Source organism: Halichoerus grypus, chromosome 13, assembly GCF_964656455.1.
Source record: "Halichoerus grypus chromosome 13, mHalGry1.hap1.1, whole genome shotgun sequence".
NCBI lineage: Eukaryota > Metazoa > Chordata > Mammalia > Carnivora > Phocidae > Halichoerus > Halichoerus grypus.
Genome location: NC_135724.1, coordinates 84,466,292 through 84,676,238, shown reverse-complemented (window position 1 = coordinate 84,676,238; position 209,947 = coordinate 84,466,292). Strand labels below are relative to the sequence as shown.

The 209,947-nt window shown below is 48.6% G+C and overlaps 1 long non-coding RNA gene across 1 annotated transcript; it reads right to left on the bottom strand.

The window, feature by feature from the left end:
* Positions 1-9,897: 9,897 nt before the first annotated feature.
* Positions 9,898-163,508, bottom strand: LOC118555551 (uncharacterized). The gene is made up of 5 exons (XR_004927047.2): positions 163,104-163,508; positions 159,775-159,856; positions 158,485-158,575; positions 145,962-146,188; positions 9,898-10,122 (listed from the first exon to the last, which is right to left on the bottom strand). It is a non-coding gene; the product is annotated as an uncharacterized LOC118555551 (long non-coding RNA).
* Positions 163,509-209,947: the final 46,439 nt, after the last annotated feature.

Genomic DNA, 209,947 nt, shown 5'->3' with positions numbered 1-209,947 from the left:
TTGGAAGACATGAGGAAGGATCCTCCCCTATAGCCTTCAGAGGGAGCATGGCCCTGCCAACACCTTCATTTAGGATTTCTAGTCTCCAGAACTGTGAGAGGAAAAATTTCTGTTGTTCTAAGCAGCGCCACCCCCACCCCCCACCACCCACCACCACCGATTGTGGTAATTTATTGCAGCAGCCTAAGGACACTAACCCATCACCCCAGGGCCTTTGCACATCCTGAGCTCTTCCTTCAACTCTTCATCTGACCAGTTCAGCTCATCCCTCGGGCCTCAGCTTACACATCTCAGCCCAAGAGAACGCCTCCATCTATATTAGGTGCCCACTAATTTTGACTCTGAGCAGACCCTCCACCTTTCCCAGCTGCTTATAATTACATAAGTGTTGGCTTGCCTCCAGGTTTAACAGTTTCACCCCCTACAAGGTAAGCCTCACTGGGCAGGGGCTGGGTCTGCCTTTGCTCAAGATGGTGGATGGTGGGAAACCCCCTGGCATGAAGGACTGTTTCCAGAGCCTCTTCCCAGTTGCAGAGAGCGGCCTTGCCCCAGGTCCTGCCTCAACCTGACTGCGTGGCCTCAATCCACTGACTGCTCGATGTGGGGGGTTATAAAGGCTCAGTCTACTTTGCTCTAATTAGGGGCAACCCTGAAGTTTCAGCCCATCTTCAAAATTCTCTGCAAGGTTGGCTGAGGCCTCTTTTGGCAGTTCAGCCGGACTCACCCTTCTGCTCCTTCCCTGTCTTATCCCAGGTTCCCCCACCCCAAGAGCACTCCCTAATGAACCTGCTGTGTGCTAAACTCTATCTGTGAGTTGGCTTCCTGAGAACCCCGGGTGGGGCTTGCACAAGGACGTCTCAACACCAGGCGCATGCAGGAGAGCGGTATTAACAGCCTAAAACAGGTGCCCATGGCAACTGAGTGAACTTGAACTGCTGTGGTTCCCCCCACCCCCTGCCCATAGCATCCCCCTCTGCCTTCAAAAATCTTCATGAGAGGGCGCCTGGGTGGCTCAGTTGGTTAAGCAACTGCCTTCGGCTCAGGTCATGATCCTGGAGTCCCGGGATCGAGTCCCGCATCGGACTCCCTGCTCAGCGGGGAGTCTGCTTCTCCCTCTGATCCTCCCCCTCTCATGCTCTCTGTCTCCCATTCTCTCTCTCAGATAAATAAATAAAAAATCTTTAAAAAAAAAAAAATTAAAAAAAAAAAAAAAATCTTCATGAGAATGTGTGCCTATTGGTTTTTTCGGTTATTTTGGTTTTCTTGGTAAGGATCTCCCAAATCCACAGTTGGCACACTTTTTCTGTAAAAAGCCAAATGGTAAATATGTTGGGCTTTGCGAGGCTTTCAAGTCTCTGTCACAACCACTCAGCTCCACCACTGTGAGCAGCCACGCACAAGATGAAAATGAACGCGTGTGCCTGTATTCCAATAAAGCATCACTTTTTTTTTTTTTTCTCAGCAGGACACATGATTCTAAGGCAGGTGTCATTCTGTTCCCTCTGCTTAGGTGTCAACCCTTGGAAAATATGAAAAGCATTCTGAGCCTGCAGGCACTCCAGAAGCAGGCTGTGGGCAATGTTTGGCCTGGGGGCCGCAGTTCGCCAACTCTTGCCCCTGATAAATATTTTATGCGAGCGCGTGCAGGGACATTTTCAAGGTTTTGATACAAGATGTCACTTGCCCTCTGGAAGCATTGCTCGTTTATACTCCCTTCTGCAGAGTCCATCTGATTTCTGTACTTGTAGATGAGCAGGGAGGCCCCCACCCAACCAAATGCTGTGCCCACCTGCCCCTCCTGCCTCTTTCTTGGGAGTAAACAGTGCCCCCGTCTACCCAGCTGTCCTCTTCTCTTCCAGTGCTGGGGAGACTTCTGGAAAATAACAGCAAGAAGTAATCCATCCAGAGACGATGACGTGGAGTTCCAGAAAAAGCATCTTTCAATTATAAACTGGGGTGGGGAATGGCCACTTCCAGGGAGGTGGTGAGGGTTGGAGACAAGAGAAGCATGTTGCCTGTAATGCAACAAAATCACATTTCAGTGTGTATGGTGATTAACAAAATCACATTTCAGTGTGCAAGAGCTTTATCGAGGAGCTGGCTCATTGAAACCTCACAATAACCCAGTGATGTGGGTATTTTTACTAACCCCATTTTACAGATGAGGGAACTAAAGCATAGAGAGGGGAAGTGACTCCGTCAAGCTCACTCAGTCAGGATGTAGGAGGCAAGAAATCAGAGCCTACCTTCTATCCATTATGACAAATATGGTGTAGAAGCTGCTCCCAGAGTCAAGCTTGATGCTTCCTCTTTGCTGGTGTTCAGTTTTTGTCTCCTAGAGCTCTTGCTAAATGCTGGTGGTGTCTCCCAACCCTCCACGCCCTTTGTCCTTTTCCTTACTGCGGGGAAAGGCATCCCCACTCAGGGAGGGGGTTTTTGTGCTAAGTTGGGGGGGCTCCTGCAATTCCACAGACTGACCAGCAGAGGGCGCAAGAGGATCACGTATAAAGCCGTGCAGAATAGGACAAGGGGGAAATCTGGAGCTGGAAGTTTCCAGGACGAGGACACTGTCCACATGCCTTCAGGACCACCAGAGATACGGGCCTCACCTGGCCTGGTCACAATGGGTAGGGCTTATTCCTGATTTTGCTCCATTAGGAAGACAGAGCCTGCCTCCTTGCCCCGGAACCCTGCTAAATTTAGTGCCTGGTTGTAGTCTGTCCTTAAATATTTCTCAATAAATAAATGGATTTGAACCCAGAGGAGATTAAAGACAGCCAGAGGTGTCTAAACGCAGACAGCAAGAGAGAGAGAGTTCTGTCTGGGAAGGAAGGCAAGGACACTGTGCTGATCATGTTAGCAAGCAGGGAAAAAAGGTCACTGTGGTCTCGGAGACACTTCGAGGGAGGGGCTATCTCCAGAGTCCTGGGCAGGGTAAGGAGGTGCCAAGGACACCAGGACCCATGACAGTGGGAGCCCCTGGCAGGCTGGGAAGTGCTCCCCCCACACACACTAGACAGGCACACCATCATCCCTGCAACCTGAAGTTACTTTATGTGCAAAAAAGGTAAGTGTCTTTGTAGGTGCGATTAAAGATTTTGAGATGAGATTACCCAGGATTTTCCAGGTGGACCCTATGCCCTTACAAGAGGGAGGGAGATCTGACACCAAGGGAGGAGAAGGTGATGTGAAATGGAGCAGAGATTTTTAAGACATCTGCTGTGAAGACTGGAGTGAGCAGCCACAAGCCAAGGGCTGCCGGGCCGCCACCCCAGCCTGGAAGACAGAAGGCACGGATCTGCCCCCAGAGCCTCTGGAGGCAACGTGGCCCTACGGACACCCCAATTTCCACCCAGCGATTCTGATTTCTGACTTCTGGCCTCCATCATCAAATTTGTGGCCATTTGTTACAGCAGCCAAAGGAAAGTCTAAGGGGGTAGAAGTTAGGGGGGCTACTTAGAGGGGCACTGAGGGCACAGGAGACACAGGCCACTGTCACGCTGGGCGTGGGGGGCATCTAACTGCATAGTCTCCTGCCTCCCATTGCCTGACGGTGCCTCCCACGGGCTGCCCCCGACTGGCAGGTGAAGGATCGATGCAGGAATCCTGTGTGATGGGGTCTGCACAGGTCAGCCTCAGGTGGGCAGGGGTGCGGCGACAATAGATCGTAACCAGCACACCCTCTCTGTGCCCACTGTGGGCATGTAATTGGCCAGGATCTCCCATTTTCCAGGACAGCCTCATATTTTGGTGGATTTTCCTGTCTTCTACAAAGACAACATCCGTACCTCACACTGTGGTGCTTTAGGAACAATTTCCTGGGGCGCCTGGGTGGCTCAGTCGTTAAGCGTCTGCCTTCGGCTCAGGTCGTGGTCCCAGGGTCCTGGGATCAAGCCCTGCATCGGGCTCCCTACTCAGTGGGAAGCCTGCTTCTCCCTCTCCCACTCCCCCTGCTTGTGTTCCCTCTCTCGCTGTCTCTCTCTCTGTCAAATAAATAAATCAAATATTTAAAAAACAGTTTAAAAAAAAAACAACACTTTCCCGAAGATATCTTTACTGCTTATAGTTTCCCACTTGGCAAAAATAAAAAAAGAATATAATAATCAGTGTTAGTGAAGGTGTTGGGAAATGAACATTTTGTAACATTCTGGAAAAGGTTGTGCAAAATTGTACAATTTTCCGGAAAGATTATTTGGAAACCACATCAGGAGACTTTTCTGTGTGTAGTTTTTTGTTTTGTTTGTTTGTTTGTTTGTTTTTTACAGCAGTTGCATTTCTTGGAGCTTATTTTAAGGCAGTAATTTTAACACATGTATGAATGTTTTGAGTATGTGTTGTTTATAATAGTGAAAAGTCAAAGCTATAGAAATGTCCAACAGTCAAGGATTGTTTAAAACTTTTAAAAAGATTTTTTTTAAACTATGGTTTATCGACACAATTGAATTCACTGAACTCATAAAAATAATGCCATGAGAAGATCTTCAACATCTATTAGCTGGAGAGAAAGAGCAGTCTTCAAAATATTATGAAGAGTATGATTCCATTTTGGTTTCAAACCCATTCTGCACGTTTCTATTTTTACTGTAACAAGTATCTTGGTGATGGCTTCATGCATGTGTACATTATTCTGTTACCACTTGTGTAAAGATGTATCAAATACACACACACATGCCCGTATATGCATAGACTACTTCTGGAAAAGCATCTAAGGAACTAGCAGCCGTGATGTTTATAAGATAGGCTTTCAGTGCCCACCGCCATTCCCTGGGCACTCACGTCCTGCCCACTCCTGAGGCCCCGCATCTCCCCCCCAAGGGCTTCCTACCAACACCCTTGCACCAGGCAGGCTCTTGGGATCACGATGAACTAGATGGATAAATAGCCCAGATTCTTCATCCCTCGGTGAAAAGGGACAACTCAGGTGTGTTCTACAGTCTCCCAGACTGTTCCAGCTAGATTGTTTTAACTGCGTTGGGGACAGACATCGGTAGCAGGGCCATGTCAGGACCCATGACTCCTGCAGGACTGGGACACACTTGTCTTTGAGGAGTTTTTCCCCATTAAAAAAAAAAAAAAAAAATATATATATATATATATATATTTACGTGGGTATACATATATACATATGTCCTGTGCATAAAGGATGCATATATTTTATGTATATACGTATAACTCTATGTTATACATAAGTATAAATTGCCAAGTCCTTACGGTAATTATAGATATAACTGCATATATATATGTGTAGTTATACTTATATATATACATATTGTATGTATAACAGAGTGTATAACATATACGTATACATAGCATATAGCATATAGTTAAGTATGTTACATTATGTGTCACAGGATAGTCATACAATTATAATATAATATACCTATTTTATGACTATGTTGGCATAAAGATAAATATAATGCAGGCTGGCTTCACTACTTTATACTCATTACTCTGATCATTTTTTTTTTCTCCTGATTTAAAAAAATTAACACTAAAACCTTTCCGTGAGCCCCCAGTGTTGCCGCGGGCCCCAGGCACTATACCTACCATGCCAAGTGACAAAGTCATTTCCAGCAGCGATCAGCTCATTCCCATCTGCCTGTTTGTTCTCTTTCTCGCTTTTGTCTTCCTGCCCCCCTCCCCGACCAGGGCTTCTGGGGATCAACTACCAAACAAAGGACTTTCATTCAAATAATTGTCCTGGAATCTGTGTCTAGGAGTTGAAGCCACAATTCTTTCTCTGGGAAGGGAACTGCACTGGGGAGAGACATCATTTTTTTTTTCTTTTTCGAACCTTTTTGGAGTCATAAAATTGTATAGTCTTTGCAAATATCACATATTTAAGCATAAATGCATGTTGATTTTCTAAAGTGTGTGTGATATTAAAAGCTGTAATTCTACATATTTCTAGCATATAAAAGTGGTCCACCCCCCCCCCACACACACACTTATTTGCACGCTGATCTGTGTGAGGGCTGAGGTGGTTTGTTTCACGGGCATAAATGGGTCACGCAGTGGGGGCATCTCCTGCCCGGCTCCTGCAGGTGTGGGCATGTGGACGTGCAGCCCCAATACTGAAAGATCTGATTTTTCAAGAAAAGCCAGTAATTTAAATTTTTCACATGACTTGTCCTCGCCTTTCAACGTTGGGACTAATAAAGTAAGAAAAAAAATCCTGTGAACCAAATCAATCAATCAACCAATCAATCAGTCAAGTCCCTGGGTCACTTTTGGATCGTAGGCAGCCTGTTTGTGGTCCCTGACTCCCCTTATCCCCTCGCATCTGGTTGGAACGGAGACACCCCAAAGGCAGGTGCTGGGAAGCCATTATGGACCGTGAGGTGGAGACCACGTCCGTTGAAAACGGAGGAACAGTTAGAAAGGAGTTGTTACGCAGCTTTGGCTAATGTGTCTCCATTCCAGACAGGGAGGAGGGGGAAAGAGGGAAGAGCAAAAGTCCTTGCCAAAGAATCAGGTGCCTTTGAAGGTCTTCCCAGAAGTCGTCCCCACCAACAGCTTCCACCCACCCACCATCTGTCAGAACTCAGGCCCTCCCCAACTCTGAGCTCTTCTTCATTGTTACTGTTACCCTTTCCGGATAGGAGTCTGCTCAGAGATGGGGGCAATGTGGGTGGCCACGCAGCATCACACGATGCTGGTGCCACGGATCATGGTGGTGATGAAGGTGATGTTTATGGAGTGTGTGCAGTGTACTGAGAACGGTTCTAAGCACCTGAAGGTACGGCCTTAGTTTCCATAGTAACCTCTCTACAAGGCAGGTACTGTTTGACGTCCATTTTATAGACGAGGAGACTGAGGCGCTAAAGGGGGAAGTGACTTGCTCAAAACACACAGCTGGACAGTAGTGGCCCCATCTGGTAGCCCACCCCGTGCTTTTAATTACACTGTTGTGCTGCCTTTTTCTCAAACACAACCACAATATCTGCTCAAACATTTAAGTTCCTACTTACCCCAAGTGCTTTTCACAGCATGACCTTATTTATTCGACACAAACTCTTGGCTTCAAGAGCTATTACTACACCCATTGAACAGATGAGGAAAGTGATAGCCAGAGAGGTCGAGTGACTTGCCCAAGGTCACACAGTCGGAAAGCGCAGAGTTTCTTTTGAACCCAGGATGTTCTGACTTTGGAGTTTGAACTTTTGCCCTTGTTTCTGACTCCAAGGGCAGTGTGCTGGGTGGCTGGGGCTTGGCTGGGGTGCCAAGCTCAGAGGGCATGAGAGAGGCAAGCCCAGCCCGCCCTCTTTCCAGGCTCTCTCTGCCCCTGGGACTCTGCCTCACTCACACGTACACAGCTGCCAGGGATCAAAGTCCTCTCCGAGATGTATTTGCTGTGAGTTCTAAACAAACGGGTGTTAGCATGTAGCTAAGAGAAACATCGGAGGACACGGGGTATGGAAGCCGACTGCCTTTAAAGTCCTGGTGATTGATCAGCCTCTCTTTGGCCTCATGAGCTTAGTGGGCCAGGACCAAGGGGTGGGGAGACTCCAGCTCCGGGATCATTGAGGCAGAGGGGTGGGCTACCTGCTGGCTCCTCCACACCGCCCATGTTTTTCCCATCCATCCTTGAGAGAATGCCCCTTTCAGCTGACAAGCCCATAAAACCAACACACACACACACACAAATACACAACTACATTTATTGAATGATCATGTTAATCATGCTAAGTACTTTACATGCATTGTCTCTTTTAAGCCAAACCACAACACCTGTATCCTTATTGACCCATTTTACAGATAAGGCTAAGAGCGCAGAGCTCGTAATCGGTGAAGCTGGACTCCATTTGGCACTCGGCAAATATTGGTCGATCAAGATGGTGGCACGCAGTTCCTACCTTCCAGTTGCGCACATTCTTAAGGGGAAGACCGAGAAGGGGATTCGTGTGATCTGGCGTGATGAGGGGTGAGGCAGGGCTGAGCAGAGACGATGCTCTATGAGAACCCGAAGGCCATGGGGGCGGGTTGGTCAGTGGAGATAAACCAAGAGGAAGTGAATAGGGGACCCCAGAGTCAAGGCTGGAAGGAGGAGAAGGAGGGAGCTGGGGAAGTGACCCGACAGCCCCAGGGAAGAAGCACAACATGGGTGTGCAGGGCAGAGGCATGGTGGGCTTGACACTTGAGGACCTGAGGTGTTTGGTCTGCTGGGGCCACAAAGGACAACAGAAGGAACCACGAGAGTTTCAGCTAGAGACACGGACATGAATCCAACCATGTCAGACCTTGACCTTGAGATTCAGTTGGACATCCACTAGAGAGCTTTGGGTTGCCACAGCGAGATCTGGGGCAGAGGAGTGATGTGGCAGGTCTAACTGCAAACCCTTTGACCGTGCACAGTTCCCAGGACCGTGGGAAGTCGTCGGCTCACACAGCTGGGGATGTGGTTCTAAACTACCACCAGTGACCTCTTGCTGTCGCTGCTCTTGGGTCTTAAAAAAACAGCACATTTAGGGACTGAGGGCAGATACTGCATCTAGTGAGCAAGAGCAATTGGGCCCTTCTGCTCTCAAGGCAAATGCTTCGTGGAATGTTTGGGCCTTGCCTGGAGGACATAGAAAAATAACGTGGATGTGTTTTCCTAAGCAGCTCTGAATGCCCAAACACCTGTTGTGGGAGAATACACCAGATCCTACACCGTGGCATATAGTAAGTGCTCAGTTAAGAGAGCCATGATTCTCATCAGCATTGAGTGGCTCTCAGCTACGTGCCCGATGAAGCCACCACCATCCCTCCCCCCACTGGCAGGGCCGGAGGCAGGGCTCGGACCGTTGTTCAAAGCCTGTGGCATCAATAGAATAGAATTCCGTTCACGTGCTTTTCATTCTCAATAGAATGCCTCCTCGGTGCTTACATGAAACTTGCATCTTATCTCCTCATGTAGCTGGGAGACTCGAACCTGGTGGCTCTGGGGCCATGCTTAAGTAACAGCATGGAAACCTCAGTGGGGGCGTTACGAGCATAGGTTCTCTTCTCATATATTTCAAGTCCTGACTTGACCACTAAGGCTGGTGTGTGCTGATAAATGTTTAACCTGGAGCCCTAGAAAAAAAATGCCAATATGTGGCATTTGCCACTTTCCATGGCATGCATGCTCCCCACCCCACCGCCCCCCCCCGGGGCTGATTTCCTGTAGATTTGATGTCCCCGAATGTGGATTTGTGAAGACATCATGCAGGAGCATCCCGTTATGCAATATTTCCACCAGCCAGAAGCTCCCCAAGAGCACAGATAATAGTAAAACATCATGAGACTATTCAGAAGGGGTGTGTTTTGAGCATCTCCTTTGTTTTTAAATATACTTTAATTGTATGTTTACACAATTTAATTTTTAATAATGGCATGTTTAGCAGATTCACTGAATTCCTGAAAATGTAACCATCAGCTCACACCTCTGTCTCTGGGTCTTCTGTGTCTTGGTAAAGCCAGGATGGTACCATTTGCTGTGGCATTTGTTGAGGGTCAGACAAAATGTCTGCAAAGTGCTTGGCACAGATCACACTCTCCAAAAAAAAAAAAAAAAAAAAAAAAAAGCCGGGGAAGGGGGAGAATCTGCCATCGTCCCTCTCCCATTAGAGTTCGTGGCCTTGGGGTTTCTGAGGGTGGGAACACAAGCCCTTCTGGCTCACTGTTCATTTCTATTTTGCTCCTGGGGAAATGGGAATTGGGACAAGACAGGGAGATGGGGTTTGCCACCTGCCAGTCAAGGGGCTGCTTCTGGGGGCTCCTTGTGTATATCTGTTCATTTTTTTCCAGCCTTATATCTTGTTAATTTCCCCCATCTATCGTTTATATGGTTACATCACATCTTTCAGAAAATTAATATCCAAATATATGCATCATTTTCTATTTTGCTTAAATCTTAATATTCCTATCACAAAAATAGCATATACTAACGATGCAAAATAGAGATAAGCCAATTTCTGGAATCCAGCAAACATTTAATAAATCTTAGGTACTATCATTGGAGAAGCAGCCCACAGATTTTGTCGAATCGATGAATGAAAGTAAAAAAGTGAAACGAGATGTTTTCTCCCAGCCCACTCACGGCGGCCCCTGTCAATTTTCTGGTGTGTGTTCTTCCAGATTTTTCCTCTGTTCCTATAACTGCATTTAAAAAAAAAAAAAATCAAAACTCAGAGGATTATCCTGTACATGCTGTTTCATGCTCTGTCTTTTATTTAATGAATTGTAAACATAAAATTCAGCTCTTGACGACCTGCGCGGAAAGACGGAGTCAATGGGGCGAGTCATGTAACAGAAGGGAATTACTGTCATTATCAAAGCTACCCGCAACCTCTGCAACAATCTGCGAGGCTGGGCCTCTGATCCCCTGTTGAGGCCAGGGCCCCTGCAGCTAGCACCAGCAGTTTCAAAGGTAAGCCCATCGCCTCTGGGTCCCGGCATCAGCTTCTCTGGCCCCGGGTCCTCCCCAGACCCCGCGGTGACACAGGTGAGGACCCTGGCCAGGGGGGGCCAGGCTGGGGGACCCCACGCCCAGCCTGGCCCCCCCCCCCCGCGGAGCGGCTCCATCCGTCACGTGTCTGTCCCTCCCACCCTCTCGCCTCTCCTACGTGCGTCTACAATCGTGTGCTCTGGGGAGGGTCCGGGCAACAGCTGCCTTTGATCAGGCCAACATCTGGGAGGCTCGGCACTTCAAGAACGCTGACTGGTGATCAAAGGTGGGAACGCTGTGACAGCCCAGGCTTGGCAAGGACCCAGCCCGGCTAAATGCATGGGTGGGGGAGGGGAAGGGCTGGGGGATGGGGTACGGGGTGGGTGGGGAGCGGGGAGCAACACCTACCCCCCAACCGCAGGGGCCCCGCGCTGAGGGCCGCGGCGAGGAGCATCAGCTCTACCTCTGTGACCTTCACTCTCTGTGCCTCAGTTTCCTTCTCTGCAAAATGGGGATGATAAGAACTCTAAAGCACTTAGAACGCTGCCTGGTGGCCGGCGAGAGGTGTTGCTGTGTGGTCAAGGCTATTCTTATTCCCAGAGCCGGGTCGGGGAGAGAGTGACAGAGTCTGCCTCTTTCCAGAAGCGTTAGTGCTTGCCAATTTGTGATGAACGATTTTGGGCCCATTTCCCCATCGGTAAAATGGAGAACCATAACCAGGCTTCGAAATCAGGCAAGAATCCTTTCATTCCATTTGACCTGAGGAGAAACTGAGGTCTGAAGGTGGGAAGTCACGCAGCTGGGAATCAGCCGGGTTTTTATGCACTTGGGAGGTTGCCCAAATTGGAGGGTTGGGCTCCTGCTCAGTGGGCCCAATGCAAAAAATCACTGGGTTTTTCAAGCCAGGCCTTCTCCCACTTTCTCCTACTGATGGGATTCAAACACACCACCAGCAGCAGGTCATTTAACCTTTATTCGGTTATAAATTTCTTAGCAAAGTATAACGTCCGGACAGGAGAATGAACGCTTCCGCACCCTGAATTGTCACAAACCCAACACATCTATGGAACCAGCAGCCAGGTGGAGAAGCAGAACATTTCCGGCCCCTCAGAAATTCCCTCGTCTTCCCTCCTAGTTACTAGCCACTCCACAGAAACCGCTTAGCTTTGTTTTTATTTATCGCATGCTCACTAGGAACCAGGCAAGGCAGGAAAGCACCTTGCAGGTACGACCTCACGTAAACTTTGCAACAATACGATGAGGCCAGCACTATGATGGTCCCCATTTTCCAGACGAGAAAACTGAGGCACGAAGAGTCTAAGTTGCTGGCCCAAGGGCCGCACACTGGTAGGTCAAGTTTCAAAGCCTCAAGTTCTGCCCACAGGACTGTGTACTCTTGTTGTTATAGAGATGATGCTCTTGGGAGTGGATCGAGGGGGAGAGCATTTAGGGAATCAAGCTTTCAAACAACAGTGTGTAAGGCCGCAGGATTTTTAGGGAAATAGAGCTGTTCAGGGGCCCAGGGGGCTTCTGCTGATGCCCGTGAGCTCCTGATAAGCAGTGGCCTCTGGCTTGCCCTCAGGGACCGGATGCTACAGCCCCTAGACCTCTCTCCTCTTATCTCCTAATTCTCTTTCCCAGGAGCTTCATCAGGCCATATAGGGGATGTGCTGATGGCACCAGGGAGAAGGTCACTCCCCTTTCCCTGAAGTCTTAGCCTGCAATATATCTTAGCCTGGGTCTAAAAGCAGAGCTTGAGGCAAGGATTCATGTGCAGGCAGTAGACCAGGGAAGTGATCCCAGAGGGTGGGAATGAGGGACAGGGAAGGAGGAAAAGCCAACGTGGGCCCGTGTTACTGACTTGACCACGGCTGCAGGTGGCTGGTGTGTATCCTGCAGGACCTAGAAAGCCTCCCAAAATGCCTCTCAGGAGCCTCTGCTCAAGGCATAAAGGAGAGATGCATTCTTAATTGGCCCGCATCCTCCTTTGATCAAGGTGACCCCATGACTGTTAACTCCCATTCACTTCTAGGTTGTGGGTTGGGGAACTGGGTCTCCACGTCAGTGGTGGGGGTGAAAGGTGGGCTTGAGTAGGGTGCACAAAAGAGTCTGAGACACTGGATGCTACTGGGAAGGCTTCTCTGAGTCCATGGGCTGGGGGCTGGCTCATTCTCTCCACAGCTAACTGGTCACCCTCCCATCAGTCCTTTCCCCCTCCCTACCCCCTACACCCTGGTGATCACTGTCCTTCCACCTTTTGCTCTGACACCATCCCCAAAACCACGAGATGGGTCCTGCCTTACTGTAAGACATCCTGAAATTGTGTTTCCCAAATATTCTTATGGCGAAGTCCTAGCCTTGGTACCTCAGAATGTGACCTTATTTGGAAACGGGGTCATTGCAGATGTGATTAGTTAAGACAAGGTCATATTGGAGTTGGGTGGGCCCCCAATCCAGTATGCCGGTGTCCTTATAAAATGGGGAAATGTGGACACAGACATGCACACGGGGTGACTACCACATGAAGATGAAGGCAGAGATCGAGGTGAATAATCAACCGAAACAGCAGGTCCTCTCTCTCCAGAGCGCGCATATCCACATAGAATTTTTGGAAGCAGCTTTCAGAAGTTCTCAAATAACCCCGAAACCGTCCGTGGCCTAAGAGACATTCTGGAGATGGTTAACTGCCCAAAGACCCAGAGCCATCTCACGTGGGAGGGAAGAAGCACCTCTGAGCTGATTCACTCAAGCGGGTGGATATACAGATGTTCTTTTTATGAGAAACCTTTGTAGAAACATAAATTGTGGGAAGGGAGAGAAGCCTGTAACCTTTCATGATGGGGGAAGCACAAGTAGCAAAACCCGGAGGATCGGGGATGAGTGATGCGCACTGAGCCCCGGCACGGCTGCCGGCTCGCGGGAGGTGCTCACCAACGCTTGGCCCTTTCTGCCGGCCCCTGGGAAACAGGGACCTGTAAACAGGATCCGGGACATGCAGACCCAAAAAAGGGACACAGGGCTATTCATTTGAACCCCATCACCCAGGTTTCTGGCAGATTTGAACCATCAGCACTCCGCCCAGCCTCTGTCTCTTTTGTGTATCTGTGAGCATCCTCTGGCTTCTGGGGGTTTTTGCTCCTCGTGGCTGCACCTGTCTTTGGAGCCTGCCCCACAGGGCGGAGGTGCCAGCAGACAGGCTACATCCTGGGGCACCACGCTGCAGCGACCCTTAGCCGGCTAACTGGCTGCCACGGGAGTGTGAGGGCTCAGCTCCCGTGTCTCGAGTGATTGGGACAAGCTCAGAGGTATAACTTACACTCCCGAGCTCCCCATAGGATCAGGCTAAGCCGAGGCTTTGCTGAAACCTCATCCTGGCTTGGCTTCTTCTCTGTCCCCCTTCTGCTTCCCTCACATCGCCTACTGACTTCTCCCAAGCACTTCCTTAGTAAATCATGTGCCTAAGACCCTGTGTCAGTTCGTGCTTCTGCGAATCTGACAGAAGCGGGGCTGTTCAGTCTGTTCTGAGCATCCCGAATACCTCTCCAAATATCCTGGGATGTCTGCTGTGGGTCTGGTCCAAATTGTGTCAAGTCATCCGAGAAAAGAGACTAGCAGGGGATATTATGAGAGAGAATAACAGGAAAAGGCTCCGTTAATAAGGTGATCAGTGCAGATGCTTTGACATAAGCCAGTTTCTCCACCTTGGCATTGTTGACATTTGGGGCTGGATGATTCTTTGTTGTGGGGGCTGTCCTGGGCATTGGAAGATATTGAGTAGAATTCTTAATCACCCAACATGTCTCCAGACACTGGCAAATGGCCCCCCAAGTTGAGAACCACTGCTTTGAACCAAGGCCTGAGTAGTGAGTAAGAACCAAGCAAAAGCAGCATGTTGGGAGAGGAAGCAGCATGTGCAAAGGCCCTGAGGTGGGAAGAACTTGGGACACTGGAGGAACTAGAAGGAAGGGTGATGTGGCCAAGTGCAGTGAGCAAGAGGGGAAATGGTACCAGATGAAGCTGGGAAGATGGGCAGAAGCCAGATCACACAGGGCCTTGGGGGTCACAGAGAAGATTTTCAATTTTAACTTAGGACCAGAAAGTCACAGAAGTGTTTTTGTTTGTTTGCTTTGCCCCCCCCCCACCGTTTTTAAAAAGATTTTATTCATTCACCCGGACACACAGAGAGAGAGAGAGAGAGAGAGAGAGCATGAGCAGGGGGAGAGGGAGGAGCAGGCTCCCCGCTGAGTCAGGAGCCCGATGTGGGGCTCGATCCCAGGACCCTGGGATCATGACCCGAGCCGAAGGCAGACGCTTAACGACTGAGCCACCCAGGTGCCCCTTGCCCTTTCAATATATATTAAATGTCTCCTCTGCTCTAGACACGGTGTGGTTGGAAGTTAAGAGAAGGGCTTTCAGAGGAAGAATCTTAATCTTTGTATACTCATTCCTAATTCCTAGGGCTGCTTCTGCGCATTTCTTTCCAGCTCTATGTCCAGGGCATCATCGGATGTTTTGAGTTGGCTACAGAAATTGGCATTGCTACAGATCAGGACCTCGCCTTCCATGTGCCCCAGGAGGTCATTTTATCTCCCAGGAGAGGCAGTTCACCTCTTCCTTTCCTTCCTTCCCTCCCTCCCTCCTTCCTTCCTTCTTCTCCTTCCCCTTCCCAAGTCCCTGGCTTCAGCCTCCAGGACGACGTGAACAGATGTGGCAAGAGTGGTCACCTTGGTCTTGCTCCTCATCTTCTGGGGGACGCTTTTCGGTCTCTGGTCCTTAAGTCTGATGCTTGCCGTGGGCTCCTTGTAATCCGGTTGAGGAAGTTCCCTTCTATCCCTAATTTCTTGAGTGTTTTTGTGTGTTTCATGAAAGGGGTGTTCGGTTCCCAGAAGCACTGGTGGAGGAGTAAGTACCTTGAGCAGACTTTTTCTCTCACTTTCCAAGGCTCACTCTGACTGTTCAGAGGAGAGCGGCCTGCAGAGGGCAGGGTGGAGGCAGAGAGGCCAGGGAGCGGGCGGTGAGTCGTCCGTGTCATCCGGGTGAGGGACTCTGGTGCTGGCAACAGAAAGAGCGTAGCTGCAAGATGACACCCGAGAGGGTGTACCCAAAACATGTGCCTCCCCCCAGGTCGAGATTTTTAGCAGCAGAGTCAGGAGCGCTTGATTTATTGCAGGAGGCACTGGGGTTGGGGGGTGGGAGATGGAGGGGGGTGAGGGAAGCAGGATTGGGCAGGGGAGGGGGCTGAGCCAGGGTGGGGGTCTCAGGTGAAGTCTGGCTTTGGCCCGGCCCTGGCAGGGGGGCCTCAGGAGCATAACCTGCAGCACAGAGTTGCCCCCCATATCAGTTATTGGCTGCTCTGGGTGAGGGGTGGTGTAGCCCCCTGGGGTCTCCATCTCTGGGTGAAGTGGTTGGACTCGGTCAAGGCCAGTTCTCCGGGATGGTTGTGGTAAGCCAGCTGCTGGACTTAGACCAGCTCAGGGGTGGGCGCATCAGGCATAAGGGGGGTGTGAGTGGGGCCACGTGGACATATATGGCACATTTATGGCACACGGGGCTCAGCACGGTGCCAAGTTGATCAAAGGAGTGTGGGACAAAGTTTTGCAGTTGAATCACCAATATCCTTGAAAAGATCAGGGACGGGCAGGTGTGTGTGTGTATGTATGTGTGTGTGTCTGGTTGGGATGACTAACCACCGAATCGCTTTTCCCAGAACTGAGGGGTTTCCTAGGATGTGGGACTTTCAGTGCTAAAACCAGGACAGTCTCAGCTTGGGACTGTTGGTCACCCTGCGTTGGAAGGTGGCTCGAGCCACCAAAGATGTAAGGATCCTAATAAAATAAGCTTTCCCTACAGACTGCAGGGGACGTGCCTTTACAGAGTCCATTTCTACTATTTATGCGGTGATAAACTGACCAGCAGGAAGCATTTTCCAGGCATGACCTAAACTGAGTCCCGCTCCTAATATATCAGAAGATGGTAGCTTGGCTGTGGTTGATCCAAGTCCTAGCTTGGAGGAGGGGGAGATGTTTCCCCAGGGCTTACCTCTTCTGTGTCCCTGTCACGTGGGCTGTGAGGGGAAGGCCTGTCATCCGGATTTGCCTTCTGACTGCTGTAAGCAAGTCAGAGGGACCCTGGCATCCAGCTTACCCGCATTGGCCATCTTTTTGCCCCGTAATGTTTCCCTCTCCAGAAAGAGAGGTGGACCAACTTAGATCCTGAAGGTGTTTCAAGTTTCCCACTCCTCAAAGCTTGCCCTGAATCAGCTCCTTCTACCAGGATTGGGACGTGCAGATGACCTTCTTCTGAAAGGACCATCTCCCAGACCCCTCTCTCTGCTTTGCCAAGATACACAGTCTCCACCTTTCCTCCCAAGCCCAGTGCCCAGCTGTCTCAGAGAGAATGAGCCCCTTGTGAGCCCTGCAGGGCAGTCCTGCGCGGGGTGGTCCCCTGGCGTCTCCGTGAGCATGACCTCCTCTGCCCTGGGATCCGCCGGCCCCAACCAGAGCTGGCCAGACTGCCCCCACCCCCCTCCCAACCCCGGCTCCCGGGCAGCTCATGCCCAGGCAAGGCCACACCGCCTCCCACTCTGGTCAGAGGTCTGAGTTTTCTTGGAAGCATCTGATGACGATTTTCAAAAACCTTCTTTTACTTCTTTTCTAAAAACAGCCCATAAAACAATCTTACGGCCAAAGGCAATGTATCTTGGCTGGGGCCTGCCCATGCATGGGCAAGCTGATGAAGAGAGATTTTTTTCCCTCCCACTTTCTGCCTAATACTTTGAGAAAGTTGACAGCAACTTGGTTTTCTATTCTCAACTTTTAGGGAAGATTTTTTTTTTTTTTGGAAATGGGTCACCTTCATAATCTCCACGTGTCTAGATGTTGGGGATATCCCAGCTTACCCCCTCTCCTCCGTAAGACTTGACAGGCTAATGGTCACTCTCTTTTGAATGGAATTTGCATAGGAATTGGTCACACAAAATGTAGCATGTTGAGGACGGGTGTCAAGGAGGCAGTGAGTCTGTGCCAACCTCCTACCCGGGCACGAGTCCCGGGATGCCAAGAACTATAGGCACATTGTCTGTTTGACAGGGGACAGGAACCAGGGAGGTGGCCTTCTGCTGCAGAGGAAACTTACCACACTGGGCATGGGGCAGCTCAGGATGTGACCTGGACAACTGTCCTCTCCTAATGGCTGAGGCGAGCCTAGCCAAGCACATCACACACATGAAAACAACCTCACCTCCAGCTCGGGACAGATCAAAGACTCAGACCCCTAGGTGGGGAGGTGTCTTGGGCTAGACTCCCCCCAGAAGCTGAGCCTGAGGCTCGGAATCGAGTGAAAGCAGTTTGTTTGGGAGGGGATGCCCAAGAGCGCTGGGCAGAGGGTGGGGGCATCGAGCCAGGGAAGATGCAGCCTGTCAGAGATGGAACCACGCCCGAGGCTGCCTTTTATTCTCCTTTCCCAGTGTCACCAAGCCTTGACTTGGTGATCGGGCAGCCCTGTGTTAAAAAAGGCCAAGTTGTGGGGCGCCTGGGTGGCTCCGTCAGTTAAACGTCCGACTCTTGATTTCAGCTCAGGTCATGATCTCAGGGTCGTGAGATCGACCCCTGCGTTGGGCTCCATGCTGGGCATAGAGCGTGCTTAAGATTCTCTTTCTCCCTCTGGTCCTCCTCCTCCTGTTCACTCACTCACTCACTCTTTCAAAAAACAAAAAAAAAAAAGGAAAAAAAAAGAATTAAACAAAAGCCAAGTTGTCTGAAATGCAGTGGATTTTGAATAGGTGAATGATATTGTATCCATTTGCTGGGACTGCCGTAACAAAGTCTACAGCCCAGGGGGCTTACACACTTATTTTCTCATTGTTTTGGAGCGTGGAGGCCCCTCTCCTGGGCCTGTGGATGGCCTCCTTCTGCTTGTGTCCTCACGTGATCTTCCCTCTGTGGGAGCCTGTTCCAAATCTCCTCTTCCAGGAGGACACCAGTCAGGATTAGGGCCCATCCGAATGGCCTCATTTTAACATTATTACCTCTGTAAAGATTCTAGCTCTAAATACAGTCACATTCTGAGGTGTGTGTGTGGGGCGAGGGGAGACATGATTCGGCCCATAACAGATACCCTGGAGATTGTACTGCAAACCACAGGAAACGTTTTGCCCAGTATTAGGATGGTTGAGATTTTAGTTTGATTGCATTGGAGAGAATGAACATACCGCCCCCACCCCCAGAGATATTTACCGTATTTCATTAAGTGATTTTGAAGAAGCTTCTGGACTGTGACATCCAGCACATGCCATAGTGAGACCATCCCTCTAGGAATAGTTACTAAATCCCTGATGGGATCAGGGATTTAGGTAAATAAGCAGGTTCGAGCACCATTTGCTTCCAGGAGCATCATACACAGGGATGCAGACTGTTATCAGCCCGCCACCCTCAAATCCGGATGCACATTAGACTCACTGGGACAGCTCTGAAAAATCCTGACCAATCACATCGCGTTCCCTGGGGGTGGGGCCCGGGGAATCAGGAGTTTTCAAAGCTCCCCAGGTGATTCCAATGTACAGCCAACATGGGAGAAAACACTTTTTTTAGGTTCATGGGTTCCCCAAATAATACTTTTTGTGGTTCAAAGAAAAATAACACACCAGCACCCAGGCGAGACTTTATTCTCATCCAGGCTTTGGGATTACCCGCAGGATAAACAATGAACGAGGGAGTGTGGAGTTGACTTTTCCAGCATCACTGAATGCTGCGTCCACACATTCTTGTCCTGAATCACCAGTGGGAGCTGACACACCCTATTTCAGAATGTAGCCGAGGTCTGTTTTAATCGGGTGCTAAGACACACATACACAGAGGGGACTATCACAAAGGAGGATGTCTATATGGACGGATTCCTGGAAGCAGGAAGACTGGTGTGGCACAGGGGCCCACACGGGGATGCACCAGGGTGGGTCAGGACACAGGGGCAGTGAGGGGTGAGAGTCTTCATGGTGGATTCTCCAGGAAAGGCAAGGCAAGGCAGGCTAAGCAGGCTTAAGATGGGCTCATTTGAATAGTTTGAGGGGGCTCTGGAGCATCATGGCTGTCCCTAGCTCTCTGCTACCTGGCCCTGGGGTGATGAGGACACTAGGGGGACAGTGGCCCAGAGTGTGAGAGCCCATGGAGGGGCTGGGTGAGGATGAGCTCTGGATTGGTTGCCTTACAAGTCTTTTACTTTGTCTAGGAATCCGTGGGGGCCCCAGGGGCAGTCTCTCCGGGATCAGTGAGAGCCCGATGCCAAAACATCAGAAAACACAGAAAATAAAAAGGCATAATTAATACATCTACCTGCGGCAAGCTTCGGGAGAAAGGGGAAGGCAGGTGACTTCCGCCAGGCCAGGCGGAGCTCTGCTTAAATGCTGCCTGTTTGAAAAGTGGTCATGAGGTTGCCAACATCCCTGCAAGTTCCCCAGGTGGCTCTCATTATGCAGAGATCAACACCGGGCAAAGGCTGGGGGTGAGGTAAGGAGGGAAATCAAGTGAGAGGAGACAGAGATGACAGGTCCAAAGAGCACCAAATCCCACTGGACAGACGGCAGTGAACAACTAGACAGCCAGGTGACAATCACTGGAAAAATGATCCTGCCAGTCCCAAGGCTCCCGGTGTATAAGATCCCCCAGGATCAGATGAGCATCCAGGGAGGAAGAAGAGATGGACGGGGGTAAGAGAGAGGAAAACTGATCCTGGAGTGTCTGGCTGGGAGATCCTTCGGCTGTTCCGCAGTCTATATTGTCTCATTATTTGGATGGGCACTCTGGACAAGAGAGGGAAGGGGACTCATCCAAGGTCACACAGCAAGGGTGGGACAGAGCAGTGACTGGGACTTTGGCCCTCCAGGGATAGAAGCCTCCTTGTGTGCCCCCACATCTCCTCTGGTATACACAGCCGGACCCCTGCTGTAGGTAACGCTTGGGTTCCCAGCTCTGCTTAAATGCTGCAATCCCTGGGGATGTGAGGTTCTGTGCTCGCCTCCCTGACACATGTCCCCATCACCTCAGGGTCCGGGGCAGAGCCCTTCCCTGATTTGGGCTCATTCTGGGCTCACACACAAAATTGGGCCCCGGTCCCTCAGCTCTCCAAAGCAAACCCTTCATTTTTCAACAGTGTTACTTCTAATTGTGCTGAGACTTGGCACTTGGTATGTACTGGGTACCCGTTTGCATGGGCACATGCTTCCCTCACTTAGTCCTCCTATGCCTTGTGAGCTAGGTTTTATTATTAGTTCCATTTTTTTGGGTGAGGACACTTTGGGCAAGGGGAGCAGAGATACTTTCCAAACAGTGGGGTTCGATGTATATGTTAGGAACTTCTTTTTGTTAAACTCTTCCCTCTAAGGCACTTTACCTACGTGATTTCGTCTCATCCTTGAGACAACCCCATGAAATTGGTTCCATTGGCATCCCCATCTCACAGAGGAGGATGCTGGGGCAGAAAGAGGTGACGTGTCTTATTCCAAGTTACAAGGCTCACCAGAGGTGAAGATGTAATCGGGACCCAGGCTTCCATATGGTCTAGGCTAACCCCCTAACCTGTGCAAGAAGAACTGCGACTTCTTAGCCCTGTTTCCCTTTCTGGCTCCCTTTCTGCCCCAGCATCCTGTTGCCATGGAAACCAGCCACTCAGAACCTCACCTTCCCCGTATTTCACATCCGTGGGTTTCTGCTCTGAGCTTCTCTGCTCACAGCAAGACAGCCTTTGGCCATCTGGACATCTACACATGGCGGGAAGAGTTCAGGAGTTAACATTCTCCAGGCAACCCTTGACTTACCAGGTCCGGAGCTGGTGGATGAATGCTCTCCATGCCCTTCCATGTCTCGGGTAGAAACATGTGAGGTGCATCCTATGTGGTTGCTCATCGGGTGCCTGCGTAGGACTGAGCCCGTGTCCCTAGCCGCTCCCAGATCAGTAACGCACCTTTGAGTTGGCTTTCCCTGGTCCTCCTTTCCCCCATCGGTCCCTCCCCACACCACTCACTGCTCCAGCTCCCTGGGATCACTTCCCAAAGTCACCTTTGTCTTGGGCTCAGACGTGGGGGACCCAGAGATAGCACAGTTCATAGTATCTGTCTATTTGAGACAGTCTTCCTCAGCATCTAATATTCGAGCATCAGTCTTCCCCAGTCATGTGTGGGGAGCCTTTTCCATAGATTTTCTGCTTTAATCTCCACAACCCCAGACGTGGTTCCAGCACAGATGGGGAACTGGAGGTTTCGCGGGTCACGTCGCTTGTCCATGTGGTGTCATTGGCCTCACAGGGGTGTCGTGAAGGTTCTGGGGGTCGATACTCAGTATTTGCTGGACACATGCTTCTCCCCCCAGACTCTGTGCCATTCTAACGGACTCACTAGAGAGCATGACTGTCAGAAGCAGATCTTTAAGATGCTCAAGAAGCCTCTAGATCAGTGGTTCTCAACCTAGGTGATTTCCCCCTAACCCCAGAGACATTTGCCAATGTCTGGAGCCATGTTGGGCTGTCACAATTTGGGGGGTACCCACTAGTGTGGTAGGCACAATAGTGGTCCCCTCAAAAACGTCTGTGTCCTAATCCCTGTAAACTTGCAACTATGTTATGTGACGTGGCAAAGGGGGATGGGGGTTGCAGATGGAATTAAGGTTGCTAATCGGTTTACATTAAAATGGGGGAATTATCCTGGATTATCTGGGTGGAGAAATGGAGTCGAAAGGCTCCTTAAATGGGGAAGAGAGAGGCAGGCAGAAGAGAGTCAGAGATGGGACTTCGGGCCAACATTCTGAGAGACGCCATGTTGCTGGCTCTGGAGGTGGAGGAAGAGGCCACGAACCAAGGAACGTGAGCGACCTCTAACAGCAGGAAGATGAAAGGCAATGGACTCTTTCCTCAAGCTTCCAGAAAGGAGCATAGCCCTGCTGACATACTCATTTTCGCCCAGGGAGAGCCAGGGCAGGCTTCTGACCTATGGACCTGGGAGATAATAAAGTGTGATGTTGAAGCTGCTGAGTCTGTGGTAGTTAGTGACAGCATCCCTAGGAAACAGAGCAATACAGCCCACTGGCATCTGGAGGGTGGCGGCCCCCGGGGACAGTGCTCAGCACCGTCCATTGCACAGGACAGCCCCATCACAGAGACCTGTCCAGCTCCAAATGCCCATAGTTCCAAGCTTGAGAAGGTCCAGCAGTTCCAAACATTTGTTGGCAGCGGAGGGAGTCACGAGTCCCTTTGGGTGTGGAATATAAGTCAGGGGCCTCTTGGCAGAGAAGCATCTCGTGGGCAGATGTACACAAACCTTTGCATACAGTTTCAGGGGGGTCAGGGAAGGCCCTTGGGGTCTACAGGTGCAGCTTAAGAACTTCTGTCCTAGTAGAGAGGCAGGATCCAGCTCTTCCCAGGCGCCGGAATAGAGAGGACACCTGGAGGCCACTGAGGAACCCTGGGTAGTGTTTTGGAAGCGATGGGGAAGGGTGAGATTCAGTAGGTCCCATTTTTCTTCTCTTTTTTTAAAAAGATTTTAATTATTTATTTATTTGACAGAGAGAGAGAACACGAGAGAGGGAACACAAGCAGGGGGAGTGGGAGAGGGAGAAGCAGGCTTCCCGCTGAGCAGGGAGCCTGATGCGGGGCTCGATCCCAGGACCCTGGGATCCTGAGCCAAAGGCAGATGCTTAACGACGGAGCCACCCAGGCGCCCTGAGACTCCCATTTTTCAATAAGCACTAACTCAGACCACATACTCTCCTTGAAGCCAAAACCAGAGAGGAAGCACCGCTCTCCCTTCCTTCCTCCCACAAGGCCCTCCCCTCTGGTTGGCACACAGAGGTAAACCAAGCCAGCCCAGGCCCCCTGAGGAGTGAGAGATTTGAGCCCCTGTGAACTTCCAGGAGGATGCTGGGACCACCACCCTCACTCCCCCCTCCCTCCTTGGGGAGCCAGCTGCTGGGGGAGATATGCTGGGTTCTAGCTGGTGGGCCCATCAGGGTATCCTGGGGCAGATCCGGGGCTTGGGGTTCAGCCAGGAGGCTGGTAGGTTTTCTCAGAAGTGTGGAGTTTAAGGCCCAAGCCTCTGGCTGGCTCTGCAGAGAGCGGTCTGGGCTCTCCTTCCTCTGTGAGCCTTGGGTGAACAGAGCAGGGGCTGGGCATGGTCTCTGTTAGAAGCCTCCCCTTTTCCTCTTTCCTCTTCCTATTTCAGAAGAACCCTCCCCACCAAGTCCTCCTCCTATGGGCTCACATGGCCAGGAATGTGCATTTAAAGATCTGGGCTGCTCAGGACACGGGGCCTGGAGTCAGGGCAGTAGAAATCTTCAGCGGCCCAGAAAGCCCTGGGGGGCCAGCTCTCCAGCAGGTGGAGGGCACGGAGGGCTGGGCTAGGGGGGCTTCAGAGGCTTCTGGGAAGCTCTCCCTGCCCCTCCCTCCCAAATCCTCCCAGCCTGCGGCCCATCTCTGTGCTGATGCCCCTCCTGCCAAAAACCATGTCATGAAGAATCATGGAGTCCAGGGCAGATCGGCAGGCTTGGGGGCAGAAGATGATGGGGGTCTGAGGCCCAGCTCTGGCCGAGGTGGCCAGCATCACTGTTGAGTGTTTGGGGGCAGTAGTGATGGTGACGAGGGCCAGTAGGTGCTCATGACGACGGATAAACACCTTCTAAGCTCGTCACATGCTCCCTCAATCCTCAGACACACCTGGGAGGGAGGGAGGGTTAGCCCCCCCACTGCACAGATGTGTGTGTGTGGGGGGGGATGGGGAGAGAGAGATGGTTGGATGACAGAGGGGAAGGGGGATGGGGAAAGGAGGGGAGAGATGGAGGGATGGGAGGGAGAGAGGAGATATATATGCCATATATATATTATAGATGTAATATATATATTATATATACATATATGTACGGATATATACATTCACTGATAGATATGTAATTATATTTGGGTTCAGGAGGGCTGGGTGGCCCCGTGGTCACCACACCACCCTTTGCATACCCAGGGCTTACACAACATCTCAAATCCAGGACTAGCTACCGGTTGGCAGAGAGACTGGGGAGGGACTGGACTGCCCTGAACCTCTCAGATCATGCCAGGGCCCTGCAGCTCAGGTGACCTAATGTAACCCGGAATGCCTGCTGTTTGCATGTAAGATGCAGTCCCGTGTTAAGACGCAGAGCAGAAAGGGAGGAAGCCCAGGAGTGCACATTTAAAGACCTGGGCTGCTCCAGACCAAGCTGGGTTCAAAGCCCTCCTCTGCCACTTAGCAGCTGTGTGACCTCGGGTGAATTACTGCCCCTCCTGAGCCTCAGCGTCTTCCCAGCTATGAGGGGGCAAAGGCAGTGCCTGGGGTCCCACAAACAGCAAATGGCAGAGCCAGGGTTGGGACCCGGCTTCTAACACCCGCGCACAACCTTTACTGCAGCTCCTGTGTGTCCTCACGTGAATCGCCGAATTGATTGAACACGCTCCTGCAGAAGGGGGCGGCAGGCTGGAGGAGCCCAAACCCCGTCTATGGATCTAGAAAGGCTGATCCTCCAGGAGGTAAGAAGATGCCAGAGCATGGGGTTCACTGGCAAGAGCCATGGGCCGATGGCTAGCCTTGAGGATGGGGCTGGTGACGACCGTGACCTCGGTCAGCTGAGTGTCGGGCAGTGGGTGTGACACCACCCCGTGTGGGGGACATTCTGAAATGCATACGAGGTGCTTTCAAACTTCTCACCCTTCCCCAGATTTCATCCTGACCACATTCTGCACGGACACCCTCGTCTGTCCCGTGTTCTGTGGGGGCTGTGGCCCCCCCCCACTTTCAGGGATTTGTAGCTACAGCTCACGGATGGACTCTGGGGAGCCAGAAGCACACGTGGCCAGTGACTGGTCCTTCTGACAAAGGGGGGGCAGAAGCAGACATCCCTCCTTCCTCAGGAGGGAGGGGGGTTGAAAGGACCCCTAGACAGCGCGACCCTCCACCCCCAAGGGAAGGCCTTTTTGGGTGTACCTCAACTTCTAGGATATTCCAAAACGGGCGGTATGTCAAGCGATAGGACATGATTGAGTCATCAAAAATGCATCTGGTCATCTCATTTTATAGGTGGGTAGACTGAGGCCCCAAAGCAGCGCTTTCTTCCGTAATAGTATGGTAAAAAGAGGGCTCCTGGGTGGCTCAGTTAAGCGTCTGCCTTTGGCTGAGGTCATGATCCCAGGGTCCTGGGATGGAGTCCTGTGTCAGTCTCCCCACTGAGTGGGGAGTCTGCATTTCCCTCTGCCTCTCCCCCTGCTCATTCTCTCACTCTCTCAAATACATACAAAAAAATCTTTATAATAAAATAGCATGGTACAAAGAATTTTTAATCTTTTTCACAGGACAGTATTTTCCTCCAGAAGAAAAAAAATAAAACACTTAGGCTTATCAAATTTGGAAAATGCAAATAAGAACAAAACATAGTAAAATAAAACTTAAAAAAAATAAAGAATCGCCTATAATTAATAATACCATCCAGGTGTGACCATGGGACACTCATTTAACGTATGAAGGGAAGAGTGTACAATGCACATCTGTGTTGTTTTTAATCTCTCTCCTCCTTACTGATGCCGGGATGGAATAATTCAGTTGCTTTCATGGGAGCCTCCCTTTTCCACCCCACAGAGGGAATGCAATCCCTCCCGCCAACCTCCCCTCCCCTTTCCAGGCAACCGGTCCCCCTTTGGTGGAACTGTTTTTCAAGCGCGGCGAAAGTTAGCCACAAGGGGTCCCCCACACCCTTCAAGCGCAAGCAGCCCTCCGCTGGTGGAGAAAGGGGTTTGGAGCCTGAGAAACTCTGGTTTGCATCCCAGCTCTACCACTTGCTCTCCTGGAAGCGCTGGGCAGGTGACTCGACCTCGCTGCACCTCAGTGTTCCCATCCGAGCACAGGGGACGACCATCCTTTGACCCCCTATCAAATTATCATAGCATGGTGCCTGATGCCCACAGGCACCCAGTAAGTGGCCACTCTTCAGAACGTGCTCGGCTCTGCTGCCCTCCTCCTTCCTGAAAGATGCGGATTAAAAGGGTCCCCAGCTCATGAGGGTCATGGGCGGGATCAAATACATGCATAACTACCTAGCCAAGAGTTTTGGTGGATTGAATTTTAACTTTCTAACCATTAATGAATAATTCTGTTGTCTTTATTACTCTATGGTCCTGGCCAGCTAATGTCCCCATTTTACAGGGAAAAAAAAGGAGATAAATTAGGCTAAGCCTTTCCAGGAGGTCAGAAGGGACCGTGAGCTTCCCCGAGGCCCCATCCCCACCTCGTTGCCAGCATACTTTCTGCAGGACCTCCTGATGGGGCCACGGAGGGGGGGGCAGGCAGGGGAGGCCCCCCAGCCCCCCCACCCCCAGCAGCTGCTCACACAGACTATGCGGAACGCAGCACAAACGTGCCCCGAGGGTCGTGCAACGATACGAGCCGGTTCCCTGTCAGTCCCCTCGGAAGACTGAGTCCAGACCCTGTGGTTACAGAAACCCCCTCCGCAGCCCTGCGTGCGCCTCTTCTCTCCTTGGAGAAGTCCATTCAAGTGGCCCCGAATTTTGCAGGGACACACGCCCTCTGACACTGGTGACTCCCAGAAGGGGTAGTGATAGAGGACACTTTCCCAGCCTCCCCCTGGCAATCATCTTGGGAGACCATTATTATCTATGGGGCTGGGGTTTGAAGCCAGGGGCGGACCGAGTCCAAGGTCAGAGCGCATATCCACCACAAGGACAGCTTCCCGGAAGAGCGTGTGCTTCATAAATACTGGCCCTGCTCTAATCTACGTATCTTTGCATGCATTTATCTATCCATCCAATATATATATACAATTAATCTATGTACATAAAAATGGACAAGGGAATATTTATAGGAAAGAGAATATATATAAATGTGTGTATATAGGAAGATAGATAGGTAATGCATGAACACATACACGCAGGGGGAGTCTCACACACGTACACATAAATTGTTGGGAGGATTAAAACATCGAGGAAGGTACTGTTGTCATCACTCTCATTTCACAGATGAGCAAACTAAGTCCCAGAGATACCAGGTACCTTGTTTCAGAGCCCATGCTCTTAATGGAAGCATTCATGAGCCCGGCTCCATGCCTGGCACAGAGGAAGCGCTCAGCACATGGGGAGGCTCTGAAGAGAGCCCGGATAGGCAGCCAAGGGGGTTCCTCCACATCCATGCTTTTTAACTGACCTTCTGTAGGGTGGGGGCGCAGAGCTGGGTTATCTCACTGTGGCCTTTCAACCTCTCGGGGGAGCTGGGGTCAGGGCCGGGGCAGCAGGCCTGCCGAGAGCTGGTGGGGTAACATGGACCCTGTCAACGTGAGACATCCCAGGAGGGCTGCTGGGGAGGGCCCCAGGGGTAGCAGGGAGGGGGCGATGCTCTGCCATGCACCATCTAGCCCGGGAGAACAGCCTGAGGGCGGAGGGGCAAACAAGAGGCCAGAGCTGCTCCTCCCCACTCGGCTTCCTTAACCGGCAGCAATTCCTGGCTTCAGTTATAATACCTAATTTTGTAGTTTTGAGTCGTGGTGATGATAGGTCTTTAAGGAATACGGAGACATGCAGAGGGGTGTGCCCTGGGGTGTGCCCTGCTAGTACCGACAGGTAACCAACAGCAACCATCGGACGTGACACTTCCCCACTCTCACCATACTCCGGATAATACACATACGTACACACAGGATCGCTCCCTTTCGGCAAAAATTGGATCGCGCCAGATTGTTATGCTGCGATATGCATTTTTCACAGCTGTGTCCTGGACATGTTTCAAGGTAAAATTCACGGACTGACCTCATCCTTTTTAAGAGTTGTGTAATACTCCACACCGTGGACACATCATCCCTTAGCCATTTCCCTGATAGACGCGCAGGTCACGCCAGTTTGGGGCTTTTTTTTCTTTGATGTTATAAAGTGTGCTACAATCAAAAACCCTTCCCATGCTGAGGACTTACTGCTCCTTCTGTTTTGCTAGGATAAAGTTCCACAAGAGGGTCAGAGGCCACGTAATTTTGGAATTTTAGTAGATTTTATTAGATGGCTGGCAATTCACACAACCTCCAACAGCCCACGTGGCCTGAGTGTTATCTGTGTGTGTGAGGGAAGGAGGGAGAATATCAAGGATCAATGAGTCTGTACATGAAAACGGTCAGCTCTCCCCTTCTATATATAATTAAGGCCTCTCTGTAATATGCAGTTGGGAGGAAATGTTCTTCTGCCGTGTTTAAAGGGAGAAGTAAATAAAAATCGTGTTTTCTAGTTTAACTAGCACCCATTTCATAAAGGAGGAGACTGGGGATCTGGAGGGGAGGTGCTTGTCCCGGAGACCAGGACAGCGGCGGCCAGAAGAAGGGAAGCAGCCTGGGAAGAGGGGTGGGCTCTGGTCAACTTATGATCAAATGGAAGGATGGGGTGCCCAGGATGGGAGGAAGGAGAATCACCATGTGGAGCTGACCCCACTGGCCCTCCACCCAGGTCCCCTTGAAGCCCTTTATCCTGCCTGTGTCCCCATCGGCCCACAAGAAGGTGATTTCAGGCAAAGTCTCATCCCGGTCCTGCGGGGCGCTCAGCACCGTGAATTATGGCCCTGAATGTGTCCGCCTCTCTTTGCCTCTCCTGCCTCCCCCTCTCCCTTCCAGGCTTCTCCTGGGGACAATCCATTAATAAATCCCTTGCACACGAGTCTGGTCTCAAGGTCTGCAGACGTGAGACCTCGCAATGATGGCAACGCCTCAAAGCGCTCTGTTGAGGGTGATTGGTCCGTTTCACAACTATCCGACAGAAGGGCCGGAGGCACCTCAAACTCCCCCACACGCTGCCGAGGAGAAGCTAGAGTCAGCTTGTAAGGGGGGGAATTTGGCAGCGTAAATCAGGAAGCTCAGAGTCTGTATGCTTCTGGCTCTTGTCATCCTCCATCTCTGAAAGCAGCCCGAGAAAACAGCCTTACTCACTACTCACTGGGTAATCTTGTACAATTCGCTCAGTCTCTGTAACCCTCAGTTTTCCTCATCTGTGAAATGGAACAATCAGAGCAGCTGGGTCATAAAGTTGTGTGACTTAATGCATTTCATTGCTTAAACCCCGGGGCCTGAGTAACGAGTAAATGCCAAATAAATGCTGTTGCTTATCCCACTTAAAGCCCCTCGAGCACTTGCATTTCCAAAACGTGGGAAATAGTAAATGATCACAGTTATAGGAGGGTCTATTAGTAACTTGATTTTTTTTTCCTGGAAGAATATAAAGGACTCTTAACATTGGTTATTGTGGGGAAATGGGATCAGTAGTAGTTAGGGAGAACTTTTACTTTGAATTTCCTTCCCTATCGTACCGATATTCTTAACAATAAAAAGAGCATCAAGAAGTACAAACACAGAGTGGCAGCAAGGGTTACCGAGGTGACGATACAGGTCTGGCCCCTGGTAAGTGTTCTGAGGACTTTAGAGATACTTGCTCATTTCCTAGTAACTGTTTATGATCCAGCTACTGTCATCATCCCCATTCCAAAGTTGGGGCAGAGGCACTAAGAGCCTCAGGAACTTGCTCGAGGTCGCACAACCGGCAGGTGGTGGGTCTGGGATTTGAACCCTGGCCGCCTGGCTCTAGATTCTATGCTCTTGACTACTGAAGATGCTGATGGGTTAAAAACACTCATTTTGGGGGCACACGCTCTGGAAGGTGCTGGTCTTCCAATCCACGAAGCCTCCCTCATCACATGATAAACTGAAGACACCTGAGCTGACAATTCCAGAGCTCGGGACGCATCTTTGATTCTGAGGCTGATGAACTAGGTGATCTGAGTGTGGGGGGGAAGTGATGATCTAGCCCAGCCCATCGGAAGGGCCTTTGGCTCTGGGCTGAAGCTCCAAGCCTGTGCCAGGAGAAGTTCCTGAATTAAGCCTACAAGGGCTTTGGGGCTTGGGGCCAGGTTCCTTTGCTTTGTAGACTGCTCAGCCGAAGCACGGGGCAGCTGTGGTGCGCCCTTGGGGGTCAGGTACTAGACTCAGCCGTCCTTCCCCAGACCTGGCCATTCAAGAATCTACTGAGTTTCAGGTCATCTCGGCTGGCTCACCACCCAGATGCCCCTAGGCTCCCTCTTCAGGTACTGCTGTTTTCAGAAAGTGGTCCGGGAACAGGGTGTGCCGTCCTAGGGCCCTGGTTGGGAACTCTGTCCCATAGTGCACCAGAATTCGGCAGCCTCCTTACCTGGCCCTGAGCTACTATAATGTCAGAGGCTGAGCTAGACCCTCAGCTGGGCCTCAGGGGACATTAAATTCCATTTCTAACAAGGCTGCAAGACACTGGAGCCATAATTGGCCAGACAGGACTCTCTGTGGGGGTGGCTGGGTGGGGGAGGTGACAGGGCTAACCTGGGAATGACCTTGGGGATTTCTCAGGCTGGAGCTCAGCCATGGTCTGAGCTGGGGGTTCACACTTGTCTCTATGGTGCTTGTTTTGGCAGAAAAAAAAAATGATAGTGTGACCTTCACAAAATTCAAGCTCCAAGTTTCAGTTTTCCCCCCTTTCAAGTAGGGACAGCTACTTCTCTCATCAGGACCCTCATGAAGGTTCAGTGGAAGGCCATGTTCATGGTCATGCTCAAGGTAGGTGTCCAGCCAGGTCATAACTCACACCTGGGGTCACCTGGGAGGGGAGGACAAGCTAGGGACACACCAGATGTCAGACCAGGAGAGAAAAATAGATAATCTGCAAAAAAAAAAAAAAAAAAAAAAAAAACCAAGAATATTTTCATTATTATTGTATAATTAAAGAGAAAGCCATATAAATTAATATAATAAAAGTCTCCCTTGACCCTCCCCAGAGGTCCCCATGCAATGAGCTGGAGTTAACTCTCCAGCCTTTCTTTCAATGCATTTTTATATTTCAAATATAAATGCACATCTCTGTAGTCTGGGAGGTAGGGTTTTTTGAAAGGAAGATCATATTCTACATATTTTTTACATAGCATGTTGACAGATAGTGATTTTTATGTAGCGCATCTCTGAATGGAGCAAAAACGTTTTCAGCTTCAATATGTGTGGCTCGGTTAGCATTTCGTCCTGTGACAGATCCCTGAGTAGTTACTTACTCGCTCCTTCCATGCTGGGAACTTAGGTACCAACTTTCCCCATTGCTAGTCATTCTGCACATAAACAGCACTGTGCTTGTTCAACTCTGTGCATGTGTAGTATTCTTTCCATAGGCTACCTCTGTTGACTTCCCAAAAAGACCCCCAGAGAAAGCTGTCAGTCAAGAAAATTGAGTTGCTAGACTCACTGTGGTAAGAGAGCGCCCCTCCCTGACCATATCGGTGGTGTCTCAGAATGGGAAGTGGGGCAGAGTCCTTATAGGGCTTTAAAGGTTGGGATGGATGGTTTTAAGGTGGGTCTTGCAGGGCAGGGAATGGTTGGGATCAGGCAAAGTCTATGACGTAATGGCTCTGGGCAGGGACACACAGTGGGGTGAGGATTTGGGGCAACCCTTGGCGAGCAAACGGTCATGACGTCAGGTGCCCAGCCTCATTGTCTAAGGGCAAGTATGTCCTGAAATCAGCAGCTAGGTTTTTTTTGTTTGTTTTCACTTGGCCTTGGTATTGTTTAACACAGGGACAGAAATTGATGTCGGCTTCAATTTTCAGTGTCTACAAGGTGAATTTTTGGATCCAAGTAGGACTGTTTATAGCTCCTACAGCTCAACACACACACACACACACACACACACACACAACCGACTAAAAAATGGGCAGAGGACCTGAATGGATATTTTTCCAGAGAAGACACACAGATGGCCACAGACACATGAAGAGATGCTCAACGTCACTCATCATTGGGGAAACGCAAATCAAAACCACAGTGAGAGATCACTTCACACCTGTCAGAATGGCGATCACCAAAAAGACAAGAAATAAGTGCTGGCAAAGATGTAGAAAAAAAAGGAAACCACCTGCATCGTTGGTGAGAATGCAAACTGGTGCAGCCACTATGGTAAACAGTGTGGAGGTTCCTCAAAAAATTAAAAATAGAACCAGCAATTCTACTTCTGTGGGTGTTTATTCAAAGAAAATGAAAACCCTGACTTGAAAAGATACATGTACCCCTAGGTTTATTGCGGCATTACTCACAATAGCCAAATTATGGAAGCAAGCTAAGTATCCATGGAGAGATGGGTGGATAAAGAAGATGTGGTGTAGATACACAATGGAATATTACTCAGCTGTAAGAAGAATGAGTTCTTGCCATTTGCGACGACATGGTTGGACCCAGAGGATACTATGCTATAGTGGAGTAAGTCAGACCGAGAAAAATAATTCCTGTAGGATTTCACTTATGTGTGGAATATAAAAAAACGAAAAGAAAGACTCATAGATACAGAGAACAAACTGGTGGTTGCCAGAGGGGAGGGGGCTAGGCGAAATAGGTGAGGGAGATTAAAAGGAACAAACTTCCAATTATAAAATAAATAAGTCACGGGGATGTAATGTACAGAGCAGGGAATACAGTCAACAATATCGTAATAACTTTGTATGGTGACAGAGGGTAACTAGACCTATCAAGAGGATCATTCCAGAATGTATGAAAATGCCGAATCACGATGCTATACACCTGAAACTAGTAAAATGTTGTATGTCAATTATAATTCAACTAAAAAATTTAAACAAATGTTTAAGAACACATTGAATAAAGATTTTCCTAACAAGCTAATAAAAACAAGCATGACTGCTTAGAATGGTCAGCGCGCAGCTATAATGAAGAGCAGAGCACCTGCTAGTCAACTTCATTGTTGCTTTTCCATTCTTTACAGACAATACACCTTGCAATTGCTTGTGCTTGGGGCAGCCACGCCCACTGCAAACCTTTCCTCTGCTCCCCACTGTGTGCCAATGATTGGCACAGAAGGATTTTGGAGAAAAACCTGGCAGGAGAGGGCAAAGTTAAAATCAATGTCAGCTATAAAATGATTCCTTTCCACCGTGTGCCTAAGCCCATTGCGCCTCCTTGGCCCAACACAGCTTCCAAGCTATACTGCTGCTATCCGTATCCGAGGCTAATTCCCTTCTGGAAAAAAAAAATCACTTCTCCAATGTTGGCATAATTTTAGATGGATAGAAACAGTTGCAAAGATAACCCAGGGAGATCCACACCCCCCCACACACACCCTGATGTTAACATCTTCCACTACCAGGGAACATTCATCAAGGCTAAGAAACGAACGATGGTTTAGAACCACGAGGCTGAACTTTATTCTGACTTTATTCCAATTTCACCACTTTGTACACAATTGTATCTTATTTTTGTGCCAACGTCTTGTCCAAGACTCCACACTGCATTTTCTCATCCTGTCTTCCTCCCATCGATGGCTGTTCCTCACTCTTTCCTTGTTATGTCATGACCTTGACCAATTTCAGGGGTACTGATCGGGCATTCTGTTGAATGTCCCTAGAGTTGGTCTGATGTTTTTCTCATGATGCCACTGGGGTTATGGGTTACTGGGAAGACCACCACAGAGGTGAGGTACCTTTCACATCATGTCAGTCACCTGCCCTCGTGGGTTGCGTTAACCTTGATCATGTGGTCTAGGTGATGTTTGCCAGGTTTTTCTGCTCCTTCCCACGTTCTCTTATTTGTGCAGAGTTGGGGAGAGGGAGGAGGAGGAGATTAAGCCCCACCTCCTGGATGGGGAGGTATTTGCTTATATCATTTGGATTTTTTTCTATAATGAAGGCTTGTTCCGTTCCTTTGTAAAAAGAGAATTTCTCAAATTCCACTAAAATACTCATCTTTCTCCAAGATGGATAACAGATTTGATGGATTGAAGATCACTGCCCCACACTCCAATTTCATTTAAGTTGTGTTGATTGGGGTTTCCCCCAAAAGTTCTCAAGCAAGATCCTCAATACCAACCGAGTTCCTTCTCAAGAGCCCTTGGACAACCGCCTGCAGCCAGGCATCAGGGGGCAACTGGGTGGCGCCTCAGATGTGGCTTCTCAAATGGTGACCCCTCGGCCAGCGGCATCAGCTGGGAGCTGGTGAGAGATGCAGAATGCCAGGCCCCACCTGGACCTCCTGATTCAGACTCTGCATTTGAACAAGACCCCCCAGGGGACTGGCATACACATCCATCATTAGGCACATTTGCAAAGTGCTGCCTTAGAATCCCAGAGTCTCCAGAAGCAGGATGGGGGGATCCGCTCCAAGCAGGGTGGTTCCATGTCTGTTGCTGTGGCACCTGTTGGAATTCGCTCTCCAGCATCTTGCTCAGTTGGAGGACAATTAGGAAGGGCAGGAGTGAGGGTCACAGAGGTATGAGAGGAGAGTATATGCGGATGGTATCGGCGTAGCTGACAGATGAGTGTGGTCCCTGGGATGGCCTTGGGGAGACGGAGGAGAGCCGGGACCGAATGATGGATGGGCCGGGGTGGGGAGGCTGCCTGACAGCTGTGAGGAGCAAAGGGCTCAGGGTTCAAGAGTCCGCTGTGGGTGGCAGCAAAGCCCGGCAGCCACGAGCGAGGAGGAGCCCCCTCTTTGTGCAGCATCATTCACAAAAGCTTTCCAATTTATTCTCAGTCTTAAAAAATTTTTTTAAGTGTACATGAAATACATTCACATTGTTGCACAATCATTACAGAATTCATCTCCAGGACTTTTTCCATCTTGCAAAATGGAAGCTTCGTACCCATTCAACCACAGCTCCCCATTTCCCCCTCCCCTCCAGCCCCTGGCAACCACACTTCTCCTTTCTGCCTCTGAAGTTGACCACCCTGGGGACCTCCTATGAGTTTCCTGACTGCCTTCTGAAGCCAAGGGAGTGGGAAATGGGGTTCCCCTTGCGGAAGACAAGGAAAGCGAGGGTTGATAGTGAAGTGACTTGCCCTGGGTCTCACACCTAGTAAGTAATTGGCACTCAGCTGAGTCAGGAGACCGGGAGATAGTCTTGGCTCACCTGCTGTGAAGTGGGTCACCTCTGAGATCAAGGTCCAAACTCTGAGAGGAATGAATGATTGTAGCTTCCAAATAATCCCAGCGCCTAACCTTGGTACCCGTCCTGGAAAAGATGCTCGGGCCCTTGCTGAGTGAATAAATAATGCATGATCATCTTCCTCATCTGAACTACGGATAAGAATGAGTTTGCTAAGGCAAGAAGGAGAATTCACTAAATAAAGCTTTGGTCATAGATGTTTACTGTGGAATTCAGAAGGCATTCTTGGATTTTGGTGGGCCTCCCGTTCTTGCTGTTGCACCAAGTAGAGGGTAGGATTAAGTGTGCCTTGCTTGTGTGACCATTTCATGTTTATCTTCTAAAAGAAATGCAAGTGGGGCACCTGGGTGACTCAGTTGGTTGGGCATCCGATTCTTGGTTTCAACTTAGGTCAGGAGCTCAGGGCCGTGAGATCGAGCCCCACGTCAGGCTCGGTGCTGAGTGGGGAGTCTGCTTGGGATTCATTCTCTCCCTTTCCCTAAAATAAATCTTTAAAAATAAATAAAACAGAATGCAAGTGCATTTCAGAGATTCTCTCTCAAAAGACAGTGTCACCTGGTGGCTTTCATGCTGTGCTCTTATCAAGACATCAGACATTTATTGATCACCAATCACATACTTTAAAAAAACAGGGATGTTTAATTTCTTCCTACCCATCCTCTGAAAAGCTTATTTTACTAATCGTAACATGTTTTCTCCACCAGACCAGGAGTGGACAATTTTTTTTTTTTTTCCTGTGAAGGGTCAGTTAGTAAATATTTGAGGATCTGAGGGCCATGCAGCCTCTATCGAAACTGCTTAAGTGTACATGAAATACATTCTTACTTCATTCTCGGTCTTAAAAAGTTTTTTTAAGTGTACATGAAATACACGAAACTGCTGGACTCTGCCCCTGCAGTGCGGAAGCAATCATAGACCAGACGCTAATGGAGGAGCATGGCTGTGTTCCAATAAAACTTTATTTGCAGAAACAGGTGGTGGGCCAGGTGTGGGCCCTGAACTGTAGTTGGCTAGCTCTAGTTGCACTAGACCATGAACTATGCTGCAGTGGCCTGTGGGTCTCTCGGGCCGAGAAGCAAGTGGGTGCTCCAATCTTTGGAAGCAGGAAGCATATATTCTACTTCAGCAACCAGTTGCCTTGGAAGCTGCCTGGTATGAGGAACCGTAGGATATGCTCTGTCAGCCCCCAAAGCCATGACCCTCCAGCTCTTTGGAGGCTGGCTGGGGGCGGGGGCAATGAACCAGGCTCCCCGCTGACTTCCAGGGGAGCTCAGCTATTGGGAGGAACAGCAGGACATTAGGAGAGAGGTCAGGGCACTTCCCACCCCCCTAGTCCCCTCCCCCCCCCCCCCACTGCTGGGCCACCTGCTGGTGAGCAGCATCTCCTCCACCACAGGCTACAGCCGCTCAGGCGGCCCTCTCAGACCGCTCCCTGTTCTGGGTTCCGGGAACCACTCCCTCCCTCTATAATCTTCTGGAGCTGCTCTAGCAAACACCACAGACTAGGGGCTGTAAACACCACACATTCAGCTCTGGCAGCTCTGGAGGCTGGGAAGTCCAAGATCAAGGGGCCAGCAGATCTGGTGTCAGCTGAGAGCCTGCTTCCTAATTCACACAAGGCCGTCTTCTGTGTCCTCACACGGCAGAAGAAACAAGGGGGCACTCTGGAATCTTCTGTAAGAGCGCCAATCCCATCCATGAGGACTGCAGCCTCATGACCTAATCACTTCCCAAAGGCCCCACCTCCTTTTTTAAAAAATTTTTTTATTGTTATGTTAATCCCCATACATTACATCATTAGTTTTAGATATAGTGTTCCATGATTCATTGTTTGTGCATAACACCCAGTGCTCCATGCAGAACGTGCCCTCCTCAATACCCATCACCAGGCTAACCCATCCTCCCACCCCCCTCCCCTCTAGAACCCTCAGTTTGTTTTTCAGAGTCCATCGTCTCTCATGGTTCTTCTCCCCCTCCGATTTCCCCCCCTTCATTCTTCCCCTCCTGCTACATTCTTCTTCTTCTTTTTTTCTTTCTTAACATATATTGCATTATTTGTTTCAGAGGTACAGATCTGAGATTCAACAGTCCTGCACAATTCACAGCGCTTACCAGAGCACATACCCTCCCCAGTGTCCATCACCCAGTCACCCCATCCCTCCCACCCCACCTCCCACTCCAGCAACCCTCAGTTTGTTTCCTGAGATTAAGAATTCCTCATATCAGTGAGGTCATATGATACATGTCTTTCTCTGTTTGACTTATTTCGCTCAGCATAATACCCTCCAGTTCCGTCCACGTCATTGCAAATGGCAAGATCTCATTCCTTTTGATGGCTGCATAATATTCCATTGTATATATATACCACATCTTCTTTATCCATTCATCTGTTGATGGACATCTTGGCTCTTTCCACAGTTTGGCTATTGTGGACATTGCTGCTATAAACATCGGGGTGCACGTACCCTTTCGGGTCCCTACTTTTGCATCTTTGGGGTAAATACCCAGGAGTGCAATTGCTGGATCATATGGTAGCTCTATTTTCAACTTTTTGAGGAACCTCCATACTGTTTTCCAGAGTGAAGGCCCCACCTCCTAACACCTTGGGAACTAGGTTTCAGTATAGGAATTTCGGGGGGGGGGGGACACAACGTAGTCCATAGCACTCTCCTTGCCTCTTCAGGCATAGGGGTGTTAATGGGGTCTGTGCTGCTAGCCCCATGGGACTTCTCCCCCACCCCCACCAAAAGGTGTGGGAGGGAGCATGAAAACGCAAAAGGGGGCTGGTGGTGGAGTTTAATGAAGGGATCTCATCTGAATGTGCCGTCTGCATCCTGCTGGGATGCTGAATGCCAGGAGCACTAACCAGACAATCCGGGTCCCACACTACATGCTTTACGCACATCAGCTCCTTCATCCCACCTAAGTTAGAGCCTGTCTGCCAGGCTTACCTAAGACGGTCCCCAGTGAGCCCACCTCCTGGAGTTCATGCCCTTGTAAAACTGCTCCCCCCTCCCCCCACCGAGTGTGATGGGACCTGTGACTTGCTCCTGACCAGTAGCACAAGGCATGGGGGATAGGAAGCTGCATCTGGGATATGTTACATGAGATTGTAAACTCCCTCTATGCACCCCCTTGCTGGCTTTGATGAAGCGAGTGGCCATGCGGGGGGGGGGGGGACGGGGACCCATGTGAAAAAGAACCAAGGGCAGCTTCCTGCCTGCAAGTCCTCCAACCTGCAAGAAATGGATCATGCACCTGCGGAGCCTTAGGATGGGACCACAGTCCTGGCCACCACCTTGACTGAAGCCTTTCGAGAAACCTTGTTCCAGCAGACTCAGTTTAGCCATATCCTGACTGCTGACCCACAGAAACAGAATAAACGTTGGCCATTTGAAGCCAGGTTTATGGTAATCTGTTAAGCAAGAAGTTAATTGCACAGCAAGATAATTGCCTTTTTCAGGTGAGGGCTATGAGGTTCAGAGAAGTGTGCTACCTTGCCTCGGGACCCAGGCAGGACTCAGGCAGGACGAGGACTGCCAGGTCTTGGAGCTAACTGGCCCCTCCTCTGTGTGTACATCTTCCCAGCAAGTGTTGCTGTCCTTGGTGAATGACTTGCTTCTTCCCTGCTCTACCCAGCACCACCCGGGGAGCCGCAGGAGGCCAGGGTTTGTAAAACAGCATCTAGCTGTCAGCACTGACATTTGTCAAAGGAAGTGACTGCTCTTGGGCTCCAACACCGTTCCCAAAGTGGACAGTGCTTTTGAGAAGTGCTAGCGTACAAGCTTGTCAGGTGCAGCCGGAGGGGGCTGGTACAGGGATCTGAGGCTGGGGACAGATAAAGGGGAGGCAACTGCCGGGGGATGCCTGGCATCTCCTTCCTCACCCACGTCTTACTCACAGCCAGAAGCAGCCTCTTTCTCCAAAGCACTCATGGGGTGGGAGATGGGCTGGGTGCAGGGAGAGGAAACCATGTCTCTTCAGATCTTCCTATTAGGACCCAGAGCTGATGAGCCAGTAACACGGAAACCCCCCTCCAGGAAACCAGTGCTGGATGGACAGATGGACAGCATATCTGTGCAGCACTGACTGGAAGCTGAGAGGCCCCCTTCTGTTCCAGAGTAAGGGGTGATTGGGGGTGCGGTCCACCAACGGAAAGAATTGGGTCCTGAATTTGAGAGGTACGCCCTTTGAAAAGGGGGCATGTGAGCATCCCGCTTTTGTGGGAACATCCCTAAATCACCCTGCCTTGTGGTCCTGCTTTGTGCCACTATCTTCTATCTGCCCTTATTAAGCAAGACCAGATAACTCCAGATAAACAAGACACTGTGCCTACTCGAGTGTTTAAGTATCTTAATAGATGGTTGAAGCCAATTACCAAGTGCCAGGTACGATGCTAGACCCAGGGATATAGTGGGAGCAAAACAAGACCCTAGCATTTGAGCTTATAGCCTGGTGATGGGGAACCAATGAACGCGGGAGAACAAACATTCCTGAACTCTGTGTCTTCAACCAGCACTGATGTCTCATACTGTGGAGCTGGCATTTGGGCAGGGCTCAGCTGGGTGGTCCTTCTGGCCCCCCACCCCCCGTGATGGCAGCGGGAGTCACTCATGCGCTTGCATTTCCCTGGAGGTTCGGGTGGAACGCCCGCATGGCCTCTCATCACCCAGTCTTCACAACATGACGGCTGGGCTTCCAGAAGGGAAGGCAGCAGTCCAGTCCTCTGAAGGGCGCAGAAGTCCCAGAACAGCACCTCCACGCTCTACTGGTTAAAGAGGGTCCCAGGGTCGGTCCACACTCCAGAGGAGGGGAAAAGAGCTTCATCTCTCACCGTGAGGAACGCACGTGCACACAGCGAGGGGAGGAATTGTGCGAGGGATTTTTGAGACCATCTTTCCTGACACAATTTTGGACAGTAATACCCTCAGATTATTTTTGTCTTTGCTGTTAATACTCACTACGATGAGTATTAACTCACTGCTGAGGGTGAGCAGCAGGGAGCATGCGGCTCACAGTTGAGGCACGGGGACGCTTTCGTGCTCTAATGGGAAGGGACACTTTGAGATGATACATATTAACATTTATAGGATTATTTAATCCTTGAGTATGAAGTAAAGAAAGTGTTATCCCCATTACACACATGAGGAACTAGAGACCGAAAGGTGAAATCAGGGTGTCCTGGCTAATTAGTGGGGGGCTGGTGTTTGGAACCAGGGCAGGACTTCACAGCCTATGCTATTTTGTAGTGCCATTACACTGAGCCAGGAACCACGGGCGATGCAAAGATTCATGGCATCCCTTTTGATTAAAACAATCCATATCATCCATTCATCTGTTCATGTGTATGTATTCATATGCACCCATGAGTGAATGTATATGTTACGGTTGGAACGCATTCACATTATGTTGTCTGATGTGCATGCATGGAGAAAACCGCACACGTAACACACAGAACATGTAACATACATATGGTCTGTGCTTATGGAGAAAGGGGGTTGACTTTGGCCATTTCTATTTCCGGTTCTTTCCAGAGGGCCTTCGGGAGGATGGATCCCCTGTGGCTCTCTGGCCCAGTGGACTGGAGGCTGGTGCACAGGACAGGTTTATGCATCCTTCCCATGAGACACCAACAGCTCCCAAAGCCATGGCTGGGGTGGGAAGAGCTGCCTGGATGTTAAGGTTTCTCTAAGTATCTAGTCCACAACAGGAGCGGACTCTCTTCCTTCCAGATGCTCGGGTAGGGTGGTGGTGGTGGAGGAAGGGAGACCCTCAAACCCTGCATTTAAGGGAAAGACCTGAGAGATGGGGAGGCAGTAATGTGTTGCAGAAAGAAGACAGGTACATTTCTTTGTGCGTCCAGCCCCATAATCATGGATTCGTGGGACATTTTCAATACATTGTATCCTAGAGTTGGGCTCCCACCTATCTCCCTCCCCGTGTGGCCCCTGTCCTGCTTCTCGCCTGCTGGGCACCACAGGGCCCATAGACTGGATCCTCTATTCTCCCATCCCCAGAGACAAAGCTTCTAGAACAGGCAGCGCAGCCCCCAATAGCCTTGTCCAACCCCGGGGAGCAATGGATGCAGTGTCTCATGCAGACCCTGGCAAGGTCAGGGGCACCCCCAGCAGCCCCCTCCTGTTGCTGTTGAGGGATCAGAAGTCCACCTCTGGACACAGCAGCAGACAAGAGTGCTAACCTTCCACTAGAAAGTGAAGTCTTAACAGTTAACGATGCCTTGGTGCTTGGTGCTTGCACAGAGTAGGTTCTCCGAGGCACCTGCGAATGACCAGCTTCAGAGACGACACCCGCCGTCTCCTGGGCCGCTTACCTGCAACCAGCCCAGACACAGGTTTCCTGTTTCCAAGGCTCCCTTCTTCCGGCTGGCTGGCCCTGTAGTCTGTCACCGACAGGACAGCCAACCTCAGAGCCGGGTGACCTTTCAAAGACACTGGGATTTGTTTAATTTTCAGAATTCACCTCTCTTCATCCTTCTTATCAGAGGCAGCTAGGCCCCAGCTGGGGAGGCTGTTTGGCATCTTTCCCTGAATTTTGAAACAGATGGGCTGGGACCTTCGAAGCCAGAGTCCTTTCTTCTCCGTGGAGAGCGAAGAGAGAGAGGATAGAATGGGAGGGGATGGAAAGCCCTAGAGGAAAGGGGAAAACGCCGAATGCACAAAGGTGGTAATGCCCAACTCGTTTTCATGAAAACCTTGTTCTTTACCACCACACGTTCCAGCTCGATGAGGGAGAATGCACATCACTGTGGCTCATGCTTCTCAGGTCCTTCTCACATGCCAAGCTTCGTGTCATCGATCCCTCAACAGCAGCGCCTTGGGGTCCTAGGATCTCTATCTTACAGCCAAGGAAACTGAGGCACAGCCAGGGAAGTCCTGGCCCAAAGCCATACGGCAAGTGGAGGGGCCAGGGTTTAAATGCAGCTCTGTGGACAGCGAGGTCTATGCACACCTCCCCTGCTCCGCACAATGGTCTCAGGGGAGACCCACATCCTCCCCATTTTATAGGATTCTGAGTATTTCCCCTTTAATTTTCAACTCACAGCAGAAGACGTCCAGCACAGGAGTGATAGAATACTGTAATTCCAAAACCGGGGTCTGGGCACATGGGGATCAGAGCCCACTTCCACCTATGAATTTATGTAACCCCGACAACCACAGGAAACTCTAGTTCAGTTCTATTATTGCCATTTTGCAGAAGAGAAAAAAGGAGGCCCAGGGATATAGAGTATGTGCAAGAAACTGTTGGGAACTGGTGGAGACAGCTTTAAATCGGCTCTCCGACCCCACAGCCTACTATGCAGCCCCTTCCCACACAGACCATGGTCAGCGGGACCCCAGCGGTGAGATCTTTCTCCAGTGGGGTTACTCGGTGCCCACAGAGGAAGGATTCTGGAAGCTCGAATGCTGCAGACCCGGAGCTGCATGCCAACGTGCCTTCCTCCCTTTGCCCCTCAGCCGGCCCTGACAGGTCCAGACACCCCACACGCTTCCCCGGTAGCCGCAGGTGCATTCACCAGTTCTAGCGGAAAACCGTCCTTAAATTGGGCATGCCTAGAGCAGGTACACCATCTCAGCCAGGAAGGAAGAGATTTTTGAGGAGGCAAGCTGCAACAAGGAAACTGCTTAGGGGCAGACCCCTGTATTTGTTTACTTTTGATGGAGGGAGATTTGCCCAAGAGGCTGGTACCAGGCTCACTCTGGGGACCTGAGGAGACCATGGTGGACGGTCCTGCTCAGCTGGGAGTTAGGAGAAAGCGTCTCTTTGCAGCCTCTTGCTGACAACTCTAACCTTGGGACAGCAGATGAGCGAAAATATTTTCCTTCTGGAGTCAAGTTACCTTCGCCTGAAGATGTCTAGGGGCTCTGAGCCCCGAGGGTCAATCACATGGGAGCTTAAGAACACAAAGGAAGGGGAGACCCAGGCCGATACCACATATCACTTCAGCTGATGGAGTGTTTCATTTCTGACTGGACTTTATGATTGTCTCACTCATTTTCTCCTGTCTATCACAAGCTCATCGCTGACCCCCTTAGCTAATGCCTCATGTCAGTTTCTAAGCGCTCTTTTATCTGTTCCTGGAGATTTTTGGTTTTAGGAGACTCACTAAATAAAACTGTAAGTAGGAGAAAGGAAAAACGCACAGTGAGGACACGCTATGCCCTGGGGATGCAACCCTGAGGAAGGGGACATGGTCTCCCGCGCACCCAGGGAGGGTTTCCCACGTCGCTTTCCGGCGTGGGAAGCTCTCATGAGGGGGGCACTGGCGCTTCCAGACGCACAGCTAGGGTCTTAACCTAGCCAAGGGAGTCGTTCTACGCTAATTCTGTTATTTTAACCTCTTCTACTTTTATCCAGCTCTTTAATTGGGTTTGTTTTAGCCTTTGGAATATTATCCATTTAGAATTTTATTCCTGGCTGACGGGCTAGCGGGAAGTGGGGACATCAGGGTGAGTGCAGCAAGGTGAGTCCCCCCTCTAATCAAGGTGGCCTTTTCGCTGCCCCTTCCAGCAACTGTAACTCCCCCAAATGCATGCATTCACCACCCCCAACTCCCTCCCTCCCTTCAAAAATCTGGGCGGGTAAGCTCTGAGTTATAAAGAACAAACATTCCTCAACATTTACACCTTAACCACTGGGGCTAGGTTACTTTCTCCAGCATGTCCTGCTTTTTTTTTTTTTTAAGTGGTGGTGGTATAAACTACATGTTCCGAAGGTCCTGATAAAAGGGTCTGACATTTGCCTGCTTACCACGGACCATGATCTTATCTAATGTCCGCTAGGACTCCAGCGGCAAGATGCTATTTCTGCTTTCAGTTGGAGGAAATAATGTGATTCTGAAGTGTGAGCTCTTCACAGCTCCTGTGTGGTCCCTCTATATACCTAAGCATGGGACCCTCCTTGTAATGGCCTGGAATTACCAAAGCCACAAAGCTACCCCACTATGAACTTCTAGAATGCAGTCAAATACCCACAAGAAAAGTTACTCCTCCCTGGGGAAGAGGCCACTGTGCTATACACTCTAGGGGACACAGGGGACACTCCTACACTCAGGGGAACTGGGATCCTTGCAGGTAATGACTGGAACTGAGTGCAAGGTGCAGATGAGATCTGGATCTGCCTGTTCCTATCAGTGTGATGTGGGTGAACCTCAGTTTGCTTATCCGTGAAATGGGGGGATCCTACTGCCTCTTCCCTTGGAAAATCAGTTTGAGGGTAAAATGAAGCCCAAGGAAGAAGGAAGGTACAGGGGTACGAGAGAGAGGCTCTGGAAGTGTAGGACATCCTGGAAGGTGGAAACTGCCACTTGCAGGTAGACAAGCATTGGCAGAGGTTAGGGTCAGCGGGAGCTCGCGTGAACTGCTGGTGGGAGGGCCCAGACCACTTTGGAATTTTATAATATTCTAGGAATAGGTCGTAATGATCCATTCTGCTTTGGACATTTGTTGGTTTCCAGTTTGGGACAATGATAATGCCACTATGAACATCCTTGGATGTATCTCCTGATGCTAGAGGGGGGAATTTCTGGGCCACAGGGCAGCGACATTCACCTTGATTTAGTGAGTGATGCCAACCTGCTCTCCAATTAGAAAAATTACACCACATAGTTCTTGTAGATTCTAAAAGCAGGCAGGCCACAACACAGCCAAAATTCAAAGGCCAGCCCAGCAAAAGTATGGGGACCAAGACAGAGAGGGAGTTCTGTGGTAGCACAAAGTCTGGTCTGTGACCTCCCTAATACCAAACCAAGGAATTAAAGTGTTAAGGATTTAGAGGTCACTTAGGTAGAATCCACACCAGGGGCATGACCTCCTTTGATGGTGTTCCCGACAAGTAGTGCTTGAATCCAGCATCTCTCCTTGGATGCCACCAACCAAGTGCTTCTTGCCACGCACCCAGGACGGCTGCAGGAGACTGAATGAGAAACAGACTTTGTACCAGATCTAATGGTGAAGATCCCCTCTGGGTACCTCATTTCCATGCCCCCCACCCCCTTAGTCCTGCCTCCTTGGAACCTCATGAGGAGCCCTGGAGGAATTTCCAAGATGGTGGTCTCCAAACACTCCATGAGCTTTTTACCACTGCTCCCCCTTCCTTGCTCAAAGTGGAGAGGCAGTGGGACATAATGGTTATAAGCCCTGCCATCTGGAGTCAGATGGCTCAAGTTCAGATATAACCTACATATTAGCGTGTCATTTTGGGCAAATTATTTAACCTTACAGAAGAGTTACTCCCATCCCCCCTGTACAGGTGACAAACTAAACCTTTAGAGAGATCATGGAGATTAAAGTTAGGGTATACAATCTATTCAGCACAATGCCTGGCCCAGACACAACATGTGAATTCTTACTACAGTAATTCCCATTTTGCTCCACATTAGAATTCCCTGGGAGCTCTTAAAAACAAAAACAAAAACTCAATAGCTAGGTCACATCTCATACAAATCAAAGCAATGTCTAAGAGTAAGAGCCAAGTATTAGTGCTTTTTAAAAGTCCCAATGCATGGCAAAGTTTGGTAAATCAAAACACACCATCAGCCTTCCCTTGCTGCAATCTGTGGCACCCCTCAATGCCCAGTTGCTCCCAAACTCAGGAGGCTGCCTTGACCTTTCCTTCTGCTACATTGTCAAGTCCGCCTGGGCTCCATCAACAATCCCTCACTGCTATTGGTCAAGGAGAGTGAGAGAAGCAGCCATTCTCATGGGAGAGGAGGGTGATGAAACGGACTTCCATCTGGGCAACTCCAGTAACCCATCTGCCTTCCCAGCCTTCATGGGAGTCCCCATTCCCGGACACCAGCCACATGGGGCTCTTAGACACACATCTCATCACTCCACTCCCCAACAGCTATTGGATCAAGAAACTCCTCATCTTGTCCTGTAAGATGGTGCTACCAGCACCTCTAATCTCATGGTTCTTCCTACTTCTTGAATTTCTAGGCTCTAATGGTACTGGCTTTTAATTCCTCAAGCACTTCAGCCACAGGACCTTTGCACATGCACTTTTACCCTCTACCACCTCTGAGGCATCCAACTAGCATATGTGCCTGTTAGCGATTCCTTGGGCTCCTTATTTTCTGCCTTACCCCCCACTGATAGGTGATAGGTGTGCTTGGCACCCCCTATCGCTGTTAAACACTTTCAGTATTATGCTGTGGACTCTTACCTATTTCATAGGCGAGAGAACTAGGGCAAAGAGGTAGTTTTCTTAAACTGTCACACAGCTAGGGAAGTACAGAGCAAGAATCTGAACCAAGAGCCTGAGATCTTGGCACCACCGCCCTGATTGAGACAGAGCTGCCGCCACCTTAAGCCCGTACTCACCTCTTGCTTCCCAGAGCCTTGCATGCAGTAAACACTTAATGGCTTTTGAGTGAATGACCTCTGTGTGAGGAAGGAAAGGCAGAAAAGCGTCCTTGTCCCTACTGCTAGGTTGGCTCAAACAGAACACTGGGGCAGCCCCTGTCCCACTTATCCCAGGACCCGGGTCTGCCTGCACGTGTCTACACACAGCCCTCCTCACCGGAGCCAGGCCATTTCCCTGTTCTGAGGGAGCCATCCAGCCACTCCCCTGCCCCCTTCCCAGCCGCCTGCTAGGGCTCTGAGCAGAACAACTCCACCAATCCATCAGGGGACGTCAGCCTCACCGAGCGGTTTGGGGCATAAATCAAAGTACGAGGAGGAAAGGTTTAAAAAAAAAAAAAAAGTGGGGAGAGAAAAATCGGGTAAGGGGGTGGGGAGAAAGCAATGGAAGGAGGGAGAAAATGAGATCAAAGGCAAAAATTCATCAGAGATAACGGAATTATTTATTTTTCCTGCTCTCGGTCTCTGGGCCTTTGAGGCCTCCACACTGATGTATTTGGACATCTTGGGGCCGTCTGTTACCGGAGGCCACCCCAGCCCCCCAAAGGCACGTCGCTTCCATCAGCAGCGGCTGCCCAAGGAGCCTTTTGAAGTGGGTCCCGGTGGTGTTTACCCGCCTTCGCGTAAGAAACGTGTGCAGGGTGGCGGCAGCTGGCCCGGGTGGGGCTCGGGAGGAAGGGGTCCCCTCATCACTCACCAGCCTGTTTATTTGGGAGCCAGAGTGGCCCTTTCTCCAGTTATTACTCAACGTCCTCACAGGCCAACCCACCCTCATTCCAGAAGGTGGGGCAGGAATAACAAGGCCGCTGCTGAGGGCGCCCCTCTTGCCTGGGTCCCACAGTGCACTTGGCTTTCACAGAAGAGCTGGTGATGAAGGGCCAGGAGGATGCTCGGCTGGCCCCAGGAAGGCTGGTCAGGAGCATGCACCCAGAAACCAGGACCCCCGGCTTCAAATTCTAGCTCTTACCCCGTCACACGCACAGGCAAGTGAACGCGATCCTCAGAACAGCCCCAGAGAGACCATACGCAGAGCTGAGTCGAGTTCTTCACACAAAGCCCAGTCTCGATGGTATTCAAAGCCGGCCAGGTGGCAAAAGGCTACGCGGGGTTAACAGGGTTCCTCCGCCTAAAGTATTTGTTTTCTCCACACCCCATTCTTTAGTTCACCGGGAGACAGCTTGAGGATAGGATTCCATGATGTTTTAATAGGACAATCGATCGGCTAAGAAGTTATGGGCTAAAACATCAGTGGCCTGAAAGGATAGTGTTAAGGCTGGTGATCGCGTTCAAAGAGGAAACCATCTCGCCTCAAGCCACCAGGTCGGTTAACTACAATATTCAACGGGGTGTACGGCCCAGGAAGGATGGCAGTCAGCTGTGGGGACTCAGAGCTGCCACCTGCTAGCCGTGTGATCTGTGAGGCACAGAGACCCCAGCTTGGCTTCCTCACCAGTAAGGGGGAAGAGGAGAGCTCCTTCCTCGCAGAGGTTTTTGTGAAGAATCAGCGGATTTGTTAAATAACATTTATACAACAGGACATGCCATGCACGGTGCTCAGTGCTTGATAAAATACTTGCTGATTGCAGTCTCAGAGCAGGCCCAGGAGGTGGGCACTATCGCCCCCACTGTACCGATGGAGAAACTGAGGCTCCGAGGTGAATAAGAGGACACAGAATAACATTGCTAGTAGCACACGAGAGTGGCGTACACAGAGGTCGAACGCAAATTCTCCTGTTCAGGTCTGCAAAAACCGTGCCTAATTGCCATACGGGCCTGCCGTGCTCTCTAACCCCTGGTGCAGGGCACTTCAGAGCAGACAGACAGACAGAGGACTCTTCTGGTAGAGATCGAGGAGAACGTAAAGGTGCTAGGGCTGGGCACTGGAGGCGGGGAGGTGGGATCTCTCGAGTCAGAGAGGAGGTAAGCCAGCCTGCGCACCTCCTTCTCCGGCAGAGAAAGGGACCGGCATCCTGCTGGAGAGTACCAGCCAGACCTTGGCTGTTGGACCTCAGGCACCAAGGGCAGCCAGGAGAAAGCAGGGCTCTCCGGGGAATGTGCAGGTGGGCCCAGGCTGCTCATGGCATGGGGGTGGGGAGGGGAGAAGGTCGCTTGGTGGCTTCTTGTCTTTTGGAAGGAACCCAGGAAGTGATTCAGCTGACCCCAGGGACTGCGCAGGCCCTTCTGGGGCGGGTGAGGGGTTGCTGGGATTTCTGGTTTGAGTGACTGATTTGGAGGCTGCTTCACGCCCTCTTGGTTGTCCTTACAAGCCTTGCCACCAATCCCAGGACAACAGGACCAGCTGGCTTTAGGCCAGCCGGGTTTAGCATTCAGTCGATTGTAATGTTTTTCAACAGAAGCTTGCGTCTTCATTCTCCTCTGCCGATAAGGTTATTCCAGAAAGCGTGGAAACAAATGCTTCTCAAACCTCTCCCCCTCACATAGTGCGTCGAATCCGACCTTGGAATGATCCTGCCCGGGGAAGCCAGGCCGGAGCTGCCGAGGAGCCCACTTGTGAAATGGGAGCGGACAGGTGATCCTCTTGGGAGAGGGAAACTCAGGAACATGCCCTCTAAAGGAGCCGCTTTTAGACGGTGTAGACAAAGACCCCCGGGGCCTACACCATAAGAGCTCGAAGGCAGAGGTGGGGGGGAAGGCTGGTGCCGGCGAGGTGCTGGCTGGGCCAGGGCGGCGCAGCCTGGTTTTGATTAAACAGCCATCATTTACTCCCATCAGGAACAATACTGGGGAAGGGGGACGTGGTCACGTGACCCCGGGGCTGGTGTGGGAGCCGGCCGTCCTGCCAGCCCAGAGAGTCACGATGCACTGATGTTGCCTCCACTTTGTGTGATGGGCCGGCAAGGCAGGAGGACCTCATTAAATCCCCGCGATGCTCCCAGTGAGACAGACCTATCTATCACAGGATTTCCTCATTTCCCTCAGGAAAATACCGGTCTCTGGCCTTTCAGACTGGGCGGGCTACTCAGGATACTTATGAACCCTTTACCAGCGACAACTCTAGGACCTGAAACAGATTCCAGACTTTTCCCAGGTTTGGGTTGACTAACACTACATGATTTCTGGCTTGAGCCTCAAAATAAAGTCATCAAGAGTTACAGCCTTTTGTCCCCCCCTTTTCCTAGGCTCCACCAGGAAACCTTCTAGAAGAATAGGTGGTTCAAGATGCTTTCCCACTTAGCAGACTGACAGCTATCATCAAGTATAAGGCCTTAAGAACTGGTGCTTTGAGGATCCTCACAGCATTGGGATAGGACATGGGTGCTCGAAATCCTATTTTGTAGGTGAGAAGACAGAGGCTCAAAGCAGCTAATGAGGCAGGTTTTCTTCAAATCCTCATGGACAGGCTGTGGTAGAATTGGGATGCGGAATCAAGGCTTACTGGACCCTAGAATGGGTCCTGAAGCTCACAGGGGAGGGAACGTCCAAGTTCTTCATCATCAAGATGAAATAGGGAACCGTCTTTACTGTCTGTCAATAGGCAGCGCTCTGGAGAACACAGATGGTGAAACCTGGGGTTCCTTGGTCCGTGGCTTTTCATAATTCGAGGTACATTCAGAATGAGCTGAAAAGGATCTCAAAGCCCTTTGCTTTGGTACCACCTTTTTAAGGAGATGTGGCCATCCAGACCGATGTGCCATCGGTTTTCAGCCTTACCTCTGGGGGGTTACCAGGTCCCTAGAGGTACCCGAGGGCACGGGGTGTGGGGGGAGAGAGGGGGCAGAAGACCAGCCACCAGAGGCAGGGCTTCTCACCGTGCTGAGTAGCTGAACAGCCCCCTCCTCTCAGCCAAGGTTCCTGAACATACTGAGCCCAGAACCAACGAGGATTCAAGTGTGGGTTCTTATCCTTAATCAGAGAAGCTACAAGGGTCTAACTTTCCAAATTAATGCTCATAAGCTTGGTGCTAGGTTTTTTCATTAATTTTAAAAATACACTTTAGTTTGGAATAGTTTCAGGTTTATAGAAATGTTGAGATAATACAGAGAATCCTCCCCATATACTTTTCACACCCAGCCCCCCGTGATGCTTTAGGTTTCCATGGGACATTTGTCAGAACTAAAATGAACACTGGTATTACTGGTAACACACGGATGAAATTCGAACAAAGCCCGGCATGTTTCCACTATTGTCTTTCTGTCCCAGGACACAAGCCAAGGTACCCAGCTGCATTTAGAAGAGTAGGACTTTATGTAACATAGGACTAGATTTCCTAAATAAGCCAAGTCACTCACACACATACATCCCACCCACCCTGGGATCTGGTCTGTAACCTTCCAAATCCATGCCATCCAATATGATACCTACTCAATGAGGCAATTTCAGTTAAGGAAAATTAAGGGGCACCTGGGTGGCTCAGGCAGTTAAGCATCTGCCTTCAGCTCAGGTCATGATCCCAGGGTCCTGGGATCGAGCCTCCTGTTGGGCCCCCCGCTCAGCCGGGAGCCTGCTTCTCCTTCTCCCTCCTGCTCATGTTCTCTCTTGCTATCTCTCATAATTTTTTTAAAGAAAATTAAAGTTAACAGTCGTCAGTCACACACACCACATTCCAGCGCTCAATAGTACGTGTTATCAGCGGTTGTAGCTCTGGGCGGCCGAGATCTGGTACACTGCCATTATTAGATCATGTTCTAGTGAACATTTTTACAGGAAGACTGTGGACTATTGCGTATCACATAGCATTTTTACCTAATTTGTTTTGGAGATCATTCCACATTGCAGCAGCCATTGGAAGTGAGGCAGATTAATATGTACCGGAGTGGTCCATTGTGTATGTTGTCATTATATAAGCCATCCCCCCGCTTGATGGACACTTAGGTTGTTCCCAATTTCCCCCTGGTACCATGAAGGCTGCAAAGAACATCCTTGCTCCTTCTGAAAGTGCGCTGCATTGACTTGAGGGTAGAGTGACTTAGGCTAGTAGGAGAAATGCTCCTGCTGAAAAGCTCTTGCCACCCCAGCAGGCCTGTGTCTCAGGCCGACGGCCGTGCTCAGCGAGGCTGGAGGCCGATAGGAGAGCCCGAGGCCAGGGTCTCCCAGAGGTCAGAGGTGTTTCAGGCCCCTGTTGAGAGCTGCGACCCAGAGACCCCCTCCAGCCATTCGCAGATCATAACCACGTGATGACCAGACTAGAAATTGTACGGTAGGAAATTACCAGTAGCTGGTTCTAAAAAAAAAAAAAAAAAAGAAAAAAGGCAGCTGCGTCCCAGCAGAGTACACCCACTTTCACACTGTTTAATCCAGCCCAACTCCAGGAGGTAGGTTCCATTTTCACCATTTTACAGATGGGAAAGTGGAGGTGAAGGCTTGGGGGTGTCACCATTCTGTTTCGCGAAGAATTCCAGCTGGGGAGTTGCAAAGCCAGGACATGAACCCAACATCAAGCCTGCAGTCCGAACACACATCAGCAGTCTGTGCCTCCGTGGGCTGGCATGCAGAGAGCACAGAAAGTGCCCCGGATGCCCTCCATCCAGCCTCCCCGAACAGTAACATCTTAGGTCATGCACTTATTAAAACTAAGAAATTAGCTTTGCTATATTACTGTTAACTAAGTTCCAGACTTCATTGAGACTTTACCAGTTTCTCCTCCCGCCCTCATCCCTGCCGGCCGCAGAAAGCCAGACTCTCCTCTGTAGGTGTTAGTCCCCTGAGCCTCTGGCCCCTCCTTCTTGGAGTGCAGCTCTGCTCTCCAGCCCAGGCCTGTCCAAGGTCAGACTGTGAGCAGACCTTGACCCAGAGTCCGGTCACTTGGGCAGGTTGCGCTTGAGCTTTTATTCTCATCTGTGAACATGTTTGAGTATGTGCTTGAAAGCAAGGGCTGCAGGAACCAAGCAAGGCTTCTTGGTAGGAAGATTAGAATCAGGCCTTAAGGAATGGGTGGCATTTGGGGGGCGGGGCTTGGGAACCCCCAGCTTTGAGCAGAGACCTCCTGCGCACCCGGAGCTCAGCCCTCCCTCCTCCAAACAGCACAGTTTTGGGCACAGAGAAACTGAGTGCTTGCTTAATGATTGAGAAATCCCAGGCCTGAAGGCTTTGGACCCCCAGATCTCAGTCATCCTGATCAAATTCAGCTGGCAATCCATCCATGTGGCTCAGATCTGGGGTCTGCAAACCCTCCGGAGCACGTTTGCTGTTGCTGGCTGCAGAGCACGTGTGGGAGGGCCCCTCCACGTCCAAGCCACAGAGGCTCTAAGCCTAGATGGATCTGCGAGATAGCCTGGAGCCATGGGGCCCACCTGTTAAGCTTCCAGCCCAGGCTCCTCACAGTGGTTTGTCAGAGCAGAAGACCATTTCACTGTGGTTTCAGTTCCACCTGTCATTTATCACAGAGGACCTCTGGCAGAAGATGGCCCGCAAGAAACAGGGTAAGCTTACATTAGAATCCCCCGGGAAGCTTCCAGAGCATCCAGAGGCCTGGGCCCTGCCGCTGACCCACTGAAATCAGGACCCCGGAATGGGGCTCTGGCCCCTGGATTTTTACACTCTCCTAAATGACTGGGTCAAAGCAAGTTTGAGCCCTGATCTTGAATGGATTTCCTGAAATTTAGAGGAATCATTCCAAGGAGTAGTCTGGAGAGGCATCCTTAATGTCTTAGGGACTTCACTCAGATGCCACAGTAATCTTACTTTTGGCAGAGGCCCACTTTGCCCATCACACCTGAGGGTGTTACTCTGGAGGCAAAGCCCATCACTTTCCTTACCACACCGATGGAAGACCGCATCCCATTTATTGAACAAACAAGGACGATCAAATACTTTGCGAAAGCAAGCGTTTGCCAAGTGCACAGCGACTAACTAGAGACATGCACACTTAGCTTCCCGAGGACACCTAGTATACAAGTGTATATGCGGCCTTCCTTCCAGAACATGGTGTACGTGCTGGGAACCTAGGCACAGAGCCCTTTGCTTTGTGTCCCGAACACTTACGCCCTGAACACTACGTTCATGAGTTTTCTGGATTTTGAAAACTCGACCTTTAGTTGATAAATTCTATTTGCTTATTAAACCAAGGTGCCTAAAGTTTATTTCACATTCAAGTATTTGTCCCCTCCCCCTGCCAAAGCAACGCACATTTTAAAAACAATTAGTAAAATACCCTCTTGATTACTCCTCCCCAATTGTGCTCCCCAGAAGAATTCACTCCTTGCAGATCGGCATGTACCCTTTGCAGAACACCAGTTCTTAACTGGGGTGACTTTGCTTTGGGGGACATTTGGCAATACCTGAGGACATTTTTAGTTGTCACACCTGGAGGGTGCTGCTGGCATGGGTGGGTAGGGGTCAAGGATGCTGCTAAACATCCTAGAACACACAGGACAGCCTCCCACAATGAATTATCCAGCGCCAAGTATCACTAATGAAGTGGAGAAACCTAGATCTATTCTCTGCACGCACACATACATTCACGGACATGTTATAACTGTCGTGACTTTTTTTTTGCGATTTTGTACTTAGAGGACATTTATTGTTCTGTTGTGTGCATGTACCATAAAGCATTTAGGAAAAAAAAAAAACTGGAAACAATCTCATGCCTATTACCTACATCTTTGCACATTTATCTGATGATTTCTCAACTCGTTATCTGAGCGATTGCAGATGTGTGTCTTGCATCGCAGAGAGAAGACTCGAATGACCAAGCTCAGGTTGGCAGAACTGTCCTGGGTGGCGTTGTCAATGCACGCTCACTAAGTTTTGGGAATCATTTAGCCACCAGTGGCCTTGGAGGACCTTCTCTCTCGAAGAGCCAGAGAGCCAGCCTGTGCAGAGAGCTCATTGTGGAGGGTTTGCTCTCCAGGTCCTAAGTCTGGAAGCACACATGAGTCATGGCTTTAAAATCCACCTCAGATGCCAGCTGAGAACAGAGGCTTTGCATAATCAAGTTGACAGATGAAGCTGGGCCTGCCCTGCTAGGGACAGGCTCATCCATATCCTGGGTTAAAAGAAATATTGCGTTTTTTAAGAGGAAAGAAACATATTTAAGAGATAAAGGGGAGAAAAAAAAAGAGAAGAGTTTTTTGGCCATTAATTATAATAAAACGCAGGGGGGAAAATTCACTTTAAAGGCACGCTAAAGCCCTGTAATCTTCAAAGAGATAGGGGAGGCTCAGATGCCCGGGAGTAGACAAACCTCACTAGGAGACCGCCATTTCCAGCCAGTGCGAACAGCCAACGTGAGCACCGCATTTGCAGGAGGGACGCGTTGGGCTGGGAACCTGTTCTATTCCTGCCCAACTAAGGGCAACTCTTGCCCCGGAGGTGCTGCTCCAATCAGACCACAAGCCGTGGGGGCAGCGCTGGTTTCCAAATCTACTCCGGGACCATAATGCCCAGATGTCCACCACCATTCTTTGGGGGGTCTTGCTACCTGTCAGGACCCTGTGTGTTCAGGACAGAGGTTCCGGTTTTACTCCATCAGGTCACTGCTGTGTGAGACTGCACTCCAGTTCTGGGGGCCTTTGGTCACAAGAAGCCCCAGCTCTGGGGCTGAATATCCAAGTTTCCTGTTGGCACAAGCCAAATGGCGTGCCTGCCATGGATTCAAACCTTGCTGTAGTCAGTTGGTCCAAGGCTCTCAGGGACTTCCTGTTGGCCATCTTGAGGGAAGTGACATGAACTAATGCCAGGATATTAACAGCTGAATACAGTTTGTTTATCCAATGAACGCCTGGCTTGACTATATAGTCCATGGTGTCAGAAGAACCCACCAGCTTTATTTGGATGGGGCGGGGAGGGGGAGGGTGGTAGGACCACTGGATTAGGGAAGGACTTGGCTTTTCTTGGTATAAACCCTACTAGAAAACGTGTTCCTGTTGAACCGCCTAGTTCCCTCCCCCCAAAAAACTTGCAAACACTTCTCGGGACATGAGATAGGCGAGAGGATGTGGAGAAAGGGAAACCCTCGGGCACTGCTGATGGGAATGAAGACTGGTACAGCCACTGGGGAGAACAGTATGGGTGGAAGTCCTCAAAAAAATACAAATACCATATGATCCAATAATTCTATACTGGCTATTTACCCGAAGAAAACAAAAATACGAATTCAAAAAGATATGCACCCCTAGGTTTATTGCAGCATTATTTACAAGCAACCTAAATATCCACTGATAAACCAATAAGATGTGGTATATAGATCATGGGATAGTACACAGCCACGAAAAGGATGAGATCGTGCCACTTTCATCAACATGGATGGACCTAGAGGGTATTATGCTGAGTGAACTAAGAGTAAGACAATTCACTCTTGTAGAATCTAAAAAAAAAACAACAACAAAAAAAACCCAATGAACAAAAAGTAGAATCAGACCCATAAATAGAGAACTGATGGTTGCCAGAGGGGAGGGTGTGGGAGGATGGAAGAAATGGGTGAAGGGCAATGGGAGGTACAGGCTTCCTGTTCTGGAATGAATAAGTCACAGGAATAAAAGGCACAGCATAGGGAATATAGTCAATGGTATTGTAACAGCGTTCTATGGTGACAGATGGTGGCGACACTTGTGAGCACAATGTAATAAATTTGTCAGATCACTATGTTGAAATGGTGTGTCAACTATACTCCAGTCAAAAATTTAAAATTTTAAAGACTTAGAGCCTTAGAGAAATTTTGCAAGCCTTTCAATGTTTATGTAATTTTAAGTAGGCTGGAGCCCAATGTGGGGCCTGAACTCAGGACCCTGAGATGCTTAAGCCTTCTATGTACCCCTTTTATCCCCACCTCCTGAATTAAGAGATCACCCTCCTTCAGCTGCTACTTTCTCTACCAAGCAGGACTCCGATTGAAATGTATGCATTAGGGGTAAGTCGTAAACCCATTAGCAGCTTTAAAAAGAGTAGAATAGCAGCAAATCCAGGTTCACTATATGTGGTAAGGGCAGGCGTTGCTTCAAGACACTTCTGTTTTTGCCTACTCATGCACACATATGTGGGAACACTGGCATGGGGCCTGTGGGGTCCTGGAGCTGGCTCCTCGTGACCTGTGAGCCCGTTTTACACATCTCTTCCCAATTCCACATTCAAGGACTTCAGAATGCTCCTTTGCAATTGGTCATGGTGGGAACATTTATACCATGGAAGCTAGCAAACCATACTTAGACTTTCCCCCGGAGAGCTGGTGGCGTGTAACCAGTGGCATATGGGTAAGTGTGAGGACATGTGTCAAACTCTTCAACTGATCGTAGGAAAGTCCCGTGTTGTCAGTGGGATTTCCTGGGATTTGTTACAGGTGGGTTTACTGGGGAGAATCCGCAGGAACAGCACCTGGCAACAGGGAAGGAGGCTGGGCTTCTTCTGGGAGAAATTGAGCCGTAATGCAGCTGCAACGCAGACTCAGGGGACCCCATGGAGAGCCTTGCGACAACTCAAAGGCCACCCCAGGTTCAAGTGGAGTGAGGAGAGAGGAGCTTTATACCCTTCATAGACTCGCCAGTGAATGCAGGCTGCTAAGGGAGCTGCTTCATCCAGCGTTATGCTTCCTTCTCAGGGGCAGAGGGCAGTTCCCAGAGAACCACTGATCTGTGAACCATCAGCAGCCAAAACCCACAGCACCTGGGGGAATGAGGTCAGTCCAGAAAGGATATCTGGGTGGCACACCATGGCATCTACTACTTTGGACTCTAGCTAAAAGGGAAGAGCAGAGAAAACATACTATCATTCAAATGAACCCAAGCTAGCCTACTGGAGAACGACAGGCCATGTGGCCCAGCTGTCCCAGCCAAGGCCATTCTAGATCAGTCTATAGCCAGTTGATCCCCCAAATACTGCATGAGAAAGCCCAGGGCTGCCTACCCAACCCCAGCTGACCAGGGATGAGTGAGCCCCGCTGAGATCAAAATACCCACCCAGCTGAGTCCTAGACTCAATAGCAATAACACACTTGGCTTTTTAGGCCACAAAATCTTGGACTAAGTTAGACACAGCGATAGCTAACTGATACAAGGTCTAAGCAGATCATCCTGGCTGGAGCCACACTGAGCAGAAGTGAAAGAAGAATGTAAGCGTCTAGTTGAACCTCTCTAGCCTTTATTTGAGGCCCATCAGCAAAAGGACGGACTTGATTCTGAAGGCAACGGGGAGCCACAGGTTACTGAGCAAGAGAGTATCCCCTCCTCCCAAGTACTACCTTTCTGGAATCAGACTGTTCTAATCACGATTCTTTTAGCCACTAGAAACAGATCCACTCAAGCATGAAACCTGTGGTAGAGAATTGAATGTCTGGGCCTAGTAGAAGTCAGAAGATGGTCAGTAACTGGGGCAATGGTCCATCTTCCTGTGCCCACATTGGCCTTTCCTACATCCCTTCGGGTCTGCTCCATTCTGTTTCTCCTTGAATGAGAAATGGAAGATGCCAGTCTTCAAATACTTGAATACCTGCTGTGTGCAAGGCCAAGACCACCTTGCTGGTCATTACCTACTTGCCCTTCTATCCCGTTCTCGCCCTTCCTTCTGTTCAGCTCTGCGTACAAAGACTACTGCAGACCATTTCCTAGACTCCTTGCCTGCAGTTCTGGTTTGGGTTCATCCAACAGGAGCACAGAGAAGGGAGAACCAGGCTGTTTCTTCTCCCTCTTGTCCTCAGATTTTGTCTCCTCAGTTCTATCTAGGCCCTGTTGCCAGCTCTGTACCTCCCCGGTCACCAGCTACTGCTGGGGGAAGTCCAAAGCCTTTCCAGATTCAACCCGATGGCTTAGCAAAGGAAGAGGTGATTCCACTTCTTCCTATCCCCGCCCCCTCTTCCCCAGTAGTGGCTTTTAGCTGTTGCTCATCTCCGGGTGGCCTCGCCTTACCCTGTTTGCTCTAACACTTTAATGCACGGAACCCACTGCAAAGCCCTTAAATTCCCTTGCATCCCCCATCCCAGCCCAGGACCTTACTGATTGAGCCACCATATTGGGCCATACAGGTGTACACAGCACAAATCCAGGGTGCCTTTCACACAGGGTCCCTTTTGAACAGCACAGTGCAACAGTTCTGCACCAGGTATTGCTCTAGGCGCTGGGATATAGCCATCAACACACATAATGCAGCCCCAGTCCTCATGGAGCGCATAGTCCAAGCTCGACTTCCCAGCGTGGACTACAATGTCAGTTGGTGATCAACGTGAAGAAAAATAGAGCAGGAACATGGGTGGAGGTTGGGGGAAGGGCAAGATGTCCAATTTTAAAATATGCTAGAAAAGGTCTCATAGCACGGGGAAGCTATGGGAGGTAGCACGGGAAAGACTGGAGGCAGGAAGCCACGTTAATATCTGGCACAAACATCTCCCCAGAGGGAATTGCAGGTACAAAGACTCTGTTCAAGGAGGAAGACTGGGTTATCTACTGATTCTACCATCCTCATCTTCTGCCCCCCACTGGCTCAACTCCATTGGAGGCCACAAAGCAAAATTAAAGAGCTGCAACGGGCCAGAAGTGAAACAAGGCTGGTCTAGGTAGGACGTGGAGATACGGAAATGGGGTTTGCTACTCATCTGCGTAGAGCAGGACCTACTAGGTCTGTGGGGGTCTCACTTGGAGAAAACGGACACCCCCTCCCACGTGTGCACAGGGAACCGGGATGGCTGTGCCCTTCTCAGACCTCCTCTCAAAAGAGCTCTTAATTCAGCTGCAGGAAGGTGGGTAGCCAACAGATTTAGGATCAGCCTCCCCGCAGTGACTGAGCAGGGCAGGGACCCAGGGTCTAGCCATTTCTCCCCAGTGCAGGACTCTTCCCGAAGCTGGGCAATCTTTGTTCTTGAGCACCCCCCATTGGATTAGCTGATACTTTGTCAGATCCACTTCTCAGGCAGAGGCTAAACCTGCCAAATTTCGCTTCTTCCCCTCTTATCTTTCCCAGGTGTTGTCAGTGGTGGGCTGGTAAATGGTAACCCCCGGCTCTCTGATTTATGGCCAATTTGTGTGGTATAAATACTTCCAACTCAACCAATTTCAACCTACTCATGTGGCACCTCTGGACACAGCCGGGAAGTGAAGCTATCTCCAGCCTATCACTAGGACTTGCCTTAAATAAATGACTTTCCCTTTTATCTGCATCTCTGCATCTACTTTAAGAGACCAAATGAACACAGGGGGATCGGAGAATTCTACCCTACAAAATTTCTCTTCTCATATCCCACCGGGCACAAACTCTCAATATATCCTGAATCTGCCTACTTCCTTTCTATGCTGATTGTTCTAGAGGGAATGGAAGAAAGGAGACCAGTGAGCTTCATCCATGGTGATAGAGTAATATTTCAAAGTCTCCTGTCTTAACATTTCTATTTTCTATTGGCCTAAGAATAAAAGCTAAATTCCCTTCTCTGACCTATAAAGTCAGTCCTAGTCCAGCCCCTCTGGTCCCTTCCCAGGGCACAGCCACATTTGACCTTCCTGCAGCTTCTTGACAGCAAATTCTGTGGCATCTTGCCCCCCTCCCTACTGTTCCCGACTTGGGATACTCTTGGCTCCTGTTGCAGACTTAGCGGGCTTCCTGTTCTTCAGATCAGGAGAGTATCTTGAGTATCTATGCAGGCCAAGTAGGATAATCAATGTGATGAAGGACTATACACTAGTGGGTTAGGGAAGTTATGGCTATTTTTCAAAGTCTAGAGATCTAGATCCTTCAGAGCTACATGCTCAGTACCTAAGAATGCCAGGACATTGCTTCAATACTTGCTGGCTGGGTTAACCAAGACTGCTAAGCTGGTCCAAGCACAAGTTGGCATGGGTAGAACTGGAACCCTACACAAGCCCTCCTAATACAGTTTCCAAATGCAGTACATGTGGCTTACATGTTGCCTTCTAGCCCACCCTGAAGTTCACTTGCAAGTTCAGGGGACAGATCCTGTCACATGGCCTTCATGCTGACGTCCGTCCCCGCCCCAACCTCAAAAGCACCTTCATCTCTGCCTGATCACTTTCTCCAGCCACGGGAGCATGCTATAATCACACGCAACAATTCAGAAGTGCTGAGAAGTTAACACCCAGAGCGATCCTGGCGGTCGATGAAAGACAGGCCTTGGTGGTTAAATACCCCAGCTTCCTCCCTCCTCAGAACAATCCTGGGATTTACTCAAAGCCCTAGTTCAAGTTCCAGGTAGGGTAAGTCCTAGTTGCTCGGGGTGGTCCTCTCATTAACCACCCCTTTAGTTTAGAGGTCATCCCAGAAAGGATGGAGCAGGGAAATGTGACAATAAGCAGGAAGATTAACAAACTTGTACCCGGATCACGGTTTCACTTTGGGGTGACCTGGACCAATAAAGTCAGCCAAGCTGACCTAGAAGGAGCTGGTATGTGTAGAGTCCACTCTGAAGCCTCCTAAGTTCAGCCTCCAAGGACACTAGGTCCTAGAATTGGTCACTGCTGGGCAGAGCAGCAGGCAACCGCATGCACCAACCAGCAAAAGCAGGTGCACTCAGGAGCCCTGGGACGGGGGGGCCACCTTGATTCACTTAGCCCTGGCATTCTGGGCTGGAGATTGCAGGGCCCACCCCTGCCCCACACGTGGAAGCCTTCAGAGGCAAGCCTGGTCCCTGCAGATTTATAGATTGTAATCTCCTGCCTTGATCCTGGGCCATTCGCTCCAGCACCCTCCCCGCTCTGCATTCTCTACCTGCTCTGAAGTTATTGGGGCCTGGTGTGAATTTAGGGACAATAAAACCATCAAAGGGCTGGGTCCTGAGAACAATCAGCTGGGGGGTGGTTTGCAATAAAGGAACATCCTGCCCAGGAAGGTGTGAGACTTCAAGGCAGGCTGTGGTGAGAGAGACCTCTAAAAAGGCCTTCTCTGGGAAGTCTGGCCCGATCCACACCTGGGATGGCTTAAGGTGCCATGTGGCCTGGAGACAGGCGGATGGGCCTCATCTGCTGAGGTGTAGGTTCCTATCTCTCCAGGGCTCTGGGAAAAGGGCCACTCTGCCCACTCCAGGATGTCCACGCCAGTGGTCAGTGCACCCAACAAGGCACCAGGAGGTACCGTGTCTTCTAAACAAGCTCCTCCACCCCAGGACCCTTGCACAGGAGGTCCGCATACATTTTCCCTGGCTCTTGTTTCTCCCCAATCTCTTCACTCACTCGGGCCAGAGCCCTTGAACGCAGCCAAGTGTGTGTGCGGCTCTGAGGGCTGCGGAGGATCCAAAGTAGGTGCTCACAGTTGCTGTCCTCGGGGAGTTTTCTGTTCTCAGGGGAAGGGCAGGGAGAGATGGCAAGCAAAGCAGGGTATGGGATGGAGTGCAGCAGGGGCTGCCATTTTAGAGAGAAGAGTCATTGGCTCAAAGGCCCCTCCCTCAGGAAGGCTTCCTGGGTCTGGAATGCAGAGAGGAAATGAGCCATGCAGGTGTCTAGGGGAAGAGTATTCCCAGAGTAGCAGAGACATCATGGGCAGACACTTGGTTTGTCCAAGGACAGCAATGGGACCGGTGCCTGTTTCTGTCTCCTCCCCTTCCCCATCCTTCACCTGTTACGTTTCCTTTGTCTACACATTCCTTTTCCCCTAGTATCTTTCACCCGGCAAGTCTTTCTCATAGGACCTTTAGAACTCAGCCCAGATGCCACCTCTTCCGGGAAGGCCTCCCTGCCTCCCCCCAGTTCCATGTATTTCCTCGGGACGCACCGCTTGGATCCCTCAGCTGTAGGAAGCTGCCTGTCTGAAGGTCCGGCTCTGCCCTGTGTAGCCCACAGTCAGGGATAACCCCAGGCAGGGGTATGAAGGCCTGGCCAGACCATCCCCGGCATGCACCTGAGGGCTCATTCCAGCTTCGGCGATTCCCATAGGGTCAGCCAACACTGTTGCACTGGGTTCACACTGCACCTAAATTTTTCTCCCCTTCCATAAGGGATGATCCCAAAGGCACCCACTCAATAAACTTCACCTCAGTCTGTTTCCCAGGAAATACGACCTGTGACCCACCCACCCCCAGTGGCACCTCTCCCAGTCCGACGTAGCCGTAGTCATGGCCATGTGGACAGCAATGGTCTCGATAAGACCATTTTCTGAGTGTCCAGTGTGCTGGACACTAACACGGGCTTGACGTGATCAGTTTCCCATGGAGCGCTCTGAGTAAGCTCATCTCAGAGCCCTTTTTCCTGATCTATAAAATGGAGATAAGTGGCTCACCTAAGGGTTCCTAGCAGATAAGAGGCACGGCCAGGGACTGGCACCAAAGCTCTGCCTTCAGGCAATAATCACAGCTCCTGATTTCCTGGCTTGCCTAGCCCCATCTCATTCCTGATCCTAGGACAGGGCGTTGACCTGGCCTCTCACTTCCATGTCTCTAAGAGTAACATCTGCATCTCTCAAAGGTAACTGTGGGCCTGGGGTGGACATCACCAGCCCCTTATCACCTAGTTCTCTCTGGGCCATCTCCTTGCCCATTCTTATCAAGTTTCCTGGACCGTGGATAGAGCCCTTTTCTGTGCTTTTCAATGCAGAGCCCACTCACCACCATCTGTCACCGACAAAGAAGCCGCCCCAATAAACCAGCACATAACGCTTTACAGACAGGACCGCAAAAATCCTAGAGCGGGGAGAGGGGTGTGGCTTGTCCATACTCACAGCATTGGGATGGGCTAACTTCATCTCAAAGACAGTGAGTTCCCTGTGCTTGCAGGAACAGGGGAGATCATGATCTCGAGGTCCTGGGATCGAGCCCCACATGGGGCTCTCCCTCTGCTCTGGGGTCTGAGCTGGCCCGAAGTTCCCCAGGCTTTGCTAGCAAGCTCTAGAGCTGAGAACACTTGAGGCCAAGGGTGGAAAGAAATTTCCTATTGGCACTTCCCTTCCACTTGGCATTGGGGACAGCTCTGGTTGGGGAAGGGGGAGACCAACTGATTAGGGGTCACAGTTTGAATCACCAGTCCTTCCAGGATACACGGACTTGGGCAAGCTCCTTATCCCCATTTTACAGCCGAGGAAATGAAGACTTAGAAACTAAGCGATTCCTGCCCATCTCCTGGCATCATGAGGGGTAAGTGCCTCGATTTACAACACATCAGCAATGCTCTGTAATGGAGGCTGAGCCACTATATAGAAGGTGACACCTCCTCCCAGCGGCATGGGGTGTGCATGGAAGGAGCTCTGAAAGAGCTCCTCTAGGTCTTCGGAATCCTGGCTCCAGACATGTTATGAGTGCTTTCTGTGTGAATATGCAATCACCTGGCCTTGGTTTTGGGGATGCTCACGAAGACAGCTGATAATCTTCAGCAGCATGGAAAAGTAAAGGGCTTAGGTTCGGGCAGATGTGGGCTTGAGTCTGCTTTCCCCTATTAGCCGTGTGACTTCACCTCCCTGAACCTCTATCTACCTGTAAAAGGAAGCATTCTTTTCCCAGACCTCATAGTTGTGATTTCAGAGTTGGGATGCTCCTTTGCCCAGACTAAGTATGTTAAATGAACAGTCCTTTTGTCCATGGATCAAGATGGCATGGGGAAGGGGGGCAGACAGTGCCACGGGGCGTGAGTTGGAACATGAGCACTCGTGGATGTGGATTCTTTCCCCCTACTCACATGGCTGGCAGGCTGGTGCTGGTTCTTGGTTCCTTTCCTATTGGGCCCCTCCTCGGGAATGCTTGGACTTCCTCACATCATGGTGTGGTTTCCAAGAACAAGTGTCCCAAAAGATAGAAGGCCAGGTGGAAGCCATTGCCCCTTATGATCTGGGTCTTGGAAGACACAGCATTGTTTCGGCCATATTTTGTCAGTCCAAGCAAACACAAAGCCTGGTCCAAGTTCCAGGGGTGAGTATGTAGACCCCACCTCTTGACTGGGTTGGGCAAAAATGGAGAAGTATTATGATGATCATTTTTGGAAAATGCAGTCTGCCTCTCCACTGCTGTCCCAAGTTCAGTTGCCCACACCAACCATTTAAGAGTCTTCCTCTTCACCTGGCCCTTCCTCTGCCTGGCTTGGCTTTGGGCTGAGCACTGGCCTGGAAGCCCTCGGGATGTGACAGGCAATCCTCAGGCACCCTGCGTGGCTCCTTCCCATTCCCCGTCTTGGGTTTTTTGGGTCTTCAACAAAGCAGAACTCTTGGAGACATTAAGACTTTACTGAATACCTAGCTCCAGGCCCTTTCTGACTTTTGGCTTCTAGAAGAGCTACAAAGGGGGACACAGCTGTTTGAGTAGGGGATTGAGGTACCTCTCAAATTATCTGTACTCCATAATGGCAGGCATAGAGTTCTAGAAGAGCTACCGAGGCATATTCTGCAAGGGTGGGGTTAAAATGGGGGCATCATCCAGATGTATCAGCCAGATTCTCCAAAGGACTGGAGGTCTCAAAAGGGGAGGGATGGGCAGGAAAAGCCCCATGCGGCAGCCCTAGAGGTACACTGCTTGGATCCCCTTCAAGAAAGAAGGTGTTGTTCGGTCGTAGGAAAGCACGAAGATGTAGCGCCTTGGGATGCATCACAGTACCCATGCTGTTGTCCCGTCTTCCCTGGCAGAGCAGGGGTCCTGGGGCCTGGCCATTTCTGCCCCGCGTGGCACTTCTCTAATGGGCGGTCTTTACTCTGGAGCTCCCGTTGGGTTTGTTGAGATCTTATCGGATCTGCATCACGATAGGAGACTCTCCATCCCATACTGGCATCACCCACGCTTCCCTATGAACTGCTTTCATGCCCAACTCCTGGGTCTTCCAATAAACAGTTGCTAACCCAAACTGATCCACTCCGAGGGGACCAACAGGGCAGGGGTGGGGGGTGTGGAGTAGAGAAGTGATCGCAGTGGGTCTATTTCCAGCAAACACCAGCAACAGCATTGTGCCCAGTTTTCGCGCCAGCCCCTGGTCAGCCCAGCCATGCTCTACCAGGGGCATGCCTCACGAACTGCCCACACCAAGGCTGTTCTGCTCGGGTGGCCACACTTGCCCAGGGAGGTTCCACCCCAGCTGCTCCCAAGGAGTCTTAGAAACGTAATTGCTGACCCGGGATGTGTTGGTGCTGAGTTTATCACGATGCTAAATGCCAGCATTCTTCTTTCAACTCAAGAGCCAAAACTATAATATAAACACCCCACTCTCCATTTGTTAGCCTAATGCCATCAGCAATCTGACAGGGCCTGACCCCATTTGAGCCTGATTTATGGCCTCACCAACCAATGCAATGGCTGAGAAAAGAGCCAGGCATCTGGCTACTTGGGAAGAAAATGGTTCAAGAGAAATGGCAGCCTCCCCTCCTCACCTGAGGTGGTGGTGGGGGATCTTTCCCATCTACTCGGCAAGGTCCCCAACTTCTTGATCTCTTCCCTGAAGAACAGAGGCTATCTATATGGGGCAGAAAAACACTTAGGGGAAAAGTGAGGGGATGCCTAAGTCTGCTGACCTGGGAAGGAAAAGCAATGGCAAAGCATGGGTCAGCGGCATGAGGAAGAGGTAGGCAAGTTCTTACTCCCTTCTCCATGATTAGGAGTCCTGGATCCTATTTCAGCAATAACGTCGTGATGGGACTGTGGGCCATACTCCCACCAAGTCAGGATGTGTATATACAGCTAAGTATCGTTTCTTTACTGTAAGTTTTCACATACATATAGAGAAGTGCACACATAGGGAGAGCGCTCAATGAAGTTTCACAGCGTGAATGTACTTGGGTACAGCCACAGTCATAGAAGTCACCATTAGGTTAAGACTGGCATTCTGTTTAACCCAGGCTTTCCTTCCTAGATGCAGAAAAGTCTCACCTGCTTCCTTAAGGGTGATTTTGCAGGTTTTTAACTAGCTGATAGGGGAGGTTTTCAGCATAAGGAGTCAGAGCTGGTGCTAGAATGGGGCCATCCACAACAGACTATCGGCGCTCTGTCCTCCCTTCCAGTTCCATCTCAGCCCTATCACACTGTGTGCTGTTCGATGCCGGAGTGTGCTCTTGAACTGTGGATCTAGATCAATCCAGGTTCCAATCCCATCTCTGCCTTGGTCTTTAAAGTGCTCGGCCCATTTTAAAGCTCAGGAGGTGGAGTCCAGTAGTTACATCTACCCCCAACTTAATTTCCACAGGGCTGGACACCAAGCAAGATGACCACGTGAGCAACGTGGGTTGCCTCCTGTTGTAGGGTCCACTCTGAAGTTTAGGTGAAAGCTCTTAGGAAGTGGTCTCAGGATCCACCAGCTGGAGAGCAAGGAAGGGGGGAGGTGGGGGCGGGAAGGCAAGGCTGCGTGCAAGGTCTTAGTTTCAAGCCAAGCCCACATGGTGTAACTAACTTGGTTCTACAGGCCAGCTCTGGAGATGGCGCAAACCATCACAAGTTGGCCTCATGGCAGGGAGGGACTATTTATACCCCTGCAGCCATGAGTCCTGTGTTAAGGCACTTCCAGTCCTCCCCGTGTGCACCCCAAGCCACCTGAGGTCCAGCCTCTGAGAAGATGCGGTGCTGGCTGTTAGCAGTAGAACTGCTCCAGGGGCCAGCAGGTCTGAACATGGCAGAGACCCAGCAGGGGACGCAGACCCAGCGTGAACACCTGCCTCAGCCAAGCTAGCGCATACTACAGGGACTGAACTTATTTCCAAGATGCAGAAAATTCCTGCTATAGCTCATGAAGAGGCCCCTGCAGGGCTGAGAGTTCAGAACCCTGCACCCTCGCCAGCCTCTGCGCCACAGATCACTTGCACCCCCCTTATCTGCAGCTTTCATCGCATGGAGAGCCGCAACCAGAGAACTACGTTCCAATGAAAAGAACCAAAACTTACTACACACTGACATTTTAAAAATCAGCACTGTTGGCAGGGACGGCAGGTGTGGAGGGATGGTGATCGTCCCTGCTCGTGCTGCTGAGAAACAGAGGCAGAGAGGAGTAAACCACACACCACGTGGTGGCAGGATCAGAAAAGACAGCGGTGGTGACCTCTGCGTGGAGACCTCCTCCTTAGGACCAGGTCTAGCAGGAGAAAACTGAAAAAGACCCCAAAGAGGCAGTGGCCACCCAGGAGCAGAGAGCCCCAAAGGTAGGGAAGCGCACACAGCTCTGGATACAGAAACTGTCAATCCTTGACATAGCTGAACGTAGGCCAAGGAACAGGCTGACAGCAGGGTAGGACAGGGTGTGATTACTTGATTTACCTCCAAGGATCCTCACACCCTGTTCTAGGCTCTGAGAGGATCACCCGTTTGTATTTACCTGGAGGAGAGAGGGGCAAGAGAAGCAGCGGATGTCTTTCCATCAGCTGTTGGCACCTCTCCTTGGTTGTAGGAGGAGAGTGGTTGGGGTATTTAGTCCCTTTCCGCTACGCCAGCCCTTTAGGACGTCAGCTCCCCATCAGGCCCCAGGAGCACTGGTTATTTCCCTCACCCTCTGGCTTCTGAGAGGAGGGAGAGTGCAAGGAAGCCCTGAGACTGCCAGAGGGAGGCCAACATTTGTTATTGGTTCCCTCAACCCCGCCCATGCCCGAGACTGGTCGTCCAATGTAGATTACATCTCCAGTCAGGACCCTAAGGGGGAGAGAGGCCAATTGATTGGTAGGATCCAATGCCCATCATGTGCAGGCTGGGAAGAGGAGAAAATATGAGCCAGTCTCCTACGACAACTAGGGCAGCTCAAGGTCAGCCTTCCTGACCAAGGACAGGACATCACTCCCTGAAGAAACTGGGACACAAAGGGTCCTTTCAGATTAGCCAGGATGAAAGCTTTGGGACACAGGAGCAGGGTTCAGAAATCTGAGAGCCCCAAGGACAGAAAGGCAATTCCACCCATTAAAGTAGTACAGGTGTCCCTTCAAGAAACTTAACCTCTTTGGGAGAAGGTGGTGTCAAGGAAGAGTTGAGCCTCTGGTGAGAGGTTCCTGTCCAGGCCCCTTTGGGATCAGTAGGGTCAGTCTGCCTTTGCAGTGATCCACTCCTGGAAGGGCTCTGGGCAGAGAGCCAAAGCAGCAGTTTACTTCTAGCACAGTCTATTCCTGAGCCCACTTAAGACCATTTCTGGACTCTACATGACAGGAGGAGATCCCCGAGGTTCTGCATAAGTGCCTGATCTCACTTCTGAAGTCAAGGGTAGCCCTAGCAAGGCTCCACTCCTGGGAACTTGGTTCTGTGGCCTCAGGGAATATTCCAGCAGAGCTTGCTCCACTCTATTCATGCAGCGCTGGCCAGAATCTGAAGTCCTTGTATCTTTCTAAGGTTATCTTTCTTCTGTTCCTTCTGTCTCCTCCCATTAACAGAGAGATCAAAGCCTTAAGTGAGGTCTATCTACCCCCACTTCTAGAAAATTCTACCATCCCTACAAGACTTCCTGATATTGAAGAATTCCAGATGTTGCAGACCATTCATTTTCACTGTCGACTAAATCCAATCTCCTCAGAAACATCCAAGAAATTGCAAATGAGGAACACATTCAACTTGACTCATTAGGAGGCCAGATTCTCAACACCCAGTCCTTAAAAGATGCTTAAACTGCCAAGTGATTGCAGGTTGAAGTAATGTTTCTGCTCTTGTCATTGTCACTCACTTGCGAGGGCACATCTTGTTCAGCCTTCCCCCAAGATGAGCAAAATGCTTCTTGACTAACTATAATACCATGGAATTAACTTGAATTACCAAGTGGCTGATGATTCCAAGCTAGTTTCATGCTCATTTACTGGCTCCACCCACCCTTACCTGATCCATGCAGGCTCTGCTGCCCACACAATGCTTTGCTAGAACTAGAGAGTTCTGCTCAAGATATTTTATGTCACTTCAAGTCACGTAGCACGGCTTGGAGGAGCCATTTTGCCCATTACCCCTGGCAGGACTTCATGGTGAAGTTGACCATGACCTAGAGAAGGGATCTGGGAGGCACCTCCTTGACAACTTTGTAGTTTAAGTTAAATGCCAACCATAATTCTGATCCTGGAAATGAACTATGGGGTCCTGTGAGATTTCTACCATTTGTCAAATCTAGAATCTCAAATGGAGCAAGGTTATTATCCCCAGAACTTTCACAGTGGGTGGATTCTCTCAGCAGCAGGGAGCGGGTTTACCTTCCCACCTGGAACAACTAAAATTGGGTGTTAGACACCCAATTCCGCTAGTCATCAGCTGCTCTGACCGCAGAGTTCCAACTTACTGCAAAACTTCTGTACTGATGGACCAGTCTGGAAACATGAGAGGGAAGTAGATCTATCTCAGCCATCCAAATTTGGGAGTAAGAATTCAAAAATCACTAACTCAGAATTTCTGAGCATAGAATTACTGTCAGTCATAGGCATGAGGTTTATGTACAGTGATATCCTTAGGGTTTCCCCCCTAAGGCAGCTCAAAGCTTTTCCTCCTTGGGACAACATCAGGGGGAGGAACAAGGTATGGAAGTCTTATGAATTGGTTAAGGTAAAAATTACCTATTGTGTCACATTTTCTAAGAGGTAAAACCTTTAGGAAAAAGCCCCAGACACATCTTTGCTTGGATTTTTCTGTGCACCGTGTCCTACTGAATGATGGCCTTGGCTATTGCAATGGTGAGACCCAAGGATTTGTAGAGTCCTGTGACTATAGACCATCAAGCTCACCCCAATTTATATATGAATTGCACTGGATTTAAGGCCAAAGACTCCAGGAACTCTAGAGCCTGAACCTCTCCTTGCTCCACACCTCCCTCACAACTTAAAATCATGCTGTAAATGGGCCATCCCATTGCTCCATTAATTCAAAAGTCTTAATTTAGAAGACTACCATCTGGCTGCAACCACAGGGTACTCAATAGCTCCTAGCATGGTCCTTTCCAGAGCAAGGGTCACTCCAAAGAATTTTACCATTCTCAGATGGGGCCTCGTGGGCAAGGGCACTTCTATTCCAGGCTTGGGCTAGACAGAGCATCGCCACAAGCTTATAAGTGGCTAAGCAGGGACTGAGAAGTGTCTATACCTTTTAATTCCCTTTCTATGAGGCTGGAAACCAATCCCATCAAGTGGTCCTTAAGTCTAGGACTGAAGACCAGCACAAATGAGACAGGAATGACCTTTGGGAATCTTGAGCAAATCACTAATTAGTGATTGTTAGTTTAAATGGTGTTTTGTTATTTTGCTTGGAGAGTTCTTTATACAGTCTTGATACCAGTCCTTTACCAGATAGGACTGACAAGTGTTTTCCCCTAGTATTGTAGCTTTTCATTTTCCGATGGTCTTTCAAAGAGCAGAAGTTTTGATAAAATACAATTTGTTGCTTGATGTTTTCTTCTAGAAGTTGTAATGGTTTTATGCTGAGGTCTACAATCCAGGCTGAAATTATTTCTGTATATGCCGTGAGGTATAAATCAGGTTTTTCTCTTGCATATGGGCCTTCCATTGTCCCAGCAACATCTGTTGCAAAAACTATCCTTCTCCATTGAATTGCCTTTGTAACTTTAAAAAAAATTCAATTTATCTCTAATGTGTGAGTCTATTTCTGAACTGTTCTATTGATCTAGTTCTCTTGATGCCTATACTAGACTTTTGATTACAGTAGATTTAAACTTAGGTACATGAACATTTAGGACTATTATATCCTCTTGAAAAAATAATCCATTATGGAAGGAAGGACTTTCTTTACACCCGGTGATATTCCTTGCTCTAAAATCTGCTTTGACAGGAATATTGCCACTCCAGAGTAAGCTGGGAAGTTAGAGGGAAAATAAGGTGAACCCCACCTTTAGGGGTCACATTCTTGGGATCTTGTTATCAAGTGTCTGAAAATTCTTGTTTTATACAGTTAGTGGTTCCAGGTGAGAAGGTAAAACCTGGTCCCTGTTAGTCCATTTTGGCCAGGAGAAATCCAAACTTGTCTCCTGTAGGAATATATATATATATATATATATATATATTATACATATATTTAAGCCTTCATGGAGGTAGCCCCTGGTCATTAGTATTTCTAGTCTGTTAACAGTCACCATGCCTTTCATTAGGTCTTCTGGATTTATTTCTCTGGAATAACAAACTTTGTACTCTTTGACCAACATCTTACCAGTGTGAACTCTCTACCATCACTTCCGTGTTACATAATTGCTTAAATGAGGAATGGCAGTGAGATTGGTCAGCTTTACCTTAGCCACCCAGACTGTAAAGGATGAAGTTAAGAACTCCAGGAGGTATTCAGGTCTTAGAGACATTTCAGGTCTGCGGCATCATAAGCAGTCTTTGGTGCTTTTAGTTAAAAAAGCAAACTCAGACTTCCAAATCCCACAGATCCAACCCCTGTGACCCCCAAATCCAGCTTCCATATTGCCAAGTTTCCTCCCCAGGTTCTTGGGGGAGGGGGAAGAACCCAGACCTCAAATAAGGTCCTGATGACACCCCTCAAAACCTCAAACTACAAAATCCCTTGGCCTGGAAGATCCTACCACCTGAGCAAGCCCAGTCAGCTGTGGCTCAGAACGGTTGAAAGAGGGAAAAAAAAAATGACTTAAGTAAGGCTGTTAGTAAGAGGAGGGCTGTCATTTTACCTTCTCTATTAGACATTGGTTACTAGACGTTTTCCTTCCTTTAAACTTTCTTTCAGATCTAAAGTCAGTGGCATAGAACGCCCAGACAACGAACGGAGTCGCTACCATGTGACCTCAAATTGTACCACTGGTCAGCAGTTACCTGTGGCTTTGTCTCAAGGTTACTCCACCTGTTTCACGGTGCATATGTTGAAATAGCTTCTTTAGGCTTCTACCCAGGTCTTTGCTGGCTGATCATGAGCTAATAAGAGCCATACCTTTTGCTCCAAGGAAATAGCAATATGGAAACAGGATCAGGGGAGGGATCAACAAGAAACAATCTCGATATCAGCTATAGGTTGCTACTCTTTCAGACTTGAGCCAGTCTAGAATTTTAGGAAAAAGTGGACAACGGGAACCATGGAAACAAGTGGAACAAAAGCAAATGGCAAACCAAAGTCTGTAGGGATAGCAGCTGGGCTCAGATAGGAGGCAATCTGGGGAAGGCTCTAGATTGGAGAATATACAGTGACTGAATCCAAGATAGGAGCCCCAGGGGCTCCCCTACAGAGAACATAGATCTGCTTTTGAACCTGCGAGCTTGTCACTAAAATGATCATTTCTGTTAAGAATTCACTCAACTAAATATTGTTAGTAGTGCCCCCAAACGGTGACGACCTGAATTTCTGGTTGAGAGAAGGATACCCCTCTCCACTAGATACAGGCAGTATTAAGGAGGCCTACCTTGAAACAAGGTTCATTAAGAGACCTTGGGCAGAGGGACCCACAGCTACATTCAGGCATTAGGAAGTGACAATACTGTATCTCACAGGGCCCCATTGAGAATGGAACCCTTTTCACTCCAATGAAGGATTTCCTTGGGAAGATACCATTCTGTGCCAGGGAACAGAGCTTGTGTTCCTCAAAGTCTTAGCCATCCACAGCCTGGCCTTGTTCACACATGTCCAGTCTCGGTATCCCACACACTTATTGCTGGAGGCAAAGGCCTCTTCTGTTCTAGACTTGGGCCACAGACACACCATGAGATTTTTTCCAATCCCAGCTTACCTATTCCTTCCTCAGAGTGTATCAGGAAGTATGTCAGGAAGTACATCACAGATCTCTTTAGGTAAGGCTATAAAGCATTCTAGCAAACCCTAAGCCTGGAGCTAAAGACTAAATGCTTTTACGGCGACACCACCTTGAGAAATCCCAGTGGCTGGTCATGAAAACCACCATACTGAACCCCACATTCTATTCAATTAGTTCAGGAGGAGCTAGAGACAGTCACAAAATAACATGCCTTCCATCTCCTTGAATGACTTAGCTTCTTTAAGAGAGAAGCCATGTAACTAGCAAGACTACGTTTCTAGCAGCCTTACCAAAATAAGTTCAGTTCCTGACTAGAAGATACCATCAATATTGCAAAGACAAGATTACAACACATGCTAATACCCTTTCTCCAAAGGGCTTGATTCCCACAGCTTCCTACTGGTTTCAGACTCGCAGAGGGGGTTAGTAAGTCAAAGGCTAATGGCAAACCACAATTTAAAGCTGAGGATTAAAGTTCTGCTGTAATGTGAAGGGTCTCAGAACCATGTGTGGGGAGAGACGGGAAATCAAAGAACATCTGTAGTGAGCCAACAGGTCACAGTCTGGGATTAGAGAGGACTTCACAGAGCTATTCCAAAGATCTAGATTCTGGCCCTGCATTAACAAAACCATATTTGGCTGAGTGACTACACGAGTTGAGGTTGGGTATTTGTCCCAAAAAAAAAAAAAAAAAAGTCTGCACAAGTCAAGGGACCCTGATTATATTTGAGAACCAACCCATGAAAATGCCATGCCCTGTTGGGACTCTAACCGCAAGGAAAATCAAACCATTTTTTTCAGGGAAATCAGATCCACAAAGCTACCACAGAAAAGGAAATTTAGCAGGTTAAGGTCAGACCTTGGGTTTTCCAAAGTACACATCTTCAACCTCGCAGAGTTATAAAAGATTAATATGACCAACCCAGATAAGATGCCCAACAGACCCCCAACAGGGTGGGGACTGTGGGCTGTCTGGGCAGCCTCCATACTGAATGGACACCACGTGAGCAGAGTAAGGCCTTTAGAGTACAGGATACTTAGGCGAGCACTTGCACAAACTCACAGGCCTGCTGGGGACCAACAGTGCCCATACGGCTTTGTGACCAGGCTCTGGGGCAGCAGGTCACTCAGTGTCGGGGCCTTTTGGTCAACCTAGATGGCCAGGCCAACATGCTGGAGGCTGCAGGGCACCTGGGGGCCTCTAGGCCCGTATGTACACCATCCACAATTAACTGCAGACCCGGAGATGCACACATTTGCAGTCATAGGACTGTCTGGGGAGATCACCCCTGTCCCTGACTCCTCTTCCTTCTGGGAACGCCACTGACAGCCAAGGCCCTTCAGAGGGGAGCATGAGCAAAAGGGCAAGATTGGGTCCCTTCCTTCCACTGGTGAAGGCCAGGCTCTGGTTACACCCTGACTGACTGCCTGCTCTTGGCACAGGAATAAGCCCAGCTAGGCCAGGAGACTGGAGACAAGCACTCCCTTGAAGTAAAGGGGCAAAGACTAGAAAGCCAGACTTTAAAACAGCCTAAATCCAAAGTTTTCCTCTAGATAGGGATTTACTTTCAAAAATCAGCTATTTGTATTTTGGCTTTTTAGGCCAGGGGGAGGGGGGGCGGGCACTTTAAGCTCACAGCTTGTTTCCTAAACTCACAGGGGCTTAACTATTCCTGCCTATTCTTGCATCATTTCTGCTTGTGTATTTTCAAACACAAGGCAATCATCTCATGAACTCAGATGTATTTAGGTTTGGCAAAAAGGTGCTTGGGGGCCCTTGATGTGATAGTCACAACTTAGCCTTCAGAGAAGTTGTCTGTATGTTGATTAACAGGGAACCTCTGAGAGGCTTGTCGTCCAAGACACCGTGATCATATAACTCCTTATGCCCACTTCAATTAGGGCTTCAGAAAGTTCCATGGAGGCCATGGAATACGGAAATGAAACAGGCAATTGGGTAGACCACAGCCAGTTCAACCCGATTAGGACCGAAGGTCTGAGGCTCTAGACCCACGAAAGCAGGAGGTTCACAGATCCACAATGAGGTAATCAGATGCCCAAGGCTCCAGAATAAAACCGTGAACATGAATTTCGAATCAATGCGAATTTAACCCTAGAGTCTCCAAACTTGTCTTTAACACCTATCCCAGAATAACTAGCCTTAACACCACGTGGCTCTTCCCAAATAGTTCTAACACATTACTTTAGGGGGAATAACATGACCTAATTGGAAAGGAGGTGTCATTTCAAAGTGTTTTCCCCACGTCTGATTCTAGGATCATCCTACACACTTAAGTGCGATTGGTCTTTGTAGCCCAGTTTTTGATGCAATCACAAATACATCATAGACAGTGACCAGAACAAGATGATCACTACCTCCTGCCTATGTTTCCCCATTTGACATTAACCATGACTCTTTGATTAGCGGAGGCAGCAGACCAGGCCATTTTAGGTACTTCTTGAGCCTGGAGTAAGAACAAACAGGTGCAGATCTCTCCCTAGACATTGCTTTACAACATTATAAAGTCCGGTTGGTTATACCACAGGTTCTCATGCAGAATGTTTTAAGGGACTTATAAAAAACCATACAACACAGGCAAACTGGGACTTCTTCCTTGAACAGATTTTCTGCAACACGACTATATTAGGTTCTTAATACAACTCAATAAAAGCCACCCGTGCTATTGGATGAAGTTTCCAGCTACGAGTCTACAGCTCTATTCCTGTGTGCTATGGGCACCAAAACATGATCTAGGAACCAAGGAGTGTGTGTGATGGGGGGAAAAGGTGGGGGGTGGCCCATCATATTCTCTCCTACCCCTAAATGCTGAGATTTTGCTAGATTAGAGGTCTTGGTTATAGGGCAGGGATAGGGGATACTTCCGCTGTCATACATAGTAAGGGTACTTGATGACAGAGTCATGGTAACCGGGTGGCAATGACGAGGCCCCTCCTGCCCATAAATTAGCGGGAAGAAACAGTATTTCTACCTGCAGGGGCAGCTGGACCTGTCACGAGGAGAGAGAGTTCTTGTTATACAACAGGAACATGGACGAGGAGATCTGGAACTCATTGGGGAGTCACTGGGACACCAGCAACAGCAGCAACCCAGTCTGACAAAGGCAAGGCCACCAAGAGCTCAGATTCCTCAAAGAGGAGGGTCTAGGTCACTCTACTAAGCAAGTACAGGCTGGGAGGGGGCGGTGGGGCATGGGTGAGAAAATGAAGATCTATCACAGTCTCCGCTTCAGCAGCATAGACAATAGCTGGTTGGTTTTACTAGCTTTCTGATTTATACCTTTTTCAATAATTAAGTGCATGCTGCCCCTGCCCCTCCAAGTGAAGGCTGGTCACAATGCAGAACATAGGAACATGAACAGTCCAAGGGGCACACTGTAGGTTCAGGGGACCCATGCTGTCACGCCTTGGCTCCCCTGTCGGTGGATATGGGAACTATCGATAACAGCTGACCTGGAATCAAGGTGCTAAATCAAGACCCCTCAGATTCTTTCTTGCAAAGCTGTGAGAAGTTACTTGGTACACAGGGTAGCCTAGAAAGTCAAGTCGTTAACCTCTTCAGAAAGCTTTCAGCCAATGGGAAGAGTGGATAGATGAATGCCCCAGTCTCCTGTCCTCAAAGGGTCCGTCTGAGGTCAATTCTATATGGCAACGTGGAGCACCCGTTCAGGATGCGCTCCAGTTACCAGTAAAAATGTGACCATGAGTTGGTCACAATTGTGGGCTTTTCTCCTTCCTGGTCCTGCTCTTCACCCTTTCTCCTGCTCCCTGGAATCCGATTCCAAATAAACCTCCTGCCCCCCAGACTTTACTTTGGGAGAAATAAAAATCAAGGCAGGGAAGGAAGAGAAAAGGTGGCCAAAGGTTTCCCAGATATTTCCTCACACTACAGGTAATTATAAAATATGGGTATGGATACCACATTCCTAGTACATAAACAATTGGAAGAAACCACAGCACTGGAGTTGCCATAACCCCACATGGGAAAATACAGGGGCTGTTCATCACTAACCCAGTTCCCTTCTTCCAAAAGAGATCCTGCCTTCCAAGGCCAGCAAGAGGTCCAAAGGTATGGAGATGACCAATGTGGAAGTTCTCTCTGAAAGCAGAAACTCCTCGTCCCCACCACTTTTGTAGCAGCTTGAGGAATACACAGGAAGCTTTCTCTAAAGAAATTCCTTCAATCCCTTCCAAGTCGAGGCTAGTTCAGAACACGGAGGATGCAGAGGTTGTTAGGATCTATTCATCGGAGTCTGAAATCCAATAGCCTCATAAGATGGAAGGGGATTGGCTTGCACACCTACTATAGCAAGGAGGGACTAGTGTTGACCTGCATCCAATGACTGAGGTGAGTACAGAGGCCCCGCCATCTTGATCTGGCATAGGACACCTGCCCGAGCTCTGCTCTGGAATTCCATGCCAAGTTAGCCAAGGCTTCATCAGGCCTGCACTATGGTTTCACATTTCTCCCTCAACCCAATTCTGCTTCCTTGCCCATTTCACAGGTGTTGAACCTAATAAATATCATGGGAGGGTCCTGCCCCTCATAGATCTCAGCCTCTCCATCATGGACTTGCCTTGAATGGCAAGTAGACCAATGGCATCGAGAGGACTCAGGTGGGGCCCCTCCTGAGAACAGGTGTCCCTGGGCTTACCACCTCTTGAGGTACCTGGAGTTTGGGTTTGCTTTCTCCTAACAGGTTGTTTCAGGTCCCTGCAAAGGCTGGGACTGCTCTGCATAGGGAGACTTGACAGGGGGTGTCAAAGATCCAACCAAGGCCCTGTTCTCCAATGCTCTTGTGGAAGACAGGAATTAAGAACTCTGGGTCCCTCTTTCACAAGCTGGTGCTTGCTTGCCTGCTCTGGACATGGACATAAGCCCAGCTGGGCTTTGGGTTTTGAGGAGAGGGGCACTCCTTTGATGTGAAACAAAGAAACAAGAGTGAAAACACTATTTGGAGCTATCACCCCTTTTGCCATCTAGATGACATTTTAAAATTTTATTCTTTAAAATGTTTTGGGGATAATTTTAATTTCAGAGAATTTTTAACCTCATATGAAGGAGTCATTCTAGCACATGTTCACCTTCTCTGGATACAGACACCACTCTTGCTCCACTCCCTTCCAACACATGGACTCAGTCTAGCTGAATTCTTAAGGGTCTCATCTATTTAGTCTTGCCTTGCTGGTCTATCAAGCTGGGGCTCTACCAGTCCTATGAAAAGTTTTTATCAATAACTCAATGTTGGGTCTACTGTTGTTTAGAGCTGCACCACAAGGGTATTCTTCGATGGCTGAGAAGTTATCAGAAAAGTCTTCCCAAGCCTCATCAGTTTCAATGTTGTGGCTCTGGGATTTTTGTCAGATAGAACAAGAATCACCAATTTTAAAAATTTCATTCTGTTTTGGTTTCTGTGGCTTCCAAGACAAGTGGAGCAGAACTATAGCCACCAGAGAGTACAGATTTTCAATATAAAAGCTTTGCTTGCTATCTTAAAGGTTTCTATTAACTAAGGGAATCATCCCAGTGGGTACAAGGAACCTTGAAGACCAAACTCAGATACAAAGTCTGGTTTCCTCACATGTGTCAGGTGGCATTTGTACAGGTTCTGAGCCCTAGCCTAAATTCCTGATACGGAAAATGGAATTTTTCCTTGACGGGCATCTTCTAGCTTACAAAACACGAAGTCATCTAAAAATGAACCTAAAGTATCTAATATATCAACTGAATGGAAGAATTCTTCCATTCAATTGATTTTACTGAAGGATTTGAAGTGAACACAACTGGATTTTGGGTCATGGTCTAGCTCCAGGGACAGCATAAACAGGATGTCTAGTTTTTCAAGACAGCTTTAATATTATGGAGACCAGATAACTCAGTCCACATCATCATTACCAAAAGTGATTTTCCACTCTTGGGAAGCAGCAGTACCAGCTTAGAGCCCAGATTAGTTTGGACCAATTCAGAGCTATGCAGCCTTGTCAAATTCCTACCTCAGCTAGGGAATGCATATAGGGTCAGATTGATTCTGCCTGTTACCAGCCACCATGCATTTCCTCAAGTGCCAGAAAGTCATCCGGAGGAAAGATAATGCCATGAAAGCAGAATCCATCTACTACCTCATGGAAGTCTATTTTAGAGCCCAGCTATTTGGCAAACCCTCTTATGACACCAGCCTGAGGCCCCAACTACTTGCCAAGTCTCATCTATAAGAGACTGTTAAGGGCAGAGGTGTCTAGTGTATAGTCTTTGAATAAACCCATAGGAGTTCTCATCTGGACAACTGAGCTATCATTAACTCTCATTAGTCTGAGATTTCCAATAGCAGACAAGTCCCTGGTCCTCAGTAGCTTCCAAAAGAACCTCCTATAACATCCTGATGAGGGCTGGTTCAAGCCTCCACACGATCAACAGACTGCTGTCTATGTGAGCAGGAATTTCCTTATTAGGTATGGTCTTCATGATTCAAGAATAGTTTCTAGGATTATAATTTTGAGTGGCTGGTGGGTATTTAAATTTGTTATTCTTTTAGTATAAAACATTTAGACGCAGAAAAACATAAAAGGCAAAAATTTAAAGGCCACAACACAGGACAAATGTAATAACTCCAGAATGGGTCTTACATCAGGTTTGCCCAAAAGTTATTGGTTACCATGTCTCCAAAAGGTTACACCATAGACCTCTGAGAAGTTTCTAGTATGGATAGAAGAAATATATGGAACCATGAAGTGGAGACTCTACACTCATCTCCTCCAAAGCAATTCCTCCATATCAATAGAGGTGGGCCAGAAACAGTCACATACAGGGAGATCCTTAATGGTGGACACTTGGGCATTTCCCCTGGAAAGGCTTAGAACAGCAAAAACTTCCCCCCACTTCCAAGCTTCTGGAGTTGAAATGAACCCTTCAACGCACAGACCTTGAAGACGTTGCCTTCAAGAAGAGATTACAAAACCTTACAGCAGTGGCCTCAGTCAACTTTGTGACCCTTCTGAATCTAACTCAAATATTTGGATCTAGACAGTACATGTTACATGATCAAGACCTCCCTGGAAACAGCTGGGTTTAACTCAAACTGGATTATCAGGTAACTAGACCAAATCCAGCATCGAGAGAGATCAGTTTCTCTAGAAGAAGTTACCCACACGCAATCCCTCACCCTCAGACTAAGGACAGTATATTGTGCTTTGTGTTCAGAAACCAGATTTAGTGGTAAGACTACAACATGGAGGGGAGAAAAGAAGGAACCAGATACAGATAGCCAGAGGGACACTCAGTGAGGCTGTGACAAGATTCACAGTTGCCACTGCAGAGTTAGCCCCCCATGTTTGATGGGCTCTTATCCTATCCCTAAGTCCTTGGTGCTGTAGATATGGGAGAATTGACAACTTTACCATCTCTGGGTTCTGGCCTAAGATACTCTCTGCCCCTCCAATGGGGGCTCTTGCTCCATGGCCTGGGATAGAGAAGTAACACTCAGAAGGAAAAATGGTGGAAGAAATACCTGCTTATTCTGAAAGTATAGACCAGAGAATATTTTAAACAGAGGAATACATTAAATGACAATATGAACATGTAGGAAAAAAAGAAAGAAAAAAAACAATGTGAGACTGTCCATAGGACAATCAACCATCTTTTTTCAAGAGTATGCGGTAATTATTCAGTGCTAGAGAAAGGAGTTAAGCCAGAAGACCTGGAGAGAACTTACACATTACTAAATGAATGAGGTCCACTTGAAAAGGCTAAATGCTAGGATTCCAAATAGGACACTCTGGAAAAGACAAACCTAGAGAGACAGGAAGATGATTGATCAGTGGTTGCCAGGAGTTGGGAGGAGGGATGAACAGGTGGAGCACAGGACTTTTAGGGCAGTAAGGCTACTCTGTATTACTAGGAGTACATGTCATGCATTTGCCCAAACCCATGAAATGTACAACATCAAGAGTGACCCACAATGGGAAGTATGGGCTTTGGGTGATAATGTGTCCGTGTAGCTTCAATTGGATCAAATATACCACTCCTGGTGAGGGATGCTGATAATGGGGAGGCTATGAATGTGTGGGGCAGGTGGTATATGGGGACTATGTACCTTCCCTTTAATCTTGCTATGAACCTACAGCTGTTCTTAAAAAGTCTTCAAGGATGGGGAGGAGAAAAGGGAACCTACAGCCTTTAAAAATGCTTAAGACACAGCAACCAACTACACCGGGTTGACCTTTTCTTGGATCCTGATTAAAATAGTCTGGTAAAACATGTATGATCCTTAGAATTAAGAAGTTTAAAAACTGATGGGCTATTTAATAATGGAATTGTGGTTGGATTTTTTTGTATGAAAAAGGTATGGTGATGGTTTAAAAGGCCTTCATCTTTTGAGAGATACATATACATACTGCAACATTGGATTAAGTCAATTGGGGTCTGAAGGTGACATCAAAAGAACTTCAAGGATGGGAAGTAGGTTAGGGCGTATATGAAACAAGATTCTCAACGAGCAAAAATCAGTAGAGGTGGGCACATAAGCGGGAGAGCAATCATTCTGTCTGGTTTTGGTACATCAGAAGTTTTCTATAACAAGTTTAAAAACAAAAAATAACCCCCCACCTTTCCAGGCCATGTAAAAGGCCAGAGCACTGCATATCTCACATAGGTTCAAAGATTCTAGGAAAGAAGGTTTCTGGAGACTATTTCATTGCTACTCCCAAGACATTCTTTCCTTGAACTAAGCAGAATTTTTTTTTTTTTTTGAACTAAGCAGAATTTGAAAAATTCCATCCTACCTGAAAATTCATCTTAGAAAGATATGAATGCTTCCATTATTTTGTCTTCCTTTTGGCTGATAAAGCTCTTGCACATGGTAGCGGATCTGCATTTATAAGCAGGGGAGTTTAGGCAAACCTAGGACACTTCTTGAGCCTTCAGGGTCAGACCCGTCTGATACAAATCACACAGTGGCAATGACAAGGTTTTCCTTGTCCAACAGGAGAGGGAATCTAACTCAGGACAGAACAGACACCAGCAAGGGGCCTGCCCAACATGGCCACGGGGCCTTACACCAAGTCCACACATTCTAGATAGATTCCAGAGGAACAGTGGCACCCAAATGACACCAAAGGAAACACAGATTGAAGCCCAGTGCTCCCTCCAAGACAGTCTTCCACAGTCAGGTCCCAGTTGCCAAAGTCATTCCTCACCTGAGAGCCACTTTCAGGATTCTTTGGAGAGAAGGAAATGGATGGAAACCCTGGGGGACTGGGCAGGTTAGTGGGCAGCAGCTTTTTCTGCCTCTGCACCGTGAGGTCTGAAGATCAGTAACCAACATTTGCTCCTCAGGAAGATACCAGCTCTGTCTTTCCAAGCAACAAACAACCTGCTTGTTATCAGATATGAAGTACAGCTTCTGCTGTCTCTGCATTTGAGGTAGGACTTTTTCCTCTAGCAAGATGGTCAAGGGTGAACGAAAGCAAGGGGGGAGGAAGTGGATTAAGGTGATAAAACTATGATATTTTAGCAATTTTTTCATGTTTAATTAGCTTTGGACTAAGTCTCCCAAATCTTGATTCCATTAACATCAGGAAAGTCTTCATTTGGCCTGAAAAAGCTAGTCCTTGGCTCTTCTCATGAAGGGTGTCCAGGCTTCCCCCATGGAGCCAGGTGAACTGGACAAAGAGGGAGATATCAGTAAGCATAAGACAGCAATGGCTAAAGAAGTAGCTCTTCCAAGATAAAGCCTAGAATACAGAACAGAGAATCCCAGCCTTGGAAATGGTTTCTTTTTAGGAAGATTCACTTTGTGGCCAGAGACTGATCTCAAAGTAGAGAGAACTCACATGTGTCACAACCTTTAGTACCTGTCCCTTAGAGCTTCAACTCCAAGCACAGAAAAAGCTACAAGGCTGCCTGTGACCAGTCTCAGAAGAGGCAGTCAGAATTCTGTTGAGTCAGGAAACTCCATGGGTGGGGATTGTGGCCAAACCTGGGCTTCCCCCTCACCTGGGTGAACACTAACCTTCTACACAGAATTCCCAGTGGTTCTACGGACTTCCTATTCAATTCTCTCCCAAATGGTCAGAAGAAGCTCATTATGAACCTCACTCAACAGCAACCAACTTCTCCAAGGCTGAGCATGGAAGACAACGAAGGAGGGTGCACTACGCAGCTGAGGGAGAGCAGCCCTGTACCAGCCACTCAAGGATCAGAGTTCTGGAGCTATATTTGGCTTTCTCAGGTTCCCCCTGAACAGCAGGGTCCCTAGTTTCCACAAAAAGGTAGCCTAACTACCAGAAAAAGTAGCAGACCCAGAAAGAACTGTCCGACCTAACTATCTAATAGACATTTCTCTATCATTTCCCTTAACACTAGTGATAGATTCAGAGAAGAGGGCTGCATTTAGCCCTGGTGTTGATACCTCACCTAGATCAATGTGGGTTTTAAGACCAAAAGATGGGTAATGAGGCAAGAATACCAGTGGTTTAAGTTACATCTCTAGTACTTGAGCCTAAGCCAGTCAAAGGGTACCAGGTTTAAGCTGGGTGGCTGAGAAGCGGGAAGGTCACACCCCAGCAAGTCCTCATCTTGGAGAATCATCACATGGTTTCATGGGGGAAATCCCACATTCCTTACTGAGAATAGAGTTGGCGACTCTGAATTACTTTTTGCCCATTGGAGACTGGATCTACACGTACAAGTATATGACCCCAAAATAACATCATGGCTTGAGCTGGGGAGAGAAAGGCAAGGACCCTGTCTGACCTAGACCCACCCACCAGGACAATGATCATCATTTACTTTAGCAGGAATGTGAGAATCAATCAGTGTCCAGACTCTCGGGATGGACACACATTGCCATTCTCTGCTGTTGTCACCACCTCTCCTGTTGGACCAACACTTGAGTCTGGAACTGAAGACAAAACCCTAATTAGGACCACAAAACTCTGGGAGATCCAGGCTGGTCAAATCCCCACCTCATCCCAGGGGATGGCAAGGAGAATAATTCATCATTTGACTAGATGCTTTCATGTTGGTATGATCCTCATGAACACATTTAATAGATGCTTTCAGCCAGAAACTGAATTTATCGTGCCAAACACTGGCATAAGAAGACAGCCAGATTCCTCCTTATTGGCCAAGATCACCTAAGCTTCCCTGGGAAGTGATAGTACGTTTCTCTGTTATTTCCCTACATTCTCAATAGTTTCTAAATTGAGCATATTAATGAGCATTTACCATCTCACCAGATCTGGTGTTGCTATCACCACCAGCCCTGAAAAATACGTGGTTTATTGAAATGGGACAGGTCCTGGACCAGCAGATTCACCCACTATTAAGGTCTTTAATTCTAAAAAATCCCCACTAAACAGAATCAAAGTGCTTAAGATAAAGAGTCCAGATTAGTTGTCTTGCATATTATCCCCTGTGATACGGTGATTTAGTTAATACTTGGTTTTGGTCTAAGTCCAGCTCCTAGCTCCTGAAACCCTAGTTATTTCCTAGTTCAGAGCCATAGGGGCATCTTCTGTTATGTTGTTCTTGATGTAGTTCCAGAGCTATAAAGGTGAAATGGGGGCTTGTTATGAATAACAAGCCCCTTTCAACCACACCTGAGTTTGTTCAAAGGTGACTTGACACACCCCCAAGGCATGTAATGGGGGCTGGTTGCCAAGGGAACGAACCTGTGACTACAAGGTTGGCACTTCCAGCCCGACCCACATCCCTCCACCTCCAGGGAGGAGAGAAACTGCTGGATATTATGGAATTGGCTACTAAGGATCCCACATACATAAAGCTTCCATAAGATCCCAGAAGGATGGGTTCAAGGACTTCCGTTTTGAACATGTGGAGGTCCAGGGAGGGAGATGCTCCTGGAGAGGTCCCTCCTGATGCTCTGGGCTCCTTTCCCATATCTTGTCCTATGCAATTCTTCCATCTGGATCTTCCTGTGTTCTAGCCTTTCAGAATAAGCTAGTCATCCAATAAAACACCTTCCAGAGTTCTGCAAGCTGCTCTGGCAAATTAATCAAACACATTCCTGTGGGATCTGACACTTATCTCCAGGAAGATGGTGTCAGAATGGAGTTGACTTATAGAATACACAACTGGTGTCACAGAATTGCTTGATGAGTGGAAACCCCACACATCTGGTGTCAGAAGTGAAGCAGTATGGTTGTGTTGAGAAGGAAGAGAGTTTCCTTTTTTCTCTACATTCTGGATCAGTCCATCATTAAAAATTGACCAAAGCATGGTGGGAAAGGATGGCCTAGATCTTCTGAGGTCCCACCTTCCAGGTAGGTGGCAGAAAGGCTCAGAGGTAACCAAGATAAACAGTCTACTTGGAAGAAATGCTGTCCCCTGACCACACACCTCTGCGTGGATCTCACACTTGGAACATATGGAGAAAGGGGAACCCATGGGCAGTGTGTAGTCTTTAGAGATGAGGGCAGTTCTGATACAGGAGCTCCACCAGGCCCTCTCTCAAACCTGTTGACCATGAAGTAGAAAACTGTACCCTCCCTACCAATTGCTAAAAACTTGACACTGGCCACACACCTCACTTCTGAACCCAGAAGAAAAGGCAGGACCAATGGACTTTTGGAGAAAGGTACCAAGAAAAAAACAAAAACAAAAACACAAAAAACGTTTGAGGTAGAAGTACTTTAAGAAAGCTGCCTTTATGCTATCACCACACCTCCCCTTCCAGGCTTCTACTTTAATTACTTTTGGAGAAATAAGTACTAAAGAACGCTACTGAGTGCTTTTCATTTCGTTGCAAGATACCCATCCTATCAGATCAGTCCAGTTTGTCCTGTTAAGCACAAAGGCATTAAATAACTGATCACAGATTTCGTAGAGAACAGGACGGAATCAGTGACTCTTGAATGACGAGATACAGGAATGTTCCAATCACCAGGAGAAAGGAACATTCCAGAATTTTGCTGCTTCCCTCTTCCATAGGATTATCCTCTACCTGGCCTCCAGGAGCCCACAGTTGGCAACATCAGGGTAACTTAGCTCGTAAGATATTCACGCTAAGAGGGTAAGGAGTCCTTGGTCTCAGAGCTACCTGGAGGGGAGACCATCAGCAGACAAAAATGTTCTTCAGTGTCAAGCCTCTCTAATCCCCAGATCTATGGCCAATCTGCCCCTTCCTCAATGAGAAGGCAGATAGAGGCATTTTCACAGCTTATGTCATCTGTTATTTGGGAGCCAACGGATAGAAACCGATTTAGTGGTGATGGTCCAGATCTTTTGGTAATGCCCAGCAAGAATACGCTCACATCAATAGATGTGCCAGAAACAGTCATATTCAGGGAGAGCCTTTGCGGTGAGTTCAGCACAGCAGTGGCCTCATTTCCTCTATCCCACTCTGAGTTCTGGAGAAATCACTCAACCAAGGCATCTGTTACCTAGAAGTCTCCTGTTATGTAGACACAACGGCTGGGCCTATCAGAAAATTGATCGTCACCAGGTACCCAAACCTATCCACGTTCAAGGGAGAGCCATCCCTTTTCTCCTGGTTACCCACATGCAGTATTTAAGAGTCCTCTTACCCTCAAAGGGCCTCTCCCAGCGGAGGCCGTCTTTCTGGCACACCGGCCAGCCTGTGGTTTAGCCTGTATCTCTGGTGACACGATCAATCTTCCAACTGCCCTTCACTAGAACCTTTACCATGTTTGACGGTTGCCCTTGGGCTTGAACTTCTCCAGGTTCTGTTGCACATGAAGTCAGTTCCTTGGGGAGAGATGTGGGGCTCTCTTCTAGGGCTTTCTCTCCAGGGAAAAAAATCTCAGGGGCTCTGAGGCTAAGGGTGGGGACAATGGTGAGCTTCAGTGACCTCCCCACATTAGGAGCAGAGTGCTTGGTGAAGAGGTGGTGGCCACCCTAGGTCTCCTCTGCTTGACTCACCACCACATGAAACCCCTGCCCCAAGAGTCCCAGTATTTTTAGCAGCACCCAGCCCAAGACAGAATCTCTGGCTCAGTAGGAATTGGGTGGGTGGAAGCTAGGTTCATACGGAACTTAATCTCAGCAACAGGTTGCTGGAGCAGGGGGAGAAATGCGGACATCCTGCACCTCTCTGGAAGGAAGCCCTCCAACTGGGAGCTGAGGGGAGTGGAAGCCCTGTGCCCCCCTGCTACACCATGTTGGGGTAGTCTTCCCTCTCCCTGAGCTAGGAGGGAAGGGAGCATGCATGTCTTGCCTGGTTCAAATACCACAAACTCTGCAGCTCTAAGTTTTAGATTTTCTTGTTAGACATTCATTTCCTGTAGGACCTTAGGGCCATTTTAGGAGACTTTAGATGGTTAATATTTTCAACAATTTTTCCAGGGAATGGGTCTACCCCAGAGCTTGTTATGCTGGAAGCAGAACTTGGCATGGCCCCCTTATTATTTTTGGAAAATAATGTTTGCTTCAAAATACAGGATGGGGAGCGGATAGATCATAATGACTCACTGTGAGATCATTTTTGGATATGGATATGAGAGTTAGCGCTACTGTTCTGTCTAGTTCTGCAGTTTTCTGTAACAGATTTTTAAGAAGCAAAAAACAGGACCCTTTTGCTGGCCTCCCAAGATGCCAGAGCAGGGGGTATCCCACTACTTTGCATAAGCCCCTCCAAAATATTGTCTTTTCATAGTCCCTGAACCTATTCTTTTCATTGGTTAGTTAAAAGAATTAGATTGGTAACTAAGTTTCCTTTTCTGTATGGAAATATTCCCTTTGACAGAACCCTGGATGCATTTTATTTTACATTGTTTTGTTTCACTTTTTGATAACACGGAAGTTTCTATTTGGTCAGTAGGAGGTTCTTACACCTTAAGGCTTCTATCAGGAAAGCTGAGGCAAACCAAGGACAGGCACTAGAGCCTTCACTGTCAGACCTGGCTCTGACATGAGTGACCCAACAGCAATGACAGGGTCTCCTGTCCAACGAGAGAATCTACACCTCAGAACGGACACCAGCAAGGGCCCTGCCCAACACAGCCAGGAGGCTCACCTAGTGTGCAAACTCTAGGTAGATTCCAGAGTCAAGGTGAGGAAAGACTCGCCAAGGAACAATGGCGCCCATGAGGACATCAAAGGAAACACAGATGGAAGCCCTGCACTCCCTTTAAGGCAGACTTCCATTTGCAGGTCCCAGCTGCCAAAGCCATTCCCATCTGAGGACTGCTTTCGGATTTTTCAGAGAAGGAGAAGGACATGGGCTGTTGGGGGGGGGCGGGGAGGGACTGGGCAGGTTAGCCCGCACCCACGTTCCCTCCCCCTGGGCTGTCAGGGCTCAGGTTGTTTTCAATGTTAGCATTCCAAGAAGATGTCCGCTCTGCCCTTTGCAACTCAGCCTCCCGGGCTCAGACACTAAGTGTGGGTCCTTTCCAACCTCGATTTCCAGAAGATGGCTTCATGTTTAATCAGATGATCAGGAGTTAAATGGGGGGAGGGGAGGAAAGGAAGCAATAGAGAGGTAAAGACAGGATTTCATTAGTTTGCACACAGATTTGGACCAAGGCTCCCCAGACCACAATTCCTACTACTGTGGTGTGGGGCTTTGAATCCTCCTGAAAAAGCTCCTCATTCCTCCTTGGAATGAGGTCTTCCAGGCTTTTTCACTGTGCCAGAAGAGCTGGAGAAAGAGGGAGAAGCCAGGAAAGCAGAGAACGGTAGGCAGAAGCTTTTGCCAAGACAATAGCTAGAATGTAGAGTAGACAACTCCCATCTATGGACGCCAGTCTATTCTGGAGTAGCTGAGAGGAGTGGCGGGGACCTCGGTGACCCAAGCCTGCCTTCAGTGAATCAAATTCCTGTGCAAAAACCGAGTCTGTCCTTCCAGAGCTCCGACTCCAGACCCAAAGCCACAATGCTGCTGGCAGCCTTGGCGATCTGACCTAGCAGACACATAAGAGGGAGCCAGAGTTCTCCATCAAGTAGGGTTAGGAAACTTCATGTCTGGGAGCTTTGGGATGCTCGGCACCTTCCCCTTCCCCCAGTCCTCATGTTAAGTGTCATCTTCTACACCATCTCCTAATGGTCCCAGGGACCTCCTGTTCCATTGCTTGTCTGGACTCAGAATCTTGGTGGACATGCCCATGGGGCTTGCACTCAAAAGCAGCTGAGGTTTCCAAAGATGAGCACCAAGGACAGTGACCGGGCAGTTGAAGCCCATTGAACACATAGCTGTACCACCCACCCAGGAACAAAGCCCTAAAGATGCTCTCAGCTCAATCCCAAGTCCTCCTGAGGAGATCTGCCTCATGTTCAAGGGGGGAAAAGCCTCATCTCCCAGGAAAGCCAGCACGCCTGCCTAACAGGCATTTTATTATGGAGAAGTCTAGAGTCTTCTCTATCAACCTAGAGACAGATTCAAGGAGAGGTCTGTGTCCTGGCTCTGGGGTTGGTAGGAGCTCATACAGACCAATGAAGCTTTAAGATCAGAACATGCAGACTCACTAGAATAGTTACATGACCATATAGCCCTGAGCTTAAGTCAAGGGACATTCTGACTTACATTTGGTTGCTGCCCTACCTGGCCTTGTCACCAAGAACAGTCCTAATACGTTGGAGAGAATTTCCACATACCCTACACTGAGATTTGATATCCCTGCAAAATGTTTTTTGTCCATTTGAAACTTGGTCCTACCCACACAAGTGCCTGATCGGAGAAGGACACTTTGGTTCCAGGTTGGGGAAAGGCGTCGACGTCTCTTTCAGATTGAACCCTGGTTGGAGAGCAGAAAGTAACAGCAGATAGGGTAGCTGGAACCTGAGTCAGCCCGTCAGTATGCACCCTTGGGGGACAGACACTCATTGCAGCTCTTCAGCTTGGTCATCAGCTTCTTTTAATACAGGTAATGCTAGAGCTTGGAATGAGCAATGCCAAGAAGTGCCAGTTAGTGGCTTGACTCTGGGAAATCGAGCTGATCAAATCGTTGGCTTACAGAAGGTAAGGGAGGCAGGGAGAGTAACTGCTCTTGTTACTAAGCATTTCATCTGGGCGTCCACAAAACACATAACGGGTGCTAGCTGGCGGCCAGGAATGGAGTTCATTATGTGTAGGAGTGCCCACAATCCTGACTCCCATCTTTGGCTCTCCATCTTGTTCATGTTCGATGACCTCTCTCGGGCTACATGTTCTGGGTCCCATGGAGGTTGATATACATATTTTGGAAATGCCTATCAAGGCAGGGATGGGGGGAGGCAGGAGAAGGGGAGTCTTGTTTTGGCCTCCCCTGAATCTGTTAGAGATAGCCTTTCCCCTTCCTGACACACAGGTGTTGTCACAAGATCAAAGCAAAAGTTAGATGTCAGTTAGGTGCATGTGAAACTTTTGCTCTCACTACAATTTCCTTCTGTGTGTGTCCCCTCTGAGGTCTGAGGACTAAGGTCTAGACTTTGTGGAGGAGAACTGTGCAGCTCTATTTTGACCCTCCATAAAGCTCTGAGCTGTATGGTACCACCTGCTTAATTTTCCAACCTCAAAATGCCTTTTCAGTCTGAGGGATCCTGTCCCTCCCTTACCTTCTAACAATTTATGGCAAAAACTGGAGTAAAATGGCACAGGGTAGGTCCCTTTTGCAGACCTGGTCCTCTATGCAGAATCACCACAACCAGGGAGACTACTATTTAAAATGCAAACCAGATGATCTTCAGGATGTGCTCCACCCAAGGGCCCCCACTCCTGGCCTTCTATTCTCCCCCACCCTAGTCACCGCCTCTGCCCCCTGCTGCAGTCAGTAAAGAGGCTAGGCAGAGTACAAGGCTTTGTAGACCACACCTTTCCCCATGGGGTGTTTCATCAACTAACAGACCATTGGAAAGGCCTCCTGACCATGCAAGCCAGGAAATGGTCCCCGTGGCTGTGGTCACAAGGGCAGTTTGACATTCACAGCATGGTTCAACCAGCACATGTGTTCCCACTCAGACCCCAGGGGCTTAGAAACTGGGAAACCGACATTTTCATGTCCAGACCCGAGGCTAGAAAGACTAACCGTTAGTGCAGCTGGGCATGGGTCATCTGGGTGTAGAGCTTTACAGTTTATACCCAGTCTCCTTTTATTTGCCTTGGTCAACAGCCTCACCCAGTTTTAGGTGAACGGAACCAAATAAAGCTGATGCGGAGCCTGGAACTTCCGAGAAATGCAGTCAAGTCACTAGGTCATATGGAACAGGAGGCTGGATTGCAACTCCTTTCCTGGTCCAAGACCAGACAGAGGCGCTCAAGAGAACGTGACTTCTTACAACTTATAGAAAAAGCAGCTACTTGACGTCAACCCTAGGAGCGGTGACCCTCATGTTGGCAGGGCCCACATCTGACATGCACCCTTTCTAGCAGGAAACTGAACTGCAGGAGTCCAAAATACCTCCAGTGGAGTAACAGCATCCGTTTATCCTTTAGAGATACTGAATCTTAAAAGGATGGTGTCTGAGGTTTACTTGAGTAAGAGTCTGCTATATTGTAACTTGCTGCAATCTCCAGTTTTATAGACTTCACTGGCGAGAGGAGACGGGGAGTAGAAGGGATTTGTCCCCCTCAGACCCTTCGTTTTGCTAACCCCACTTGCCAGCAGACAGTGCCCAGCAGTCCCCTCCGTGGGGGCACTGTGGTCTCCGAAGGGCTACCTTCTCTGAGGTTACGCGGTCTTTCATTGCAAGAGCTCTGCTCAGTTGGCCAAGGGCTCCATCGAGAGCGCTTCATACTCTGACTTTGCTGCCTGCCCTCTATCATAGGGGTCAGTCCCAACACCACTCTGGACCCCAGGACCAGGGAGCAGGAAAGAGCATCAGGCATCCATGGAACAAACAAGGCAGCGTGTAAGAGGCTAAGCAAGGGCCGCAGTCCACGTCACCAGAGCCAAGGGTCTTGGTGCCTCTCCTGTAAGAGACTTCTCCCAGAAAGTGCCTCCCGGGCCACAGTGGCCAGACAGCTGGGAGAACCAGAGCTGCAATGCATCCAGGACAGGTGCACTGGTTTCATTCAGAGCAGATCCGATCTCTGCACAGCTGTGGTGGGGAGGTGGTCCAGGCAGCCCCCAAGTGCAATGCGGCCTCGTGGATTTACACGAATTCTTTTCTCACTTCAGAAAGCAAGGCTACTTCTGGAAACCCAGACACCCGTGTCCTGCTCTCTCAAAGGCAGCTCCCCCCAAGCCTGCTGACACACCGGTGACACCAGCATTGTGGCCATGGCTGCCACCTCCTCATCCTAGAGCATTTGAGCCACCACACCACCCCCCCTCCACCTCGGCATCAAGGAGTAATGGCAACCACCTCCCACATGGCTCCCGGGGACTTAAGTGTGGTTGATGAGGTGCCGGGCACCGTGAGGCATGTTGACCCCAAAGCCCCGAGGGTAAAATGATGCCCACACCTCCTGGTCCTTCCACCTGCCCTCTGCTGCAGCCCCACCTCTGGCTCCTGGTCTTCTCAGCCCAGCTCTATGTTGGGGAGACATGAAGAACCGCCTACAGGCACCGCGCTCACCTCTGAGCATCATGTATGCACACATCCGGGCGGAGACACAGTTCACCTGAATCCCGAGTGTTGGAGAGTTTATCAGTATCATTCCCAAGGGACAAGAGCACCACTGATAAAGTATCTACGTACCCCTACTTCAGTCCTTCCTGCAGTCCCGGATTTAATGTCTGATGGCCCGAGTTGCCACAACGACCCCCGGACTACGTGAGGTGCCCTTGTGCTGCTGGATGCATTGACTTTCAAAGTGGAATGCGTCCACGTGCCAAGTTGCCCGAGGTGACAGGTACACGTGCAGTAGAGACCAACTGCCTGCCCTCCCTTATGAAGTAGACACCATGGGGAAAAGATCAATGAGGAACAGCACTAGGTAGAGCTGTAAACCTCAGGCAGCTAGAAGTCTGCCGCCAAAGCAACCACAGAAATTAGGGTGGTACAGGAATCACCAACGGGGTCCTGCTATGCAGCCTCTCCCAGCTCAAAGTGCTGGGACTTCACTCAGCGAGCATCGGTTAAATGCTTGCATGGTGTTACGTACCAGGATAAGGTTAAACAAAACCACTCTCCGTGATCTTTCTGGACTTCTGTTCACACCATTTTTTTTCATTTTGTTTCAGTAAATATCGACGTCTCTGGGCAATGCACATTGGGAGAGTAGCTCCCTCACCTCTGGCCATGAAGGGGAGAAGCACAGACTTTGGGCATCATTTCACCTGGCTGGATATCTAGAGTCTGTTAAAAATCATCATTTATGAAGAGAAAGGCATTTTGCTCTTTCATCATGGGGAAATGGATATTCAAAGTCATCAATATTAACTAGACTGACTCACTGAAGACAGATAAAGTGCAAAGTACACCAGGGACAGGACCTGGGCAGCGGACAAAGCGGCTTGTGTTTACTGCGTGCATTAGGATTTGCAGCATACTCTAGGTTACGAGTGCAGAAACTTGTTTTCCCCATTCTCTATTGGAAGTTCTAGAAATGAAGGACAAGAGGAGGGTAGCAGATTTAGTTCCTTTTGGGGGGTAGTGGACACAAGTCCCCTGAATTCTGACTGTTGGTCCCTTGGGAGGTACACTGATCAAGTATTAAAACGACCACTATATTCCCATCCTGCCTGCGGTTCCAGCATTACTGTTTGGTGGTCAAAAGTTTGCCCTGAAGAACCAGGCTGGGTCTGGGTTCAGAGTCTTAGACACCCATCACCCCCCTCGTGCAGGCTCTTCCCCTTCCAGCTCTCACCCTATTCTACCCAGAAGTCCAAGTGGCTGGTTTCTCAAGCTTCTTCAGATCCCAGCTTAGGTCACTGAGGTCATGGAGACCAGGAACAGAGGACGTGGATGAGCAGGTGCCCCTGCTTTATCCCTGTGCAGCATCAGATGTTGGGGGAGTAAGCCGATTTTGCTTTCCTGAGCTGCAAACTCAGGGCTGTGGGGCCTTTCCAGAGGTGCTAACACCTCAGGAGCTCACTTAGCCAGCAAGGATCTGAGCACAGGAGCTGAAGTAGACCCTGAAGGTTGAGGGGGCAGTAGCTGTGATTAGTCTTCGGGCACATCTCCAGAGGACTATGCAAGTCAGGTGGGGCCGACAGGGCTAGGTTTTAGATGAAGCTGCTACAACATCTTCCAGGAGCACAAGCAGTCCCTCCAAGGCATTCTTCTGGAGAACCATCTACTAGGCACCATTTTGCAGAGCGACCTTGGTGTCACTGAAGGATGAGGTCGGGCTGTCCAGTGTGCACACACCATAGCAAACCGGCTCAACCATGCTTTTAAGCAGATCATATCCAACCTCTTCTAAACCCCAGGATGAGAGCAGTTCAGCTCTACATCTAGGCTCTGGATCTGAGAATAACCATGCCTTCTAGTTGTACATCCACACCTTTCATTAATTCACCATACTCTTTCTCAGCATGGTTCAGATTCTCACCCAAATTAGGTCCTCAATTCAGAAGCCCTCCCCTATAAACTTCATTGCCAAGACAGACCCGGGTGATGGTAGCCCAATGCTGGGCAACCTAGACTGGCTCGATCCATGGCATTGTGGACATAATATTCTACTCTATCAAATGGGCCTGGCTCAGGAGATGCAGAAAGGATTTAGAGTCCCAATCTTCAAGGTGGGTTATCAAACGCTTTATTTGGAGATCACATTAGACAAGGAAACATAGCAGAGATGTCCCATATTATAGCACAAAGGATCCCGTTTTAAGATTCTAAATACCACCTGGTCAACACCTTTACCCAAACCAAAGCAATGCTGGAAGTACCATCCATTCCTGACCAGTGGGCATAGGCTACCAGGCCTGACTTTCTGGAATAATGAATCCCGTTTTCTGAATCCTGTTTTTCTCACGATTGGATCTTCCCCCAAAATAAATTAAGCTCAGCCAACTGGAGGCCACATGGGGGAAACTCAACCAGCCCGGGTCTGGGTCGTTTTGTGCTTAGCATTCATGATAGCAAATTCCTGAGTGCCGCCCCCTCCCGTCTTGGAAGGCAATTGTCCCAAGAGTTCCCATGGGACCAAAAGGCAAAGACCCATCCCAGAGAAAAATCTTAAGCTTGGGTCAGGTGTAGCTTAGCTGCAAGGACAGCTTGGGGAGGAAGACATGGGCCCGGTCTCCACGTGCTCAGTTTTCCCTGGAAGATTGAAGAGCAGAAAAGCAGGGAGGCTTCCCACCCCAACTGGAGCCATGTGCCCCCAAACTGCTCTTTTCAACAGTCAAACCTCCTGGAACCAGCAATAATTTTTTCTTTTTAGTGCTTTGTAACTGCTCCACAAAACAGCAAGGAGAAGAATCCTTAGAGAAACTTCTGTCACCAACCTGTTCCCAAACCCAGGGGTTCCTCCACGGAATGCTTTCTATAGTCTGCAATCATGATCATCAGTTAAGACCTCCAAGTCCCAGGTGTACAGAATGGACTTTTTTTCCGGCATAGTTTGGGAGGTGGTGTGGGGGGAGAATAGGATTCAGAGAGGAAAGAAATCACTGCTGGCTTCAACCAAGATCAGCGTAAAGAAACTGTTCGTGCAAAGTTAGAAGAACTTTTCAAAGGGGAAATTATCAGCATGGGGTGGCTGGTTTTTAATCTACTGGGGTCCTCAAACTAGGAGGGCCAGAGTGGCTCTGAGCCTGCACTTACTTTTGGGGAGACTTTTAGAAAGGCTAGGCTACTTGCCCCCAGCTAGCACCCTGCCTGTAGATGACCATCTGACCATCTGTAGGCCTCCAAAGGAGAAGGTACTTCCCCCTATTTCTCACCTGCTGGGTTGAAGGTGGCAGTGGCCAAACATTTCACTGGTAGCCAGAGCAGCCTAGAAGTTACTAAAGCAAGGAAGCACAATTGCTTTTGGTGACTCAGCACAGAGCAGGAAAGAATGGAGAACCCATCAGCCCAGGGGGCACATGAATGGAGACTCTTTGGCACATTCCAATCTTTGGATCCTTGGACCCCAGTAGACAAAGGAATTGTTGGCCTTAAAATGAGACTTGGTCTTTGAGTGAGGTGAGGGAACACACACTGTGCACAGGGTCTACTGTTCCCCAGGGTACATTTTTCTTAAGTAGATTTCATCCTCTAAATGGGAGGTAAGCTCTACCTCAAAGTCAAGTTTCCCCCCAAGCTGGTAGGAGCTTCAGCTGCCAGGTGGCACCTTCATGATGGGAAAGCAGCAGGAGAGCACCGGTCCCCCACCCCCCGGGCCCTCCAACAGAGGAGAGAACAGACACCAAGATTCTAGGAGATGGGAGCCACAAACATGGACCAAGTGGGTCCCCAAATGATGACAGGACCTATGCTCATGCCTCCTGGTGACCACCAATAGGCACATGGAACTGCAGGGGAGCAAGACAGAGGTTTCTATTAAGATACAGAAGAGCTTGTGATTTATGCATCTAGAGAAGAGTCCACAGATGGATCTGGAAATCAAGCTTAAGACCTAGAAGTCTAGAGGTACACATGAGTACAAAGAAACCAACACACTTTTTCCAAGATTAGATTCCAGAGAGGTCACCAGTGAGCCAAATGCATCAGCCCTACCAGCTTGGCAGCTGGAGGGGAGTCAAAAGTTCACAACAGATTTCATAACTTGCCTAGTATCTAAGAGTCCGAAAGCAAGGAGAGAATTAGCTTGAGCTCCCCTCCCCTGCAGACATGGATGTGGGGAGAATGAAGAGTAAGCAGAAGAAATGACAGGAAGGCCAGGTGCTGCTCACCTGGGGGACTCCTAATGTTGGGAGCCCCAGATCCCCCCCGGTGGGGAAGGAGGTTAGACACGAAAGGGTGAGGAGAGGCTCCAAGGAGGGGTTCTGTGACTCCCATCTCAGCTTCTGTTCCTGGGTATTCAGCCCCCCGAGAACAGGAAGCAGGTTCAGAATCTGAGATGACCCGTCCACTCAAATTAGCCTCAGAGAGAATGCTCCCCTGATCTCTGCCCCTCCTCTGTGTCTGATTGCTTTGGCATTTGAGTTTAATCCCTTCTTTCTCAGCTGATGCAAAACCAACACCATGCTCCCTTTCTTCTTTGGAGATAGGGATCCCATCCATGCCCCCCTAGCAGCAGGGAAACAGACTTTTGCTCTCCTGGGTCAGTGAGGAGACACTCAGGAGATGGTCTGCTTCCAAGCCCCCTCCCTCCCCCTCATTCCTGAAGCCAGAGGCTGGAGCCACTGTCAACTCTCATTAGGGGAGCTGAGCATCCTTGCTTCCATTCTTAAAGTGGCAGAGATGGGGTAATCACCTCCACGGGGAGTCAGGCTGGGGGTGAGCACTCTGGACTCAGGATTCAGGCTCATTAAGGCCAGATTCAGGAGATGTTACTTGTTCTCCTGCACTGAGCAATTATGACTAGCTTTGTTCAGGTCCCTCATCATGGCCCAGGAACTAATTGATCCTGAGACCTGAGGCTCCATCTTGGTGAATGCAGAGGCACCAGAAGATGAGGGGGCACAGAAAGCAAGTCAAGGAGCTTCCCCAAAGTGGTTTCTCCTGAAATACGTCATTTGGGGCATCACTCCATGCAGGGGATAGGCCTCTCAATCCAACTGCAGCAGGCTTGGCGAAGTTTAAGCATCTCATCTGGCCATTTAGAGAAGACCTTCACTCGAGAGCAAATGTTAAATGAGGTGAGCGGAGAGTAAGCTGGAGTTTCAAGGACATGGTCCCAGTAGGGCCCACAGAAGGGAGGCAAAAACCACAAAACAATAAACTCATTTTCCAGGAGAAGATTCTAGAGAGGAGGTTCACCATGAACCAAATGAACCAGCCCTACCAGCTGGGCAGCTATAGTCAAATGAAAACATGTACACGATAAAATTTTTCTAGTATCAAAGAAAGCACCAGGGCCTCTTATCCCATCCTGCCTCCAGATTGTGCCAGATATTGATCTGGGGTGGGCGGGGTGGGGGTAGCAGTGAAGCACAAATTCATAGAACATTCCAATGGGATTACATATGGCCCCCAAAGTGAAGGCTGCAGGAGTCTCTTCAAATGGTTACTTTCTACCCAAGGAAGTTAAGCCACAGAAGAACCTAGGAAAGTGAGGTACAGAGGAAGACCATGCTGGCCAAGATGTCAGGGCTTTCAACTTGCCTCCTCTTGGTTCCTGGAGAAGGGGATCGTGTATTCCAAGAAGCTAGGATTGTTGGCATGATTTTTCCAGCCCAGAGCCAGGTCAGAAGAGCCTCAAGAAGAGCAGTCTATTGGAGCAGGGAGGTTTCTGTTCCTGCCCCTGCTGGGTTCGTGACCCAGGGAGCCTCTGGCTTCTCATGGTGTGGGGTACACAATAGTCCCCTCCCACAGTGATGGCTGTGTGCACTGAAGTTGCAGGTCAGACAAGCTTGAATAACCACAAGGGGAAGACCGTTCTTCCTTATAAGCAATGGTCTGCCCCTACATCTGGACTTGCTGTGGATGAATCCAAAGGGAAAGATCAGACTAACTGAGCAGCCTGGGTGGGGAAGGACGTCATTGCTGAAGGCACCCCCAGGTTGAATCAGGTCCTAACCTGTGATAGGCAATGGGGGCCCATCTCTAGACAGAAGGAGTGCATGCCACTCCATAGCAAGTCAGCCCCAGCCCAGTGTTTAGACCAATCAGGGCCCCCCACCCCCTCCGCCACAGGGATGGTTTCCGGTCAATCCACCATCAGCACTTGGCATGCCCCACCAGAGTGAAGTTCAGAACTGTTGCTGGGAGTTCTGTCCATGTTCTCTTGCCTTCTGAATGGCCCAGTGAGAGCATAAAGCTTGGGGAGGGATTGGTTGGGCGGGGTGGGGGAAGAGACAAGTCTGGTGAAACCATACCTAAGTCCCCCATGCACTTGCATAGGTGTGCACACATACACTGCTCGGGGATCAGAAAGGCTCGGGTTTCTGCCTCTGGATTCTTAACTCCGGATTTTTCCAGCAAACCTACAGATTCTTCTCTTCTCCTTCCCCGACCTCTGCCATTTAAGCAAACTGAAGTTGATTTTTCTGCTGTTCTAAAGTTAAAGTTCTATGTTTGACACAGGAACTTCTGTAAGTGAGGTTTAGTAATTCTGAGGTGAGAGGTGGCAAATTGCCCCTCCTGGAGCGGCCTATGGCAAACTGCTCTCATTTGCAAGACGGAAAGGAGCAGCGACAGACAAGCCAGACCCCATATACTCCCACTCCCACGGTGGGTTCATTTCATGGGCACAGGCAGGTTTCAACCATTCCTCATGGCAATGTCTTACGGGGCCAGGCAGAGGACCCCTGTGTTCCATAGACAATTTTTTAACTCCAATAAAGTGTTCAGACCCATGACCAGTATAGTAAGCTCTTCCCCACTTCAGTGTTTTGAGGATTGAACGGTATTATTGTCTCATTTACACTGAAGAAACCAGAACGAGTTGCTTAACACATCTGTGCCTCAAAGTCCTATAGCAGATCAGCGATCAGGCAGGATTCTCACTCAGGCCGTCTGGTCTCTGTCTATAATTGCAGCACTAGATCCTACTGTCTGTATCACGGATGTTACAGTAATTTTAAGATGCTGATGTAGATAGGATGCAAAGAGAAGTGCATATTGCAGAACAGTTAGAAAACCATCTTAGTATCTGAGGATTCTTTTTACGCTAAGGCATATTTAGGCATGCTTAAAACAAAGAAGTTCCATTTTACCCTATTTGAAGGCAACCATTCAAGTTCTTGATAAAGATACCTCCTCATTTGCAAGGGGAGCAAATAGTTTCTATGTAGCTTCTTTAAAAGCTAAAGTAGGGCTGATGTTTCCTGCACAGAGTGCTGTGGTGGGCAGGGCAGCCCCCCCCCCCGTGGGGGGGACCACTCCCAGTAACCCTCCTAAATGCAACCTAGAGGAAACCCAGTGTCTTTCCAGTCACCCGAGACCTTCCTCAGAAACTTAAGCACTTTCTATTATTGGGGTCATAGGTAGGACAAGAACAGATAGCTACATAAAATGGGATCTTCTTCCACAAAATGGATGGGTATTTGTCAAACTTCTAAAGTACATCTTCCTGCCTAGACAGGGAAATGGATCAGGTGGTTTTATAGATTCTCTCTACTCGAGCATTTCACGATACTGATCTTGGCTGTATCAAAGTTCTTTGGGGGTGGGGGGTGGGGCTTTCAAACTCCTCGGCAGCCATAGTACAGTTCTGCCCCATTTCACAAACCAAGGAAAGTGTAGAGAAAGCAGCCCACGTCCTCCTCCCTCAGCCCAGAAACGGACTCTGAAGGCAGAGCAGCCTTTCCCTCCCAGGGCTTCCAATGTTATCCGGGATCAGCATATGCACCTTGCACCCCCGGCAGGGCCCTTGGGTCTGTACACCAAATGAACACAGCCTTGCTGGACCCAAGTTCATTATCAGCACTGTCTACTGTATACAGTTGAAAATGGATCCTGCAGATGTGGGACAGCTGTTTGTACTTAACAGCTAAGTGTCCCTGCAATGCTGGCAGCCTCTGACAAAGGCATTGTTCTTTGCAAGGCATCCATCTCAAAGACTTCCTAAATCAGGCCCAGATGTCGACATTCAACTCCCAGTTCTCCATGAAGACTCTTCTTTCTGGAGAAGTGGGGTTTTCACTAAGGTATATGCGGTAGAGTGTGCAAGCCAGCATGCACGACTCAGGAAGCAAAGATCCGGATGGGAGCTGGGTGCAGAACTAGAAAAACACTCCCAGCATCTAAATCAACCCTTAGGAGACCATGCAGTTGATAGCGTGCCCATTTTACAGGTATGAAAGTAGCTGAGATACATCATCTTCCCACGAACACACAGCAGAGGACAGCACTGGTTTGAGAATTGCAAAGCCATCGACCAAAGCCTTCTATCGTCAACCCTGAATAGAAGTTCTTGCCCTTTCCTAAAAGAACTGCCCATTATTAGTTGGGTGAATTTGACTGTCCAGAATAGGACCAGTTTTTCTTGCACTTGGATTTGGCGAGGTCACTAGAATTCCAGCAAATAGGATATAGGTGGAATTTGTGAGTTCAGGTTCCAGGATGAATTCTTAAAGGAGGCACCTCTTTACTGATCCCTTTCACCTTCCTGCTGGCTGGAATCTAGACAATGACTAGAACTCCAGCAGCCACCTGGCAACATGAGGGGACTTTGGGAAGGTATGACTTGCACAGGAGAGTAACAAGACTGGAAGAACCGGGTCCCCCCATCTTGGAACATCATACCAGCCCTACATGGACCTCTAGATTTTAGTAACCAACTAGTTAAGTCACAGCCTTTTTAGATTTAGCAATTCCTAGACAAACCGAGTACAAAGTAACATAGCACCTCCCTCAAATGCATTGACAAAAACAAGAGTGTCTGGTCAGCAGGGGTCCACTGTGCCCCTTGTCAGCCACCTTCCACCCACGCTGATGGAGAAGGGTCAAGACCTTAAAGACGGAATCTCAGCCACAGTTCTGAGCACATGGATAGGATTTGAAAGGCTAGCAGTTTTGCCAAGTTTTCGAATTTTAGTATGGCTTGATGGATCTCACTCTCAAGTAAGGGCAGACTAACTCCTGAGTTTTTAGTAGCTTTTTAAAGACTGCCAAGAGTCCACCCAGTTTCTAAGTGCTCAGACAGCTGTCGTGTCAAGCACTCACACGTATGACGTTCTCCAGACTCATAAAGGCTCCATGCGGCAGGTGCTCTGGCAAGATGAACCCGAGGCTCAGGGAACGGTCTCCTTGGCTGAGGCCACCCAGCTCATGGTAGAGCCAGGCTTTCAACAGCCACTCTGGACTCCCAAGCCATGCTTTGAGCCATGTCACAGGTGGCACCCAGCTTGGCCCTGGGCTCACCCACCCAGTTACCGACAAAGTCCTCATTTCCAGTGGGTACCTTCTCCCCTCTATGCATCCGAGTCCTAAGCAAGGACCAGAGTCCAGAGTGTATGGTTTCTGACTCCCTTGACAAAAGGTCTTCTAAGTTTTAGGAATGAGGGTGTTGGAATGCTAGAGGTTTCTTGGCTAGAAGAGCTCACTTAGGGGAGCAACTCAGGGCAGAGGTCTGCTTACAGGGGGGCCAAGTTAGGAGTACAAGCTCCTGAGACTTCCGAAGTCTCCATGCTTTGAACCTCTGAGGAGAGGTTACAAAGGTCATAAAACCTCAGGAATGCAAGGATGCATCTGTCACCACGCCGCATGCGTTCATGTTATCAGCAAGTCAGCATTTCCCCCGTGTCACTGTGGGACCCCCTCTGTTCTGGCAGAACCTAGATCAACTCCTACCTGACTAGTTGCTGACACCCAACCTCTCCCCCCACCCAAAAGCAGGTGCGCAGCCTGCTGTTGTGAGCCAGGCATGTTAGCAACCTGCTCTCATGGACCCTACCACTTGTCCCTCCATCTCTAGGGGCTCCCAGAAGGTGGAAGGGGCATCGCAAGTCCCAAATAAAGCAAAAACCACGCAAGCCATCAGGCACCATCACTGGCCTGCTCGTGCCCTGCAGATGCATTCTCATTTTATCTCTGCAATGATCTTCGTTTGTAGGAGACTGAAGTTTAAAGCCATGAAGACCTTGTCCGAGGCCCTGCAGCAAGAGGCAAACCCAGATTTCAGTTGGACTTTGAAGTCCAAACTCCATAGGCGAGGACTCTGCTCTAAGCAGCAGCAAGGCTTATACAATAGGGCCACAATCGAGCCGGTGGGGGAAGCGGGCTGGGATGGACTGGGGCCACTGTAAGTCCCAGGCTCCAGCATCCTGGCCCTTCAGCCTGGGTGCCTATTTAGATTAGTCCCCGACAGACCTCGGGGGGAAATTACAAGTAAGTGTTCAATCTCTCCTTCCGCAGCAGCTTGGGGCTGGGAAATCACTCCTCCCCGGCAGCCCTTCCACACCCACAGCTGCAGCTCCTCACTGTCAGGGCGTTGCCAGCAGGTTGGAAATGAATGTACTTCCTGCGGATGGCGGTCAGCGAGAACACACGTGCGCTCTCCCTGCGCTCCAGCGGGGCGGGCCAGTCTGGGAGGTTGCCGTCGGGGGACTGATCACCAGGCAGTGCCTGCTGGCTGCCTGTCTGGGGTTTCGGCTGATGAGGGAGGCGAGGGCAGATGGAAGATGGAGAAGCCTGGCTGACCTCTGCTGAGCCCCTCTGCTTCCTATCTGTGGCGGGAAGTGCTGGGAGCCTGGACGTGTGCACGGGGAGGGGAGGGGGGGAACCATCTGATTTGTTGCCATCCCTCCACCCCCAGGGGTCCAGAGAGCTGGGATAACGGCACCCCTCTTGGCTGTGATTTCCTATGCCTCCCCAAGTTGCCTGTTGTCTCCCTTACTCCTTGCCCCATGTGGGTTGGTGTGGCAGGTGTGGAGGGGCGGGAGACCGTTCATTCTCAAGTGGATTCTTCTATAGTAAAGGAGGCTTCCGAAGGGGTCAGCCACATGAAGTGAAGCAACCCGGTCAACTTCTATGAGGCCCAATCAATGTGTCCCCCTCCTCTCAAATGCTTGTCACCTTTCAGGTGCCAACCCTACTCACGGCAAGTCTTGTTCAGACATTACCCCATCTGGGAAACCCTGGGCATCTTTTCGTGGAATCTGAAGGCTAGAAGACTATCCCAAGAAAAACCTCCCTTTTAGTAAGGTCAGGAATGTTGCCAGAATTTTTCCCACCAAGAGCCTTAGCTCTAAAAGGTCTATCTAGAAGAGTCAAATTCGGTAGTAGAAGTTACCATCCCTAAAGTTCTAAAAGAATCATCCTGAGAAAAACTAATGATGTATTGTATGGTGATTAACATAATAAAATTGAATTAAAAAAAAAATCCTGAGAAGACATGTTTCATGAGGGCCTTGACAAGATAGCTTCTAAATACATGGTCTATATTCTATTCAGGAATATGTGTAGGGTCAAAGTATACGCATTATCTGTTGCAGTATGGTTCCCTACCTGCGCCCCCACCCCCCATGTTTATCCACCAAGAGCTCTATTGCACTTTGAAGCATAAGATTTAGGTAAAACTGTTCTGGAAAATTCAGTCACATTGCTACCTTATGATAGTTACTGGAGAGCTTCAACTTTTTGGTCAGCAAATAGTTTTTAGCTAGTAAAGAAGTTTTTTTCTGGAAAGCAAGTCTGAATCCTCAGGGCTCTGCTGACATTGTTCAGGGCAACGATGGATTGGACATGCTGTTTAGGGGTGATTCTGTTTGGGATTAGACCGCTGGACAGAGCCTTGGATTTCTTTAAATAAGGGACCGACAACATTAGAAGCCATCGCAATGCCTGGTCTTCGCCCTTCCCGGCTTTTGCCCCAGGGGCAGACCATCGTGGACACCTCCCCTCGGGCTCCCAGCCATCTGCTTGTTTGAGCAGCAAACCAAAAGCTTTGGAAGCAAACGAGCAGAAGAGAACTAGATCTGGAAGTCTTCTTCCGATTCCTTCTTCCAGACCTCCGTTTTGGGAGTAGCCCATTGAGTCACTCCGTCCAGGCCCTGTCGGGCTGGGATGCTCTCCTCCTGCAGTTAAGGCTGATTTCTGGAGGCAAAAGCCAGGGGTGGCAGCAGCTTCCATGTTCCTTCGAGTACCTGGCCATTCCTTGTCCGTTCCCTTAACTCTGCTCGCACCTCTGCGAACGGGCTGTTTATTCTGTTCTCAATTGAGGACCTTGGATGTGCAGGCTGCTTCCCAGGACCCTGAATGCTGCAGCTGGTCCCGGATGGACAGACGCATCACTGGCTGGGCCTGGTACAAAGTGAAAACCCAGACTTCCTGCTCAAAAATTCGTTTCAAGGCGCCCAACATCAGAGCATCCAAACAAGCACAGGGCTCTAAGCATTTGCCTCTTTGGGATGCCCCAGATTGCAGTTGTGAAGCTGGTCCTGCATCTGCTCAGATGGGAAGGTTTTTCCCAACAGGCCTGCTCAGGGGACGGCCAAGGGCTCCACCATGGCTCTTCGGCAAGACCATCCATGGCACACGCAGTCAGGACTCCTTGCCTAAGAGGGAGACGACCAGAAGCTGCCCAGGTACAGCGAATATAGAGATCAGAAGTTGCCTCTCCTCATTTGAGGGGCTGGAAATGCAGATTCAGGCTCCCACCACAGAATGAGGATTCTCAGACTGACCGGAAGTGAGGAGTTTGGTAGTAACGGCGGACCATAATCCAAGAGAGGCACTCTTACGCTATGTGCACACCATGCCATGCTGACCGTTTCACATGCGTGCCAAGTTCACTGTAACTCAAATGGGTAGCCCCATTTTACAGATGGGAATACTGAGGTACAGAGAGAAGCAATGATATGTGGAAGTCCACACAGGCAGGCAAATGGAACGTGACCTTAGAACAGCTCCCCCAAACAGGAGCATTTCTCGAACAGCAACTATGTATGAGTCTGAGCTAAGCCTGCCATACACTGCTAATCTCCACATCTCAGAAGGTATTGTTGCAACTTTGAAACTGGAAGTCTCAAGTCTGCATCCACTGAATACTTAGTTGACCAATGAATGACCCAGCTGCTGAGGTCAGAGAGCCATTGGGTTCATTTACATAGAGGCATAGATCCCATAGGCTGCTCCCAGCCAGTGACTGGGCCCCACTGGGACAAGGAGGGAAGTGAGCCTTTTCTGGAAAGTCCGGCAATACCTCTGACAGACTATGGCTTGAGGACTCCCTCACAGCCTTACTGAGTTTAGGCTACCCAGCACTTTGAGTTGACTTCCACTCCCTCCCTTACTTGGGGCTCTGACGGGCGTTATGCATTGCATCTGAGCCCCCCCCCCCACAGCTCCCTCCTCCATTTTCCCCTCACAGGCATCTCCCCTAACAGATCTCTTTCAAGTCTAATTCCGCTTTAGCATTTCTCAGAAGAGAACAAGAATCAATCTCCATTTTTAGAGGTAAAGGAAAAGGCTCAGGGGGGTTAGGCATTTGCCCGAGGTCACACAGCTATAGACAGTTGAGCCCAGAGTTTTAGACTAGAGTTTGTGGTTTTAATTGCTCTAGTCAAATTCTGATTTTGCCCAAATCCATGATGTTCAGGCAAGGGTCCTTGCTCTAAGGGACAAGGCTGCTCAGTCTTCTGGGCATTAGGAAGCTAGCAAGTTAGCTTCCAGAACGTAGGGCTCTCTCATTCTTGGCTTACCAAGAGTGAGGTGACAGGATTTTTGTTCCCCTAGTGCCCAGTCAGGCCGCTTCGAAGAATAAAGAGGTAGACCAGATGAAGAGTGGTGGGCAGCAAAGTTTATTGAGCGATAGAATAAAGCTCCCAGAGAGGGAGGGGACCCGAGAGGGTTGCCATTTTGGCGTTCAAATCTGGCGGGTGGGGGGGGGGTATAAGCTCTTTTGCAGAACTATCTTGAGCATTCTGAGTGTGGGCCCCCTGTGGATTGACTACTAATGTGTGCCAATCAGGTAGACAGGTGCATGATCAAAGCCCTATTGGGTTGTTGCTCACGGGTTGGTCTTTTGGGCTGAAATCTGGAGACGAACTGCCCCAACTAGTGATAGTGACCAATGTTTTGCAAAACATCCTGAAACAAAACAACCGTAAAAGTCACTCCTGCAGAGGCAGCTAGGCAGGATGCTATTGTGGCCTTGTGTGAGCTGTAAGACAGGATCCGAGTGCGGTTCTTAGGGAGTCAGGGCCCCGGTCCCCAATAAGAAAGCAAAAAAGGCGAGACATCTAAGTGTCCAGTTAACTCCTAACAGAGAACCCAAAGGAATCACCGACAAAGGTCACCCTTCTCTACTTTCGGAGTGGGTTCTCAGGTGTGTTCTGAGACCGGCCTGCCCAAGGAGGCATACGCTTATTTTTAAAGACTCCATTTGGTGGCCATAATCGGCATATGTTCACCTTTATTCTATGAAATTATGTAGTACAAGATGCACAGGCTCAGCTTTCGGCCTCCATATAGAGTTCTGTGGCCATACCTGCAACCGTGGCTCTTTCAAGAACCAGTCTGTGACCCTGAACTTGGACCCTCCGTATTCGATCTAATCCAAACCCCTGAAGCCTAGTGCCCGCCCCCCACCCCCTTCATTCAAGAGCCAAAAGAAAGCACTGTAGCTCTTGAAGAATCCCGCCTGGATGACCTTCGTGCTGAACTTCATGACCTTCCGCCAAGGTGCAGCGCAGATTGTTTTGATACATAGCAAGGAATCTTTCTGTCCATGGAGGATTTCAGATTTCTCCCTCAGCTGTCCCAGCTAGGAGGAACATTTCATGACAGAACAGTGCTTTTGGAATTTTATCACAGGTATATTACTTCATTCTGATGGGGTTTAAAGAATTAAACAATCCTTTTCTAATAAGTACTAGGAGGTATTTGGGCAGTTTGACTTCTAAGCATCTTCTGGCATGTAATTGCTGAGTGTCCAATACGAGCCGGCGTCTACCAAAAACGATCACCTGACCTTTAAGGAGTGCTTCATGCTCATGCTCTTCGACACACACGTTTACCTGGGCCTGATCAGGGTTTCCAACTCGAAATTACGTACGGCTCGACTCCGGGTCTGAACGTTCTGTTCATTTGCCGTCTCGCAATTGCAGGCATTGCCGAGAGATTAGGAGCCCTGCCTTTGGACCTGCTCACACTCTGCTAGGTGTGTTCAAATCACCACGGCAGGCCCCGGCTGTCAGGCCTCATTACTTAAATATATTATCAGGGCCTGGCCCCGGGTAGTATTGTGGGATTAAAGCAATAAAACTATATGGACAAGTGGCCAGTGTCAGGACGGCTCCTAGCCCAACTGCGGAGGGTAATAGCCCACAGCTGCAGCACCAGGCGCTCAGCCTCCCACCCCCACCTCCTCTCCACACAGCCCCTGCCCCGGCCACAAGGTATCGGACTGGCCCAGCTCGGAGCACCTAGCAACCGCATTCAATGTGGAGGCCCGTTGTCTAGCAACACACACGCTTAGCCTTCTCAAATTCCTTAAGGTCCTAGGCAGGGCTCCTCTCCTTTTATTATTATAGCTACCACGTACGGGCAGCATCCTGGCTTCTTTGCATTCATGTTTATTCCTAAGAGCTCTGTGAGGCATACAGTAGTCCTTGTTAAGCGGGGCTCGGGCTGCAGAGTAGAGTGAGGCTCCAAGGTCGGGATGTACACACCGCATCATACGGCAAGGCAGAGCTCCAAATTAGACACTGGTTCAACAAAAGCCCATACCCTTGGAAAGGACCAGTCCCTTCCCACTCTCATGCGGCCCCTCCCTCAAGAAGGCACCAAGGTGTTGGGAAAATTGGACAGCCACATGCAGAAGAATGAAACTGGACCATTTCCTTACACCACACACAAAAATAGACTCCAAATGGTTGAAAGACCTCAATGTGAGACAGGAGTCCATCAAAATCCTAAAGGAGAACACAGGCAGCAACCTCTTCGACCTCAGCCGCAGCAACTTCTTCCTAGGAACATCGCCAAAGGCAAGGGAAACAAGGGCAAAAATGAACTATTGGGACTTCATCAAGATAAAAAGCTTTTGCAAAGCAAAGGAAACAGTCAACAAAACCAAAAGACAACTGACAGAATGGGAGAAGATATTTGCAAATGACATATCAGATAAAGGGCTAGTATCCAAAATCTATAAAGAACTCATCAGACTCAACACCAAAAGAACAAAGAATCCAATCAAGAAATGGGCAGAAGACATGAACAGACATTTTTCCAAAGACGACATCCAAATGGCCAACAGACACATGAAAGTGTTCAATATCGCTCGGCATCAGGGAAATCCAAATCAAAACCTCAATGAGATACCACCTCACACCAGTCAGAATGGCTAAAATTAACAAGTCAGGAAATGACAGATGTTGGCGGGGATGCGGAGAAAGGGGAACCCTCCTACACTGTTGGTGGGAATGCAAGCTGGTGCAGCCATTCTGGAAAACAGTATGGAGGTTCCTCAAAAAGTTGAAAATAGAGCTACCATATGATCCAGCAATTGCACTACTGGGTATTTACCCCAAAGATACAAAAGTAGGGACCCGAAAGGCTACGTGCACCCTGATGTTTATAGCAGCAATGTCCACAATAGCCAAACTGTGGAAAGAGCCAAGATGTCCATCAACAGATGAATGGATAAAGAAGATGTGGTATATATATACAATGGAATATTATGCAGCCATCAAAAGGAATAAGATCTTGCCATTTGCAATGACGTGGATGGAACTGGAGGGTATTATGCTGAGCGAAATAAGTCAAACAGAGAAAGACATGTATCATATGACCTCACTGATATGAGGAATTCTTAATCTCAGGAAACAAACTGAGGGTTGCTGGAGTGGGGGGTGGGGTGGGAGGGATGGGGTGACTGGGTGATGGACACTGGGGAGGGTAGGTGTTCTGGTAAGCACTGTGAATTGTGCAAGACTGTTGAATCTCAGATCTGTACCTCTGAAACAAATAATGCAATATATGTTAAGAAAGAAAAAAAGAAGAAGAATGTAGCAGGAGGGGAAGAATGAAGGGGGGGAAATCGGAGGGGGAGAAGAACCATGAGAGACAATGGTCTCTGAAAAACAAACTGAGGGTTCTAGAGGGGAGGGGGTTGGGAGGATGGGTTAGCCTGGTGATGGGTATTGAGGAGGGCACATTCTGCATGGAGCACTGGGTGTTATGCACAAACAATGAATCATGGAACACTATATCTAAAACTAATGATGTAATGTATGGGGATTAACATAACAATAAAAAATTAAAAAAAAAAAAAAGAAGGCACCAAGGTGATGGCTAATTTCATGCATTCTTGCATCTTGTCTGAGCTTTTGGCACCTACAGATCCATCATGCCATTTTAGGCATGGATGCTAGAAGTGTTTTGACTTGACTTTTACAGTACACTCCGTTGCTGTGCTGGCTCCTAATTCTGTGGGACATAAGTCCTCTGCAGAATAGTTTAGGAAAGGCAGAATGGCTTTTTTGGCTACAGCTGCCATTGATTTAGCCAATGATAAGCAATGGTGTGATTTGGGCAAACTGGATGGTTGTTCACTTAAGACGTGGACAATCAGTGCTGAAACTGGGAGTCCCAACGGGAGGACTGGTCACTTCATGGGGGACTTGGAGGCTTATCGAGAGAAGGGAAAGAGGTCTGGATAAAGATGGAGGAGAGATTAAGTGCAGGCATATTCTGATAGCCTGGGTCCATTGTTGGCCATATACTTGATAGGTCAGAAGACCGATAAACCTAGAAGGGAAAACCACCTAGGATTTATGGACCTCTAACACATCTACACATCCCTAGGCCCTTGACGTTGCTCGAGGCTCCTTTAGTTACCAATAGAAACCCAGGAACTCAGATGAACCCCATACATGGCTATGAATGAGCCAGTGATGGGGGGGGGGGGCGGTGTTCCAGTGAATGAAGTATACTCTATACTTCAAGAAAACGTCAGAACCTTCCTAAAGATCCCTCAATTATGGTACATCCATGGCTAAAGCTTTGAAGAACAAAGACCTTTATGACACAGGAAGGCAATATGTAATTTATGCAATTGTACTATGTACTATGGATTGTAGATTGTTACCTGATTTTGATCTCATTTTGTGGCATAAGAAGTTGTGTTTAGTCTCAGGAAATGCACACTAGGGCAGTTAATGGGCCCAAGGACTCCGATCTGCTCTAATGGCTCAGAAAAAAAAAAAAAAAAAAAAGATTTACAGAGAATAAAAGACAAAGGGCGCAAAGTGTAAACAGTTTGTGAATCAGGGAAAAGTTACAGGAGAATTCTTCCTAGTATTCTTACATGTCAACCTCACAGAAAAGTTGTATGAAGTAAAATACAAGAAGTTAAACTGCACACAAGTGGTTCTATAGAATCCCTTTTGCTTTGTGCTAATGGAACACAGTAGAAAACCACTGAGCAGCTTCAGATGTTCACAATGGTTGTCTCAAAAAGTGAGGATTCTCTAAGACGACCTTTTCGGGTTATGAATTTCTAGACTGTTTGGAATTTAGGAGTTATAAATAGGGTACAAACAGGAAAGGTTTTTTTTTTTTTTTTTTAAAGTAAGCACATGCCTAACCCCACCCTTTAAGATACCAGCCACAAACTTGGGGGTGGGCCTGGGAGCACAGCCTTCAGTTCTGCCTTGTGATCAAAGGCTGTGCTCTAGAAACCAGAGGACTGCCCGGAAGATAGTTTCACTCATTTTCCCGCATTTTGGACTTGGCCACTTGCTCACTCTAGGCCAGTGGGATACATACTTGGATGGTCATTTCAGCTCCCAGGAGGATGTTCTTTCCAGAAGCTCTTGGGTCTGGACTCCTTTTGAGAAAACCACTTACTGCCACTTACGGGAACCCAATTCCTAGCAAAACAAGGGAGGCGGCATTAAGAGCATGGGCTCAGGGTTCGGCACACTTGGGATTGGGGATTCTGCCCTTTCCTCACTGCAGGCTCTTACAGTGACTTAGGGGCTTGAGCTGGTCTCCTCCACTGTAAAATGGAGACAGTAAAACCTACCTCAAATCTTCTGCATTAAGTGATATGAAGACACTGGCTCAATGCCTAAAATATCAGTAGATCTCATGGGTCTTAGCATCAGGATGATCTTCGTGCCTTCTGAGCAGACTGGAGTTTAACTGAGTAAATATAAAGCCTCCCTAGACCGTGCTTTGCCGTTGGCCAAGAGGAAGCCTGGAGCCAAGTTCATAGCCCTTGGGGTCTATGGGACCGTTTACGTATGCTCAACATGTCTTGGCTTTAGTTGTGTTTTATCTTTACACACTTACTTCAAATGTTTTGCAGGAAAGAATAGCAAGCACCTCCAATGCATCAGTGTGAAGGGTGAAGAAATAGTTGGCCATCTCCCATACTTCCAGTCCCAAACCCCCATACATTTGGTCAATGTATTAGCCTGGTGTTCATCTTTCCCTAGCCTTCTCTAGTTTTATGAAGTCATAAAAATGCGCCTGAGTTTCCCTTTGTAAGAAAGGAAACCGTGTTCAGCAGATAGAGGGTTTGACAAAATGGTTGATTACTGGAGAAGTAAATCCAGCCCATGCAGGGTTGACACTACCAAACTGGTTAAGGTCAGACTTCTGGTTGGATTTGATCCATCCACGTGTTCCTAGGGATAGGAGATGCAGTCCTATCATGCATGACTCTAGGTGAGGGACTTGGCATCTGAGCAGGTTTCTCATTCATGAAAGCATCACTCACACACCCTACTCCAGGCTTAGGTTATCATGAATCTCAGAAGGGTAAAGAACATTAAGAGCTAGGACAGTCCAGTCTGTACCAAGAACTATATACCAGCAGACCCTTGGATGGATGTCAGCAAGTTCCCAGGAGGAAACACAAGTAGAAAGAGGTTGGGAAACACTGGCCTACCCAACCGAACAGAAATTTAACATGAGAAAACAAGCTGGAAAAACATCTCTGATGCAGATGTTGAGACTGCAGAAAATAATCCATTAGGAGAGAAATGGAAACCACGTTGTAGGATTTTATAGATGAGCAGCCCAGAGAACATGGTGGGGGGGGGGGTTGCACTGGACCCTAGGACATGGGGCCCAAATAACCTGATCAGGTTCCCCCAACTCGGTCTTAAACCCACAGTGGAGCTTAGATTTCCGCTGAATTATGGTTTAAACCATTAGCCTTATTGGCTAAAAGGTGAGGGCTAACAAACTCCCCCCAGCTTGTCATTGGGGTTTCAGAGCTATCCACTCAGGAGATGTATTAATAAAATCAGCTCAAGGAGTAGACCAAATTCTTGAGCCAAACTGAGCTGGAGCTGGGCGGGGGTTGTCAATGCATCAGTCCTGGACCGATTTCCCCCTTGGCAAGGCTTTCCTATTTGAGGAGCTGTCAATTTCACAGAACTTCATTGACCTTGAGTTGGTTCTGGTGACTCACCCCCAGATGTCTCCACCCCATGGCAGCCGCCACCACCGTCATCTGTTTTTCCAGCCTCATCATGTTGGCTCTCCTATCCACTCTCTCCACGCCAGCCACATGGGCCTCCTTCCAGTCCTGCTCATTTGTCTAGAAACACTCCCTCTCCACCATTTGCTGGTTAAGCCCTACCCATCCTTCCCTTTCCAGCTTAAGTGTACCTCCCCATAGTTCTGATTTCTCATAGGTCAGACATTTGCTACAGACCCTTTAGTATTTCATGCCTGTCATTCCTAGAATGGTCATAGTTACGGCCTGGCATTTGCCTAGAACAGATACTTCCCACTAGTTTGTGCCAAGAAGGCAAATCTGACCCACTGTGCCTGGCATAGTGATGCTCACATTGCACAAATGATGGTCCTGGACAAGTCAGCCTCAAGTGCTAGTCTCAACTCTGTCAACTAGTGTTTTAACCCAGGGAAGTCCCTACAGGGTGATAGTGTGTCTTTATAGGTACACAAGTATGTGGTTCCAGGTGGGTTTCTCGTGTCTAGTCTTTGATTTCCTACCTATGAAGGTGTCTCTGATGAAAAGTCAGCACGCTAGCTCATGGTATTAGCCCAGGAAATTAATAACCAGACACTGCCATCTGCCCTCCCCACACCTACAGAGCCCCAAAGGGCATCAAGGGTCCAAACAGGTGACAAGGCAAAGCAATACAAGAAGGAGCATTAGTCAAAATCTTAAGTAGACAGATCCAATATTGAGTTAGAGCACTGGACAGCGTTTTCCTTAAACTAGCTTCTGGCCATAGCAGCTACTGATCTTATTCAGAGTCTACAATCTCATTCTTATTTTGAGAGCAAAGGATGAGCCAGGGCAAACTGTTTGCACTGGGAGAGATGGGCTCAAAGAGCTTCATTCCAGGGATATTTCATTTCCCCCTCAAAGCTTCATCCACCAGGGAGGGAGGCTGGCCTAGGATCTTGGACTGACCGGGAGGAAGGAGATGAACATCTGCGAAGAATACTGAGAGTGGAGATTGGACAGCAAGCCCGCCCTTAGAAAGAGTTTTTTTTAAAAGAGCTTGAAACAGTGGAAGGATTATGGGGACCAAGAGGAAAAATTGACAGAAGATAAAGGAGTCAGGTCTGTGGAAGGGAGCCTGCAGCAAGTGATTCATTGGACCAGAGCTAGCCCCAGGATCCTGACTTATTTGGTGGTAGGATTCAGAGTATCCAATAACGATGCTTGGGTCTATCCTAGCTTGTACTCTAAACTGCTTCCTGTCATAGTGGAAACTTTCTCACATACTTTCCCTCATCGAAGGAGGGCCCTTCATGTTCCAGCAGGAGCTGGTTGTTTCTGGTCCCCGGAGCTAACTAGCTGGCTCATGATGCACGGTCATGATTTTTTTTTTTTTTTGATGGTTCCAGGATACCATGTTGCATATAATGGCTAGGTCTCCATCTCTTCCAATCTCTCAGTTTCTCAGTCTTCCCTTGTCTTGTGATTAAGAGTTCTGGTTATTTTGTAGAATTTCCCTCCTGCCTTTCTGATGTTCATGATGGAAGCTCTGCATCTTGGGGAAAAGCTGCTGCAGAAATGGTGGTGTGCCCTGCCCAGCGCATCTTATCAGGAGACACAGGACATCAGTAGGCATCATGATGACATTAACCGTGAGTTTTTGGGTTAAAGTGGGCTCTTCCTGGATTCTTGGTTGTGAGTTCCCCCTTGGTAATACTAAGTGTTTGGGCAGGAAATATTCTGAAGCAAAAATGATTTGTGTAAGTTTTTACTCACTTATCCATGTGTCAGAGAGAGGACACCGGGTCAGCTTTCCAGGACAGGCAGTGCCGTTCTGAGCAGAGCTCCAAGTTAGGCGAGTCTTTGTTTCTCCAAGTCCTTAACACCCACCCTTGTCTTTGGAGAGGATTTAACACAGAGTCAGAAGAACGGTACAAAGTCCCTGTATATCCTTGACCCAGCTTCCTCTTAACACCTAACATTACAGTTATCAAAATTAAGTAGTTAGCCTCAGTACAATGTTAAGCTAGGAGATTATGCTCTATTTGGTTATCAGATACTGGTTAGCGACTAAAGTAGACAAAGATAAAGATCAGGCTGTAAGAATTTGGCTTTAGTGATTAAAGCCTCCAGGTATTAACAGCTAACAACCCTGCAATGTCCTCTTCAGGCACCTGCTGATTCCCTCCTCCATGGCTAGAAATGGAAAGATACCAATAGAGTAGTTACCAATAAACTAGGACATTATATCCTGTAAGATTCTAGAATGAACCCAGATGCAAAACACTTTAAGCAGCCATATTTGTTCCTGGAAACGCAGAAACCAGGGAGAGGAATATCCTTGTAGATGAAGTGTAGTTGAATGAGGTACCCGAGCATAGATTAATGGATTTGCATCCACTGAGAGATAATTTTAGGGCAGGACACCAGAACTGACATCCCCTGTTCAGTAGTTTACCAGTGATTAAGATAAAGACATTGCTTTATTAACTACATCAGACCTAAGAACTTCACACGGACCATTGCAATCTCCTCGTCTATCAATTTTCTAGTTTCACCAAGACTAAGGGATAGAACAAAACTTAGAAAAGTTTTCCTAACATTTAAGTAGAAGAGACTTAGAACTTTTAACTTCAACAGAAGTCAACCACGTTATCAAAGTTATTTTCAACTTGGGCTCTCGATATTACAACTTCTAGAACATTGGTGTTTACTTACTCCGTAGTGATTGAGGTTGCCAAATACAGTGTCCCATGCAGCATTTAGGACATCCTTATACTAGAAGGTTTCTGATAAAACTTAAGTTTCATTGGGAATTTTGGGTTTTTGCTAAATCTAGCAACCCTACATTTAGTATCCTTGAGACCACATCTAAGGAGTGGATGTTCAGTTGTGGGTGTTTTAAGGCAGATTGAGGGAAGGACTGTTAAACATGGTAGCTCTTCAGGCTACAGGAGAGGTATGGCAGATATGGAAACACATGAAAGTGGCACAAGAGCCAGCTTCTCTAGTAGGCACCAGAGACCCTCATTGGGGCATTTGCCAGATAGGCATCATGGTCCAATGGTTCACTCTGTCCAATCCTGGCCCTCCCCCGGCCTTTTTCCCCTTCAAGGCTGTAACTCCCCAACAGCCTCTTACACTCTTACCTCCATCTCCACACGTTTCCTGGAAAACCCAACCAGCACTGGAAGCAAACTGGTTTTAGAGTTCAAAACTAGGACCAGCCAACATAAGTCAAAGGCAGATTTCCTGGTGAGAACCGCTGCCTTGGGACACACAGAGCATCTCAAAGGAAGTGAACGAACAGGCAGATTAGCCCCTTCTCTGGAAGGTTAGGGGTCAGGTCTACACTGGCTAAGATCAGCTTCAACACTTGGTATGGACTATCACACTAAATTTTAGCAAATCACAAAGTCCCCTAGAATGCTTTCACTGATTTATGCTCCATCTGAATGCCAGTGAGGCATGCACCTGTAGGACCAACTAGGACTGTTATGATTCAGTGGGCTAGGTAAGTCTACGGGTTCCCCTGTGACCATGTTTCCATTCCAAGTAGATGATCCTACTGGCATTTCAGAACCATGAGATACATAGCAGGCCCTTGGCAAAGGCCACTTAGACGCCCTTGGGTGACCAGGTTAAAGTGGCTATTGATGCCACCGAATGTGAGGCTGGCAACAGCCCACACCCAGTTTGTCCTGGATGAATGTCTAGTTACACTTCAAAAGGGTTTCATTTTTTTTTTTTCAGAAAAAAAAATTTAAAAGTTATTAAGTTCTACTTCTATAGCCTTAAGTCCTCTACTTCAATCTTCATTATCTCCGTGACTGGCCTTCCTTCACTCATCTAATTACCAAGTTGGGAAGAGATACAGAAGTTTTACCAGATAGTTTGAGCATACTCTTTGCAAGGTCCTCATGAGCTATAAATAGCACTTAATACAAATGCTATGATTAAAAGGCTATGAATCTCAAGTAGTGGTTTAGGTGTATCAAGTATTCGAAGTTTAAGAATTCAAATACCAGATGAGGAGGCCATTGGAACTTCCACTTAAGTATGGCAGACTGATTATAGGTTTTCTTCCTTCCCCCAAATCCCAAAGGAATTAAGAGGGATTAGTGCAGAAAGACAAAAATCACTGGAGACTTAGAAGTTTCTGGAATAAGCAAAAATAGCACACCTGCCTTAAAAGAGTAGAGAAAGCCAAAACTAGTGTCTGCAAAGACCAAAGTGGGCTGATCCACCCAATAGGGTTTGCAGCCCCAGCTCCTGAGAAGTGGGTGTGATAGGAAGCAGAGACAGTTCCCTCAGCTCCCACCTCCAGAAACCCATCCCCACTGAATATGCTCAGTCTAGCCTGTAGATGGGAGTTTGACCAGATGCTAGAACTCATGAGGAGCTAGAGGCAGAAGTCAAAACCAAGTTGAGGGACCCTCAGCCTTCTCCCTGCTACCAGAACTTCACCCAGGTCCTGCTCTAACCTCCATTAAGGCTACTTCCTTGAACTGGTGAGGAGTTCTTCACTGCATTTTGACTGCACAGACCCGGTCTTGTACATAGAACAGCCTTTAAACTTGAGCTTGAATCTCCTTTTCTTCCCCTTACTCACTGGTTGACTTTGTGAACTTCATTTGTAAAGTGGGCATTTGTGGGATCAAGGCAGCAGAGCTGACTGTGTAAGCATCTGGAGGTCCAGTCCCAGTTCAATGAACCACCATCATTCAGAAAAGTACTTATGTGCATGGGGTAAAGATCACCAACTTGGGTGCTTAAGATGCTTTCTACTGCACCTTCGTGTGTCTAGCCTATAGTCCGTTTCAGATCTAGTGTCATTCAGAGAGGATCCAACACAAGACTTTGGAATGCCCACGGACTTTCAATGCTTATAGTTGCCTTTGGCTCTTTAGAACTGTGATATTCAATCTGTACCAGGTACCAAGGCTACCTTTGTCACTAGGGTGCCCACCACTGTTATTGAGGGGGACAGCTGGATATGAAGCCAAAAATCTTCCTGGGATTAATATGGTGGCTAATCCACAACCCAATACCTGCATGTTGCCTATTTTAGCACAAAAGGCCTCTAATATTGAATATCCGTAATAGGTGAGCATTACTCTTTAAAGGGTAAATGACACAAACGGTATATTTGCCAGCAAAAGTAAAAGCTGGTTAGGCCTTTCAAAGAGGGCCCCTCTTGACCTCCTTACTTTTAGCTTTTCCTTCTTAATGACTTTATCCCATTCTTCCCAGAGGTGTCTAGTACAGCTCAGATAGGTTCTAAGTCTGGGTTAATCATCACGATTCCTGGGGATGGTAGGGTCAAAGCTGATCTTCAGCCTTTCAGGTCTCATTAGATCCTAAGTATACACACAGCATTCAGAAGATACACCCTCTGTAAGAGGAGGTCAAGAAAGTTGCTCAAAGTCCTGTAACAGAGGCAGAAATAGTAGTACTCAGGCTTAAATCTTAGCCCAACACATTTCTGAACAGGTACAGAAAGAACATCTTATCACCATAGAAACACAGAGCCTGGTGCATGGTAGGTGCTCGAGTGTTGAATGGACCAATAGCACTAGATGCCAAGCATCTGTCTGGCACTAGAGATAGGTCATCCCCAGAAAAGAATTTCCAGACCAAATTGCTACCCCACCAACAGAGACCCTATGGGAGGTCTTTCAGATTAGATTGACATCTTGTTTTCTGGTCTTCGCCAGCTCTCCCGAACTGTCGTCCATCCCCTGCCCCCCTCCTGTTCTGTTATCAGCGTAGGGTTAGGGGCTGATATTAAAAGGGCCCTGATAAAGCTCCCTAAGTGGCAGCAAGCTGTAAACATTCCCACTGATGCCATTTGATTAACTCTGAGAAAATGCCTGAAGAAGGTCCTGGCTTGTCACTGAGAGACAGGCAAGGGTGCCATGCAGAGCTGTTGAAAAGTAAGTTGGTTGGAGCCACCACCATGGAGTTATATAAAGCACTTGGCTCCAAGACAGAGGCCTCTGCAGCATCGCGTGTGCAATCTGCCAGGGTGGCTGTGGGTTTATGGTTTGATGGACGTATGTGATGGGGATGCATTCATAGCCCAGATAAGTGAATGACCTATTAGTGGCAAGCAGGGATAGAGATAAAACCGTTGTGAAAAATCCTGCCCCACATTCCAAAGCCACAAACAATTTGGTTTAACACCCTGGTTATATTCCATCCAAATAGCTTCCCCGTTAGTAGATTGCAGTTTCTAAATACCCATCCATGGTGGGGGTAGTGGGGTGGGTGGATAGGATGGGCTAGAGAGAAAGGGGTTATTAACTATTTGCTGAACTCCATTCAGGGGACTGTTAAAAACTTGAACTTAAGCAGGGTACTTAGAGTCTAAGTATTAAACCAAATTCCGTTTTCCCTCCTGACACAAAATGCTCATCCAGACGTTTGGGAGAAACACGGCTTGGAAATGGACTTGGCACATTTGCGTGTATGCGATTTAGGATAGTTTTTAGTAATTGGCTTGGGATGCCTCAGTAGGCAGGACAAAAGGGATGGTGCTGGGACACTGAACTGAAATTAAACAGCTTGCCAACAAGATGTGATTGGGGTCTGAATGCTCCAGATACCTTATCAAAAGGATTCCAACTCCCTGGATGACTGCCCAGTTACATTCTGCCTTTGGCTCCAATAAAAAGGGTACCATTTGCAGTAGGGGTATATATTATCCTTTCTGGAAGGCAATTTGGCAACAGCCAGTAGACTTCTTTACATACAATACACTCTTCAAACTCACTCCCCTTTCTTGGGATTCCATCCTATAGTAATAGAAGCACTGGCTCAAAGACCTATGGTGGTCCTTGGCTACCTGCAATTCAACCCTGGCCTGGAAGCAGAGGATCCTCCTTCTGATGTGCAGTTAGAAGACCAATAGTGGCCTAATGCTCCATCACAGTGCCCCCACCCTTTACCTCTCTATCCTCATGTAGGCATTTGTCAGCTCATGTCACAAGTACAGTACAAGATCTCTTGTGGCCACAGTCCTCATTAGTGTACTTATTCTATTGTTCATCTTACTGTGCCTAAGTTACTTTCTCCATAAGTAGGTCTACAAAGGAAATAGGGTTCAGTACTAACCACAGTTTCAGGCATCCACTAGGGGTCCTGGAACATATCTCCCCATAGATAAGGGCAGGAGGGGGACTGTACATGCAACAAGGTTTGCTCAGTATTGTTTAGGGGCCACAACCTCCTAAAAGCAGAACGCCCTCCAGTTTGGGGGATGGGTGAATTCGTTATGGACAATTAACGTACTATTGAAGGGAGTCCACCACAACCCATCGAGTGTGTGAAAAGCCTAACACTTAAGTTAGAAGAGCCACCCAACTATAGGCCATCTACAAGAAACACTTTAAATACTAAGTAAAGGTAATAGGATGGAGAAAGATACCTTATTGACCCTGATTAGAGGAAAGGGAGAGTAGCTCAATTTCAGGTAATGCACAGTTCAGAGCAAGTTATCGGGGATGGGGCGCCTGGGTGGCTCAGATGGTTAAGCGTCTGCCTTCAGCTCAGGTCATGATCCCAGGGTCTTGGGATCGAGCCCCACATCAGGCTCCTGGCTCAGCGGGGAGCCTGCTTCTCCCTTTCCCTCTGCCTCTCTCCCTGCTCATGCTCTTTCTGTGTCTCAAATGAATAAAATCTTAAAAAAAAAAAAAAGTTATCGAGGATAAAGAACACTACAGAAGGATGGGGTCCCTTGTAAGAATGGACAATCCTTAGTGTGTATACATATAGCAGCACCCAAACAGGGGAAGCAAGAACAGATAGAACAAGGAGAAATGAAAAAAGCACTATTAGAGGGGTGTTGAAGTCCCCCACCTATATCAGGGACTCTCCAACCAGCAGGCAGAAAACTCAGTAAAGGCAGTTGAACTAAATCGTACCAATCAGCCAGACTGGATGAACACTTGGAGTGCTTCGGGCAACAATACATGCCTCTGAGCACACACCGAACATTCACCAAGTCAGGTCACATTCTAGGCCATGGAAAGGCCAGAACTGAAGAGGACCGATCCCCTGTGGATGACTGCACGTGTGTAATTTGGTTGTATAGATTAAGAACACGCAGTTTGTGCCTACCTTCCCCTGGTATACACCCCTCATACATTCCACGTGCTGTATGTCCACGTGGAATGTTCGCTAGGTGTTCTGCTTTGGGGGGCGGGGTTCACTGCGGGAAAGTCTAAATAAGGGGTCTGAGGGACAAGGACAAGGCCAGGCCATTGCTTGTCAGGTTTGAGGAACGGAGGCAGCACATCTTCCCAGTGAGAAGCCTAGAGTCTTGCTCCTGAGTCATTCTTCCATCCACCGGATACTAGAAAAAGTAGCCTTAGGTGGATTTTTCTAGTCCCTACATGTGGACTTTTTACATGATTCTACTTACTAGTCACCCTGCCTTGCCCACAGCCCCTGGGAATGGAAAATATCCAAACCCCACCATCCTGGAGGCCATGTTTCTCTGTACCCGGACATTGGTATTCAGGGCCCAGAGGGTTGGACCAAGGCAGTCACCTTACCCTAGAGCGGTTTGCCTATTGGCTAGCTCTTGATTCCAGAGACCCTGTAGGAGGAGAGTGGGTGGGCCAAGATGGACGCATATTTGCAATTAAGGTGAAACAAGTCAGCAAGAAGGACACAAAGGTTGTTTTGATACTGCATTAAGGTCAGAAGAGCCTCGAGTGAAGCCTAGAAGGCTTGGAGAAGCCAGGACTGGTGGTAATTGGATCCCCACATGTACTTTTTCAGTAAGTGCGCCTTTCTAACCTGGGATTCCTTGAAGGAGGCCCATGGACAGGAAGGGCACACCTCTACACCTGGTGTTGATAGTTGGACTGAGGCCTCCTCTAGCCATTTAGAAGTCAGTAGGTACTTACTTCTCTCAGCAGTTACACAACCACCACCAAGGATTGGGGGCTGGTAGCTCTTAGTCATTATGGTGGGAGCACAGAATACATAGCTGTCTTCCACTCTCTTGACCAGGACAGAGTAAGACCATGTACATCGTGAGCGGAAAGAATCAGGACAGACAGTGAAGCTCACATGTGACCGATGGGGAATTTGGATTTCTGCGGGGATTTTGTAAGTCCGCACTGGGGTGGGGGTGGGAGACTTAAGTACCTCTCAAACTAAGCATCGCCTTCATCGGGACACTAATGAAGCCAGTAGATAGCAATATGTAGTGGTTTTTAACTCAGTTCTATAAGCTTCTCAGCCGTAGTCCTTCACCTTTAACGTGGGCATGTAGTCAAGACCCCAGGGTGAATGAGATACTGTTGGTACTTCCTGTAAATTCTCTCTGCACAAGATGTTTGGGTGCTTAGGATGGGAACTTCTATAGAACCTTGGGCCATGTATAAGCTCTCACAGGTATTCAGTTCCCTATCAGGCTATAGCGCCTTATGCATAAGGCACACCTTATCTGTAGCGGTCATCTGTGGAACATACCAAGACAGTTTCCCATAGAAAGGGGAAAAAAAAGGTAGGCTAGTCAAGTACCTGCTTCTATAGGGCATAAATGGGTCTTCAACCCACAGAGGTCTAGAGATGACCAAAGATATCAGCAGAAAGTCAAAGGAGCCTGTGTGATCATATGGGGCAAGCACACAAGGAGTTAAGACTAACCCTGAGACTGTTGAAGTGGCCTCTCAAAGCCTGGGCCCAGGGAAAGGACCATACACTTTACCAATTGCCTACCGGGAGTTCATCCTATGGGGCCAAACATTCATGCACATGATCAGTGGTACAACTCTTACCATTTCACAGGTGAGGAAACAAAGGGCCCCAACTGATATTCCTTGACTCCTGACACTGTCCAGAGTATCAAAAGGTTGCCCACCCATGGGCACGCCTCCACCCTGCAGAAGGGGTATCCGGCAAGGTTTAAGGCATAAATTAGATCACCAGCACTTGAACTTGGAGCACACGAAATCCAGGGTTTCCAGCTTCTCTTGAAACAAGTGGGACGGGCTTAGAATGTGGGTCTGCACTTCTATGTGGCCTCAGAGACAGTCAGCTAGAGACAGACTCCCCAAATAAGTTTACTCCTGGCCAGGCCCCACCTCACCCACTTCAAGTGTCTAGCCTGTGTGAGCGAGCACGTGTTGGAGATCGCAGAAATAAAGTGTAGCATTCCTAGCATGCTTTCGGTCAAGTTGTAGGGCTATCAGAGGAATACAACTTGAGGAAACGAGGAGGTTCCACCTTCACAGTGAGACTCTGATGCGCAAAAAGCCAGAAGAGTGGCCTTTTTATGGGTAGCAGGATATTCTGAGCGAATACACTGTTATTTGAGATTTGACACTTCAAAGCCCACCAGATGGCGGAATTTTTTTTTTTGGCCCCAAGATGGAGTCTTATCAAGATTTGAGGATGTAGAAGTAATTCAATACCTCACTATATTTGAAGTCGTAGTATATTTAGAAAATCCTCTTCCTTTATATACAAGGAGTTATTTGACTTTTATACACTCTTCAAAGATTTTTAATTGGAGCCTCTTACTTGGTTTTCCAAGATCTCTCTCTACTTCCACCTAAATAGCTAGATTTTTGAGTATATGAGGCTCTAGCTAGACATTGTATCCCAAGCCACAAGTTTACTTTGACAAGGGCCTTCAACACTTGCAGATGGGAGGCCATGCCCCAAGAAGAGTTAGGGTTGCTTCCTTTATGAGCACCAAGGGAGGCTATTTCAGGTGAGGGTTCCCCAAAAGAGCACTTTGAGGATTCAGGCCTGGCTTGACTTTAAGCCTCAAATGTAAGCTATTTCCGTTGGAGAACTGGGGAAGAACACCCCCTTATGTTCATTTCACGTAACGTCCAACATTTGCTCTAGACCAGGCGCTGGGCCACAGGCAACTTGGTGAACAGCTAGAGTCCCTGTTCTTGCAGAATTCAGTCTAGTTAGAGGCAGTCCTACCTACAGATGAGGTTAAGGCACTAGGATAAAGGAGACCCTATCCTGTCCTGTCCTAAGGAGTATCACAGAACAGAGGTGGTAAACAGTCTTGCAAATAGTGTGGACTTCACACTAGCTCTGTCCTCCCCTCCCATCACCAGGGGCTGGTTTGTGATGTTCAAGGAGAGGCGTTGTAGTAATGCATAACATCCCTCAGGGCTTTTGCACTGGAAGGGTAAGGGTTTTTTTTGTTGTTGTTTTGTTTTTTAAGTGGGCTCCAATGCAGGGCTTAAACTCACAACCCTGAGGATCAAGACCTGAGCCGACATCAAGAGTCGGGCGCTTAATACTGAGCCACCCAGGCACCCCGGAAGGGTACATTCCAAATGGAGTTCAGTGTCCAAGATGGACCCAGATTACTCCCACAACGAGCACCCTTCCCCAGAGTCCATCTCAGCAAATGGCAACATCCTCTTAATCCTCCCACTTCATTCCCACGAAATAAGCAGGACTTTAAAAAAAGGCTGCTATGGAAGCACAAGCACCCCCGAAGTCGAAGTCCACAGGCCCCAGAGCCACAAGTCAAATTCCCTAACTTGAGAGTGAGGGTTCTACCACACCAGACCTTCTGCCCGGCAGAGGACACCCCACTCAATGCCAGTAGCAGGAGTCCTTTGAAGGCCAGCTCAAGGGGTGATGGAGACCCTGCTTTCTGGTTGAAGAGCACAGTGAACTTGTTTGCTGGCCTCCGTAGCCCCACAGGAAAGAGGTTGAGCACAAATTCCATCCAGAGCACGGAGGCCCTGACCAGAAGGAAGAGAGCCCCGTCCCAGGGATAGAGAGGAACTTCTGAAGAAAACGAAACCAAGAACCCCCACAACTGCTCCCCAGTGCCACACTGGACGGGACCCAGAGGCAAGGGGTGACATCTTCCAGGTCCTCACACAGGTTAAGAATCTATACATGCGGGATATATATGCACACACACAATGGAATATTCAGCCATCAAAAAAAATGAAATCTTGCCATTTTCATCAACGTGGATGGAACTAGAGGGTATTCTGCTAAGCGAAATAAATCAGGACGATTGTATGATCTCACGGATATGTAGATTTTAAGAAACAGGATCCTAGGGGAAGGGAGGGGAAAGTAAAGCAAGATGAAATCAGAGGGAGACCATAAGAGACTCTTAATCATAGGAAACAAACTGAGGGTTGCTGGAGGGGAGGGGAGGGGGGTGACTGGGTGATGGGCATTAAGGAGGGCACATGATGTGACAATACTCGGTGTTCTCGACGACTGATGGATCACTGACCTCTACCTCTGAAACTAACACATTATAGGTTAGCTGAATTTAAATTAAAAAATTAAAGGAACCTACACATCCATGCTACTCAAGTGCTCCAGGGACAGGACACTGGGGATGGAATGTAGCGATTCCCCTTTCTGCTTCTCCAAAAGTGAGCAACTATCCATAGTGAACTCCACCAGAGCTTCCACCTAAAGGCAGCCCAAAGTTAGGAAAGTCCCTTTGTGAGCGAGCTAACAGCTACATCCTTTAATCCAAGTTGCTCCCGGGCCATCTCTTCTCTCCCTCCCTCCCAGGGCTGGAACTCCGAGGTAAACTTCCTTTCTCCATTTGGGAACTTTTCCATTTCCTCTCCAGCTGGTCTCTGAAGTGGGGGCGGGACAGAGAGGGGGCAGGGAGAGCCGCCAACGAGACGCAGGTTAGCTCGGAGTCCAAGATGGGGCTGACAGGTCAGGGAAGGCCCTGATTTATTCTCTATCCGTTGTGCCGACCATCTGTCCTCATTAACTTGCACGGGCTTATGGTTTTTTAATCTTTTCCACATACACCCACTATAGGAACATTCCACGTTGTTTTTTATAGTCTGTACTTTCATGTTCTCATTGTTTGCCTCTGAGTTATGATCCAGGACACATACTGTAGTACTTCTAGTACCTTCCACTAATGAGCACATAGGAGTTACTCCCCCCCCCCCCCCAAACCCCAGCCACCAAGCAGCGTCAGGAGCTAAATCAAACATCAGCCCCGCAACCATTGCTGGGGCCATATGGCATCTTTGTGCCAAAATCTGAGCCAACTGGTGTCTAGAGTGTTCAGAAAACCCAGAGCCAACTGTGCTTCAGACTAGAAGCCCAGTGGCATAACTCCTTCAACCCAAAGCTAAAGAAAAAAAAAGTTTTTAAAAAGCCCTCCACAAAGTATCAAACTTCACGTTCCCTCCACCAGCTGTGAAAGACAGCTCCCCAAATGGAGGCAGGGACTCCAGCACTACAGACCCCTCTTTCCCTATTCTCCCTAGTTCAAGGTTTATTAGGCTTAATACTTCTTTGTGCTCTTAATGAGCATTTCTAGTAAGCCTCCTTAAACGTGGAAACATGGGCATCTTGCCCAAGATTGGGATGACAAGTTCTATTAAGGTGGAACTAGAAACGGTTTCCAAGGAGTTAGCCTTCCAGATACCATGACTCTCCCACAGGAGGACTCCGAGTCACTTAGAGACTTGGACTTCCTTGTTCTGAAATGGTTAAGGTAACCACTTTGTAAGACACTGGGGTGAAAGTCACGAACACAAGGTGGCCCTTCCTCCTGAACTAGTCCTCAGTCGGTCACAGGTTTAAAGATGATCAAATGATCTCCCAATCAAATGATCATTTGATTGGGTCAGTAAAGACCTCCCATGGGACAGGAATGGACTTTGTTCTCAAATCCCCTCTTCTCATTTTATAGGCTAGGTGAACGTTTCCCCAAGTTGATCCACAAGACCCTGGTTCTACTATCACCCCAGAAGTTCGTGGTTACTAGGTCTGAGGGACACAGGTTTACATAGCCTTATGCGTTCCTTTGCAGGACTTATCAGAGCTTTTCATAGGCTAACATGGAGGTGAACCTCCAGAAGGATACGACATGCAATGTTCCCCCCGAACTCCTTTGGTGTCCACTTTTTTCATACTGCACAGTTCAGTTGTAGACTCCATGCACTCCCCTAAAATAGAATGGTTTTGCACATCAAGCAGAAATTAGACATGGTTAAGTAGTTTATACAAGATCTTGGCTAGACACCAAGTGCAAGATTACCTTAAGTTCTTTATCCTTTTTTCTGCTTCATTTTCCCCTTATAGGCTATACTGCTATCCAATTTATTCTGCATACTCACCTAGAATATTCTAGGTGGGCAGGGACTCTCCCTCCTTCCACTGGATATTCAGCACCTACAATGGTCCCTAGAGCATAGCAAGCATCTCATTTGTTGAGTGGATTATCCCACTCTAATACACCCAGGCTTCAGTTCAAGGAGACTTGGGACCATATTTTTGTATTCTGATCTATAGAGGTTTTATCAAATAAGGATTGCACATCTCAAAGGCTGAGAAACTTTAGGCTCTAGTAGATTTGATGTCAACCCAGATTTGATTCCAACCCTGATTATTTAGTAACTTTCTGCCTCAGAGACCATGTAGTTCTAATATTGAGATAGAAGTGTGGACCTAACAGCAGCAGCCAAACTTGAATGGATCCTTTGGGATCAAGAGATCAGAGTATGCAGTGCCCAAAAAGGCCAGACTTCGTCATTACATTCTGCAACAGCTTTCATGACCTCTGGACAGCTGAAGGCCTGGAAAGAACAGGATGTGCCTTGCTGCTCTCATCCCTCAAGCATCTGACATGGTCACCTCCTAGAGTCACCACCCCCAAAGAGACAGTGACCTTTGGCATGTCAGGACAGCAAGGTGTCCAAAGGGCTGAAGGAGGACCCATACACAAGCAACATTCCAAGGGAGAAGCTTGAAGCCCCATGGAAGAAATTCACTTCCTCCCCCTTAAGGCTGGAGAGCCTTAGGTCAGCCCCACTCAGAAGACTTCGTCCACCTGGCAGCTAACCATTGCTACCCACAATGCATCATCTCCAAAGGCCTGAAAGTAGACATTCCTTTTAGTAGAGAAGTCTCAAGAATTTCAACGATTCAGGCGAAGAGAGCTGTTGGTAACAAAACCCAGACTGAAACTCATGTTGGACGGTCGGTCTCCTCCCAGAAGTACAATTGCCCTGAAGGACTAGAAAGACCTTGACCTCATGTCAGAAGATACACCCAGCTTAGACTTCCCCAAAACTTTGATCCATGAACCTGAGACAGCCTTGCTTTTGTCCTCGACTTTCTACTCTCCAGCCTCTTACCCTTGCGGAACTTGGGCCAAGATAGGAACCCCTAGAACTGGTTCCCTTCTACTCCCAACTGGAGATTTCTAGAGGGAGATGGAACACGAAGCCCCCAGGCTGAGCCACAGAGCTGCTAGGTCAGCAAATCCACCTGAGCAGAACGGAGGGAATAGCAGAGGCTAACCTGCAGTTCTGCTCGTAGCTGCCCTGGACCACCCCATTGAGGAGTCCACATCCGTGCAAAACCTCACGGTGGACCCAACTAATGAGTTAGCAATGGTCCAGGAGGAATGGTCGCAGCTTTGCTGTGGGCAGGAGTCAGCAACTCCTCACTCTTCTACACACAGGGAAAAGTAGGGCTCAGGACTGAAATTAGGGTGGATTTCCCTGCCTTCAATCCAGCACTTCCCAAGGCCTTCAAACTAATCCCCCAGGAACATGGGGGCGGGGGAGGAATGCGTAGGACCTAGTTTTTGGTCGGGGGAGGGCAGACACCAACAACTTGGCATTCCCGACCCCATTCAGGTGAACATGAGGCCAGCACAAGAACTACTCCCTCTGACCCAAAGGGGGCAGCACTCCCCCAACGTAGAGATTGTCTCGAGCGAAAGTACTAAAGGCAGCTCTCAAAAGGAAAACCCTCTGCTCCTTCCCTTACAAGCAGCCTTTAAGCTGAGTTGTTCTTATGGTCACATGCTGCAAGGGGATGGAGGTCAGGAAAGACTAGGCCTGTTATCGCCCCTAGAAGTTGTGGACAATAATGGCAGGAATAGCAACACGGGCTTCTTAAGTGGGACTATTGCAAATGCTTTCGGGACATCATACAAAACTAAAGGGAGGATGCAGATGGTGTTTTGGTTCGTTAAGATCTCAGAAGGCAGCCCTCTCAAGTAAATCAGGAGGGGTGTTTGGGGTTACTTTCTGGTCTTAGCTTTGAAGGCTGTATCCACAAAGGCATGATTAGTCTAGAACCGCCTTGGTTCCCCAGAAACTCTTCGAAGTGCCAACAAGCTCTTCTGCCCCAGCTCAGTCACAGGGGCTGAGGACAGTGAGGGAGGCAAGACTGGTCCTCAATCGTGTCTAGCAGAGGATCGGGAGTCATAGTTGTGGTGGGCAGCTCCCCAAGATGGCCCCAAGACTGTCACCCATATGCACATGCCAGTCTAACCCCGGGGGTGGGGGTGGGGAGTGGGGAGAGACATGTGCAAGAGAGCTCACGCCTAGGATTGTTTCAGTGTGGCAAGAGGTGGATCATCCTGGGTGGGCCTGACCTAGTCACACGAGGCCTTTGAATGTGGGTCTAGAAGTTCCAGACCTAGTCTGAAATTTGAAGACCAAAAATTCACGAGACATGGTTGCCAGCTTGAAGATGGAGGGGGCCACGTGGCAAGGGATGCAGGTGCCTCTGGGAGCTGAGTGGCCCTCAGCTGACTATGTGCAAGAAAGAGTCCTTTATCTCTCACTGCAAGCAACTAGACTATACCTTCAAGAATGTGCTGGGAACCTGATCTGCCCCCCCCCCCCAAGTGTCTAGATGAGACTGCAGCCCATCTGACACCTTGATTTCAGCCTTGGAAGACCAAAGCTGAGAATCCAGCCACACCGTGCCTGGCCAGTACCTACAGAACTGTAAGCGAATAGATGTAGCTTAAAGCTGCCAAGTTTGGGTTATACAAAGGACTCATGCTGAGTCCTTGGGTAGCCACAGTTGTCCCAAGTGCTGTGAACAAGTACAGACTAGCATTACAGGGCGCTGAAGCTTACTGACCTCCCCCCCACCTTGAAGTAATGCCCTCAGAATGGTACACACAACTCTGTCTCTACCACTTTGATATTCGAGCCACCACCAGAGGCTTCAGATGGTGAGCAAGGCTCACTAGACCATGGACGAGTGGCGTCCATTCATTCCGCCAAGGTTACAAGTAGTTGGAAGACCCCTGTTAACCAACATCCAACCAGAACATCCATTTATTATCCTGTTGTCTATCTGTTAATGGAGATTTGAGTCATTTAGACTATCCTGGGGAGGTCAACACCTCTCCCCAGCCTGAGCCAGACTTACCCCATGGATGCCAGTTCTCCCCCGTTAGACAGGAATCTGAGCCTCTCCATCTAGCTCTAAAATGGATCCCCTGAGAGGGGACAAGTCTCTAACCCGGGCAAAGAGGCCAGGTGTTTGAGGAGTGCCTACCGTAGGCCAGGAGCTTTAAGCTGGTTCACTTGTAGGAAGGGGTATGAGCTTTCTGAAGAGGATGAGATTCAGAGGGAGGAATTCGCCTGGTGTGCTAAGCTCCTCCTAACATTTCATCCTTGGTGTCGCCTTAGACTAGGGAAAGCAGGCAAGCCCTCCTGTGGGTGGAGGAAGACCAGGCTTCACAAACCCAACATCGAGACTGAAAATACCTTTAAGAAACTACCAAACACTCTCTGTATGGCACACATCTTCAGCAAGCCAAGGCCTCCCGATTTCTTGCTATTGTAAAGCTGTCTTAAGCCCTTAAGACCAGCCAAGCCTGCTAAGTTCTGCATTTGGACTAATGTGGAAGTTAGACTAAGACTAATGCAGTGGATGCATAGGACTTCAAGATTTCCTGCTATCCTAAGAACATTCCTTCTGTTTCAGAGTAGTAGTATGCTCTGGCCTCAACTGGAGCTCAGCCACCTCTGAGCATCTCCCCTCTAGTCTAGAAACCCCGCAGGATCTTATGCTTGACCACCTTGCTTCCACTGATGTGTTCCTGCTCTGTGCTAAAATGCCGGGAAGACCAACCAAAGGGGCCATCCTTCAGCGTGGAGCCCACATGGGACGAAAACCACAGTGCAGGATCGGCCTCAAAGTCGATTCCAAGGGGATTCAAGAAGGGGAGTTGTCCTCATTCTATGTAGGATACAGTGTAGTAAGCACTTTTGCAAGACCCTGTGGCACCTCAACCCTGCTCTCTTCTCCAGCAGATATCGGCCTCTCCTTGCCTTAGGCTCTGCTCCATCTGGCCAAAGCTGTTCCCTCTGTTGAGAAGGCTTCCAAACTCCCCCGACTTTCCAGAACTGAGCTATTGCAGCGGGAGAGCCCATAGGGAACTGCCTAGTGGAATCTCAGAAGAGGGACCCACCGAAGCCTGAAAGGTAACAGTCCATTTTATCCTTCTCCCCACCCCCTACCCCAATCAGATCAAACTGGACTCTCCCAGCATCGGGCACGTGCCATGTGCCAGCTAAGTTCTGGAAGGATATAAAAGCAAGTGCCGCTTTATGGACGTCTACAGTGAGATGCTAGGGCAAGGCTCAGATGAAGGGTCGGAGGTTGAGGCTCAAAGAAAATTGGATTGAATTTTCCTGGCACTGCAGGTTGCCGCTGCTGAAACCCAGGCACACAGGCTTTTGTCTGGTCTAGTGGAGAGTCATTTCAATTCCCAGACCACACTTCACATTGCACGGACAGCTGCCCCAACCTTCCCCTGGTTCGCAATCAATGCCATGGCAGACCTCGCGTCAGGGCATGCATTATTTATCGCTAGTATGAGTCGAGTTACTCAAGGCGTCGATGAATCAATTGATGCAGAGATTTCATCAGACCTCCCTCCCACCACCTTCAGTCAGTAGGTAGAGAAGGCAGAGTAAACAAAGGGGGAGAGGAGAGGCAGGATCTAGTTTTCAGTCTTCGTTCAGGCAGGCCTCAGTTTCCCTCATCTGTACAAAGCAGGTAGGCTAAGTGATCAAGGACCCTCCAGCACTCATCTTTTTAACTGTTAAGACTTGAAGAGGTTTCCAGGGACTGTTCCCAGAACAGCTAGAAATGTCCAGAGCAGTTGAAACTAGTTAGTTTAACTAGCTCCGGCGCCTTCAGAAGTGGCTTTGGAAAAGCCATTAGGTTTTACAACATCAGTGATGACTCACATACCCAGAGGCAACTGAGTCTGGATCATGCTTTCCATGATCAGCATGGCTGCTTAGACGTTTCTGCCTAGGGTAAGGGTTGATCTCATTTCTAGTAGGTTGTAAAAAGGAATCCGTGCTCATAAGAGATGGCTTGGAAAGTAGAGAACAGTACGGGCGATCAGCAAAGCCTCCCAGGTCTCTCTAACCTTATCTCGACTTAGGACTCGCTTGGTTTTAATCGTCATCATTCTCTGGGTCAAGATTTGCTTCTGTGAGTTGAAATGTAGCCTTGACTGCGTGTCTAGAAGGCATCTGGGCTCCTAGTTTTGCCATTACAGATCTTTTTTCCCCCAGAACTCTTCAGTCCTCGGGTGGAGAGGTTTTGGTTATCAGCATCCTTTCCTCAACTCTTCCCTGGTGATGCTCTTGCTCATTCTTGTGGATCACTGTGGCATTACAACCTCATGCTCCCTATGGGCCTATGTGCCCAGTTCCTCCTGCCTCTTACAGAGACACTGGAGATCCCCAAGTTGTATGGGAACTAGTTCAAGGAATCCCTAGTTCCTACTCCTGGGGAACTAGTCGTCAGGGGCTCAGTCCCAACAGCACCACTCACAGAGTGTGTCTCCTACCATTCGTGCTTCCTGGTCTCCGTCAATGCTGCCACCTTCTGCTTAGCTCATACACTGGGAATTACAGTCTTGATTGCTTGCTCCCCTTTCCCACCCGTCATCCAGTCCTCTAGCAAATCCTGCCACCACTTCAATCCCCAACCCATTTCACTGTGCCCCTCACATTGCCACCATTTTGATCTATGTCCCAGCTCACCTGGAAAACTGGAATAGCTTCCTAACGGCTACCCCTAAGTCTTACTGCCTGCAGTTAGACATCTGCCAGTGCTTGACAAAGTGCACATCCTTCACAAGCTTTGACGGCTGATGCTTTCACATCCTTGGGATGAAGCTCGAATTCCATTTCATCATTATCGTGGTCCTACAGATTTGGGCTCCTGCCCACCTGTGCGCTCATGTTCTGGTCACTGCCACCAACCCCATTCTCATTGTGTTCCAGTCTTGTTTGTCCAACTTGTTACTACCTCAGGACCTTTGCACTGGCTTTCACCTTGAAGGGCTGAAGTTTTTGTGGACTCCATTAATTCAGAGGCAGCTGGACAGATGTTCCTTGCCAGAGCCTTCATGGACTACCAGACCCGAAGTTGCCGGTGAACCCCATGCTGGATTCAAACACAGGGGCAGGATGGATAGATGGCAGAGTATTGTGCTGGTGTAGGGCATTCTCCAAGTTGGTTTTTAGTACTTTATCCCAGAAGAGTTAGGAAGCCTCGGGCATGTGACCACCTTGCAGTGGGGACCCTTCAGGATCATGTAGGCAGAGGTTGCAGGACAGTTCCTCTCCAAGCCTGTGGTTTAGGCATTTAGTTTTGCAGGTTACTGAAATTACAGCAGGTGGAGATTTGCCCCTGAAAGTTCTGGTCCTACCTCATCAGGTATGGTCTTCATAAGTCAAATGCAAATGAAAGAGGCCAGAATAGACAGAACTTGAGTCCAAGTTTACAGGGATGCTAGGGTGTCCCTTGTTCTTGCTTTAGTGCCTGGCATGTAGCAAGAGCTTAGAGTTCAGACTTTATTCCCTTTAGTACCTAGATGGGGTTTTTTGTTTTGTTTTGTTTTTAACTTGGCTTCAATCCCTGGTGACACAGGCTTAGAAACAGAACATCGTTAGGTCCAGGAGCAAGAGAACACTTGAGTTTCGAAAACAGGCCCACGATCCCTCCAACCCAGTCTGGATTCTAGTAGGGACTTGAAGTGGGCAGCCTCTCTAGACACCCACCATGATGCCATCAGTGAAAGTCTTCATTCCTGAACCACCAGTGCTCCGGCTTCCCACAGGGTTCCCTCTTCCAGGACCTGAGACACCCTCCCTAGTGGCCCCCAATTGCCACACAATTGAGGTGATGGGCAAAAGCCTTCAGGGCTGTGATGGTACCTGAGTGCTGGCCCCACCTCTGATCCACCTGCTTGTATTTATACAGTGCCACGGAGGGCGATCAAAGCCCCTAACCGCTGGGAACAGCCTGAAGCTGCACCCAACACCTTGTAACTAGTACGAGGCCACAGCCCTGGGAGTTCGCTGAAGCAAGATATTAAGGTTGCCAAGTTATTTGAGCAGGGGGAGGAACAGGGGGCATCGGGGCCGGGGAGAGAAGGAAGTAACCGAGTAGGTGAGAATGCATAAGAGGCAGCCAAGTCACCACACCAGACTCTCTAAGGGACACAGTGAGTGGCTCATAAAGCCCATTGCTTGTCCTACATACCAAGATGGTGGAGGCAGGATGAATCCCAAAACTAATGTTGGCAGTCCGTTATCCTCTGCCCAGAGCCCAGCAGAAGAGATACAAGGAATAGGTCAGCTCGACTTACCGGAGTCCTCCGAACCAAGTTCTAACCTACACCTTTACTTTTTTCCCCGAACTTTACTTTTAACAAAGGTGAGGATCATATCTAGTTGATTGGGTTAAGGATCCATGGAGTGTGCACTCCCCACGGGGCAGATCTCAATTTTTGTGGAGCCTGATCAGATTTTGAAGCCGAAGGTACATTATAAACTTGGAGCTCAGAGCCCAGCTGAAGCTTCGACTTCGCGGAAAGCCTGCCGGTTTGGAGGCAGAGCATCATGTAAGCACACGCTAAATGCTCATCATAAGGAAGTAGTGGCTGGCCATCCAGTCAGAGGAAAAGGGACTGGCCAGGTTCCGATACACACAAGCATGGAGGCTGACCTGGGACTCCCAATGGGGTCCTGTGAACTGTGCATCTCCAGATCACATCCGTGTGGGTCACATCAGATCAGAAACATAGGTGATGGTCAGGAGAGATGGCACGGGTCAGCCACCTGTCCTCCCAGCTCTGCCTTATGCCCATCCTGAGCCCAGTGCCCGAGTCAGTCTAGGGTTCCAAGGCGATGGTGCCTTAAGATTGGCTTGTCAAAGGACTGTAGGTGGTCCAGAGTGGAGTCCAGGAATGGATGCATTCCTAGGGGCCACACATTGCTGGGTGCCATCCAACCTACAGGAGTATTGGTTTTTCTGCCTAGAAAGTTCCCCCATAACCACCACCAGGTCACCAACCACAGCTTCACCACCTCCTCTGCATGGGCTTTCAATGCCAACTGTAAGGGTCCTCCGTCATTTGGATAACCCCCAGTCCAGGAGGAGGGGGCGGGAGAGACTGCAACTACCACTTGCCCTCGTTATGCTCCTCACACCAAGCCACATCTGTTAGCATGGGACCACCCTGTCTGGTCAGTTGTGACCAGGGTCCTAAGACACCTGCTCTGCGTCCCCAGCCCTGAGTTAGTGACTGGACAGCTAGAGCTACCAGGGTCAATATACACGAGGGCTTGGGTGAAACTTGGGAGCTCTAGAGAACTCTTGGAGTAGACTTTGAGGGATCGCACGTAGATTAGGAATACAAACCATCCTGAGGATCACGCAGAAAAGGCTTGGGTCAGCTTCATAGCCAGTTTTACTTGTGGGAAGGACCGAGGGGACTGGGCACCAAGATCTGGTCTGGGCTCTTCCCCTACCTCCCGTGCACACACCTATGGACCCCGTGACCACTGGTCTAGAGTCTGAAGCTTCACCCCTCAAGGTTGGAAGAAGTCTTGTGCCAGCCATCACATACTATTTCCCTTGACTGACAGGGCCATTCTTGGCCTTAAGGAATGTAGTCCAGTGGGGGAGAAGGAGGGGTGGTCAGAGAGCCTAGTCAGCCTGCGTAGTAGACACGTGTGCCCCCGGTGTTCACCCTGAGACTTTCCCAGTCTCAGATGCGCTAAAGATGGGCAGTTCTAGGCAGGGGATGAGGGGTCTTGCCACGAACACAGCTTTGCTTTTGGCTCAAGGCACAGTTCGCCCCATGGATGTGTGTGTGTCACTTGTCCGTGTAGCCAAGTTCAAGTCCAGACTCAACCCTCGCTCAATGGGAGATCAGAGCCAGTGAACCAGTGGCCTGCCTCCCATACTTGCGATAGACCACCCTGCCAGGTACGTGTGGCCCCAGAGGCTCACAGAAGTCACCTCCGTACACTCTGGTTTGGGGACCTTTCTTTCCTATTGTTTGCCACTCCCAGGATTGGAGTAACAAGCTACCTGCATGTCCTGAGATCTTGACTGACTCCACTTTCAAGGGAGCCCAAGTTACGACACAGATCAATGGGGTACCAGCAATACGGAGGACAAGCCTTGTAGGAGCCACAAGGCCAGTCAAGGGGAAGTAGGATTCTTGCACTGTAAGAACACTTCCGGTAGCTGGGGCAGTGACAGGTGGCCTTCTAGAAGAGTAGGTGTACCAAGAAGGAAAGGCAGCTCAGGAGGAATAGCATGCTCAAGGTCAGGAGGCTGCATGGTCCCACAGGGAGGAGAGACCACGAGCTTGCAGGGCATTGGAATTGGGGAGGCACGCCCTCCTTTCTCATCAACCCCAAATGGGCCAGGCTTTCTGGAGCCAGCTTGCCCCATGTGCTCTTCACAGCCTAAGCTAAGGACTCACCCCCAGGGACCACCCCCCCGACACCTCACATCTGCACATTGCAGCATAGGCAGCTAGATCTCCCCTTTAGGGGCACAGTTGCCCATCGCCGAGAGAATAAGATGTGGTAGGTGCTCACTAGGACTACCCCACAGCAAAGAGGTGCAACAAACCGGACCAACACTCGGGCAATGTGGGTAAGTCCCGGAGGGAACCTGGTAGAGGCTGCGGGAGGAGGCCATGACCGTATATTTATGCCGCATGCATTTGCAAGAACCCTGCTCCAAGGGGGACACAAGGTTATAGAGGGCGTGGCTGTGGGGGGTGTGGGTAGGACAAGGGAGTAAGGCAGGACAGGAGAGAAGTTGCTGAGAAGGTCCCAAAGGATGCTTAAATAGAAGTGAGAACCCCACTTGAGCGGAGGTAAGCCGGTCATCAAGCCTCCTTATTTAAGATTTTGCTTTAGCGCAATGGCAGCTGGTACCCTAAGAGCGCCACGTAAGCCTCACACTTGACCTTAATCAGGCAGGACGAGAGAGATCGGGTGAGAGGCAGCTTTAGCACAACGGCAGCTGGTACCCTAGGAGCACCACGTAAGCCTCACACTTGACCTTAATCAGGCAGGACGAGAGAGATCGGGTGAGAGGCACGGCTCTACCCCCAGGTGCCTGGACTTAGCTACTCACAGCACGAGAGCTTAAGAAAGCAAAGCTGTGTAAGAGGGTGGCCGGGTGGAACAGGGCGCTGGTCTCTTCCAGAAGCATCGCCAAAACAAAGGGTAAGTTCGGGAAGAAAGGGAGGCTCCCACTTGACACATGTGGTCTTGATCTCTGATCTGCACAGGGCTCAGGGAAAATGTGCAGCTCTCTGGGCTACCAGGCACACCTCCCTTCCTCCCTCCCCACGATCCAAGGGGCAGAGTTCAGGGAAGAGGCAGGGAAACAACGCAGGGATGTTTGGGACCTCAGGCTAAGCTAACTGTTGCTAACAGGTGATGTGCTTACCAAGCAAGGCAGGCTCTCCCCCTGAACCTGCCTGGGAGAGGGTAGAAGAGCCACCTGCTGATTTAAGGCTCAATCTTTCAGAAAGCATTGGTTTTCCCCGAAGTAGCTCTTCGAGCCAGCTTTTCTAACCTTCACCTTGCTCTAAAGCAAAGAGTTGATCATTTGAACAGTGTACCCACTTAGCTGGCATAACCCTAGGCACTACATATTAGGCCAATTTAACAGTAGCAAAACAAATACAGAGAGGTTAAGCAACTTAAGGTCCCCAGGAGACAGCAGGGCTGAGATGCCAGCTCCGGCAAATTGGCTCCCGAACCCCTAGACTTCACCCTCCTCCCACATTGCATGGACTGAGAATTCCGCGGGGTTTGTGGTTATGCTCCAAACACCCTTTCTGGCCTTCGTTATCAAAGTCACTTGGGAGAAGGAATTGAGAAACGCCTAGGAAAACAGAACACGGCGAGGTTGCAACTACCACCAAAACTTCTTCCCCCATCAGGGAAAACACCCAGGTAGCTTTTAACCCGCCTGAGACCTGCTCACAGCCGTCAGAAGCAGAGCTGCAGTTAACGAACCCACGCGTCTCCCTCCACACCTCGGGGGGCGGGGAGGAGGGGGGACTCTCACAGCCCAAGGTCTTTGAGAAGTCTGCCCCACCCCCCCACTGGCGAAGCTGGGTTAGGAGAGTGGGGGTGCCCGCAGCAGCACAGAGCATGCCTTCTGCTAGACAGCCCTAACAGACCCCGTCCTTGTCACCCCGTTTCCCTCTGTTGTGGTCGGCACACCCCACAGGGAGCCCCACAGGCCTATCAAGGCTTGGGTCCTGCCCGCACATAGGGTCTTTGCAAGAGAGAAAGCTCTAAGAGGCAGAGAAGTAGCTTCTTGGAAGACTCCCAGAAGAGTAAGAACCAGCTTTCACCTAGTGGGCTCCTGGACAAACAGCTCAGCTCCCTTCCTTTCCCACCTCCCCTCCGCAGCGCGGCGGCAGCCCCAGGACGAGGGGCGAGGTTGGCAGGCTTCCGTGTGGGGAGACAGCTCCAAGCCCCCGGCTTCCACACATCATTCCTGCCGCCTCTGATTTCATTACTGTTCTTCCTTCCTCCCCCAGGTAGGAAAACAGTACTGGATTTGCCCAGAATCTAGAACATTTCAAGAGGTAGAAAGAAAGCCCAACCAGCAACGCACCCCCCCAAAAAAAAACCCATATGGCATCCCTGGTTCAGAAGAAGTAAAAGCAGCACGTCTAGCCCCCACCCCTGGGTAAAGACAGCAGGCTCAGGAGGAAAGGTGGGACTGGGGGCAATCCTTTTGACTCTCCCCTTGGTGCTGTGGTGGCTGCCCATTGGCTGGCTGCTTTCTACCCAGATGCCTTTCACCTGGGCCCAAGGAGCAGCTCCTGGAAGTATTTAATTCCAGGTGCTGTTTATAAGCAGAGTGACCATGAGCTCCCCGCTCATGCTGCTACCTTGGTGTAGTTATGAACGGTGCTGCCTTCCACGGTCAAGTATGCCCCCCTGTTTTTTAACAACAAAGGACCCAATTTATAAAGGGAGAGGTGTCTCCTTCTACACCTAACCTGACCCTTGGCAGAAAGTCTCTCCCACCAGGAGGGCAGCATCAAGGACAAAAGCACGTGCAGCTGGGGAAGGAGGTCTTAGGGGGGCATGTTGGGATTACTCCGGCCCTGGCGGCTGCGCCTTCCAGAAGCCTGGCCGGAATCTGCCCGATGCCATGAGCTTCCATCTTACCCTCTGGCCTCTCCCCTGCGAACCCCCACTCCTGCTATCTCTCTCCAGCAGCCAGATGCTGAGTCGTGTCTTTGGCTTTGGATGCTCTCGATAGCCAGATGTGGGAAGTTTCCCCTGTGGCTTGATGTAAATCCTCCTTAACCTGTGCTTGAATCCACACTACGCTGGGGCCAGGCCCCAGCTCTGCCGCTGACCAGCTGCCAAGTCGGGGTGAGTTAATTCGCCTTTTCTTGCCTCAGTGTCCCTATCTGGGGTAATCCTCATAACCTGGGGACATCAGGAGGATTAAATGAGTTAATATTTGTAAGTCTTTAGAACGGTGCATGGACTGTAATAATGCTATAAAAAGCATCCATTCATTAAAAATAAGATGACAGAGAAAAGAGATGGAAGTGATATTTAAATTTCATCGATGAGCTGGCTTATTCTGTGCCTTAATGCATTTCTGGCAGAGGCCTTGGAGAAATCCATATTGCCCACCTCCTCACTTTACAGAAAATAAAAATTTAGAAGTCAAAGGATGTGCACAAGATCACCCAACTAGAAAGTGGCAAGTCTGGGTTTGAACATGGGTCTAGCTGGTTTTAAAATCCCACACCCCTTCTACTGCCCTACTGAGCATGTATCTTATTGATGTTTGACTTAAAACTCTTGAATGGCAAGGCCTCTCCTGGTTCCGGTACACAGGAATTCGGCAAAGTCCGACTTTCCCTATTTATAACCCTCCTGATTGCGTACACTTTGATCACAGCGCCCCCTTGGCCATCCTATTTCTAGACTGAAGAGGCACCGTGATAGAGTTAATGAGTCTTCTGTATATGTACCCTTTCTGGAGGTTGTTCCAGATCCTTCTCTGAAGGATGCAGGCAGAAAATTCTAGAGTGATCGATCATTCCATCGCCCTGGGAAAACCTAAAGCCTAGTTGGATACACACTGATTATAACAAGGGGGCCACTACCTTGTCCCCTTCTCTGTGGCCGGGATCTTGGCCTGTCTTCTTCACTGCTGTGTCCCCTGATGCCTAGAACAGTGCCTGGCGCATAGTAGGTGCTCAGGAAGTACTTTTGCAATGACAGTGAACACATGACGGAATGCAGGAGCAGAGGATGAAGGAAACCGTGTAGCCGAATGAATAAGAACATAAACTTTGACGTCAGACCAGTGCAGACTGGAACTCAAGCTCGTTCCGGGTTTGCCGGAGACCATCCCATGGTTAGTGCTGAGAGCCCTGTGGTCTGGATAAAACACAACAGTGGATCTCCCTATCCATCAACCACTAGATGCATGACCTTGTGCAAGTCCCTGGACTTCTCTGATCTGCAAAGATTAAATGAGATACTGTGTATGAAGACATACCCCAGGGCTTGGCACACAGGAAGTACTAATTAGTCCTGGCTCTTACTCTTCTCATTCCTTAGATTGACTTCTGGCTCTTGAAAATGCTTCCCGATGTATACTCCTGACCCCGCTTACGTTAGAATCCTTGGTTTTAGGGCAGAGGGGGAAGGCGAGCCACAGAAGGGCCCCAAACACGGTGCCTCTTTGGACATTTTCCTCCCGCAGAGAAGTGGTCTCAGCCCGCCTCCCCCCCCAGGCTTTTTTAGCAATCCTATCTGGCCTCTCCGTGCTGATTTCCAGCAGATGTTCTTCTAATGAACCACACTGTAATCTCAGGGCCTTAATATAGTGCCGGGGTGTGAGAACTTCGGAAAGGCTGTCATCATTGCCTGGGAGGATGGTCTGGCCATTGTTTGGGACTGTCTTCCTCTGATTGTTATGTGAAGGGGAATTTATCTTCTTCTACCACCTCTTTGCCCCATACCCCGCTCCCCAACTCCCCTGGGCCCCAGCTCCTGCCCAAATTAAAAGTCTGCGTCAGAACCTTCTAGAAAGTGCTCAGTGCACCATGATGAGGGGGATGACAGAGGGAGGAGTTTGGGAGGGAATGTGATTCAACAGAGGCCTGAAATCAATATTTTCAGGCTACAAACGTGCAGATTCACTGATCCTCGGGCGAGGAGCAGGCCCCTGGGGGATCTGAGGCAGATGTTCCCTGAGCACGAGGTATCGGGGTCTAGGCAGGGAAGGACTGGTGTAATGCAGCTGGAGGCTCAGCAGGGAGCCTCCATTCACAATTGCTCAGGCCTTCTGTACTAGCCGGGAGAAGCCAAGAGTGGGGAAATGTTTCTAGCCCCTGTCTGGTCCTGTCTTGTTCGTCTGAATGATCTCGCGGCCCCAGTTCGGTCAGGTCAACAAGCCTGACGGAGGGTTTTCTAAGTGCAGGGCACAGAGCCCTGGTATGGAAAGTTGGTAATACACAGACTCTGTCCTGAGGGCATGACAACGACCAGCTCATTGATAGAGAGGCAGAACCTCCACCCTCTGGCTGGGTCTGTTTGATATTTGGGATTGCATCGACTCATAGCAAGAGCCTAGATGCTATTTCTCATTCATTTATTATTGTTTCATCCCATTATCCCATTAATTCTCACAATAACCTCATGAAGCAGATGCCTTAATCTCCACTTTATAAGTAAGAAAGGCCCAGAGATGTTAATCACTGGACCAAGGTCACACAGCCAGCGAGTGACCAAGGCAGCATTTGAACTTGGTGCAATCTGACCCGTAAGCCTACTTTGAACCACACTATTAAAGTTTACATACAAATTCTGGCTATTCAAAATTTTCCAGTTGTTAAGATACTAGGAAAAAAAGAAATTTGATCTCTTTCCTTATAATACACCTAAATAAAATCTATTTATTTCCATGCTTAATAAAAGAATGGGACTGGGTTTTTTGTCATGTAATGAGAGCAACATAGGGAATTTAAAGAATCTGTTGCATAGAGATTTCTCATTTTATGGGAATTAACCTATGATCCGGGGTCTTTCTCCTCTGATATTCACCTGGGAGAAATTTAATCCATCTAGAATTCACACTGTACCACAACCATCCCTATAGGAAAGACCTTAAAATTATTCGTGAATGGAAATACCATTGCTAGCCATAATATTTGAGGAGGATGGGAGAAAGGTTAGAAGCCAAATACAACAATAAGGAGAGAGACCATAAATAACCCTCACCCTGTATCTTCAATGAGTCCATCCAAGGGTCTACAATTTTTTTTTTTTTTTTTTTACACAGGCCCAGGTAGTAAATATTTCAGGCCTAGTGGGCCATACAGTGTCTGTCATAATTGCACAACTCTGCCATCATAAGGAGAAAGCAGCCATAGACACTATGCAAATGATTACAGTGGCTGTGTTCCAATAAAACTTTATTTACAAAAATAGGCAGAGGAGCCTGAATTAGTTGATAACATACAGCTAGCAAGATATGAAGCTGGTAACCTTACCTGGCAATTATGACGGTAAGCTTTTTCCAAATTTAAGTATAATATCAAAATAAATAATCCTAATAAATAGCATTAATTAAAAGATTTTTAAGAGCCAGTTTCTTTTTTGTTTTTGTTTTTTTATGTATTAAACCATTGAACGCACACACAAATTTTATGACCTAGCTGTTGGTATTGTCTTCTCCAGCTCCAGAGGAGGGCCTGCCTCCTAGGAAGGGCTCGCTCCCTCCTAGCTAAATAAATTAAGTTCCCATTCTAGGGATGAAGGAACAGAGAAGCCCAGAATGTTTAGTTATTTGCTCCAAGTTTTTGAGCCCATAATAAGTGCTTGATCAGTGTCAGCCCCGAGACAGAGCCCTAATTTGAAACCAGGCAGTCTGACTCCAGATCCTGCCTGGTCACTTTAATATGGGGAGCTTTATCCCCCCGAGACCTGCCTCGCCCCATATTGTCAGAGTTACGACACCCTTTGGTTTCTCTGGCCTACTTCTGGAAGGCTCCATCCCCTTCTTCTGTGCACAACTGCATCAGTTAGCTTTCCTGATCTTTCTTGATTCCAGCTTCTCCTACAACTCCCAGCTTTATCTGTGCAGTCCTGCCTGGCATGTGGGAACCCCCATCCTTGGGTGGTCCAGAAAAGCTTCCAAGGGGACATGAGAAAGAAGAGGAACCCAGAGAAGCTGAAGGGACAGGAAGGACAGGGCACGGTCCAGGGAGAGGTGGTATTGGGCAGAGGCCAAGCTCTGCAGCTCTGGACTCTGCCCAAACTGGGTCATATCCCAACTCCATCACCTCCCAGCTATAGGATCTTGGACCCACCATGAAGCCTTTGGGTCCTTATCTTTAAAATGGGGACATAAAATGGCACCAACCACCTGGGTAGAATGTAATGAGAAAATTCAGATATGGAAACTGGCACATAGCAAGGGCTTAAAAATGTCTCGTATTATTTGGCTGCAAAGTCCTATGGTGTGTTGCAGAAAATCAAGTAGACTTTTGTGGCTCAGGCATGGGGTTTGTGCTGGGGGCAACGGGGCACTACCTTCAGAAGGCTTAAAGGGTGGGGGGTGGGGAGGCACAAACCAGAGAGGCTTAAAGCAGTGATTCTCACATATGTAGATTCCTGGGACCCCCAAAGGTTCTGTTCAGTAGATGCGGTTGAGGCCCCAGAAGCCGCATTTCCAACAAGTGTCTGGGAGTCCAGTGTGTCCACAGAACATGATCTGAATGCAAAGCGAGGACACTTGGACTTGCCCATGTAAACAGGATGGGCACTGAATGGATGTCATCAGGGAATGACAGGATAAACATTTTCAGATGACAAGTCTAGCAGAGGTGTGAAGATGGATTAGGGGAGGGGAGAGGATAATTAAGAGGCCCTTATAATAGTCCAAGCATGAGTCACCAGTTTCAATATCTCCCTGTTAGGTGTCTCAGCTGTTGTGACACCAGTCTCTGGGGACCTGTCAGGGGACCTGAAGCCACAAGGCTCTTTTTCCCCACAATGCCTCTTCTCCATTCTTGAGCAATTTTGATTGACATTAATCATGACAACAGTGACCATTTATTAAGCATGCTCTCTGTGTCTGGACCCAAACACTTCATGTACATCATCCTGTCTAATCCTCCCTGCAGAGCAAGTTCCATTATCCTCCCAAGAGGCTCAAAGAGGTGAAGCCACTTGATCCAAGTTACATAGACAGAAAGAGAAGGAGCCGAACCTAATGCTGTCTGAACTCAAAGGTTGTGAGCCTAACTGCCTTCCCAAAGATTTCCACTCATTCAGATCCTACCCCTCCTTTAAGGCAAACTCTGAGGATTCCTGACTTTTTCATTGATCTCTCCTTCCACACATGTGATCATCCAGGGACTCAGGGACCCAGGCTCTTTCCTTTGTTGCGCTGCCTTTCCTTTGGGTCTCTCTCTCTTTCTCTCCTGCTCTCTTTTTTAAATTCAAATTGCTGGCAGTAGAGAACAGAAGAGGGTAGAGGAACCATGCTTGCTTCTTGAAAGCGGGGCCAGAATTTGCACTCACACGCCATTGGCTGAAAATCAGTCACATGACATGTACAAGGGAGGCTGGGACATGTAGTCTAGGAGAGCTACAGAAAAAAGAGGGAACGGGGCGCCTGGGTGGCTCAGTTGTTAAGCATCTGCCTTCGGCTCAGGTCATGATCCCAGGGTCCTGGGATCGAGCCCCGCATCGGGCTCCTTGCTCTGCAGGAAGCCTGCTTCTCCCTCTCCCACTCCCCCTGCTTGTGTTCCTTCTCTCGCTGTGTCTCTCGCTGTCAAATAAATAAATAAAATCTTTAAAAAAAAAAAAAAAAGAAAAAAGAGGGGGAACGGATTTTTTGGTGAATGGATCGGAAACTCTGTCACTTAGCACATAGTGGGTGCCAGAAATAATGATTAATTATTGATAATACCAGCAAAGGCATGCGTGTAGCGGGTAAGAATCAACTCTAGTTTCAAGTCCTGTCTGAACTACTACCTAGTTTGGTGTCCCTTCCAGTTTCTTAACTTCTCAAATGAGCGTTAGAAACACCAGCTCGGGAATGTTACCGTGAAGATTCATTGTGCATAGCAGAGTGCCTTGTTAAATAAATGCTCAAGTGGAACCATGGTGTCACCTGCCACGTGTCACCTGCTTTGTGCAACATCCATCCATACAACTAGCACTTTTCGCCTTGATTTACAGGTTAAGAAAAGTCAAATGATTCACTGGAATGGTTCCCAATTACAATCTGGAATCCACCAAGCCCTCTCTACTACCATGGCTACAACTCTTGTCTAGGTGAGATCCTCACCCTCCATTCTGTTCCAGGCTCTGGGCCTTTGCACTTGCTGTTGTCCCTGCTGGAAGGTTCCACCAGCCCTGGATCCTTGGATGGCTGGCTCTTTCTCACTGTTCAGGTCTTTGTCTAAATATCCCCATCTCCATGACCCCTTCACTGCCTACCTAAGCTGAAGTAGATCCCTCTTCCCATGTTTCTGCCTGTCTTTTCTCCTTATTTTATTTTCTGTATATCCATTATCACTCAATATTATCTTGTTGAATGACTTACTTTTTCCTCCACCAACATGTAAGCTCCCTGAGAACGGGGAGCTGTCCATCTGATTCCCTACTGTGTTTCTACTCTGCACACAGAAGGGGCTCCGTATTTATTCAATGGCCCATAATGAAACTTAGGCTCAGAGTGGGTAAGTCACTTATCCATGGTCACACAGCAATGTGGAAAAACCAGGATTTGAATTTAGGTCTGTCTTGTTCCAAAGCCCACATTCTTTCTGTTATTCCAAGTCCCCTACCTGGCGTAACAGTGGTAGTTTCCCAGGCAGAGGCCAGATTGTGACCCTGTCTCTGCTGTCAGGTGGGGAGGTTGCATCTCCTGGCTCACCCGAGACAAGTGGAGATGGCTTACACACTCAGAGGCCATGCAGCTTTTCCTTTTTTCGGATACTTCTCTCTTGCCAGACATAAATGAGGCCCAAGAGTCCTCAGCTTTTAAATGGCCTTGGCTTCTGGTCCACAGCAGCTGGGGAGAAAGCAGAAGGATCATGCTTTGAAATCAGAGCGGCTAAACTTTGGGCCCTGGGATGCTGAGAGAGCCAGAAAGCCATGGAGTTGTAAACTGCAAAAAGCTCCAGAAAGCTCTAGGGTGCCTTGTTTGCCTTTCCTGGACCCGAGTTCCAACTGGCCAAATCAGCGGAGGTATCAAGTGCCCAAGAGACATTGGAATATCCGTTGTCCTGAAGGGCAGGGGCTCTGGTGGGATTCATTCTCATGCTAAGGAAGTCTGGGGAGCCCTGGGCGTCTTGGGGGTGCTGCATATTCTCAGTTTGCCCTTCTAAGAAATTCTCCACCCATCTCTGCACTGCTCTGTGCCTGGGAGGCTGACCTGTGCGGAAGGCACTACCTGGGGGGCTCCCTTGCCTTCGGGGTTCCCGTTGGGCTTGGCCAACGACGGGCACCAGGAGGAGATCAGGGGGCAGGAGGAGAGAGAGCTTGGGGTATCTCCCCCCTCCACATTCCCTCTCTGCTGTGGCTGTCACTCCCGGTGGGGCACCTCCTCTTCTTCAGCTACAGCTCCCACTGGGTGCTGGTGATGGCTGATGCCTCCATATCCATGGAAGGGTTTATTACCCCTGATCCAACCTCTATAGCAGGCTCCCTAGCCCCTCCTTCAATTAAACCCTTTGTGTATGCCATCTGTTTACTGCTAGGACTCCGACTGATTTGTGGGGTACCCCAACATGGGAGTGTAAAAAACAGCTATCCAAACACCCACCTTAAGCAAAGCCACAAATCTCCCATCCCAGTCTAGCCCCATGGGCCCTTGCTTTCCTGTCCTTGCTTTCCCTTTCTCTGTGTGGCCAGGTGGCCGGCTTCCACCGACTGGCCCAGCAGCTGGCTGCCTACAGGCTCGGGCAACGGGAGGCCCGGCAGGGAGACCAGGGGGCAGGAGGAAGGGCAGTAAGGAGCAGTGAGTGGGGCCTGTATTAGGAAAGTGACATTTTGATGTTTTGTTGTTTCGGAATCTCCGGAAGATGTTTGCTTATATTTCATTGGCGAGACTGCATCACACAGCCGTCCCCAGCTGCCTTGCCCTGCTGCCCTTAAGGAGAGCAGGATTCTGTCGGTGAGGAAGACAGGGAAAAGGATCGTAGGAACTAGAAGCGTCTGCGGCTGCGGGTGCCTGTCCTCAGGAGTATCCAAACGGGGCTGATCATTCATGCGCCAGAGGAAGAATTGCGGGCCGCCATATTCTAAATTTTCTTCTGATTCTGCAATTCTGCAATCACTTGGGCCCTATTCCCTCCAACTACTATTTAAGGAGCAGCCCCTGGGGGCCAGGGGTAGAGACTGAGCAAGACAGGCCGGTCCTGCTGTCACAGAGCAGGAGAAGGAAAATTAAGTAGACCAACAAAGATGTGATCATCGCAACACATACTAGGAAGGGCCTTCCAGGAGCTCAATGGACTCACTTCGAGCTGGGTGGTCAGAGACCACTCCCATCTGTTTTCAGAGCCTCGGCTGGCCCTTCTCTAAAACAGGGGAGGTGCTATAGACTGTGCCCCCCGCCCCCAATGCATATGTTGAAACCTAACCCCCCCCCCCATTAGATATGAGTGGTATTAGGAGGCAGGGCCTTTGGGAGGTGATTAGGTCATGAGGTAGAGCCTCATGAATGGGACCAGGCCTCATATATGAAGGAGACCCCAAGAGTACCCTCGTCCCTTCTGCCATGTGAGGACACAGCAAGAAAATGTCAGTCTATGAAGCAGGAAGTGATTCCTCACCAGACATGGAATCTGCCAGTGCCTTGATCTTGGACTTCCCAGCCTCCAGCACCGTGAGGGGTAAATACCCAGCCCGTGGTATTTTGTTAGGGAGGCCTGAGCTGACTGAGAGGGGATGGGTATGTGATTTCTAAGAATCCCAACAGCTCTAATTTTTGAAATTCTTTTTTTTTTTTTTTTTTTAAGATTTATTTGTTTGAAAGAGAGATTGAGCACAGAGGCAGGCAATACTACTCGCATTTGACTCCGAGAATAATCCCTTGCCTAAGATAACACAGTAAATGTCAGACTCTGAAATGATGATGTTGCCACCAGTTTTCAAGTTCTGTTTGTGCCGACCACTCTGCAAAACGCCTCCCGTATGTATGAGCGGAAGGCAGCGCAGTATGGTGGATCTGGGGGTCACACTTCCTAGGATTTTGATCTCGCTTTGCTACTGATCAGCTGTGTGACCCCAGGTATGTGACCTGACCTCTCTGAGCCTCTGTTTTCCCATGTGTAAAGGGTGGGGGGCAATAAGAGCACCCACTTCCAAGGGTCACCAGTTTTAAAGGAGATAATCCACGGAAAGCACTTGGCATGCTGTCCAGCTCGCAGAAAGTATTGTATGAGTGTTAATTACTGTATAATTAGTATCTACTTGGGATTGAGATTTGGATCCAGATTTATCAGACAAAAAGGGTAAGAAAATGTTCTGCTTGGTGACAGCTCAAAACCTTTCCATGGCAGGTACCCCCTGATAGGATGTTGCAGCAAGGACCTTTCATTTCTGTGGTCATCTTTCCCAAAACCCATGATGCAGCAGCATCGTGGCCAAACCATCCACCTTCAGTGGTGGGCATTCTCCAAAGCACCTGACCTAGGCTGTACACATCCTCGGGGCCATGCCACAGCGGGGAGAGACCAAGAAACTTTCAGTGTGGGATCCTGGATTCGATCCTGGCACAGAAGGACATCAGTGGGAAAACGGGTCAAAGCTGAAGGAAGTCTGGAGTTAGTTCATAGTAACATACCTTAGTTCTGACAGATGTCAGGTGTGAGGTGCACCATTTTATGAGAAAGTAAAACAGTAACATTCTGGAAAACTGAAATTGGGTGAGGGGGTCTCTGGAGACTCTCTGCACTATCTTTGCAACTGTTCTACAAATCTAAAATTATCCCCAAATAGAAGGTTGGTATAAAAAAAAAAAATTGTTTTTGGCGAATTTCTGCTGGGGTCCTCAGAAGCACGGAGTATTTTTTTTTTAGTCCTAAATTCATGTGAGCAAGAGTGGGGAGAAGGCGTGGAGAGACAAGGTTGTGTCCCTGATAAATGCAAAAATTATATTTAATATATTGTTGATTTTTAAGGTCCAATGAAACAGCTGGCTCTACAGAAAGGAAATTCATTTGTCACCCTTCAGGGAGCAGAGAAACCACCATCCAGCCGTGCTGGGGACATGAGTTCCATCCTGATTGGAGCAAAAGCCAGTGGCCTGTGTGCTGCTAGCGGGGACAAGCTTGAGGCTCCTGCCCATCGATGGCAGAAGCGGGGGTAAGTACCGGGGGCCATGGGAGTTTCGCTCCAGCTTAAAAAGCAGCGTGAGCTCTGTTCTTGAAAAGCAACCCTAGTTGTGTCTTCTTTGTGGGCCGCAAGAAAGATGCTCAGTGTCAAGTGTGTGGATCTCCAAAGGGACATCAATTGTTCAACCTCATTCCTGCCTTTTTCCTACTCTCATTTCCAATGCACCTCCTTCTCGTCACTCACTGTTCTATAGGGCCTCGCTGTATCACGTGTGGATTTCTAGAATCCAAAGACTCCGAGGTCCTTCCATAGTGCTTGAACCAACGTACATTGCCGATACACAGCCCATCTGGAACTACGGATCAAAATTACAAACACGTATGCCCTTGGGCTCAGCAACTGCACCACCAGAAATGTATCCTGTAGATTTACTTGCACACATTGAGGCGATCCATGTCAGGGATTAGAAAGAACCCACATGTCCATCAGTGGGTGACCATACATCCATCCATAAGTGGAATGCTCTACCATTATCAGAAAGAACTAGAAGGTTCTTTATGCACCAACATGGGAAGATATCCAAGATAACTTGAGTGGAAAAAGCTGCATGCATAGAATATGTGTACAATTTACTACATTTGTGTAAAATGGGGGAAATGAGGGCTTTATATGCATATGTACTTGTGGTTGCATAAAGAAACTTTGGAAGAATATAGAAGAAATGAAGAACAGAGGTGACTTTGGGAGGATGGAGATAGGAACTAGGCAAAGGGCAAGAAGAGGAGGCAACTTTTTACTCATCTGGGATGCGAACAATACAATTTATCAAAGATCTAAATACACATAGAGAGAGAGAAGGAACAGGAAAAGAGAAGGAGAGAGGGAGAGAAGACAAAACTTGATCCTCGCTAGCCAGCTAACCTTGCAAGAACTGAAAGAAAATAGGATTGCAAGAAAATGTGAGCCTCCTAAGGTGTTTTTGGAACAATGTGAGGGTGGAGAGAGGGAAGGGGAGACAGGGAGAATAAGAGAAAAAGAGCAAGAATCTTCCAAATGGTTTGCAATGAAATTGGAATCCTACAACCACAGAAATCTAAACGTGGTTTTATTCTTAAGTGACAAAAAAATTCTGAATGCTATACCAGTTGCTTAAAATAGCAGTTGCTATTTTAAGAGCACAGACTAGACTTTCTAATTCTTCTCCCTTTTACAGGTTTGCTGTGTGAATTGGGGAGAAGAGCTTATACTTCCGGTTAACAAAATTCCCCCCATCCATGAGATGGCAAGAAAATTTTTCAAAAAAAGTTGCAATCTAGCTAAGGATTTTTGCAGTGCTCTGAGAATCAATCATTCTGGTCATTTTTACACTACAACATAAGCAATTGATGGCTTATGTCTTTGATCCACAGTAGACTCTTTAGAAGTACAGAAGAGCAGAGCCAATATAATCAACTCTTTAATGCAGACAACTTCCAACATTGTGGTGTGTAGAATTCCAGAATCTTACTTTGTGATCATGCTTTAAAAAAAAAATTATAGTCCAGGGGCACCTGGGTGGCGTAGTTAAGCGTCCAACTCTTGGTTTCAGCTCAGGTCGTGATCTGAGGGTTGTGATTTCAGGGTCGTGGGATCAAGCATCATGACCTCTGCTGATGGAACTCAGCAGAATCTGCTTGAGATTCTCTCCCCCTCTCCCTCTGCCCCTCCCCCTGCTTGCACATGCACATGCATGCACACTCTCTCTCTCCAAAATAAATAAATCTTTAAAAAAATCATAGTCCAATTCTATTTTAAAACCTGTCTCTGTAATTTAACAGTATGTCATTATAAGGTGTTGGTCATTAGTTATTCTTCTACAACATATTTTTTAAATGACTGCTTTTCTTTATCTTATAAAAGTATCATGACTTAGCCAACGCCTTACATTAGACACCTTTTCCTTTGCACCGTTGTAAGTAATGCTTCCATGAACCTCTTTCACGTGCAAATTGTGCACACATCCTTGGTAATTTCCTTAGGATAAACTCATGGCTGTCAAATTTCTTGGGCAAATATGACCATCCTATGGCTCTTGCTGTAACAGGACAAATCACAACTGTCAGAAAGTTTATACCAATTTAATTGCATCACTGTGGCCTTTCAAAAGAATCATTAGGGACCCTTGTTCTGCTTTGGTTCACCAAATGAGCAGAGATTTCGTTTTCCCTAATTGGAAAAGATTTGGCCGGGAGCACAGCCTAACGCTGATCACTAATAACCCCTTTGATCTGCCCCAGGGCACGTCAAAACAAGTTTGCCCCCTTCCTTCTGGGGGCGCTTGGAATTCAACTGTCCAATGAGCTACCCTCTCTTCCAGCCATCGCTGACCATTCTGAACTGTCCTGAGATGCCTCTGGAGCCAGGGAACCCAGACTCCTCAGTCTGGTAGTGGCTCATAAACTGCCCCCCGACCACATTTCCTACAGGTGCCAGTGGTCCAACCCACCTAAAGTGATAATACATTCAAATTAAGCCTTATTGGATGAGGAATGTCATCCTTATGAGCCATACCAACATTTTAAAAATTAAACACCTAACGTCTCTGTTGGGCTCAATCTTAGTACCTTTGCGCTGCTGTAACAAAATACCATGGACTGGGTAGCTTCATGACTTATAAACAATAGAATTTGGTACCTCATAGTTCTGGAGGCGGGAAGTCTGAGACCGGATGTCAGCATGGTCAGGTGAGGACCCTCTTCCAGGATGCAGACTTCTCATTCTTTCATCCCACGGTGGGACGGACTAGGGAGCTCTCTGGGATCTCTCTCTCTCTTTTTTTTAAATTTATTTCAATTCAATTAGCCAACATATAGTACATCATTAGTTTTTGATGTAGTGTTCAATGATTCATTAGTTGCATATAACACCCAGTGCTCTTCACATCACGTGGCCTCCTTAATGCCCATCACCCAGTTACCCTATCCCCCCACCTGCCTCCCCTTCCACAACCCTCTTTTATAAGAGCACTGATCCCATTCCTGAGGGCTCCACCCTCCTGACTTAACCACCTCCCAAGGCCTCATCTTCCAATCCCTTACACTGGGCATTAGGATTTCAACATATGAACTTGGAGGTGACACAAACTTTCAGACCATAGCAGGAGAACAATTATTGCAATTTATCTATCTGTAGATGTTCATTTCTCCCATCTTTTTTTTAAGTAGGCACCATGCCCAGCGTGGAGCCCAACGTGGATCTCACAACTCTGAGATCAAAACCTGAGCTGAAATCAAGAGTCGGACACCCAACCGACTGAGCCACCCAGGTGCCCCTCCCACATCTTTTTGTTTCTGGAAAAAGGATGTATCTTACAATCAATGGCGCATGATAGCCTCATTGGCAGAGGTCTGATTTCTTTCTGACTTAGGGAAACAAAGTACCAGTGCCCAATATCTTGGATGTGGCAGGCATGGGGCACTCTCTCTCCCTTCCCGGATTATAGTTCATTGGAGAATAGAGAACGCTGAGCTGCTCCAGGGACATGTGAGATTGTCTCCAAGCCTTGCATATAAGAATCTTTTCCCAGCCCATTTCCCACTGGGAGGTGTTTGCTCAATATATAAAATCAATAGCCTTTTTTTTTTTTTTAACTTGCTCTGACCAGAATCCTCATGTTGGTCTCTCCACACCTACAGGCAAAGGTATTCTTCATTTATACTTCCTGAGTTTTCACTCTTGAGACACTACCCCGAACCTTCCACCCTCTGAGAAGCCGTAGTCTGTCATACTTCAGTGAAACTCAGGCACTTGAGAGGCCTCCCTACAAAGCCCAGGACTCCAGATGGTCATTGTAGCATTGAGGCTTAGCTCCTCCAAGCTGGACTTGTCGAAGGCTCTCCATCAGGGGTGACCCGATGAAACACTCTCATAATGACCTAACCTGGGGTAGACCAGATGTTCATGCCCATTTTCCCCGCCAGTCACTATAACTCTGCTTCTCTTAAAGTTCATGGTCACTTGGGAGATCATTAGATTCATCCTCCTAGTTCCAGGAAGGAGGCCTTTTCATTATTTATCCTTTACGATTCAGCTCATGTCCCAACACCTCTATGAAACCCCTGAGTTGTGTTAACTGCTCCTCTCTGTGTTCCCAGAACTGCTTGGATTTACCTGGACCACAGCACTCATCACAATGAATTGTAATTGTCATTTGACTTGCCTCTCTCCTGTGAGGGCAGTGTTCTCAAACTTGAGCCTTCATCAGACTCAAGCTCTTGTTAAAACATAGAGTGCTGGGTCCTTCTCCCTCATATTTCTGACTCAGTAGCTTAGGATGAGGGTGAGAATTTGCATTTCTAACAAGAACCCGGGTGACATTGACACTGCTTGTTCAAAGATCACACTTTGAGAACCACTGACCTCATCCATGGGGTCATTAAATCAGGGACTTTGCTTCCTTAAAATTTCTAGATTCCACACACAGTAGGCAGCTGACATATTTGCTAAATTCAATCAGGTTTTACTTAAATGCTCCCTCTGTGCTGAGAATGGCATTAAGCCTTATAAATAAAAAAGAGGCATAATTATTTATAAGAGCCAAGATACGGAAACAACCTAAGTGTGCGTGGATAGACGAATGGATAAAGATGTGGTATATAGACACAATGAAATATTACTCAGCCATAAAAAAGAATAGAATCTTGCCTTTTGCAACAACATGGATGGACCTGGAGGGTATTTTCCTATGTGAAATAAATCAGAGAAAGACAAATACTATATGAGTTCACTCATGTGTGGAATCTAAAATCAAATCAACAACAACAACAAAATCCCACCAAAAAACCCAAAAATAGAGTCATAAATACAGAGAACCAAATACTCTAGTGGTTGCCAGAAGGGAGAGGGGAGGGAGGATGGATGAAATGTGGTGGAAGAGATTAAGAGATACAAACTTCCAGTTATAAAATAAATAAGTCACAGGGATGGAAAGTACAGCATAGGGAATATAGTCAGTAATATTTTAGTAACTTTGAATGATGACAGGTAGTAACTACACTCATTGTGGTGAGCGTTTTGTAATGTATAGAATTGCCAAACCACTAAGTTGGGACACCTGAAACTAATATAATATTGTACGTCGACTGTACTTCAATTAAAAAAAAAATTTTTTAAGATGCATATAAGGAGTGGCAATCAGTGTTTTGTCATATGTACTTGCAGAATGTACTAATCCAAAGGCACCTAAGATAAGAACATCTTCTATTTTTTGCTCTTCAGAGTCTACTTGGCACTTTGTACATATTCTCCCTTTTAATCTCTCCCCACCAAACCCAGTAACATGGTTTATTATCCCTGTTCTCCAGACGAATTGGCAAAATCTTAGAAAGTCTCTAATTTTTGATGTGAATTTTCTTATCCCTGGGGTCCTCGGGTACAATAGCAGGCATTGAATTAAAATCATGTGTGAAATAGAATAAATTTTCCTAGAGGCTCAATTTTACCGAAGGATTTGGGACAGGGAGATGTTTTGACACATGCGAGTAAATTGGCAGAATTCTGTTTTTCCACATTGACTGTATCACAACCATTTTTATCACAAAACACAACACTTTCAGGACAATTTGCCACCATGTTCTCAGAACTTTCTGGGAGTAAACTTCACTCACCTCTAATTCTGGCTGTGCTTGAGTAAAGCCACTTGTCCCATTGGAATTCAAAGGTCTGTTTGTCTGAATTCCAACCCTATGCTTTTGGCCACTTAAGGGACAAGGCTGGTGTAGGGCAGGTCAACCAACTGGGTCAATTTTTTAAAAGGGGTTGGGGGAGGGGTAGAGAGTCCTAAGCAGACTCTGTGCTGAACACAGAGCCTGACCCAGAGATCACGACCTGAGCCAAAACCAAGAGTCAGACACTTAACAACCTGCCACCCAGGCGCCCCGGGTCATTTTTTTTTTTTTTAAACAACATCCTAGCAATGTGATGTACAGGGGATAAAGTTGGACCTTTTTCACCCACTGTTGGAAATGCATCTGTAGCAAGCATTATTTATTCAACACCCATTGTCCCATTACCCTTGTTTGGGGAAACAATAACCCCAGTCCCAAAGGATGAACAATCTCCTTCTAGGCAAACCATTGTTAGCCCATTGTGGTTTGCCAGAGACTGACTCTCTTTCATGGCCTCCCTTGCAGCTGGGAATTACCATGTGATCCCCTTTTGGGAAGGATAAGAAGACAGAGATTTTCAGGGATCATTTTGCTCCTGCCCCATCTTTCCTGTTTGGGATACTAGTGTGATGGCTGGAGTTGTGGCAGCCACCTTGAGACTGTGAGAGGAAAAGCATGATGAATGGAAGCCAACAAGTTAAGAATGGCTGAGCATAGGATTTTAATGCTATTGTTAAGCTGCTGTACCAGTGTTCAACTGCTTACCTCTGGTCTTATTTTCGTTAACCATAAATATCCTTTTGGTTTAAACCACTCATTGTAGACGTAAGCATTCCTACCTGATAGATTATCCCAGAGTCCATCCTTCCAACACATGCAAGGCTTTGTTCTCCTACCGGTTCATTTTCCTTTAGGGCCCAAACTTTGATTGTCGATGAAAAACCTAAACTTCAAACAATGACTTTCCTATGCCCCTTCGTTCCATAAATATCTACTGAGTACCTTCTGCAAGCCAGATACTCCTCTGGGCATTGGGGTAGGACAAGGAACAAAAAAGACAAAGTCTCTGCTCTTATAGAACTTCCCTTCTAGAGGAAGGAGACCGAAACCAAAGAACAGGAGCATATCAGTGCGTGACGGGTGCCACCAAGAATAGAGGAGGGAAACACCAGCTTGAGAGAGAGAGAGAGACTCTCTGAAGGAAGGGAACTCCAGCAGACAGAGGAAACTGCAGGTGCACAGCCTTGAGTATGCTCTAGGTCCAGCAGGGAGACAGCTGTGGCTGTGGGTGATGGGGGGTGTCGGGAGTTGAGCTCCCAGAAGCCATGAGGACAGGCAAGCTACAGGGAGAAGGTCTCTGCAGACGTGCAAGCTACATACTCGGTCACCTCTGCTCCCTAGTTCCTCCTCCTGTAGGACACCTGCTCTCACTTTCTTCTCACCCCTGCCCGACCCCTGCTCCCCTTGCTCTACCCCACACCAGCCCGAGCACAGTGCCTGACACACAACTGACACTCAAAAAAAAAAAAAAAAAAACCCACAATAAAAAAAAAACAAACGACTTGTTGAATGTGTGAATGAACACCCTTGATTTATACAAGGCCAACCAATGGATTAAAGTCTACTCACTACCCTGTGACTCTGGGCAAGTGACAACCTCTCTGTGCCTCTGTTCCCTCACCTGTAAAGTGGGGATCATGGTCACAACTCTCCCTTAGTGTTTTGGTAAGAATACAAGAATCGTCATAAAAGCAATAGGCACCCTTCCAAATGCCCTCCACCCGAGGGAGTGGCTCGTCCGATCATCCCCATTTTACAGAGGACGGAACTGAGGCCCAAGGTCCCCCGGCTGCTAAGCAGTAGAGTCAGAATTCGAAGTGCCATGCTCGGGGGCGGCCTGAACGACCATTACTACAGAGCTGATGCATGTGGACAAAGGGGAAACGGAGCAAACACTGAGCAAGGGGCTGTGTTTGCGGTGGTGGTTGTTCGTTAATGTTGTTATTGCTGTTACCAACTGTAGCGTGCCTAGTGGGCCCAGGTAACTGATGCTGGGGTAACAGGATGGGTGAAACAGATACCACGCTGCAGCGCAGAACAAAGGAAAGAAAGGGACCTCTGCCCGCCCCGTGAAATACCTGTACCCACCTCCCGAGGGCCCCGCGTGGCTTGGGGGAGGGGGGCTGCGGCAGAGAGCCCCAGGGGAGACCAGTCCCCTCACCTCCGCCCCAGCCTCACAAGCCAGGCAAACCGCACGCCCCCAGCTGAGGAATCACATAACCACGGCAGCTGTGCAGAGCAGAAGAGGTCCGCACCTGTTTGTAATGTAATTTAGCTATTAGCAGCCTTCCCATCCAGCTGAAATTCAAAGACCGGAGAATGGGGGACGACGGAGGGGGCTGCATGGGGCGGAGGGGTTAGGAAGTTGGAGAGGTAAGACGATCAAATGTCCTAAATTGCTTGCACTTTAATGCCTTATATAAAAATTTCCTGTAATGCATGTTACCGTAAATAAGGGATTGCTGAACAAGCCCTGAGCAAGATGGCTTTTGAGCGAAACTCTCCCGGAGGGAAGGTTTGGAGCCAGCCTGGTTATGTCCCACCTCTCAAATTATCCTGTTGTAAAACGTCTGGCCCCCAAGGCCTGCATTTACTAGACTGAGTGCAGCTCTCTCATGTTCTTCACAGAGCACTTAGGATGCACCTACTGGTGCTTACTTACTGGAGGACTGAGTCCCTTCTAGACCCCATCTCTGCTTACAGAGATGTTGGGCGGGGGGATGGTGGTGGTGGTGGTGGTGGTGGTGGTGCAGGGAGACGGTCTCTTGACCCCCCAGGATCCGCTCTATCCAGCCCACCCCCATCCAAATCCAAATCAACCTGTCGGGGCTGGCAGAGACCGACAGCATAATCCCCATCCTGGCCCCAAGGAACCAAGCCAGATATTGGGGTCACTGGGGCACATTTTGACAGTTCTTAAGGGAAAGTTTGCAGGATGCACCTGGACAATTGCTCCCAGTTTCTCTTGAGGGGAAAAAAAATGGAAGAGGCAATTTCTTTGTTGGTAAGATTCAGATTCAAGGGGTGGTTTATCATGTGCCTGCTGAATACCCAGAATTGCCCTAGGCTACCATGGGGATGGGGGTGAGGGTGATGATGATGATGATGGTAAGGGGGTCGTGATGACGATGAGGATGGTGCTGGTGGAAGTGGCGGTGATGGTAAGAGGGAGAGAAAGCTGGGAGCGCCAACACTTACGAGCATTCACTACATGCTGTTGGCATGGATTGCATCACTGGATTCTCAGAACAAGAATCTCCCCGAGAGCCAGATGCTATTATCCCTATTTTATAGACAGAAATTACAACAGTCAGTAGCTTACCCAAGGTCACACTTCATGGCTTTGACTTAATTTCCATGCCAAGCTCGGGGAGTCCATATTCTCATCACTATTTCTTGCCAAAGAAACAGAGCTGAAGAGAGATAAAATGAGTTTATTGTTTCTACGATTATAGGCTGAGTGCCTCTCGTGTGCCGACCCCTGTTCTGGAAATTGTGGTTTTGTCAGCAAACATGATAGACAAGATCTCTTGCCTCCAGGAGCATGAATTCCAACTAACATTCCTCAAAGAAAGAATTTAAAAACAGAGCTCTTCTCTAGAAGTACCTGAATGACACTAATTTGGGAAGGGGCGATCAGTAGCATTAGAGAGGGACCTTAATAGGTATCTTTGCAAGGATTTCACACATACCCCAAATCAGAGCCTGGAACAAGGGCTTATAAGTGGACAGTTTATTTAGAACATGACCCCTAGGAGCAGGAGCAGGGATTAGGGCAAATGCATCTAGGGAGGAGAGAGAGCCAATACAAGGGTGCATTATGGAGGAGGCTGTTGCTATTGGTAACCAGTGCTCAATCCACAGTGACGTTCCAAGGCACATATGGAATGCTAATCAGAATTGTCCTTCCAACGAACCATGAGAGACAATGGACTCTGAAAAACAAAACTGAGGGTTCTAGAGGGGTGGGGGGTGGGAGGATGGGTTAGCCTGGTGATGGGTATTAAAGAGGGCACGTTCTGCATGGAGCACTGGGTGTTATGCACAAACAATGAATCATGAAACACTATATCAAAAACTGATGATGTAATGTATGGTGATTAACATAACAATAAAAAATTAAAAAAAAAAAATAAAAGAATTGTCCCTCCAAGGGATACAAGGGAGAAGCATCTGCCCATCAGTTCCTATTGCCCTTTGGTTAAGGGTTGCCCCATGGGGCTTAACTTCACTACCCTTCTGGATTGTGCATGTGTAAATAGCCTGCAGTTTCTTTAGCCACCCCATGCCATGCATTAGATAAGCTCTGGGGAAGAAAGAGAATAACATATAGCACAGGCTTGGAGTTTGCTGTAGCCATGAAAAGAGTTAGAAGTGAGACAGAGAGGACATGAGTCAGTGTACAAGAAGTATCTGAGCATCAGTGTATTAGTCAGGATAGGCTTGGTTTGGCTACAGTAACAAACAATCCCACATTCTTGATACTTAGCACTTGAAATGCTTTATGTAATTTAATCTTCAAAAATATCCTGCCAGAGAGATATTGTTATCAGCTTAACTGATGAGAGAACTCAGCAGAGAGAGGCAACCTAATTTGCCTAAAATCACTTACCTGATTGGCGGTAGGACCGAGATGCTAACCCAGGGATGAATGACTGTGAAGCCTGTGCTTTTAATAATGTGTTTGGCAGCAGCTAGGGCAGCAAAGGAGAAGGTTTAGAGGTCACAAATAGCGATCTAAGTTTTACTTTAAAATAATTTGTAACTATTTTTAAAATTAGAAGTTGAAAAAAGTACACTAGATATCTGTTATATCAAGTTTTAACAAAGAGAAGACACCCAAATTGTGTCAGGGGGGCTCCTTTTCTTTGGATATGGACATAAAACATCTGCCTTGGCTGTTTAAATGAAGAGAGTGGTAGTCATTAGTATAATTTGTCAAATACATCCCCATTTCCATGTTCCAGGTATGGCAGGATTACACTTGACCCCCTTCTAGTTGAGTGGGGCCCCATCACTAGGTCTGGCCAATGAGTTATGATTTCCAGGCCAGAGCATTTAATTGCCAATGAGAACCACCCCACACCCTCTTTCCCTCTGCTAAGGCACTGTTCCACGTAGTGGTTCCTCTGTCCTCCTGGGACCAGACTAAGGACAATGGAAAACAGAGTCCCCAGTGGACTTACCATACACATGTATTGCAAATAAAAAAAATAAACATTTGTAGTATGAAGCCACTGGGATTTGGGGGTTGTTACTGCAGCAAAACTTAACCTACCCTGATTCATTGGAGGGTATATTGAGATTGCAAGGTATCACTGATTGGGTTCTCCAGAATTGGATGCTGAGACAGAATTTGGGGTACAAGGTGTGAATTAGAGATCAACTACCTGTGAAAGAGAGAAAAGTCAGGATAGGACAGAAGAAGTTAAACTGTGCTCTTGGCCTAACAAAACTTTGGGCAACCCAGGGAAATGTCTGGGGTGAGCATTTCCTGTTGTGGTGTCCCTTGTTGGAGCAAAATGGTTGGACCTTTATATCTCCCCCTTGCTCAGTCACTGGATTCAGGCTGCCCAGGGATGGGATGATCCTGGGTAAGGCAGCCCTCCCGAGCTCAGGCAGACCCTGAAATAGCCGGCAGCTGAAGGTCATCTGCGACCCAAACTCCACATGGCTGGGCAGAGCATTCTTCCTGGAGAGGGAAGTGGGTGTCACATCTACATGTCTGTCACATAGGCAAATTAATTAAGGTTTTTATTACTTGCAACCAATATCTGTGTGACTCAGAAAGATAAGGATAAGGAATCAGATAAGGAATCTGTGTGAATCTCTGCTCTATCCAGCAGAAGCTAACCCTGGATAATTCAAGCAGAAAAGGAGTTTATTAAATGAGCACTAGAATTATTGGGATGGCCAGAGAATCAGGTTGGTGACTAAGCCAGCAAGGGGAAGCCCTACAACTGGCCTGCTGGGGCTGGTGGGGCTGGCATGGCTCAGCATTGGGCTACAGTCATTGGCCGCCATTTTCCCCTTAGGTGCTCCATCTTGCAGCAGCTGCTCCAAGGCAGAGAGAGCGAGAAGGGGAGGGGACATGAGGGCTCCACCGTCCCTCCAACTTTCACCTCGCTCTCCCATTCAAAGTTTAGCTTGCATGCACCTGATGGGAAGTACCAGGTCCCCTGTCAGCATCCTGCTTGCAAGAGAAGACAGGAAAGGAAACACCCAGCGTTCAGTTTCCACAGAGGAAGGTGGTCTCTGCCTTCCCTGTGAGGCATCGAGTGGGGAGCTCCCTGGACCCTGGCAGGAGGGTCAGAGACTGAGCAGCCAAAGAGAACGGCAAGTGTCCACTCGACATTTGTGAATACAGTTCACACGTAAATTGGGTGCTGAGACCTAGAGGTAGCTCTGATTGCCCCCACACCCGTGTGAAATTTTTCTGCCGATGCTCTGAGGTTCTCTTCTGGAGTCAGCCCTCCTCTTGGCCATAGTGAGGTAATACCCAGTCTCAGGGGTAGGTGCGCCCTGATGTGCCAGGGACAACGGGATGGACGACCAGAATTTCTTCTGCAGGTAGGAGCAGGGAAGCCCAGAGCATCGGTAGGAGGGCCCACCACCATGCATGACCAGGAATTTCTGGGGCAGATTTCCTGCGTGGCCCCACCTGCCTACTCATTCATTCCTCAAACCTGCCAAGCCCCTACCACGTATCAGGCGCTACTGAAATGCCGCAGTCGACCAACTCTGCCCTCAGGACACTCCTGCCCAGTGGTTTCAAGTCTCTGCTCTCGGTCACACCCCTTTTCTGGCAGCGTGGAGAAATGCCCATGGGTCTGCACTTTGCCATCAGAGGGCCCGAGTTTAAAACCCTAACTCTGCTCATTCCTCGGTGGGGGATTGCGGCCAATCATTTTCCCTCTGTGTCAGCTTCTGTTCCTTCATATGCAACAGGAAGTGAACGACACCCAGGGCTAACACGAGGAGTAACTGAGATAAACCAAAGCACTGGGCCAGGCCCAGATTTTGTTCTCCAAATATTAGTTATACTCTCATCATCAACTGGGAGAGGGAGGGGTATGGTGAGAGGTTCTGATTCCTGGTTTCCCAACTGCATCAGGTGGTTCTGACTTCCAGCACCCTGCTGGGGACATGCCTCATTGCTGTCACTTAGGGGCAATTACCCTGAGAAACAGGGTATCAAGCACTAGCAATAACAGCAGTAATGATAATCATGGAGCACCTGCTCCATATAGCTCCCTGTGCCAAGCTTTGCTTAAAGTCTCGCTGCTCAAAATATGGTCCTCAGACCAGCAACACTGGCATCTCCTGGGAGCTGGTTAGAAATGCAGACTCTCGGGTCCCAGCCCAGACCTATTTCCCCCAGCCCCCTGGAGGTGGAAGTTTCCAAGCTCTTCAGCAACCTGGGAAATCCAGGCAAAGCGGGTTTTGGCAGATGAGGGCAGCCCGCTTAGGAAGAGATGCAGGAGGGAAAGAACAAAGGAGAAAGTGCACAGCAGTGACAAATGGGGGTGGGGGGAGAGCAGAGCAATCAGTCCTAAGCTGCAGGGGGGCCGAATCCTTTCCACAGAGAAGGAAAATGGAAAAGGAGACTCTATCTAGCATCGTCTGCTGAACTCTGGAAATTCAGTCCACTCAGCTGCAATTAGCCATTTGCTTTTTCAAGTAACTTGCACTTTCAAAACTCGTATTGCATGGGCGCCTGGGTGGCTCAGATGGTTAAGCGTCTGCTTTCGGCTCAGGTCATGATCCCAGGGTCCTGGAATCGAGTCTCGCATCGGCTCCCTGCTCAGCAGGGAGCCTGCTTCTCCCTCTCTCTCTCTCCCCCTGTCTCTCATGAATAAATAAATAAAATCTTTAAAAAAAAAACAAAAAAACTCGTATTGCAAAAATAATTGTGCTGGTGATCCCGGATTGCAGACTCACCGTGACATAATTGCTTGTCCTGCTGGGCCTTCTGCAGTAAACACCTTTGCCACACTTACAAGCGTGCTCTGTCACTGCAGAGCCGAAAGAAAGACACCGCGCTTGACGGTCCGCTGCACGGGCCGGTGAGCGGCGCTCTGAGTCACAGCGCTCCAGCTCCAACCTGGAAGACGGTGCCCGAGGCACAGCGGGCGCTCAGTGAGCACTTGCCGGACGGAATGAATAAAGGATGGTCCAAACTCACAAAAACGGAGCTGTCACCGACAAGGACTGTTTCATAAGTAAGCCAGACTCAAATCAGCAAGTTGCTGGACGATCAAAATAATTTAGAGCAGCTGTTTGCAACTGCTAGTCAGGAACAAAAAAAACGTCAGGCTCCCTCCGTTGATGCACGCGTGCACGCGCACGCACACGCACGCACGCAACGCGCACGCACGCACGCACACAGAACGAGAGCGCGCTGTATGTTACCGCGCTGTACACACAATAGATTTCTTTTCTCCGTGTGCAGTGCTAGTTATTATGACTGTGCTATTATAACAACAGCCAACCAAGTAGCAGAAACTGCGTTTTCTAGTTTATTGATTACCTCGTTTTCTAAACCTTCACTCAGTAGGAGAGATGCTTGCAGGGAAAATTGTTAGAGGTGAACCCTGAACCACCTCTTTCTCCCCCGTGGAACAATCTATCTGAAGCGGGACAAATCTTGCCAATCCCCAACTGGCTCCGTTAGCCTTCAGAAATCAGAGAAGGCTGTCCTTTGAGAAAAGCCAGGCTGGCCTGAGCGAGGGGGGCTCTGCAGGACCTCACCGTGAAGCTCTCATCTCATCCTGAGCGCTGGGATGCCCTTTTAACCAGCCCTTCATCTTTGGGGCCTGAAGCACAGACAGTTGACATCCCTTCTACGATCCTGCTTCTCCGATGGCTCAGAGAAGGACCTTCTCTGGGATCTAGTCTAAACTGTATGAACCTCCTGGTTCACTGTGCGTTTGCCAGTATTGTCTTGTTTACTGTTGTGAGTGGCAATGTGGAAGTGGAGACGGAGGGAAAGGAAGGAAGGAGGGAAGAAGGAAGGAAGGAAGGAGAGATGGAAGGGAGGAAGGAATGAAGGAAAGAGGGAAGGAAGGAAGGAAGGAGAGGGGGAAGGAAGGAAGGAATGAGAGAAGGGAGGGAGGGAGGATCTCAGATTAATTCACACTCTTTCCTTGGTTGTCTCTATAGCTTGGAAAACTACATTTCCCAAGCTCCTTTGCCCTCTGGGTAGGTTTGGCCAACGGACGGCCTTAATGGGAAATTGGAGAGTGGGAGGAGAGGAGACTCCCTGGTACTTCTACCTCTATCTGTCTCTGCTTCCTGTGGCATCTCCAGCCGTGACTGGGTGTCTTCTGTGGCTCTACCTCTTACCACACCCTCCTCTATGATCCCAGCTCCTACTGAGTGGCACTCACTCTGGTTCCAGCTCATTCCAGATGATTTGACATTCAGTAACATCTCTTCCTCCTTCAGTTTCTCCAGACCTAGGAGCAGTAACAGCTCCTCAATGCCTCTAGTTTCTGAGTAACATTACCATCTCTTGTCCCATCACCTCCTCTATCTCTCTATCTCCCATGTAACCAATTCCCTGTATTTCCTATACTGGAAAATCCTAGGGTGTTTTGCTTTGTTTCATTGCTTTCTTAGCTAGATCCTGACTAGTGTGGATGGTCTCATTAACCCAATTTTTAAAAAATTATGATGTAAATGTATATATATTTATTTATATGTTTACTTATATATAAAAAATATATAAACATATTTACATCATATGTAAATTATTTATTTCATGTGTAAAATATATTTATATCATATGTAAGTATATATATTTATGTATATATATATACAACATGTTGTACACCTTAAGCTAATACAATATTACATGTCAATTACATACCATAAAACGGGGAAAATTGTGATCTAGATAAGGTCCATCTTTATCATTATTTTATCATTACTTTATCACCACTTTATCATTATTCTACCTTCTTTTGACCACCGTCTCCCACTCCCCAGAGTGCCTCACCTTCTCCCCACAACACCTCAACTCTGAACCTCTTCCAGTGTCCCCTCAAGTGAAACCCATTCTCAGCTTTACCCCATTACATAATTCATGCTAAGGCATGAGCCACGAATGGCCTTCCTCTCTACCTCTTCTAGGAATCTCGGCATGTAAACAGGGAGCCAACTCTTTTTTTATTTTATTTTATTTTATTATGTTATGTTAGTCCCCATACAGTACCTCATTAGTTTTTGATGTAGTGATCCATGATTCATTGTTTGCCTATAACACCCAGTGCTCCATTCAATACGTGCCCTCCTTAATACCCATCACTGGGCTAACCCATCCCCCCACCCCCACCCCCCCGCTAAAACTGTCAGTTTGTTTCTCAGAGTCCATAGTCTCTCATGGTTCATCTCCCCCTCCAATTCCCCCCCTTCATTTTTCCCTTCCTTCTCCTAATGTCCTCCATGCTATTCCTTATGTTCCACAAATAGGTGAAACCATATGATAATTGACTTTCTCTGCTTGACTTATTGCACTTAGCGTAATCTCCTCCAGTCCCATCCATGTGGATGTAAAAGTTGGGTATTCATCCTTTCTGCCGGCTGAGTAATATTCCATTGTATATATGGACCACATCTTCTTTATCCATTCGTCTGCTGAAGGGCATCTCGGCTCTTTCCACAGTTTGGCTACTGTGGACATTGCTGCTATGAACATTGGGGTGCATATGGCCCTTCTTTTCACTACATCTGTATCTCTGGGGTAAATACCCAGGAGTGCAATTGCTGGGTCAGAGGGTAGCTCTATTTTTAATTTTTTGAGGAACCTCCACACTGTTTTCCAAAGTGGCTGTACCAGCTTGCATTCCCACCAACAGTGTAAGAGGGTTCCCCCTTTCTCCACAACCTCTCCAACATTTGTTGTTTCTTGCCTTGTCAATTTTTGCCATTCTAACTGGTGTAAGGTGGTATCTCAGTGTGGTTTTGATTTGCATTTCCCTGGTGGCTAATGATGAACATTTTTTTCATGTGTGTGTTAGCCATTTGTATGTCTTCTTTGGAGAAGTGTGTGTTCATGTCTTCTGCCCATTTTTTGACTTGATTATTGTTTTTTGGGTGTTGAGTTTGAGAAGTTCTTTATGGATCTTGGATACCAGCCCTTTGTCTATAGTGTCATTTGCAAATATCTTCTCCCATTCTGTGGCTTGCCTCTTTGTTTTGTTGACTGTTTCCTTTCAGGGAGCCAACTCTTAACCCAAAGGAGTGAAGCTCTCGGGCAAATCAAAGAGAAAGCTGGAGGCAGAAATTTTTTCCGATACCCTTACAGCAGGCTTCAGGGGGCAGCCACTTGCAAAGCGATGTCAGACTGTATTCTGGGGAGTGAGAGCCAGCAGAGTGTGAATCCTCCAGGGAGTGGGTTGTTCTAGCATAGTTTGCTGGCCCCATGGGTGGAGTTCTGACTCGATAGGTCTGGGGAGGGGTGAGGCTGAAGCTGCCAGTCTGGGGACCACCCTCTGAGAACCACCAGTGACAATACTACCATGCACTTACTGAGGATTTATGACAGTTAGCCCAAACTTTGTAAGCCCCTTTCAAAATTACACCTTTTAATCTCACAATAGCCCACATGGAAACTGAGGTACAGAGAGACAGTCAAAAGTCTTCTGGTCACGCAACTCGTACCTGGCAGGCTTTGAGTCCAGAGGGCCAGGCTCCGAAGTCTGGGATTCAAACCATGGTGCTACCGTGTGTCTTGGAGTCTGGGCTATAGAACTCAGAGAGACCAGGGTTCTGGCTCCAGTTCCGGCTGTGTGATGCTGGGCAGTTCCCTTGACTGATCTGTGCCTTGGTTCCCCCATCTGCAAAAGGGGACCCTGATAGGACCCACCGCACAGTGCTTTTACCAGGATTTCACAAGAGAATGCGGCAGATGCAGATTCCTTGCTCCATAACTCCTCGGTCAGCTTGGAGCTCAGCCCCAGCTGCAGGGCAGGGTTCCTGGGCTTGCTGATGGTGTCCCCCTTCTCTGCCGAACAGCCGTCTCCCGCCCCACTGCAGGGTGCTCAGCCTCCCTGTCCCTCTCTGGCCCAGTTCGGATGTGCATGCTACATGGCTCGTCAGAGGACTGCAGGGGGACCCAGCCCCGCTTGGCCAGAGCAGTGACCCACTCATTAACCTACTGTCTAGCCCACTCGGGCTGCTCTCCCAGAACACCATAGACGGGGCAGCTTAAACAGCAGGCATTTACTTTTCACGGCTGTGGAGGCTGGAAGTCCAAGATCATGGCACTAGCAGCTTCCTGGCTTGAAGATAGCTGCCTTCTTGCAGTGTCTTCACATATAATCCCACCACCCAAGACCTCACCTAAACCTACCTACCCCCGCCCAAAGGCCACCTCCTAGACCATCATAGTGGGGCTTAGGGTTTAAACCTATGAATTTTAGAGGGGGACACAAATATCCTGTCCACCCCACACCTGTGTTCCTCCTTGCTCCCCTTCTTTCTACGCTCTCCTTCCCAGGATCACCTCCCACGTAAACCACCAACACCCATGTCCAGATTTCAAGATTTGCTTTGGGGGAAACCCACATGAAGATAAACAAGGAGTACAAACCATGTGAACTACTTAGCACAATGCCTGGCAGATCTAACAATAAAAATAATAATAATAATAATAATAATAATGTTTTTAAAAATGTTAATAGCAGCTCACAGAGAGCATTTCTTAAATGCCAGGCCTTTGACACATTTTAACTCACTTAATATGCATTCAATAAATATAGTTGCTATCATTTTACCATAATTCTTATTATTTACCTCTGATCTCCGCAACCCCTCACAAAAGTAATTTTTTCTTAAGTCATTTTTCTTACCTTTGCTGTATTTTATGGCACCCTTCTCGCTTACCTTCATCGCCCATATGGATCTGGAAATACCTCACGCGCTGATTTGTTTCCATGTTTATGGTTTATTTCCCTCACTCAGGGCACCTGATGATTTTCAGGGGTTCCTCCCTTCCGCCGTAATAACATCAATATTAAATATTATCTTTGATGTAACTTTAAATACGGAAACACTTATTTCTCTTTCTGTGTAGGCAAAATTGAATCGATTTTCATGGGTTTTATGGATTGCATTTTTTTTCTGATATGAAGAGAAAAATTAACAAGTTTCTGTAACCCCAGGTGTTTTTCCCTCTGATTGTAAAGAATTTGAAACATCACCATGGTGCCTGGTAGGTGAGCTGGCCTTCCGTGGATCTGTCACAAGCCCCATGAGGACAGGAATCACATGTGCCCCTCTCCTGGCACGGCTCCCAGTGGCAAACACAGCCCCGAAGCTGGAACTGGAGTCCCATCCTGGAATCCCCCAGCTGCCCAGGGCTGCAGTGAAGCATCATGGGAGGCACTATGCAAATACGGCCTCCAGGCCCCGCCCCCAGCCTGGCTGCTTTGTGGAGGGCAAAGCCTGGGGCCGATTGTCACCCTGATCCTGTCCCTTGGGCCTGAGCCCGGGGGTTGAGGAGCAAGCCTCATGCCCTGAGCCTCTAGAGCACGTGCTCTGGGCACATCTTGGCAAGGACCGAGCTGCTGCACTGACCCTCGGCCCCCTTCCCGGCTGAGCCCCTGGCAGACCTGTTGAATGGGGCTTTCATTTCCCTGACCCTGGGGTCATCTGTTTTCAGAACGTGAAATATGGCCGCCTGGCCCAGGACAGAAGCCGGGGAGATAAGCGCCAGGGAGGAGCCTCCCGTCCAACAAGCCGTGACTAATGATGATTGGGGTGTGTTTGGCGGGGCAGAATTTATTTGGCTGGGGGTTACCTGTGGCTTAACTCTTTGTGGGATCTTGCACCCCAGCCCAGAGATGCCCGGTTTTCCCACCCCGTGGACTCGAGATCTTGTTCTCCCGAGCTCAGGGTCTGATGAAAGTAGGCATTTAGTAGGTATTTGTGGTCAGGATCAGGGAAGGAAGGGAGAAAAGGAGGAAAAAAGATGAGCATATATTCCATGTCCTGGAGGCTTCAGCATAATAAAATTAGCTCACATCTACCGTGTGCTTACCACCTGCTGGACACTGACGCTAAACAATCTACACACATCGCCTCATTTAATTCTCCCAAATCTATAAAGCACATACCATTACACAAGCCCATTTAGGCCACAGGGAAGTCGAGACTTGTGTATTATTTTGTATGTCCGTTTAACGGATGAGGGAGTGGAGCTCAGAGCCACTGAGTGACTTGCCAAGAAGTGGCAGCGCTGGGATTCGAACCGAGACTTGGTCTTTCTGGCCTCCACTCTCCAGTTCTTAGCTGCTATGCCAAACTGTCTTCCGGTGAAAACTCTGGGGTGTCTACCTATTGCGTCGATCAGGGTTGTTGTATTTTTCTTTGCAACCAACAACCTCAAAATGCCAGAGGTGTACAGCAAACATTTATTTTTACACTAGCGGGTCTGCAGGTCAGCTGTGGCTTGGCTGATCCAGGCTAGGCTTGCTTGGGTCAGGCTGGACACCAGGCTTTCTCTTGGGCTCAGGTTTTCTCTTCAGGGGTTCATTCTAGGGGCCCAGGCTGAAGGGGCAGCGGCTGCTGAGGGCATGCCTTCTAACAGGGGAGCCCAGGGAAACAAGCCAACCAAGCAGACCCATCTAAAGCCTTTGCTCTGCCCACATGCCCTAGCATCCTGTTGGCACATGATCAAAGTCAAGGAATAAGACATTTGTTCATCCCACTGCCATGAGGCCAGGGCAAGCGGTGAAGAAGTATAGTTCTACAACATCGAGGGAGTGAAGAATGGGGGCTAGCCAGTCTGCACACATAGGAAGGGTAAACCTGCGAAGAGCAGTAGATGGAGCAGTAGATGCAATTTTGCCCCCCTCCCCACCCCACCCCTCCAGGGGACATTGGGCAATCAATGCCTGGAGACATTTTTGCTTGTCAAGACTTGGGAAGGGGGCGCTATTGGCGTTGACTGGGCAGAACCCGGAGATGCTCCCAACATCCTGCTACCACGCACAGATGAGCCCCCCTACAGCAAAGAATGATCTGCGCCCCACGTGTCAATGGAGCCAAGCTTGAGAAATCCTGATCTAGAATAGCCTTGAACCCAGTTGGGTAGCTGGGGAGCCTGTTAAAAATGCAGATTCCAGAGGCCCCAGTGCAGAAGGTGTGATTCGGAAGGGTTGGGGTGTAGCCTTGGAATCTGTATTTCTGGCTAGCAATTTAGGAAAATGTGACTCGCTGATCAGAGCTTGAGGGCTACTGCTTTGGGTCCGCCGGATGCCAGCACAGGAGCCCAACATCAAAGCCGACTTAAGAATTTGCACAGAACAGTCTTCTGTGGCATGCTTCCTAACATCCCCGTGTTCAGAAATCCGGAACCTTGCTTGCAAACGCCACGGCTCACCATGTTTGCCCACAAATAGAGTCTCTAAACGGCAACGTACCGTTCCTCCGGCTCGTCTGCCTTTCACTTTTTAAAACCAGGAGGAATTTGAGGAAAATGTAATCCACATGCCTCAGAATCATTTACACTTCAATCTTGAAAGTACTGCCGTGGTTTTTAAGAGCTATTTGATGTCCAAAACACCTTATGAGGATTTTAAAAATAAGCTTTTTAAAGTCTCTTTTTACTTACAGTCGGATTTCTCTCTGGGTAAGTGAATTCAAATGATATGAAGCTGGGGGGTTGCGGGAGGGAGGCTGCCGGAAACCCCAAACCATGAACCTGAAGGAAATCCGACACTCAGCAGATCGGGTCTTCTGCTCTCACCTAAAGCATCCTTGACATGCATCCATTTCATGCAATAAAATCGATCTTATTTTCCCAACAATTATGGATTCCAGCAGTCACTCACTTAGGTCTTCAGACATCCTTCTCGTTTTGCTTCTCTTGGCTCCTCAGGTTCCATATTTAAACCATTTGACTCATTGTAAATGGAGATCGATCGCCTTCTTGCAGTGGGTTTGCTTATATTTAAATAGCAGCTCTGCCGCTAACATCACATTTCACTCTTTTCTCTCCACCCCAGGGAGACCCAGGTGGGAGGCCAAATTCTAGAACTGACCATAGACTCGCTTACAGCGCAGGTGGGCCAGCCCATTTGGGAAAGAGATTTGGCGAAATATCTAATCTAAAACATGTTTATCCACAACAATTCTGCTTTCAAGAACCTAGCCCAAGGAAATAATTCTAAGTGTGGAGCAATACATAGTTACAGCCGGAAATATTCCACACCATTTGTAACAGAGAAAACCTGAAAACAACCGACCAGAATAATAATAGCAAAATCATTCATGAAATCATGAAATGATTGTTTATCCGCTTAATGCCCACCTTAACACTGATGGATATTAAAGCTGCAGGAAAGGGGAAGAGAATGATCTCTGTTTGTCATGTAAAAGCAGATGAATTATAATTCATGCTTCAGGAAGTTCTTAAGAATGTGTTGGCATGAGCTGGGCAAAGGGACGATGGAAAGATATTCCAGCCTGGGTGGAATAACAGAAGCGGAAGCAGAGAGGGGAGTGGGAGTGCAAGTCTTTCAGTGTGGTGGGAGCTCAAGTTCCAGGTGGGGAGGTGGGTGTGCTGAGGTTGAAGAAGTGGCAGAGGGCAGAGGGTGGAGGTTTTGATGGCCATGTTGAGCAGCTTGGACTTCAGCTTGGAGGCAGGGAGCCATGGAAGGTGTTCGAGCAGGGGAGGGGCGCAGTCAAGACTGCACTTCTACAAGATGGCTGTGGCCACAGTGTAGAGGATAGACTGGAAAAGCTAGGAAGGTGGCTGGAAGACTTAACTGGGGCTTTTTAAGTAGTACTAGCCCACAAGGGATGCTGAACCTGATTGGGCAGGTTAGAGTACATCCATTCAACAGTCCTTCATTGTGTTATCAAAGGAGGCACGATTCACTGGAGACCTGACTAGAAGGGGCTGTGGCAGAAGCCAGTGACTGATAGGACATGGGGGAATGAGGAACTGGAATTGGGACTAGCCCTGGGTTCTGGCTCAGACCGTTGGGTGGATGCTGGTGTCATTTGCTGAGCTAGAGGGAAAGGAGGTTGGCACCAGGCTTGGGAGAGAGAGAGATGGTGGGTCCAATTGGGGGCCAGGTTGGCCCAGGTGGAGATGCCCAGCCAAGAGCTGGGTGTTAGAGTCTGCAACCCTGGGGACAGGTGCAGGCTTGGAGACATGGCTGTGAGGGTCGGCAGCATTTTGGTGGTATTTGAAACCACGTGAGGGAATGAGATCACTGGGCTGGGGTGAGGGTTGTGCTGAGTGAGAAGGACAGGGCCAAGGACACCCTACGGAAGGTATGTATCAAAACTTCATTAGAGAAAGTCTGCAGGTACATTAAAAAGGGGGGGGGCTTTCAACGAGAGGTTGCAAAGCAGATGCGGCTTGCTTACTAGCCAGATGTGTGTAGGGTAACCTCTGAGGACCACACAGTGGGAAGAAAAGAGGAGCACAGATACTCAAGGGAAGGGTCTAGAAAGAACATGCTGGTGTGGGTGGGGCAGTATCCATGGGAGAGAGGGAGCAGGACAGGGGATTGTAGCAGAAGGGAGCTAAGAGAGGTGAGGGAGGAAACAGAGCACAGAGGAAATAGGGTTTATAAATGAGGGAGCAAGATAAAGAAAGGGAAAGAGGAGGATCATAAAGAAAGTGAGGGACCCAGGACCCAGGAGCTCCTGGGTTCCCCTCTGCCAGGAAGGGTGGGGAGCAGAGCACAACGTGCAGTCAGGCTCTCTGATCTGGGGTGAGGGGTTCCCTGGAACCTGATAGGGGAGCGCTAGGTGGGGAGCACCCAACCACAGGCTGAGGAAGAAGCCCTCCCACCCTCCCTGCCTCATATCCCAACACAGCCCAACTGGTCTGTCTGCCTGGGGCACCAGCACCAGCACAGGGAGCTCAATGAGAAGCCTAATGCCTCAGTTCTCCAGAAGGGCTAATTCCGGGTGGCCCAGTCTGCAGGCAGAAACAGAACAGACAGGGTTGGGCTCTAGAGAAACAAGAATTTTAAAGACGCCTTGTGGTGTCCTGGAAAGGACAGCTTTATCAGGTAGTGAGTGCCTCGTACCTGGGGGAATTCAAGCTGACGCTGGGTGAGCACCAGGGAAAGGCTGTCGTGGAGTGGACTCCATGAGCACTTGAGGCCACAATCTACCTGGTTTTTCCATCTTGTAGCATAGTGCTTAGTACATAGTGAGCACTCAATAAATATTAACGATTATTATCATCACTATCATTAACGTGTTCAACCTAACTTGCCCAGTAGACTTTATAAATTATGCGTGGTGGGGACTTAACCTCCCCAATGTGTGTCCCGCTACTCACTCCTGCAGGCAAAAGGGCAATGCCAAAAGCATTCTGATTTTCCAAGAGAGTCCAGAAATCCCGACTATAGGTGAAATTTTAAAATACCGATTCCAAGAAACTTTTAACATTGTGCAGACCAGCTCTCTCTAGGGCCCCCCCCCCCCCACTTTGTGGCATTTGAGCCAAGGTGTCTCTGATCTGGGATTTTCCTACCCACCAGCTCTGTGACCTCAGGTAAGTTACTTAACCTCTCTGTGCCTCAATTTCCTTAGCCCTCAAATGGCATACGAGTACTTGCCGCACAGGGCTGTTGTGCGGCTTAAATTAGTGCATGCAATCAAAGCCCCTGTGTGGTGTCCCACACATGGTAAGACTTAGTAAGTGATAATTGTTGTTGCTGTTACTGATTTTTCCTGTGTTCAACTCATGCTTTATGTTCCAGGATTTCATGGCAAATGGCCCACCTGCACCCCATGCTGAGATCTGGTCTTTTTCCAGCACGTTGCCCTGGGATCTTGGCCGGCAGCTTCTTCCTATTACAGGCGTGCCGAGTGATTGCTGGCATTGTATGTACCTGGTGACAACTCTAACCTGGCCACCGGGGTTTAGGGAGGGGCGACAAGATCAGCACGAAGGAAGCTGTTGGGGAAGAGCTGAGGGCTGAAATCTCAGTCCCAAGAAGGTGGAGACAGAAGAGAAAGGGGCCATCAAGGCTGCGTGGCTCCCGAACTCACATTTGCATGTGTGTATGAACCTCCAGGGAATTGTGTTAAAATGTAGATGCTGACTCCCTAGGTCTGGGCTGTGGCCCAAGACTCTGCATTTCTAGAGCTCCCAGGTGCAGCTGCTACCACAGTAGGACTCTAACCACATCCCAGCCTCTGGTCTAACCCTGAGGGAGCTCCGGGAAAAGGTGGGGCCTTGAGAGGAACTGTTCTCTGAGCAAAATAGCTTCCAATGGCTAAGAGCACCAGGCTTTGCGATGGGACCCGGGAAGGATATAACCCAAAGAAAATACTCACCACCACCCCCACCCCCCCCGCCCCCGCAGGAAACGAAAGCTGAGAAAGTGAAGTCATATGGCCAAGGCTACACAGCTGGAAAGGAGCAGAGCTGGGATTCAAATCCCGTCTCTGAGATTCTAGAACCATGTTCTAAACGAAAAGGTTTCTTGTTTCTACCTGGCTCCGGATTGTTCTCTTGATACATCTTCCTCACGCCTTTCTTCTTCTTCATCTCTTTCTTCTTCCTTGTCCCCTCTTCCTCCTCCTCCTTCTTCCATATGGTGGCCATACACACAGTCTTTATCTTAGGAGTTCCTAGCCTAGGATCAGTGGGTTCATAAAACCCCTTAAAATTGATGCAAAATTTTGTGCAAACGTGTGTTTTTCCCAAGGAACAGGTCCATTGATTTTTCATATTTTCAAAGAAACCCATGAACAGGAAGAAGGAAAATCCTCTGCTGCCTTCCCTCTCTCCCCTCCTCCCCCCTCATCCCTCTCGCCTCTCCTCTGGAAGGGGCTAGCTTCACCCAGACGTAATATGGTGAAGCTGGGAGATGGGCTATGGGCAGGGGAGCCCTCCCTGGACAGTGTCCTCTGTTGGGCACTGCAGCTGCCAGGGGAGGAGTTAAGGATGGGGAAGAGGCATCTTTCCGATGTTTTCTTGACCAATGAGTGGCTCCCCTTCCTGGCTTCCTCTCCTCCCATCTTGTGCTTGGGCCATGAGAAGCCTAATCTCACTCTAAGTCAATCTCCAAACACGGGAAGTCAGGGATGCAGAGGGCCTCTGGAGTGCACTCATTTTTGCCCTTGGCTTTGCAGCTAGGGAAACTGAGGCTCGGGCATGCAAAGGGGTATATTTAGCCTGCAGTCTCTAGTGGCAGAGCTGCTCAGGGCCCAGCCCGGATCTGTCTCCACCTTTATAAATTCAGTCTTGCTCAAACTTCCCTGACTACACTTTGTCACCAGGAATGGAGACAAATCCGCCAATCCACTGTCAATCCTGGCTAGAACCCAGAAGATCTTAATGTCATGAGCTGCTTCTAATGTATTTCTTTAAAAATCAAAAAGCCCCAAAGCTCTTTCTCCAGTGTCACCCAGTGGACAGTCAGCAGGCTTTATTTGTCAGCACTTAAAAAAGAAAAAAAGAAAGGAAGGGAGGAAGGAAGGAAGAAAAGAAAGAAAGGGAGGAAGAAAGATACTGCTGCTGAAGAAGGATCTGAGGCCCCTAGAATCTTAACAAGGCAGCTCTGTTTCTTATCATCTTCAAAAAGCCCTTATTAAGCCTCTCTGGGCTCATGTGGCCAAGCAAGCACTTTACAGAATCAGATCAATCAGCGGTCCGTCAGCAGACGTGTACAGCGCACCCACTGTGGGAAACTGGCGATGTGGGGGGTAGTGGGACATGGAGGCGTGACCCCTGACCTCATGTTAGGGATGCCCAGGGCCTGTACTGCCTGAGACACCCCCTAATCCCAGTTAGGATGGGACAGTCCATGAGCTTTGTTGGGAGGTAGAAGAGGAAGCTGCCTCCTCTTAGAAGGAAAAAAGTGGAGAACCCAGTTTCAGGGCAATGAAAGCCCCTAACACCCCAGGCATCCCTCCAGTGAGGGGATGATGTTTGCAGCGTCTTTGGCTTTCTGGGGTAACCTGGGCATCCCCAGCATGCAGAGGAAGCCTGGCGCCCAGAAATGAGTCCAAAGCAGAGATGCAAACCTTAGTTAACAAAAAGGATGCATTGCCAATGAGACAGGGAGGCGATTCATCGTGCAGATCTAGCGCAGGGCCTGGGAGTCGTCCCCTTCTCTACCCGCAGCCCTCATCCACACATCCATCCATCCACACATCCATCCAACCATCCACCTACCCACCCATCCATCCATCCATCCATCCATCCATCCATCCTCTCCTCTTCTCCACCTTTGTCCCTGGGTCTATGGTTCTGATCTCCACACTTTCCTATCTTGGACTCCAAGTTCACCCCAGGAGCCCAAGGACAACTTTTCTGACATAGGTGCCCACAGCCCCTCAGGACATGGCTGAGTCTGTTCTACCTGTCCTTAATCTGAACACCCTTAGGAACCACCCAGTCCCAATGTCCAGGACCCACCTCCACTTCCAGGTTTTTGGCTGAGGCCTCCATGGCTTCTGTGGATTCCCTTACTCTCTTCTGGATTCTTCTGTTCTTCCTCCAAACCTCTGGCCATTCCTTCCCCATCCCCTGTGTGGGATGTTTTCCTCTGGTCATTCCTTGGCTGCTAATGTTCCTCAGGCATCTATCCTGGCCCTGCTGTGCTTCTCCATAGACTCATTGGGCCCAGATGATTCCCACCACTCTCCTTGCCACCTGTGCTGGAGTATTTCCATCTGCTCTCCGGGTCCACTCTTCACCCTGTCCACTTTCCCCTGCTCTGTGCCCCAGAAGCTGGCCTGCATGGGTGCATCAGTGGGCTTCCTTGGCCACAGCTCTTACCAGATCCTGGTAACAACACCCCCTTTGCCCTTACGGCCTCAAGGTGGTGCGATGTCAGCTTGATGGGTCAACTTGGCCGAGCTGTGGTACCCTGTTACTCAATCCCACTCAATCCCACTAACCTGGCTATAAAGGTACTGTGTAGACATGGTTAACAAACATCTACAATCAGTCAACTTTAAATAAAGAAGATTACCCTCCCTGATGTGGGTGGGCCTTGTCCAATCTGTTGAAAGGCTTTAAAAGCAAAATTCCCTGAAAAGGAAAGAGTTCTGTCTCAAGACTGCAACAACACTCCTACCCAAGAGTTTCCAGGCTGCCTTACAGATTTCAGACTTATGAGCCCCCATGACAGTATAAGCCAATTCCTGAAATTAAAAATGAAAAAGATTAAATATATATATGCACATATATGTATATATTTTAATTTTAAATTATTAATCAATTTTAATATATATGTGTATATGTGTATGTATACATATATGTCTCTCTATCTATAGTTGTATCTACATCACTACTGGTTCTGTTTCTCTAGAGAACCTGACTGGTACAGGTGGTGAAGGCTCCCCACTGTTGCTAGCCCCAGGGGGCTCCTGCACCCTTGTGTGAGGGCCCCGTCCCTGCTCATGTTCTTATAAACAGTCCCTAAGGACTTCATAGGCCTGCCTGATACTCCATCGGTTTGAGGACAAGCCCCAAGTCTATACTTCCAGCTCAGACCTCACATCTTCAGCCTTGAACATGGTTGATCTCTGCCCTCGAATGTCCTGCAAATATCTAGAACTCCAAAAACCCCAAACAAAGCCAGCCATTCTCTTCCTGGTGCCAGGTCAGGAACCAGACACCCCCTCTGTCACCCCCCAATCAACCACCACTCACCCATACTCCCTGCCCACCAAACAGTGAATGTAACTGTTCATCCAGCACATATTTCCTGAGTGAATGCTGTGTACCCGGCACCATCGTGCTCGGGGCATCTGGTGTTGGACAAGGGAGCCAAGTCCAGGATATTCTGCTCAGGGAAACAGGAAATAAACAAATGAATGTGCAGAGAGGGACAAGAACTCTAAGTAAAAGAATAAAGCAAAATGAGGGTACAGAAAGGTGTGGAGGGGCTACTTGCAGAGGGGCAGGGTGCCAAGGAAGCCTCTTGGAGGAGGTGACATTTGGCCAAAGCCCTGAAGGAGACAAAGGAGGTTGTATATAAGGCAAGAGCAGTTCTGGGTGACAGGAACAGCACATGCAAAGGCCCTGGGGTAGGACCAAGCTTTGTGAGCTGGAGGAAGGATGAGAAGGCCCGGGTGGTGGACTCAGAGAGAGGTCAGTGGGGGAGCAGTGAATGCACTTGCCCTCTCCTTGCTGCTTCTCCCTGGCTCCCGTCCTTCCTGTCTCTCTTCTCAGATTGCCATGGTGGCTCCTAATTGACCTCTCTTTCCCCGTCTGCCCCAGTCCATCCTCTGCAACTGAAGTGATCGGATGGATCACATCACTGCCCTACTTTAATACATCCGGTGTCCTCAGAATGAAGTCCAAACTCTGCAAAGAAACTCACAGAAGTCCTCTTGCCCCAGGCCCATGGCCCACCCTCCTGACCTCAGTCGCCCGGACACTCCTTCCTCCTTTAGTCCTCTCCAGCCACTGGGGTACTTCTTCTCATCCCCCATGCTCACCACACTCCCACTTGCCTTTAGGCCATTGCCTGTGCTGTTCCCCCTGGCTGGAATGCTTCCACCATTGGCTTGCTTCAGACCTCAGCTTGGATGTCCCCTCGTCCAGGAAGCCTTCCATGATCCCGCCCCTGAGTCAGAGGCCCCCACTCTGGGTTTCCACAGCTCCCAGTATTGCCCATTTTCACTGTTTGAACATATTTCACCCCTTTGAGGACAGTGATTATGCCAATGATGCCTGAATCCCCGGCGCTAACAAGCACCTGACACCTAGTAGATGCTCAGAACATATTGATAAAATAAAGGGTTAAAGAAAATGGAGCAACGGGCTCTGAGGGATGCAGAAAAGATACAAGACTGTCTTTATCCCAACAATCTAACAGCATGCCTCGGGGGAGGAGACTCATGCACACGCAAAACCACAGGTCGTTAAGGCTAAGCTGGGTGGGGAGACAGAAGAGCAGGGGACGGGCAGCATTCAGAGGGCTGGAGCATTAGTGGTTTATTTTTAGGAGGAGAGGAGACAGGGTGGGGGAGAGGGACGGGGACTTGAGTGGAAACTTGGGGAATGAACAAGGTTTGCATGGGTGCAGACCAGGAACCCCTATGGCCGGTAGTTTGGGCAGGAAAATGGCACCATTGACGACAGGGGTGAGGCTGAGCAGAGTCCCTGGGCCAAAGGAAACCTGTTGGAGAACTAAAAGGAAGTGCCAGCTGGCAAGATGTTGGGGGCTCCAAAAAGTCAAAAGAAGTCATGGTTAAGAGCAAAATCTCTGGAGTCAGACTTGGGTTCAAATCCTGCCTCTACCCTTTGGAAACCATCTGACCTTGAACAAGTCATTTCACCCTTTTGGGTCTCAGTCTCCCATCTGCAAAATGGAGACCAGGAAGACTAAGCTTCAGGTTCCCTTCACTGTCACAGGCTCCTTCAGGGCTCTGGGTGGGGCCCCTAGAGATGTTTTCACAGGCTCATATCGCTTGGGGGAAAATGGTAATCTCATATTTTTTGGTTAAAGAATTTCCTAATTGAACAAGCCTCAGGCCCCCCAGAAATCTAGATCTCCTTCGCCTGGCCCCCACAGCCCACCTGGCTACCCTCCAGAGTTTCCAGGGCATTAAATGGAATCACGCGTCCGAAGCCTTTAGCACAGCGCTTGGTATATAGTAGGTGCTCAATACATGTTAACCATCGGAGTAATCAGTACCATCGTCATCGTGTTCATGAGGGTTTTTGGAGGCAAACAAGAAAAGCTGATGCCAACGAGTGTGTGAAGAAACGGAATCACAGAGAGAATTTCTGGCAGCGCCCAGAAGCTCCGGGAAGGCCGGTGCGGTGGGCCCAGGACATGGGCGGCAGCAAAGGGCGCTATCTGGACAGTGGGAGGGGTCCTGCCTCTCATCTCCGCAGGCTGTGTTCGACAACATCATTCCCTTTTATGAGTTTACTTTTCCCTCTCCGAAGAGGAGTGTTCCAGTCTTTGCAGATAAGACAAATAGGTCTGCCTTAAATATTTCTATTACTTAAAAGTTCATAAATCTATTGGTTTAAAACTGTCAGCACTATGGGAAAATCCTGAGACGGAGCCACGCTTATCACCAGGTGAGGAATTTGCCCAAAGTGGGGGCAGGACGCCAAATGAAAGATGGTGGCAGTGCCCAGAACTGAACGGCCTCTTTGGCCCCATGCATGACTCTTGTCCTCCCAAGACACACTTTAAAATCTGGCCCGAAGAGCCAGATGTCATGTGAGTCTGGCTCATGGCAAGCTGCCCTCCCTAGTTCCCGTGTCCCTGTGTCTGGCATGAGCTGACATCGGGGCCGGATGCCCACCCACCCTCCAAACCAGAGTGGCCCTGTGTTCGGGGGAAATCAGAAGCTCTCTCCACTTTCCCGCAGAGTGCTTGGCAAAGGCTCAGAAGAGAAGCGAGGGGGCCAGGGCTCTAGGCAATGACGCACTGGTAAATACTTAGCCCCTACGTCTCTTGGTGGTGGGGAGAAGCCCTGATAGGTAGCATCTGCCAGTTTCCGTGGTGTAAGTACCCCGGCCACAGCTGACCTCCCTGAACGTGGCTGGAAGAGCAGCCCACCACGTGGGGTTTCCACGCACCGCTTCAACAGGTGCAAAGGACCCCAGGGACGTAGGAAGTCATACTTTTTTTTTTTTTGTCTAACCTAATTTATTTAATGGTAAAAGTATATCATGTACCCTTTAATCATAGCTGCGTTTAACCACCGGTTCTCAAAAGTCCTGAAGATTTCACAGGTGGCTCTTGCAAGCTGCTACAAACCAGTCCAGCACAACACGGGTTCCAGATCCTGCTTGGGCACGCGGCTGTGAACACCAGCACTGCCCCTTTCCGGCTGTGCGATCTTAATTAGTTTAGTTTGCTTATCCCCGAGCTGACACTCAGAGAGAACCGACTGTAAGCCAGGCACTTGGCAAAGCCCTGGACTGATGCTCGTGAGAATCGTAGCAGGTAGACGCTGTTATTATTCCCCGTTTCCAGATGGAGAGACTGAGGCACAGGAGGACCCCGTGACTTGTCCAAGATCCTGGAGCTGGTAAGTGGCAGGGCTGGGATTCGAACGCAGGCTGGCTGTTCTAGCTGCTGCTGAGCCGAGCCTCTGACTGCCTGCAAAATGTAGGTGCTACTCTGGATCTGCTGGGTCGTCGTCAGGACGTAAACATGACACGAGCCACTGCAAGGGATCTGCTGGCATGCCAGCTGGCACACGGACCCCCCAAATTCCTCTCGGGCAGGCATCCCCGTGGGTGAGGGTGGGGGGTCCGCCAGAGCAAAGGGGGAAGGCTGCACGGCAGACTATCAGCTGGCTGTGAATAGCGCCGATAAATCATCAGCTGTCTTTCTATCATTCCCCAGGCTTCGGGCACCCCACCTCTTATCTATATTCACTCGGCGAAAATATGTCTCTCCCCGCAGAGAAAGCTCGGCGCGCAGCACCGGCGGATTCGTAAAATAAAGCAGAAGTTCGAAACTTCCAGAAGTTTCCAAATCCTGCCATCAGACCCACTGGGTGTCATGACCTGAACTGTTCGTGAACAGCCTTCTGACGTCTGCCTTTGAGAAGGGAGGGCTCATTCATGCACCAGCAGCTGTTGCTGGCTGTATGGGCAGAGTGAGGCTGGGCTGCAGGAAGCCCAAGGGGGCCTCCCACCTGCCCCCTGCAACCTCGGCCTGGAAATTCTCCCTTCGCCCTCCACCTTCCTTCGCCCTGCCTATGCTCTGAGAGGCTGTGCCCAAGGCCCCGGGCTCCTTTGTCCTCTGGCTTCCTGTTGGATTTTGCCAACAGGAGATGGACAGAAGAGGGAGGGAGGAAGACAGGTGGAGGTCTTGTTCCTTCCCCTGGGTCCTTCCGTGCCAGCCCTCCGTGGGTTTGGCCGTGGCTATGATCCTCTACCTAAGGCCGTGGCTCTTTCCAGGCAACACTTCTGCAAGCTCCCATTCTCAGCAGGCTCTGGAAACCTCTCTGAAACCTCCTCCGTCCCTGTTAGTTCCTGAACCCAGCCTACACCTCCGTAAATAACCACTTCATTCAACTCCCTTTAACTGCTTCTCAGTGTGCATCTCTTTTCCTGCCAGCACATAAAAAAACCCTTCCCTAAACCTCAGTTTCTCCATCCATGAAATGGGCTCGCTCCCTCCCAGTCCACCTGGCAGAGGTTACCTCGAGGGCAAAGCAAAACCTAGATGGGAAAATTCTCTGGGGAAAACAAAAGTTCAAAGTGCCACCCAGGAGCCAGGCATTTGTGTTATTAATAAAAGCCAGATAGGTCTCCCCAGTTTGCCTCTGCCTCCCTCCTCGGCATCCCCCTCCCCTCCCACGCCCCCTGACCTCCTGTCCGTGTCTCGGCCTTGACAGCCTCCTCCCCTGCTCGAAGGTTCCCACTAAAGCCCTGCGCCCCTCCCCCGCTTGCTCTGCACCTCCGTGTCTGCCGGGGGGATGAAGTCCCCAGCTAATATAAGCGTGTTTACATTAAAATATAAGGACAATTACACCAGCCGATCTAATAGTCGGCTCTGTATATGTTACCAAGTACTTAGGGCTCTCTTTTAGAAAGCCATTATGCCCATGTGATTCCCCTCAAAGCCTTTCTTGAGGATTTTGTTTTGACAGGAGGACATTAAGGGGTTGAAACTGATAGCATAAGCACACCACTTACACACTTTGATCATATCGGCCCATAATTCTGCTAGAGAAAGTCTTGTATATATTAGGAAGGAAATTAATTTTACGGCTGCTGTGGTCTTGCTGGTTAATGGCCCAGCAAGTCGACCGGCCCCAGAAGGCGAGCCATGGGAGGCCGACTCCCTGCTCTTTGCCTCCCAGGCTCCACCACGCCCGGGGAGGACAGTCCAAAAGGGGAAGACCATCGGGCAGGTACTGGCCAGCAAGAGCCCCCGAGGTGCCGGACACAGGACACGGGTGGCTGCCACCTGTGCCCTCTGACCGAGCCCCCCACCTGTGTTGTCCCAGCGGAGATGAGCTGGGGCGCTCGCTGCACGACACGGGTCTGGTCCAAGCCCAGAGCTCATGTCACAAGCTACTGGCCTTGGGAGGAATTCAAATACCAAAGCGCAGGAGACCAGGACAGAGAAGCGGTATCGTGCATTTATGTGTATCAGGAAGGCGAGCTAGAGAGAAGAAAGGAATTTAAATAGCGGGGGTGACCTCTCTGAGTGTGTTTCTCCATCTGAGCACCACTCTGCTCCATGAGCACTCACACCAAAGGGGGCGCTCGGTGCCGGATGGGAACAGGGGCCCCTGGGTTCTTCTCGGTTCCTCTGTGCTGAGTAGGATTCTGGACATGAAGATGACAGTGTTTTGTACAACCTGCCCCTAGCTAGCCACTCCATCTGGCCCTTTTAAATGAAGAAATACCAGACTGTGCCCATATCCGAGGGACCAGGGTGCGTAAAGGAGTATTTCGGGGATGTGTGGGCTTTGCCTTTCTCAGGGATTTTAGAATTTAGCTTTCCCACAAAAGGTAACTCCTTGTACTTTTAAAATGTGAATCCAAGTAGTTTTTTTTTTTTTTTTAATCTGTGAGAACCATCATCAACATCCTCGTCAGCTGTGTGGGGGTGGGGAGTGGGCGAAGAGATGAAACCACCTTCTAAATGTTGGTACCGGTGGAAGCTGGTGATGGGGGCGTGGGCTACCTCATACCACGCTGTTGACTTTGTAATGTCTGAAAGCTTTCGTAATAAAAATTACAGGAAAAACGTCAGGCTGACCTGATAATAGCCTCATGTCCGTCCTCTTGCGTTCTGGAACGCTTACTGGAGATGGGGAGAAAAGAGAAGAATGGATAGCGCATAGCAGGAACTGGGCAAGATGCCCTACTGGGCGTTGATGTATGAACGTCATTTACAAGAATGGGGGCTTTTTTGTCTTTGTTTTTGTGTGTTTGTTTGTTTCTGATCAACGAAAGGAGTGGAGGGCTTTCCGGCCCAGAGGGAACGCCAGAAGACAAGGCATGAATGGTGTGGTCAGGTGACCAGCGTTCAGACCCCAGTTCTGTCACTGTGGGACCTGAGGCAAGCGGCCTGACGTCTCCACGTCTCTGTTTCTCCGCCTGCGAAATAGGGACCATCACGACTTGACATATGATCACCACACAGGTGAAGCACCAGACACAATCCAGGCTCAGTCCGGATGCCACTGTCCACATGGTTGTGCTTTTCCACTCAGCAGGTCACCTTTGCTAAGAACATCGCTCTGGGGACCTGCCCCCGCACCCACTTCCAGTCCATGCGGCTTAGGTGTTGCTGACTCCACCCTCCACCCCCACGGAAATGGGCATGTGACTCAGGGTGGCCAATCACAGCCCTTTCTTCCTGCCTTCACGATTGGCTTGCAGAGACCATGTGACCCGATTAGAGCCAATGAGACAGATGCATCGTAGACTCTTGCCGGATCTTTCAGGGGAGGAACGTGTTCTTAGATGTTGCGGGTGAACACGTAAGCCTCGGGTTGCCATCAGCCACGGCTTTGGGAAAGCCAAGTCTGAGGGAGACTGAACATAGGGAGACAGGGAAAGAGACCCCGTCCCTAGATCAAACCATTCCTCCATGCATCCGATTTTTCAGCCACACCAGCCAATTAATTGCCTTTGGGGCTTAAACCAGTTTCAGGTTTTCTATCCCTTGCCGTGGAAAGTTCTAACAGATACAATTACTGTTGCCTTTATTAGCACGTGTCAGTTAGAATAGCCTATTTTCCTGACCATTATATGAAACTTCTTTATGAGATGGTGCCCTTCGGGATCTTATTATTCTAAGAGGCTGTTATCTACCCAGCTTTGTCATTTGTGGCTCTTGTCATCAGTGTCGTTGCTACCCGGTGGGTGAGCAGCAAGACCCTGGTGTGACACTGCTGAAGAGGGAGGGGAAGAGACGGTACCCTGCCGGGCAAATTCCCCAAGTGCTCAGGGCCCTGGCAGGACCCCTAGTAAATGACCAGTGGGAGTGTGAGCCTAGATATCACCCAACACACTTTGGGGTAGGCATAGGGGCTATTCATGCTCCCGGAATTTCAACAGACCCACAAAAGGGCTAAGAAGTCCTTGACCAGTTGGTGCTACAAGGGACCTGAACCTCATCCAGCCCACATTCCAGTTATCTGTGGCCACATAAATCATCCCCAAATGAGTGGTGTAAAACAACCACCATTTTACTTGGCTCGCAGATTGTATGGGTCAGGAATTCAGACGAGGCACAGTGGGGATGACTTATCTCTGCTCCCCAATATCTGGGCCCTCAGCTTAGGAGACAAATGGCTAGTGGTGACTTGAACAGCTGGGATCGTCTGGAAACATTTTAATCATATGTCTAGTGCTTGGGTTGGGCTGACTGGAATGCTGGGCTCAGCTGGGACCGTCAGCCAGAGCACCGACATGTGGCCTCTCCATGTAGCTTGGGTTTCTCCCTGCATGGCAGTTGGGTTCCAGGAGGGACCATCTAGAGAAGAGGCATCTCAAGAGGTGCAAGCAGCATGACTTTTTCAGACTCGGGCTCAGAAATCATGCAGTGTCACTCCCATTAGTTACAAATGGGTCACTAAGACCATCCAGGTTCCCCGTTGGTGAGAATGGAGTGAGGTGACATTGCAGAAGAGCATGGTGGACAAGGGATATGACTGCAGGCGTCTTTGGAAAATACCATGGACCATGGCCCACCAGTGCTACCAGCAAACCCAGGGTAGACATAATACCCCATGTTTGCTGAGACTTTATCATGTGTCAGGTGCTGTGCTCAGCAGTTTATATGTATGATCGTACTCCATACCCACAGTTCCATGAGGCAGCCACTGTCTTTATGCTCCTAAAGCAATGGAGGCAACCCAACTAGCCAGTGGTGGAGCTGGGCTTGGACCCAGGCCGGCATGGGTCCAGCTGTGCCTTTCACACCATGCTGTTTTGCCTACAACTTCCTTTTTCCTCTTCCCCTCTGTCCCTACTCTGCCTGTCCTCGAGAAATTCTTCTACTGTTTTTCAAGAAAGATCCAGCTCTCTCTTGCCTGATTTCATCAAGATGCATAGAGGTCAAGAGCACCATCTCTACTCTCACAGGTGGAGCGGGGATTATTTCCCCATTTCAAAGTTGGGAAAGCCAAGGCCCAGAGAGGGGAAAACAACCTGTCAAGGTCACAGTCAAGGTCCCTGGCTCAAATTACCAATCAGTTCCTGGATGGCACATCATCCTTGAACAGTATGTAGACTGGGCCTCCTTGGGCTATCTGAGGGGAGGGTCCCTGCTGCCCCCCATTGCCTCACCCTGGCCAGTCCTTCTCTTCTACCCCTGTCCCGTTGGCAGATTCCCTCTGTCTCCAGTCAGGCTGCTCCCAGGGTTGTCAGGCACATAAATGATGGGCGTCCTTGGCCCCTGTTTCTTCCCATCTCCTCCCAATCTCCCTTTCCTCAAGCCCACACCGGCCTCAGCCTCCCAAGTTATCTCGTCCCCTCCCCGGGGGGGATTATGGCGCATTCAGAGAGTGTCCAGCCCTGAGAAATGTTTACACTGGAGATTAGCATTTATCTCTATCCTTTCAACCTCTCTTTCCATGCTCAGTGCTGCTGTCTCCATCAGGGGAGGAGGGATGGGCCCCAGAGATGGGAGCCAGCCAGGCTGGGGCCACCTCCCCAGCATCTGAGTCCACTGAACCCCCTTTCCCTCCATCTTTGGGGTCGGTGCTCTTCTACTGTTCTCATTCAATCTCCAAAAATCCTGGGGTTTCTGGATGAAGGCCAGAGCCTCCCTAAAAATGTAAGTCTAGGAAGTGGGCTCTCACCAGACACCAAATCTGCTGGCGCCATGATCTTGGACTTCCAGCCTCCCCAACTGTGAGAAATAACTTGTTTGTGTTTATAAACCAGCCAGTTTATGGTATTTTGTTATAGCAGCCCAAGCAGACTAAGACGTCATGACACCTGGTGAGTACTATCCACAGGCCAGACATAGTGCCAAATGCATTTTCAAACGGTGTCTTTACAAGCATCCTGGTGGGGATAATGTCACGGTTGCCTTCGTGTAGAGGAAAACATAAACCCCAATTGCCCAGGGCAACCTGCCCAGGTGGTTGTAAGCTTGGCTTTTGAGGCTGGACCTCCCTTGCTTTTCTCCTGCCCAGCCGAGAGCAGCTGTGTGTGAGGCTAGTGATTTCCAAAGTGCAGGCTCTGGAGCGGCAGCAGCTCTGGGAACTTGCTGGAAATGCACATTCCCAGGTCCCTCCCTGAACCCGCTGAGTCAGAAACCCTGGGGACGGGGGCCTGCAACCTGTGTTTTAACAAGCTGTTTGGGTGATTCTGCTGATTGGAAGTTTGGGAACCCCTGCTGTAGTCTAGGGGGACCCCAAACTCCTGGAAATTGGTGACCTCAGAGAGATGTCACAGGCCTGTCCCTGCAATGCTCTGGGTGGCGTTAAGGCACAGAGAAGTAAATAGATGATGGAGGGAGGAGAGAAGGCAAGGGGAAAGAGAGGAGAGGAAAAGGAAGCTGGGGGAAGGAGATATGAAGCTATTTATTCCAGAAAGTTTCAGGGCTTTCCAGAAAGAGAATAAGGAAGTGTCAGCCAGCATTTACAGAGCTCCTACCTTGCACCAAGCACAGAGCTGGGGCCGGATACGAAGCAGGGAATCGGATACAGTTGCTGCCACTGTGGGGGAAGTCCCAGTCGAGGAGGGGACAAGGACTCCAATAATGGAGCTGCGGCAGATGCCATCGCCACCTCACCGATGGAGGCTGGGCACAACCGAAATGATCATCATAAAGGACCAGTAAGGAAGGTGCCTCCTCCCGACGGCAGCCCACGCGGCAAATACAAATGCCGTTGCAGGTCATGTGGTGGCGTGGGCGAGTGTGTGTGTGACGACACGAAACACGGACGGCAGGGTACAAATCAGTACGCCGACTCCTCCCCCCGTTCACAAGAGTATCGTGTTTGGGGGCGCCTGGGTGGCTCAGTCCTTAGGCATCTGCCTTCAGCTCAGGTCATGATCCCAGGGTCCTGGGATCGAGCCCCACATCAGGCTCTCTGCTCCGCGGGAAGCCTGCTTCTCCCTCTCCCACTCCCCCTGCTTGTGTTGCCTCTCTCGCTGTGTCTCTTCTGTCAAATAAATAATTAAAATCTTAAAAAAAAAAAAAAAGAATATCGTGTTTGGGAGAAAAGAACGAAGCACCCATATGTCTCCCTTGTGTTATTTATTAGTCTAAGGATTATGAGCTAACTGGTCATTTACTTTTTTTTCTTTCTGAGTTTTCCAATATTTTTGCATGGAGTATATATGACATTAGAAATAACAATGTGTGAAAACAGAATAGATGTTTTTCAATGAGACGGATGATAAGGAAAGAGTTTCCACTCTTCCACTCCTGTCAGGTAATACAAAGAAGGTTGCTTTAAAAGGCACTAATAATCACAACATAATGTGCTAAATGGGCCCATGGCTTAGCGTTTACCCAGGCAGAAGGGGTGAGACCGGAAGGGGACATGGCCACACCCCGGGGCCATCCTCTTCTGCGCATGTGCAGCACATACATGCAAACTGCCTTTGCCCACCTTCAACTACTCCTGCCTTTTATCGTCAGTGTTGCTATACTTTGGCTTAAACAGGGGTCCCAGCCCTTACAGATGCAGTTGGCCTGGGAAGCCAAGAAAGCCCCCAAAGTTTGTTTCTACTACTGTTCACAGAACAGAGAAAAAACGTTAGACTTGAGTGGTGAGGTAGGAATGGGAGGGATGCCTCTGAGTCATCTTGGAGTAGAATAAATTGGGGGCAAATATTTTGTGTCCCTCCTCTGACTTGAGGGTGGAGGGGAGAGCATGATATAGCCTGGCAGAGGGCATCACGAGACTCCAGACCAACATCCAGCCATTCAGCTTCAACAGAGGAGAAAGTGTCTAGGGCGGGCTGCCACCAATGCAGCCCACTCCCTTCTCTTTCTATGAATGCCCCCAATGTCCCAAGCTCTCCTGGTCGCTCGGGGATTCCAAAGCCAGTGGGGAGAGGCTCATGCTCGAACAGTCCCCACCCAACTGATGGGACCCAGCTGTCCAGGGGAGGGGAAGGCACATTAGATAAGACAGTCAAACAAAGGCCAGGCTTTGTATATTTGATTTGTCTGACCCAATGCCCAGGCCCCACAGGGATGGGTTCAGAGCTGGGGGATGGGGTGAGGAAAAGGGCATAGTTTCCATCTTTCTCCCAAAGGCTGTCCTAGTCTTTCAGGACCCTTGGCTACCTCACTGGAATCTCCCATCCAAGAGTTCTGATTCTTAGGCCAGTGGACCTGAGTTTGAATGTTGATCGTACTTCCATGGGACACTGCATGTGGGGTCCCCTCCCTGAGACTCAGTTTCCTCAATATGTAAAACGGATCCAATAATCCTCTCTTAGGGCATATGACATCTAATAAAAGCAAGATGTGGTTGACACAGTGTCTGGTGGGTTCCTTATCTTCCTCCATGCCTCCTTGCCTACGAGGGAGGGAAGTTGGGGTATTTGGCTCCTTGGGTCCACTTCAGCAGCCCAGGGAGCCCAACTAAGCCAGGCTGACAATTCACCCTGTCCTGTGGCCTCTTCCTCTGATTGCCCAAGAGCATGTCAGGGAGTCAGGTTTGGTCTCATCCATGCAGGAGCAAAGACCCTTGCCCAGGTCCCGTGGGCTTCCTCCCTCAAAATCATCTGCTTCTGCCCCAGACTGGTAAAGCCACAAGCAATAAAACTGCATGGGTGTGAGAGGGAGAAATTGCAAGAAGAAACAAAACAAAAAAATGAGAACGTGAGTATACTTTGTCAGACCTGAAATTCAATGAAAGGAACTCAGAAAACACAAATCTATTTTATTTCTAGGAAGGCATTTTGTGAAGTATAACATAACCCTTATTCTTGTAAAATTAACTCAAAATGGCTTTGAACTAAGTCTTACTTTAATATTTAAAAATCATTAGGAATCTCCTACACAGACAAATGGTATTCAGAGCAGGTAGGATTATCATTTGTACCCAAAGAGGTTAACAGACATTGAGCTCATAAAAGAACTAGAAACCTATGTACGTTTGAACCCCAAAGTCAGAATCTCAGCTACTTAAAAGTTACATAAACTCATAACAGTATTATAATCATTTATCTCTTAGAAGATCGTACTCATCATACTTAGCTAATTTTTTGAGTCCCCCTCCCTCCTAGAATGCCAAGAGCTTGGGGGCAGATTCCTGGTCTGTTTTCATTCACCTCTCCATCCCCAGCACCTTGGACAGTACCTAGCACAATGCAGTTACTCAATAAATATTTGTTATATGAAAACTAAATCATCTCCTTATGGACCCCTTTCCTTTAGCGATATTATGCCCTCTTATATTTCTGCCAACCCAGAGATGGAAGCGGTGTAGTATAGCAGTTCAGCTTTGAGGCTTTGGAATCAGGAGTCCTACCATATACCAGCTGTGAATTAAGTGACTTCACCTCTCTGAGCTTTGGGTTTTTTCATCTTATTTTGAAATATATTATCCAACAAATATATATGAGCAACTTAAAGGAGCAATGATAAAAGGAACACCGATGAAATAGAGCATTAGCAATAATAATAAAAATAATATTTAGCAATTAGCTCCCAGTGCACCTCCCCCATTGCATCCTTCTTCCCCCCCCCCCACCTCTGTTGAAAAGTAATCTCTACCCTAAATATTTTGGTGTGGGGGGGGGGTGAGGGGTGAATTGTTATCTTGCTTTTATTTACTGTTTTGTCATATCTCTGTGTCTCTAAACAACACATTGTCTTCATTTTACCATTTTTTGCATTTTATATATAGGCAAATGAGCTATTTATGGTTCTCTGTGAGTTGTTTTCGATCAACATTATGTCTTCCATTTTGAAGTATGCAGCTGTGATTCATTTATCTTTCACTGTTGATTGGCTTTCCAGTATGTGGGTATACCCCACTTTATTTGTCCATTCTGCTCATGATGGATCTTGGGGTTGACTCCAGTTCACTGCCTTATACACAGTGCTACTATGAGCATTGTCCTTTGTGTCTCCCAGAACACACCTACAGGACTGTGTCTAAGGCATGCCCAGGCATGGAATTGCTGGTTCACAGGGTGTGTTCATCACCAGCCTCACGAGGTAAGGCTACACTGTTTCCCAAAGTGGATTGTATTGGTCTATACTCCCACCAACACTGGATGAGCATCCTTGTTGCTGCACATTCTCATCAACACTTGCAGTTAGAACTAGAGTTACCCATAACTTGGGTGCATTGACTCCTGCCTCATAACTTTCCTGTAATAATTCCATGATATAGTACATATCACAGCCCACAGTAGGTCTATCTTGGGCCCAACATACTTTCTCAGGGGCAGCAGGGGAAGCCTTGCCAAACATGGTTGGCCTAAGCTGCCTAAATGTTGGAGAACCATCAATAGAGGCAGTTAGGAACAATGCATCCAGCCAGGCACCCCATAGACGTCCACTGAATTAATGAGGGAGGACTAAATGGACAGAGGTTCTCAGCTGGAAGACCCAGTAGGTGACATGAGATAAAATTTCTCAAGCCCTTAAATCGCTCTATGCTTTATAAAAATTACCCCATTGATTCCCAGACAGCCCTATGAGGCGGGTACCACCGTGATACCCATTTGGCAGATGAAGAAACCAAGGCAGAGAGAAACCACATAACTCATCCAGGGCCATGTGGCAAGTTGGCTCCCCCTAGAACACATGGTATCACCTTTCTCCTGAACGGGAGACTCAACTCTCAGACCAAGAGAAAAATGGAGATTTGCCATTTCAAAAAGCCATGTTGGCTGTCACCAGGAAAGGAGTGAGTCCCTCGGTGAGATGCATGGCAGTGGGGGGAGGGCTTTCCCTTAGGGGAAGAGTAAGCTAGGCAGGCAGGTGATGTCGTTCTCAGGGTGGTGGTGAGTGAAAGAGTTATAAATGGAGTGAGATTGGATCTGCACTGCAATTAGAACTCACCTCTGTGTGGTTAGGGAGCAAGAGAACCAGGTTGGACAGTACCCATGGCTCCTTCCACCGCTCCATTTGCAAAGTGTCCACCCAAGGCGAGGGTGAGCTGGGCCATGCATCATGTTGGTGTCCTTGCGGGAACCAGCACAAACCCAAGGGCTGACTGAAGGGAGCTGGGAAAAGGAACCTTTTGCAGAAAGGTGGGCAGGGTAAAGGGAAGCCACAGGGGAGGTGATGCACTCTGGGGGCTACTGAGGTGGGGAGCAGTTACTACCCCCAGCTTGAAGGGCAGGAAGAGAGTCACTGCCAACCCTGGGCATCAGGGAAGGAAGAGAAGAGACAAATACCCCTTCCCTGCTCACCCTCCAGGCTCCTGGTGACTCCCCTTGAGCAAACTGAACCAGAAGCCAGAGGGTGAGTGAGCCCATCTTACTCCCGAAGGGCTACAGTTCTCTCCAACTGGCAAGATCCTTGGAGGGGCCTGGCTACCCTCATTCCATCGCTCTATGCTTTATAAAAATTGCCACATGGCCCTGGATGAGTTATGTGGTTTCTCTCTGCCTTGGTTTCTTCATCTGCCAAATGGGTATCACGGTGGTACCCGCCTCATAGGGCTGTCTGGGAATCAATGGGGTAATTTTTATAAAGCATAGAGCGGTGGAATGAGGGTAGCCAGGCCCCTCCAAGGATCTTGCCAGTTGGAGAGAACTGTAGCCCTTCGGGAGCACACAGCAGGGTGGGGAAGAGTGAGGAATGGATCCAGTGATCTACCTGCCATCCCCACCCTTCTCATTTCCCATGAGCCTCCCCTCACATGAGCCTCTCATCAGCCAGGGTACGACCCTGGAGTTTAAAGACATTCATCATAATACAACCTGGCCCTGAAGCTTGGCGAGCCGAAGGCTTCACCGACGCTCACACAAACAGCATTGGGGAGCAAAACTGACCCATCAGACCTGACTGAGAGATGGCACATTGGTCACCAAATTGGCACTTTCTGGGGGGTTATCATGAGTCAGTCTGACTTTGGAAAGTCCCCTCTACATTAGAAGAGATTCTGCAGCACAGGTCCTACACAGGGAGAAAGCAGGTGGGTAACTAGAGATGGATTTGTAAAGGTTGTTCTGGAATATTCCAAGACTCAACGCATTCGATTGTCTCCCAAGAAAGCTGAGAGGAAAAACACTGGAACAAATGCACCTCGGGGTCTCCATGCCAGCCAGAAAGGGGAACAAACCATCAGTGGCGACATGTGGGGACTGAGGAATGAGCTCACAGAAGAGATCGTGCCCCATGGAGTAAACGTCAGGGTCGGCCTGCCGCTGACCCACAGCGTGCTCACTGTGACTGTGTTGCCTCTCATTCTAGGGGATGTGGTGTGGGAGCACTGTCTCTTCAGGGTAGAGACCCCAGCTCTGCCGCTTGCTCTGGCGATGCTGTGACCCCCACAGATGCAGAGAGTGCAGTTTCCAGAATGTCTGCAGCTGTCTGCCTTCCAGGGATCTTGCCCGTGGCGGAGGACTGTGGGGCATATGGTCACGCTTTTCTGGGGGTGGCCCATGTCTAATGGCAGATGGTGGCAGGAGTGCAAAAGCCTGGCCATCTTGGGCTATCTTGAGACAACTGTAAGGGCCATTCTAGTTCCAGAGCTTTCCATGCAATCAACAAAAACTTGGAGGCTCAGCCTTTCCCTCCACCCACCCCTGCATCCATCCCCTCCCTTCCAAGGGTGCTGATTAAAGAGCACCTCCTAATAAGCCCCCTGCACATTCAACTCCATCCTGGAGCCTGCTTCCCAGGGAGGCTGATCCCTGACTAATGGTGTTGATCTTGGACCGCTTCATTTCTTTATCCCTTGCCTTCTTTTCTGAAAAAGTGGGGGGGGGGGGCTTATTTTTTTGAGTTTGTTGTGAACATGAAATAAAATAATGTGTATAAAGCATCTAGTGCAGTATTTACCATGCAGACAGTGCTCAATAATTGTTACGTCTTATTGTTCGGATTCGTTTTCCACCGCTGAACATAATGTCATGTTAGGAGGGGTTCTGCTGAATGATGGTCATTTCTAGAATCTCTAATTTGATCTGGACATTGCTCATACCTACTTGTGGCATTTGTTTTCCATGTGCCCTGGGCCACCCCCCTGCTTCTTCATCCTGCTCCGGGGCCGAGAGGGGACGTGCGTGGGCTGTACCAATGGGCTCCCATGCTCACCAGCTTCTGGCTGGGTTCAGCCAATGGTTGCAGTATGTGCTCCGGGATATTTGCCTGAGGCTGGATGTGACCTCAACCAAGGGTCACAGCTTCTCTCAAAGCAGCTGACTCCGCATGAGTGTCTCTGAGTTCCAGTAGCTGCTATTCCCCCTTATCCCTTTACACCTAGGAACCCCTTCTCCGATTTGCTGTTACTATTCACAAAACACTCTCTAGCCCTTACAGCATCCTTACATCCTGCCCACATCCCTGTCAATCATCTCCTTCTTCAACTCCCCTCAAATCACCCAATTTGTGGCACCATCTTTTCCGTCTGGAAGCCTGACATATTCTTTTCATTCAACAAACTTTACTGAGCCCATACTGGAAGCCAAGCAATGTTCTGGACACTTTCACAAGCTGAAACCAACACAGTCTTTAAACGTGATCACAAAGATGGGCCCCAAATCCCTGGGGCTCACACAAGAAGAGCAAGGTCACCTTTCCGGGAAGACTGGACCTGACCGTTCAATTCACACTGAGACCCTAATGAGCTACCCGCATTCTGCTTCTTTCAAAGGCATTTCCTGGGGGTGCTGGGTGATCCTGTTCTTGGCTTTCTCCACCAAGCACGGTGCAGAATTTAGAAGTTGAAACCCAGTCAACATAAATTGTAGCTCCAATTATTTTTATAGGGCCAGCTGTTCTTTCCCCATAAACGAGGACTGGGGAGGAAGAGGGGAATGCTTAAGCCAAAGTTATTCATTTTCTGCTGGTGGAACGTTGGGCGTTGTCACCCTTGGGTTGGAAAAGCATTTTGCGGTAGTACGGCCTTCCTGCACGATACCACTTACTGCCGCACTTGACCGACACCGGTGAGGAAGGAGGGCTCGGGGAACAGCCAAGTAGAGAGAGTCAGCAAGGCAAATCCTCAGCCTATTTATTCTGAAGCACGACACTTATTAATCCCAGCTGAGGAGGAGCCAACCTAATCCACTCCTGAAAGGGTCCAAAACAACCCACTCTTTTCCCCTTGGGGAAAACCTGTCCCTTGTCCAAGTTCCAACTTCCTTCCTGCAAAGCGTGAAGTTGAGATGGAAACAGTCAGCCCTGTTTATTTTGCCTGTGCTACAGCCCTGGGCCAGAGGAATGAGCACCGGACAAGAGGCCACGTTCCCAAGGCAGCAGCTCCGAGATCGGGATGTGGGGTCTGCGGATGTGGCTACAGTTACTCCCTGAAAGCTGACAGCACCAGCAGAGCTTGGGGATGCCCGTTCCTCTGCCCTGCAAGTGCTTACCAGCCCATAGTACCACTCCACCAGCCTGTCGCTACAGCCACCTCAGAAAATAAATAAATAAATAAATAAAAATAAATAAAACTGTAGTAATTGATAGGAGTGATCGTGGTGGGAAGGTTCTTTTGTAGTCGGGATAAAGCTTCAGGCACTATAGCAAAGGCCAAAATAAGGCTTGAAAAAGATGAAAGTTCATTTCTCTCCTCTGAAATAGTCTGAGCATAAGTGATCCAGGGCTGTTGGAGTTTACATGGGCTTTCTCTGCATCCTCAACACGAGGCTTCTCCTCCATGGTCTGCAGTTCGCTCAGCCAGGGGAAAGGGGTGAGTGGAAGTGGAGGGACACATCCCAGTTCTTTGATGGCACAACCAAGAAGTTGGACCCTGTGACTCCCCCTCACATCCCACTGGCCAGAATTTAGTCACATGGCCACAAACAGCTGCAAGGGAGACTGGGAAATGTAGTCTTTCCCTGGGGGACCATGTCTCAGGCTGCAACTTGGGATCCTACATTTTTGGCGGAGGCCGCACAGTCCATCTGTTTATGTAAACGCTGGATCTTTAAAATGTCATTCACTCTAGACAATTCAATCTTTTTTTTTTTTTGAAAGATTTTATTTATTTATTTGACAGAGAGAGACAGCAACAGAGGGAACACAAGCAGGGGGAGTGGGAGAGGGAGAGGCAGGCCTCCCGCTGAGCAGGGAGCCCAATGCGGGGCTCGATCCCAGGACCCTGGGATCAGGACCTGAGCCGAAGGCAGACGCTTAATGACTGAGCCACGCAGGGCCCTAGACAATTCAATCTTGTCTCTAGCAAATCTTTTTCCTCTACGTTCCACATAGCTCAGGGGCCAAGTGACATAGGACAGGTTCATGCCACAGTCTGGGTAGTAGGTATATTCCTAGAAGCCACTAAGACAGCCTAGCAATAACTATACACGGAATGACTGCAAACAGCAGAAAAATATACCACTAAATCCAAACCAAACATATTACCAATTCAACTTCCCCTCAGATGGATCCCCAAAACACCTGAGGCCACAATTTATGGGAGGAAAAGTGTAACAGAGAGGAATCTGGAGAGAAAGGGAGAGAGAAGAGAGAGAAAGGGGTTTTAACCCTTCCTTTTGTGAATTTCATAAAACTTACAGCCATGTGCATACATTAGCGGGCCCGGCCCAGCAGGGGAAGGGGCTTATGGCGGTGTGGGGTGCCTTGAAGTCTGCATCTGATAAATCTGCTTCTTAGCACGTGTATATTTGCGCTGACAAACTGACACAGGAGCCGCCACTCCCAGACAGCTTTGCGACAGCTTCGAGCTCCACCCAGAAATAACAGACATTGCCATGGCCGATCCTGTTTTCCCCAAGAAATTACGTCTGAGCGGCCCACACTGCATAACACAACCAACGTTATGCAATGAAAGTGATTCTGCTTTGGCTTCCAAGCGTCCCTGCGGAAAATATCTGTGTGTCCATTTAATAATAATAATAATAAGCGAAACAACCCCATGGAAGAAAATGTGAAACTTATTCCAATAAACCCTTTGCCAGGGTCCTCAAAGCATGCCTCCCCCCGCCCCCACCACCACCCCCTGGCCCGCCCAGGCATAGAGGTTTCAAGTTCTGGTTTAAATTTAAGATGCTGGGGTCGCCTGGGTGGCTCAGTCGGTTAAGCGTCTGCCTTCGGCTCAGGTCATGATCCCAGGGTCTTGGGATCAAACCCCATGTCAGACTCGCTGCTCAGTGAGGAGTCTGCTTCTCCCTCTGCCCCTCCCCCTGCTTGTGCTCTCTCTCTCTCTTCCTCTCTCAAATAAATAAATAAAATCTTTAAAAAAATAAATAAGTTTAAGATGCTGTCTGTTCTGATGCAGCTTGAAAGTTGGAAGTCTCCCCCTTAGATTAGGAAGCGTCCGCAGATTCCATGTCCTGAATTTTACAAACAGAGAAGATAAATTATTCCTGAAAAGGTAGCAAACCAAAAACCAATGCATTTGCTTCAAAGAGGGGATCTCAGAAAAATGGGGGGGGAAGGAGTCTGTCTCCACTGCGGGGTTTCAAAACCCCAGGACGAGCCAGACCTCAACCAACATTTGTCTCTGTCAGAAGCTTAGCTAGATGTGGAGGAGAAGGAGGGGGTGTTTCCACCGAGCCCAGTTTTCAAAAGTGAGGCCTTTACAACTATGGTGAGGACTCTGACCAAACAGAGATCAGAAATATTTTAGAGCTACATCAGTGATTTGACTATGAAACTATAAGGAAAGTAGATGTATATTCATTGAGGTACGAAGGAAGCCATTTTAACAAAGATACCTCTGAATATAGTGGTTGGGACTTGATAAAAGTCTATTTTTCATGAAAAGTAGAAATCTGGGGCAGTGGACAAGAGCTTGGTGGCTCAACAATGTCGGGAACCCAGCTTCGTTCCATCCTGTGGCTCTGCCATCCTTAATGTGTGGTGTCCATTGTGACCCAGGTGGTTGCCCTCGCTCCTGACGTGGAGTCTGCCTTGTAGCCTTCTTTCTTCGGTGGGGGGGGGGAGGGGCAGAGGGGCGAGGGGACAGGGCGAGGTGGGTACACTTCTTCTTTTAGGGACATTGCCTTGAAAATAACACATCTTTTCTGCTTTGACTTACACATTGCCTCACCTAGCTGCAAGGCTGGCTGGAAAAATGTAATCTTTATTCTAAGTAGTCAAGTGTCTAGTTAAAATTTGGAGGCTACAGGAAGGGAAGAGGGGTATTAAGAGATAGGTAAGGGGTGCCTGGGTGGCTCAGTCGGTTGAGCGTCCGAATCTTGGTTTCAGCTCAGGTCATGATCTCAGAGTCATGGGATTGAGCCCTGCATCCAGCTCTGTGCTCAGCATGGAGTCTGCTTGTCCCTCTCCCTCTGCTTCTCCCCCTGCTTGTGTTCATTCTCTCTCTCTCTCTAAAGTGAGTAAATAAGGGGTGCCTGGGTGGCTCAGTCAGTTGAGCGGCTGCCTTAGGCTCAGGTCATGATCCCAGGAGGGTCCTGGGATCGAGTCCCACGTCCGGCTCCCTGCTCAGCGGAGAGCCTCCTTCTCCCTCTCCCTCTGCCTGCCTGCCACTCTGCCTACTTGTGCTCTCTATCTATCTGTCAAATAAATAAATAAAATCTTAAAAAAAAAAATAAAGTGAGTAACTAAAATCTTTCTTTCTTTTTTTTTTTTTTAAAGATTTTACTTATTTATTTGAAAGAGAGAGAATGAGAGAGAGAGAGCACATGAGAGGGATAGTGTCAGAGGGAGAAGCAGACTCCCTGCCGAGCAGGGAGCCCGATGCGGGACTCGATCCCGGGACTCCAGGATCATGACCTGAGCCGAAGGCAGTTGCTTAACCAACTGAGCCACCCAGGCGCCCCTAAAATCTTTCTTAATAAAAGAGTTATGTAACAGTCTCTGCCATGGTAGTCAAATGAGGGTACATTTTATATGCACTCATCATCCCCACCAACCGGTAATTCAGAGCTGGCTCTCCCCCCCCCCAAGGCATGTTCTTCTGATTCATTCATGTAATACATTTTTGAGTGCCTAACACATCCCAGATGCTATTCTGCAGTGAAGTCCCTGCTCTCGCTGAGGGTACGTCCTAATGGGTGGACTACAGAGGTAAACAAATAAATGAATAAGGCTTTCAGAGCGTGATGAGGGCTGTTAGCATAATATAGCAAGGTGTTGATGTAGGAGTGACTGTCACAGGGAGGATTTTAGACTCTGCAGTCCTGGAAGGCTTCTCTGAGCAGGTGACATTGAAGGAAAGACCTGCATCATATAAAAGAGCCAGCCATGTGAAGATATGGGAGCAGAGGGTTCGAGGCAGAGGAAACAGCCAGAGCTGCAGGACAGAGGTGGGAATGAACACAGCTTGGTCAAGGAACAGAAAGAAGGCCACGGTGCCTGGAGTACGGTGAGCACAGGGAAGAGCTATGAGAGATGAGGCCGAAGGGTGGCCCAGGGCAAATCCCATAGAACGTTGGAGGGCGTAGTAAGGAGCTTCCTGTGGCCCTGACCCTTAAACTAGGGCTTGGCTGAACCGACTTTGCAGAAGTTGCTGTGACTTTGAAAAGGAAGGAGCCAAGATGTGTTGGATTATGAATTCCTGATTGGGTTTCACCAATATGTTTGTCCACTTTGTAGGGTGTTCTATACCCTGAGAGAACATTTCCACCCTTTCTTATCAGACCTTTGCCATGAGAGCTCTCAGAAGAAATCAGGGCAGGTGGTAGTATCCCCACTTGGCAAATCAGCATGGCACACGACAGAGAGGTTAAGTGGCTATTCCAAGATCACACAGCTAACAAGTGGTGGAAGAAAGACTGGAAACTTATCTTCAGTTGCAAATTGCAAACTATCTCCTATCTACTCCCAAAAGAAATCAGGCGAGAAGAGAAACAAACAAACAAAAAATGATGACTCTGCTTGAACAAGATGTACACATTTTTCTTTTCTTTTCTTTTTTTTAAGTAGGCTCCATGCAAAGCATGTGGGGCCTGAACACATGACCCTGAGATCAAGACCTGAGCTGAGATCAGGAGTTGGACACTTAACCAACTGGGTGCCCCAGGCGCCCCACACATTCTTCTTATATAAATGCACGCTTACATATACAGAGATGAGAGATGATACATGCCTAGATGGATAGACAGATAGACACAGACATGTTACAAAAGACTGTGCCATCCCACTTTCCTGAGAGAACACAGACTGTGGTGTTGCTAGCCCTGAGGTATTTTACTCTGTCTAAATCTTTTAGGTGGTTCAGTTATTAAACTTCTTCAATTACTTGTTTGAGTGTGTCATGTCTTTCCTACTGGGACCTGACTGATACAAACTATCTGGGGGAAAAAAAATCACACCAAAACATTATCTGTGATTATCTGCATGGTAGTGAATATATAAGGTATTCAAATACACAAACACAAGTGTGTGTGTGTGTGTGTGTGTGTGTGTGTATAAAATATGTCACTGCCAGCAATTACCTGAAATACTTATGAACAAAACTGCTATTTTTCTCCCACTATCCCTCCTCTCCTTCTTTCTTTAGTAAGGGATTCCCCCAAATTTTAGCTTGGTATATGGTCATCCAACTAAAGACTACATTTCCCAGTCCCCCTTGCAGTTAGTTGTGGTCATGTGACCAAGTTCAGACCAATGAGATGTGAACAGCTAGAACAAGCCTAAGCACATGACCCCATAGAGCTGCCATTTCAGCTCTGGGTGGCTTATACTTGGACTGGTAGGGAAGAGAGAAATAAACTATCTCATTTAAGTTACTATCAGTTTGCGTCTTTGTATTAGCAATTGCACCTGTATCTTGATGCATTCAGATGTCATACTAAGTCGGGATGTTTGTACTGAGAAAGATAAAGGAATGTTTTCAAAGCATCTGTGTGTGGAGAGTGGCAAGCATGGGAAGAAGGGACATCAGCTTCCATTTTTATTTCTTCCATCCTGGGATCCTTTGGCTCAGATTTCCTTCCCTCTTGTCGCTCACTCTGTCCCTCTGTAAAATGCAGAAATCTCCCTGCTGTCAGGGTGGGCTTGGCAGAACAGTCATCAGCATCACTCAGAAGCAAGCACTGTAGTCCCATGATGGGCTGTAATGGGTACCAGCAAGACATAGCTTGGACTCTGAAGTGTGTGTTCGAATCCTGGCTCAGTCACGTACCAGCTTTTAAAAGAGATTAGTGGGATCTGTTTGATCATAATTGGAAAAATGATTTGAGAGCCAAAGAAGAGAGTGCTTTCAAATTCTGAAAGCAGGTTAAATGACACAGATCTGTCTCATGGGGGGAAGATGATGGGGTGTGTGAAGAGTCCTTGGGGGGGTGGTCAGGCCCATCAACACCTTCCACACCATTCTATTTATTGACTTCCTCTAGATTCAAGTGAGTAAGGAGGGATGGAATTACTCCAAGATTTGAATCAGCCCCCGTGTCAAGTTCTGCCTTTTGTTAAAGGGGAATCCTTGCTCCCTGGATATGCTAAGGCAATGATTCAAAGCAGATATGTCTGGGAGATGGCAGGACGGAGGGGAAAGTGGTCTCAGCGAGAGCTCTGGGGAGAGTAAACAAAGAGGGAATTTTTGCCCCATGAGAAAGAACCTTTAGTGAGTCATCATATGTGCCTTCTTGCCAAGATTACAGGGAAGGGTTAAAGAGGAGGAGGCAATCGAGTCAGGCTCATTGTGGAGCTCAGGGACCAAGGGAAAAGTATTGATTTCCTCTGAGCCACTTTGGACTGACCCATTAGTTCAGGCTCACTGAGAAGGTGGAAAATATGCAAGTTGCACTTGGCTGCATTTTCAGTCCTCCCTTACTGGGACAATCCAATGTCTTCCAAATGAATGCATGGGGGAGGGGTTCAGAGTGGAGGATACTAGTGAGAAGTGGTCTGGGCACAAGTGAGATTCGGACAGATGCGTCTGTGGCATTCTTCTCCCAGCCCTGATGACATAGTGGACGCTCACCGAGTGTTGATCAACTCTTGAACTGAATTCTCCTCAGGAAGAAAGAGGCTGACAGTTCTTAGCCATGTTATAGCTCTGAGCTTGTGGTCTTGAACTCAACTTTGAATTTCTCATATCTTACTCCCAGAGTGAGCTGGATTCACCACCTTTTAACCTGACCTGAAATAAGCTGTGTTCATTACCAAGGTTGAGAGTCTTACTACATGGGTTAGAATTCCATTTCTACCACTTGCTAGCAGTACCTCCTTGAGCCAATGACTCAGACACTTCCAGACTTCATTTTTCCCATCTCTGAGATAGAGATAATTATACTACTACCTTATGGCTTGGTTTTATTTTTCAGAATAAATGATATTGCCCATGGGAAGTGCTTGGCATAGAGGCTGGTTTACAGGAATGCTTGATATACTTTAACAACTTTATGATTGTTTTATACCTATCTTAGGATAAAGTTTTTGTATTGTACCAGAACTAAATTAGTATTGATCCAAAGGAGACTGTGATAAACGAAAATGCAAATTGTAACCCTGAGTACAACTGTTAAGAAAATGACTCAAAAAATTTAGTGAAAACATCAACAGAAGAATTAAATGATGCATTAAAAAATACTCAATGCAAAAGAAGGCAGTAACAGATGAACAGCTCATTTTATGTGCCGGTCCTCACAGATCATTGGTGTCTTGTCCAAAAATGGCCTATTGTCCTTTAAGGAATCAGCTGGGGGCTGATGGGTCATGTGATCCAACCAGCTGTAGCATAATTCAATCAACTGGTCCCGTCGGCTACCATTAAGGAATCACGCAATCCAATCAGCGGTCCATCAAAAAGAAACCACCTGGTTCATTGCCCACCTAGACCAGCTGTGCATAGAATGCTTCTGAAGGAGACAGGAGCTCAGCATCTGTATACATCTGAAGAGGTGGACTGACACACCATCCTAAAGACCTTGCTTCAGTAAAGAATCACGACACGGTAGCAGGGAGAGAGGAAGCAGACAGAAAATCCGGGCCCTGCAATGCTGAGTGAGGGAAAGAATACTCCAGCTCCATCTGAGTGTCTGGGCCCTTGATCATTCCAATGGTAAGATCCATGTATCCAGTGGAAGGGAAGGCCAAGGTCTGGGAACTGAGGCTGGGATTACGAGGCAACCTCTGGGACCTGCCTGGAAGAGTAGGTCTTAGGAAGTCAGTTGGCCTGAGTGTTACATGACCATTGCCCACCTCTGCCCACCCTGGCTATTGGCAGTCGCCCTGCCTGTCGCTCCTAGTGCCTGAGTAACGGCATGATACATCACGTGATGCTAACCTCATGACTTCTCCTGATTAGGTGCAGCGGGGCCACAGGCATGGGTCTGGATCCTGTAGGTCATAGGTGAGGTGGCCGAGTCGGGAGCCAGGGCCCTGGAGTACAATTTCTAAAATTCTTTGCTTACCTCTCCCTTATAAATCTACCTCTCTTGTCTCCTCACTTCTGCTCGTGATATCCCCACTTTGGAGAGCACATTTCCTCCCCTTTCTCTGGATGGCCTCCCATACGCCCCCACACACACCCCTTCAGGTCTTAGATGACATGGAGGGCAGTGACTAGCACCAGAAAGAACGGAGATCCAATCCCAGTTCAGCATCTTCCCTTGGCACCTGGGTGAGCTAGGTGACCTCCCTGAGTCTCCGTTTATTCGTCTATAAAATAAGTATAACAGTATCCCCATGGGTAATTTTGAGAATTACATTTCCAAAAGGTATAGAATCCAGCATGGTGTGTGGAACAAAGGAAGATCTCAGTCAATTACAATTCTGAGGACAACGATAGTGAAGATGAAGAGGAGGAGGGTTGTGACATATCACCTCCTCTGGGAGGCTTTCCCTGGTTGTGGCAAATATATCCTCCATGCTGCATGGTCCTCTGAGTGTTCCCCTATCATCACACCGATCATACTGCATTGTCATTGCTTGCTGACTCACTTCTCCAGTAGATAATAAATTCCTTGTAGGCAGCAACTGTGTCCTATTCACCACCACAGCTCAGGCACCCAGCCCTGGGTTTGACATACATTGGGTGCTAGGGTGTCCACCCAAAGACCTGGCCCCCCAAAGCACTTCCCTTGTCTCTCCCATGGATTAGTAAGAATGCAGGTTTGGGATTACACGGACCTGTGTGCATGTCTAGGATCTACCACATATAAGATGTGTGACCTGGGTCAAGTTACTTAACCTCTCTGTGTTTCATTCCTCTCACCTCTGAAATGGGGGTTAATAACAGTTCCTACCCTATCAGGTTGTTGTGAACATCAAGGAATAGAAGAAATATGAAAAGGTCAACGCATTCATGCATCAGATATTTATTGAGTATCAGCTATGTGAAAGATGACATTGTAGAAGCTGGGGAAGGAACAACACAGAGAAAGTTGCTGCCCTCATGAGGGAAGGCAGACCACAAACAAAGAAAAAACCCAAAACATCATAGGTGAGGAAGGAAACTCTAGATGGTAATGGGGTAGAGTTGGGGATAGCACTCAATAAATACTTATCATTCTCACCAACATCCCACGAGGGAAAACAGAGAAGCAACCACGCCTGGAGACCCCGGGGAGTTGGGGTCCCAGGCTCTTTCTCCAGTCGTGGGCAGAAGCTTGTTCTGGCTCCCAAACCCACGGAGCCAATTCTGCCGCCAAAGCCTGCCTCCTCCTCAGGGGGAAAGAGCAAAAGCCCACTTTTCATGACACCTGTAGTAATCCTTGGTGGAATGTATCTGAAAAGATGCAGGAGAAATTCTTAAAATATATTTCCCTCCAACCACAATATATTCCATATGCTTGGAAACTGTCGGGGAGGGAGCCTGGTGCTCTCCGCTACCTCTGGTAAATGTTTCTCTCCCACACTGGGGAAATCCTTATCAGGGGGCTCTCCTACCTGACAGCTGGAAGGAATTTAGGAGAAAATGCAAAGTGCTCTTGCAAAAGAGGAATCAAAACCGCAAGAGGATCTGAGAGCTTCTCTCAAAGTGAAAGGGTTTAAGCCTTCGGGCTGGGAGCTTGAGGGGAAAGTAAGCTCTGGGGGGAGGTATCAAGAGACCCTCCCCCACAAGGACTCTCTGTGCCCCCTTGGGAGGTTCACTGGCCTCCTGTGAGCCGTGGTCTCCCCCTTTGTAAAATGGCTGTGAGCTCTACGTTTAGAATTCTATTAACCTCAGAGGATCCATTTAGGAATCTCTGGTTTTCTGTGGGTTCTTCCTGTTGGATGCAAGGCTGTGAGCCGAGACCTCCAGTATGGGTCTGTTAGGGGCTCTGACCACGGGGGCTGGGGTCTCAGCTCCATAAGCCGGTCACTGGCAAACCTAGCCCTAAAGGACCCACCCTCCTGAAGAAGCGACCCGTGACAGCATGCTAAATGGCACATCCTATTGCAAACCCTGAAAATCAGAACAAGTTGACCGAGAAGACGAGCAGCAATAGCACCGAGGATTGGCACAGATATGGTGACCAGGCCCTTTCATGCTCTCTGGTGGGAGCGTCCACAGTAGAACCTTCCTGGAGGGCAAGTTGATACCATGGATTTCAAAAATAGCCCAGCTATTCCATTATTAGGAATTAACCCAAGGAAATAGTTAAGAAGGTCTGGGAAGATTCAGGTGTATTTATATTATCGGTGTTTGTAAAAGAAAAATTGGGAACATTGAAATATCCAATGATAGTGGATTAGTTAATAAACACACAGCCATTTGGTCAGCTGTTTTGCAATCATTAAAGTAGTGGTATGTATGTGTAATTATTAACATGAAAGGATTTCAAAATATATTGTTAAATTTTTAAAAGTTAGTTACAAGCCTGCAGGTCCCTTGTAAGAGCTCATTTTTAGATTGGTATGTAAATATGGATACTTATTAGTATATACAGAGATACAGATAGAGGAAGATAGGTGGATGGGTGGATGGAATGGATGGATGGATGGATGGATGGATGGGCAGGTGAGAAGATGGATAGGTAGATAGATTAGCATTATGGTTTGGTAAGACCTTTAAATCATATGCACACAAGAAGCTGTGGGACCTCAGAATAGAGCATGATTATCTCTAGTAGGGATAGTTAGGAAACGCCTCTCGTGGGAGGTTTATTCAAACATTGACAGCGAGGGTAAGCAACTTGCCTGAAGGCATAAGGTTGGAATAGAACCAGAATTTGAACTGGGCAAGGTAGTTTCCAGACCCTAGACTCTTAACGCCTTTAGCAACTTGTCTTCTCACGAGGGGCAGCTTTGACCAGGAAGGAAACGTTAGAATCTGGGGTCACCTTCACATGAGCCAAATCAACCTTAAAATTCGGTACTGTCCTTAGTCAACCCAAGCACACCCCCTCTGTAAGCTACTCTGCTGTCTCTATTCAACGTTGACCTGTTAAGAAAGACCTCTGAGGGCACTGAGAAAATGGGCCCATTGGGCTGATTTGATTAGTCAATGCTGGGGTGTCTCAGGATTCCCTGCTCTAGCTCTTGTGTGTCCTCTCATAGCATCTCTGGGCCGGAGGGAGGAAGGTGGGAAAACGCCCTGAAAAGGGCTCACACCACCTCCCCCTGGGGATGCCTGGGGAGGAAGTGAGGAATGTGGGCACAGGGACTCACGTCCCCTGGGCAGAGCACCTGTTAGCCTTGGATCTGTGTGTGAGGCCATGAGCAGGAAGGTTCTGAGACTCCAGCACTTCCATCCCTGATTCAGGAGTCAGTACGGTTGTGCTCCTCCTGAGCAAGGTCAGCGCTCAGAGGCTCAGCGAGCCGGCCCGTTCACAATGCAATTCACTCTGAGCCCAGAAATCAGATGCACATCTCAGCGTTGCTGAAACCAAGCAGATTGCTCGGTTCTGCTACACTTCCTGAGCGGTCATGGGTGGCATAAACCCGCCGCATCATTGTCAACTCTTAAAGAACTCCAAGCGGGGGATACTTGGCCTTGGAGACCATTGGGGTCAAAGACCCCTCCAAGACAATAAAATAAAAATTAAAGCAATCTGCTGCGGGCTTGGGCATTTCCAAAGCACGTCGAAACCCATCACGCACTGATTCTCCTGAGAGCCTCATATTAATATTTCCATTTGGCAAAGGAGGAAACTGAGTCAGCAGGAGGTTAAGTGTCACGCAGCTGTGAATGGCTGAGTCCTGATTGGAACCCAGGAGTCGAACTGCCCCCACTGAATAAATTTGACAGGGTGGTGGGAGACAGAAATAAAATTGCTTTGGGTCCTACTTGTTCAAAGCGCTGGTTACACTCACACAAATTGGTGTGGGCTGTCCCCGCCTCCCCGGTACAGCTGGGGTGAGGAGAAATCTTCGACGGCCCCGCATCTCACCCCGTCGGGATGTTGGTTGGGAAATATACCTTGAATGATACCCTCTGCTCTGCTCCTTCCACTGACTTCAGAAAGTACTTAGTGTGTGGAGGACACAGGAAAGGAGATGAGAGGGTCCATAGAAGATGCACACAGGCGAGATCAGCCTCCCTCTGGAGGGTCAATGGATGATCCACCGCAGAGGCAAACGGTGGAGGGGACCAAACCCAGGCTCTAGAGCTCTGAGCTTGGCTTTTCTCAGCTACAGAATGGGAACAATCACAGAAATGATGAGGTAACGGACCAGTGAGGCTAGAAGGGGAATTATGCACAATCTTCAGGGCATAGAGCCGCGATCATACTTACAGTGAAGAAATGTATTAAAACCGATTCTGGTTTCAATCCCAAATACCTCGAGGCCAAAATCTGGGTGCGGGGAGTCAGATAGTTGAGGATTTATTGGGGTGGGGGGAGCCAGCAGGTTGACCTTTCCCAAGCAAGGTCTCCCTTTCTTTCCCATTTGCAGGGACTACTCCACTCCCAAAGTCCCAGGAGAAACACATGGTGTAGATATGGAGCGCACACTTCCTCTGGGACTAAAACCAAAAAGATACCTTGTGGCTTTGATTTTCCAATGTCTCATTATTTCATTAGCACTGAGAACAGAAGCACAAATGAATCAAAATTCATGAAGATGTTCTAACTCCCCTGCTTGGATTTTAAATAGAGTATGATCTGAGCTGTGAACTCTATAGCCCATATGCACAATTTTCTATGATGCAAATACGTAAAGGCCACAGGGATCTTAAAAAATCATGATTCGTTGCTACCCTCCATTTACTTACCTACAGCCCTACAGTAAGAACCTGGTTTCTCGGATATGCCATGCTGTCTCCCAACCCCCGGCCCCTCATGTAGGCTGTTCCCTCTGCTCAAGACACCTGGTCTACCTTCACCCCCATCTCTGCCCCCTCAGCCTTCAGGTACCTCAACCCAATTGTCACTGCTTCTCAAAACCTCCCCTGACCCTCAGACTAGGTTAAGACCATTATATGCTCCCATATTACCTAGTAGAGCCTCCAAAATACTTTGTACCATTGACATCACGAAATTGTATTCCGCACTCACTCATAATATCCAAAATACCAGGGAGCCTGTCTGCCCATGTGTTTATATATCCTCAGCACCCAGCAGAGTGTTTGTCATAAATTGTCATTCAAATAATATGTATTTCTAGTCCCACCTGTATGAATTTACTGTATAGTAAAAAATGAAACCCCAAGAGGAAACGGGGATGGTTCCAAACCTCTTTTTAAAAGTTTCTCAAAATCAGCAAAGCAGGGGGAAAACATTTTTAACAAGAATGCTTTGACAGATACTCTTCGGTTTGCTTTTTCCAAAATGTTCTTCCCTTGCCTGGATCACCTTTCACTACTTCCCCGATTCCCATTCTAATACCCAAAACAGGGGAAGGTCATAATTCACGGGAGTGATATTCGCAGATTAAAATAAAAACAGCCACATTCTGCAAGGAACACTGACATTTGGCAAAACGTCTGGGCCAGAAAAATATGTGAATGTCGGATGCTTCGCAGGACATAGCCAGATTCCTTTTTTTCTCCCAGAAATATAACAGGGCAGTGCACATTCTGGTTTGGATGTATTCCCACTCTCTGGAGTAAGGGAAAATACAATAAAAACCTGAACGATGATCTCATGGCCTCCTTGATTTGTCAAGATGCATCTCTTCTAAATGGCTTTTTTTTTTTTTTAAGGCTTGAGATGCTTCCAAAATATTTATAAAAAGCAGCAGTCTCTTCAAAGTTAGGAGGCAAGCACAGACCTCCAAGAAAGGGGAGAGGCATGGTTGTTTTGTGACCTCCAGGAAGGGGGGGAGAAGGAGGGGCATGGGGCGAGAGAGAGGGGGTTGGAGGAGGGGAGAGGGTCTGAGCCATGGAGGGCAATTGGAAGCTCAGATGCACTGACTCCTGGCACCACCAACTTCTCCTTTGGAATCTACCAGAATGCTACCAAAATTGACATTTGCTTTTGAACCTCATTAACCCTAGCTGGTAATGAGGTCTGAAGTATAAGGATTAGCATACGGTACCTAACAGTCACAAAACCATTTTCTTCTTCTAAATCTTTTTTCCCTCTTTATGACATATGTTCAAGAGAATACAGTACCGGCTCTAAGGAAGAAAAATTATTTTTAAAAAATAATAATTAATAAAATAAAATAAATAAAAAGTTCTACATAAGATTCTATTATGTGAAGGAATGGTTTAATAAACCATCCCTTTCCATCAGACATAGTCTCATTTCAACACGTTTAAAGTCCTTTATGTGTTTATTGTCATTTTATTCTTATAATATCCCTATGGAATTTATTAGTCATGTGGATGGTAATAGCTAATATTCGACATAAGGATTGACGAACGTTTTCTGTAAAAGGCCAGAAGGCAAGTATTTTGCAGGCCATAGGGACTCTGTCGCCAACCACTCAGTTCCACCCGTGCCGTGTGGAACATAAACAAGTGGGCGTGGCTGTGTTTCAAGAAAATGTTAT